Below are 274250 nucleotides of genomic sequence, written 5' to 3'. Positions count from 1 at the left end.
TGGTGGTATTTCATCTTTCTCCTGTAGATTTTCTCTGAGAGCAGTGTGTCCTCGACTGGCCTGATGCTAGGAGTCGCTTAGTGTTGGCCCCTTCGAACCAACCTCCATGCCTGTTTTGAGCGGTTCCCAAATCTGGGATGTTTTCCTGCAGTTTTAGAGACTGGGCAAAGGATTGGCTATCTCAGGCCTCTCGTGCACATTTTGCCTTATATATATCTATATTATTTCAATTCTTTTCAACCAGCATGTACTAGTTTTTACTATTTCTACTTTTTTTGTGTGATAAGATATAATAATATAAAATTTACTATCCTAGCTCTTTTTAAGGCTCCAGTTCAATGACATTAAGTACATTCACAGTGTTGTAAACCCACCACCACGCTTCTAAAAACTGCTTCATCACCCCAAACAGGAACCCTCTAACCGTGAAGCAGTAATTCCCCACTTTCTTTTCCCACAGGCCCTGGTAACCTCAAACCCACTTCCTACATTATGATTCTGACTGTCCTAGGAGCCTTCTGTAAGTGGACTCATACAGTATTTGTCTTTTTGTGAATGGCTGTAATGACTTTCACTTAGCTGAAAGTCTTCAAGATTCATCCATGTTTTAATACAGATCAGAATGTCGTTCTTTTTCATGGTTCAGTCGCTCAGTCGTGTCCGACTCTTTGCGACCCCATGAATCGCTAGCTCGTACTATATATTTTTATGGGGGCTTCCCCAATGGCTCAGCAGGTAACAAGTCTGCTTGCAATGCAGCAGATGCAGGTTTGATCCCTGGATCAGGAAGATCCTCTGGAGAAGGAAATGGTAATCCATGCCATCATCCTTGCCTGAAAAATCCCATGGACAGCGGAGCCTGGATGGCTACAGTCTATGGGGTCGCAAAGAGTCAGACACAACTGAGCACTCGGCACAGCACATGTATTTTTATACTTAAAAAATAGACACTAAATAAATGTTACATTTACAAGAAGACCATTACAATACAGTGCAATAAGTGCTATACTAGACAAGTATGCCTGGTCCCTTATTCCATCTGAGACAGGAAAGACCCCACAGAGGACATAGCTTCTACTGTCTCAACAAACTCAGTGTGACCTGGGACAGTGCAATTGAGGGAGCTTGCGCCAGAATCTAATCTATACACTCTCCCTTGAGAAACTCTTGCTGCAAAAAAAAAAAAAAAAGTCAGCTGACCTAGGCAGTGTGTTGTGTAGTGACATGGTTGCTTTGCCTGGATTTCCATTCTGCTGTGTGCTCATGCCTCACTTCATGACTGGTGATCAAGAGTGGATGGATTGGTCAGTCTGCAAACCGCACTGGGAACATCCTTACTTTAGAGAACATATTTTCCCAAGACACACATACGAGTCTTTACTTCCAGTGCTGGTGGTGAATCTAATTATCCCTGTCCTTGAATCCTTCTGCTTTAGTAACATTCTGCAAGTGTATTTGCAGGGTAAGTGAAATGAGGTGAAAGAGAACTTTCCAGGAAAGAGACTTCCCGGCATTGAGTGAGGCAACACCATTTCTAATGATTCACACAAACAACCTGTCATCAAGCATTTCTATTAAGTACTTATTTAACAAGTGTTATATCAAGTATTCACACTAAAGGCTTAAAATAGGACGTGCTTGGGACTTCCCTGGTGATACACTGGTTACAGCTCTGCACTTCCACTACCAGGGAAATGTTCAACCCCTGGTTGGGAAACTAAGATCCCACATGCCACGTGTTGTGGCCAAAACATAAACAGACTCACAGATTTAGAGAATGAACTTGTGGGTGCCAGGAGGAAGGATGGAGAGGAGTGGGGGAAGGGATAGTTAGAAAGTTTGGGATGGACATGTACGCACTGAGTCCCTTTGCTCCCCACCTGAAATTGTTATAACATTGTTAATCAGCTATACTCCAACACAAAATAAAAAGTTTTTTTTTTTTTTAAAGAAGAACCTTATGGCTAAAAAAACAAAAACAATAGGGTGTGCCTATGTCTGCACCAAAATCTTATCTCAGTTCAAGTGTGAAGTTAGAGGAAAAAATTCAGAATGCTTTTAAACCTAACTGACCTCACCTATACACAGTCCATACTCACAAATAACTTTAACACCATCAAAGGATATTTAGTTTATATAGATCTAATGACCAGAGGACTGTGTGATGCAGAAGTTTATATTTCTGTGTGTGATCACTATGTTGATTCTTTATCTAGATTATCCCATATAATCCACAGGATGAGTCACTTGATAAGAAACTCCATTGCTCTAGCCATTCCACTACATACAAGAATTGAAAGCAAGGTCTCAAAGAGATATTTGCACATTTATATTCACAGTACTATTTTTCACCATAGCCAAGAGATGGGAGCAACCCAAGTGTCCATGGACAGATGAATGGATAAACAATATAGTAGAGACACTACAATGTTATTCAACCCTAAAAAAGAGGGAAATTCTGACCCATGGTGCAGCATCAGTGAATTTTGAAGACATCTGCTAAGTGGAAAAACATCCAGTCACAAAAAGATAGACCTTGTATAAATCACATGTATGAGATCTAATGTAGCCAAATTCATAAAGATAGAAAATAAACTGATTGTTCACTGTGGCTGGGGGAGGGGAAAAGGAGAGTTATTATCTAATGTGTGCAGAGTTCCAGTTTTGCAAGACCAAAAGAGTTCTGGATTGTGGTAGATAGTGGTGATGGTTACACAACAGAGAGAATGGACTTATACTGTTGAACAGTACACTGAAAAAAAGCAAAGATGGTACATTTAATGTTGTGTGCTGTGCTGTGCTTAGTCACTCAGTCGTGTCTGACTCTGCATGACCCCATGGACTGTTGCCCACCAGGCTCCTCTTCCATGGGGATTCTCCAGGCAAGAAGACTGGAGTGGGTTGCCATGCCCTCTTCCAGGGGATCTTCCTGACCCCAGATGGAATCCAGGTTTCCCGCATTGCAGGCCGATTCTTTATCATCTGAGCCACCAGAAAAGCCCTGAATGTTGTATATATTGTACCAAAAATATTTTAATAAAAAAAAAAAAATCTCTGCCCTGAAGGAAAAATGAAGAGCTTGTACAACAGTGCCTAAAGCACCATGAATGAGTGGAAGCAAGGTCCTTAAAGTGTAGTCCTAGATCCCCATCATCCACATCCCCAGAAGATTTGTTAGAAATAAAAACTCTCGGGCCCTACTTCAGATGCACTGAATCAGAAACTCTGGAGGTGGGACCAGCACTCGCTTTCAAGAAGCACTCCAGGTGGTGGTGCCGACACTTGTTGAGGTCTGAGAACCACTGGACTCAAGAAAGGCTCTCTCCTCATATTCCCTTGTTGTTGTTGTTTAGTTGCTCAGTCATGTCTGGCTCTTTTGTGACCCCATGAACTGTAGCCCTTCAGGGTCCTGTGTCCATGGAATTCTCCAGGCAAGAATACTAGAGTGGGTTGCCATTTCCTTCTCCAGGGCATCTTCCAGATCCAGGGATCCAACCCACATCTCCTGTTTGGTCTGCTTGGCAGACCTATTCTTTACCACTGAGCCACCATCAGTTCAGTTCAATTCACTCACTCAGTCATGTTCAACTCTTTGTATCCCATGGACACAGGCACACCAGGCTTCCCTGTCTATCACCAACTCCTGGAGCTTACTCAAACTCGTGTTCATTGAGTCGGTGATACCATCCAGCCATCTCATCCTCTGTCATCCCCTTCTCCTCCTGCCTTCAATCTTTCACAGTACCAGGGTCTTTTCCAATGAGTCAGCTCTTCCCATCAGATGGCCAAAGTATTGGAGTTTCAGGTTCAGCATCAGTCCTTCCAATGAATATTCAGGACTGATTTTCTTTAGTATTGACTGGTTGGATCTCCTTGCAGTCCAAGGGACTCTCAAGAGTCTTCTCCAACACCACAGTTCAAAAGTATCAATTCTTTGGCACTCAGTTTCCTTTATAGTCCAACTCTCACATCCATACATGACTACTGGAAAAATACCTTTGGCTAGATGGACCTTTGTTGGCAAAGTAATGACTCTGCTATGGGAAGCCATAGCCCTGGGAACTATACTCAATATTCTGTAATATTATATATGGAATGAGAATCTTAAAAGGATATGTGTGTGTGTCACATACATGTATATGAATCACTTTGCTGTACACTTGAAAGTAACACAACATTGTAAATCAACTACAATCTAAAAAGAACCATTGCAGCCACCCAGAGGAGAGCTAACTGAAGACTCAACTCTTCGGGGAAGAAAACTGGGGGAGGAGGAGGAGGAAATGATGGCATAAAGTTTGGAGGTGGTAGAAGTGACCGGGTCCAGATGTGGGGATATTACAGAGCGGGAATCAGAAATGACATCCCTCCTTCTCCCAGCATATTCCAGTCTGTACTTTGTCTCATTCGTTTGGGAAAAGACTTTGGGATTTCATGGACTTCGTGTTATTTAACCCAATGAGCATGTAAGTGGAGAGACTTCTATAAAGAGCTCTCAGGGAAAAAGCTGAAACGACAACACACCGCTCACAAAGCTGGGGATTGTTCCGGAACGTGATTCATCAAGTGAGACTGGCTCTGCCTCTATCAAAACACGACTTCTGAGACTGGGCGATTTCCTCAGTGCTTCTTTTCTCACTCAAGCCAATAGCCAAACAGTACTTTCCTGGTTATGGGTTGGGGCCCGTTGATGACAAATGACAGCAATTCCTCAACCTCTGTATTATGTTATCTTTTGAAAACAATGCCTTTTTATGAAAGAGCTTAGCCACAAACGATATGGCATCCATTCTAGACAAGAAGACAAAAACCCTGTGGTGATATTAGTCAGAAACAGTTTTTAATAGAAAAAAGTTATGTTCCAGAGCAACATTCCTTAGCATTTAGTGATACTGTATTTGCTTCCAGTAGAGATTCATTATTGCTTTTCTACACAATAAAAAAATTATCATCTGATGATGGAATTATCATCGCCATCTTATTTCTCCTCTAAGAAGAAATTACGAGGCAGAATGTTAACAAAACAAGGTGACTTGTAGGAGATGCGCTGATTGCTTGGCATGTAAGAGAATGTCTGGTGTGTTCCTTTCCTAGTGTGTGTGTGTGTCACTCAGTCATATCCAACTCTTTGTAACTCCACTGACTGTAGCCCACCAGGCTCCTCTGTCCGTGGAATTCTCAAGGCAAGAAGGCTGGACTGGGTTGCCATTCCCTTCTCGAGGGGATCTTCCTGATCCAGGATCGAATCTGCGTCTGGACTGGGTTGCCATTCCCTTCTCGAGGGGATCTTCCTGATCCAGGATCGAATCTGGGTCTCCTGCACTGCAGGCAGATTTTTTACTGTCTGAGCCACCAGGGCAGCCCTAAGGCAGCTGTAACAAAGCCCTGCAAACTGGGTGACTTGAAAGAACAGAAATGTGTTGTCTCTCAGTTCTGGAGGTCAGAAGTCTGAAATCAAGGGGTCAGCAGGGTGGGGTTCCTATGGAAGGCTCCAGGGGAAAATCTGATCAGGGCTTTCTTTTTATTTCTGGTAGAGGCCAGCAAGCCTTGATGCTCCTCGGCTGGTAGAAACTTCACTCTAGTCCTGCCTGTGGAGTCGCATGGCGTTCTCCCAGTACATCTTCACTTCCCCTTCCCCTTGTAAATCTGTGTCTGTATGTTTCTCCTTTTCTTACCAGGATACCAGTCATTTTAGACTTTTCTTCCCAGATACCAGTCATTTTAGACCCTATGACCTCACCCTAACTTGACTACACCTGCAAAGACAGTATGTCCCAGTGGTCATTGGCATATCCCTTTGGGGCACCACTCAACCCATAACACCTGGTAAAATGGAAATGAAGATACTTCCTCCTCTTCTGGTGAGGGTAAGTTCATTGTGAAACATCAATTAAATCATGGTGAGTCTCCAAGTTTTTAGCCTATCTGATTGTAAAGTGGGCAGAGCTGGCAAAATTGTACTCATTTCTCTCTAAGGAAACCACCCTGTCCGTAATCAATGACTCATCTGCCCAGGTGGGAGGCTGAGATTGCTCAACACAAATGTTGGAAGATCAGAAACCTCTTTTTTTTCATATGTCTAGACTCTGGAAAGTCTAGAGGCCCAAAGGTTATATCTTTAATTTTCCTTATATTAAGTTTTTAATTAGATATTAATGTTGATTACTTTAACTAGCAACAGCGGTCAAGTTTTTCTCCCATTACGTCACTCTGACTTCCACTTTTACCCTTCTCTGTCCCCTGTGAGAACCAGGGGGAGAGAGGACAGGAGCTCTTCTTCTGATTCCATGGTCTCCATCCTATAATCCAGGATGATCTCCCTATTTTAATATTTCCTTGAAATATTAGCATAAAAGAATATTTCTGCAGACCAAGAAAGACATTCAGTGCTTTTCTGCAACATAATGACTTAAAATCTCTTTAATATTGCAGGCTAGGCATCACTGTTTCTCTATTCCTTAATAGATAAAGTGAGTTACTATACTCTTGTTTTATGAATGATTCATCTAAACTAAGCCTAAAGCTGATTGCATAATATTCTAATTGCAAAATATACTTTTTTTTTAATGGTGGTAAAATATGCAAAACATCAACTTTCCCAATTTAGCCATTTTTAAGTGAACAGTTCGAAGGTGTAAAGTTCATTCATGTTGTAGTGCAACCATTCCACCTGCCATCTGCAGAATGGTTTTTTATCATCCCAGTCAGGAAGTCTGTTAAACATTAAACATTAAAAATATCCATTAAACATTAACTCCCTCTTCCCTCCTGCCCTAGTCCCTGGCAACCAACATACTATTTTCTATCTCTACAGAGTTGACTACTCTGAGTACCTCGCATAACTGGAATTGTATTTGTCCTTTCATGTCTATGAAACTAAGCCATGCCCATGGGGCAACCCAAGATGGGCGGGTCATGATGGAGAGATCTGACAGAATGTGGTCCACTGGAGAAGGGAATGGCAAACCACTTCAGTATTCTTGCCTTAAGAACCCCACGAACAGTCTGAAAAGGCAAAATGATAGGATACTGAAGGAGGAAATCCCCAGGTCAGTAGGTGCCCAATATGCTACTGGAGATCAGTGGAGAAATAACTCCAGAAAGAAAGAAGGGATGGAGCCAAAGCAAAAACAATACCCAGCTGTGTATGTGACTGGTGATAGAAGCAAGGTCTGATGCTGTAAAGAGCAATATTGCATAGGAACCTGGAATGTCAGGTCCATGAATCAAGGCAAATTGGAAGTGGTCAAACAAGAGATGGCAAGAGAGAATGTAGACATTCTAGGAATCAGTGAACTAAAATGGACTAGAATGGGTGAATTTAACTCAGATGACCATTATATCTACTACTGTGGGCAGGAATCCCTCAGAAGAAATGGAGTAGCCATCATGGTCAACAAAAGAGTCCGAAATGCAGTACTTGGATGCAATCTCAAAAATGACAGAATGATCTCTGTTCATTTCCAAGGCAAACCATTCAATATCACAGTAATCCAAGTCTATGCCCCTACCAGTAACGCTGAAGAAGCTGAAGTTGAACGGTTCTATGAAGACTTACAAGACCTTTTAGAACTAACACCCAAAAAAGATGTCCTTTTCATTATAGGGGACTGAAATGCAAAAGTAGGAAGTCAAGAAACACCTGGAGTAACAGGCAAATTTGGCCTTGGAGTACGGAATGAAGCAGGGCAAAGGCTAATCGAGTTTTGCCAAGAGAACGCACTGGTCATAGCAAACACCTTCTTCCAACAACACAAGAGAAGACTCTGTACATGGACATCACAGATGGTCAACACTGAAATCAGATTGATTATATTCTTTGCAGCCAAAGATGGAGAAGCTCTATACAGTCAGCAAAAACAAGACCAGGAGCTGACTGTGGCTCAGATCATGAACTCCTTATTGCCAAATTTAGATGTAAATTGAAGAAAGTAGGGAAAACCACTAGACCATTCAGGTATGACCTAAATCAAATCCCTTATGATTATACAGTGGAATTGAGAAATAGATTTAAGGGACTAGATCTGATAGACAGAGTGCCTGATGAACTATGGATGGAGGTTCATGACATTGTACAGGAGACAGGGATCAAGACCATCCCCATGGAAAAGAAATTCAAAAAAGCAAAATGGCTGTCTGGGGAGGCCTTACAAATAGCTGTGAAAAGAAGAGAAGCGAAAAGCAAAGGAGAGAAGGAAAGATATAAGCATCTGAATGCAGAGTTCCAAAGAATAGCAAGGAGAGATAAGAAATCCTTCCTCGTCAATGAATGCAAAGAAATAGAGGAAAACAACAGAATGGGAAAGACTAGAGATCTCTTCAAGAAAATTAGAGATACCAAGGGAACATTTCATGCAAAGATGGGCTCGATAAAGGACACAAATGGTATGGACCTAACAGAAGCAGAAGATATTAAGAAGAGGTGGCAACAATACACAGAAGAACTGTACAAAAAAGATCTTCACGACCTAGATAATCACGATGGTGTAATCACTGACCTAGAGCCAGACATCCTGGAATGTGAAGTCAAGTGGGCCTTAGAAAGCATCACTACGAACAAAGCTAGTGGAGGTGATAGAATTCCAGTGGAGCTCTTTCAAATCCTGAAAGAGGATGCTGTGAAAGTGCTGCACTCAATATGCCAGCAAATTTGGAAAACTCAGCAGTGGCCACAGGACTGGAAAAGGTCAGTTTTCATTCCAATCCCAAAGAAAGGCAATGCCAAAGAATGCTCAAACTACCGCACAATTGCACTCATCTCACATGCTAGTAAAGTAATGCTCAAAATTCTCCAAGCCAGGCTTCAGCAATATGTGAACCATGAACTTCCTGATGTTCAAGCTGGTTTTAGAAAAGGCAGAGGAACCAGAGATCAAATAGCCAACATCCACTGGATCATGGAAAAAGCAAGAGAGTTCCAGAAAAAACATCTACTTCTGCTTTGTTGACTATGCCAAAGCCTTTGACTGTGTGGATCACAATAAACTGTGGAAAATTCTTCAAGAGATGGGAATACCAGACCACCTGATCTGCCTTTTGAGAAATCTATATGCAGGTAAGGAAGCAACAGTTAGAACTGGACATGGAACAACAGACTGGTTCCAAATAGGAAAAGGAGTATGTCAAGGCTGTATATTGTCATCCTGCTTATTTAACTTATATGCAGAGTACATCATGAGAAACGCTGGACTGGAAGAAACACAAGCTGGAATCAAGATTGCTGGGAGAAATATCAATAACCTCAGATATGCAGATGACACCACCCTTATGGCAGAAAGTGAAGAGGAACTGAAGAGCCTCTTGATGAAAGTGAAAGAGGAGAGTGAAAAAGTTGGCCTAAAGCTCAACATTCAGAAAATGAAGATCATGGCATCTGGTCCCATCACTTCATGGGAAATAGATGGGGAAACAGTGGAAACAGTGTCAGACTTTATTTTTGGGGGCTCCAAAATCACTGCAGATGGTGACTGCAGCCATGAAATTAAAAGACATTTACTCCTTGGAAGGAAAGTTATGACCGACCTAGATAGCATATTCAAAAGCAGAGACATTACTTTGCCAACAAAGGTTCGTCTAGTCAAGGCTATGGTTTTTCCTGTGGTCACGTATGGATGTGAGAGTTGGACTATGAAGAAGGCTGAACGCCGATGAATTGATGCTTTTGAGCTGTGGTGTTGGAGAAGACTCTTGAGAGTCCCTTGGACTGCAAGGAGATCCAACCATTCCATCCTAAAGGAGATCAGTCCTGGGTGTTCCTTGGAAGGACTGATGCTGAAGCTGAAACTCCAGTACTTTGGCCACCTGATGTGAAGAGTTGACTCATTGGAAAAGACTCTGATGCTGGGAGGGATTGGGTACAGGAGGAGAAGGGGACGACAGAGGATGAGATGGCTGGATGGCATCACTGACTCGATGGACGTGAGTCTGAGTGAAGTCCGGGAGTTGGTGATGGACAGGGAGGCCTGGCGTGCTGCGACTCATGGGGTCGCAAAGAGTCGGACATGAGTGAGCCACTGAACTGAACTGAACTTTCATGTCTGGCTTATTACACAGCTCAATATTGTGGCTAATGTCAGAATTCCTTTGCTTTTTAAAGCCAGATGATATTTCATGGAGTGTATACACTGCATTTATTCATTGACCTGTTGATGGATCTGTTGAGTTGCTTCTACCTTTTGGGTACTGTGAATAATGCAGCTATAAACATTGCTGTACTGTGCTATTCTTTTTAACCCTATTAATATATAGTTCAATTTGAGAAACTGACTGTAAAATTGGTTGCCCAGAACACATCGGACTGATTCTTAAGGAAACACTATATGATACAAATTTCTGAAATTTTCTTTTCCTCCTAGTTAGCAATGTGTGTGTGCTCAGTCCTGTCTAACTTTTTGCAGCCCCATGGACTGTACTCTGCCAGGCTCCTCTGCTCATGGAATTTTCCAGGCAAAAATACTGAAGTGGGGTGCCAGTTCCGATTCCAGGGGATCTTTTTGACCCAGGGATAGAATCCTCATCTCTTGTGTCTCCTGCATTGGCGGGCAGATTCTTTACCATTAGCACCACCATTACAGTTACCCTTAAATTCTTGTATTTCAATTTTTAAATGTTTCTCTAAAAAAATGTGTTTATTAAATAAATAGTGGCACAGATTCTTTAGAGAAAAAAGAACACAACAGACACTAGCAAATGTAAATAAGGAAAACGCCGTTTAACAAAATTAGAACTAAGGTTATATCTCAAATAATTACAAAGGGACATTTTAAATTACAATAAACTTCATACGATTCAGTATGGACACAATTTAAAGCTCAATAAAATCAGCAATTTCCAGGGGAAACACAAGCAAAATTCTCAAACTGACTAAAAAATATCAGTTACTATGATAAAAAATTGAAAACATTGTCAGAGAATGTTATGTTTAAAAAAAGATGTGTGCTACCTCAGATGGTGACCTTTTCAAATGCTCAAAGAACAATATTACCCAGGCTAAATAAAAAACCTCAGAGTATATTTAAGTCTTCCCAATTTATTGAGCAAAATAGGAATAATTCTACTAACAAAGCTCAACAAAGACAGCAGACCAAAAACAAAACAAAAACAATCACACTTATAAGTCCTACTTGTAAATTTTACAGAAAGAATTAGCAATTTAAATTAGTCAATATATTTTAAACATATCTTCACTAAATACATTCAAATAAGATTTATCCAAGCAGTACAGAATAATTAAATATGAGGAAATCTAAATATATCATATTACAAAAATTGGTTAAATTTTAAAATTATGCAATAATCTTCAAAAATTTCCAAAAGCTATCTGATATTCTTTAATAGCCAGTCTGACTTTTAGAAACTTCTTTAGAAGTCCTAAATTTTTTTTTAACATGATTTAAAAATTTTACCTTAAACTGAATCAACAATACTCTTAATGATAAACACTAGAGGCAATATCATTAAAATCAGAAATCAAAATTTAAAAAGGAAGGAAAGATGAAATGAGAGAGGGAAAGCTAGAAGAAAGAGAGCTTACTCTTGATCATTCTTATTCTGGAAACTCTGGTCAAGGTAGTAAGAAGGAAACTGTTAACAGACCTCTGGATCGTCACAACTTGGGTGCCACATTCTTCAGCTGCATTTTACCAATCATAAAACTGATATTTTTGTTCCCGTTTATCTATCTCCTGAGTCTATCTATCTCTGAACTCCAAGCAGCAGAGAGAGTGGTGATTAATTATTAATTCATTACACTCAAACCCCAACCATAGGCATTTTTTTCTTCCAGTTTTCAGTTCAGTTCAGTCACTCAGTCGTATCTGACTCTTTGCGACCCCGTGGACTGCAGCACACCAGGCTTCCCTGTCCACCACCAATTCCCGGAGCTTGCTCAAACTCATGTCCATCGAGTCAGTGATGCCATCGGACCATCTCTCCTCTGTCATCCCCTTCTCCTCCTGCCTTCACTCTTTCCCAACACCAGGGTCTTTTCAGTGAATCAGTTCTTCTCATCAGCTGGGCAAAGTATTAGAGCTTCAGCTTCAGCATCAGTCCTTCCAATGAATATTCAGGATTGTATCTTTTTTTTTAGATTCCACGTATAAGTGATATCATTTAATATCTGTGTAGAGACAGGGAACTCTACCCAATACTCTGTAATTACCTATATGGGAAAAAAAATCTGAAAAGAATGGATATATGTATATACATAACTGAATCATTTTGATGTGCATCTGAAACTAAAATAATATTATAAATCAACTATATTCCAAGATAAAATAAAAATTTAATTTAAGAAAGAGGAAAAAAAGCCTTCATGTGGTGGGGGGAAGCAAACCTGACCACAAGGTGGCAGGCGTGCGCTTAGAGAGAGTCTCGCTGTTAACTGAGACCAATGCCCGGATTTGGCAGGGCCAGGCCCCCACTGCGGACTTCGCAAAATGCAGGAGCACGTCCTCTCCTGGGCATGCCATGGTCTCTGGGAAATGGAGGAACAATGGTGTCAGAACCTGAAAGGCAAGAGAGAGGTGCTGGGGGTCATATTCAGGGTGAACTGGAGAACACGACTGAGCCTTCCACAGGGCTGAGGGCATCATTTCACAAGTCTGTTTCCCAGGGCACAAATTCCATAGTATCCTCTTCAGTCTAAACGTTTTCTGGACACTTAGCGGGGAAATTGTGGATTCCGTATCCTCTCTTCTTTTGACTTAAATTGTGTTCCCCCAAAAGGTATGCTTAGGTCCTAACCCCAGTGCCTCGGGATGGGACTTTATTTTGAAATAGAGTCACTGCAGATGTAATGAAGTAAAGTAAGATGAAGTCATACCGGAGGAGTGAAAAGTGAAAGTCGCTCAGTTGAGTCCGAATCTTTGCAACCCCACGGTCTATACAGTGTGTCTAAGGCCAGAATACTGGAAGTGGGTAGCCATTCCCTTCTCTGGGGGTTCTTCCCAATTCAGGGATCGAATCCAGGTCTCCTGCATTGTAGGCAGATTCTTTACAGTCTGAACCACCAGGGAAGGGTTGGCTCCAAATCCAACATGGCTGGTGTCCTTATTAAAGGAAGGGAGACATAGAAACAGATGCCCAGGGAGACAGCCATGCGATAATGGAGGCAGAGATTAGAGTGATGTGTCTGCAAGTTAAGGAACACCATAGGTTGTTGGCAACACCAGAAACCAGCCAAGATAGGAGGGAATTTCCCCTTCAGATTGCAGAGGAAGTATGACTCTGCCCACCCCTTGATCTCAGACTTCTTCCCTTCTCACTCCAGACTAGAAATCTGTTAAGCCACCCAATTTGTGGTACTTTGTTACAACAGCCCTAGGAAAGTAAGAAACTGGTCTTCCCAGGTGACTCAGTGGTAAAGAATCCACCTGCCAATCAGGAGATGCGGGTTTGATCCCTGGTGGGGAAGATCCCCTGGAGATGAGAATGGCAACCCACTCCATTATTCTTGCCTGGGAAATCCCATGGACAGTGGGGCCTGGAGAGCTACAGTCCATGGGGTCCCAGAGTCGAACACAACAACCACCACCTAGAAAACCACTTAAAAGACACTCTTCTAAGAAAAACATGTTCTAATCTTTATCTTCTTTATAGCCTGGATACTTTATTTGCTGTACCGTTTATGTCATTCTACACGCAAGAGTCTGACCAGGAAGGAAGAGGTTAAACGTTCAGATCAAATTTCAGAGAAAACTCGAGATGGCTCATGGGTTTGCATTCACAGCATCAGACCAAGCTTCCCCACCATTTCAAGGTTCACTTGGCAGTAATGATTTCTTCCCTCCTCCCTTGTTGCCTGCCAGGGAGGCTACCCACCCCCATCTGCCTGTTGGCAGAGAAGGCCCTCAGTGGATGCTATCTGTGTTTTCACCTCACACCCTCAGTCTGGGTGGGAAGAAGGGCAGGAGAGAGGGCTTGTCTCTTTTCTGGAGAGTGTGTCTGTGTGAATGACAACAGAATGAGAGCCAGAAACCATAACCCTCAATCCCAGTGGAATAAAATTAAATCAGAGGTTAAAGTGTTTCAACAAGAATGATAGAATTGAACTGTCTTTTAACTAAGATGCTTCCTGCTCATCCCGCCATCTGTTTAATAGATCATCAACATCAATTACCACTGCTCTGCAGTAAAACAAGGAATAACAGAGCGATGCTAAAAGCAGGATGGCCCCAGGAGAGGAGGCGAGCATTGCTGAGCAGAAGTGTGGTACCAGAGGCTCCCGGAGGGATGGTGGTGGCTGCCTTGCCCAAACAAATCCATTTCCTCTCGAGGACTTAAGGTGGAGCTTGTATGATGATAACTTACTTCTTTGTTGGTTTCTTCTTTGGGGTTGGGGGCAGTGTGTGTGGAGGTGTTACCATAGTTACCAAAGAAATCAAGATACTATTCAGAAAACTGAATCTCATTACTGACAGGGAAAAGGTGAGTTTTCGGGTCAAAAACACCAGCAGGAATGTTACTGAAGGAAATGTGGAGATGACTACAGGGAGAAATGCAAAATCCAAAGTAACCACAATACCCAGAATTCAGACTCTGTTATGCCCTCTTACTGCTCACACTCTAAAATGACAGTCTTCCTAAGACACAATTACAGGTTAAGTTAATAATCGTGGTTCTACAGGATATCACAGAATTTCCTACCTTACTGTAATTAGACAGGCAGCTTGCCAGCGGCTCATGGCAAAGCCAGAGCTTAATTTTGGATTTAGGCAGCACAAATTGCTTAAGGAGGTTTGGAGCTACTGAGGGATTTTGCTGATTCCCCAGTGATTTTTTCAGCCTCTCTGTACTTAGAGGAAAGAATTGAAGTCTCACTGGAAAGTATTATCCTGTGCCCCTCATTTCCACATCTGAGAACGACTTCATGGAGGTCAATGGGAGGGAAAATGTGGATGGCCCCACTTCCCGCCAGACAACATCAAAGAACCTGAGGGATCCCCCAGCTGACCCCAGCCTCTTGCTTTCCCATTGACAAGTGGCTCACAAGGGTTGCACAAACTAGATACCTGCAGATCTAAAACATTAATCAGATGTCTTGAATATTCTCCCCACCCAGCTTGGAGTTCTATTCCTGTTCAACCACTGACAGAGTGTTTGACCTTAGACAAGTCACTCAGTCTCTCCAATCCTCTTTATCTCATCTATAAAACGAGGACCGCAAATCCTTTTCTTTCTGCCTCACAGGTGGTTGTGAAACTCAAGTGAAATGTGTAAAGAAAGAGCTTGTAATTGGCAAACATATTTACAAAGGGAAGATATTATAGGACTTCCCCTCCATGGGTGGGACTTCCGTCTGCTGACATGAATGAATGACAAGAGGACAGGTCCCAAAGTCTGTGTCAGGAAGATGCCAACAAAAACACACCACACCCTTGGGACTTGACATTTTTTACCTAATGTGCAGATTTTGATATGGATTAGGAGTAAAAGGCTGCTGAGACAGCAGACACACCAGAATAAGTTCCAGCAGATTAAAAAGAAAAATGGCACCACTTCCTCTTTCCCACTTCCTTCAGGCTCTGAGGGCTCTTCCTGTCAGCCATGACCACTCACCAGCACCTACCAAAGAATAAAAGAGAAAGTGCCAGGAGCACATAGAGACATCTCCTGCATCATTGTTCCCGTTGCTTACCCTTTAGCCAGGCTTGCATCTTAATGTAAAATGGAATAGCAAGGATAGTTCTTGTAAGTTATTAACCACCTGCCTTCTAATAAGATCTTCCCTCATAGCTCAGTTGGTAAAAAATCCGCCTGCAATGCAGGAGACCCTGGTTTGATTCCTGGGTCGGGAAGATCTGCTGGAGAAGGGATAGGCTACCCACTCCAGTATTCTTGGGGCTTCCCTTGTGGCTCAGCTGGTAAAGAATCTATCTGCAATGTGAGAGACCTGGGTTGACCCCTGGGTTGGAAAGATCCCCTGGAGAAGGGAATGCCTACCCACTCCCATATTCTGGCCTGGAGAATTCCATGGACTGTATAGTCCATGTGGTCACAAAGAGTCGGACATGACTGAGTGACTTTCACTAAATAAATAAAAATAAGCCAAGAGGAGATACTCCACATTCAAAGTCAGGAGGGCAACCTCGTCCAAGGTAAGGAGCAGTGCCTGCACTTTGCTGGAGCAGCAGTGAAGAGATACCTTATGACCAAGGTAAGAGAAACCCAAGTAAGATGGTAGGTGTTGTGAGAGGGCATCAGAGGGCAGACACACTGAAACCATAATCACATAAAACTAGCCAATCTGATCACATGGACCACAGCCTTGTCTAACTCAATGAAACTAAGCCATGCCTGTGGGAACCACCCAAGACGGATGGGTCACGGTGGAGAGGTCTGACAGAATGTGGTCCACTGGAGAAGGAAATGGCAAACCACTTCAGTATTCTTGCCTTGAGAACCCCATGAACAGTAGGAAAAGGCAAAATGATAGGATACTGAAAGAGGAACTCCCCAGGTCGGTAAGTGCCTGGAGATCAGTGGAGAAATAACTCCAGAAAGAATGAAGGGATGGAGCCAAAGCAAAAAGAATACCCAGTTGTGGATGTGACTGGTGATAGAAGCAAGGTCCAATGTTGTAAAAAGCAATATTGCATAGGAACCTGGAATGTCAGGTCCATGAATCAAGGCAAATTGAAAGTGGTCAAACAGGAGATGGCAAGAGTAAACATCGACATTCTAGGAATCAGCAAACTAAAATGGACTGGAATGGGTGAATTTAACTCAGATGACCATTATATCTACTTCTGTGGGCAAGAATCCCTTAGAAGAAATGGAGTAGCCATCATGGTCAACAAAAGAGTCCGAAATGCAGTACTTGGATGTAATATCAAAAATGACAGAATGATCTCTGTTCGTTTCCAGGGCAAACCATTTAATATCACAGTAATCCAAGTCTATGCCCCAATCGGTAATGCTGAAGAAGCTGAAGTTGAATGGTTCTATGAAGACTTACAAGACCTTTTAGAACTAACACCCAAAAAAGATGTCCTTTTCATTATAGGGGACTGGAATGCAAAGTAGGAAGTCAAGAAACACCTGGAGTAACAGGCAAATTTGGCCTTGGAATACGGAATGAAGCAGGGCAAAGGCTAATAGAGTTTTGCCAAGAGAACGCACTGGTCATAGCAAACACCTTCTTCCAACCACACAAGAGAAGACTCTGTACATGGACATCATAGATGGTCAACACTGAAATCAGATTGATTATATTCTTTGCAGCCAAAGATGGAGAAGCTCTATACAGTCAGCAAAAACAAGACCAGGAGCTGACTGTGGCTCAGATCATGAACTCCTTATTGCCAAATTTAGATGTAAATTGAAGAAAGTAGGGAAAACCACTAGACCATTCAGGTATGACCTAAATCAAATCCCTTATGATTATACAGTGGAAGTGAGAAATAGATTTAAGGGACTAGATCTGACAGACAGAGTGCCTGATGAACTATGGACGGAGGTTCATGACATTGTACAGGAGACAGGGATCAAGACCATCCCCATGGAAAGGAAATGCAAAAAAGCAAAATGGCTGTCTGGGGAGGCCTTACAAATAGCTGTGAAAAGAAGAGAAGCAAAAAGCAAAGGAGAGAAGGAAAGATATAAGCATCTGAATGCAGAGTTCCAAAGAATAGCAAGGAGAGATAAGAAATCCTTCCTTGGCAATGAATGCAAAGAAATAGAGGAAAACAACAGAATGGGAAAGACTAGCGATCTCTTCAAGAAAATTAAAGATACCAAGGCAACATTTCATGCAAAGATGGGCTCGATAAAGGACAGAAATGGTATGGACCTAACAGAAGCAGAAGATATTAAGAAGAGATGGCAACAATACACAGAAGAACTGTACAAAAAAGAGCTTCACGACCCAGATAATCACAATGGTGTGATCACTGACCTAGAGCCAGACATCCTGGAATGTGAAGCCAAGTGGGCCTTAGAAAGCATCACTACGAACAAAGCTAGTGGAGGTGATGGAATTCCAGTTGAGCTCTTTCAAATCCTGAAAGAGGATGCTGTGAAAGTGCTGCACTCAATATGCCAGCAAATTTGGAAGACTCAGCAGTGGCCACAGGACTGGAAAAGGTCAGTTTTCATTCCAATCCCAAAGAAAGGCAATGCCAAAGAATGTTCAAACTACCGCACAATTCCACTCATCTCACATGCTAGTAGAGTAATGCTCAAAATTCTCCAAGCCAGGCTTCAGCAATACATGAACCGTGAACTTCCTGATGTTCAAGCTGGTTTTAGAAAAGGCAGAGGAACCAGAGATCAAATTGCCAATATCCGTTGGATCACTGAAAAAGAAGAGAGTTCCAGAAAAAACATCTATTTCTACTTTGTTGATGATGCCAAAGCCTTTGACTGTGTGGATCACAATCAACTGTGGAAAATTCTGAAAGAGATGGGAATATCAGACCACCTGACCTGTCTCTTGAGAAACTTATATGCAGGTTAGGAAGCAACAGTTAGAACTGGACATGGAACAACAGACTGGTTCCAAATAGGAAAAGGAGTATGTCAAGGCTGTATATAGTCACCCTGCTTATTTAACTTCTATGCAGAGTACATCATCAGAAATGCTAGGCTGGAAGAAGCACAAGCTGGAATCAAGATTGCCGGGAGAAATATCAACAACCTCAGATATGCAGATGACACCACCCTTATGGCAGAAAGTGAAGAGGAACTAAAGAGCCTCTTGATGAAAGTGAAAGAGGAGAGTGAAAAAGTTGGCCTAAAGCTCAGCATTCAGAAAATGAAGATTATGGCATCTGGTCCCATCACTTCATGGGAAATAGATGGGGAAACAGTGGAAACAGTGTCAGACTTTATTTTTGGGGGCTCCAAAATCACTGCAGATGGTGGTTACAGCCATGAAATTAAAAGATGCTTACTCCTTGGAAGGAAAGTTATGACCAACCTAGATAGCATATTGAAAAGCAGACATTATTTTGCCAACAAAGGTCCGTCTAGTCAAGGCTATGGTTTTTCCTGTGGTCATGTATGGATGTGAGAGTTGGACTGTGAAGAAAGCTGAGTGCCGAAGAATTGATGCTTTTGAACTGTGGTGTTGGAGAAGACTCTTGAGAGTCCCTTGGACTGCAAGGAGATCCAACCATTCCATTCTAAAGGAGATCAGTCCTGGGTGTTCATTGGAAGGACTGATGTTGAAGCTGAAACTCCAATACTTTGGCCACCTGATGTGAAGAGTTGACTCATTGGAAAAGACCCTGATGCTGGGAGGGATTGGAGTCAGGAGGAGAAGGGAATGACAGAGGATGAGATGGCTGGAAGGCATCGCTGACTCAATGGACATGAGTTTGAGTAAACTCCAGGAGTTGGTGATGGACAGGGAGGCCTGGTGTGCTGTAGTTCATGGGGTCACACAGAGTCAGACATGACTGAGCGACTGAACTGAACTGAAGCTAAATCAAAATAAAGTAAAAATTCCTTTAAAAATAAAAATTAAAGTAAAATAAGCTATAAGGATATACTGTACAACATAAAAATAATAACCAATATTTTATAATAACTATTAATGAAATAGATCCAATGGAACTATTAATGGAATATAACTTTTAAATATTATGAATGGTGCTCTTATACCCTGTATAATATTGCACACCTATTCTACTTCAATTTTAAAAAATTAATGAGAATCATTACCTGTGAGTCACCATCTTTGAGGAGATTTCACACACCAGACTCTGGGCTTAGTGATATAGAGGTGAGGTCAATAACCTGGTGAGGTGGGTGTTCTTATGTCACCCATTCCACAGATGAGGAAACTGAAGTTAGAGAAGTCAGGAAGCAGTGCCAGGCCCTGGGGCAGATTCCTGGGCTCACCTGAATCCCGGGGTTGGTCCCTTCCACGTTCTCACTTCTTCCTCAGCACCAGGCATCTTCTGGTCCTTCTGAAAGGCTTGAAGGAAAATAAACACATACCAGATCTGAGCAGCTGCTGGGAGATCCGCAGCGCTCAGTGACCTGTGATGGAGAAGAGGCAGCTCCCGACTCAGAGTGCATTAGTGACAAACGATGACATTTCCATCTTTAACAGAATCACTGACTGGGTGAGGACAGAGCAGGAAAATTGACAGGAAAGAACTTGTATTCTTTCACCAGAAGGAGGTGGTAAGGGAAGGGAGGCAGGAGGTGGGGGGAAGGGAAGGGAGGAATACAAATAGGTATTATTTAACTAATTCTTAAAATGCAATTAAGAAAACATTTTTAGGAAATTAATACAACATTATAAAGCAATTATATCCCAATTAAAAAAAATAGAGTACTGAAGAAAAATAAAAATCAGGCATGGGAAAAATAAAGAAAGAAAACATTGTTAGGGTTAGAGTCAAATCTTCAGTGCTAAATGCACCCTGATAAACCTGGGGGTGAACCAAACATTACAAAGAGAAGCCCCTTCATAGGGTAGAACTCAGTCACAGGGAGAGGGTGGTGAGCTCTGAGGCCTCTGCTTGGGGCCCCTGCCAGGCCTGCTCCTCTGACGCAGCTGGCAGTGCCAGGGCTGTGCTGGGCTTCCCGCCCTCACTGTCAGGTGACTGGGCTTTGCTCAAGAAGATGACAAATGTAATAAAAAACCTCAGGAGATAACGCTGTTGGTGGGAATGGTGCAGCCACTAAGAAGAACAGTATGGAGGTTCCTCAAAAAGATAAAAACGGAGCTACCATCAGTTCAGTTCAGTTGCTCAGTCGTGTCCGACTTTGCGACCCCGTGAACCTTAGCGTGCCAGGCTTCCTTGTCCATCACCAACTCCTGGAGTCTACCCAAACCCATGTCCATTGAGTCAGTGATGCCATCCAACCATCTCATCTGTCGTCCCCTTCTCCTCCTGCCCTCAATCTTTCACAGCATCAGGGTCTTTTCAAATGAGTCAGCTCTTCGCGTCAGGTGGCCAAAGTATTGGAGTTTCAGCTTCAACATCAGTCCTTCCAATGAACACCCAGGACTGATCTCCTTAAGGATGGACTGGTTGGATATCCTTGCAGTCCAAAGGACTCTCAAGAGTCTTCTCCAACACCACTGTTCAAAAGCATCAATTCTTCGGGGCTCAGCTTTCTTTATAGTCCAACTCTCACATCCATACATGACTACTGGAAAAACCATAGTCTTGATTAGATGGACCTTTGTTGACAAATAATGTCTCTGCTTTTTAATATGCTATCTAGGTTGGTCATAACTTTCCTTTCAAGGAGTAAGCGTCTTTTAATATCATGGCTGCAGGCACCATCTGCAGTGATTTTGGAGCCTAAAAAAATAAAATCTGACACTGTTGCCACTGTTTCCCCATCTATTTGCCATGAAGTGATGGGACCAGATGCCATGATCTTCGTTTTCTGAATGTTGAGCTTTAAGCCAACCCTTTCACTCTCCTCTTTCACTTTCATCAAGAGGCTCTTTAGTTCTTCTTCACTTTCGTGGTGTCATCTACATATCTGAGGTTGTTGATATTTCTCCAGCAATCTTGATTCCAGCTTGTGCTTCTTCCAGCCCAGTATTTCTCATGATGTACTCTGCACATGATCCAACAACCCCACTATTGGGTATATATCCAAACAAAAGTATAATTCAGAAAGATACACACACCCCAATGTTCATAGCAGCACTATTTACAATAGCCAAGCTATGGAAACCACATGGAGACAACCCAAATGTCCATCAACAGATGAATGGATAAAGAAGATGCAATACGTATATGCAATGAAACGTTACTCCACCATGTAAAAGAATGAAATCATGCCATTTACAGCACCATGGATGGCCCTAGAGATTATTATACTGAGTGAAACAAGAAATCTAAATATATGTGTAAAATCTAAAATACGACATAAGTGAACTTATCTATGAAATAGAAACTGATTCATAGACGTAGAAAATAAACTGGTGGTTGCCAACAAGGAGGGCAGGTGAGGGAGGGATGCGGTGGGAGCTTGGGATTAGCAGATGCAAACTATTATATAGAAAATGGATAGGCAACAAGATCCTACTGTATAGCACAGGGAACTATATTCAATATCTTGTGAAAAACCATAATTGAAAACATATGAAAGGAGTACATATATATTAATATATTTTTATATAAGTGAATCACATTTCTGTTCAGCAGAAACTAACACAACATTGTAAATCAACTATAACAATAACAAATATATATAAATAAAACAAAATCTTTATTGTAAACGGATATGCTACCTTTAGTAAATAAAAATGCAGAATGGAAACTAAGAAAACAAGAGAGAGGAAAGCCCAGGAGGTTTGGTAGAAGAATTGTCCATTTGGTCCATCTGGTCACTTCACTGCTGCAGGGTCAGGAAAGGGGGGACAAGTTAAGGAACTGCGACTTGTCCCAGAGCTCAATTGCCTCTGCTGTCCCAGCAGAAGGGCTCAGTTGCCAGCTTTGATTCTTGTGCAAAGGACAGCTTGGAGGAGGTGCTCCCTCAGAGCTCAGAGCTCATTCCCTTTTTCCTCCTCAGCTGGTTTGGCCAGGATCACACACATAACCAGCACCAGCCTTCATGTCTGACTGGTTAGACGGCCTGTCCACTTAACCCACGCTCACGGCAGGCCCTTCTAACTGGCCAGAAAGTGGATGTTTTTTATCTGTGTGTCTCTGCCTGACCCATGGTAGTGCCAATTGATGGGTATTTGATATAAGGGATTAGCACTGAAGTCTAGATTGCCTAAGGAGACGGGAGCAAGTCAACAGGTCCCTGCCTGTGGGCTTCTGATGGAGATGAGGCTGCAGGAAGCAGAGTGAAAATATCCTGAAGACACAGAAAATGGGAAACATATGGAGAAACGGAAGAGCAAATTCCTTCCACTTCTCAGTCCTGTCTAGAGCGGCTCCTACACAGGAGAGTGTCCCCATGAGAGACTTGACCAGTCAGTCTGGCAGAAGGGCCTGTGTGCTCAATGGCTTGTGTCACTTAGGATGACTCCCTCAGTTCAAAGTAAAAAAGGCCAACAAAGGTCCCATTGCCTTCTGTGGCATTTATATACATATTTTTAAATTTTTACCTCTATATTATATAACATGAATGCATCTGAAAGACTTGTATTGAAAAAGAAAGTTCTTATAAAGGACTTGGTGAGTAGGAAGTACTGAATGTCATGTTACTGGTGAGGTGACATGACATCTTCATTGAGTTTTGCTTAACCCGGGAGCCTCTGCAGTCATGGGTTCAGGACTGAACCTAACCATTGTCACCAATCACGAAGCCCCCTGTGTGGAAGTAGCTGCAAACTCCCAGGCACATGAGCACACACTTTGTATTCAATGCAACATTGTACTACTGGAATATTTACTCTCAGTATATCTAGAGATGGGTTTGATATTCTTCTTAAGGATACAAAATATTAATATAACATGTAAAAAGAAACAAACTGCCTTAAACAGTGACCCCAAAAAACCTATGTGATAAAGAACAGCAAGCACAACTTTCTTTTCCAGAGTTCAAAAAGGACTGGATACAGACTTTTAAAAAAATTACAAAGTTTCATACCTTTGCATTCTTAAAGTACTATTTGTTTTCAGTATAGGGCAATTACTCTATTTAAAATAGGAGATTTTCCTCTGTATAGATAATATGCTTTCTTTTCTCATTAATTAAATTTAGCCCCCGAGTTGCCCTCACTCATTCTGGGCATTAAGATGCAGATCTGCCCCTGACCTTCATCCTCAGCATGTCTACTGGTCACCAGGCTCGGTGTTCAGGTCTAAGGGGATAACTGTTGACAAGGTGTCTGCCTTCACGGCATTTATTTCCCTGAGGAACAAAGAAGCAAAGTGAGCCAGCATACGGATCAGTGCCAACTGTGACAAGTGCCGCAGGGCAACGACCAGGGTGCTGTGACATAGCCAACAGTCCCCGAGAGTGGCCTGCGGGCGAGACCTGAAGGAGGAGAATGGGCAGAGGAGAGAAGAGGCAAGAACAAGCAAACCAGATGCAAGCAGTGGCAGGTGTCAAAGCTCTGAGGGCCTGCGGGGCCCAACCAGGCAGCAGCGCTGGGGTCTGCAAGGAAGCTGAGAAGGTGCTTGGGCGGGAGCTTGAGTGTATTCTAGAAGGATGGGAAGCCGATGGGAGATTTCAGCAAGGAGGTAGCATGACTGATTGATAGTTTTTTGAAGATTATTCTTGATTGTGGTGGTGGTTGAATGAATACGCACACACAAATTCACACATACACACACACAGGAGTTCAGGTAAAACTGCTGAAATCAACTCTGTGGATTGCACCATTGTCGATTTCCTGGTTTGATACTATTTGATAGTTATGCAAGACGTTACCATTGGGGGAAACTGGGTGATAGGTATATGGGATCTCCTTCTACATTGTTCTTTGCAATTTCTTATGAATCTATAATTATTTCAGAATAAAAGTTTATATCATTTTGAGTCCAGTGTGGAGAATGAATGGGAGGCTTTGCAGGAGGTACAGAAAAAGACACTGGGGCTTCGAACAGAGATGGAGGTAGAAAGAAGTAGAAGGATTTGAAATGCATTTTAGAAGTAGAAAAAGCAGAAGCTCTCAGCAGATTAGATGTTGCCCAGGCCAGGAATGGGGAGAAGGGGTTGGATGAAGGATAACTCAGTTTTTGGTTTCAGTAGCTCAGTCGATGGTGGTGATGATATTCTATACATTTATTTTTGGAAAAAAAAAATTCCAGTAGCTATCAATTCAAAACAACATGCAAACAAGCATCTTGGGGAAAAAATGTATCTTTAGTAATGTTAGGGGACAAAACTTTTTAAAGGGAGTAGATTTCAGAGAGTCCAAGAGTTGAACTGAAGTTAGAAACTCTAAACTTTAATCAAGATTTTGCTATGAAATGTGTGACGCTGGACAAGTCACTTCATTCTCTCCAAGTCTCAGTTTTCTCACCTGTTTAAAAAAAAATGAGGAGGGACTAAACAGAAGCTCTCTGAATTTCTGGGTTTAAAATTCTGGAAAACCTGAGGTATTTACGTTGAAGCTGGGTGACTGTGTTTTTACTGACCTCAGGCATGATGAGTAAGACAGCAGTGTGAATTTTCTCTAGACACCATTTCTCATGACATCAGTTGCTTTTAATTCTGTACCTATGCCAACTTTGCATTGCAGGAAGAGCCCTCAAGGGGATCCTAGTCCTGGAAAATCAGCACCTTTGCAAGACACCACAACCAAGATATGGATTGTGACATGATACCCTGGATGCTGCTCTGTCACCCATAAACCACTCAAGCTCTATCTGGCCTACAGCAGGATTAGCTGAGAGACACAGAGAAGCCACTGCTGACCGGCTGAAACTGTATCTGGGCCTGATGGATGGCATCAGTGCACAGCCTGGCTCGTTGCCTGGACACTGCACTGCGTCGGGCCTCCTCAGCTGCCATGTTAGACCATGTGCTTCCTTGTCCTAGACTATCTGCAGGGTCATCTCCCTGAAGACTTGTTTTGAGTCTGATTTGACTGATGTACTGCACTTATCACACTGTAGGTGTTGCCTGGCCATGTAAATATCTCTTACTAAACAAAGGGAGGGTGATCTTTGAGACGATGTGGCCTCCAGAAGGACGCTAAGCCCTGTTGTTGTTCAATCTCTAAGCCATGTCGAACTCTTTGGAAGGCCATGGACTGCAGCATGCCAGGCTCCTCTATCTTCCACTGTTTCCCAGAGTTTGCTCAAGTTCATGTCCATTGAGTCGGTGATGCTCTATAACCATCTAATTCGCTCAGCCCCACCTCCTTACAAAAGCCTTAGAGAAATAAAAACTCTGCCCAAGTAGAAGGGTGTTCCATCTTTCCCTTCAGTGGACATTTACTGAGGGCCTGCTATATCACAGGTGCTGCCAGGGGGCTGGGGAGCAGCTGCAGACTTCAGGGGGTCTTGCTGAGGCCACATGTCCCAGACAGAGCAAGACACTCAAAATTTCAGGCCCAGGAACCCCTTCCCCAGTGAGCAAATCGTCTTTCAGATTACATGAAATTTTATTTTTTCAGATGGGAGTGTTCGAGTGATATTAACAGTCTAAACATAACCCTGGGTATCAGAGGTATCATGCTCATGTCTGAAAGTGAAAATGTTAGTCGCTCCGTCATGTCCGACTTCTGAGACCCCCACGGACTGTAGCCCACCAGTCATCCATGGGAATCATCCATGGGATTCTCCAGGCAAGAAGACTGGAGTAGATAGCCATTCCCTTCTCCAGGGGATGCTCCTGACCAGGGATTGAACTGGAGTCTCCAGCATTGCAGGAGGATTTCTTTACCATCTGAGACACCAGGGAAGCCACCCTCATGTCTAGTGGGCAGAAAATTAAAGTTTGAAAGAACTAAACCCGCATCATCACAATTCAAACAGCCAGTGTCTCGCCCTGGGTCTTGCCTGGCCTTTACTCCCTCTGCTCTCTCATCACTGCAGCTCACTCACAGCCCCGCCTGGTGTTTGTCTGCAAGTCTTTTCAGGCAAATCCCTCAAAAGCCTCCAATGACTACCTCTTCTCTACCAAATCGCACCTGAGTTCCTGAACACTTGGCTCCCGTGACCCTCTGGGATTCACCTCCCCTCCACTGGGCAAGCTTTACATCCCCTCTATCACACCCCTACCCCGGGTGGGTGGGACTCACTGCCCCGGGATCCCTTCGCTCACTGTCTTTCTGAGGTTATTTTTAATGTAGTAATCCAAATCATAGCCACATTTTAAGACCCAACATAATTGCCCCCTCCTCTCAGGAGAATTCCTTGATTGCTCTAGCATTTGTTACTTTCTCTCCCTTTTCATTTATGGCACGTTTTTATTTTCTCAGTACTTTTCCATCTTGCACTTCACTATGTGTTTTTCCCAGCTGCTTAATATGTCATAGTTGTCCCTCTAATGAAACAGAAAGTGTACTAGCGACAGGCATTCTGTCCCACTCCCTTCTGTGGTCCCCTCTGTAGCTCTGAGCTACAGGGTTGGACACCATATATTAACCAAAGGATTGAAGTAGATCCTCAGTAAATGTAGCACTATTGCTTGAGACTGGGGCTTCAGTGATCAGGGTCTAAATCTGTCTGGAGTCACCCTGAGTTTCTGGCACAGGTTCGGAAAGTTTCCAGGTTGGCAACACTGCAAAATCATCATTTTGAGCTCGGGTCTTCTCCATCAAGGAAACTGAGGAACTAGTCCTTCCCTCCTCCTGCCCTTCCTTCCATCCTCTGCTCTCACTCCCCACCCTTGTCTTCAGACTAAAACCGCTACCCACATCCAGCTGGCCTGGGACCAGCAGAATTAATTTAATGGAACGTGTATCACCAATTTGCCCAAAGAAGACCATTCTCCAGAATTCCTTTAAAATTAACCATGAACTAAGATTTCCAATCTCGTAAACTCTATTAACTATACTCCAAACACTCTTTCAAATATTTAAAAATGGATCCATGTATTATGGAGCTATCATTAGTGTGTTCATGCTATTTTGAGTTCTGGGTGGGTTTGTTTTTTTTTTAATTTGCATTATTTCAAATGCTGTATCCATATTAATCAACATTTTCACACAGCATCTTATTAGCTAGCTTGTATTCCATTATGTTCAAGCAGCATAGTTTGCTAAGTCCATAAAACAGCCTTTAATACGTATTTTCAGCACACTGCATGGTGGGGTGCCATCTGCACTGACCCACTGGGGCCCCGCCGGGGAGGAAACCCTGACGTTTCATTTCTCTTTCACAGTCACTGCCACAAATCTTTTTACAGTAGCTGCCTCCAGCTAAATGCCAGATTGCACCTCAAGAATGGGGGTGGGGCAGCTAATTTCTACTCGTCTTTCACCCGTCTCTTTCTATTAGAAGCTCAGTGCAGGCAGTTTTATCACTAGGAGAAGGAATTCAGGCTACTGGTTGGTATTTTATTTTTGCATCTATCTATGCCCTTTTGTGGTCAATGTCACATCTAAAGTCATACGTGGGGGTCGTTTGGTGCCCATGGTTCTGCACTAGCGTTCCTGTGTTGTAAATACAGTTCTGAAGCTCTCAGCATGGCCGGCAGGAAACACCTCAAAGACCCCAGAAGTTGCTGCTCTCATGCTTACTCCCTCTCATTGCCCCTGCCCTCCATCTATTCCATCCAGACATGGAATCCACTGTCTCCGGGAACAGCCAAGAGGCATCATCTGATAGCGAACACATCTGAAAGTCATGTGAAAGGCATCGCTTTCAGATGCAGAGGCATCTGAAAAAATGGACCATGAAACCCTCTACTGAACACACTGCACGTTGGGCCCAGGGAAGTCAGATGTAAATCACACAGAGTTGCCATGTTCACTTGCTAAGGTCTACTGCATATAAAGCAGGCAGTAGAGAATGTTGTTGCCAAGGTACCCACCAGGTATGAAGGGAACTGCAGTCTCTGGCCCCCCGCCCAGCTTCCACCACCCTGGTATCTGAAGATTCACTGCTCCCCTGTCCGCAGCCAGGCCTGTGGGTGGAGCTGACTCCGCCCCCAGCTCCCAGGAGGCAGGGGCACCTGATTGGTTTATGCTAATTACTCTATCTCTTCTTCCTGGCCTCAGTGACTGGTTCAGGGATAGATACTTGACCTGAATGGTCAATATGGCAGGAAGAGATTTGCAGGGGCTTCAGAGAAGGGGGAAAAAGTCTCTTCCATTGGAACCACAGGAGCAAAAGCTCTCTTTCCCTTTGAATGGGACAGAGGGTGGATATCACTGCAGGACCTGCTGGCAGCCCCTCCAGTCCACCTGAGACCTGGGAATGGGGCCAACATCACAGAAGCAGAGCCAAGGAGGGAAAGTGGGGCCCAGTCACACTACAGGGGACCTGAGTCCAACCAGACCTCAGGCCAGGCAGACAACTGGGCCTGTCAGTTACATAAGTGAATCAGCTTCACTACCTGAGCCTGCTTGATTTGTATTTTCTCTTTCTTGCAACACAGTAGTAGAACTTGAGCGTTGTTTGGCTGGGAAAACTGGCAAGACAACAGCTGGCTCTAATATGATGTGATAGGTGCCACTTCCACGGAGGCCAAAACCAAGCAGAAGAAATGATTTGCTCTGACTTAGAGGGAAGGGGTTCTCCTACTTCACAGGAGACCGAGGAGTGACCTGGTGCCCAATTCCCTCCTCAGCCACCTTCACGGGCAATTATAACACCGGCCCTTAGAGTGTTTTCACAGTCTAATGAAACTCCAAGTCAGACAGGAGCCCAGCGCCTGAGGTCTCAGAGCTACATGTCACTGTTGGAACCAGAATAGAGACCTATAGATTTTTCAGGATTTTTAAAAATTTTAATCCAGCAAGGTTTTAAAGATTTTTGTTTATAAATTCAAAACTGGTTTGTTATTTTTTAATTATTATGATCCTTTCATTTGGGATCTACCTGCAGTGCGGGAGACCTGGGTTTGATTTCTGGGTTAGGAAGATCCCCTGGAGAAGGGAATGGGCTACCCACTCCAGTATTCTTGCCTGGAGAATCCCATGAACAGAGGAGCCTGGCGGGCCTCAGTCCATGAGGTCACAACCAGTCAGACATGACTGAATGACCTTCACTTCACTTCCCTTGTTAAGCAGTAAATCCAGCTTTTCTCTATATTTGAACTCATCTTCTTTGTTAACTCACAGATAGAGGGGTTGGGGGCTGTAGACATTTTGCAGAGCGGAAAAGTGCTGACTTGGAGGCAATGTTCCAAGTGTCATAGGATCCTATCACGAGGCAGGTTGTGATGCTGTTAGACTTCTTCTGAGAAAGCCAGGGAGCAAGCCTTGGGGGGTTTCAAGGCTCTGTGTCCCAGATGTCTATGAGGATGGAGGTGATTCGGAGTCACAAGGCCATAAACAGAAAAATGGTCTCAGTCCTGGAATTCAGCATGAAAGAGGCAGCACATGTTAGAGTAGAAAGGATTGAACTGGAAGCAGTGAAACATTTGCCCATATTCTTGGAGGAGAGAGAGGCAGGCGCAGAGGAGAGAGGGGTTATCAGAAGAAATAGTCAGTACCATTCCTTATGTTCCCTTTGAATAAAATCTTACAAGGAGAAGGCTCAAGAGGAGGGGGAAGAAGAAGCGAATCCTAGGAACAGCATTTTCTACATCACAGGGATCAGGGTGAAGATGGTGAGGAAAAACAATGGAGGGACCCAAATTATTTTAAAAAAAGACTGAAAAAAAGAGGTCAAATTGGGATTAAGGAGAGTAAGTGCAGGGTAGTAGCATATGCCACCCCAAAATACGACTGCATGGATTCAGGACATGCCACCTCCAAATATGCGGCTTTGACGGATTATTTTGAGCTGTAGACACTTGAGAAACAGCAAATGCATAATGAGGCTTTCTCTGCCAGGTCCCCTTCTCCGTCTAGAGACTCTCAGCTGTCAACACCTCTCCTCTTAGGGAGTCTTATCAACCACAGAGGACTGAGTCATCACAGGAGAGGAGGCTAGGGGTCAACACAACACCTGCACTTCGTTCCAGACAACCACACCTCCCAGGGAGTCTTCTCATCTCTCCTAAAAATTACTCTTCCTTAAGAAACCTACACCCTCGCCCCTTTCCTTATTAAGATCATGCACATGTGTCCTAAGTCACCTCAGTCGTGTCCGACCCTGTGGACTGTAGTCCACGAGGCTCCTCTCATCCATGGGATGCTCCAGGCAAGAATACTGGAGTGGCTTGCCACGCCCTCCTCTAGGGGTTCTTCCTGACCCAGGGATTGAACCTGTGTCTCTTACCGATCTAAGTCTAAATTCTAAGCCACCTCGGGGAGTTACTCTCTGGGTACTTTCCACGTATAGGAGGCATCATGCCTTGTGCTCATGCTCAGTCGTGTCTGACTCTGCGACCTCATGAACTGTAGCCCGCCAGGCTCCTCAGACCGTGGGATTCTCCAGGCAAGAATACCGGACTGGGTTGCCATTTCCTTCTCCATCCTGTATGCATTAGTGATGGTCATAACAGACTGTGATTCACGGATCTGGTGTGGATGCAGGAGTGTGCATCTTCACAAGCATCCAGGTAACCCCGTGCAGGCACATGGAATCTGTATCTGGAGGGAGGTGTTGGGGGGAACTCATCCAGAGCAATCCCTGGGAGAAAATGTTAGCAACTCGGATGAATCACCTGGATGAGGACAAACCATCAGAAGCAACCTGACCTCCCGTCCTCTTGGAGTTGATGGTTTACTTGTTCAGTTCAGTTGCTCAGTTGTGTCCCACTCTTTTCAACCCCACGGACTGCAGTACACCAGGCCTCCTGTCCATCACCAACCCCCAGAGCCTGCTTAAGCTCATGTCCATTGAGCCGGTGATGCCATCCAACCATCTCATCCTCTCTCATCCCCTTTTCCTCCCGCCTTCAATCTTTCCCAGCATCAGGGTCTTTTCCAATGAGTCGGTTCTTTGCATCAGGTAGCCAAAATATTGGAGCTTCAGCTTCAGCATGTCCTTTCAATGAATATTAAGGACATTTCCTTTAGGATGGACTCATTTGATTTCCTGTAGTCCAAGGGACTCTCAAGAGCCTTCTTCACCACCACAATTCAAAAGTTATAGAATAAGTTATAGAAAATAAAATGCTATTAATAAAATCATAAAGAAAAGAAAATACAGTACTATTTTGTATTTATCCATACTGTAAATTTATGTCATCTGTTTGAGTCATCCATCTGTCAGTATATAATGACATCTATATTTTTTATGATAAAAAATGTGGCAGATGTTGTACATATTACTAATACTAGACATTTAAAGTGAAAAGATAGTGTGAAAAAGAAACTCAGATATTTATTTCTAGGAATAACGATTCATGCCCTGATTATGAAGAAGCAACAATATAACTGCCTTATTGTTGCCTGGTATAATCAATACAATTGCTTCATGGTAGACTAGTCTCTACAATAAGAAATGAATTGTCATAAATATACCATAGTATTAGAAACATTGTTACATTTTTTAAAAACATCACTTACCTGTGATGATAGAACAATTCACAATTTCTCCAATTATTAGAAACTGAGATAAACTGTATGGTAACATAATTCTTTGAAAGCAAACTGATAAAACAGGACAAAAACTAACATTTAAAAAATTTGTATTAAAGTATTAATTTTATATTAAATATCACCCACCTTATGCTGATGTAAGGATAGACTAGTATCTACATATATTTTATGCAATCATGACATACCTGATTTTTTCTTAATTTTTTTATATTTCTAGACTGTGTGATTTTTTTTCAAATTAAGGAAAATCTCAGAAAAAATTTCCAATATATTTGCTGAAAAAAATCCATGTATAAGTGAACCCATACAATTCAAATCCATGTTGTTCAAGGGTCAATGGTACTGAAAAGAACTGGTCCAGGGGCCGTTGCTCCAGATCACGGATTGGAAAACTCCCTTAAAGGGCCAGATAGCAAGTGCTTGAAATCTTGCACACCACTGGCTCTCTGGTTGCACTGCCCAGCTCTTCCGTGGTGACCTGAAAGCAGCCGTGGATCATTCATGAACTAGTGGGTGCTGCAGTATCTCAATAAAGCTTAATCTACAAAATCAAGCAGTTCTCCTGTGGACCAGTTTGCTGACCCTTTCTGTAGAGTGTCTTGTTCCGGAAACTTTTGACATTTATCTGATCAGTCTGGTTTGCCTAATTAAAAAAAAAAGAAAAAGAAGAAGCAGCTATTTTTAACTGTTTAAGTTGAAATTTATTGTGATAGGACTCTTCCAGAAATAGCCTGACTCCCCACGTGCCTTGTGGTAGGATACACCACACAAGTGCACAGGTGGTACGGAGTGCAGAGAAGGGGGAAATGGGCCCCTACAAGCTCCAGCTGCCCAACACTGCAGCCCCAGTTCAGAGAACTGCTTCTGATCAGCCCCCAGCTCTGCTTGTTTCCTGGGTCCACCGTGCTTCCCGGTTGGTGTTGTTTTTCCACCCTCGACACAAGGTCCTGCTGCTGGAAACTGCCTCACACCTTGCATCCTTGGGATGTTACCAGTCAACACCAATAAAGTCACATGCTAAATTTAGCACAGCCCTGCCTGTAAAACAGTCAGAACTGTCACCCTGTAATTGCAGTCGCAAACACTTCCTAACGGCTTGATTCCTGCTGATTTTCCCCGAAACTCAGCCTCTTGCTTGCAATAAACCTGTGTGGCTGGCTTTGATCTTTGTTGCTAAAGTTGCCGAAGCCACTGGTTTATGCCAGCCAATCCCCTTCCACCTAGGAGCAGACCCCAATGTTTTAACTGTCACAGCTTTACCAGGGGAGAGAATTGTTGGGCTGAAGGAGTGATAAGTGGTCACAGCCATCCTCCTATAGAGAGCTGGGTGGAAGACTAAATCGGGACCACACAAAGATTATCTCAATAAGCCTCTTTTTAGGGATGTCAACTTGAGGATGAGAAGTGAGTTGTAGTCAAAATCGAGGGACAAATGACAATATCTAAAACCATCACCATTGTAGGACTTACCTGACTATCCGGTAGTTAAGACTCCACGCCTCCACTGCCGTGGGCACGTGTTCAATCCCTGGTCAGGGAATGAAGATCCCATAGCAATGCAGCCAAAAGTTAAAAATAATAATAATAATAAAACAAAACCATCACCGCCTTAGGTACACAGGGGCCCACCAGCTAGAGCCTCATATACTGACTTCGTCCCCTCCTTGTCCAACTACCCACAGCCCTGAATTGTGAACAGAACAGAAAAGCAAGTGTTGCTTGTGAACGACCCATCGTTGTGCATCGTGAGCACTTGGTTCTGTACAGACTCTTTCTCCCAGCTCAGCCCTCAAAAACCAAGTCACTAATTCATATGAGTCACTGTCCAGACTGATTTGACATGAACAAATCTTAATGTGATTTTGAAAAGCTGACACTAATATGTTGGTGACGTCTATCAACTCAGCCTCAACAGAAAAGAGCCTGGAGCCTCTTTTTACCCATGGGAATCCTTCAAAGACCCAGGGAGTTAAAAATATGGATTATCTTAGCAGCCACAGAGTCCCCATCAGCCTGAGGTGTCCTGCAGGGAATGGGAGAATGTATGCGGGCTCTCTGACTCCCGAGGTCACAGAAAGGCTAGTTTCTGGGAGTCCAGGAGCTCTGAACACAGCTGTTAGGTGCCCTGAGCCAGAGGCTTTGTGCACAAATTATTTTCTCCCTCATAAGGGTGTGTCAGTGTTAGCAGGCTTCCACTGTGTCCCGTGGCACAGTGCAGGGTCAGGTTGGGGACATCACAGGGCACGTGGAGGGAAATCCATTAGCAGCCTAAACAACCCCTCACTGTCTCCTTGCCCTCGAGTGTGTTGATAAAAGGATGCTTCTAGCTGTGTAGTGGGTGAGCCCTGCACTTCCACTGGGTCTATGGGGATGAGGTAGCTCATTGTCTAGTAAAACATTGCCTGAATCTCTCCAGTAAAGTAACAGAGAGAGTGCTGGCCTGCAGGTCAGAAAATCAGTCCAGGAGCAGACTTTCCACTCATAACTCAGCAGCCTTGAGGATATAAGCTAACCTCTTAGAACTCTGGTTTCTAATCAGACAGCATTGTTGGAAGAGGGTCACCCTAAATTCCATACTAAGAACGAGTCTGCTTATGTTTTATGACACGTGTCTCTGTGGTACTGTTACACCAGAGCATGTGTGTCTGCTGCATAAAAGCCAGAATGTGCTGGAGTGTGTAGAAAAGAAAAAGGAGTTGTTGAATGCAGCTCTTTTCTCACGAGGGGCTTTCACTCAGCTCTCTTTCCGGCAGTGACTTAACACATGGTTCAGCCTCACCCGTCCAGTAATTACCTGGGAAGGGTAGAGAAGTAGGTCATCATCAAGCTCTGATCACTGCTGCTGAGGACCTTCCATCTTACTCGACATCCTTTCCTTCAGATTGCCAGGCCTCTTGCACAGGTGTGTGTGCACAGTCTTCTAAATGAGATCTCTTTGTTCCCCCAAAAGACAGAGATTCAGTAACCATGCTCTTCAGGATGGTTTAACCTAAATTCATTTCATCTTCCCTCTCACGGCTGCCTGCATTCCCCCTGCTCACCCCTTGACCGATTCACCCCCATGCTAACCCCATAATGGCCCTTGACAAGCTCTGCAGAGAGTCACGTTGGCTTGGAAGGCTTTCTCTCCATATCCAAGCCCCATTGCTGTCCCCTCTTGCCAACAGTCATCGCAGGGAGCCATCTCACAAATCCAATCCTCAGCCCCAGGAAAGCCCAGACCAACATCTGGACTGCAGCCTCCCAACAGACCCTGAGCCAGAACCAGAGTGAGACCACCTTTGGATTCCTGACCCACAGAGGCTGTGAGATAAGAAGCTTTTGTTGCTCTAAACCACTTGATTTTAGGATCATTTGTTATGCAGCCATAGATAACAGATACTCTAGTTAAACTTTTAAGACACATACAGTGCAAATCCTAGATCTTGGCTGCCTGTTGCCTAGGGATATTACTGAGGATACCCACCCCTGCAGCGGAGTATGAAATACTTGTGTTACAGAGAAGGTCAGATATGCAGAGTGACAGCCGTGAGTGAGATGAGGGTGGGGGCTGGCATAGCATAGCTGGTGCTCTCCACCAGTTTTTACTTTCTTTTCAGAAAGGCTAATTTCCATAGCAGTTGTCAAGAAACCTCATGGTGCTTCCTGGCAAATATATTCTTGTTCTTGTGGTGCTGGATCTCTAGTATGTATTTAAAATTTCTGGCATTTGCAGCTGACATGAAAACCTGGTCAGAGAAAGCAGTCCCAACTCCTCTCTGCCCCCGTAAGGATCACCATGATTCGTTCCCAGCCTCGCTATTGCCCAGTAAGCTGAGCAAAATGCAAGTTTAACTGAAGAAAAGCGCATCAAAACCAACTTTCTCCCAACGTATCAGGAGGGACACTTAGAAATGCCTCTCTTCAGAATCTCAAGAGAAAAAGAGAAGACTTTCTTTTTCTCTCACATAACAGTAAAGTGTGAATTGTGTTGAATTATGACAGAAGAGGTCGAGAAAGACAGCAAAAGCAACACTGAGCGTGAGGGAAGGTTCTTTCCTCTGCGTGGTGGGTGGTCTGCATGTGACAGCGGAAGGTCCTGTGCTACCACGACTACCCTGTCCCTGTTGTCCACAGCGCCTGGTGCTCTGTTCCAGGACGCATGGAGCCAGGGCATGCTGTGTGGCTTTTTTTGTTGTCATTGGCATCAAGAGGGGCCAGAAAGACATTCCCCTGCAAAAATGTTTCCCCATGCTTCCAAGGGACTGTGGTAACAAAAACTGAAAGAGAAAAAGAGGCGGGGGAGGGAGAGCAAGAAAAGAGCTTAATAACTGGCAAGGGGAAGTTGTTTAGCCTCATGTCAAATCCCTTTAGGTCTTCTGCAGGCCCGTGGAGGGTGGAGGGTGGAGGGCTGCCAGCACCAAGGACCTGACTGGGAGGTCAGGAGAGGGCCCCGGGTGGCCTATATCATTCACACATATCCTTGGCAAACCCCAAGAAATTTTTGCACAGAGCCTCAGACTTGTTCCCAAAGGTGACAGCTATGAACAGATGGGCCCTCACACCCAGGTATGGGCACAAGAAAAAGGTGAGAAACAGTGAAGTCATAAAAACCTGAAAAGTACAAGCAATCATTTCAGAAAGCAGCCACCTGGCGGATCTTCTCCTGGAATCTCCTGTGTACCAAGTGGACACCTGTGAAACACACACAGGTGAGGATGTGAAAAGTTGTCAGTGGTCCAGAAGTCCCTCCTGGGCCCCCATCTCCCAGGCATTACCCTGTTCCTCACTGCTCCTGGAGGCAACCACCATGTTGACTTCTAATACCAATGTTTAGTTTACCTGTCTTCAAACTGGATACAGTATATAATAATTTCACATATTTTCCTTGATTCTGGCTTATTTTTCATAATATTATGTTTCTAAGATTTATTTATCTTTTTTGGGTAAAGCATTAATTGTTTTGGGCTTCCCCGATGGCTCAACAAGTAAAGAATCTGTCTGCAATTCAGGAGACATAGGAAATGCCTGTTCGATCCCTGGGTCTAGAAGATCCCCTGAAGGAGAAAATGGCAACCCACTCAAGTAATCTTGCCTGAAAAATCCCATGGACAGAGGAGCCTGGTGGGCTACAATTCATGAGGTCACGTGAGTCAGACATGACTGAGTGACTAAGCGTGAGCACAATTAATTGTTTTATTTTAAAAGCTATTTAGGATTCCATTGTATGAATGTGTCATCATTTATTCATTCTACTGATGATGGTTGGTTATTTCTAGATAATGATACTATAATCACTCTTTGCATATCTCTTTGTGTTCATAGGCACCATTTCTGTAGGATGCCTAGGAGTGTGTATCTTCAAATTTAATAAATAAAACTCTCTTGTAATGATGAATATATAGTTAAATTCAGAATATTTTAATAATATAATGGGGGTGCATAAATCACATATAATCTAATACAAATATTAAAAGACAAAAGTGTTAAAAATAACTGTAATTACAATATTTTTAATAGGCATATAATAAAAAAGATGTACATTGTGACGCCAAATCATAAAATGTGGGAGGGGAGTGTAAAAATGTAGAACTTTTATATGTTTTTGAACATAACTGACTATTATAACCATAAGATGTTTTATGTAAACCTCATGGTAACCACAAAGCAACAACCTATAGTAGATATACAAAAGACACCTGCAAACAGAAAGGAATCAAGCATACCACTGCAGAATATCATCAAAGCACAAAGGAAGAGGGCAAGAGAGGAGGAGAGGAACTACAGAAGAGCCAGAAAGCAACTAACAAGATGCCAATAGTATTTCCACACCTATCAATAATTTGTTTAAATGTAAATGGTCTAAATTCAACAATTAAAAGACACAAAGTGGCTGAATGGATTTTAAAAAAAGATCCAACTGTATATTGCTTAAAAGAGACTCATTTTAGTTTTAAGGACACACATAGGCTCAAAGTGAAGGGATGGAAAATATATTCCATGCAAGTGGAAACAAAAAGAATGTAGCAGTAGCTATACATGCATTTTTAAAAATAGACTTTAAGACAAAAGCTGTAACCAGAAACAAAAAGGTCAACAAATAATGATAAAGGGATCAATTCCCCAAGAGGATGTCACCATTGTAAATATTTACGCACCAACATTGGAGCAAAACTGACAACCACCCCCACTACTACCACCTCCCCTAAAGAAACAACAAACCAATGAAATCCTCTGTTCTCTAAAGAATGAACAAAGGTTAGGCTTCGGCTCAGTTGCCTGAGCCTAACCTTTGACTCTGCCTGGGCGTCCCAGCACACATGTGTCTTGGGATGATGCTGGTCCACACCAGGGAGGAAGTGAATGTCACCTTTGTTTTTACTCTAGGGTGGCATCACTGACTCAATGGACTTGAGTTTGATCAAACTCTAGGAGATAGGGAAACCTGGTGTGCTGCAGTCCATGGAGTCCCAAAGAGTTGGATATGACTTAGCAACTGAACAACGAGGTTCATTTTAAAATATTCTTCACAAGACTCAGGAACCAAAGGTGCATGTAAAGAATAAATGCTCACTCTTTCTTTTTTTTTTTGCAATGGTTCAGATCTAGCAGGAAAATGAAATTATAATGTTAAACAAGAAAGAAAAGAGAGATTTTTAAAAGTTGGTAGGTCACACTATTCGAAATAAAATCTTGGTTTAATGCAAGAGTCCCTAGGTAGGGTCCCTCTTCCAATCCTGCAGACTCACTCATTCAGCTGCAAGTCCAATGCTTCCCACAGTGCCTCCTGCCCTTTATTTCTCCTTTCTTGTCAGGGAAGGCCCAACAATTAGTGGCATCCCTTCTCTCGCCTGCAAATACCTCCTCTTTTCCCCAATCCAACACTCAAAGCTTCAAAGAAATGAAGAATTTCTCTTCCTCACAAAACAATCCTGGGAAGAACTGACCTGACACACCAAAGTACAATAAACTCCCTTTTCCATAAAACTTGAAGCAACCAGTAGTATTGAATCCCATTCGACCCCTTCAGGATCCCACCTGCAGGAACACACTGGGTGAGGGCATACCTGAATTCCTCTGGTTACACAAGGGCGTGTGTGCTATGATCCAAACTCTCCCATTTCATAGCAAATATTTTATAATGTAACCCAAGTGTTTGCTATTGAGATACTGTATTTCAAACCTTGCTCCCAGGGCTCACCCTTGCCTTCAATATCCAAGCAAAATGGCATGATGTAATTGGAAAGGCCAAGATGCCATGGAGCCCCAACGAAATATAGGTGCTTCTGATTACTCAACAAAATGGATGTTTTTTGAGGACCTATTATGTTAAAAGTCTCAATGCTAGGTGCTTATAAAATACAGAGAGATCAAAAAAAAAAAAAGTGACAGCCCCATCCTCAAGAGCTTTTAAAGTCCAGTGAGTTTTCTGTGTCCTTCACACCAGATCTCGAAACAGCACCACTCCAGGGGCAGGTGGCTGTCCATTTCCTGTAAAGCCTGGAGAGGAAAAGTGACTGTGGACAGCCAGGCGTGAATCTTCAGCTAGAAGCTGGTACCTGTTTCTCAGGGTGGCCTACAGTATAAATAATCACACAACATAGCAGATCAATTATTTGCTGTTTCTGCAGGCATTTGGGACCATGTCACCTCTCTTCTCCTAGCTGTGAGCTTTTGTCATCACATTTTGCCCCAGTAAGTGTTGGCAAACCTATTCTGTGCAACCAAATGCTTCAGTGAAATGGGATTTAGCTCCTTAGGGCTCAGCTCCCCCATGAGAAATGATCCCCCCAGCATCCCTACTAGGTCTCTCCTGTTGCCAGGCAACTGCCCTAAAGCTCCCTGAGCTTTAGGTCAGGGCCCTGACTGTGGGAATGGCTTCCTTTGTCCTCATGTGTGCCTTCCTACTTTCTAAATGTCCTCTGGTGGCTGAGGTCACCCTGCATGTGAGAATCTATATCCTGATTTGTGTCTGTTTCTGAGCTTTTTCCCCCCAAGAATCCCAAATCTTCCTCTTTATGTCATGGATGTTATACAATCTATATGCACACAGCATATATGAACACATTATACATGCAAATGGAGCTAGTTCCTTGGAAATTCTCTGTTTCTTCCTTGCCAGCTGCCAGATTTGGCAGGCCAGCTGACACCCAGCCAGGCCATTTTATTCATCAAGGCACAAAACCGGGGTTTGGCCCCTCTCTTCCTCAGAATCACAGAATATAAAGGCTGGGAAGAGCAGGGGGTGTCCTCAATTCTCCTTTGACAACTCTGGCCCTTTCCTTGGAGCTAAATTAAACTGTTCTCCCCAGCTATTGTAAACCTGTCTTTCTTATGATGGAGTACTTGTGGCTTATTCCTTGGGGAGCACTAAAGACAGTGTCTAAAGAACAGCTGGATATATAAGAAAGAAGGCAGTCTCAGCCTCTGCAGAGAGTGTCCATCAGGACCTGAGGTTTCTTTGTGGCAGGAATGTGTGTGGCATGATAAAAACCCTTCCATTTCATAGAAAACTTGTGATGCAATCCAAGTGTCTGCTTGGGATGTCAGTTCCCAAGTCTTTCTCCTGGGAGGTCACTCTTTCCTTTAAAATCAAAAAGGAGAAAAAAAAAGGAAGCTTGAGTACACTGCACATTCTTTATGAAGCCTGAAGCCCACTGTCCCGTGTGTCCTGGGAATCTCAGAGGGATTGTATTCCTTGCAGTGTCCTCTCTTTCTCTCTCTCCCCACCCCCACTCTCCTCCCCATTCCCTGGATTTCTCTGCCTCTCCTCTTTCTCTTCCACAGAAGGTCTCTTTAATATATATGAACTGCTGCCTCCAGCTAAGCCATTATAGGATAATCAAGGACATCTTTGCAAGTTAAGTATTTCCTCTGGATTAAAAATAATCCAATCAATACTTCCCCATTCAAAAGAAAAAAATGGGGCAATACATATTTTATCCCTCCATAAGGTGTTTTTCTAGCTTTTGTATTAGTTGTTATTGCCCCATGTAAATTACATCAAAATTTGGTTACTTAAAATAACATACATTTATAATCTCACAGTTTCTGTGAATCACAAAACTGGAAGTAGCTTAACCGGGTGGTTCTTGCTTGGAGTCTCCTGTGAGGTCTGTCTAGTCCAGGACTGCAGTCATCTGAGGGCTCAACTAGGGCTGAAAGATCTTCTTTCTAGTTGGTTCACTCTCATGCCTGATGTGGAGTAGGACATGGCAACCCACTCCAGTATTCTTGCCTGGAGAATCCCATGGACAGAGGAGCCTGGCGGGCTACTGTCCATGGGGTCGCAAAGAGTTGGACGTGACCGAGCAACCGAGCATGGATGCCTGATGAGTTAGCCCCTGCTGTTGACAAGTGGTCTTCCCCTTGCACCGATTTCTCCTTGGAACTGCTTGAGTGTCCTTACAGCATGGAAGCTGGCTTCTTCTAAAATGAGTGATCCGAAAGAGAATAAGACAAAAGCAACAAGCTCTTTCATCGTAAGTCACACTCAGTCATGTCTGTAACATCCTGTTGGCTTGCGCAGGTCAGTCTTTTTCAACGTAAGAGGCGACACGCAAGGGCGTGGGCATCAGGAGCAAGAACCATGCTGGATAAGAAGGGCACCATGAAGACTGCCTGCTGCACTGCTTAAAATGAACATCAGACCTCAAAAAACACACATTTCACTGGATTGAAAATACCATTGACTGCAAGATACGTCTTTATTTTATGTAACAATAAGAAAGAAAAAATGGCCAATATTGGGAGACTCTCCAAATAAAGCTGACCCACCAAAGCTACACCTTCAGTTTTGGGGTAAATAATAATAAAGCCACCCCACGGAAAGAAACAGCAGGAAACTTGTAAGTCTCAGTTTGCATGGAGTGAAGGTAGAGAAAAAGTACTCCCTAGAGAATTTGAACTCACGTGGATAGGAGCCCCCAGACTGAAGACAGCTTTAAATAGAACCTAAAATCCCCTCTTAAGAAACTTGATCTCAATCTAGATGAACTAAATTGAAGAGACATTCGAATTTTAAACAAAGTTAAAATATGGGAAAATGTGTATCTTAAACTCAAGAAAACATAGTAAGTCACCTCAGCAAGAATTCAGGTAAAATGTACAGAAATGGTTGAGAGTCAGCATTCTTTAGGGCAGAATCACAAAAATGGAGTCTTATTTTTGACAAAAGAACAGAACTTTGGTTCATTTGCTGTGTTTTGTTGGCCAATGTTGTGTCCTTTCTCACGTCGGTTTCTTAGACTCAGCTAATTAATTACAGATGAAAACAAAGAGAAGCAGAAGGTTTATGAAGGGAATCAGCATAGAATCAGTGGAAATAAAATAAACTTTGAATTAGATCCAGGTCTAGCTGTGCAATTTTAAACAAGCTGCTTTCCCTCTCTGAGTTGTAAGAATTAAATAGCACCTATGAAACACCTAGCACAGTGCTTATCATATTTGTTCAAGAATGATAACTATTATTATAATTACTATATATTTATCAATTTCTAAAACTGCACTTCGTTTTTGAGATTTTTTTTAAACCTCAACAAAGAGAAAGCCTAATACCCAGGGAAGACTACCTTCCTTCCTGCTGCTCATTCAGTAATATCTGTCAGTAAGTCCTGGGCTTGAATGTTGGTCCAGCTGCAACAGCTAGACAAGGCACTTGTGTCTACATGATCTCCTTCCCAAGGAGCCTTAAAGGAAGAGCAGTATTTTGCCAGATTGATTGTATTGAGGTCTTGCATTCATGCTGAGTGCTCTGTCTCTTCAGTTGTGTCTAACTCTTCACGGCCTTATGGACTATAGACCATCAGGCCCCTCTGTCCGTGGGATTCTCCAGGCAGGACTACAGGAGTGGGTTCCATATGCTTCTCCAGGGGATCTTCCCAGCCCAGGGGTTGAACCTGAGTCTCTTATGTCTCCTGCATTGGCAGGTGAGCTCTTTACCACTAGAACCACCTGGGAAGCCCTAGTGAGGTCTTAGGGGTTTCACTGTATAATATCCATTTATTTTTTTTTCCCTTCTCCCTTCTTCAACTGAAGAACAAAATGCAAGAGGTAGACAAAGGAGGTCAAAATGTCAGCTATATTGCTGAGAAAGTCAATTAGAGAACATGGCGTTAGACCTGTGATCAAAAGAGCATGTCACAAGAAAGAGTAACTTGACAGTGAAGAAACCTGACAGATGCTGTCTCAGCCAGGTGATCAAGGTCAACATCGACCATTGTAAACCATGTAGATACAAGTACACTTGACATGTATGGTATGATGAGAATAACACTTTACCTCCAAGGTCTTCCTCCCCAAAACCTAACCATCAGAAGAACTTCAGACAAATTGCAAATGACGAATTTTCTACAAAATACCTGGTCAGTACACCATCAAGCTCCTCAAAAACAAGCAAAATCTGAAAAACTGACCTAAGCCAAAAGGAGCGTAAGCAGATATGACCAAAAATTGCAATGTGGTACCCTGGATGGGTTGCAAAAGAGTCAGATGTGACTAAGCGACTGAGCACGCATGAGCACGAAGTATTAAGAATGGTTTTAAATAAAGCCTTAATTCTATCAAGTCATCAACAAACTACAGACCTAAAGCCTCTTCTCTATATTTTCTGGGGCAAATGGTAACAACCTCTCTGCAGAGAGGGTTCTCCACATCAGAGAGGCAGTTCACCTTACTCTGTTCATCCATCTTCCTTGTTTGCAGCATCTCACCCCTCCTTTCCATAAGCAGTTGCTGTCTCAGATGGCAGGAGAAGGAAACTCAGAGAAACGCTTATCACTCTCAACTGGGTGATTCTGGGCTCCTGCCACCATTAGGAAGAAGCTTCTTTTAGCCTCATAACTTTTGCCAGAACTGAATGAGCTCAATTCAGTCGCTATAACTCACTTCTATGGCACCTCCCAGCAGGCAAGGTGTTACACTAGACGGAAGCTCTTAGCTCCCAGCTTCCCAGGAAGGGTAAGCTTAGGGTGTACTTGAGAAAATGACATGTAAACAACAAGGATATGGTTCAATATAGTTGTGATGCCTCCATAATTAAAATAGTCTTAGGTTTTGTAATCAAGTGGCCTGCATGCTGAAACAGGAAATTTGAAATAGTAACAATAACGGTAGGTGCTGACATTCACACCTTGATGCAGAGTGGTGAACAGATGCTAGATGAACAGGAGTAAACAAAGAAAAAGAGAAAGGAAACTGGAGCTCCTTAATCAGTCCTGAGATTGCACATCTGGACCGTTTTTCAGAGGAGACGAGGCCACAGAGGTCATGGTTCATCCAAGCTCACTGGCCATGTAGCAGGTACAGTGATGGCTGGGATGTACACGTCAGGCATAGACTTCAGCTAACAAACTGGCTGAAATCACAGGATTTATGTCTGTTTACACGGACAGTCTCATGTTCCTCGACTTAAGGAAGAGGGTATTAGGGTGGGTGTCCAGGACAGTCTTGTGTATATGTCCATCCTGTAAATAACAGTACTCTTTTCACTCTCAACAATGTCTGGCCGAACAATAAATGACATGATCACTCTAGTATTTGGCCAGATAGACGGCCAATGTCTGCCAGACTTCAGAGACTAATCAGAGGGGAAATATTCCCTGATTCAGCTTTAGGGTGGCAGGCTCCCTTGGGACGGCCAGAAGCCTGTGTTCAGAGTGCCCTGATTCTCCTCACCCAGTTCTTAGCCGACGCAACAAGTTCAAAAGAGTCTTTTGTCCTGCGCACTCTGCAGGCATCTTCTTCGTGCTCTGGAGCCTGATCCTTTCAGGAGCAGGAGCCACTCAGTGCAGACGCGGCCTTTCAATACATCTGCCCCCGGCCCCTCCCCTCTGAACAGCCCTGGCCTGCTGACCGTCGCTGGAGATCAGCCTCAGCAAACTCCAGAAAACCCTTTCACCTGGAAGGTATGGCTTCCAAGTTGGATGGCCTCTGGGAAACAGAAAGATTAGAAACGCTTCCTTGGAGTTGAAAAACAAGTACCTAACCATCTGGGAGGGCTGCCCACGGGGAGGTGCATGCAGTCACCAAGACGGACGTTACTGAGCGGCTGACCTGAACTGAGCTGAGGGCTTCCCAGGTGGCGCTAGTGGTAAAGAATCCACCTGCCAATGCAGAAGACCTGAGAGACTCAGGGTTTGATCACTGGGTTGGGAAGATCCCCTGGAGGAGGGCATGACAGCCCACTCCAGTGTTCTTGCCTGGAGAACCCTCATGGACAGAGGAGCCTGGCGGGCTACAGTCTATGGGGTTGCAAAGAGCCGGACACAACTGAAGTGACTTAGCACTCACACAACCTTCTGGACAAGAGAGAGTTAGAGGTAAACACCACATGGGCTGAAGAAACAGTGTGACCCCTAACCATCCTGACGTTCAGTTAACAAAGGAAGAAAGGAGGGGAGAGACACTGTTTTGAGCAGGTATCCCCCAAAGTGACCCGAGGACCTCTCTGAAGGGCGTGGTAGAAGGCGGGTTCCTGACCTCCCTCCCACAGAGAAGCTGAGGACAAGGTCGTGTGTGCTAAGTTGCTTCAGTGATGTCCAACTCTTTGCGACCCCACGTACTGTAACCCACCAGGCTCCCCTGTCCATGGGATTCTCCAGACAAGAATACTGGAGTGGGTTGCCATGCCCTCCTCCAGGGGATCTGCCTGAACCAGGGACAAACCAGTGTCTTTTACATCTCCTGCATTGGCAGGCAGGTTCTTTACCACACGCGCCACCTAGGAAGCCCGAGGATGAGGTCGGAGACTGCATCTACCAAGATTCCAGATGATTCTCATAGGCACCACATGCTGGGGAGAAACTGTGTTAGAAACCTGTTTCAATAAATACACTCTGACCAGTCTTCTCTCTCTGTACCTTTTATACTGTCTTGTGGTGGCTTAACGGGCCTTTTTCCTAGAACTGAAAGGGTGAGGTCCCCAAAAGACAGCTTCTGATGAGAAAGAGCCAGGCAATCAATCAAAGAGGGGCAAAGGGAGCAAGAGGAGAGGAACAACCATGTGAGCATGGGTCTCTGGAAGCTTTTCCAGCTGGTCTGTGCTGAACACCCCCTCCCCCCACCCACCCCCAGGTGATACAGTGTGACTGGGCTTATTGACTCAGAATGTCCCTCTAGTGCTGTGGGCTGGGTCACTGCTCTGATTCTTCAGAGGTCAATTTGTCCTTTTCCTCCGCTTTGCCGTTAAGTATGTCTCTATGCTTCTTGTGAGGTGAAAACAATTGGGAAGCACTATAATTGTTCCACCGCAAGCATATTTATTAGCCTCCTGATGATTGTGCACTCAAGTCTAAAGTGTGTGTAGGTGTGTATGTGGCATGGATTCCCCACCACCAACAGATTCTCCCACACCGGCGGGGTGTTACACAATTCTGACCCTACCTACCAGGAGATAGCATCAGATCTCACAGATTAAAGAGCTCAGTCCTGTAAGAAAGCCCCCAACCTACTTCAGATGCTAGTCACAAGCCTAGGTCATCACCTGTGCTTCTGACTGACCAGCTATAGACCAGAAGTTCCCATGACCCCTCTCCTCGGGTTTGATTCATTTGCTAAAGTGGCTCACCGAACTCAGAGAAGCATCTTACTTACTAGATCATGGGTTTATTACAAAAGGATATAGCTCAGGAACAACCAATGAAAGAGGTGCACAGGGCAAAACATGGGCAAGGGGCGCAGAGCTTCCATGCCTCTCCAGGTGCCCTCCCCTCCCCAAACCTCCCCACGTTTACCCACCCGGAAGCTCTCTGAACCCGTCCTTCTGCGTCTCTCTGGAGGCCTCATTATATAGGCATGATCAATTAAATCATCGGCTGCTGTTGATGGATTCAACCCCCAGCCTCCTCCTGTCCTCTCAAATTCAGGATTGGGACTACAAGTTCCAGCCATCTCTTCACCCACTTGGTTCCCCAGGCAACCAGCCCCATCCTTAGGTGACCCAGGGGCTTTCAAAAGTCACTTCGTTAACATAACAAAAGACACCTTTATCATTCTCATGTTTTTTTTTTAACTTTATACTTAATCATCACTTTTGAAAAATCCCAAGGGTTTTAGCAGCTCTGTGCCAGAAACTGGGATGCAGACCAAATACATATCTTATTTTAATTATAAACCGCATTATCACCCCATCTTTTCACAGGTTAACTTGGGAAAGGGGGGCGGGGATCAGTGATTTCAGCTTGCTTGCTGTTGAACGAACGGAATGAGAATGCAACGTTGTCATATCCACGTGTCTCTATCAAAGTCCCACAGTCAGTTCAGGGCTGGTTTATCCAGGAACAGCTGGAAGACTGTGCATTCCTTCAGAAAAGGCTGAAGCTCTCAGTGTTAATCTGATCCGAAAACCTCTCACCCAGGCCCTCTCCCTTCCCCTGGCTGGCTTTCTCTCTTTCCCGGTTTACTCCTCCTAGAGCTGGCCCTGTTTCTGGATGCTTCTGAAGCATCAGCAATAAAAAGGAAAAGCCAGGGGCGGAATACCAGTGGGGAGAAGGAAAGTGCTGAGGTGACTGCTGCCCCACAGCTGGGTCATTTTACATCAAGTCATTCTCGTTGAAAGATCGAGAAGGCCATTCACGTCCTTGCAACACGAATGGATGTACTTGGTCTTTCCCCTGAGAGAATCACATTAAGACTGATTTGCCCTTTTAAGCTCCCAAATGCAACTCTAGAAGGTGTGGTGAGGCTATATTTAACCTCAAACCCAAATTTGAACATCAGCCTCCAGTGAGGGTTCGTTGTTCCCTTAGAAACCGGCCAGACTTGACTTTGCTCTCACCCAGCCTTCACTCACGGGGCCAGGCCTGCCTAGGGGGGCCCTCTGGGGATCATGAACTGACAGCCACACCACAGACACTCCTTTCCCAGAGAAAAGGACCGTAGTGGGCTAGACAGACACACCCCAGCCTGTCCTGCTTCACAGCAGACAGGGAAGGAAAGCCATCTGCTAACTTCTCATGGGCTTAAGTAGCACAGCAGAGTCAGAACACACGTCTAGGGACTTGCGAAGATGCTGCCCATTTAGTGAGACTTTGGTCCACACACTTTCTAGAACAAAAGCCCTCGTTAGTTCATGCATCCCTCATATCTTCTTCCCACTCCCCGGACATCTGTCAGACTCCTGACGATTCTACCAAGCAGGTTTTCTGTCTTCCGAAGGAGTCGGTGGGCCTTTCTTCATATCTTCCAGAGAGTGGGGGCCAAATGTTAACCTATCACTGTGGACCTGAGAAAATGGGCTATAACCACACCAGTTTTTTAAATTAAATTAAAAAAAAAAAAGAATTTTGTACATACTGCTATATTTAAGATGGATAACCAACAAGGACCTACTGTATAGCACATGGAACTCTACTCACTGTTTTGTGGCAGCCTGGATGGGAGGGGAGTTTGAAGGAGAATGGATACATGTGTATGTATGGCTGAGTCCCTTTGCTATTCATCTGAAACCAACACAACATTGGTAATTGGCTATACCATAGTACAAAATAAATAAAAAGGTTTTTTTTAAGAGTTTTCTGAGAGACTGGTGAATATTGAAATGAAAAGTGGTGGTGTCTCCTTGATTATATGCCTTTAAGAGGAGAGAGCTCCAGCTATGTGATGAAGCCCTCACTCCACTATTTGCAGATATGCAGACTAACTTATTTTCTTGGATTCCTTTTAAAATCCTGTGACCTATGGAAAAAAAGAAAAAAGTAAAGTGCCAAAAATGTGTGGCAAACAGTGTGTGGTACAATTATAGATTCGTTTTCCCTTTCTTCTTATTGGATGTATTTTGCAATGTTCTAGAACAAGCGTATATATTACCTTTATCATCAGAAAGAAGGGGAGACACTGTCCTGGGGCTGGGACAGTCATAGGTCATACTGTGCAAATGAATTAACTTAGTGGCAGATGTTTCGTGAGGGATGGGGAAGGGCTAACACAGTGGCACCATTTCCATGAGTCATGCAGCTGGAATCCAGAGTCAAGTCTTCCACGTGGGCAGAGCTGTCCTCTCTCAGGAAGATGCCCAAATCCACCTGGGCCTGGGGTTAGATTTGGAAGCAGAGATGGTTGAGGTATTTCCCAGGCACCTTTATGCATACTTGTGTGCTAAGTCACTTCAGTCATGTCCAACTCTTTGCAACCCTATGGACTGCAGCCCGCCAGGCTCCTCTGTCCATGGAATTCTCCAAGAATACTGGAGTGGGTTCCATGCCCTCCTCCAGGGGATCTTCCCAACCCAGGGATCAAAGCCAAGGCTCTTATGTCTCCAACATTGGCAGGCGGGTTCTTCACCAATAACACCACCTAGGAAGCCCAGCAACATTTATAAAACCAGTTAACTGCAGGCTTCCAGAAACCTCCTTACAAATCTGAGAGCCACAACTATGAGAGCTGTCATCAGTCATCCAGGCTGGGCTGAGCGGTCCAGGAGCAGTGGGAAGAGAAAGAAACGAATGGGCTGCTTCCGATCCATCTGACTCTGTGTCTTTGGCCCATAAAAGTGACCATTGTCAGCAATTCTCTTGGAGCTTGCCCTGGCCTGGTTTAGCAAATCATGTCTCCAGACTTCGATTAGCTTGAACACAAACTGGGGGCAAGGAAGAGGGTAAGTGTTTGGACTTTTCTAGGTAAATATATTAAAAATAGGAAGCAAATGAGAATTTCTCCCCTCTTGCCAGCTCCAAGCATTGATCTTCTTTTTAATGGTATTTTTTTCTTTTTTGGAGTATAGTTGATTAACAATGTTGTGTTAGTTTTTGCCATACAGCAAACTGAATCAGTTATACATGGACATATATCCATTCTCTTTTAGATTCTATTCCCTTACTGGTCATTACTGAGTATTGAATAGAGTACCCTGTGCTATACAGTAGCTCCCAGCATTGCTCTTTAATAGCATGCGCTGGACAAAGGAATATTCAGATACTTTCTCAGTGAGGTGGAGATGGTAGCTTGGTAGCTCTTTATCTATTCCAACCCAAGGGCTATCAGATGTTGCAATCACTTTGAAAGCTTAAAAGTAGAATTTTCCAGACCTTTGATGGGTCAATCCTTTAATCATGTTCTCCTGAAAATCTTTTCTGGGGATCCAGCCTAAAATCCCACATCTTTAGACCTCTCAACAATTTTGTAAGCAGCTAATGCTCTGTGTTAAATCCCTTTGTACTTAAACTTTAATGAACATTGTTATCTGGAACTGAACCCTGACTTTCACCAAAGATGTGCTGACTGCCCCATAAGACAAACCCTGTGCTACTTGATGAACACATGGACAGTTCAGTTCAGTTCAGTCGCTCAGTCATGTCCAGCTCTTTGCAACCCCATGAATCGCAGCATGGATATTAATTCATCTGTACTGAGTATCTCTTATGTGCCACTGCTGCTGCTGCTGCTAAGTCGCTTCAGTCGTGTCTGACTCTGTGCAACCCCATAGACAGCAGCCCACCAGGCTCCCCCATCCCTAGGATTCTCCAGGCAAGAACACGGGAGTGGGTTGCCATTTCCTTCTCCAATGCATGAAAGTGAAAAGTGAAAGTGAAGTCACTCAGTCGTGTCCAACTCTTAGTGACCCCATGGACTGCTCCTAAAGCCCTCTTCCTTTTCTGGCTGGCTGTCTGCCTACAGAGGCTTAATACATTTCAGTCCTGTGAGGTTGGTCTTCTCATGATTTCTCACCTCACCACCTCTGTTTATTTTATCCTTCATACTTTGAGTGTTCCTCTTTGCCCACCAATCTGACTCCTTATTCACCTCTACTTTCTCTGAATTCCTACACCATTTATGGTTCCACACTCACCGTTTTGTGTTCCTTCCTGATGTGAGGTCTGTGTAGTTTGTCATTATCAGCCATCTGCTTATCCTGCTTCACCAGCCCTTGGAAACCAGGAACCTTACACTAAGCACATGGCAGTCGCTGGATAAGGCACTGGATACATTTGATTTTTTAACAATCTCTGCTGCCTGATTCACTTGTTTATCCACATAGCCCTCACCCTTGCTGTCCTAAATGAGGTCAACACAAATAGGAATTCAAGGGAGAGGAGGAAGAGGAGTACTCAGTTTAAGAATGAAAAGAGGACAAGAAAGGCAGAAAATGGGGAAGGTAATACACCAGAAATCAAATGAAAAAGGGAAGGGAAAAAATACTTTGTCCTAAGGCTAGACAACACATTTCTATCTTCTACCGGGTATCATCTCCATTCTTGATGACACTGTTTGACTTTCTAAGTGCCCGTTCAGATGATATGAACCATGTTCCAGTCTTCTGATGCTCACGCGAGTGTGACAACAGAGGTGAAGTTCCTGATCATGACCCCAGTCTGCCATTCACAATCCCCATCAGTTGCAATGGTGCAAACCAAGCATTTGCTTTATTTCCATCATCCAGGTACCAAACACAAAATCCTCTCCATTCTTTCCTGTCTACCATACTGCTGGGGAAACCAATCTGCCTCTCTTCTTCTAATGAACTAGAAAAAAAAGCAAAATGCTTCTCCTGAGAGTAAACTAGGATTTGGAAGTTTTCTCAGTGCTTGTTTCGACCTATTTATCTTCCACATGAGAGTAGACGCATTCATTCATCTGTATTGAGTACCTCCTATATGCCACAGATCTGACATCTGACATCAGACACAGATCGCACTCTGACAGCCTTTCCCTTCAAGACCTTATTGATAATTACATTTGAGTAAATAAGCAAACAAAAAATTACAACCAGCTAGTGCTATAGCAAGAATTTACCTGGGAGCAAACCAGGTTTGGAAGGCTTTACAGTGTTTATTTAATCTCTCCACCCTCCACATCTCCCCATATAGAGCAGTACATTTGACCAATGAAAAGGCTGGTCAGCAGCTGAGCTGAATATGCTATGAGCACAGATAAATACCAAACCAGCATGTGAAGATGCATGGCCCTTAAACGGATCCAAAGTTTTTTGTTTTTGTTTTTGTTTTTTTAAACTTAGAACTCAATGGCCTTTGCTATTAACACGGAGACTCTCACTCATGCTACTGAGGCTCTTCCTAAGGACTCTTTCTAGACACCATTTTTTCACCTAGATGCTCCCAAGACAGAAATTACTCCCTTCGTGTCAGGCCCTGAGGGCAGGCATGGTAGCTCTCTGCTGCCCCGGGAGACTCGTTCATCACAGGCTGCTGATCGTCCGCTTCCCAGAGCCGAGGGATGTCATGCAGGTGCATCCAGGCACCAAGGGTGAGATGGGAGCCATGTGCACAGGAGCGCTGGCCTGCCCCCTTCAGACCCCCAGCAGGCCTCCCCCCACCCAACACTGGTATTTCCCATAGCAGGCTCACAACCTCTCTAGGCAGTTTCCTTTTATCTGTCTAATCATGCAAAAGGAAAAGGAAAGTGAAGTCTCTCAGTCGTGTCTGATTCTTTGCGACCCCATGGACTGTGGCCTACCTGGCTCCTCCATCCATGGGACTTTCCAGGCAAGAGTGCTGGAGTGGGTTGCCATTTCCTTCTCTAGGGGATCTTCCCGATCCAGGGATCGAACCCAGGTCTCCCATATTGCAGGCTGACGCTTTACTGTCTGAGCCATCAGGAAAGCCCAATCATGCAAAGGAACAGACAAAACAAGTAACAACAAAACCCAGGCCCAGGTGGAGTTAATTCTTTAGCCAAGGTCACACTGCAAGATGGATTCTCAATCCTCAGGCGCTACAATGGATCCCTGTGTGGATAAAATACAAGCTGCTTAACACATGTGTGAAGCCCCTTTTGACCTGGCTATCAGCTCCACCCCTCCTGGTCTCAAGCTGCGGCCTCCAGCCCTGCTCAAATCATTCGTGTCCAGACACTTGAACCGTGCCATTACCGCTGCTAGAACTTCCTTCTCCAGCTGCCAACCCACCACCTCCGATGCCTCCTCCTACTCATCCTGACTCATCCTTAGGGTCCCAGAATCCAATTCACCCTCTCATTCAATCAATCCACAGGCATTCTGCTAGTCCTTTCCCTATGTGGTGTCATTGGACTCTGAGGATATGACAAGAAATAAGGGGAACTGGTCCCTGCCACCGAGTTCACAGCCCAATGAAGAGGCATAAGTAAACAGGCAGTGATAAGATGCTGGGGTAGGTGGTGTCAAAGAATAAGAACAGGGTGTGTATTCAGGGTTGTCCAGAGAAACAGAGCCAACAGACACTAGAAGGGATGTGTGTGTGTGCAGATCGAAATAAAGATAAAGAGATGTATTATAAACACTTGGCTCATGTGATCACAGAGGTAGGCAAGTCTCCAGTCCTGCAGGGCGGGAGTCATCAAACTGAGACCCATAAGAGCCCATTGGCTCTAGTTCTAGTCCATCTCTGAAAGCTTGAGAACCAGGACAGCCAGTGGTGGAGTTCCAGTCCAAAGGCCAGCTGGCTAAAGATCCGGGAAAAACCGATGTTTCAATTCTAGTCCCAAAGCAGAAAAAGATTCCATGTTCCAGCTCACAGGCAGGCAGGCAGGAGGAACCCTGTCTCACTCAGGGCAGGGTCAGCTCTTTGTTCTATCCCAGCCTTCATCTGATTGTGTGAGGTCCACCCACACTAGGCAGGGCAGGCAGCTTTATTTGGTCTACACATTTAAATGTTAATCTCATCCAAAACACCTTCAGAGAAACACCCAGGATGATGCCTGACCTAATTATCCTGTAACCCAGCCAACCTGACACACAGAAGTAACCAGCACAAGGTCCTGCGGGGACACGTAGCCAGGCCCTCGACTCTGGAAGTGCTTTCGTGACCACCGCCTAAGACCCTATCCAGGGTCCTTTCTCTCTGTTCCAACAGCCCTCACTACACTCCTTACCATAATTCTTGTGGGTTAGTATTTTCTCTCTCCTGACCGTAAAGTCCCTGACGTTGTTAAAATGCTACTGAGACCTTGCTCTGAAGTCAGACCTACTAGGCTAAAGTCCCAACTCTTCCACTTTTAGCTGTATAGCTGGGCAAGCTTTCTAACCACCTGGGCCTCAGTTTTCTTATCTGTAAAATGGGATAGCATTAGTGCCTACCAGCCTCTCAGGAATATTGAGAGAATTAAATGAAGCAATACACAGAATGTGCTGAGGGTCTGCTGGCACATGGTAGGTCTCCAGAAAACAGTAGCTCTAACAGTCATTCTCTGTGTTCCCCAGCACCCAGCAGGCTTCCGGCACATGACAGGTTCTTGTGGAGACTGGCACATTGCCACCTGACTCCCTCTCCTATCCTGCCAGCAGCTGCATCTGTGCCCACGAGCGTCTCAGGGCCTTGTTCTTGCAGAAGGCTGCTAGCATGCCCCCAGACAGCAGTGGTGGGAAGGGAAGTGTCTTGTCTTGCCGGAAAGAAGGTGATGACAGGATAGATGTCCGTGAAAGGCTGTAAGTGCCTGGAGCAGCTGCCCTGAGAACTATTCCCAACAGGTGACAAACGGCTGTCTTTAGTGACCGGCCTGACCTTCAGTTAATAGTAAGAATGACTTCAGTAGGGAAATTGATTTTTGGCCAATCACCTTCAAAAGATGGAGACCTCGGGACAACTCATTATCCAGTATTTGATTTCCACTTGGAGGAGAAACAGGACCCAGGGGAATGAATTGACATTGTGTAGTTTCATTTTTCCCACCATTAAGGCCTCTCCTGTCTTTCTGGAAGCTTTTAACAAGTCCTTAGTTAATTTTTTTTAATTGAAGTATAGTTGATTTACAATATTGTGTTAGTTTCTGCTGTACAGCAAAGTGATTCAGTTATACATACATATGCATTCTTTTTATACATTCTTTCCCTTTATAGTTTTCCATAGTATACACAATACTGTGCTACAGAGTAGGACCTTGTTGTTTATTCCATATATAATAGCTTACATCTGCTAACCTCCGTCACCCACTCCAACCCTCCTTCAACTCCCTTCCCCGTGGAAGCCATAAACCTGTTCTCCACGTCCCTGAGTCTATTTCTGTCTCGTAGATAGGTTCATTTGTGTCCTATTTTAGATTCCACAGATAAATGATATCATACGGTGCTTTCTCTTTCTGACTTACCTCACTTAGTACGGTAATGTCTAGTGGCATCCATGTGGCTGCAAATGGAATTATTTCATTCTTTTTTAATGGCTGAGTAATATTCCAAAGTATATATGTGTCATATCTTCTTTATCCGCTCCTCTGTTGATGAACATTTAGCTTGTTTCCATGTCTTGGCTATTGTGTATACTGCTGCTATGAACACAGGGTGCATGTCTCTTTTGGGATTAGAGTTTGGTCTGAACCAGTCCTTTGTGTAGTGTGAACTCAGTGGTATACAGACACGAAAGGATTTTTTTTAATTAATTTATTTTTAATTGAAAGATAATTGCTTTGCAGAATTTTGCTGTTTTCTGTCAAACCTCAACATAAATCAGCCATAGGTATACAAAAGAGGGGATATATCCCCTCCCTTTTGAACCTCCCTCTCATCTCCCTCCCCACCCCACCCCTCTAGGTAGATACAGAGCCCCTGTTTGAGTTTCCTGAGCCATACAGCAAACTCCCATTGGCTGTCTATTGACATGGAAGGATTTTGCTGTCCTTCTACCGAGGTCTTACATCTGCAGTCATGGAATCAGCCCTGCAATGGTACCTCTATCCTGGCCCTGCCTCTTACTCTCTGTGCATCTCATTGACCACACCTGTAAAGTAGGGAGCATCACCTTCCCCAAAGACCTCAGAGTGACATCTGAGATAGGACAGATAGAATATCTATATCAGCTGGGCAGTACTTGTGAAAAAGCGTGGGAGAGTTTGCAGTGTTATGCACATACAGGGCAGGAGCTTACATGGGAGGAACTCAGCCTGAAGGCCTTCCATAACCCAAACTAATTTTTCATTTTAGTTCAGTCGCTCGGTCAGGTCTGACTCTTTGTGACCCCATGGACTGCAGCATGCCAGGCCTCCTTATCTATCACCAACTCCTGGAGCTTGCTCAAACTCATGTCCATCAAGTTGGTGATGCCATCCAACCATTTCATCCTCTGTGGTCCTCTTTTCCTCCTACCTTCAATCCTTCCCAGCATCAGGGTCTTTTCCAATGAGTCAGTTCTTCGCATCAGGTGGCCAAAGCATTGGAGCTTCAGCTTCAGCATCAGTCCTTCCAATGAATATTCAGAACTGATTTCCTTTAGGATTGACTGGTTTGATTTCCTTGCAGTCCAAGGGACTCTCAACACTGGAATAAATGTAAAATGGGAGAAATATTTTCTCACAGCATGTAAGTCAAAAACCATGGAGTCATGCTTTTTAAAAATAATATAGCTTTTTCTCTAATATGTCAGTGAGCTCTCTGTCATTTGAATCAGGTAACACCGTGTGTCAAGGTGTTTGGACCTCGTCATAGCTTTTTATTTCTAAATCGTTCCAACCCGTCTTTCAGCATGAACACCACCAACTAACTGAGTGCTTATGAGATACAAAAAAGATGTTGAAATGACAGGGAGTGTTAAACAACAGCATGATGGCCCCCAACTTCATTCTGGCTGAGGTTCCTCAGCACATACCACTGTGTGGCTTGAAATTGGGTATTTACTCATCAGCTAGAGGGCACTGCCCAGACCAGAGCATAAGCTGATTATAATTCACTAGACCCAACATGAAAGCTGAGTGTCATGAGTTTGTGTCCCCCCAAAAGATATTAAAATCCTAACCCCAATACCTGTGAATATGGTCTTACAAAGTCTTCACAGATAACCAAGTTAAGATTAAGTCATTAACGCAGGCCCTAACCCTACATAGCTTGTGTCCTTACAAGAAGTAGAAATGGACACAGAGACAGACATGCATAGAAAGAAGACAATAGCCATGTAAAGACACAGGGAGAAGCCAGCCTTCTACAAGCCAAGGAAGAGTGGAGTCTAAGCTTCCGAAACTAGAAAAGAAGCATGGAACAGATTTTTTCCCCAGCCCTCATAAGAAACCGATCCTGCCAACACCTGAACTTAAACTTCTCATCTAATGAACAATGAAAATATGAATTTCTGTTTAAGCCACCAGGTTTGTGGCTCTTTGTCTTAGCAGGTATATTGCTAGTATATTAGCAAACTAATATACTAAGCTACCCTTGGTTTTTTTAATTTAGAGGGACTCTCTTCCATAAGGTAATATCTTCTCAGTTATTTAAATAGCACACAACTTCCAGTGTGCAGTTAGAAGTGGTAACCTAGGAAATGTTTGAGAAAGAAGAACTTGTAGAACTCTGACCTTCATATAAGAATGTGGAGCTCAAAGCAAAAGAGTCTTAGGAAGATGCACAAATAATAAAGGAAATTATAGCTAACATTTACTGGCTATTTCTACGTGCCAGGCACTGAATTCAGCCCTTCACATGCATTAACTCATTTAATTTGTGCATTAACTCATTTAATTTGCACAACAACCTTACGTAGTAGACACAGTCATCACCCCCATTTTTCAAATGAGGAAGTCAGTCAGAAAGGTTTAGTTATTTGCCTAAGGCTGCACAGCTAGTAGGTGGGAATTCTGTGAATTTCAATCCTTGACAGTCAGGCTCCAGAGCACACTCTAATGGCTAGAAAGACGTGGAAGCCACCAGTTTTATAAGATATGGTTAACCCAGGGCCCTCCTGGTGGTCACATGGTTAAGAATCTGTGCTTCCACTGCAGGGGGCATGGGTTTTATCCCTAGTCTGGGAAGTAAGATACCATACGCCCTGCAGTGCAGCCAAAAAAAAAAAAAAGATATGGTTAATTCCATCATCGGCATCTCTGAGATAATGAGGAAGTTTCACGTATATCCCTCGAGTCCATATTCACTGATGGCCTCTCATGGCTACCCGTCATTCCAGGCACTGGGAAAGCAAAGCTGAACTGATGCAGACCCTGCCTGCAGGGGGTGCAGGCCATAGAACACAGGTTAGGGCACATATCTTCAGTCTTATTTTCATTTCTCTGCTAACTCTTGGTTCTGCCCACCACAGAATTGAGACTTATCCTAGGAAAGATTTTTATCATAAAGCTGTGATGTTTAATTTTATGTTTCAGCTTGGCTGGACTATGGTGTGAAGTGAAGCGAAGTGAAACTCGCTCAGTCGTGTCTGACTCTTTGCGACTGTATAGTCCATGGAATTCTCCAGGCCAGAATATTGGAGTGGGTAGCCTTTCCCTTCTCCAGGGAATTTTCCCAACCCAGGGATCAAACCCAGGTCTCCCACATTGCAGGCAGATGCTTTACCAACTGAGCTATCAGGGAAGCCCCAGACTATGGTACTCAGTCATTTCATCAAACAGTAATCTAGATGCTGCTGAGAAGGTATTTTGTAGATGTGCATATTTTTTTCAAGCGGTTGATAGTAAAAAAGGAGATTAAGCTTGATAATGTAGGTGGGCCTCATTCACTCAGCTCAAGGCTTCAAGAACAAAAACTCAAGTTTCCCAGAGAAGAGAAATTCTGCCTCAAAACTGCACCATCAACTCTTATCTGAGTTCTGAACTTCCAGTCTGCTCAACAGATTTTTGAAGGTATCAGTTCCTGTAATCATATAAGACAATCCTTAAGATAATAAAATGATAATATTAATAAATAATAATATCATAATATATAATTCTGCAACCTAATATTTTTAAAATATACAATTATATTAAAATAGTGTACACACATAAATACACACATACGCATTTGTATGGGTATACGCAAATGTGTATATGTATGTGTGTATTCTATTGGTTCTGTTTCTCTGAAGAACCGTGAGGGAATAATAGTCTCATTAAAAATCACGAGATTAAAGGTTGAAGATTTGGGTCTGAGTCCCAGATCCATCACGTACCAGCTCTGGAAACTTCAGAAATTTCTGGAAGGGCTAAAAATTATCTTCAGAAATTCTCTTCAAGCTTTAAATTCCTTATTTATAAAATGAAAAAAATTTTTAATGTTTGAATAAACTTTGCTTCACCTGCTTCCTAGAGATGCGTCGAATGACACAGATTAAAAACTGTTTTGAAACAAAATGCCAAACCAGTGTCAGTTATTACATTCCAAGGGCATAATTCTTACATGTATAGGTGACTATTTCTTTTTCTTTCTGACTTTGCACAACTGGCCTCAAAGTGGGACAGTAAAAAGACATGCTGGGAATCAGAGGGAATGAATGGAGACAGAGCTGACTGGAGGTCACGGTGAGTCGGTGCCAGAAGGTGATCAATACACACCGTGGGGCATCCTTGCTGGGGGTGCAGGGAGGACAGAGGCAGGCAGGGCCTGCACGTACTGTTGGCATGGAGACAGAGGAAGGAGGTATTTTCCATCAGCCCTGCAATCTTCTTAGGAGACACATGACCAGGAAAATCAGCAGGCAGAGTGACTGCTCAGAGTTGTGCAGTGAAACTGCCCTCTGAAGCTTCAGCATCTGGGGTCCAGAGGTCCCTGAGTCCTAGCTGAGCAGGCCCCTGTGATATGAGAGGTGGAGAGGGAGCCCCCCTGACCCTATACAGGGTCTGGAATAAGCCTTCAGAAGCATTGAGCCTTTGGCTGGGTTAGGAGTGATATCCCTTGGAAGGGGAGCCTTCTGGTGGGTTAGACATGGGGAAAGGCATGAGAGATGGGGTGCAAGGTGCCAGGGAACCCAGCAAGGGTATCAAGAGAGGAGCACACTATTTGCTGTATTCAGAAAGGTGTAGACAAGCTAGCCACCCAAGAGCACCCTCCTCACGGTGTCCAGGACGCCCTGAAGTTACTTCTCTGTCTACACAACAAGGATGCCATGCTGCTGGTTTGGCTGAGTTTCCCTGGAAGCCCCCGGTGACTCCACCTGCTTCAGCCTCATATATTACAGAGTGCTCAGCAGTAACCCTCTCTGGTGTTTGGGGGGCAGTCTCCATCCACCACTTCTCTCTACACCTCTTTAAGCCAATGATCCCAAAAGCCAAATGACACCACACCTGTAGGGCCACAGGGCCACCATTTCCCTGGTCTTTGGGGTTTTATGCAGGCCAACAAATTATTTCTGAGAATGAAATGTTTTCATCTCAAATCCAACAGAACCAACCCATTCTGCTAATATTGTAGCTCTAACTTAAAATGGTGTCAAGTGTGACTGGTGTGAACTTGTTTGATGCCCTGCAGCCTGTGGTCTGGAATTTCTCCATTTTCTCAAAGCTCCTTACCATACACTTTTCATGACAAATATTGATTTTTGTATTCAGCCCTCAGGATGTGTCATATTTTTCTTTTGTATTGTCAAGACTGTTCTCTGTTAGTGTTTTCTTTGTCTTCCAGAACATTATCACCATTCCCCATATGTTTTCTCCCCTAGATAATCATAAAAATTAAAAGCCTTCATTAGCACGCACCATGACGATGCCAAGTTTTCTAAGCACGTTTATGGCTTTGCGTCCAATGAACACTGTTTTCTCCCCTTGTCCCCAAGCTGCACCTGTTCTGAGGCTGTAGTTCTAGAGGTGGAAAGCATTTCCACTGTTCCCACAGTTTACCACCTGCCCCAGCCACACACCGGTTTTCAGAAGTGGGATAAAGCTCAGTCTGTAAGAACTTTATAGAGGAAGAGCGACTCTGGCACTCTGCTCCTCCAAAGTAAACCTCTGAGTTCAAGCAAGAAGTTCCCATAGAAATGATAAATCATGCAACACATAACCATACTGGAGGGAAGGAAGGAGGAAGAAAGTCATAGACTATCAGAGAGACAGGGGAGGTGACAGATTTTATGACATTCCAAAGTCATCTCAGAGCATTTAACAGTATCTAATAGGTTTACGGTGGAGAAGGCAATGGCACCCCACTCCAGTACTCTTGCCTGGAAAATCCCATGGACGGAGGACCCTGGTAGGCTGCAGTTCATGGGGTTACTAAGAGTCGGACACGACTGAACAACTTCACTTTGACTTTTCACTTTCATGCATTGGAGGAAGAAATGGCAACCCACTCCAGTGTTCTTGCCTGGAGAATCCCATGGACAGAGGAGCCTGGTGGGCTGCCATCTATGGGGTCAAACAGAGTTGGACACAACTGAAGCGACTTAGCAGCAGCAGCAGCAGCAACAGGTTTACGGACATAGGTAGCCTCATCTCAGTGGTACTCAGAATAGGGTCAGGCACAGGATAGTGGACCAAATCTGCCAGCATACTGTAGACAGCCCTCAAATTAAGAATGGTTTTTATATTTTTTAGAGGATTGTGAAGACGGTGGGCTGGAGGGAATTGACAGCACCTGTCAAGAGCTTTGTCACCACAAAGCTGAAACTATTTATGATCTGGCCTTTTACAGGAAAAGTTTGCTCTGGAGTTTCCCAGACTTGCCTGATCACCTTGATTCACTTGTGAAGACTGTCACGCACACAGATCCCCTGGAATGATGAGTCCATCACAGCATTGTTCATAATTGCTGCAAGTCAGAGCCTAAACATCCACCCGGGAGAGAATGGGCACACCTCCTTTAGAGTAAATGAAGTGGCCAAATTATTAATATTTACACAGGAAATTCTCACACGTGAAAAACACGTTGAAGACAGATACATAGAATATGATGCTATTTACATGAAGTTTTTAATGTAGTATTATTTATGGATCCTTCATAAGTAGTGAATGTACGAAGACATACATGGCAAGGATACACGCCAAAGTCAGGTTCATAGTTACCACTGGAGAGAGAGGGATCAGCAGAGGGGCATAAGAGGGCTTCGATTTATCTATGTTTCACATCTTAAGCTTAATGGCTTGTAGATATCACAGGTGATAAATATATACAGATATTTACACAGACATAGATAAATACAAGTATAAAACATTTCAATATTCTTCCTTGGATTTTTTTGTACATTATAAATATTTTGTTATAATGATTTCTTTTTAAAATTACTGCTCAGTAATTTATAGCTCTTAATAGATATTCAATACAGTGCAGAAGAAGACTCTTGAGAGCCATTTGGACTGCAAAGAGATCCAACCTGTCAATCATAAAGGAAATCAACCCTGAATATTCATTGGAAGGATGAATGCTGAAACTGAAGCTCCAATCCATTGGCCACCTGATGCCAAGAGCCAGCTCATTGGAAAAGACCCTGATGCTGGGAAAGATTGAAGGCAAAAGAAGAGGGCGGCAGAGGATGAGAGGGTTAGATAGCATCACTGACTCAATGGACATGAACCTGAGCAAACTCCGGGAGACAGTGAGGGACAGGGAAGCCTGGCATGCTGCAGCCTGGCGTGCTGCGGGTCACAAAGAGTCAGTCAGACACGATTTAGTGACAGAACAACAGCAACAACAATAGATATTCCAGGAAGCTGAAGTATTTAAGGGTCAATATGTGGATCACATGAAAGAAAGTGCACATTTTCTGTTCCCTTTTCTTTTTAGATTAATTAATTGAATGATGATTTAAAATATCAACTGAGTTTTTCTAATCATTTTAGGGTGCAATGTCAGCTGGGTGGATGCTCGATTAAGAAGGCTCCTCCACTTTGGTTTTTCTGGCTGAAGGAGGGAGCACTGCTTCCATAAGTTTCTTTCTGAAAGTAACAAGGAATACTAGTCAATATCTTGATTAAATACATGGATAGGTGGAGGCTAATTCTGGGAAGAGCAGGGAATAAAAGTCAGTAGGATAGCAATAGGCAGGGGGTGGTGGTTTAAGAGACAAAGCTGGCTGTGGTCTTAGCTGGGCTCAGAACAAAGACACGCTGGGAGAGAAAAAGAATGCAGCCTGAGGCAGCCAGGGAAGAAATCCTACAGATGCTGCTTCCAGACACAATGAAACAGATTGGAGCTGTCAGAGCACCGTGAGACCTGCAAACAAAACCTGGAGGCTGGAAGGAAGAATTCTGCTAATTGGAGTGGATAATTTAAGAGGTGAACACAGCACAAAGCCCTAGAGGGACTGATGCAGGTTTAATTAAAGATGATTTTCCATAACCTTGTCCTTGATTTAAAAAACACTGGCCCCTAGAAACACTGGGGAAAAAAAAAGAAAATGTGTGCCTTGTTAGATGGATTTCACCTTCTTTGAGCCTTAGCTATGGAGGGCCATTTTCCCATACATAATTTTGCCCCACTGGGATGGCTGCTGGATATAGGGTACTGACCCAAAGGCTATCTCCACCCCCAGTCAGGTATGACCCCAAGAAGAAGTGATACAAACACATTTCAGTACTAATGAGGACAAAATGTAATACACAGACATCAAGGATCAACCCAAAGTTCTCTCAGTTCCTCCAAGCTTCTAACTATGGAATTGGAAAACCTGGGGAACCCTGGGGTTCGGATCCTTGTCCCCCACGGGTAGGTGCTCCAGCCTTGTCCCTGAAGACTCTTGATGGTGGCCTCACAGACTTAAGCTGTGCTGTCAACTCCACTGACTTCCCCCGGCTTCACCCTTGTTGTTGAACCTTGTGGTTGGTAACAGATGGAGAAGGAAGAGAGAGGAGGAAAAAGCAAGGGCCCTAAGGGTAGTGATCATCATTTTTGAAACTGAGAATGAGCAAGACAGATATTCTAAGTAATGACATGCATGTAATGGTAATAAGGTGCTGGGTGAGATTAAGATGTGAGAGTTGGACCATAAAAAAGGCTGTGCACTGAAGAATTGATGCTTCTAAGCTGTGGTCCTGGAGAAGACTCGTAAGGGTCCCCTGGACAGCAAGGAGATCAAACCAATCAAGCTTCCAGTAGACGTTAATGCTGTGGCCGACCTTTAACGTTTATTGCTCATTTCTACTCTGCAAGATAGATAGGGCAAATATTCTTAATTTTAAGAGGAAGAGATGGAAGCCCAGACAGAATCACTTGCCCAAAGACACCAGGCTGGGTTCTGACAGATCCAAGTGCTTTTTCACTCTACCAACCTCCTAAGGCCCACGTGGGGCCCTCGCTGGACTTTATCACAGTGAAGGCCATACCTGCCCCATCCACCCCTTTGCAAACTTATCCAAGGCCCCTCTGGTAATTTTCTGAGCTTTACCTTTCTCTGCAATATTTGCACCACATTAAACATTCTGTGGACAAAATATTCAGATCCACGTGCCAGAATCACAGACTGCTTCACCTAGTGCCAAGGCAGGGCCTGCCTCGATACATATTTAGTTTTGCTATTTTAGCATTTTTAATTACAAGAGATGCCCTTACTTTGGTGATGATTTAGTCACTCAGTGGTGTCCAACTCTTTGCAACCCATGGACTATAGCATGCCAGGCTCCTCTGTCCATGGGATTTCCCAGGCAAGAATATTGCAGTGGGTTGACATTTCCTCCTCCAAGGGATCTTCTCGACCCAGGGATTGAACCCAGGGCTTCTGCAATGCAGGCAGATTCTCTACTGATTGAGCCACCAGGGAAGTACTTTGTTTGAGGAGCCCTATATCACAGTAGGGGCCAAAAGACATGATGGTCCATACTTGACCAAAACAAAGATGATTAAAGCTTAAGATCCCAGGAGTATGTGCTGGTTAACTTGAAGGAGAATGAATGCCTGACTGTGGGGCCTCTGATAAATTGGTAGGGGGGTCGCTGTGTGGAGGAGGACAGGGGCCCAGGGGCCTCGCTATGGCTGCTGAAGCCTCTTCTAGAGGGTGTGTGCTAACGCCACCCCTGTTAGTAACCCAAGCTTGTTTCCTATAAGATTCTTATAAAATCAACAGCACAGCACTAAGGGAGCTATATTCAATATCTTGTGAATAACCATAATAGAAAAGAATTTTTAAAAGAATATATATATATGACTGAATCACTTTGCTGTATAGCAGAAATTAACTCAACATTGTAAATCAACTATGTGTGTGTGCTTGGTTGCTCAGTCATGCCCAACTCTTTGCAACCCCATAAACTATAACCCCCCCAGGCTCTTTTGTCCATGGAATTCTCCAGGCAAGAATAACTGAGTGGGTTGCCATTCCCTTCTCCAGGGAATCTTCCCCACTCAGGGATCAAACCCAGGTCTCCTGCACTGCAGGCAGATTCTTTATTATCTGAGCCACCAGGGAAGCCCCACATCAGCGGCACTATAGCTTGACTTCAGAACCACCATTTAAAGTGAAAGGGGAGACCAGAGGCCACAGCAGCATTATTGTAAAAACCTGAACCGTGGTGTGATGGGCAAGCTCCACCCAATTGCCTAAGGAGATGATCCCCTCTGACAGCTACAGGCAATTTAAAAGCTCTTGTGAAGCCTTGGGTGGAAAACCAACACAACTTCCAGACTCAGCCAATCCCATATAAGCATTTGAAGGGTCAGTCCTAAAGCATCCAAGGCAGACATTAACATTTTCCCAGTGACCCATAAATAGCCACCAAGGACTTTTCAAGAAAACCCTGACAACACAAATATAATGACTCTTTAGTAATGAGGTTAGTATCTGAGGGAGTTGACTGGATTGATGATTGGTTATAATCTTAAGAGCTCTTAGCTTCTGCTTGTTTTCCTCTGGGCGATCATTGCTGAATGGACGTTCTGTCTGATATTTGTTGTTGGCAATAAAATGGGAATTTCAATTCTTAAAGGGTTTCTGCCTTCAGGGTCTGGAGCGCATTAGAAATGTTGCTTTGTCTGGTTCATCCTGTACACGAATGAGTCATTCTTGATCTCAGGAGGTGGAAGGGTGAGCAACTACTTAAACAGGGGGCACGTTCTGTTCTGAAATGTGCATCCTGCTTGCAGAGTGGCTTTACGAAGCATCTTTCGTGTTTACTCCACAGAAAGATTGTAAATTAGGAAGCAACACTTTGGATTAAATGAGACTCATGATAAAACATGAGGAAGAACAATTAAGGGTTGACTTTCTCCTAGAAATTATAAAATATTTTATGGCATTTAAATTCCCAGGGCATGTACTGCTGAGGCAAGGGGCATTGGCTACTGAAGCAGACCTGTGAAGCTGAGCCTGTTGGAGGTGAATCTACGTCAAAAACGTGTGATCCTCAGAACCTATGGGTGGAATTCATCCCAAAAAAGCAGAAGAGGAAAGGGACATGGAGCTCACCTCCTGAATGAGTCAGTGTATGTGCGTGGCAGGGCGCAGGACCATCCCCAGCGGCTTCCCTGCTGGGCAGGTTGCTGTTTGCTCTGGGAGCAGCATCTCAGGGAGAAGCTAATATTCACAGAAGCAATTCAGCAAGCGGAACCTCTGAGGATGAGGTGGGAGAGACGGAAACCAGGGAATCAGGGAGGGCTGGGGCCCAGGAGGGGAGGCTGGGCTTGCCCAGCTCTTCTGGAACACCCAGCAACCCTGGCTTCCAAGGGGACTATGGCCTCCAGAGCCTGTTTCTTCACCTGTTCTAGGGATGGACACTGTGGGAACCTGAAGAGAGCCTAGACCCTCTCCTGCCCGAAATGTTCCCACCTCTCTGCTCTTCTCTCTCTGAAGCAATTTATGTCCCTCCTTTAGAGCACTCTCTCTCTGTTGCTCTGTGTGTGTCTCTATCTCTGTCTGATCTCTTGCTTTCTCTCTTACAAAGTTTCAGAGGTTTTGAAGACTCCCCTTAAGGCCACATGAGCTGTACCTTTAAGAACTCCTAGCTTAAAGATGCGACTTTCCTGGTGGCTCAAAGGTAAAGAACCTGCCTGCCAATGCAGGAGACATAAGACGCATGGGTTTGATCCCTGGGTCAGGAAGATCCCCTGGAGGAGGGCATGGCAACCCACTCCAGTATCCTTGCCTAAAGAACCCCATGGACAGAGGAGCCTGGCGGGCTACGGTGCATGGGGCCACAAAGAATCCCGACATGACTGAAGTGACTTAGCACAAGCACAAGCTTAAAGAGATAGGCAGGGTGCTCTCAGCTCTGAAAGGAGCATGTGGGACTTCCCTGGTGGTCTGGTGGTTAAGCCTCCACACTTCCAGTGCAGGGGCTGCTGATTTGGTCCCTGGTCAGGGAACTAAATTTCCACATGCCATGCGGCATAGCCAAAAAGTAAAAATTTTTTTAAATGAAAAAAGGAGCACATGTTTGAAACACAATAAAAGATTAAAAAACTATATATATATATATATATATATTTTTTTTTTTTTTTTTAAGCAATTTGGGAGGTTTTGTTCAACTCCTCACCTATCATTAATTTCAGAAAGACATGACTCTCTAAGCCTACACTATAGATTATGCATTTTGGTGCTCCATGTTGGGGTTACAGCCAAAAAGAGTGAGGTGCTAAATGCTATAAAAATATTTTTTTTAATTAAGATACTTTGCCTTATTTGTCTCCTAATCCATAGCTATCAGAAAGGGGGGTTGAGTCACTAACGGCCTCCTTTACAAATCTAATCCATACCAGGAGTAATTTCCTACTACTAATAGGATGAAAACCAACCTGCAAAATCACTTACCCTCAAGCAACTTGTGACCCCAAGGGGTATGATGTGTTAACGCTTTATATGGATCACTTTGCGATCTGGGAGCACCAGAAATTCATTCCATGAGCTTGCTTTCCTATTTTGTTGTTCAGGGACCACTGGATTGACTGTGATACTGCAAATAAAGTTTACAGTCACTAAACTGCTTTTGGAGTTTAATTTGAGGATGTCAAGGTAGCATGTGATAAACTACCACTCATATTATTTAAGTACCTATTTTAAAGAGAAAGATTCAAGACAAGTACTGCCATCTGCCTGTCTTCTCAGCTTCACTCTAGAGTGTCGTTTTTCCGTAAATTTGCTATGTCTCTCTTCCATCGGCCCATTTTCCCTTATCTCTACCACATCGCATCCTCCTTCTGTTGCTAACAAGGAGAGAGAGAGAAAAAAATAGCTTTTGTGAAAGTAAAAGTAAATTCTGCCAACAAAGAATCATTTCCAGACATGACATCTCTCTAAAGAAAATTTCTGACTCTCTATAATTGAAAACGATGGATCAAATTAGGGTCTAAACAAAAGAAAGTATCTACTAGTTACACAAATGATGCAAATCATACTCAACGAGACCAGGAAGACTGATCATTGCCAAGACTTGGGCGGGGTATGAGATTTGACCCTATTTCCAAGTTGAAAAGTTAGCCTGCCTGAGAGCCAGGAATACATCAAAGACCCAATACTCCCAGGTCAGAGAGAGAGGACAGCTTATTATTCACAAGAACAGTAGCTAGAGCAGCAGCATTTTGGAATGATGATTTTGAAAGTCCCAATTCACACAGGGGGTTGCAAAGAAGGCTGAGTGACAACTGCCTTGCAAAGGGTTGCACTACAGGAGAAAGAACTCTGAACTTAGGGAACCCATATCTTTTATAATAGGCAGTAAAGGAGATCCAACCAGTCCATTCTGAAGGAGATCAGCCCTGGGATTTCTTTGGAAGGAATGATGCTAAAGCTGAAACTCCAGTACTTTGGCCACCTCATGTGAAGACTTGACTCATTGGAAAAGATTCTGATGCTGGGAGGGATTGGGGGCAAGAGGAGAAGGGGACAACAGAGGATGAGATGGCTGGATGGCATCACTGACTCGATGGTCGTGAGTCTCAGTGAACTCCGGGAGTTGGTCATGGACAGGGAGGCCTGGTGTGCTGCGATTCATGGAGTCGCAAAGAGTCGGACACGACTGAGCGACTGATCTGATCTGATCTGATCTGAAGCTCACTTATTTTTTTGCTCCAGAGGAAGAAGCAATCTCTATCCTCCAACACAGTTTGCTGCACACACAATCATTCTTGAAAACACGTGTCCACCCCTAAGGCAATGTCTGGCCACAAACACGCAGAAACACTAGAGACCCATATATAATTGTCTCCCAACAAGGATAACACTAAATTTGTGTGCATGTGTGTGTCTGTAAAATGTGACCAAGTCAACATAGCACAAACACTTTTTTAAACCCCCATATACTTGATAGGACTTTCTACCTCTAGAATCCACCAGAACAAGGTGAACCCAAACCCAGCAAGGTCATTTAATACACCTTACTTTGAAGAGCCTGAGGCTGAAGGAAATATGTACCAGAGATAAAGCTGGTCTTATTTATCCAATGGACCCAACAAAGCATCAGAAGACCAGATCTCCAAGGCCTAGTTTGCAGTTGTTGTTGTAACAGTACTCCACTGAGATGCTCATCCAGTGTTCTGTGGTGGGAACACCCACACAGCCCAGAGGAGTAGAGAACAATTCAGTCTTATACAAGCCATTCATTCCCAGGTACACGATGCCATGGTGGCATCAGAACACCGAAGAAGTGAAGCATTTCCAGCCCTGGTGTCTGAGTCCGGGAGGAGGGGATCTCCAGGAAGTCTGGATCTTTCTTGCTCACAGAAGACTGGGAGAATCCACCTGATTTTCACAAGCAAATTACATACACCCGGCTGGTTACATCCCAAACTTCATAGAGAATGTCACCAGCTCTCAGTAATAACTCCAGGATCCTTTGGGTTGAAATAAATTCAAAGAAGAAGAAAACAGCAGTGGGGAGAATCACCAGAACACCTATCTCTGTTCAATCTGAAATCAGCTTTCCCAAAGTTCCAATACCAAATAAATACACTGAGTTCTTTGTGTGTTTTTAGACCAGAGACAAGGGGCCCGCCCACCCACAGTACTTCTCCCCACCCAAGACATCTTAGGCCATTTCTGCCATCAAAGTGTCCTCAGGTTAGTGCCCAAAGCAGGGGTGAAAGGATGTGGGTGAGGGGGTGGTAGGAAGCTCCCCAAAGTGTTGGCACTCAAGGAAGATCCCTGAGAAGCAGAGGGAATCCACAGAAGCTTTAACTCAGAAGCAAAAGCGTGATGCAAGTGCAGGAGTGTCACTCAGCAGTCACACGAAGGGCTGGCTCTGAGCCCGGGCATCTCGCTGAGCAACACTGGAGGGACAGGAATAAGAACAAGTCCCGTGCTTGCAGGCCGGGCATGGAGCAGCACCCAGAGCAATACTAGGCACCAAGGAAAACACATGGCTCCCACTCTGATCATGGAAAGGGATGAGATCACCTCCCAGACGCTGTCCCACCTGTGTCTCCAGGTGGGGGCCTGGTGCCTGCCTGGCAATCTCTTGGCGTTGACCCCTTCAGCCTGTACCCCTTGGTGTGGCTCGCACAGAGCTCATGTTCCCAGCCACTTCGTCTTCTTAGAAAGAACCAGAAATAACGACTTATTCATCTACTGTTGATCAACTGATTTCTGCACAGCACACAGCCTTTCATAGAGACTTTCATTTTGTAAATGAAAATCAAACATCTGTGTGTAACAAGAGCTGGAAACCACATCACCCTGGGCTGCTCTTTCTCCTAAATTTGCTTTCTCAGGAAACTGAAGAAAGGGTGCTCTGTACTTTGCTGCCAAGGCCAAACCCAGGAGCTTTTTGTTAGGGTAGAAAACAAGAAGAGCCCAGAATAGGCTGTGCCACAGCTCCAGAGCAGGCAGGGCCCCGGGTTCTCCAGTAGAAAATAAAATGCCACAGCTCCAGAGCAGGTTGGGCCCCAGGTTCTCCAGTAGAAAATAAAATGAGAAATAGTGTGCTCACATCATGGCTGCCACCTATCACAACAGCACAAGCTGATGACCTGCCGTCAGACGTGGGCATTGGGTTATATAAGAATGGCCAGTGGCCCAGGCACTCAATCTGGGGACCTTAAAAAATGCCTAAGCTCTGCTTCTACCTACAGATGGAGAGGACCATCAGGAGGCCAAGGACCCCTCCAACCACAGAGCCTCCCCACCCCACCCACCAGCTCAGGGGCCCAGCTCACTGTAGATGCAGTGAGATACTCTGATAGATGCAGATGCAGGGGCCCTACTCCTGTGTTTGGGACTGAATATCCCCCTGTAAGAGACAGGTAAGCCTAAAGGGCTTGAATCTCAGCTCTATAACTGTGTGATCTCGGGTAAGCTGCTTACCTTTTCTGAGTTGATTTTTTCTCACTTGTAAAATGAGAATAGCAATCCACCCCATTATATTAATGTCAGACAAAATGAGATAAGGCAGATAAACACTTAACACAGTGATCAAGAAGTGGGAGCCACTATTATGATTGCTGTAAATGGACACCACTCCATTTAAACGTGGATTTCCAGGTGTTCAAGCAATCACTGAGCCAGAAATTGGTTCCTTTGAAGTCATTCCCCAAGTGCTGACCCTTAATTGCTCTCCAGCAGAAAATAAAATGAGAAATAGTTAGCGTGCTCACATCATGGCTGCCACCTGTCATAACAGCACAAGCTGATACCCTACTGTCAAACGTGGGCATTGGGCTACACAAGAATGGCCAGTGGCCCGGGGTACTCAACTTGGGGACCTTAAAAATGCCTAACCTCTGCTCCTACCTACAGATTCCAATTAAGTTGGTCAGGACTAGGGTCTAGGCATCAGCTGCTTTAAAGCTTCGGGGGTGATTCAAACATACACTCGGGTCTAATATGCACTCTCCAAGGTGGGAAGGAGTCAGTTTTCCCAAAGAATCATTTATCATATTTATTCAATTGGCAAACACATATTGATCCCTCTGATTGGTCAAGCACAGAACCAGGGGCCTGATTTATAAGACCCAGTTCCAACCTCAAGAATCCTAGAGTCTAACAGATGAGACAACAGGTGAATAGTCAGTAGTAATAGTGGAAACATGTCACTAGGCTGTACACACCCTTAGGAAGGGTCCAACCCAGCTCTCCAGATACAGCCTGTTGGTGGAGAGGGTGTACCAGACCCAGGCAATAGTTTTTGCAAAACTTCTGAGGAAAAAAAATACAGAGAAAATTTCAGACACCCCAAGGAATTCAGTAGGACCAGACATCAGTCCGAAAGGCCAAAAGAGAAGGCCGGAGAGGTAGGGACCAATTCCTTGTAGAGAAGTCAGAGGGGTTTGGGTTTTAGGTAGGGGAGTGGAGTGATCAGAGCTGTTTTGGGGAAAGATTATTCTGATTACTGGGTAGAAAACAGATCAGAGGGACATTAAGACAGAACACAGAGAAGTCAATTCCAAGATAGTTGTAGCAATCACTGCAAGATTTCACTGGGACAGATTTAAGCAGTATTAGCAGAGGAAAAGCTTGGTGACTATGGATGCATTGGGACCCAGATGGGGAGGCAAGGAGGAGGTCCCAGCTTGTGGCTTGAGTGCTCCAGGGAGTCAGGTGATGCCAGGCCAAGAGCAAGGTGGCGGGGGGTGGGGAGGGGGCAGGAAGTATGTGATGTGACAGGCCTCAGAGGCCTTCAAAGGAAAAGTTCAAAGGAAAAGATTATAACCTGGGCTGGTCAAACCTGCCAGAATTCCTGCAAGTTCTGATTTTTGTGTACTCATAGAGTGTAAGGCATTCTAACAATAATTGGAATATCTGATTAATCTGAAATCTTGAGAATATACACCAGATGGGCAAAAGGGAGTTTGAATTAAATGAAAGACGCATGGCCTGGGGGAGTGCTGGAGTAGAAGGCAGGCAGGGCCAAGGGCACAGAGTTATTTTCTGTTTCCTGCTCAAGCGGGGAGTCTGTCCCAGCTCCCCTCCTTTCACCACCTGATCTGAAGATGCCTCAGGTGAGGTCCAGGATCAAATGAACAAAAGACCTGAAAATGAAAAGCTAGCTGGTGCTTGGTACCGTTGTCTGTGGCTTCTCAGGTGGCTCAGTTGTAAAGAACCCACCTGCCAATGCAGGAGGCGTGGGTAAGATCCCTGGGTCTGATCCCTGGGTCAGGAGGATCCCCTGGAGGAGGGCAAGGCAACCCACTCCAGTACTCTTGCCTGGAAAATCCCATGGACGGAGAAGCCTGGCGGGCTTCAGTCTATGGGGTCGCAGAGTCGGACACAACTGAGCATATGTGCACACACCCTTGTCTTCAGAGCATCTGACAAAGTAAAATCATCACACCCATGCTGTTTCGCAAGGCAAACGTGTAAGCAGAGTTGTAAGCAGCTTCGTTTATTCGAGTAAATAGCTTGTAAATAAATCATTGGTAAACATTACAAAATTAAATACATTTTCAAAAGCTTGCCAGTGTACATAAAATTCACAAACATAGTTCTTTTAAAAAATAAAATATGTTCAGAGCACCCTTGATATAAAATGCCTGACCCCTGTCCTCTGACAGGGCCACCTAGAGACACCTTACAGTAGGGAGGGGGGTTTCTATGGGAGGCAGTGGGGGCTTCCTGGAGGACACCAAGAGTTTCTACTCTGACCTTTGACCCCACCCACATCCAACTGCATTTTGATCCTTCTCCAAGGAGCCGGTATAGAACTGAGAGGGGCTCAGCAGGTGCCCCAGGCTCAGCTCCAAGCAAAGGGATCGGATCAGGGTGCACAATTAGGGCCAGAGTCCTCACCATAAGCCACTGAGAGAAGCCAGAAAGGAAATCTCTACCACACTTCCAAACCAGCCAATGCTCCTGCATCGACTTTCTCCAGAGGAGCTGAGGTTTTCTCAGTTGTACACCTGCTCATCGCTCAGCTCACCCAATCTGGTCTGATGCCCTCCAGGCACAGAAATGCCCCGATCTACTTCTAAGGAGGAAGATATAATCTGCTCACTTCCTTATGACCTGCTTTCATGGAGAGAGAATAATATATGGTATTTGGTAGGAAGCACAGAATGAATTGCTACACGGCGCTTTCTGGTTCCACGGCCAAACACCCCTCAGACAGTATGAACATTTCTAGAGAAATTTGAATAGTCATTCAAAGAAACGGTTCAGAAAACTTTAAAATACCACAAATGAGGCAATAAGTACATGACCTGGCAAAGCATCCCAATTAACAGAATAATACAAAGTCCATAAATTAAGCCCTTGACCAACTCCACATTGTCATAGTGTAGCTCATTAAAATAACGGATACGCTGAGTTCTTTTCACTTTGGTGTAGAAAGTGAACATTGGCGGTCTCCAGCACTCACATGAAGAAGACCTAGTGGCCTCTTGAAAACACACATGCCATGACCTCCAATTAAAGGATGACCACAAGTTTATTCCATCCGTGTGAAATAAAACTCACATCCACATTTTAACTTAGTTGCCTGTAGATATATACAAGTACAAGAAATTCGACCTTTGTGTCAAATGTACAACTCAAGAAAAAAGTATTACCAAACTAGCTGTAAGAAAACCATCATCCCTGTATCATTAGGTCCTTAACATCTGGTTTCTCCAAGAAGATGCTGCCTGGTCCAGCCCCTCCTTACGTGTCTGCCTGATTTGATGCTCTCTGGTTGGGCTGAAGCCAGAGTCTGTGATATCTTTGCTATTAAAATATTACACCAACCAAACCTTTAAAAACCAAAAAAGGAACACTCTTGAATAAATGTCTAATAGATACCACCCCTCCCCACCCCCAAAAAGTTGCTCATAAGGACAACAGTTCTTTATGAAAAGTCTTCGTGAAGTCCAAATTCCTTCCTGGGTCTCCAGCAGAGTTCCACCTGGGCTGGAATTATACAGCCTTCTTCTGTGGGGGGCTCAACTTCCGCATGCCTCTTATCCGAGAGAGCAGCTCCTTAATGAACTCCTAAAAGAGATCAGAAGAAGTTATTATGAGAGAGTCACACTATTCAAATAAGGGTTTAAAATCTGCTTGAAGTCACTGAGGTCAACTGCAGCTAACCTTAATTGATGAGCTTGGTTGGGTGTGTTAACCCAACTGGCACAGTATAGGACATTTTTAAACAAATGAAGATACTTAAGCTTCTCACCATCCTGCCTTCTCACTGCTGTACTCTCTTTAAAGAGAAAACCAAGCTGCCTTCACTCGTTGACATTATCTACTTGGCCCCTGAAGGCCTATGTGGTTTAGATCAATGCTTCGCAAACTTCACGAAATCTTTAACACTTGCTTAAACTCACCAGGGAAATGTGTGGATTCTGAAGGAATAAGTCTGGTTGGGGCTGAATATTTTGCATTTCCAACTGGCTACCAAATGATGCCAGCGTTAGTCTCTGAACCTTACTTGAAATAGCTAAACTAGACCCGTGGTTTTCAAACTTGAGTGCACATCAAATCACAGGTGGGAAGGAGGGCTTATTAAATACATTCCAGAGTGCTGGGCCCACTGCCCCAGAGTTTCTGATTCAGTAGATATAGGCTGTGGCCTGAGAACTTGCATTTCTGACAAGCTTCCAGGTGACACCTATGCTTCTGGTCTCAGGATCTTACTGAGAACCATGGGTCTAGATCGTAATAGAAGTCTCTTGACTTTTTTGGACTGCAAATCACAGTTTGAAAAGAAAAACAAGACACACTGATATTTACAATCCAGTACATACAAAAATTCAACATTCAGAAACCGAAGATCATGGCATCTGGTCCCATCACTTCATGGGAAATAGATGGGGAAACAGTGGAAACAGTGTCAGACTTAATTTTTTTGGGCTCCAAAATCACTGCAGATGGTGACTGCAGCCATGAAATTAAAAGACGCTTACTCCTTGGAAGGAAAGTTATGACCAACCTAGACAGCATATTCAAAAGCAGAGATATTACTTTGCCAACAAAGGTTCATCTAGTCAAGGCTATGGTTTTTCCTGTGGTCATGTATGGGTGTGAGAGTTGGACTGTGAAGAAGGCTGAGCGCCGAAGAATTGATGCTTTAGAACTGTGGTGTTGGAGAAGAGTCTTGAGAGTCCCTTGGACTGCAAGGAGATCCAACCAGTCCATTCTAAAGGAGATCAGCCCTGGGATTTCTTTGAAAGGAATGATGCTAAAGCTGAAACTCCAGTACTTTGGCCACCTGATGCGAAGAGTTGACTCATTGGAAAAGACTCTGATACTGGGAGGGATTGGGGGCAAGAGGAGAATGGGATGACAGAGGATGTGATGGCTGGATGTCATCACTGACTCGATGGACATGAGTCTGAGTGAACTCCAGGAGTTGGTGATGGACAGGGAGGCCTGGTGTGCTGTGATTCACGGGGTCGCAGAGTCAGACATGACTGAGTGACTGATCTGATCTGACATACAAAAATACATCTGAAATAAAAACTTAAAGAATGAACACTTACTGTATTCCACACGCTCTTTTTTATTTCACTCTAATTTCATTCAAAACATAATACTGGGGAAGACCCACTAAAATGATGTTGTGACTATTCATGGATCAGAACCAAATAGTTCTCACTTTAAGCCATTAGCAATCTTTTGTTGTTGCCTCATGTATTAAAGTTTCTGCCTACTAAATTGGAGAAGGCAATGGCAACCCACTCCAGTACTCTTGCCTGGAAAATCCCATGGATAGAGGGGCCTGGTAGGCTGCAGTCCATGGGGTTGCTAGGAGTTGGATACGACTGAGCGACTTCACTTTCACTTTTCACTTTCATGCATTAGAGAAGAAAATGGCAACCCACTCCAGTGTTCTTGCCTGGAGAATCCCAGGGATGGGGAGCCTGGTGGGCTGCCGTCTATGGTGTCGCACAGAGTCGGATACGACTGAAGCGACTTAGCAGCAGCAGCAGCAACCTACTAAATAAGTTGCATTTATTAGATAATAATTACTTTGTCTTCCTTTTTTAGATTTGTTGAAACAAAGCTGACAGCCAATCAGACTTTCTGATCAGCAAGGGACAGCCAGTGAGTGACAGAACTGTGCACAGTAGGGACATCCCGGAGCAAAAACGTGAAGGAGACTTCCTTTCCTTTAAGACCTCTGAAAAACAGCTCTCAGACAATCACGCATCAATTACAACCTCCAGCCATAGCTCCCAGACTAAATGGTCCCTGTGCTTCTATCCAGCTCTAAAACATAATATGCTTAAACACTCAATATATGATGAGCTGCCATGATTTCTTTTTTAATAATCTTTTTGCTAATATGAAAGTTACATATGCTTTTTCTAGAAAACTTAGAAAATATAAACCAACCACAATTACTCCTCAGAACGAACCACTATTAACATATTTTCTTCTATGGAAATTATTTTTACCCAATTAAGATTATACTATATAAATATATCCTGTATTTGCACTTAGCATTGTATGTGTGTGTTAGTCACTCAGTCATGTCAACTCTTTGTGACCCCACGGACTCTGACTCCAGCCCGCTCCTTTGTCCATGGAATTCTCCAGGTAAGAATACTGGAGTGGGTAGCCATTCCCTTCTCCAGGGGATCTTCCCAACCCAGGGATCGAACCCAGGTCTCCTGCATTGCAGGCAGATTCTTTATTATCTGAGCCACCAGGAAAGCCCACACTTAGCAGCATGTCAAGTCTTTCCCCCACAACATTAAATAGTCTTTTTAAAAATTTATCTTAATGGTTATACAGTCCTTTATTATATGGATGTTCTACAATCTGTTTCATTCCTCCATCACTGGATATTTGGTTGGTTTCTGGCTTTTCAAAAGTATAAACAATGCCACAATTAACATCTTTGTGTATAAATCTCTGTATACAATTTGGATTATTCCCTTTGGAGAGCTATTCTGTAGTAGGTCAAAGGACATAAACATTTTAATCACCACCATTTCTGAACTTGGACAGAAAACATAAATATGGGTATGACTAGCACTTATCTAAATGGCTTTCAACTAAAAACAAAAACAAACGAAAAACCCTAAAACTCTTGTGATCTACACATAGTTATAGCAACTTAGTACACAGAGATGCAAGACTGAAACAAAAGCTTCACGTAAAAATACAACTCTGACTATGCGTAAGATATTTTCTATTCTATTCTATTCGGAAAAAAATACAGATCAAGATCACTTAATGGTTACCACGCATAATCTGTAAACACAGGCAGCTAGACCAAGGTTATTCAATACATTAACCCCTAACCACATGTGGCTATTTCAATTTAAACTAATTAAAACAAAAATTAAAATTCACTTCCTTGGTCACACAAGCCACGTTTCAAATACTCAGTTGCCATATATAATATGTTAAACTAGCTAATGGTTTTCATATTGAACAGCAGGATTTTTCCATCATCTCAGAAAATTCTATTGAACTGCTCAAGATGACAATACTTGGAATCACAAAACTAGATGCAAAAACCTTGAAGAAAAGTGCAAATAGAGAGGAAAAAAAGGCCAAAGACCAAGGGCAGAGGCCCTCTAACAAGTGAGATCTGGCAAAGGCTTGGAGCCAGCAAAGGAGACTGAAAAAGAAGGACCAATGAAATTAGGGGAAACTCAAGAAAATGTTCTGTTTTTTTTTTTTAATTAAAAAAAATTTGAAGTTTAATTGATTTACAATATTGCAAAGAAAGTGCATGGTTAAGAAGCCAAAGGAAGGAATTACAGATAAGAGATTAAGTCAAAGACAAAGCTATTGAATTAGGCAAGAAAGGGGCCATTGTGTCCTGGAGGAGAGAAATTTTAATAGAATGGATGGGATGGAAGCTCTTAACACTGAAAGGACCCCAGGGCCTTTTTTTGTAAACAGCTTCACTAAAATATAATTGATATGCCACAAAATACACATAGTTGAAGTATACAACTACTATGAGCATACTATCCACACAATGAATATAATAGACATATCTAATACCTCCAGCTGATTTTTCATTTTCCTTGTAATCCTCCCTTCCTACCCCTATTCCTCCTGCCCCAGGGAAACACTGATCTGTTTTCTGTCATTCTAGATTCATTTGCATTTTCTAGAGTTTTCTATAAATACAATTATAACACTCTATACTTTTTAGTCTGGCTTCTGTAGCTCAGCAAAACTATTTTGAGGTTCAGTCATACTGCTGCATGTATTAATAGTTTATTCCTACTTTGTTGCCAATTGGCATATCACTTTAGAGAAGTATCACAGTTTGTTTACCTAGTCACCTGTTGACGGAAATTTGAGTTATTCCCACTTTGGGGCTATTACGGATAAAGTTGCTTAAAAACATAAATGTTAGAGAGAGTATGGAGAAAAAGGAATCCCCTTGTACTGTTGGTGGGAGTGTAAACTGATACAGCCAGTGTGGAGAACAGTATGGAGATTTCTTCAAAAACTAGGAGTAAAACCACCATGTTATCCAACAATACCACTACTAGGCATATACCCTGAGGAAGCCATAACTGAAAAACAGACACATGTACCCCCAGTGTTCGCTGCAGCACTCTTTACTATAGCTAGGCCATGGAGGCAACCTAGATGTTCATCAATAGATGAATGGATAAAGAAGTTTTGGTACATATATACAATGAAATATTACCCAGTCATAAAAAGGAACGCATTTGAGTCAGCTCTGATGGAGTGGATGAACCTAGAGCCTATTATATAGAGTGAAGTAAGTCAGAAAGAGAAAAACAAATACTGTACATTAACAAATACGTATGGACTCTGGAAAGATGGTACTGATGAATGTATTTGCAGAGCAGCAGTGGTGATGCAGACATAGAGATCAGACTTATGGACATGGTGGGGGAAGGAGAGGGAGGGATGAATTGAGAGAGTAACATTGAAACACTGCAGTCCCTTGAACGGCAAGGAGATTCAACCAGTCCATCTTAAAGGAGATCAGTCCTGAATATTCATTGGAAAGACTGATGCTGAAGCTGAAGCTCCAATACTTTGGCCATCTGATGCGAAGAACTGACTCATAGGAAAAGATCCTGATGCTGGGAAAGATTGAGGGCAGAAGGAGAAGGGGATGACAGAGGATGAGATGGTTGGATGGCATCACCGACTTGATGGACATGAGTTTGAGCAAGCTCCAGGAGTTGGTGATGGACAGGGAAGCCTGGAGTGCTGCAGTCCATGGGGTTGCAAAGAGCTGGACACGATTAAGCGACTGAACTGAACTGGACACTGAACGTATGCACCATCATATGTAAAATAGACAGCCGGTGAGGATTTGCTGTGTGATACTGGGAGTTCAAATCCATGCTCTGCAACAGCCTGGAGGGGTAGGAGGGGGTGGGAGGTGGAAGGGGAGCTTCAAGAGGGAGGGGACATACGTATACCTATGGCTGATTCATGTTGCTGTATGGCAGAAATTAACACAATATTGTAAAGCAATTAAAAAAATAGAAAACTACACAAATCATAAAAAAAAGTTGCTAAAAACATCATGTACAAGTCTTTGTATGAAATATGCTTCCTCTTATTTTGGGTTAATGCCTAGGAGTATAACAGCTGAGGCATCGATCTATTTATGTGTCTATCCTTACACCAATAAGGAAAGTGTAGATTTTTATAATAAGTCTGAAAATTAGGTAATGTTAATCAGCCACATTTATTAATCTTTTTCAAAACTATTCTAGGTCCTTTAAATTTCCTTAATAATTTTAGAATTGTTTTGCTTGTAAATGCCTATCAATGAAAACTGGCTGGGTTTTCATTGAGACTGCATTAAATCTATAGATCAATTTGGAGATAACTGACATCTTAACAATAATAAATCTTCTCACCCATGAAAATGGTATATCTCTGTACCCATTCAAGTCTTGTTTAAGCAACATTTTTGGTTTTCAGTGTACAAATATTACACATCTTCTGTCAGATTTATTTCTAAGTATTTAATATTGTTGATGTTATTGTGAGTGGTGTGGTTTATTTCAATTTTGATTGTTGCTAGTATATAGAAATACAATAGATTTTTATATATTTATCTTGTAACCTGCAAATTTGCTGAACTCATTATTTCTGGTAACTTTTGGGTACACTATTGGATTTTCTACATGGACAATCATGCTGTCTGTTAATAAAGACAGCCTAAGTGAATAGCAGAAGAGGGAATAAATATGTTACAGTATATTGTAATATAATAACGTTATTGTCTTCTTTGAGAAAGACCTATGTTTGCAGTGCTTACATTCACTTGAGACTCCAAATAACTTGATTTGGGGGAGAAGAGGAGCTTCACCTAATTTCTTTGCAGTTCAGTTCAGTTCAGCTCAGTCGCTCAGTCGCTCAGTCGTGTCCGACTCTTTGCAACCCCATGAATCACAGCATGCTAAGCCTCCCTGTCCATCACCAACTCCCGGACTTCACTCAGACTCACGTCCATTGAGTCAGTGATGACATCCAGCCATCACATCCTCTGTCATCCCATTCTCCTCTTGCCCCCAATCCCTCCCAGCATCAGAGTCTTTTCCAATGAGTCAACTCTTCACATCAGGTGGCCAAAGTACTGGAGTTTCAGCTTTAGCATCATTCCTTCCAAAGAAATCCCAGGGCTGATCTCCTTCAGAATGGTCTGGTTGGATCTCCTTGCAGTCCAAGGGACTCTCAAGAGTCTTCTCCAACACCACACTTCAAAAGCATCAATTCTTCGGCGCTCAGCCTTCTTCACAGTCCAACTCTCACATCCATACATGACCACAGGAAAAACCATAGCCTTGACTAGATGAACCTTTGTTGGCAAAGTAATGTCTCTGCTTTTGAATATGCTGTCTAGGTTGGTCATAACTTTCCTTTCAAGGAGTAAGCCTCTTTTAATTTCATGGCTGCAGTCACCATCTGCAGTGATTTTGGAGCCCCCAAAAATAAAGGCTGACACTGTTTCCCCATCTATTTCCCATGAAATGATGGGACCAGATGCCATGATCTTCATTTTCTGAATGTTGAGCTTTAAGCCAACTTTTTCACTCTCCACTTTCACTTTCATCAAGAGGTTTTTTAGTTCCTCTTCACTTTCTGCCATAAGGGTGCTGTCATCTGCATATCTGAGGTTATTGATATTTCTCCCAGCAATCTTGATTCCAGCTTGTGTTTCTTCCAGCCCAGCATTTCTCATGATGTACTCTGCATAGAAGTTAAATAAGTAGGGTGACAATATACAGCCTTGACGTACTCCTTTTCCTGTTTGGAACCAGTCTGTTGTTCCATGTCCAGTTCTAACTGTTGCTTCCTGACCGGCATACAAATTTCTCAAGAGGCAGATCAGGTGGTCTGGTATTCCCATCTCTTTCAGAATTTTCCACAGTTGATTGTGATCCACACAGTCAAAGGCTTTGGCATAGTCAATAAAGCAGAAATAGATGTTTTTCTGGAACTCTCTTGCTTTTTCCATGATCCAGTGGATGTTGGCAATTTGATCTCTGGTTCCTCTGCCTTTTCTAAAACCAGCTTGAACATCAGGAAGTTCACGGTTCACATATTGCTGAAGCCTGGCTTGGAGAATTTTGAGCATTACTTTACTAGTGTGTGACATGAATGCAATTGTGCGGTAGTTTGAGCATTCTTTGGCATTGCCTTTCTTTGGGATTGGAATGAAAACTGACCTTTTCCAGTCCTGTGGCCACTGCTGAGTTTTCCAAATTTGCTGGCATATTGAGTGCACCACTTTCACAGCATCATCTTGCAGTATTTGAAAGAGCTCCACTGGAATTCCATCACCTCCACTAGCTTTGTGGGTAGTGATGCTTTCTAAGGCACTTGACTTCACATTCCAGGATGTCTGGCTCTAGGTCAGTGATCACACCATCGTGATTATCTGGGTCGTGAAGATCCTTTTTGTACAGTTCTTCTATGTATTCTTGCCATCTCTTCTTAATATCTTCTGCTTCTGTTAGGTCCATACCATTTCTGTCCTTTATTGAGCCCATCTTTGCATGAAATGTTCCCTTGGTATCTCTGATTTTCTTGAAGAGATCCCTAGTCTTTCCCATTCTGTTGTTTTCCTCTATTTCTTTGCATTGATCGCTGAAGAAGGCTTTCTTATCTCTTCTTGTTATTCTTTGAAACTCTGCATTCAGATGCTTATATCTTTCCTTTGCTCCTTTGCTTTTCACTTCTCTTCTTTTCACAGCTATTTGTAAGGCCTCCCCAGACAGCCATTTTGCTTTTTTGAATTTCTTTTCCATGGGGATGGTCTTGATCCCTGTCTCCTGTACAATGTCACGAACCTCCGTCCATAGTTCATCAGGCACTCTATCTATCAGATCTAGGCCCTTAAATCTATTTCTCACTTCCACTGTATAATCATAAGGGATTTGATTTAGGTCATACCTGAATGGTCTAGTGGTTTTCCCCACTTTCTTCAATTTAAGTCTGAATTTGGCAATAAGGAGTTCATGATCTGAGCCACAGTCAGCTCCCGGTCTTGTTTTTGCTGACTGTATAGAGTTTCTCCATCTTTGGCTGCAAAGAATATAATCAATCTGATTTCGGTGTTGACCATCTGGTGATGTTAACACTTAGTATTTGAGGGGCCTTTATTTGGCAAGCAGAGTTGGTAAGTGAGTAACACACTATTTTAGGAAGATAAGCCCAGACAGTTCAAAAATGTTAAATTTTGGAATTATTTAACTCTTAAAAGTCAGCCCATTCTGAAGGAGATCAGCCCTGGGATTTCTTTGGAGGGAATGATGCTAAAGCTGAAACTCCAGTACTTTGGCCACCTCATGCGAAGAGCTGACTCATTGGAAAAGACTCTGATGCTGGGAGGGATTGGGGGCAGGAGGAGAAGGGGATGACTGAGGATGAGATGGCTGGATGGCATCACTGACTCGATGGACGTGAGTCTGAGTGAACTCCGGGAGTTGGTGATGGACAAGGAGGCCTGGCGTGCTGTGATTCATGGGGTCGCAAAGAGTTGGACACGACTGAGCGACGGAACTGAACTGAACTAAAAGTCAGCAGAGTCTGATAGAAAGTTCTGTTGCCAAGGTGCCCACTGAAATTCACAAGGAATTCCAGAAGACACTTGAGTGGGGGTAGAGAGACACACGAGACTATAAAGCAATATAGTCTCATGACCTGGGAGACCCAGAGACCTTTCTAGGTTTCCTATGAGGTGAAGACATAATAACTAAGATACTAGCCTTTTCTTTCTTTCTTTCTTTCTTTTTTTACCATTCTCAAACAAATAGTAGATTTTCTAACGAGTGGAAAGCAGATGCCCATAAGAATCTAGTGTCTTAACAAACAGATCCATGTCCGTTTCTAATGTAGTCATGAATTATAGTGAAGAGGATTATCTACATTTAAACAATGTTATTGCACAGGAATGCAATAAAAATGAATAAACTAGAGCCTTCTGTATGAGCATGGACAAATCTCAGAAGTCTCATGTTGGGCACAATAAGCAGGCTGAAGAAGAAAAATTACAAAGTATCATTTGTATAAAGGATTCAAGATAATCCCTGCACACACCTGTCATTCCTACTTGGCTGCAAGAATCCAACTCCTTCTTGTTTTCCTAGCATGGTGCATAATACAGGAGGTGCTCAGCAAAGGTTTGTAAAGCCAAGAAATATGTACATGAGGCAATTAATCCACATAGCGAGGCATTAAAGTGAAGCAGCAGGGAGAGAAAACATGAGAATCTTTGTATATCAGTGGAGGAGGCTGGAACGGTACAAAGTATCAATGGGCCCCAGCTACTCCTGAGGAAGGTTCCAGAGTTCTCCTTTCAGTACTGGAACACTAGGCCTCCTGGGAGAGTTAGGGAAGAGGAGGAACACTTGGGGGAGAGTGGAGCCTAGGATGCTGGAGGTGGGGAGGGCAGCGAATGGAGGAGAGGTATGCACAAGCACACACACAGAAGAGATCAAAGAACAAAAGAAAGAAAAGAAACATCTCCAGTGACCCTGGAAACCTGACTCAATGACAAGCGGCCACCGGATTTACGGAGAGACTCCTAGGAAAGAAAAGGCAAAGCAGGTTTCTGAGGGGACCTGGCAGCTTCATGAAAACAGAAGGTCCCTCCTCGCTCTGGAGTTCGGGCGGTGTGGGCTGGCATGGAGCATGGCCTCACAGTGGCCACACTCTGAGCTCTCGTTCCTAATCCCTCCTGGGCCCCGTGGCTTTCAGCTGCCACCCCCTCTTGCCTGCTGGGGTCTGTGCCAGAGGCGGCAGATGGATGTGCGTTTTGCAATTATCACCAGAGCCAGGCGTCTGCAGCCCTTCCCTAGTCGCTCAAAGTGATTCATCTGTTAGTGATGACACTGTGCTGCTCTGGGTGGGTCCATCGGAAAGCGGGAGAAAGAGAAATCTGGGTGTCACTACAGACTGCTACTGTGTGCATGACTAAGCTGCACTCACTCATGTCGCTCTTTCAAGCGTTTCAAGTCATTGGAAAAGATAAACAAGATAAATGGATATTATGACGCAGCCCCTTGATGAGAAATATTTCCCGACAAACAGATTTTTCCAAAGAAATGCTTAAAACTGCCGCTTGGTGAATGATGTCACCAATGAGAACGATTGTGTACAACACGCAAGTTCTGACAAAGGGCGCCCAGCAGAACTCTGGAGGCTTTACCTGCTTGTCCAAAAAATACCACCCACCCCTTAGGTGGCATGAAGAGAAACAGCAGGGGAGGATTCTGAAGGCTGGAACCCATAAGGATCAGCAACTTCCTGTGTGCCTCCTCTTTGTCACCCCAATCACTACACCAAGCATTTCCTAAAAAGGCACATTCAGGGACCATCTGTCCCTGAGCCTCGCTGCCAAATGACGGCAAATCAAGTCAACTTGCACCTGTATTATGTAGCTACCTGACACTTCTTCCAAAAAGCCTGGCATTCAACAGATGACATGGGAATCAGACAAGTTGTGATTGGTAGAGATGGAAGAATTTCATTTTTTTAATCGACATGTAATTGACATATAATATATTAGTTTCAGGTATACGACATAATGGGCTTCCCTCATAGCACAGTCGGTAAAGAATCTGCCTGCAATGCAGGAGACCTGGGTTTGATTCCTGGGTTGGGAAAATCCTCTGCAGAAGGAAATGGCAACCCACTCCAGTATTCTTGCCTAGAGAATCCCATGGACAGAGGAGCCTGGCAGGCTACAGTCCATGGGATTGCAAGAGTTGGACACGACTTAGCAACTAAACCACCATACGACATAATACATGAATATATTGCAAAATAATCATGACAGTAAGTCTAGTTAACATCCATCACCACAGTTACAATTTTTTCTCTTAGCAACTTTCAAATATACAAAACAGCACTGTGAACCATAGTTACCAGGCTGTATGAGAAGAATTTCAAGATCCAGCAAAGATTAGATATGTGAGAACAATGGAAGGGTAGGCAGTACATACCTCTTCTTAAACATGATGGTAACACCTGAAAACTATTCCAAATGGCAAAATGTCCCCCCTCAACAAAACAGCTAAGCATTTAAAAATCACACTGCAAACTTTCATTGGCTTGACTACCCGGGTCACACAGGATGCCAAAGGGGCAGGCAGTGAATCTGAGCCCATCCCTGTGTGACCCTGGGCTTTGCTCTCCTCAGTCACTGGCATTATTCAGCAGCACCAGTGCCTTCATCACTCATCACTGAAATACTTCATTCACTTCTCCGTCTTTTGGAGGGGAGGAGGAGGGGAGAGGGTTTATCTTCAGAGAAGTTCATTTGCAGACAGGGCCACACCAGAACTGATCCTATTTTTCATGATCTGAAGAGAGGCTTATGAATCTGTTTTGGGTGAGGGTTTGTGCCTGCTGTGCTTATAATGACTTCTGCCAATGTAAATTCCTGAAGGTCTTAACTGCATCCTGGTTCCCCCTCCTTTAACTTAAAAACCACTGACACTATTTTGTCCATTTATTTCCTTGACTATCCACCATTAAAGATTAATTTGCTCTGCTGATGAGAGCAGTCTCATGAATCTATTTTAGAGACACAGACCACTGCTCTTAGATTAATTTATTTTGTACCCAAATTCTAACCTTTTTGTATATGCAGCAGAACAGTTCATTTGCCCTCACCCGATCCAACCTAACTGGCATTTAATTCTTCCTTCACTTATTAATGGGTTTCTCACACACCGTACACCTGAAATTCATACCACATAAAGTCCACATAAGTAACCCAACTCCAATAAATAATCAGTGGACTAAACTCAGCAGAATTATAATTTCCCACTTCATAATCCCTAAGAAAACTAATTTCATCAAGGGTCCCATTATCAATGAAGGACAATATTATTTAGTACAAACACCTGAATCTTATCTAAAGGAAAGAAATCCATTTCTAAATTGTTTGAGACTTGTGTGATTGTGACTCCCTTTACTAAAGATATAGAAATCAAAAATCATGTGTCAAATTGCCTTTAACATAGTTTTTCTCCTGCCCAGATAAATCTAAAAACAAGAAGAGAACATAAAGCTGATTTTAATATAGGGCTGATCAGCTTTTAAAACATGATCATGGTGTCACATGATGATTCATTTTGAATTTAATAGAAAAAGAAAAGGCCATAAAAGCACAATCAATCCCTGGAAAATGCCAACTGTTTAAAGTCACTGCCCTTTAAAGCCTCTACCTCCTCCACTGAGTCTTTTATAAAATAATAATCATTAATGTCTTGGGGGAGGGGGACCATCCAATGGCAAGATGCATGTGGTTCTTCCAGCAAAGCCAAAAAATAAAATAAATAAATGAATCTTCTTTAAAAATGGGTCCAAAAGTCAGCTCCAACACATCCTGGCTCTTTCTCCCTGGGCAGAAGAGGCCTGGAGCCTAAAGAGCCCTAATGAAAGTGTGTGAACAACTGACATACTGGGACTAAAATCCTTTTGGCCACTAGATAAAGCTTCCCATGTTTCTGGCTAATAAATCTGAACTCTTTATGATCTACCTGCCTAATTACTCTAACACATAATTAGGCTCTCGTAGCCAATGGCTCCAACCGCTAGAATGTCGTTCCTATCTGACTCCGGTCTTGCTTTGTAATTTCCCAATTCTCACTTTTCAGTAACATCATTCTGAAGGTGACAGTTTTCGAAGGGTAGATTTCAACTTATTAATCTTACATTCAAGTTCTACTCCTCTTCCCAGTCCCAAACAGCAGTCTTTTTTGAGGAAATCCCATGAGAAGCCAGATGAAAAGTTTTCCCTGCATGCAGGCTCTCAGATCCATTAAACAAGCAAAATGGTGGCCTCCTCGGCTTTTTCCAGCAAAGTACAGATCCCCTAAAATCACTCTCCATTCAGCAATTTGATTTCTAACTTAGAGAACCATGGAATAAGCTGACACCCTGGCATTTCTGTCTTTTTATCCCTATTTTAAAAATTTTTGAGTATTGAAGTTATCACCATAGGTGGCTGTGGTCTTTTAAAAGATTGTTCTTATTTTTTTATTGATTTGATTTTTCTCCCTTTGTTTCTTGATGAGTCTGGCTAATGGTTTGTCAATTTTATTTATCCTTTCAAAGAACCAGCTTTTGGTTTTGTTGATTTTTGCTATGATCTCTTTTGTTTCTTTTGCATTTATTTCTGCTCTAATTTTTAAGATTTCTTTCCTTCTACTAACCCTGGGGTTCTTCATTTCTTCCTTTTCTAGTTGCTTTAGGTGTAGAGTTAGGTTATTTATTTGACTTTTTTCTTGTTTCTTGAGGTGTGCCTGTATTGCTATGAACTTTCCCCTTAGGACTGCTTTTACTGTGTCCCACAGGTTTTGGGTTGTTGTGTTTTCATTTTCATTTGTTTCTATGCAAATTTTTATTTCTTTTTTGATTTCTTCTGTGATTTGTTGGTTATTCAGCAGCGTGTTGTTCAGCCTCCATATGTTGGAATTTTTAATCATTTTTCTCCTGTAATTGAGATCTAATCTTACTGCATTGTGGTCAGAAAAGATGCTTGGAATGATTTCTATTTTTTTGAATTTACCAAGGCTAGCTTTATGGCCCAGGATGTGATCTATCCTGGAGAAGGTTCCATGTGCGCTTGAGAAAAAGGTGAAATTCATTGTTTTGGGATGAAATGTCCTATAGATATCAATTAGGTCTAACTGGTCTATTGTATCATTTAAAGTTTGTGTTTCCTTGTTAATTTTCTGTTTAGTTGATCTATCCATAGGTATGAGTGGGGTATTAAAGTCTCCCACTATTATTGTGTTATTGTTAATTTCTCCTTTCATACTTGTTAGCATTTGTCTTACATACTGCGGTGCTCCTGTGTTGGGTGCATATATATTTATAACTGTTATATCTTCTTCTTGGATTGATCCTTTGATCATTATGTAGTGACCTTCTTTGTCTCTCTTCACAGCCTTTGTTTTAAAGTCTATTTTATCGGATATGAGTATTGCTACTCCTGCTTTCTTTTGGTCCCTATTTGCATGGAAAATCTTTTTCCAGCCCTTCACTTTCAGTCTGTATGTGTCCCCTGTTTTGAGGTGGGTCTCCTGTAGACAACATATGTAGGGGTCTTGTTTTTGTATCCATTCAGCCAGTCTTTGTCTTTTGGTTGGGGCATTCAACCCATTTACGTTTAAGGTAATTACTGATAAGTATGAGAACTGAAAATGGAGAGATCACAACAGACAATACAGAAATACAAAGGATCATAAGAGACTACTATCAACAATTATATGCCAATAAAATGGACAACGTGGAAGAAATGGACAAATTCTTAGAAAAGTACAACTTTCCAAAACTCGACCAGGAAGAAATAGAAAATCTTAACAGACCCATCACAAGCACGGAAATTGAAACTGTAATCAAAAATCTTCCAGCAAACAAAAGCCCAGGTCTAGATGGCTTCACAGCTGAATTCTATCAAAAATTTAGAGAAGAGCTAACACCTATCCTGCTCAAACTCTTCCAGAAAATTGCAGAGGAAGGTAAACTTCCAAACTCATTCTATGAGGCCACCATCACCCTAATACCAAAACCTGACAAAGATCCCACAAAAAAAGAAAACTACAGGCCAATATCACTGATGAACATAGATGCAAAAATCCTTAACAAAATTCTAGCAACCAGAATCCAACAACACATTAAAAAGATCATACACCATGACCAAGTGGGCTTTATCCCAGGGATGCAAGGATTCTTCAATATCCGCAAATCAATCAATGTAATACACCACATTAACAAATTGAAAAATAAAAACCATATGATTATCTCAATAGATGCAGAGAAAGCCTTTGACAAAATTCAACACCCATTTATGATAAAAACTCTCCAGAAAGCAGGAATAGAAGGAACATACCTCAACATAATAAAAGCTATATATGACAAACCCACAGCAAACATTATCCTCAATGGTGAAAAATTGAAAGCATTTCCTCTAAAGTCAGGAACAAGACAAGGGTGCCCACTTTCACCATTACTATTCAACATAGTTTTGGAAGTTTTGGCCACAGCAATCAGAGCAGAAAAAGAAATAAAAGGAATCCAAATTGGAAAAGAAGAAGTAAAACTCTCACTATTTGCAGATGACATGATCATCTACATAGAAAACCCTAAAGACTCCACCAGAAAATTACTAGAACTAATCAATGACTATAGTAAAGTTGCAGGATATAAAATCAACACACAGAAATCCCTTGCATTCCTATACACTAATAATGAGAAAACAGAAAGAGAAATTAAGGAAACAATTCCATTCACCATTGCAACAGAAAGAATAAAATACTTAGGAATATATCTACCTAAAGAAACTAAAGACCTATATATAGAAAACTATAAAACATTGATGAAAGAAATCAAAGAGGACACTAATAGATGGAGAAATATACCATGTTCATGGATTGGAAGAATCAATACAGTGAAAATGAGTACACTACCCAAAGCAATCTATAGATTCAATGCAATCCCTATCAAGCTACCAACAGTATTCTTCACAGAGCTAGAACAAATAATTTCACAATTTGTATGGAAATACAAAAAACCTCGAATAGCCAAAGCGATCTTGAGAAAGAAGAATGGAACTGGAGGAATCAACCTACCTGACTTCAGGCTCTACTACAAAGCCACAGTTATCAAGACAGTATGGTACTGGCACAAAGACAGAAATATAGATCAATGGAACAAAATAGAAAGCCCAGAGATAAATCTACGCACATATGGACACCTTATCTTTGACAAAGGAGGCAAGAATATACAATGGATTAAAGACAATCTCTTTAACAAGTGGTGCTGGGAAAACTGGTCAACCACTTGTAAAAGAATGAAACTAGAACACTTTCTAACACCATACACAAAAATAAACTCAAAGTGGATTAAAGATCTAAACATAAGACCAGAAACTATAAAACTCCTAGAGGAGAACATAGGCAAAACACTCTCTGACATACATCACAGCAGGATCCTCTATGACCCACCTCCCAGAATTTCGGAAATAAAAGCAAAAATAAACAAATGGGACCTAATTAACCTTAAAAGCTTCTGCACATCAAAGGAAACTATCAGCAAGGTGAAAAGACAGCCTTCAGAATGGGAGAAAATAACAGCAAATGAAGCAACTGACAAACAACTAATCTCAAAAATATACAAGCAACTCCTCCAGCTCAATTCTAGAAAAATAAATGACCCAATCAAAAAATGGGCCAAAGAACTAAATAGACATTTCTCCAAAGAAGACATACAGATGGCTAACAAACACATGAAAAGATGCTCAACATCACTCATTATCAGAGAAATGCAAATCAAGACCACTATGAGGTACCATTTCACACCAGTCAGAATGGCTGTGATCCAAAAGTCTACAAATAATAAATGTTGGAGAGGGTGTGGAGGAAAGGGAACCCTCTTACACTGTTGGTGGGAATGCAAACTAGTACAGCCACTATGGAGAACAGTGTGGAGATTCCTTAAAAAACTGGAAATAGAACTGCCTTATGATCCAGCAATCCCACTGCTGGGCATACACACTGAGGAAAGCAGAAGGGAAAGAGACACGTGTACCCCAGTGTTCATCGCAGCACTGTTTATAATAGCCAGGACATGGAAGCAAGCTAGATGTCCATCAGCAGATGAATGGATAAGAAAGCTGTGGTACATATACACAATGGAGTATTACTCAGCCATTAAAAAGAATACATTTGAATCAGTTCTAATGAGGTGGATGAAACTGGAGCCTATTATACAGACTGAAGTAAGCCAGAAGGAAAAACACCAATACAGTATACTAATGCATATATATGGAATTTAGAAAGATGATAACAATAACCCTGTGTACGAGACAGCAAAAGTGACGCTGATGTATGGAACAGTCTTATGGAATCTGTGGGAGAGGGAGAGGGTGGGAAGATTTGGGAGAATGGCATTGAAACATGTAAAATATCATGTATGAAACGAGATGCCAGTCCAGGTTCAATGCACGATACTGGATGCTTGGGGCTAGTGCACTGGGACGACACAGAGGGATGGTATGGGGAGGGAGGAGGGAGGAGGGTTCAGGATGGGGAGCACATGTATACCTGTGATGGATTCATTTTGATATTTGGCAAAACTAATACAATTATGTAAAGTTTAAAAATAAAATTAAATTAAAAAAAAAAACCAAAAAAAAAATAAAAATAAAAGATTGTTCTTATTTTCTATTTATTATTTAATGTTTATTTATTTTGGCTGCACTGGGTCTTAGTTTTGGCATGTGGGATCTAGTTCCTTGACCAGGGATGGAACCCAGGTCCCCTGCATTGGGAGCGTGGAGTCTTAGCCACTGGACCACCAGGGAAGTCCCTAAGAGATTGTTTTTAAACTGGACGCACATGTTTGCCACCCCTCTCTAAGTCCCTAGATTATAGAAATCTTCTATAAATATTTGTTGAACGGATGAACAAAGAGAACATAGCGAAACACCAAGCCAAGCCTCCTCCAGTCACTCACACCGACTCTCCTAGTTTACACTTTCTTTCTGTTGCAGTCAGCTCAGTAATCAGGGCTGGGAGTACTTCCATGTACGCATAAACTGAACAATATTTAAATGACAGATTAAGATACTAAATGGTAGGTGTGAGTAGGAAGGTGACAATGGCCAGCACCAAAGCCTATCAGAAATGTAAGATGCAGTCACTGTGACATCAAAGCAAGGAAAGAGAATCTGCCTTGTTACCCACCAACACACGATGAACAACAGAGCAGGCCTGTCCTTCTGAAAACACTACTCAATTCCCATTTGCAAACAGTAATTAGACATCCTTCTTCTGTACCATAACATGCGGCATGACATTTCCATGACCCAGCCGACTACGGGGATCAAAGATGCCTCTCACCGCCTACTCACAGACTGAGTCATCCTGCATGAACCTCTCATGCATATCAATGGACAGACACTGATCGCTAAGAGTCGCTAAAGTCAGTGCTCCCCCCTAGCCTGGCTAGTTAGCCTTGACATCCCCATCCTTGATTTCTACAAAGCCCACTGTGTGCATGTTCAGTGGCTCAGTCATGTTCAATCAACTCTTTGCAACCCCATGGACTGTAGCCCACCAGGCTCCTCTGTCTATAGGATTTTTCAGGCAAGAATACTGGAGTAGATTGCTATTTCCTACTCCAGGGGATCTTCCTAATCCAGAGATTGAACATGTGTCTCCTGCATCTCCTGCGTTGGCATGTGGATTCTTTACCACTGAGCCACCTGGGAAGCCCTACAAAGTCCACTTGCATCCTTCAAATCCAAGTAATAACCAAAGCAAAATTACTTATTTTCTTCATGTTTCACATAGAAATATCCCTTTTCTACCTATTTTCTACCTATCAGCTCTATGTTAGTATCAACTACATCAGAAATGGCATCTTTTGAAGTGGAAAAAATGAAAGCACCATTCTGACTAGTCAACCACTAATCCATTACTGTGGAGACTTCAATTATACTGCTGTGTTTTCTAAAGGGCCCAAGTCAAGAAAGATTTAAATGTCAAGAGTCCACAGTTTGGCACATGAATCAAAATGGGGAAGTACAAGTCTCTTTCTTCCTAACCAGGGACCCACACAGAATGAAACCATGGACCCAAAGTCTGTGACAGAATAATATCACTTCTGTGAAATCAGCAGATTCTTTCAAACCTGCTCTTCAAGTTAAATAATGCAAGAATATCATTATCAGTGAATTTGGGCATTTTATGCGATTAATATGTAATGGAGAAGTACTGCCTTATATGGAGCCAGATTCAACCAGCATGTGGCAAGCTTCATGTTATGCTTTCCTAAGTACCCTGACTTCTCCACTGATTAACTGTGACACCTGAGGCAATCTTCACAGGCTGTTCTGGGTCTCAACTGATGATCATAGTGCCAACCTCATAACTCTGCTGTGAGGATGAAATGATTAATGCATGTATTAGATCAGTGCCTGGCATGTGCCTAGAGATGATTAAGCTGTTATTATTGTTGCTATCACTAATAATATTTTCATTGCAAATAGCCCTTACTAAAACCTAAGGAGGTGGTTATTAAGTACCTCCATTTTCATAAAGGAAGAAAAGGAGACTCAGAGAGGTTGAGAAAATTGCTATAAGTCACACAAATCTGGTGCTGGTATAAGACTCTAGATTCAAAGTCCAGCCTTCTTTCCACTCCCCGGTCCCCACCCCAACCGCCAACTCATCCTCTGCAATGAGACTATAAATAGATCTGTCTGATTCAGCAAAGACGGCTTCCTCACATTTCTAACTTCAAAGAGGCATAATAATTGTATGTAAAATTCTTTTGATCAAAAAATAGTACTTCCAGAGAAGGCGACTTGAAAAGGAATATCATTAATTGCAGGCATTTAGCTGAGATAAGTCAAAGTCCTTTAATGTCCTGCATGTCTTGCTGTGTCAAGCAGTTTAGGGGGACTGGCAGGATGGAAAGAAAGAGCAGAAGATCAGGTGTCGGAAACTCAAGGATAAGTCACAGTCTCTCTGCTCACTGCTGTGAGATCTTAGACAAGTCACCCAAATTCTCTGCTTCAAGTGACGGTTGTGAGGATTAAATAAGATAATACTTGTTCCCTCAGTGTGAACTCTGGAGCTCGGGGGAAACACAAGCTATTATTTTTATCATCACAATCCAGGTGCCAGTAAACACTGTTTCTTGTGCACATAAGCTTAAAGACAAAACTATCCAAACTTTTCTGAAATGATCCTTTAATACATCAATGACCTTGAGTGAAATCCCCCAGCATTTTACACCTTTTCCATTCCTAGGAACCATGAGCTAAAAAAGGGGGCAAGATAGGCTCCCTCATAAACTCCAGCACCTTTTCCTTCCTTCTTCCTTTGGGACTCCGAGGAACATTCAAATACCACATCCTCTCATCTCATAAGCCTCCTCAAAGAGACCAGCTCAGTTCAGCTGCTTAGTGTGTCTGACTCTTTGGTGACCCCATGGACTGCAGCACACCAGGCTTCCCTGTCCATCACCAACTCCCGGAGCTTACTCAAACTCATGTCCATTGCGAGCTGGTGATGCCATCCAACCATCTCATCCTTTGTCATTCTCTTCTCTTCTTGCCTATAACCTTTCCCAGCATCAGGGTCTTTTCCAATGAGTCAGTTCTTCACATCAGATCTCCAAAGTATTGGATTTTCAGCTTCAGCATCACTCCTTCCAGTGAATGTTCAGGACTTATTTCCTTTAGGATTGACCGGTTTGATCTCCTTGCAATCCAAGGGACTCTCAAGAGTCTTCTCCAACACCACAGTTCAAAAGCATCAATTCTTCAGCACTCAGCTATCTTTATGGTCCAATTCTCACATCCATACATGACTACCGGAAAACCCATAGCTTTGACTATATGGACCTCTGTCGGTAAAGTAATGTTTCTGCTTTAAGGAATACTATTATTGCAGGAAGAAAGACCCTCAATCTCATTTAATTATAAGGAGTGTAAACACTTTTCTCCCTGAACATTGCAAAACCTGGGGAAAAGAGGAGGAGGGCTCTCATGCATATCCAACCTTTCTCACCTAAACACCAAAAGATGCACTTCCCCACCCAGAAGAACTGAAGGAAAAAAGGGAATGATAAGTGAGTAAGGGGCATGTCTACACCCACCAGTCTGCGTCTACTCTCAGCAGCCACCCCCCACCCCCACATCACGTGTTAATTCATCGGCATAATTCATCACTTTTCCTGACTAAGATTCCACTAAGCTTGTCCAACCCTTCGCAACAATTTGATACTGCTCTCCAAATATCTAATTGTTTTAACTCTTAATTTCCCAACTATGTATAAATAAAGGAGTTCTAGTCCCCGAAGAGCTAAAGGGTGAGGCCACCTGCTGCCTTTCTGTCCTTACTTCGACAAAGCCTAAAGTCAGATTGTCAACCCTCAGACAGGAGTTTACCGGGTCAAATCTTAAAAAAAAAAAACAAAAAACAGACAAACAGAAAAACCTCTCCAGAAAAGAGATGTCCCAACAGCAACAGTTTGAGAAGCCCCCTGTTCCATATGGGTGTATGTGTGTGTATGTGCACTCAGTCGTGTCTGACTCTCTGCAACATTATGGACTGTAGTCAACCAGGCTCCTATGTCCATGGGATTCTCCAGGCAAGAATACTGGATTGGGTTGCCATTTCCTGCTCCAGGGGATCTTCCTGAGCCAGGGATAGAACCTGCATTTTCTGTATCTCTTGCATTGGCAGGCATATTCTCTACCACTGAACCACCTGGAATGCACCCCCTTCTCCATACCCACAAACAATGAAAAAAAAAAGAAAAAATCTGATTTTCAACCTGGTCACTCCATGGTGAGACCCACCAATGGACAGGTTTTGCTCATACACACAGATTCCAATCAGCTTACTGAGTCCTAACATTCAAACATGAATACACTGCCCAGAATTAGCAAGGATGGACAAAAACAGATAGAGAAAAAGGTGATTCAGAGAAAAAATAGAAAATGCAGAGAGCAGAATAATCTTCAAAAGGAAACAAAACATTGACTGATATCCTCAAAGAGAAAAAAGAAATCAATGCATCCATAATATGAGAAGAAATACTCAAACAAAACAGTGAACAGTGATCAAGAAACAGTTCTTGAATATTAAAAATAAGATAGCTGAAAATTTAAAATATCAAAAAAAGTGTAGAAGATAAAGTCAGGGAAATCTTTCAGAAAGTAGAACAAAAGATCAAAGAGATGAAAAACAAAAGGAAAAAGATAAAAAGTTAGAGGCTTCATCCAGAAGATGTAACATCTAAATAATAAGAGAACCAAAAATATAGAATATTGAGGGGAAATTTATAAAAATAATAAATAATAAAAAGTTAGTTTTGAGGAGCTGAAAGGCATAAATCTTCAGACTAAAAGAGTTTACAAATTACCCAGCATATGAACAGAAAAGAACCCACACTAGAGCGTATCATTGTAAAATTCCAAAATATGGAGATAATCCAAGGTAACTGAAGGGAAAAGAATAGGTCACCTAGATTCTGAGAATTGAAAAGGCTTCAGAATTCTTAATAACCGAAGTAATACAACAATAGAATAATGCCCTTAAAATTAAGTTTTAGAAATGAATTTTATCTAGAATTCTGTACCATCCAAACTATCAATCAAGATACACTTTCATAGAGGCAAGGATTCAAAAAATTTACCTTTTATACATCCTTTCCCAGAAAGCTATTGTAGGATGATGTACTCCAACTTAAATGAGGAAGACTGAGATTTAAGAAACGAAGCACCTGACATGGGACAGCAGTGAACAGAAGTCTCAACACAATAGCTACTCAGCAGACCCAGAGAATAACTTCTCCATATAGTTGCAAAGGGGCTCCAGGAGGAAAGCCTGGTGTGGAGTCAGTAATGATGCATTTGAGCATAACTACATAGACAAAGATTCTGGAGAGTTCAACAAAAAATACCAATAGGCACTAGACAAAAATAAATGACAAGGCACTTATCAGCGCCAGGAAAAACAAATGGCTGTGCAAGAAAGAAGCATTGGTAATATTTCACTATTTGACTTATCAGTGAAAAACATTTGTTTAAATCATATTATTAATCTTGACTACTCGTTTAAAACAATACTGTTATATAATTTTATTGAGGGGATGGAAGGAAATGTGTGGAGAGTAAGAGATCTATCACATTTCTCTTAAGTCAAGGAGTGAAAAAAAGTAGTAAATTCATACTTAGCAATATAAGAGTAAACAGCAGGGAAACAGCCAAAATTTTTGTTATATAAAGATACATAAATATAAAATATATACTCTAGGGAGGGGAACTAAGGAATGGGAAAGACATTGCTACTTTTTCATCATAAGCCTGTTTTTGGTTTTCAAAATTATGAATATATATATCACATTGATTAAAAAAATATATATGTTTTGATAACTAAAATTTTAAAATCTCTATGAATACAGTATGTAATCAATAGAAAAGAAAACTGGAGATTGTAAGAATAAAGCTCAAATAAGTAACTGACCTAAAGGCAAATGACCCTAAAACCTCCCATTCATTAAAATTTTACACACTTAGAAGCATGCTTTCTTCCCACTTTGTAGTTATACCACTTCAAAATAGAAGTCCTCTCATTATTGCTTTGATATTGTAAATTAACTTCAAAATATCTGATAGATCTTCTAATTTCTCTTACTTATCATAGGAGCAAAGTGAAAATACCTCTTTTGCATATATTTTCACAAATGATGAAATCCTTAATTTGTACACTGGTCATTAGAGTATTCATGAAATTCACTAAATTAGTTTGATATCCTTGTGTTTTACACTAATACTTATGCTTTTGACAAATATCTATACAAAGCATAAAATGTATCCTTCCAATAAAGGCCCAACCATTCAATTATGAATAACAGAATCAGCGTTAAACTTTTTAAAAATACATACCTCTACACTAATAGAATGTATTCTCCAGTCATAAATCTAAAATTTTTACTAAAATGATTCCAAACCTTATTATAATTTCCTTTGAAGTTTGGCTTTTATATGATATAAAAGCATGCAACACACCCAATTCTATTAGCTTTAAGTCTTCCAGAATCAGACACGTTTAGGCTTACAAATAAGGAAGTCAATGTTATTCAAACAAATGCACTTCACTTATGGATATAATGGCTACTTAGCGTATACATAATCAAAACCACTTATTGTGGTTCTGCTTTTAAAATAGAGAAATTGATTTAATTAAAAAAAAAAAACAGCTCAAATTGACATTTAGGGAAAGTGATTTGCTTACCTCTGTTGGTTTGTAGCAGTCTACAAGAGCTTCCTAGAAGAAAATACGCAGAAGTTTTATTTTAAAATTCAACATCATTTAAGTGAAATCATTTCATTTTTATAACATTATTCTTAACAGGGGAAATCAATATTTCATACTGACTACCAAGAATCACACTGTCTTTCAGTATCTGTTAGCCCTCTGAAGACACAAAGTTGTACCTTTCATTTGCACTCTTCAGAACACACACATACACATCTGTCCTCTGGGCTGCCTATGTGGTTCATAATAAGCTGGATACACTTAAGTTGAGACAGCCTGTGAGAGATGGTGACAATCACACTGGATGTGGAGAATGAGAGTCTGGCTGTGATTCAACCACAAAGTAGCTTGTCTCACCTCTGCAGGCTTTGGTTATCCTTCCCTGGGAACCAGACAGGGTGACCTGATGGCAGTTAAAGCTTCTTTCAAGTAATTACATTTTTGATAAAAAAATTTTATGTCATTACATTTTCTATAGAACTGCTGCCTGGGGTTTTTTGTTTGCTTTTGTTTTGCTTTTTGTAACTTTCATAACCGGGATGCTATCATCTCCCAACTAATTTACCAACAAGAAATGAGAGCCTGGCTCTACCACATTAAACTGAGACTGTTCACCACTCAAGGGACACCAGTAATTATTAACACACTAAACACATTAACATTCAAATGTGTCCTTTACTTGCCCCTAGTGATCATTTGTCTTCTGTGATAACTAACAGCCATCAACAGTAATTATCAATGAACAGTGAGAACCATGGCAGGTCAAAGGTTAATTGGTTTTAGAAACTCCCAAATGCAGATTTTAAAATGATAGATTTGACTTCCCATGGAAAGGGAAATGAGTAATTTTTTGCTCTGGACAAAGGAAATGAGGGAATCTCAATATCCATTGTATTAGGTGAGCATGAACCGATAAAAGATATTTTATTAGAATTATGTTGTAAACAATCTTATTTAGAAATGAATTTCATGAATGGTATAATCCACAACTGCAAGACCAGAATTCTGGGCTTAGGTATTCCAGTTCTAGCTCAGCTCCTCTCCTTCTCATACAATTGTGGGACATGCCTTCCTTCTCTGGCAAATGGATTTCTGGAGGCAGAACCATCCTTCTCCCAAGAAGTTGGAGCTGAAGAAACTCATATCCCTAAGGTGTTGTAAAATCTGACTATAGTCAGGTCCTTTGGGCTGTTTTATCTCCAGATATGCAGTTTGAGGTGAAGTAAAGTCGCTCAGTCGTGTCCATCTCTTTGTGACCCTGTGGACTGTAGCCTGCCAGGCTCCTCTGTCCATGGGATTCTCCAGGCAAGAATACTAGAGTGGGTTTCCATTTCCTTCTCCAGGGGATCTTCCCGACCCAGGGATTGAACCCGGGTCTCCCATATTGGAGGCAGATGCTTTAACCTCTGAGCCACCAGGGAAGCCCTATGCAGTTTATGTGGGTGAATACTCAGCATCTTATCAATTCCCTCTGCAAACTGCCATTCCCCAAGTGCTGGTACCAATACCACCTCAGGGCAGGATCAGTGAGAGCCATGCTCTGGAGACCCAAGTGGATTCAAGCATTCATCAAAGGATCTAGATTTTGAATACTACTTACTCGTAATTTTAAAGCCCTCTCTTCTTCACTGTCTGCATCAAGAAGATCATCAATGTCAATTTCCACATCTGGCATTTCTTCTTCCTGGGGGACAAATATGGAAACATTCTATTTAGTAAGATACTGCAGTGTATCAAACCAATGTTGTTGAGTCATATAGATGTGCTGACAATTAACGGGGGTGGGGGCACAGGGAAGAGACTAAGAGGAAGAGGAGGGAAAGAAGAAGGGGAAGTAGGGGACAGAAAGGAGGAAAGAGAAGAAAAAGAAGAGGTGGGAAGGGGAAGGAGGGAAAAGGAACAGAGGGAAGAGTGGGAGCAAAGGAGACATTAGTGTCACAAAGCATAGATACTAATGCTACCTCAACAGTGATTTTCCACTTTCTGAGAGGAAATTGCCTTTCTGAGTTTTTAATGGGGGGGTTGATCAATTATAGGAAGAGTAGTGTGACTTGCAGTTTCCCACCCAACATCTATACTTCCCTTGGTGACTACTTCATCTGTTTTCAGAGGGTGGGGGGTACTGGGGGGACATGGATCTGCATCTCCCTTCCTAGCTCTGGGTCTGGAAAAACCTGAGTCCACCAGGGGTTTCTGAGCCAGGGCTCTTGGGTCAGTGTCACCCCAGCCCCAGTTACAGACTCAACTCAGACTAGTAGGGGCTCTGGGAAAAGATGGTCTTTCAACAGCAGCATCCTGGCTGGAGAGTGGGCTGAGGCAGCCCGTTACCTAGAAACTGCTGCAACCATTGTGCAACCGTGAAGGGAGAGTCTGACTCATGGTGGGCAGACTGGGGAGAAGTAAGAAAAGAGGGTTCTAGAAAATGTCGCCTCTGAAGCCCACCGACATTCCAGTAGAGCCCTATTATTGTGAATCAAGTTTAATATTCCTACAGCCAAAGACATCCCGTCCATAACAGAGGGCGAGGAAGTCCAGCGGCAGTGCAGTGATAGACCGCCTGATCTGGAATCTGACCTCCAGCGCCCGGTCGATCCCGGCTACTCTCCTCTCTGTTACCTGATATTCCCCACGTCTCGGTCTGAGACAGCGGAGAGAAAGAGCGCATTTAGAAGAGTGCTTTAATTTTGCACTTCCCCTTCCCATGAGGAGTCACCTGCATGCCAACTCGTCCCAGCCTCAGGGATGGCGAGGAGTATTTACAGAAGTCAGAGAGAAACCTGTGCATGGACACCTGTGTGTCCACCTGGGCTTCGCTGCTCTGTGCCAGCTGCATTGTCTGGTCCTCAGAGGCAAGGCTGACTTTCTGAGAATTTCCTTTCTAGCAAAGCGTGTTTACTAGGTAATGGTCCTCAACCATTCTTTTTCCTGCTCCTACACAAAAGTGAGGACCCAAGTGTTTTGAGGAAACTGAGGCAGATGATATACCACTGTGAAATAATAAGAAAATGTTTATTGCTGCCTGTATCCCAGTTCCTGAGACAGAACTCTTCAAACCCTTGTAAATAGTGAAAGTGAAAGTGAAGTCGCTCAGTCGTCTCCGACTCTTTGCAACCCCATGGACTGTAGCCCACCAGGCTCCTCCATCCATGGGATTCTCCAGGCAAGAGTACTGGAGTGGGGTGACATTGACTTCTCCAGGGGATCTTCCCAACTCAGGGATTGAACCCAGGACTCCCACACTGTAGGCAGATGCTTTACCGTCTGAACCACCAGGGAAATCCTTGTAATTCCTTGTAAATAGGGGTGCTGACTATTGTGTTTTTTTTACTATAAGATATGAAGTCGATATTGAAAAGTTCAGATAAAGCAGAAGGAAAACTGAACCCAATATAGAGGGGCAAGTCTAAGATGTTAGTCTTATTAAAGTTAAAATCTCTTTTATATTTTTTAATAATACTAAACAAAAATGGGAAGGAAAAAGCAAGTCTCCTTAGAGAAGTCAAATGACCTCAGAACTGGAGAAGAATGATTCTTGCTGGAGAGTAGGGATAGGAATAAAATTAAAACATAATCACCTGGCCTTCCAGGACATCAGAAAAGCAGTACAGGGTTGGAGGTGTGTATCTGCCTATAGGAATATTTGACAGTACCTTACAGGCCCTAAGACTCAGTCTACATGAGGCAGTGAACACAGCAGCACTGTGCTCCACTTAGAGCTGGCTGGGCTGCTGTGCCTTTTCCCTCCTGGAAGCCATCCAGCCCACACTTTTATCCAGCCAGTCTGTCTCTCAGACTGGTACAGAGCCACTCTTTCAAATGAGATACCATTTTTAAGCCCTCCCCAGGGCTTTAGAACTGTGGTGCTGGAGAAGACTCTTGAGAGTCCCTTGGATTGCACAGAGATCAAACCAGTCCATCCTAAAGGAAATCAGTCCTAAATATTCATCGGAAGGACTGATGCTGAAGCTGAAAGACCACTACTTTGGCTACCTGATGTGAAGAGAACAGACTGCTTGGAAAAGACCCTGATGCTGGGAAAGATGGAAGGCAAGAAGAGAAGGGGGCAACAGAGGATGAGATGGTTGGATGGCATCACTGACTCAATGGACATGAGTTTGAGTAAACTCTAGAAGATGGTGAAGGACAGGGAAGCCCGGCGTGCTGCAGTTCATGGGGTCGCAAAGATTCGGACATGACTGAGCAACTGAACAAAGGGCAGAGCAGAGATGGGGACAGATGTGGCCTCCACCGGGGGATGATGCCGGAGGACCCCAAGGCTGCACTCCACTCAGTCAGGATGCTGGGGAAGACCACATTGACGCTTCCCTGTGGGGGTGCCAGTCTCCCTGCTCATCATCTACCTTTCACACTGGTATTTTCTTGGTCCAGTGCTGCCTGTGGTGACTTCTTATATTGTGTATATTTGAAATTGGGGTTGAAAGGAAGACTGTGGGTGGATAGGGGAGCCATTTGGGGAGCCACAAAGAGCAGTGTGGCTCTCAAAGGGCTGCTAGACTTTCCACAGTGAAAGGACTGGTGGGAACTGACACACCAACAAAGAAACTCACTAGATGACGGAACAACTGGCAGCCCATGAACACAGATTGCAGCTGGGAAGCCGCAGTGTGGAATAAATGACGCCTGAACACACGGACCCTCCCTGGGGCCAATGAATACTGAAGCCATGGCACACACAGTGCAGATATTCTAGCAAATGTGGCGCAAGATTAATTCACCTATGCCTGCAGCTCAGCACGGCTTTAATAACCACCATGTAAGGGCAAAACACCCAGAGCCCATGTCAGCTGATGCTATTCAAGAAAAACCAAGAAAAAGCGATAACCTCACAAGTTTCGATCTGTGTAACAGTCTATACAGCCTCGCCCGAAGTTCCCTGACTCCTCTCTCAAAGCAGTCATTTGGGTTCAGTGATTAGACACGCTTTGGGTGCAAAGTATGCATTTATGTCACGGTTTAATGAAATCAAGTAGAGGAAACAGGATATAGAAACTCGTTCAAGTAATTACAGCTGAGGGGAGCTTTGTGTCTGCTCTTCTGAAAGGAAATAAAATAATAAATGAACAATGCCCTTGTCAGCACAGCACAGCGTAGCACAGGTTTCCCCGCAAACATCGTTCAGCTTTGAGGCCAAATTTGGTCAAACAAGCTTTTACTTGCACAGCAGCAGAGTCTCGCCTACACGGCAGCGTCTGCAATTAGGTGTCCTCTCACCACGACTGTACTGGGCTCCCCAAAGGTTTTGACCTCGTATGACCCATTTCCCCCACCCTTGAGGTCTGGGCCATCCAACATGGCCACCACATGTGGTATTTATGTTTAAACTCACTAAGATGAAATAGAATTCAAAATCTGGCTCCCCGGTCACCTTAGCCACATTTCAGGGCTCAGCTACCACACATGGCAAGTGACATGGGGTCTTTCGTTTCACTGGACACCACAGCCCTAGGGTCCACTCACCCTCTGGCCCAGACAAAGCAAAGCCCCTTCCCCTCTTAAAGGAGCTTGACAGCAATAAAGAAAACAGCCAGCATCCTGAGGTCACCGCCATGCCCCAAGGGCATACAGCTGAGAAGTCCTGGGTCTGGCTTTCTAAGTGGGAAGGTTTATGCAAACCAAGTATTTACTCGTTGAGTAATTATACTGAATCACTAGGTATCAGCATTTTGTACCAACTGATGAGCTTCTCAGGACCTCCACCCACTTCTCTCAGAAGCCAGGAGGAGGTCAGGCTGAATGTGTGGACCAGCGCAGAGTGTGGAGCACAGAGCAGGGTGGATTCTGAAGGCTGGTGATACTAAAACCAAAGCCCCGGGGAGGACAGAGAGATGGGGCCATGGAGGTGCACGTGGGAAGGAAAAACAGATCTAGCATCAAGCGTAGAATCCTGCGTATATTTGGTGTTTAATCATTTTAATGAGGAGTGTGGTCATAGAGCTCTCAATGGATGTTCTCTTGAGCTCTATCTTCTGTATAAAGCAGTATCAGTGAATAACCTTGGGGACAGATCAAGTCACCTACAAGGAAGAAACTCCACCCATGACATACTCTGGTTTGCCAGAATTTAGTTGCATTCAGGGATTTCCCTACACTAAAAATAGATCTGCCAGCAGGGGCTCAGGTGACAAGATATGAAACAACCTCTTCAGAGTGGCTGGGTAAATCACCAGCTAACATCATCCCCCACTGAGTCAGAGATCTTTCTGTTGGTACCCACAGAATGAGGCCCTTGATCACGTGTGTTCATCCTTCTGGTTAAGAAAGTATCCACTGAGCGTTCACCATGCGTGAGGCTCTGTGTGTCAACTCTGTGAGGCCCTGCCCTGGAGAGGCAGCCGACGCACAAAAACAAAATGATATCCAGAGGCACTAAAGGACAGACAAACCAAAATGCTTTATGATGAAGGAATGGGAACATTTCCACCTAGGGCAGGGAGGGAGGGTTTCACAGAGGAGAAGCTGGCCTTGTAGAATGGCAGGATTTAGCCAGGCTTAGAGAGTGAAAAAGTTGGCTTAAAGCTCAACATTCAGAAAACTAACATCATGGCATCCGGCCCCATATCTTCATGGCAAATAGATGGGGAAACAGTGAAAACAGTGTCAGACTTTATTTTTAGGGGCTCCAAAATCACTGCAGATGGTGATTGCAGCCATGAAATTAAAAGACGCTTACTCCTTGGAACAAAGTTATGACCAACCTAGATAGCATATTAAAAAGCAGAGACGTTACTTTGCCAACAAGTTCCGTCTAGTCAAGGCTATGGTTTTTCCAGTGGTCATGTATGGATGTGACAGTTGGACTGTGAAGGAACCTTAGCGCAGAAGAATTGATGCTTTTGAAGTGTGGTGTTGGAGAAGACTCTTGAGAGTCCCTTGGACTGCAAGGAGATCCAACCAGTCTATCCTAAAGGAGATCAGTTCTGGGTGTTCACTGGAAGGACTGATGCTGAAGCTGAAACTCCAGTACTTTGGCCACCTCATGTGAAGAGTTGACTCATTGGAAAAGATCCTGATGCTGGGAGGGATTGGGGGCAGGAGGAGAAGGGAACGACAGAGGGTGAGATGGCTGGATGGCATCACCAACTCGATGGACATGAGCTTGGGTAAACTCCGGGAGTTGGTGATGGACAGGGAGGCCTGGCGTGCTGTGATTCATGGGGTTGCAAAGAGTCGGACGTGACTGAGTGACTGAACTGAACCGAACTGAGAAGGGGACAGAGAGCACCCAAAAGAGACAGGATAGTACACAGGAGGCAAAACACAAGAATTGTTCTAAATACAGGGTACAGAAAGCTCTTGGCCTGGGAGTCAGACTGCCCTGGGCTGCAAATATTAATACTAATGCCTGTGGAAGCCAGAAATGAGTGCTGAGGCAGGTGGGAGTACAGAGTATGAGTGCAACAAACAAGAGAAAACATGCCCCATGGAAAAGCAGTGAAAAAAAAAAAAAAAACAAATCCTCCATTTCCGACTACTGTAACCTTTTAGGCACAAATGCTCAGTGCTGCCAGATTTCCCAAGTTTTCAGAAAAGTTGAAAAGATGGATTTTTTAATGTTAAAATATCCCGATTTTTTTTTTCCAGTTGGCTTACAAGTCCTCAAAATATTGTGAAAGACAAACAAAATCCATCCCCTTCATGTTGCCAGCCTTTCCCTGCAGACTGTAGCAACAGAGGGCTCCAGAGCAAGGGTGGGGAATAATGCTGGGAGAACTGGCCCAGCTGCACAGTTCTGGCCCGGGGGCCCAGGGTAGGGGGTGGGGGTGCTGCTGAGAGGCTGCTGCACTCACCCGTGGGAGGTAACAGGGCCTGGGTGCCAGTTGAGGCAAGAACGGAAAGATTTCAACAGTGATAAATAGGAAGGGAAAAGAGATGGAATTTGGAGATGGACTGGAAGTTGGAAGAGGGAAAGAGAAGATGCAGGTTTCCTGCCTGAGAAGGTTTTTGTTTTGTTTTGCTTACAATTTCTTTTTTTTTTTTTAATTTATTTTATTATTTGGTGCTGGGCCAGGTCTTTGTTGTAGCATGCAGGATCTTTAGTTGCAGCGTGTGGGATCTAGTTCCCTAATCAGGGATCTAACCTGAGGTCCCTGGATTGGTAGCTCAGGATCTCAGCCACTGGACCACCAGGGAAGTCCCAAGCCTGTGCGGTTTTGAAGAAACACGCAAAGAGAGCACGCCTCGGACCCTGAAGACACCTCACAAACCAAAAGGCAGTTCAGAGGGCAGCTATCTCCAGCAGCCCCATCCCTAAGCAAAAGGGGGACCCCCACGCTGCCACTTCCCCATGCAGGCAGGACTCCGTGGAGCCTGTGACCACCCCTGGCTCATGCACCAGGACACAGTGATGCAACCTCGTATTGTGTTCCTGAAACGCAGACAGCCTGTGGGGAAAACACACACACTCATACACTGCTAACCAGAAATTTTACACCATGAACCCCAACAAGTGTGGTGTCAGCCGTTAAAAAGTACAAATGCTCGCCTCCCTCCACAACAGGGAAGGCTGCAGGAACGAAGATGCTAAAGCAGCTTGAAAACCCTTAAGCAGTTTGAAAACGGAGGATGGTTTTTAAGCTCCACCACACAGCTGAAGGGCTTCCCGAAAGTGACAGCGGCTCATTGTTCTCCGCAACCATCCCAAAATAAGGACCATGAGAGTAGAGTGTTGTGAGTACGGTGCCAGCGAAGGAGAAACATGGGCAGGGGGGCCGGGTGGGCACTCGCCTATTCTGATACCCACACTCCCCAGAGCTCCCCTCCGCAGGCTTACAGGGAAACTGGAGGAGGAAAAACCAAAGAAGATCCCCACTCCTGGGGACTATGTGAGTGTTATTATTTTCTCTGAAAATATTTACATTTCATGTTTTCATTAATGAGAACCCAAAACCATTTCTGTAAGCAAGCACATTTATTCTAAGAATTGTCTGGATGACCATCCCATAACTAGATCCGGCTCTGTGTTTATCATCAAGTAGAATTATGTTAATGGCCTAATGAGAAAAAAGCCAACAGGTAGATTTAATACTGACTCATTCACACCAAGTGAAGCCCCAAGCCACGGCTCAAAAGACTGCTGCCCACACTGTGCCTTGCTGTTGTGTTAGTGGCTCAGCTGTGTCAGACTCTTTGTGACCCAGTGGACTGTAGCCCACCAGGCTCCTCTGTCCATGGAATTCTCCAGGCAAGAATACTGGAGTGGGTAGCCATTCCCTTCTCCAGGGAATCTTCCTGACCCAGGTATCAAACCCATGTCTCCTGCATTGCAGGCAGGTTCTTTACCAGGGAAGCCAACTGTGCCTAATTCCTCTTACAGAAAGAATGACATCAGCCATCTCAGTCAATTCACATTGTACATTTGAGTTGGTTGGGTACTTTATGTTTAATTTGCAATTTTGATTTTGTAGTCAGAGGAAACCATAAGCATAAAAAGTTTATGCTTGGTTTTAAGCAGCTTATATCTAAATATTATCATATTAAACCTTTAAATCACATCATAGTAAACCTTTAAAGCCCTGGAATTTGTAAGAAATTTTTCTACTTAAAAAGGAGCCCAGCATACCCTAAGGCACATCACTGTGAAATATCAGAAGACTGGAGATGAAGCAGAGATCTGGGAAGCTTTCAGGAGGAAAACAGGTCACACACACAAGGACAGAAAATCAATGTCATCAGGCTTCCCAGCAACAGCACTGTGAGCCGGAAGCCAAGAGAACAAACATGCCAAGATCCTAAGGGGAAACGACTTCTAACCTGGACGCCTACATCCCCCTGGACTGTCAACTGAGAGATAGGGAAAAATCACAGACATTTTACGACACATCAGGTTTTACATCTTAATATGTTTACCTCCCATTCCAGGAAGAAGTGCTCCAGTGAAACAAATGGACTAAGAGGGTCATCTGTCGCTGTGAACCATGGAGGCCAGAGGGTCGCTGTGAACCATGGAGGCCAGAGGGCGTACAAGGGTCAGGACTGAGGAGGCGGTGTGAAGAGCTGGGAAGGAATCAATGTCGCTGTGAACCATGGAGGCCAGAGGGCGTACAAGGGTCAGGACTGAGGAGGGGGCGTGAAGAGCTGGGAAGGAATCAAGACTGAGTGGGGAGGCGTAAAGAGCTGGAAAGCTGAGTGAAAGGAGAGATGAGCCTCTTTTTAGTATGGACACCAGATCCAGTCCCTGATGGGCCCACATCCGCCAGGCACTTTAGCGGAGCTGGGGTAGGCGAGTCCTGTAATAGAACTCAAAGGGTTAAATGAGCATACACCATTCCAGATTCAATACCAACAAATGGTACGATCCCATGTCACTAGCACGTATCTAATACATGCTTGGTTTTTGCTTTTTTGAGTTTCTTTGTTTACATCCCCTCCTTTTCTTGGATTGCCTTCCCATTAGGTCACCACTGAGCACTGAATCCAGTTCCCTGTTCTATACAGTAGATTCTCATTAGTCATCTATTTTATACATAGTATCGAGAGTGTACATATGTCAGTCCCAATCTCCCAATTCTTGTTTTGAAAGTTAAATAACCTTCAAAGGTTGAAGCTTGCTCCAAGCCAAACAGCAAAATCCGTCAAACTCCTCCTTTAAAAAGATTAGAACAGCCGGACTGGGCTTCACCCTGTGATAAAGCGAAGGGATGATTTAAATAATAAGCAGAGAGGCTGCCCTCCTTGCCTCCCAGGTCAGACGTCCCTCTATCCCGCACTCCCCACAGCTAAGGTTCATTTCTGGGGTGTCAGCGCATACACACAGCGGTTGCAGGAGAGAGCAGGAAAGCCACAGGGCATACCCCATCCCCAGTGCCATACGCAGCGTGTCTCCCTCTCGTCCTGCTCAAGGAAACACTGTGATACCAGTGAGCAAGACTGACATTACTTCACAACACCTAGAATATATTTTAACTTTCTTATAGTTCACCAACTTTATTTGGTACTTTCACTATTATCATTGAATAAATTATTTGAGATACATCTTTATGTCCCAGCAACCCAGTTGAGAATTGTCACCCTGTTCTGTTCATAGTCACTCAGTCATGTCTGACTCTTTGTGACCCTGTGGACTGTAGCCCACCAGGTTCCTCTGTCCATGGGGATTCTCCAGGCAAGAATACTGGCATGGGTTGCCATGCCCTCCTCCAGGGGATTTTCCCCATCTAGGGATCGAACCTAGGTCTCCTGCATTGCAGGCGGATCCTTTACCATCTGAGCCACCAGGGAAGCCCAATCAACAATACAAAACAGGGGCTTCCCTGGTGGTCCAGTGGTTAAGTCTCTGCACTTCCGGTCTTTCCAGTAGTCATGTATGAATGTGACAGCTGGACCATAAAAAAGGCTGAGCACTGAAGAAATGATACTTTCAAATTGTGGTGCTGGAGAAGACTTTTGAGAGTCCCCTGGAAAGCAAGGAGATAAAACCAGTCAATCCTAAAGGAAATCAACCCTGAATACTCTTTGGAAGGACTGATGCTAAAGCTGAAGTTCCAATATTTTAGCCACCTGACAGCTGACTCCTTGGAAAAGACCCTGATGCTGGAAAGATTGAAGGCAGAAGGAGAAGAGGGCAGAGACAGTTGGATGGCATCCCCAATTCAATGGACATGAACTTGGGCCAACTCCAGGGATAGGGACAGTGAGGGATAGGGAAGCCTAGTGTGCTGCAGTCCAGGGGGTTGGGAAAAGTCGGATATGACTGAGCGACTGAACAACAACAACAAGTTCCACCGAGAGGGGCACAGGTTCCATTCTTGATCAGGGAACTAAGATCCCACATGCTGCACAAGGTGGCCAAAAAATAATAGTAATAATTAAAAACTAATACAAAACAAATGCCAGCCCAGAGATATAAAGATTCACACTACTGGTCACATGAGGATACTCCAGATCTGGGCACATTTACACTGGGATCTAAACACCCCAGGCAAATCCATGTGACAGCCATAGTATTTACTGAGGACCTGCTATTTGCCAAAACTTTCTAGATGCCGGGGTTAGAGAATGAATTATGGACAGAAATACTTGCTCTCAAGGAGACTGAACCCTGATGGGGAAGACAGACAATAAACACCTAAGTACAATATATGCAAATGGCGATAAAGGGGTTTCCCTGGTGGCTCAGACAGCAAAGAATATGCCTGCAATGCAGGAGACCTGGGTTCGTTCCCTGGATAGGGAAGATCCCCTGGAGCAGAAAATGGCAACCCACTCCAGTATTCTTGCCTGGAGAAACCCAAGGACAGAGGAGCCTGGCGGGCTAGAGTCCATGGGGTCGCAAAGCGTCGGATATGACTGAGTGACTTAACACTTTCACTTTTAATCCAAATCTCAAGGGGCGAACTTCTTTACGAGCAGCTGCATGGGTTAACAAGGTGGGCTGAGCTGAGTGCTTTTCTAGGTGCATGCATAAAGGCACCCTCCTGAGCTTGGGTGGGTGTGATGGTGGGTGTGAGCCACTGGCAATGCAGGACGCCTGGTGCCCAGGCCAGAGGCGACCTAGATACCAGGAGCTGCCCGGGAAAGTAGCAAGTCAGTGTGGAGTCAGCCGAGGGCTTGCACCCCAGTTCCCTTCCCTCCCCTCTTAGGAGCTGGTCTTCCCCACCCCCAAATCTCTGCCCTCCCTAAAACATTTAGCAATTCGTTTTAACAGAAGATTGTCCTTGGAGAGATAATGCAGCTCTCCAAACACGGTTTTAAAAAAGGGCTCAGAGTCAGGGCAGAAATGACACTATGTGTCCCATCCTCGGTCTCAGTGGGGATGAAAGGACACCAGGGGGATCTGGGTGACCAGGGCTCAAAAGCTGCCTCTTTCCACACAGGCCCAGCTGGCCCTGCTTCTCAGCACAGATGAGACCCCTCCAGCAGGCGGCAGGAAGTGGCACAGGGCACTGAGTTTGGAGAGAGACAGGCCTAGGTTTAAATTCTGTCCCTGTCCTTGCAGACTGTAAGGACAATCTGCAAATCAGGCAAGATAATTCATCTCCCGACCCAGGTCCCCCACATCCATAATCCTCAGGGTTGAATAAGACGCTGGCCTGAAGGTGCCTGGCTGGGTAGCACAAACTAACAGATGATAACATGACCTCAGAAAATGCTCAGTTGACCTGGTGCTTCTGATAGCTGGATTTCTCTTTAAAAAATAAAGTTCAATGTAAAAGTGTCTTCCAAGGAATCCTTCATTCCTGATGCCTGGAAAGGGCAAGTGAAGACCTAACACATTACCAACTTGTTCAAAAGCACAAGGACTCAAAGGAAGAAAAAAGAAAGGAAATATAAGCAAAAATCTCCAGATGCAAAGCTTTCTCAAAACAATAACACTTGGATCCGCATTTCTGCATGTGAACATTAAAGATGCATGGCTGGCTGCTAACAGTATCAAAGTGACAAGAAGAGGGAGGGGGAGGTGGCTCCTAATAAGGGATTTGAAACCAGCGATGGCTGAGGCAGATGGCAGAGATGGCAGGGACAACCTTCTCAGCTGTGCCACACCTGAGGATGGTGAGGACAGGACGTCCTAAAGGCTCCAGATACAGCAGGTGGACGGCCACCATCCTCATGCCCCTGTGCTGATCGACAGCAATGCCTCACCTCTGACCTCACTCTCCACGGCAGCACCTACATCACGAGGAAGACGTAAGCGGGTCCCGAGGGAGGTGGAAGACCCAGACATTAGGACACCATAAAAAGACACGAGGGACCGGGCAGCTGCAAACTGCGAACAAGGCCACTCATCAATGACCTCAAATTGGTCCTGGACTGCAGGCAATGACTGAGGACGCTGGGAAGAATCAAGGAGTGTTCTAGAACAGAGCTGCTGCTGCTGCTACTGCTAAGTCGCTTCAGTCATGTCCGACTCTGTGCAACCCCATAGACTGCAGCCCGCCAGGCTTCCCCATCCCCGGGATTCTTCAGGCAAGAACACTGGAGTGGGTTGCCATTTCCTTCTCCAACGCATGAAAGTGAAAAGTGAAAGTGAAGTCGCTCAGTCGTGTCCGACTCTAGTAATCCCATGGACTGCAGCCTACCAGACTCCGCCATCCATGGGATTTTCTAAGCAAAAGTACTTGAGTGGGGTGCCATTGCCTTCTCTGAGAACAGAGGTGGTGGTGTCCAAAGAGAGCAAGAGGCCACAGCCGCACAGCCTGTCTCTAGGAAGTCATACTTCTCTGTGTCCCATTTCTCATTTTCAGTGATTTGGCCAGAGCTGTCTTCTGATGCAAGATGGCATACACTCCCCCTTGCAACAAAACTACTTAGGTGCCAAGCTGAACTATTTTGGCTAGAAATGCTCAATTTACCCCCAGGGTGTTACAAAGGCATTAATAACTCTAAGTCTGGTACAACCCCATTCTTAGAGAAAAGGCAGTTCTCCTATGCTACCAAAACTTTCACTGAATATGGAGTCACTGTGGTGTCTTATTTCCTGAACACAAACACTGAATCCAATCATTTTCCAGTTCCTATCTTGGGAAGGTTCCTAAATCAGCTATGGCCAAATGTCTCCAGGACTGAAGGTGCACAAAAGAGCAAGATGGAGAAGAAAACGATGTGGAAATGCCACTTGGAAGAGAGGCCAGGCACCGAAAAGAAACTGTGATTCCCATATGGACACCTCCAGGTGCAGATGGGTAGGCACGGTGCAGATGGAATTTGAAAGACTTGGTGAAATGAGCTACCAAGTCATGAGAAGACATGGAGGAACCTTCATGCTAAGTGAAAGAAGCCCATCTGAAAAGACTCCAACTATAGGACATGCTGGAAAAGCCAAAACTATGGAGACAGTAAAAAGACCAGTGGGTATCAAAGGCTCACAGGAAAGGAGGATGAGTGTCTGAGCACAGGCATTTTGGGAGCAGAGAAATCATTCTGAAACTGTCATGGTGGATCCATACCATTACTGTCAAATCCCATAGAATGTACACACATTGAACCCTAATGGAAACCATGGACTTCAGTTAATAATAACGTGTCAATAGTGACTCATCAACTGCAATAAGCACAACTGCATTAATAATAAGGAAAACCGGGTGGGGTGGAATTGGTGGGGGGGTGTAGGGGACCTCTGTAATTTCTGGTCAGTTTTTCAACTAATATAAAGCTGTTCTAAAAGTAAAGCCTACTGATTTTTTAAAAAATGACTATCAGATACAGAGAATAGATGGGTGATTGGCTGGGGTGGGGTGAGGGGGATAAAATGGGGGGAGGGGGTCAAAACTTGGAAACTTCCAATAATGGAATAAATAAGTCATGGGGATTTAATGTCACAGCATAGCAACTGCAGTTAGCAAACTGTATTGCATATTTGAAAGCTGCTAAGTTTAGAAATTCTCATCACAAGAAGAAAATTCTGTTAACTATATTTGGTGATGGATGTTAGGCTTATTTTGGTGATCATTTTTCAGTATATATATCAAATCATTATGTTGTACACCTGAAATGTAAGGGATGTCAACTAAACTTCAATTTTAAAATGTGCTTATAATTTTAAAAGATGACTACTGTTGCTGCTGTGACAACACATAGCAATGTGACAGGCTGACCCTCTCGCTAACAGCCTTGAGCCTCCTTATTATAACCTATGGAAGTGTAAAACATCCTGATGCAGGGAAAGATTGAAGGCAGGAGGAAAAGGGGGCAACAGAAGATGAGATGGTTAGATGGCATCACCGACTCAATGGACCTGAGTTTGAGCAAGCTCCAGGAGACAGTGAAGGACAGGGAAGCCTGGCGTGCTGCAGTCCACGGGGTCGCAAAGAGTCGGACACGACTGAGCGAGTGAACAACAACAAAAGGTCCCCACTGCCATGGGTCAGCTGCCAGGCTGAAGGAAGAGGCCAGCCTCCGCTTCACCCCTCAAGTCATTTAACCAGAGCTTCTATGAGGACTGAGCAGACCAAAGGGAGAGAGAGCTGCATTGTAAACAATTACCGTAATAATTTGCATTTAATGAGGGCTTGCTCTGTGCAGGCAATGTGACTGCCTTGCCCCTGAAGGAGGCTTCAGAAAGGCCTTGCCCCTGAAGCCTCCTCCCGCTCTGTCCCCACCATCAAATCATCACCAAGTCTATCAATTCTAGGGCTTAAATGTCTCCTGAAGCTGCACTTTAACCACTTTCCAAGTCTAAGCTAATCATCTCCCCCAGGCTGGAAGCTGGTACAGGATGGATTTCCTTACAGTGCAAAAGATAAGCTTAAGTCTGGAGACTTGGGTAGAGAAGGGTTCAAGGTTACAGAGAAAAAAAAAAAAGCATCTGTTTCATAGAAACAAGTAATTACAACCTTGATGCCATAAGGGGTGGCTGTCAGGTATTGCCTAGTCTCCCAGGGCTAATATCGAGTTTCTTTAAGATCTGATGTTTGGACACTTAACTGTTTTTTTTTTTTTTTTTAAATCTATGTCCAGTAATTTTTTACTATTGTTCTCCTATAAAAGCACTCAATTTTTAAAATGTCAACTGCTTTCAACATTGTCATTGAAAATTTCAAGTGCACTTGGAGAGAATTTTAAAGTATGCCTCAGGGGCTCAATGCAGGGCAGCACAAGATAACAAAGTTTGGGAAACCGCAGGCGCAAGATGAAAGCAGGCCAAGGCCAGAACTCCCTTCTCCAACTCTTGATTCCCCACTTGGAGAGGTTTTTCACTTTTTAAAAAATTTAATACTTTTTTGGCTACACCGCACAGCATATGGAATCTTAGTTCTCCCACCAGGGATCGAACTCATGCCCCCTACAGTGGAAGTTCAGAGTCCAGTCCACCACTGGACTGCCAGGGAAGTCCCGAGAGATTTTTCCAGGGCACTTCCCAGCTAGAAGCTTGAAGGGCTCTTTCTCAAGTGAGGAGTCATTGAATACCTGCCTGAGAAACCCCTTGTGAAGATGCAGATTCCTGGGCAACCCCCTCAGGGTCACTGGACCCTGACACATAGGGAGGAACTCAGGACCCCCACAGGGAACCGGAGCCCAGGGGATTTAAAGTCAGTTAAAGCTTGCAGCAATGCCAAAGAATGCTCAAACTACCACACAATTGCATTCATCTCACATGCTAGTAAAGTAATGCTCAAAATTCTACAAGCCAGGCTTCAGCAATATGTGAATCGTGAACTTCCAGATGTTCAAGCTGGTTTTAGAAAAGGCAGAGGAACCAGAGATCCAATTGCCAACATCCGCTGGATCATGGAAAAAGCAAGAGAGTTCCAGAAAAACATCTATTTCTGTTTTATTGACTATGCCAAAGCCTTTGACTGTGTGGATCACAATCAACTGTGGAAAATTCTAAAAGAGATGGGAATACCAGACCACCTGACCTGCCTCTTGAGAAACCTATAGGCAGGTCAGGAAGCAACAGTTAGAACTGGACATGGAACAACAGACTGGTTTCAAATAGGAAAAGGAGTCCATCAAGGCTGTATATTGTCACCCTGCTTATTTAACTTATATGCAGAATACATCATGAGAAAAGCTGGGCTGGAAGAAGCACAAGCTGGAATCAAGATTGCTGGGAGAAACATCAATAACCTCAGATATGCAGATGATACCACCCTTATGGCAGAAAGTGAAGAGGAACTCAAAAGCCTCTTGATGAAAGTGAAAGTGGAGAGTGAAAAAGTTGGCTTAAAGCTCAACATTCAGAAAACAAAGATCATGCCATCTGGTCCCATCACTTCATGGGAAATAGATGGGGAAACAGTGGAAACAGTGCCAGACTTTATTTTTTGGGCTCCAAAATCACTGCAGATGGTGATTGCAGCCATGAAATTAAAAGACACTTACTCCTTGGAAGAAAAGTTATGACCAACCTATATAGCATATTGAAAAGCAGAGACATTACTTTGCCAAAAAAAGATCCATCTAGTCAAGGCTATGGTTTTTCCTATGGTCATGTATGGATGTGAGAGTTGGACTGTGAAGAAAGCTGAGCGCCGAAGAATTGATGCTTTTGAACTGTGGTGTTGGAGAAGATTCTTGAGAGTCCCTTGGACTGCAAGGAGATCCAACCAGTCCATTCTGAAGGAGATCAGCCCTGGGATTTCTTTGGAAGGAATGATGCTAAAGCTGAAACTCCAGTACTTTGGCCACCTCATGCGAAGAGTTGACTCATTGGAAAAGACTCTGATGCTGGGAGGGATTGGGGACAGGAGGAGAAGTGGACAATAGAGGATGAGATGGCTGGATGGCATCATTGACTTGATGGAGGTGAGTCTGAGTGAACTCCGGGAGTTGGTGATGGACAGGGAGGCCTGGTGTGCTGTGATTCATGGGGTCGCAAAGAGTCAGACACGGCTGAGCGACTGAACTGAACTGAAAGCTTACAGGGCTTCCCTTCCCCAGGGGCTCAATGGTAAAGATCTGCCTGAAGTGTAGAAGACTTGGGTTCAATTCCTGGGTCAGGAAGATCACCTGGAGAAGGAAATGGCACCCACTCCAGTCAGTATTCTTGCCTGGAGAATCCCATGGACAGAGGAGTCTGGCAGGTTACAGTCTATGGGGTGGTAAAGAGGCGGACACGACGGAGCAACTAACGACAACAACAACAAAAGCTTGCAAACCCTGCCTCAGGAGGTTCTGAGTGTCTCCTAAGACAGTGACAACAAAAAAGGGAAAAGCCATTCCTTGTGCATGATCACTGATTTCCACAGCCCTCATAGAAACTTCACTCTACACTGGCTGCCTACCAGGGGCTGACCAGGGGCTGGGTACTGAAAACAACCATCAATAAGACAGGAGACCCACACCCATGCAGAGATGATGCTGATGGAGGCTGATGGTCATGACCCAAGGCATACTGCTGCTTGGCCAGGGCATTGAGGTTCAGCTGAGTGAGTGCAGCCACACTGTCCCCACCAAATCTGGCCCAGGAGGTTGTCTCCAGGTCCAAGGCCACCATCCCTCTGCTGTTGCTCAACTTTGCTTCCCGCGGGACCCTCGGTGAAGACATCATCTGAGTGTTCCTCACCTCCCGCTGGTAACCCTATATTGAAAATGAATCTCCCCTCCCATAAAAAACAAAATCTTCCTTAGCTTTTGTAATTGTGCAGGTCTTGCACACACACTGATGCACGCTCAGTCAAATGCCCAGGATGAAGAAAGCTGTGGCAGGGGACCTGAGCCATCACACAGCCCGTACCTGAGGAGCAGCCTCCTCCCCAGGGGTCAGAGGTCATCTGGCAACAGTGCAGCCAGAGCAGGATCCAACCCACATCCTCTTCTTCACTGACCACAGCAATCCGTCAGGGGACAGATGTCACAGGCAGGTTGCCACCACATTGGAGAGTCATCTCATAACAGCCTGGAATTCAGCAATTGCCAACCTACAAAGCAGCCCTTAAACTTTGGGGCCCCCTTCTCCCTAATTTCACAGATTCTGGGGACACGGTAAACATCAAATGCAACTCAAACACTTGGTGCCTTTTACTTGCAAGCCAAGTGCCCTCCTGAGCCACTGCTGGAACAGCCTCTAGAAGCGAGTGCTGGTGAGAAGAGGTCCAGAGTGGAACTTCCTAGACAAACAACAGGAAGCAGAAAGCGGTCTTCACCTGAGTTGAACCCGCAGCAGGTCCAGATTAAATTCTCAGGTGGGGCTGAGGTCTCAGCCTGGGCTGCACTCCTGACTTTCTCCCACAAAGATACCTCCCCACCCTCCACTTGTGCATGGCCGGAGGAAGGCAAGTCCAGCTGATGATCCCTGTAACCCTCTGCAGCTGAGCAATTCCCCCAGGTTACCTGTCGGGGAACTAAAGGGGTGAAGCAAGCAGAGAAGTTCAAGGCTTAGTGGGTGGCGAGTGGAGGGTTACTGGGCTTACGTGGTGCCGTTGGGAGGGGAGGGGAGGGCACCCAGGCCTTCCTGAAACCTGGGAATTCTCATCTGTCTTCCATAAATGCTGCCAGCCCTGATTATGTAGAGTTTCCCCTTTATAGTAACAGCTCTGGGACTTAGACCCTAGGTGAGTCACACACAATTCCAGTAATTCTCAAAATTCTGATTCTGTTATTCTGATTCAGCCACAAAGCAAACGTCCGCTATTGAGGCAGTAGGTTGCTGCCTCACGTCCATCTGTGACTTCTGCTCCTAGGACAGACACTCACTGGAGATCACAAATAGTGGCAGATGGAAAAGGAGTAGGGGCTCCATACTTTAATTTTAACAAAAGAATTGACTGAACGACAGATTTATTTTTTGAAGGAGAAAAAATGGTGATAAATAACAAGGGGGACAAATTTCTCACACTTACTCTGATTTTATTCCCAGAAAGCTACTGAATGCTCAAATCTTTCCCCAGAGCTTTATTTATTTTGTCGTGAGCAGGGAACAATTTTGACTGAGGATGATATATTCAAAGCTACCTGGTGTGCTCAGTCACTCAGTCATGTTCAACTCTTTGTGACCCCAAGGACTGTAGCCTGCTGGGCTCCTCTGTCCATGCGATTTTCCAGGTAAGGATACTGGAGTGGGTTGCCATTTCCTCCTCCAGGGGTTCTCTTCCCAACCCAGGGGTGGAACCCACATCTCCTGCAGTGGCAGGTGGATTCTTTACCACTGCACCACCAAGGAAGCCCCCTCTTTTCTGCATAAAACTAACAAATGCCATACATCATTAAGCCTGACCCATGCTGTGTATCTCAGCACCCACGCCCTGGCATTTGCCCTGGCCATGGAAGACACCTGCATGTGCAGAGACCAATTCTGGAAGCCTCTCCCCTCAGTGCACCTTATCAATTTTTTTTTAAGTCCTTAGAACAGAAATGAGATTCAAGAATCCAATGCCTTGCTCCTACTCTGCTAAATATTGACATAAATGAAAAAGGGACCAGAAGGCCTCACACCTAGTGGCCACTCCATAATTATCTGTTGAGTGACTGCCTGAATGATTTATTCTGAGTCCCAGTTGGTCTTTGCTCTAGCAAGCTAACTCCAGTGTTATAAAGGCAAGCAGGGATGAAGATTTATGACGGCCCAGTTGCCCCCAGGACCGTAAGTCTTTGCCAGCCTCTAGGCTGCTTGAAGCAATCCAGCTAGTATTCAGCAGGCATAACAACAGTATACTGTGATGATTCCCTTCTGAAGGTCCCGTTGTTACTCCTACTTAGAAAGGGAGGGTCTACGAGGATGACAGTTCTCAGGGCCTATGACACAGGACGGGAGAATCCCGTTTCTCCACTCCCTGAGACAGGTTCTTCTGCCCAGACCGTGACCAGGCCAGAGTCTTCCCCCCTTGGTACCCAGTGCACATGAGGAGATGGGTGCAACTCATTCAGGCCAATCACTGCCCGTGACCGGACACTGTGTTAGCATTCGGAGTCTCCCATTCTCTGGTTGCCCACGCTCTGTGGTCCTTGGCAGATTCCATCTCCCCATAGTCACTAGCATGTTAAAACCCACCAAGATGTATACCTGCTGTTTCCACCAGCAGACTCAGAGCTCCAGGAAGGCGGGACAGTGCTTCCCTTATTCTTGTAACTTCCTCCCCTGCCCATACAGAGCATGGTATCCAACTCACATACACACACAGTGACCTTTTTATTGCCAGTGAATAAATTGAAGCCCTCTCCCAAATAAAACGCTCAGGCCTAAAACTTTACCATTAAACACATTTTCTAAATGATTCAAGTTAACGAAGAACCCATATAATTGCATGGGTACTTAATTTCCTCTTGAAATTGACCCAGAATTGGAGATAAGATAATCAGGCAGGTTATATAAGAGAGGCTATAAATAGTAACTGCTCTAGGTATGTAAGTAAAGCTAGTCCAAAGGGAAAGTGGGCATATATTCTTTTTATAACTCTTGCCTTTGTTGAATGATTCAACCCAGACAGAGAACCTCTTGGATCAATTGTTATATTTATGAACTGGCTCTATTTCACCTTTAAATTCCATGTCAATAATTAAATTCAACGAGCATCAGAGCTTAAACAAGAGGACTTTCCCTTGACTCACTGAGATGTTAAAGAACAGAAAATATTTACTGCCAAGGAGCTTAATTAAATGAAACAGGGTTTTCAATTATGGAACAAATTATATAAGAGCATCTTTTACATCTTGCAATTCGCCAAGGCAGATATTTTATCAGGTTAACAAATGCCAGAACTGTCTGAAATGTCTGGCAACTCTTGCTATCTGAAATAAAGCAAGAGTAGCCAGCCTCCTGCTAAGTAAAGGGGTTAGTCATTTCAGAGTGAGGAGAGGCTAATGCAACTTAATCAAATGTAAAATATTTATTTTTTGCTGTGCTGGGTCTTCACTGCTGCCGGGGCTTTTCTCTAGTCGTGTCGAGCAGGGCCTCCTCTCTAGTTGCGGTCCACGGTCTTCTCACTGTGGCGGTTTCTGTTGCAGAGCATGGGCTCCAGGGCAGGTGGGCTGCAGAAGCTGCGGTGCACAGGCTTAGTTGCTCTGCAGCATGCGGGATCTTCTCGGACCAGGGATCAAACCCACGTCCCCTGTACTGCAAGGTGGATTCTTAACCACTGGACCATCATGGAAGCCCCAAAATACTTTAAATGAAAAGTTTTTTTTTTTTTCATCACTTCAAAGTAACACTCAAAAAACCACTCTAGGATAATAAAGTATTACTTGGTAGACAGTTGGAGGGTTCTGCCTTTAATTAATGGAAAAGGAATGATATGTAATTGACATACAAATTGTAGTGGGACATTATGTGGTTCTCGTCACTAAGTTAAAGATCCAGTCGATCGTATTCTTTTGTACACATTCTTTAAAGGGAAAACAGAGGTGTGCAATACAAAGGCAAATCTTGGCTCAGGCTGTGTCAAAATCCTCAGTAGGCCTATGGATCAGTTGAATAACTGTTTCATGGGATAAGAGAAGGGCAATCAAAATGGAAGAGGGATTTTGAGGGAAAAGAGATAAGGGAACCATGCCCACATCAGGCATTCAGTAAACGTCTGCCAGGGTGAGAGGCAGGGTAAGGAGGCTTAGGACAGTGGGTTTAGGGGCTTCATCACTGGAACAACAGTTCAAGGAAAAGAGGAATGAGTTATTATCAAGAAGAACTGTTCAAAACCAGAATGAGATGTGTTGGAAGATATTCCAGATCTGAATCAGCAGAGGCTGAAGGAGGGTGCCATTCCTCCTCCAGATTATAGTCTCCTTGTGTTTATTAATGTTGATTCTTGCACCCTTTCTCTGGCAATGTGACTGAAGCGGCTTTAGAAAGCTCCCCTGGGATGGGTGGGATGGATCGGGAGATTACTATGTACAAAATAGACAGTGAACTCTACTCAGTGCTCTGTGGTGACCTAAATGTGAAGGAAATCCAAAAGAAGAGGGGATATATGTATATGCATAGTTCGTTCACTTTGCTGTACAGCAGAGACTAACATAGAAAGCAAATATTCCAATAAAAAAATAAGTAAAGTATTTTGAAAAGAAAGCTCCCCTGATGACTCTGATAAGCATCAAGCTTGGGAAACACAGGACTCGGTAACCTCTAAGCTCTTCTCTCCGTGAACCAAAGCCTGGCCCTTACCTGTGGTCCAGTGGCAGCCTACACAAATGATTTTTACTTTGCAGTAAAATAGGGGATTAAGAAAGGAGACATGCAGAAAACAGCAGTGAGCACTCAGAATATTTCAGAATCTCTTTCCTTCCCACTAAAAGGCTGACTAGGTTTATAACTGTGCCCATGGCATCCTGTGGGACACTCAAGTAACACTCAAGTACAACACGAACAATTCAGGCCAGGACTTAAGAGACATGTAAATTACTACACAGAGAGGCTGGCATCCAGGTCAAGTCCACAGAATGGATGGGCAGAGTCAAAATGGACAAGTGCAAACAGTCAATCAGATCTCAAGCACTGAGTTTCTATGCTTTGGGTGGACCTGAGGCAAAGTATTCAGGACCTCTCCAAGGAGACACAGCACCTCACAAACAGGAAGCTTAGAAACAGACAAAGTGATACCGCAAACCAAGTGACTCATTCTGTACACCGAGTCTGAAAGCTCCCACCTCTGTGCATGTGGGTGTCCACACCTAGAATGCTCCTCTGTCCCCATCTAAACCCCACTCCCAGCTTAAGATCACTGTAGTGCCTGAAACCACTTCCTTCTAGAACAGCTGGCAGGGTAAGGTCTCTTTTAAAGTCTCAAATCAGGATGGCTAGAAGTGAAGAGGAACTAAAGAGCCTCTTAATGAGGGTGAAGGAAGAGAGTGAAAAAGCTGGCTTAAAACTCAGCATTCAAAAAGCAAAGATCATGGCATCCAGCCCCATCACTTCATAAATAGAAGAAGGAAAAGTGGAAACAGTGACAATTCTTGGGCTCTAAAATCACTTTGGAAGGTGACTGCAGCCATGAAATTTTAAAAGATGTTCACTCCTCAGAAAGAAAGCTGTGACAAATCTAGACAGTGTATTAAAAAGCAGAGACACCACCTTGCTGACAAAGGTCCGTCTAGTCAAGGCTATGGTTTTTCCAGTAATCGTGTATGGATGTGAGAGTTGGACCATAAAGAACACTGAGTGTTGAAGAACTGATGCTTTCGAATTATGGTGCTGGAGAAGACTCTTGAGAGTCCTTTGATCTGCAAAGAGATCAAACCAATCCTAAAGGAAATCAACCCTGAATATTCTTTGTAAGGACTGGTGCTGAATCTGAAGCCCCAATACTTAGGCCACCTCATGCGAAGAGCCAAGTCATTGAAAAAGACCCTGATGGTGGGAAAGGCTGAAGGGAAAAAGAGAAGGGGACAATGGAGGATAAGGCAGTAAGACAGTTAGACAGCATCACCAACTCAATGGACATGAACTTGAGCAAACTCTGGGAGCTAGTAGAGGACAGAGGAGCCTGGCATGCTACAGGCCATGGGGTTGCAAAGACTTGGACATGACTTAGCAACTGAACAACAACAATCAGAATGGCACTTAAATAATGATTATAAAGTAGATGGGAGGCACATGTCTTTTCTGTCATGCTATTGGGAACACTCTGAGAGTATTATACACACATAATTTATTTTCGTGTCCCTCCCAATTCTAAGCACTGCTCTTTGCACATTGTGATAATAACCAAACATTTGGCAGATAAATTCATTCCACAGATATTTATTGAGCGCCTACTATAGGCAAGGCCTTGTTCTAGGTGCTGGGAAGAGAGCAGGAAACAAAATATACAAAATCCTACCCTCCTGGGACATAAGTATGCAAAATAATGTTGAATGGAAGCAAGTGCCATAAGGAAAATTAGAGCAGGCAAGAGAGGCAGGAAGGATTGAGGTATTGCAATTCCCCAAATGTTGAGGGTTCATTGTGAATAAAGCTCTGAAGGCAGTGAGGGATTGAACCGTGAAGATGTCCAGGGGAAGAATGTTTCAGGCAGAGGAAGAGCAAGTTGCAAAACCCTAAAGAGGAAACACAAATGGCTTTGAAATGAGGACATCAGTGTGGGAGAGCAGAGTCAGTTCAGGGAAAAGAAGGGGAAGATCAGAGAGGTAAGGCCACAGATCTCATAGATCAGTATAAGGACATACACATAATCTGAATTACGGTAATGAGATCGCTCTAGCCCCTATGTTGAGGATGAAGGGGGAGGAGGCAAAGGAGGAAGAAAGGAGAGCACTAGAGCTAAAGTAATCCAGGCAAGTGAAGTGGGTGACACAGATCACAGAGGAGGAGGTCAGCTCTGGGATACTTGGAAGGCAGAGCCAATGGGGTCTGTTGACCGACGGAATACAGGATGCAAAGAGAGAATGGCTCCAAGGTTTCTGACTTGAGGAACCATTTGGATGGGCTGCCATGTCTTAGCTGAGCAAGATGGGCTGGAAGGGCAGGTGGGGGTGGGGGCGATGGAGCTGCAGATGGAGCTTGGTTTTGGATATACTGAGGCTGAGCCACCTTCTAGGCATCTAAGTGTTGATGTAGAGGATGCTGTTGGATATGGAAGGATAAACTCTGATGGAGAGGTCCAGGCTAGAGACATAAATTTGGGATTCACAAGTATATAGATGGTATTTTAAGCCATGAGACCAAATAAGAACCCCAAGAGATGGGATGTAGAAAGAGAAGAGGTCTGAGGGCTAATCCCCGAGGCCTTGAATATGTAGAAATTAGAAAGATGTCAGAGGACCAGCAAAGGGAGTGGGAAGAGTACAGTGTCTGGAAAACCAGCGGAGGGGAACAAGTTTTAAGGAGAAGGGCTGATCAGCTGCATCAGACCCTGCAAGTGAGACTGGGCCACTGCACTGAGCGCCATGGATGTGACAGCTTCCTGACAAGAATGGCCTTGGTGCAGTGCTGGAGGCAGAAGCCCCAGCTGAACACAAGTAGAGCAGGCTCCTTTTCAGTGGACCTCACACATCACTTGGCGTACTGTTGACACTCCATTCAATATTTGCGCCCTCTCAAAGAGAATACTCTCAAACTCAACATCACCTGCACCTTCAAGCCATAACGGCATTTCAGAACAGACAGTAGAGCCAAGCAGACCAGGGTCTGGGTCCTGGCACTGCCAGTTACAGGCTGTGCAACTTAACCTCTCTGCTCCTTAGTCTCCTCATCCGTAAAATGGGAATAAGGACGAGAGAGTCTACCTCACTGGGCCGTTTCAAGGATTCAATGGCATGTCCTTTGCTTAACACAGTGCCTGCTATATAGCCGGCACTTGTCCAATAAGAGCTTCTGTGAGTCTGAGGAAGTCAACTGTGGACCCAGGCCAGAGAAAAGATTAGTCTCAATTCAAATTATTTATCATATCTGAGTGATGCCTTTGTTTACAGAGTTCAGAACATTTTATTATGCAGCTTTACAGGGCGACTGGCCTCTGTCCAGAAGACTGCTTAGCAAACACTGCATCTATAGCCCCTGAGAATCCCAGACTGTTATATCTACTGATTAATAATAAAAAGGCAAAGTCCTGAACCACAGATCAGCTATGAATCAGTGACTTAGAGCCTATGTGTTTATTTTCTTCAAGAAATTTGGGTAAAGCACAAACCATCACAAAGCATAGTCCTAGTTCTGGTGGAATACTGCAAAACTAAATAAGGTAGTCCTCTTTTTTTTTTTTTTCTTTTCTTCGAAAGAATAATAGCTGATATTTACCAACACCTTTGTGCCAGGCACTGTGCCTATAACTTTTACAATCCAGAGTTTAAATACTTCTCATCTCAACCTAATTGTAGGTACTCATATGACAAGTGAGGAAATGAAGACTACCAGGGGTTACATGATTTGTCCTGGGTCAGGCAGCTTGACCCAAAGGTGATTGGACCAAAAATATCTTTTACCCCTCGTAATCTGCAAGTGGGATGGGGACTCAGAGCCAGAGGTGAGAAGGCCTGCTGGGCGGTCACCCACTTGGCCTTCACCTTCCTGGAGATGGTCGGTTTGGGGGCAGTGGGAGGTTACAATCCAGAACAGATCTGTGTGACTCCACAGATTCCAAAGATGAACAGGAAGGGGGTTAAATTCAGTACAGAATCAGCCAGGATTAAGATTCCAAACCATGGTTGTTGGTGTGAAGATGTCTACAACTTTTAAACTCTACCCAGAGGTAGAGGTATGCTTGATGACAAAGCATTCCTTATGTAAACATCTTGAGAGTCCCTTAGACTGCGAGGAGATCAAACCAGTCAATCCTCAAGGAAATCAATCCTGGATATTCATTGGAAGGACTGATGCTGAAGCTGAAACTCCAATATGTTGGCCACCTGATGCAAAGAACTGCCTCATTGGAAAAGACTCTGAGGCTGGGGAAGATTGAAAGCAGGAGGAGAAGGGGATGACTGAGGATGAGATGGTTGGATGGCATCACTGACTCGATGGACATGAGTTTGAGCAAGCTCCAGGAGATGGTGAAAACAGGGAAGCCTGGCGTGCTGCAGTCCGTGGGGTCACAACGAGTTGGACACAACTGAGTGACTGAACAACAACAAATATGCAAACATCAGTTTTAAAGCTTCCAATGGGAGCAGCCCTAGAAAGTAAGGTGAGAAAACGTTCCCTCTGAAAAAAGAAAAAAAAAGCTACAACAAATCAACATCCACGTGATGAGCTCGGCCATCCCCAGAAATCCCTCCCAGGTAAAAGACAGCTTGATGATGTAGGGTAAGGAGTTAGAGAAGGCGAGGCTCAGGAAAAAAAAAAAAATGAGACCAGCACTTTACAGGAACAGATCACCTTTAATGAGGTGAGAAGGGGCAGCAGTCAGATCAGTGGGCTGCTGTGCTAAGTCAAGAAGAGAGTAGGTATATATAGAAAACATATATATGTGGAGATACATCATTTTGAGGGGGTCTGTTTTTCCTCATGATTATTTTTGAGTAGTTAGCTTTCAACAACTGGGGTAAGGAATTCCTGAGACCAGCTGGAGACTGGGATCCGCTGGGAGCTGAACGTAATCAATCTTAATGTCCATTTCTTTCTTCGGGGGGAAAGTTCTTTATTCTGTATAGAGTGGTGAGGAGGACCTGGAGGGGAGTTTTAACTCCAGGCTATTTCGAGCTGTGTAGCTCTCCTTCAGATGATACATTGCAGATGAGACTCAGGTATTTCCTCAGTCCTCCACAAGGCTCCCGGAACTGCCAAATTCGATCAGGGACATGCAGGTATCTTCCTTATCCAATCAAGAGACCAGAGTCTCCCTCAAATCCAATAATAGTGACCATGAAAAATGGGACAAGGATGTCAATTAAGTCATCAAAGAACACTGTGTTCTGCGCTATTGCATTCTGACCTCCATCTGAGCTGGCACTGTGTCAACAGAAGGAAGTACATTAAGAAGCACAGGGGTGGTGAATGGGGACACAAACACGCTAACTGTATCATTCTTCATCTTGCATTCTGGAGGGAGAGGGACGGCACTGACTCTCAAGGACTGACTTCAGTTACATCCACAAAAACTAACTCAGAGGAGGGAGAACTTAGAGAATGAACAGGGGTAAATAAAACACTTGCTGTGAAGATAGTTCTTTGCTCCGGTCAACACCAATCTCCTGACGTCCCTCCTCAGTTCCCAAGTGCCCCTGCCCTCCCGGAGAGCTGCCCTGAGCAAATGACCACTGTCACCCTCCTGCTACACACCAGCCATCCACGGGCGAGTCCTGTCAATCTCAGCTCCGGGGAGCATCTGTACCCACCCCATTCTCCGCTACCCCACCTCCATCCCCTTGGTCCAGGCCACACATCCCCTCCAGCCTCCTAACTCTCTCCGGCCTTCAGCCCTGTGTACTTGGCCTGTTCTACCCACAGCAACCACACCAGTTTTCTCCAAATTCCAATCTACCTTCAAACATTTAGAAACAGAACTTACCATTTAAGAGTGCATTGGATATTTGGGAGAACGGCATTGAAACATGTAAAATATCATGTATGAAATGAGATGCCAGTCCAGGTTCAATGCACGATACTGGATGCTTGGGGCTAGTGCACTGGGACAACCCAGAGGGATGGTATGGGGAGGGAGGAGGGAGGAGGGTTCAGGATGGGGAGCACATGTATACCTGTGATGGATTCATTTTGATATTTGGCAAAACTAATACAATTATGTAAAGTTTAAAAATAAAAAAAAAATTTAAAAAACAAAACAAACAAACAAAAAAGAGTGCATTGGATAAATATTTGTCTGACGATCTAATTAAACCCTTAACCAAAAGAAGACAGATTCAAGTAGATTATCCCACCATAAAAGCAGTAGATTAATCTGTTCTAAATTAGAAACACTTAATGCTTTAAGAACAAAGTTAAATTTTCACAAGACAACAAATGGTAGCCATCACCTAATAAGATAAATAAATCTTGATAATAAACAGATCTCTCTCCACTGTAATTGAATCTGAGAATATAATATTCTCCCTCAGTCTTTTAACATAGTTGAATTTTCTGTGTGAGTGAAAAATACTGGAAAAGATGAGATTTAAATGTGGTTATTTGGCGTAAAGGGCTTCCCAGGTGGCTCTAGTGGTAAAGAACGCACTGGCCAATGCAGGAGACACAAGAGACACGGGTTCGATCCCTGGGTCAGGAAGATCCCCTGAAGAAGAGAATGGCAACCTATTCCAGTATACTTGCTTGGGAAGTCCCATGGACAGAGAAGCCTGGCACGCTACAGTCCATAGGGCCTCAAAGCATCAGACACTACTGAAGCGACTTCACACACACACACACACACACACACACTCGGTGTAAAATAAAACTTTAGGTTTAAGACAGCAATACTGTGCAGAGTCATTAGTTGTGGAAATATAAATCATACCAAGAAGGAAAGCATGTGAAACAAAAAATCATGAATAAATCCAGAACAACTTTTAAAAGTATCCAACCTGACCATTTCACTCCCTTGCTTCAATATCTGACTAAACTCAAAATTCTGACTCCTTGACTTGCCTACAATGCTCTCCTGGTCTGACTCCACCAGCTTCATTTTATGCCTGAAGCGGCCGTGCAGGCCTGTGAGCACTTTCTGAAGTGCCAGTCCCCCTTTCACAGCGGGCCAGCTGGCTTCACAGCCTCCCAATCAGCGCCTGGGAGAGGCCTGATCTGCCCACTGCCTCTGGGGCCCAACTCCACCTTTATTCATCAGCCCAGGGCTTCCCTCTGCTGCTTCTCTCAACCATGAATCACATAACCATAGAATACTATGAGATTATTAATGCAGGCTTACCTGATGTGGCGTTTATCCATACAATGACAAGCCCACCTAGTTGTCATGATGAAAGGCCATATAAACAATCCCTGGCAAAAGCCTGATGAAATATCTGAATTAATTCAGTTCGTCACTCAGTCACATGGACTCTTTTGTGACCCCATAAGGGGCTTTTGCTGTAAAACACTCCCCTTGAAGCTTGGTTCTAGATTACACAGGACACACGCTCTTCACACTGCAGAGTGATTTCCTTCAACAAGGATGGGAAGGCTGTCCCGAGAGCCCTGGAAGACCCTCACAAAGGAAAACCCCATGTGTGAAGCTTCCTGGGATTAATTTTTCTCCTTGACTACATTAAATAATGATTTAATATGAGGGTAAAGATGTAGCAGGAGCAATCCCTTTGAGGAGTGACAGTAACACTCCATGTATTAGCAAAATCTCTCTGCAAATATTCTGGTAGCTCCTTCCTGGTATAGGGCGGGTCTGCACTTTGCTGCTCCCTCTGAAGTTAGGGCCGATAAACTGGGTGGGGAAGTGCTGTGCACCCTGTCTGCTAGAAGCTCTAAGAGCCATGGATGACTCACATGCCACTGGATCTGCTTTGTTAATTGTGTCCAAGGGGGAGCCCCATCGGCCTGGGCCCGCGTGACAAGGAGGAGCAGAACCCCCACATCAGCCAAACTGGATACACCGCACAAGTGAGAGCTATGATTTGTTGTTTCAGACCACTGAAATTTGGGGTCACATCTGATTGCTTCTTGGGTGGCACTCATGATAAAAAGTCCAGCCTGCCAACACAGGAGACATAAGAAACATGGGTTCCATCCCTGAGCCAGGTAGATTTCCCTGGAGGAGGGCATGGCAAACCACTCCAGTATTCTTGCCTGGAGAACCTCATGGACAGAGGAGCCGGGCGGGCTACAGTCCATGGGTTCTCAAAGAGTCAGACATGACTGAGCACAGCAGCACAAGCAAGCTGATTGCAACATAACCTAACCTATCATGACGGATAATGCTGATTTGTCACTGATTGTTGGAATTTAAAATCGTCATCAGTTTCCTATTACAGACTAGGAGTCTGCAGAACTGTTATGCAGTAGCAGCCTTCAGACTGGGAAGCCCTGAGTCCCACACCCAGCAGGGGACTAGGCAGGGAACCTCAGCTTCCTTCAATCAACAATTACTTGCTGATACACATTGTCAGACCCTGGGCTAAATGCGAGGGGTACCGTTGACTATTGCTGGAAAACTGTTCTGGTGGCTGTGAGGAGGGTCCCTGTGGCAAGTTGGACAAAGTTGGGAAAACAGCGAGGTAGTTGGCAGGGCCAAGAGCAAAGGACAAGAAGCCTGGGGCCTCAGTCAGAGCAGCTCAGCATGTGTCCATGACGATGAGAGTAACTGGGTGATCAGAGCTGACTATGGCCAGGTACTTTCCAAGTACTTCACACCATTAACTCCTCTCAGCCTCACAGCCAGCCTATCAGATAGGCAGAAACCACAGCTGTCATTTCATGGATAAGAAAAGTGATAAGGAAAGAAGTTCAACAACTCACCCGAGGCAATCCAGTGAGGCTGAGAGGTAGGGATGTGGGAATGCAGACATGAGAAATTAGCTATCTTAATAATAATCTGAAATTAAAAGGGGAAGAGATCTGTAACAGAATGTGACAGCTAAGATCCAACCACAGACGGTATAGTTAGCCAAGAGAAGGCCCTGGCTGCTCACCCAGGAATCAAAGGAAAGAAGGGAGAATTAGTCATCCTCTCCCCCAAAGGATGAGTCACGACCAAAGCCTCTCTTGATTGTATCTCAGCCAGGCCATGTGGGCCAGCTGCGGTCTGCTCAAAGACATAGTTCATTCATTCACTGACTCATTCACAAATCTTTTGGGGTGCCTGCCACGTGCAAGGAACTGTTGGACATTCAAATGCACAATCATGAGTGACCCGTGTAGTGGCTGCACTCCAAGAGCCTTTCCTCCAATGAAGAAGACAAACTGGGAGTGAGGACTCCCCTGGGTAAAACAGAGGTCACTTATCCAGATCTTTGGCAAAGAGAAGCTCTAAACGTGCCAAAAAGTAACATCCCCCAAATTGCAAGCGATGGCAGATCACACACATGGCCGTAAAGGGAATGCAGTGGGGATGGAGACAGAGTCGGGCATCCACGTTTCCCTGGAGGAGGTTGGATCTGCCCAGCCAGGAGAAGGCAGCTTGCCCTCTAACAGGAGGAGGTGTCAGTGAGTGCTAGAGTCCCTCTGTGCTCCACACGAGAGTCACCGCAGCTCAAAGACGTGACGGGCCGAGTGCAAAGCCCCTCCTGCAAGAAAGAACATCACATTCTACCTGGGAAAGATGTCCACCAGGGGCATTTACTGTACTCAGACACAAGACGACACCTGCAGATTAGCTCATGGAGAGCCCAGACACTAACTGCTGATCCGTCTATGACAAAGAAGACAATGATCTTCAATCTGCCCGATTTAGTGGTGCATCAAGTTTTGACAACCAATCCTTCTTCAAAAGCTGGATGAATCACTGACCTGACACTCAAAGGGACTACTCAGAACTTGAGAAACCTGTGAACGGTCAAAAGGAGAGCCTCACACCAGAGCACGTCTCTTCTGCTTTTCTCAGATGTTCTAAGTAAACACTTAGTAATGTCTGCAATCAGTGTGAGAGTTTATATAAATCACTGAAACTTGTCTACCTTTTACTCACTCATCTCAAGAAATTTCCCAGTTTAGTGACACAGGTAGAAACCAACACTCAGATGCTCATCATAGGTTTGTAAGAACTCTCCATGTCCTATGACATTTGGAAGGAAACCACAGCTGTCATTTCATGGATAAGAAAGGATAAGAAAAAATCCATAAGGAAGGATTTTTCTGAACACTGAACTTCCCTGAAGTCCTAAGACAAAATATATTTTATTTTTCATTCCATTTCCATTCTGTGGAGAAAGACAGAATTTATAAACCCATTTTCACCAACTTGTTTTCCTTTTTCTAATTCTAGAGCTAGGTGTACTATAGAAAATTCAAGTGAAATTTATGACTAACATTAGCTAGACTTGCTTGCTAATAATCCAAGATAACTCATTTAAAAAAAAAATCACTCCCACTGAAATGTGAAAAGTCTCAACTATACAGCAGTTATGAAAAGGATAATCCATAGACCAGCAGAATATTTGCACCTTAAATGGTCATTTATGAGTTTCTACAGTGATAGCATGCTTCCTTGGTGACAGGTACTGTACAGTGTACCTTACATATATGTATCATCTCATTTAATCCTCACACTGATCCTATAAAGTAGGTATACACCTTTATTATCCTCACTTTATAGTTAAGCAAACAAAGAGGCTGAGTAACTGGCCCCAAGGCACACAGCTTGAAAATGACAGAGCCAGATTCAAACCCAGGAGGTCTGAATGTTGAGTATGCGCCGTTGGCCATACCAAACTAAAAGTGCTCTGTTACTGATCCTAACCAATTTGATAAAAATGGCTCAGTTTAGTCAAATGACAAGACTAAGTTTTATTTTTCTTTAATAACGTTTATACCCAAGCTAGTTAGCTGCATGGTCCATGTCAAGCCGAGCATTTCTAAAAAATGGATGCTTATTCTACCTCTTGCATCCAACTTCCCACTGCTTCTAGCAGCTGCTACAGAAGAAAAAGAAGAAAGGGGTAAACATACTGCAAACGATTTACTGCACAAGGTAATTTTATTTCGCGGCTCAAATTAGAGGAGCAATGAAAAAGAAAACCTGTCAGAGCCCCAACTCAAAAATAAATCATCACATTAAAGAAAGATCTTAACAAAGATACTCACAAAGTGTGCGTGTTTGTTAGGTAGATGGCTCACACAGACTCAGAGCAACCTCTCTCTCCAGAGAGCTCCAGTTAAGGCGAAGGACAAAGCATCTTATTATGTTTAGAAAGAAGAGGGCTAGGCTCCTATGTGACATTTTTTCCTAATTAAGGCATAACCCAGGAAACCATTATGTGCAAGAAACCTTTTTTTTTTTTAATTTTAGAAGTGCCACATCTGGGGAAACAGGAAACCGCGAAAGTGACGAGCCAGGGTAACAGAGAAGAACATGAATAACTAACAGTTACACATTCAAGTCAAGATTGTTTAAAGGTTCAACCATACTATTAATATTTCTCCTCTAAGGACAGTCTACATCCTACAGCAGAAAGGAAGGGAAAATGCCCACCAGTGCCTCCCCTCACTGAAAAGTACCCTCGAATGTTCGGGAGAGGAGCCGATTGCCCATCAGGCTGAGCGATCCTTATCAAAACAATCTCAACGGCCAGCCTCACCGGACTCAGTGATAAACAGAGGAAAGCAGAGAGAAGAAAAACTGCGCTTCTGAGGACAGGCCTCATCGATTTAACTTTTAAAAAGATACATTATCACTTACTACTAAATTTAAATCTGACCATGAGTTCCTAAGGGAGAAGATATAGTTGGTCGACCTTCCTCTCCCCCAAATAAACCTAAACTTTGACAGTCCGTCCTTACTTTGGAGGCACTGTGATAAGAATGTGGACATTAATTTTTCTAGTGATGATGCAGATTGGCAGAGTCATTTGTTATTTCAAGCAGAGCCCCTCTGAGACCGGATGATACAGTTCAGTATCAGCACTCAGCCCTTCAAACCGCACACAGGCTTCCTTCAAGTTAAGCCTGTGGTTTTTATACTCATCCACCCCTCCCGCCAGTCACACTGTTCAGGGATAGTCCCAAATCTCTGCAAAATTACCCAATGGCACTCTGATCGCCATGTCACACGTGCTTTAGGAGCTCATACTGACGCTTCCTCCTGCATCTCCCACTGAAGTGACTCCAGGGAAGTCCTCCAAACACGCACTCAAAGCATCACTTCCGAGAAGGGTTTGTATGGCTGCGGCAAGGTTTACATCAGAGAAAACCAAAGGTGAAATGAGGAGCTCTTGAGATTTTCCTGAATGTGCGGATTCCTTTCTGCAATTCTGGATGAAATATTAAACTACCACGCCTGACAGTCCCAAGTACTTACATGTCGTTAAAGCACTTTCCCCAGATGCTATTACGCATTGCTCTAGTGACAGCTCTTTCATATAAGTGGGAACTAATTTCACCATTTCATGATGAAGAAACTGAGGCTCAGAGAAAGAGGTTATTTGCTCACAGTCACACAACCAGAACCTTGTATTAGTTTTATGCTGCTGCTGCTGCTAAGTCACTTCAGTTGTGTCCGACTCTGTGCGACCCCATAGACAGCAGCCCATGAGGCTCCCCCGTCCATGGACTGCAGCCTACCAAGCTCCTCTGTCCACGGGATTTTCCAGGCAAGAGTACTGGAGTGGGGTGCCATTGCCTCCTCCAAGCCTTCTCCGAAGTTTATGCTATTCAACCTCAAATATAATAATAGTTGCCATTTCCTGAGAGCTTAGCATCTACTAGACACCATGAGTGCTCAGAGTCAGATCTGACTCTGTGCAACCCTATGGACTGTAGCCTGCCAAGCTCCTCTGTCCATGGCGTTTTCCAGGCTAGAATATTGGAGTGGGTTGCCATTTTCTCCTCCAGGGAATCTTCCCGACCCAGGGGTTGAACCTGTGTCTCTTGCATCTCCTGCATTGGCAGGTAGATTTCTTTACCACTGAGCCACCTGGGCGCTTTATTGCCTAAATCATCTTAATTCATTCTCACAACATCCTTTTCATGACTCCCAATTTTACAGATGAGGAAACCAAGGAGCAGGGAGGCTAATTTCCCCAAGACTGTACAGTCACTATGTGGCCCAGTTGGGACTCAAACTTTCCTCTTCCTCACTCACTATGCATGATTTTACCCTTCAGTTTCACCACAAACACACTAAAAATAATCAGATGATGTTTCTTCACCCAAATATAAAATCATCACCATGAATAATGGCAATTATTTTAATAGCTCATGAACCAACAACTGAGTTTTAACACGAGATGCATATTTGAGTATTAAGACTCTAATTAAGGGCAAATCTGCTGGGTTAGTTTCCATTTAAGAAGACAGGCCAGTGCTTAGGCCTCTTTACTGGGCTCTTCAGCCCCCTGGGGGCCATTTCCCTCACTGAGGATGAAGGTCCCAAGGCTGGAAGTCTCTTCCCTCCCTGGGCCCCTCCCCAGGCCTCCCCACTCTGAAGACAGCAAACACCACAGGCCTCGCTTCCTCCTCAGAGGAAGTGGGCTGGGAGAGGAACTGGGGAAGCAGAACAGGGTTTTGAAGGGGACTTCTCCACTCAGTGATGGAGACAGTCTCGGAAGTCAATAAGCAGAGTTGGCGGGCTTTCCCTGGAGAACGTGCTGTGCCTGCAGCACCCAACGGGTACACAGATCTGCTCTTCAATCCTTCTCTGTGGATGGAGAGACAAGTCAGCTGTGAGAGCTGAAAACTTGCATATCAGGGATCCCAGAAACCTCCGGATCTCCTCAGGCTGGGTCAGAGTTAATGGGCGCTTCATCTCAGATTATCGCTTCCACGCATAGTAACACAACAACCAAAAGCATAAAGATCCTCTTCAGTGTTCCTGACCCAGGATTTTGTAGCGTCGTGACTGTTCCGACAGCCAGGTGTAACTTCAATTCCAAAAAATGAAAGCAGAAACCAAGCCACCATGGTAACGAGTCTATGACTAGGCTTTCCTTAGACACGCAGTCATCTCTTGGGCACTCTTCCACCAGGTCTATCCATCTGTCATGCTGAACGTGCTAACACTGAAGAACTGAACTTCAAGGGATGGTCGGGCATAAAAGGAGAACGACAAATCTCCAGCTGCTGCACCCGCTTCCCCCTCCAATCAGAGCCTGAGTCTCCTGAGATTTCTCCAGCCGGCCTTGCCTCTCTCTGTCAGCCCCCTTAAGGGCTTCACTGTCCTCATGGCCCCCAACACACTCCTCTGCCCACACTTGGGTTTTCCTCCAGTCTTCCACATGGGCCACATTATCAGACAGACCAGACCCTTCATCCCGACCTCCCATCGCTGTTCCTAGGTGTGCCCAAGACAGGTCCCCACGAGCCTTCCCAGGGGGATGCAAGAGCCTCCTCAGGGTACCTGTGTTCAAAGGGCACTAGAGGGCCCAAAACATCTACAACAAACCCAGCAAGTCATCTGTCAGGAACGAGGGTGAAGTTTACAGGCTGGGAACACAGATACCAGAATTTCTGGTGACAGGAAGGCAGCAAACAGGACGTGGAGTCAGGAACTTGGGAAACCAGAAGGTAGAGGGACAGGGCAAATGACATGCAGGGTGTGGCCCGATCACTGGCCTGGGGTGGCACCTACCTTAAACAATTCCCGTAGTGGGTGGCGGCGTGGAGCCCCAAGGACCAGGGCACACACAGGAACCCTGCTGGGAGATGGTGTCACAACCCACAGCCTTGTGGGGAAAGTGTGTTATGACCGAGATAAAACCTTAAACCAATGAGCAACTGAACAAAGTTCATCCCACAGCCGAGGCCAGGAGCAAAGAGGAAGGACACAGACAGCCAAGAGAAGCCCACCTTCCTCATCCAAGACAGGGCCTTGACGATGAGGTCTGTCCCATCTACCTGCTGGGAGGGTCACTGGGCCACCCTGGCTGCTGGTGTTTGGATGTAGGTCCAATTGGTCCAATTACAGTAACTGCCTCACCCAGCCTCTGCCTTCATCTATAGAAGAAGATACGCAGCAGGATGGAAAGAAGAAGGCATCACGGGGGCTACCCCATCCCTACAGTGGAATCACTGCATCTCCTGATAGCCCCTCGGACACACCTCACATGACCCGGTTTCCCTTCTTTGCTGTCAGCAGACAGGGTCCAGGCCTCGGTCACACGGCAAGGATTTTTACCTCTTATCTACCAAGATAGTTCCCTTCCCAATATAGACTTGACCTTAAAGTGCCACTAAGACCCACATGTGGACCCAAACTACCACTTTGGTTTCCTTCTCTTCTCCCCAGATCCCTTTGCAGAAACAACGGGTACACAGCGGTGCATCTTAGTCTCTCTAGACTGTCCAGATGCTTCTCCTGAAAGCACTTCCCCCTCGGCCAGTCCACAGTGCAAGGACACGGCCTGAGTTCTCTCTGCTGACCAGCAAGACGGTGCTTAACTGTGTTCAGAGGGCACCAGAGGGCCCAAAACATCTGCAAGAAAACCCAGCAAGTCATCTGTCAGGAACTAGGGTCACGTTTGCAGGCTGGGAACACGGATATTAGAATTCCTGGTAAAAAGGAAGGCAGCAAACAGGACGTGGAGTCAGGAACTTGGGAAGCCAGACAGTAGAGAGACGGGGCAGCTGACACATGGTGCGGCTGGGTCACTTGCCTGGGGTGGCACTCACCTTAAAAAATTCCTGCAGCTCTTTCATCTCACTTCTTTGAGGGGCCTCATTAGTCAGTGTAAAACCCACTGCCTCACCCCCAGGGTCCCCCACACAGCGAACACGATTCTCACGATTCAGACTCCCCTCCAAGTCCTCTGCTGAACCCAGACACCTGCACAGTGGCAGGGACCTGCCTGACATGCGCCTCACCACCAAGAATGGCTTGAAAGAAAAATCTCACTTCCCTGACCCAAAAAACTTTTGTTTAAATGTGGACTAGCTGAAGATGATCATAAGAGCTCTACTGGCTCCCACGGCACCAACCCACTAATCCTCTGAAATAGCCATAGAAAGCAGAGCACAAATTAGACAAGGAACAACTCCTTCACAAGAGCTAAGGAAGTTCTTGCATTTATGCAGCCTGAACTTGGTACTTTAAGTGTCTGCACCGACGGAAACAGGATGCTACTTTTCTGTCATCCCTTTGGCACTAAGACTGATAATCAAGGGGAAAGTTCAGTTTAAACCAAAGATACTGTCTCGAAACAGGAAACAAGACAAGAGGTTCCTTTTCCAAGGGAGTCAGATACAAACTGTACCATAATTATCCTTCTTTATCCTTGATTTTTTTTGGGGGGAGGGGGGAGCCACCCCAAGTGGCACATGAGATCTTAGTTCTTTGACCAGGGATCAAACCTGGGGCCCCTGCAATAGAGGAAGCACAGAGTCCTAACTACAAGGCTTCCAGGGAATTTCCCAAGCTTGATTTTTAGGAACCATTCCTGGTTTTGTAACTCAAGGAGGCCATGGGTGCCCCTTGGGACTTCCCAAGGTGGCTCAGATGGTAAAGAATCTGCCTGCAATGCAGGAGACCCCAGTTTGATCCCTGGGTCAGGAAGATACCCTAGAGAAGGAAATGGCAACCTACTCCTATATTCTTACCTGGAGAATTCCAGGGACAGAGGAGCCTAGCAGGTTACAGACCTTGGGGTCACAAAGAGTCAGACACAACTGAAGCGCCTTAGCATGGGTGCCCCTTAGAGATGAAGACAGCCTCCAGGGTGGCTTATCCAGACCAGTCAGCAAGTGACTGTCAGCGTCATACCCCAGCCCCACATTCCACCACCTAGCGGTGTCCAGCAAGGTTTCATCCCAGTCACGAGAACTCTTCTCCCCGCCACCCTCAAACCAGGTAACCCAATCAAAGGATAAACCCACAAGAAAGGGCGGGACCCCCACAGGCTGTGACAGGCTAGAGCTCCACACATTTCCAGAGGGGTTTTAAATTCTTTCTTAGAGTAACTAGTGACTTACATGTGGATGGTTTAGAAATCCTGTTATCAAAGGGAGAACTTCAGAAAGCTCAGGACCCACTGGAGTAAACCAAATGGTGATTAAAATACCACAAGTATTTTTCTTTTTTTGAACCTGTGGTACAAACGGCTCTTCCCAAACACACCAGTGGTAAGACCTCTGAGTTTTACTTTAACCGTTTCTGCTGAAATAAACAATCAGCCTGCAACCTCGTAGAGTCAAAAGCTGTGTGTTATGGTTACCCAGTAACGCAGGGTTTGGATGCTGTAAAATGATTAAGCGTTAGAACAAACAAACTGCACGAAGTGAGAGCTCTGGTAACTGCCTGCATTCCTGTCGGGGGACCAAACCGCCACCCAGAAATGTCAGTGACTTCCTTGCAGTGAGAAATGCCCACAAATGCCAAGCTAGGGAGCTCACCTTTATTTGTGCTTTTTATGGTTGAAGTAATGTTTTACACGGAAATTACTGTGCAGTCATGAAGAGAGAGGAGTTAAATGTTTATAAAGACCCACAATATAAACAAACTCACTTTCTCCAAAATATGCTCAACATATCAAGTTCTGTATCCTTAGTACAAGATCACTCTGATCTCACGAAAAGAGGAGGTGGGTTCTGTGACGCCTGCTGGCAAGGACCCCAGTGAATCAGATCCAAGAAATCCACAGGGGACAATCCTTCCCACCCCACCAGCTGTTCTGCAGCCCTAGGTAAGTTACGGAGTCTCTCTGTGCCTGGTTTCCACCTCTTTAAAAATGGGACCAGTGACAGTATCCAGGGGCTTCCCAAGTGGTACTAGTGGTAAAAACCTGCCTGCCGATGCAGGAGGCATAAGAGACACAAGTGCCATCCTTGGGCTGGGAAGGTCCCATGTAGGAGGGCATGGCAACCCACTCCAGTATTCTCGTTTGGAGAATCCCTAGGACAAAGGAGCCTGGTGGGCTACAATCCATGGGGTCGCAGAGTCGGACACGACTGAAGTGACTTAGCATGCTCTCACACCTCATAGGTTTGTTAAGAGGATAAAGAGTTAATATGAAGAAGGCTCAATGTTGTTTGGGTTTTATTATTTGCTCAATAGGGATTAAATGCCATAGTAGCACCATTAGCAACATTCAAACCATTCATGGTATGTTTCAAGTAGCATGAGACCAAAAAGACAAATCCTTCATTATTTATCATCACGTGACATTCCAGGAAATCACACTTACTTATTAAAACACATCTATTCCACAGAGAACATTTGCTGGATGTTTTGGAGGACACAGTATCTTATGAACCAAAGTTCCTACCCTCTAGGAGCTTAGAGACAAATTAGGAAGATAAGATACATATACATAAGAAACCACACCACAGGCAGCAGATGGGAAGTGCCAGCTGAGCAATGCTATCACATTTATTTTTGACTGGCTTATAAATACTAAGATGAGTTGGGTAGAGTGTGTGTGTGTGTGTTACTCGCTCAGTTGTGTCCGACTCTTTGCGACCCCATGAACTGAAGCACACCAGGTTCCCCTGTCCTTTACTATCTCCCAGAGTTTGCTCAAACTCATGTCCATTGAGTTGGTGATGCCATCCAACCACCTCATCCTCTATGGGCTTCCCTGGTGGCTCCTCCTGGTGGAAGAGAAGTCAAAAACAAATTCCACTAAATACAGTGAAATAGTCTAGATTAGGTCTTGGAAGAGAAAAAGAACCTAATCTAGGGGGAAAACAACAAGAAGAACAAGGAAATCTGAATAAAGACTGTAGTTTAGCTAACAGTATTAATATTACACTGAGGTTGATTTCTTAGTTTGGCTATATGTACTAGATTACAAGATGTTAGCATCAGAGGAAGCTGAGCGAATGTGGATATGAGAAAAATTAATGCTATCTTTGCAGTTCTGTCCATCCAAACTGTGTTGGGGGGTAGGGTAAGGTGATGGGGAGAGAGAGTGTGGAAGGGAAGAGGAAGCAGAAAGAGGAGACGGGAGGAGGAAGACAAGGGGAGAGGAAGGGGGCAGAGAAAGGGCGGGAAGAAGGCAAGAAGGGGGCTAAGGAAGAGGGGAGGATGGAGGGGGAGAGACCCGAAGACAGAGAGAGAAAGAGGAGTATTTTATCTGTTTACTGTCCTGAGGAAAACAGTGGCTCTACATGTGTAAGCAAATTATTTCAGATAACCAATACTGACACTCTTTCTAAAATTCGCTCTAAATGCACCTGCCTTCTGAGGCAGAGGCTACGGATGGCATTGAACACTTTCTTGATAACTCAGGTCAGACGTCCTATGCGTTGCGTGGCCACCCTCCAGGCCACCGACACGCACACAGTCCTTTGTCTTCTGGGAAGATGGCAACAATCTCCTGAGCTTTTTATAGCTTCCCTCTCAACCCCCTACTGTCAGGCTGTCAGCTGTCACTTCGAGATGATCTCCCAGTACTTACATCTAGCAGCCTACTTTGTGGCTTCTAAATCAGAATGAACTAAGAAATCAAGCTTGTTAGAACCGTGGCTAAAGGAAGAGGAAACAAGCTCCTCCAAAGAAGAAAGAACAGACTCTCCAGGGCAGCTCCTTTGCTTCCCAAATCTACTCTGCTTTCTTCTGGTCCATCTCTGTATTCCAAATGAGTGACCTCCAGAGAGGTAAGGTTTCACTCAGTAGGTAAAAACATTCAATGGAGACAAACCAAAAAAAGAAAATAAAAAGCCAGCGGTCACTACATAACAGAGGGAATCAAAGCCCTGTATGTAAGTGATAGTCGAGAGCATGGACACCCAGTTCTCTGGCCAGTTTCTGTCTCTTTCCTGAAGCAGAGGATAGAGCCAGCCCTGGCCCAGCCCCAGGGCTGCCTGTCCCAGTGTCCACAAAGGGCTCTGAGCAGCTGGAACTGGAAACCACCAGAAACAGGAGCAGTGGCCAAGAAAACACTGGCAGAGGCGGCCCCACCTTCCAGCAGCTACTGCGGGGCGGGGCGGGGTGGAGGGAGTGAACTGGCTCTAGCTTCCAGCATCTGTTGAACACACCCCACCTCATTCACATCCCTGGAGGAGGGAGGCAAGGGGCAGAGAGGCCCTGGGACATGAACCGCGGCCCCAGCATAATGGAGCAAGATGGTGGCCACAGAGAAGCCATCAGCTGACAGATCGCCAGCGGACAGGGAGGGGCACTAGCATGAGACCCACCTGCTGTGCAACACCAACTCCCCCTCCTAGGCACACTGCCAACCTCCTGAAAAGGCACGTCTCTACTCCTCTGAATGTGGTCTTTGCACTGGCACTGAATTCTGAAAATAAGAAATATATTTCACTGCTCACTAAATTGACTGGATGAAATAATGGGCTCTAAAACATTTTTGTTTACTCTCTTTTCTTCTGTAGGGTTTTGTTTTAAAATATTCTGATAGCAACATAAAAGCTCTAATTCATAGGCTTGTGGCCTGTTTACCCAAACTGTCACACACACAAAAAAATTTTAAATAACTATAATAGAACAACAAAGCTACCCCAGAAATAGAAAATTCCAAAAATTACCCTCCTCACACTGGAACGTTTAACTTATAAAGAAAGAAACAACAAATGCTCTAAAATAAAAAACAGAAACTCTGGAAAGAATCCCATAATTTCATAGTTCTACTTCAGGCCTGACACACAGTAGGCTCATAACAAATATTAATTGGGTGGATGACTGGATGGTTGAATAGACAAAGTCCTATTGACTGCTGCTGCTGCTGCTGCTAAGTCACTTCAGTCATGTCCGACTCTGTGTGACCCCATAGACGGCAGCCCACCAGGCTCCCCCGTCCCTGGGATTCTCCAGGCAAGAACACTGGAGTGGGTTTCCATTTCCTTCTCCAACGCATAAAAGTGAAAAGTGAAAGTGAAGTCGCTCAGTTGTGTCCGACTCTTCGTGACCCCATGGACCGACCACAGCCTACCAGGGTCCTCTGTCCATGGGATTTGCCAGGCAAGAGTACTGGAGTGGGGTGCCATAGCCTTCTCCAAGTCCTATTGACTAGTCTGAAGCTCACTGGCCTTTCTTAGGACTGTGGCCAATAGGACTTGTCTAAAACCATATTTGGACCTGTTGAAGAAATACAATCAAGTTGTCAAGGCAAGTCTTCTCTAAAATCAAATCTGGGAACCTTCTCTTTGAGTCTGAACCTAGGGATTTCACATACTCTTGCTGAAAAGGCAAGTTCAGACCTGACCATCAACCAGCTGATACCTACTGATCATTTCTGGTGTGTAGGCCATTGTGCCAGGAATGGAAGACAGAGTATAGTAAGCACAATGGGAAGATCCCACCCAGGAAGAAAACACACTATCAGAATCTAAAATAGCACCCCCCACACACAAGGTCCTTGTTTCTCGACTATAGCATGGTAGAGAAGAGGATGAGCTTTTCAATGAATGGTGCTGGGTCAACTGGATGTCCCCAAGGGAAAAAAAATGAATCTTGAGGTCTATAGTATACCATCAATTTCAGGTAGATTATAGATCTAATTCTAAAAACTAAAACAATGAAGGATCCAAAAGATAACATTGGAGAACATCTTCATGACTTTGGAGCAGACAAAGATTTCTTAAACAGGATGCAAAATACACTAAGTATAAATGAAAAAACTGGTAAACGGGACAATATCAACATTAAGAACTTCTGTTCATCAAAAAACACTTAGACATTACAAGAGTGGAAAAGGCAACTTACAAAGGGGAGAAAATACATACACTACATATTTCTGACAAATGAGTGACATCTAGGATGCATAAAAGATTAGTATCCAGGATGTATAAAAATCAGTAAGACAACTCAATCAAAAGTTTATTTTTTAACAGGCAAAAGAGTTGAACAGGTACTTCACAAAGAGAATACCCTGAGGGTCAATAAACATAAAAAAGGACTGAACTTCATGATAAATGCAGATAAAACCACAATGTGAAAACACTGTATACCTAACAGATAGTTAAAATGAAAGAGAAGAAATACCAAGTGATGGCAAGGATGTGAAACAACTGGAACTCTCAGATACTCTAGTGGGAATGTAAGTCACTGTCATTACTTTGGAAAATTGTCTGAGAATATCTAGCAAAGCTGAGCATAGGTATGCCCTGTAAGCCAGCAATTTCACTGCCGTGTATACCACCCAACAAAAATGCAGACATATGTTCACCAAAAGACACATGCAATAATGTTCACAGCAGTTCACTTCAGAATAGTTCCAAACTGGAAACCTCCCCAATGCCCATCAAAAGCAGAACACATTAAAAAACAACTGTGATGTATTCATAGACTGAACACTGTACAGCAATTCAAATGGATAAACCTCAATGGTGTGCAATGACTTGGATGTGTTTAACACAATGCTGAACAAAAGACAAAAAAGTTATTTAAAAAGGCAATCAGTTATTTAATAAGGCAATCACCCTTGCAGGAGAGGGTGTGGAGTATACTAACAATGGAAAGAGGGTACAACAGGGACTCGTGTGGTACTATCAATGTTTCGTTTCTTGATCTGGATGAATCGTGGTAGACTCAATTTGAGACAATTCATCAACCCATACACTTAGGATTTGTGTGCCCTCTCTGTTATACTACAAGAGAAAGTTTTTTTTTTTTTTAATGCTCTCACTCATGATCTCATCTCACAGTTTTTTCTGTCTCTAGTCCCTTGATTATGTCAAGGTCCATCCTGCCTCGGGGTCTCAGCATTAACTGAATCCTACTGCAGAAAAACTCATCCTCTCTTGTCTTTGCGCAGCTGATGTCAACTGTCATTGCGTAGGTCCTGGTTCAAATGCAATCAACTTCGTCAGAGAGGCCGCCCCTGGTACCAGCAAACTAGGCACACTCATTCATTCTTTATTCCATTAGTCTGTTTTATTTCTTCCACAGCACTTCTCACGAGCTGAAACCATTTTGTTTTACTCTCGGGTATTTGGTTCCAGAGCACAAGGACTTCGTCTTTCTGGTTCATTGCTGTGTCCCTACTATCCTTATCTCTAGCATTCAAAACTACATCTGGCTTATTTATCCAAATTTAAGTTTATATCCACTCAAGAGCCTGTGAGCAAATGTCTATGCCAGATTTATTTATAACTTGAAGCAACCAAGATACCCTTCAATAGTTGAATGGACAAATTGTGGTACCCAAGGAATATTATTTAGCTATAAAAAGAAATGAGCTATCAAGTCATGAAAAGATGTAAATGAATCTTAAATACATGTTGCTAACCATAAAGAGGGCTTCCCTGGTGGCTCAGAGGTTAAAGTGTCTGCCTGCAATGCGGGAGACCTGGGTTCGATCCCTGGGTCAGGAAGATCCCCTGGAGAAGGAAATGGCAACCCACTCCAGTATTCTTGCCTGGAGAATCCCATGAACGGAGGAGCCTGGTGGGCTACAGTCCATGGGGTCACAAAGAGTCGGACACTGAGTGCCGAAGAGTTGATGCTTTTGAACTGTGGCATTAGAGAAGACTCTTGAGAGTCCCTTGGACAGCAAGAAGATCAAATCAGTCAATCCTAAAGGAAATCAATCCTAAATATTCATTGGAAGGACTGAAGCTGAAGCTTCAATCTGTTGGCCATTGGGAAAGATTGAAGGTAGGAGGAGGGGACGACAGAAGATGAGATAATTGGATGGCATCACCAACTTGATGGACATGAGTTTGGGTAAGCTCCAGGAGTTGGTGAAGGACAGGGAAGCCTGTTGTGCTGCAGTCCATGGGGTCTCAAAGAGTCAGACACAACTGAGCGACTGAACTGAAGTGAAACAAGCCAGATTGAAAGGGCTACATACTACATGGTTCCAATTATGTGATATCTAGTAAAGACAAAACTGTGGCAATGGTGAAAACATCAGTGGTTGTCAGGAGCTCCGGGGGAAGTAGGAAAGGTTGAATGACTAAATTACAGGAGATTTTTCAGCACTATGAAGCCATTCTATAGGATACTGTAAGGGTGAATACATGACATCATGTATTTGTCAAAACACAAAGTACTTTACAGCACAAAGGACAATTTAGTATGTGCAGGTTTCAAGAAAAATTTTTAAGGGAATTCTTTGATTGTCCAGTGGTTAGAACTCCATGCTTCCACTGCAGGAAGCACAAGTTCAATCCCTGGTCAGGGAACTAAGATCCCGCAAGTTGCATGCTGTGGCCAAAATAATAATAATAAAATATATAATCACTTAAGAGTTAGGGCAATCCCAAAATGGAATGCAGAATATGGCAAAATCAATCTAACTATATTGCGAATGTATGAAACAACCTCACTGAAAGAGGTATGGGGAGGAGGTGCTGACCTAAGTACCTGGAAACGAGTAGAGTCTATAACACTAAATGCAAAGTGAACTGTGCACAAACACTGCACTCCAGTTGATAAAGCTATTTCCCACAGGGGTATGGGTTACAATTCTGATAACTGCTGTATATGTACCCCACAACGGCACAATTAAGTGAATGGATGGCAAGTTGTGGGAACCTCAAGTTTCTCATCGATGGAATAAAAATTTACAGATGAGCAAGAGAAAGAGGCTAGAATAAGGCACATGGTAATGGATTAGAGTGGGAGACATCACCTTGAACTCATGTTTGGCTTAATATAGAGAGTGATGGTTGGTTACCTGTAGAAATATTTACAGATATATGTATATACCATAGTTAGGCACACATCCCTTTCTTCACTCTGACAGCTGACAGACCCTAGAAACAATGACCCCAGTAGCCACACCTAACATCCATGTCTTGGTTTCTAATAACATTCTTCTACAAAAAGAACTAAATCTCCTTGTAGAAATGGCTGATTCTATGTCTAGGGCAAAAAATACGCAAGATGAACTTGGAATATCTTGTAGAACCAGAGAGTAAAGAAGTATTAAACACACACAAACACACGTGCACACATACAATTATGGGAGTATGTCAAACATACAAACAAAGGAGCCAATTGAAACAGCTTCCAAAGTTGGAACAATTCAGGCAATAAAATAAATACAGAAGAAATGAATTTTAACCCAAAGTACATAATAAATACCCACAGCCCACATCAGATCAGATCAGATCAGTCGCTTAGTCATGTCCGACTCTTTGCGACCCCATGAATCGCAGCACGCCAGGCCTCCCTGTCCATCACCAACTCCCAGAGTTCACTCAGACTCACGTCCATCGAGTCGGTGATGCCATCCAGCCATCTCATCCTCTGTCGTACCCTTCTCCTCCTGCCCCCAATCCCTCCCAGCATCAGAGTCTTTTCCAATGAGTCAACTCTTCGCATGACGTGGCCAAAGTACTGGCCACATATATTTAAATAAATTATTGGCTAAATAAACAAGTGGGAGAAAGGAGATGAATGTCCCACACAGAAGAATTCCATTTAACTTATGTAGAAATACAAGGAGTTGGAGCACAAGTCCCCCCTCCTTAGGTGTGACAGAACCTGGCAGACACTATGCCAGCCAGGTGATCAAGATCAACATCAACAGTGATAAGTCCCGTTGATAAGAAGTCCCTTGACAGGATGTGATGAGAACTACCCTTCACCTCTGCGATTTTCCTCCCCCAAACTCACAATCCCAGTCTAATTATAAGAAAAACATCACACAAGTCCCATTTGAGGGGCGTTCTACAAAATACCTAACAGAACCTCACACAACTGTCAAAGTTATGAAAAACGAGAAGCACCTGAGAAACTACCATAGCCAAGAGGAATCTAAGGAGACATGACAACTAGATGTCACGTGGTATCTTGGGTGAATTCTGGAACAGAAAAGAAGGCTCTGTATAAAGACTAAGGAAACTGAATAAAGTATGAATTCTAGTTAAAATAATGTATTGATATTGGTTCATTAATTGTAACAAATGTACCATACTAATTTACGATGTTGCTAATAGGTAAAACTGGTTGCAGAGTATATGGAGTTCAGCCCAGTTCAGTCATTGTCATATCTGACTCTTTGCGACCCCATGGACTGCAGCACGCCAGGCTTCCCTGTCCTTCACCATCTCCCAGAGTATGCTCAGACTCATGTCCATCGAGTCAGTGATGCCATTCAACCATCTCATCCTCTGTCATCCCCTTCTCCTCCTGCCTTCAAGCTTTCCCAGCATCAGGGTCTTTTCCAAAGACTTGACTCTTCACATCAGGTGGCTGACGTATTGGAGCTTTAGCATCAGTCCTTCCAGTGAATATTCAGGGTTGATTTCCTTTAGGATTGAGTTTAGGTTTAATCTCCTTGCAGTCCAAGGGACTCTCAAGAGTCTTCTCCAACACCACAGTTCAAAGGCATCAATTCTTTGGCGCTCAGCCTTCTTCACAGTCCAGGGGACCTTAGATCTGGGCAAAGAGAGGAAGCAACAGGGAGAGTCTTCTGTGTATGCGTGTCTGGCACTTAACTGAGGCTTCATTTCCATACCATGAAATGCGCAGATTTTCAGTGTCCAGCTCTGTCACTTTTGAAGGAAAGGCTGAAAATGAAGAAGTAAGTCCCTCCTTGAGCAGCAGGATGGAGGCTCCTGAAAGGAGGTAAGAGTATTGCTTACTCACACTCACGCCCACCAGGGCTGCTCAGAACTCAAGCTGGTACCGTAGAGGCAGCTGAGTACGATAGAGTCTTACTCATAACGGTTGGCTTGAGAATTTGTATTGCACTTTGCATGCTTTGTATGTTCTCCGTATCTCATTCTTTGCCCTCCTTGACTGCTCTAAATTGCTTTAAGCAAGGCAATTTATAGTACAGTGTCAAGGATAAATAAACTAGTTCCTCTTTAGAATAATGAGTAAACTCAACTGACAGCTCTTCCACGTATTAAAGGCATCCTACTATCCCTCTCTGAAGTTTAACGTGAGAATAGTCTAGAAGTTTGAGACGTGACTGTCAACTAAATGCTTTTAAAGTCTCAGGCTAGTTTGGGTGATGGTCTGTTTACCTAGATACACACACACACACACCTGCACACACACACACACACACTTTCATTATCTAAACATCCATCCATATAAAAACTGCTTCTGGCATAAGATTACTAAATATGGAACCATCTGGGTTTGATGAAGAAATGGAATATTTTAGCTTAACAAAAGACACTTGTCTACCAGAGATAGTACATGTTATTTTTTTTAGTTGTAATATTTATAGTGTTATCATTATAGCAAGCATAATCATGTTTTAACACCCAATCAATGACTCATTTTCTTTTGACTTGGTAAAGAGCTGCCACACCCCATCACAAACAGGAGAAAAACCAGTTGACTAATTAGAACTGTTATGTGCAATATTAGCTCATGAGAACAGGAAAGTCATCTTTACCAGTCTGAAAATGCAACACCTTACCTGCTTGCCTTGAAACAGACTCGATTCAATTAATATTTGCAGAAATGAATAAAGCAGCTCTGTAAGTAATACTACTGACAAAGAAAACATAAAAGATATTAACAGATGGTTGACCACAGCAGCTCAGGACAAAAATATTCCTTAGCAGAAGCAAAAGATATTATTTAGGATTTTTTCACATTTTGTTTGGAAGAAGCATTATTTCTTTACTTCACATCAAAGATAATATTTGGAATTTTCAAATATGAAGGGTAAAATACCTACTCTGTATCCTATGGTTTATTTAAAGTGAGTTTCCAACTTTTTACTTCAAAACTCCATTTGAGTGGATAAATGGAGAACATAAGAACCCCAATACTAACTACTCGTGCAAACCTGGCAAAACGAAAGAAGTAATACACTTAACTGTGATATATACTTGAAAACTAATGGATTTGAATTTTTCAAAAGAAACAGCTGAATCTGGTAAATGATTCATCTGAAAAATAACAGAATGCTATAAATTGTTCAGCTAAGATGCAGAATATTTGAAAATATATAAAATAAATTAGGCAGAAAAGTTTTGCCTGATGTATTGGTCAAAAATGCTAGAGTACATGGAAATGACCACGGGGTGAAGGTGAAAGTAATGTTCACGGTTTCCAAGAACTGCTTCTGAGTCTTGTTCTTCTTACTGGCAATTTAAACTTGGGCATGTTACTAAGCCCCTCTGAGACTCAATTTTCACATTTAGAAATAAGATGACTACTTACATCACAGAGCTTTTGCATGGATTGAATGGGATTATCTGATGGGGCTTTATGGATTCTATCATAAAACAAAATAAACCAATATTATAAGGAGCAATCAGTTCTGCTCTCCACTTTCTACCAGAACTGTCTATGAAAAACCTTAATTTCATTTTTCTATCCTGTCATGTTAGTTCTAAATCTAACTATAAAGTGACATTCCAGGAATAAATTCCCCAGTGAAAATTAATTTGTTGAGTATAGATTTCTTCAGCCTCTTATTTAGGCTAATTTATGCTCCTCGCCTTTTTAAAAATTTATTTCCTAAATCTGCCACACTTTCCTCTCTCGAATGCTCATTTTATATCTCAACACAAATCCTCAAGTTAAAATAAATACCACCATTAGTTAATTATGAGCTGCCAAGATAAAGGACAAATAATTAGAACCTAACAGCCAATATTAAAAAGTATATGCCTAAAAGCCTTAAGTCAGATATGCCAGCTCTTCTTAAAGGTTAGCCCAATTAAATGAAAAAAAAAAAATAGGCAGATAAGAGTAGCTCTGAGTATCTGCACCATTAGATTTCAAATTCAACGTGGAAGTCAATAGTAGGGGGAAAGTACTGGACGGGGAAAGAGGGTTTTTCTTTTTTTTAAAGCCTTCTCAATTTGATCTTTCCATCCAAGTGACATCACACAAGAGATTATGCAAGGGAAGGGTGGAGACACTCACTTTAGCTACTGAAATGACTATGGAAATCAGATGATCTTTGGGTGAACTAGTCTGTCTCAGGTTTGCCTTGAAAGGAAAGCCCCTCTATTACTGCTTCCAGCATCACCCTCCCTTTAATAAATCTCCTTTTCTCCAGTGCACATCCGGATTTATTATAGAACCTCTAAAGATTATGACCAACCTAGATAGCATATTCAAAAGCAGAGACATTACTTTGCCAACAAAGGTTCATCTAGTCAAGGCTATGGTTTTTCCGGTGGTCATGTATGGATGTGAGAGTTGGACTGTGAAGAAAGCTGAGCACCGAAGAATTGATGCTTTTGAACTGTGGTGTTGGAGAAGAGTCTTGAGAGTCCCTTGGACTGCAAGGAGATCCAACCAGTCCATTCTAAAGGAGATCAGTCTTGGGTGTTCTTTGGAAGGAATGATGCTAAAGCTGAAACTCCAGTACTTTAGCCACCTCATGCAAAGAGTTGACTCACTGGAAAATACTCTGATGCCGGGAGGGATTGGGGGCAGGAGAAGGGGACAACAGAGGATGAGATGGCTGGATGGCATCACCGACCCGATGGGCCTGAGTCTGAGTGAAATCCGGGAGTTTGTGATGGACAGGGAGGCCTGGTGTGCTGCAATTCATGGGGTCGCAAAGAGTCGGACATGACTGAGCAACTGAACTGAACTGAACTGAACTGAAAGATCAGTCAAGGAAACCCTAGGCTTCCTCCCCCTTTTTTTAAGATGAGGAAAGAAAACCTGAAAACAAAAGCCTATCATGAATATGATAGGTTGCCAAGGTCATCTGGCTGGTAAGCGGGCCACCCACTAGAACAGAGGCCAGGTCATTCCCGCAACATCATATTAGAAACATATTTTGAGTCATAGATTTCATAGACTGCAACAAGGTCCCACAGTCCATAAATGATAGAGCCTGCCCTGTTTATTCATTCCTGAAGTTCAGTTATTAAATGATGACTTTCTCTTACTTACGACTTTACTTCCTATTAAAATGAAAGATAACATGTTTTTAATCATTTACATTGTAATGTCAATGAATTTAAGATAATCTTCCTGACAACAGGCTTACAGTAAAGGAAGAAGGACACAACCACTAGGCAGTAAATTTGTTGCTGTTGTTCAGTTGTTAAGTCGTGTCTGACTCTGTGATCCCATGAACTGCATCACGTCAGGCTTCCCTGTCTTTCACTGTCTCCCAGAGTTTGCTCTCATGTCCATTAAGGCAGTGATGCCATCCAACCATCTCATCCTCTGTTGTCCCCTTCTCCTCCTGCCCTCAATCTTTCCCATCATCAGGGTCTTTTCCAATGAGTCGGCTCTTTGTATCAGGTGGTCAAAGTATTGGAGCTTTAGCTTCAGCATCAGTCCTTCCAATGAGTATTCAGGATTGACTGGTTGGATCTTCTTTCAGTCCAAGGGACTCTCGAGAGTCTTCTCCAACCCCTCAGTTCAAAAGCATCAATTCTTCAGGCCTCAGCCTTCTTTATGGTCCAGCTCTAACATCTATACATGATTACTGGAAAAACCATAGCTTTGACTAGACAGACCTTTGTCAGCAAAGTAGTGTCTCTGCTTTTTAATATGCTGTCTAGGTTTGTCATAGCTTTCCTTCCAAAGGGCAAGTGGCTTTTAATTTCATGGCTGCAGTCACCATGTGCAGTGATTTTGGAGCCCAAGAAAATAGTCTGCCACTGTTTACATTGTTTCCCCATCTATTTGCCATGAAGTGATGGGACCTGGTGCCATGATCTTGGCTTTTTAAATGTTGTGTTTTAAGCCAGCTTTTTCACTCTCCTCTTTTACCTTCATCAAGAAGCTCTTTAGTTTCTCTTCACTTTCTGCCATAAGGGTGGCAGAAAACTGGTTCAAAATTGGGAAAGGAGTATGTCAAGGCTGTATATTGTCACCCTGCTTATTTAACTTATATGCAGAGTACATCATGGGAAATGCCAGGCTGGATGAAGCACAAGCTGGAATCAAGACTGCCAGGAGAAATATCAATAATCTCAGATATGCAGATGACACCACCCTTATGACAGACAGAAGAAGCAAGAACTATAATTCTACAGCCTCCAGAATGAAAACCACAATCACAGAAACTAATCAAAATTATCACATGGATCACAGCCTTGTGTAACAAGGAAGCTATGAGCCATGCTGTGCAGGGCCACCCAAGATGGATGGGTGGAGACTTCTGACAAAATGTGGTCCCCTGGAAAAGGGAATGGGAACCATTTCAGTGTTCTTGCCTCAAGAACCCCATAAGCAGTATGAAAAGACAGTAAAGAAATGTATTGAAAACACGTATTCAACTGCAAACAGGAGACAGTTGTTGCCATCAAAGGACTTCCAATTATGTGGATGCCTCCATTCTCCTCCTATAATGCATAGGGTTCCTTTACCTTCTCTTTCTCTCTTACCTAATTTAAATGGATGATGGCGTCCTATTCCTCTTTCCCCATCTATGCAAATATCTGTTGGAATGAATGAATAAATGAATATTCTTGCCCTCCACAAGTCTTTCCACAGTTTGCCCCAAGGATTCTTTCAAAAAGGAAAAATCCTTCTGTGATCATTTTATCCTCAACCATAAAGTGATGCTTTAGAGACCAAATCACACTCTGCTCTCCTTTTTTCTCAGCTTTTACGCAGTGGAACAGATTTCCAAAATGCCAGTGCTGACTAAGAAAAACCTGGTGAAAATTTATTGGCCTGAACTTTTAAGCAGAGGCAGGAATCCTGGCTTTCATTCCTTGTTCCATCAAGACATGTGTGAGCCTGTCGCTCTGAATGTTATCTGCCGCTGGAAAAGCCCTCACTTCTTCCCAGTACAGCAAGCATCTCCACTCCCAAAGAAGTGAACAATTACTGTGCAAACAAAGTAATATTATTGTACATAATAAAAAATTAAAATTACAGAGAAGAATGGCAGTAATGTGTGATTACTCCCTTTGAAGACTTTTATGACCCGGGCATTAATGCCTTTTTCCATCATGATACTCTTTTAATTCACAGTTTCAAAAAACTGTGTGCTGGGTTGCTCAGTCATGTCCAACTCTTTGTGGCCCCATGGACTGTAGCCTGCCAGGCTCCTCTGCCCAGGGAATTTTCCAGGAAAAAAAAAACAAAAACCTACATGAATATAATTCATAACCATGAAAAAGAATCAAAATTTCATCAATGATAGAAGAGAAGTTGTTTTTTTTTTTTTTTTTTTTCTTTTTTTGGCCATGCTGCATGCTGTATGTGGGATCTGAGTTCTCTGACCAGGGATTGAACCCGAGCCCCCTGCAGTGGAAGCGAGGAGTCTTAATAACTGGACCACCAGGGAAGTCCCAAGAAGAGCAGGTTTTTAATACAGGCAGAGTCATACTACATTAATGCACTTAATTTGGGCTATGTACTTTTGAAATGCACGGCACCAGAAGATGCTGCCAACTGGTCTACAGGGCCAGTTTGTGCATCACTCTCCTGACAGCCAGGTCCTGGACCCCTGAGTGCAGACAGGATGAAGAGGCCACCCAGGCTGCAGGGACCACAAGAGTCCACCCTTACGAAGCTGGCAGCAAGGCCAAGGGACAGGATTACAGAAAGGTGCTGAGACACGGGTAGGCACAAGCCAGCAAAGGCCTGTTGGCCAGCTTGCCAGGGACAGCACCTGTCACAGAGGCTTCCTGGAAGAGAACAGGTAAGAGGTAGACAGGTGAGGAAGAGGAGGAAGAGACAGGTGACCCTGGCAGAGGGAGAAAGCAAGCGGGATGGGGTTCCCACCTCACCTGCACTGGGATCTTGGTTGAAGAAGCAGGGGTGGGGTGGGGACAAGAGATGGGACCAGAGAGGGGACCCCTGAGCTTTATCTTAAGCTGTACCCCAAAGGCTGTGGGGGTGACTAGATCAGGTTGGGATTTTGGAAACACTCTAGCCACATGGATGGGGCTCTGAAACTCCCGTGGGTAGGGAGAGCTGGAGGTGAGGGATCAGAGGAGAAGACCCCATCCCAGGAACTGGAGACAGGGCTTTGCTCCAGCCTCCCTACCTGAGACGATATTGCCTCTGACTGAGACCTGTGGCTCAAGATCTCTGTACTGCAGTCTCTCGACTTCCCTTCCCGAGTTACTGCAAGGACTGAACTCCAGCTCAGCAAGGATCCGGTGTGCAGTAAGAACTTGAGACAAGCAGCTGATGGGAGCAACGGCAGCATGGAGGCCATATGACTTTGGGAGTCACCGTGACCTTGGACTGGGACAAGGAGCAACTTCTCTGACCTCAGTTTCTTCCTCTATAATGCGAAGCAATGAAGATAATACATCCCACCCCATAAAGTTACTGCCAGGATCAGCTGTTGGAGATAAAATGCATACGTCACCTGGCCCTTGACTGAGAGCTATTTGAGTAGCAGAAGTAGTAATACCAGCAGCACTAGTAGAGGGATCATAGTAGTACTAATACTCGTAGTAGCAGGAATTTGAGTGACAAGAGACCAAAGTGTCTCGTGCTATAATACAGGTGAGACATTGTAAGGTGCTGGACTAAAGTGGTGGCAGTGAGAAGCCACGCAGTCAGACTCCAGGGCTCGAAGGAGCAGGCATCAACAAGGTCTCCTGACTGCTGGGTGTGACCCACAGGAAGAGGTCAGAGAAGGGAGCCAGTATGATTTTGGCTGGGACACCTGCCGACAGTGTGCCCACCATCCAGAGGCAACTGAGGAAGAGGGCGGGTTTGCAGAGGATGACAACAAACTCAGCTTCAGAGCAGCTGAAGGTGAGGCTCCCACCAGGCATCTGAATATGTCTGGTACTCCGAAAACAGATCAGGGCTAACAATGGAGATTGAAGAGTTGTCAGTATGTGAACAGTGACTGAAACCACAGGAATATTCATATCACCCAGAAAGAGGATGTAGCAGTGGGAAGAAAAATAGAGAGAATAGAGTAGGGACCCAAAGACAGACCTGGTGTGACATCACTGAAGAGGAAGGCAGAGGAAGAAAATGCAGAGAGGAGGCTGGAAGCGTCACTAGTGATTAGGATGAAACGCAGGAGAGATCTGCTTAGAGCAAAGGGGTTCCCAAGGAAATGCAGAAGGGCACCGAAGGCCTCAGAAGGTCAAGGAAATAGAGACCCAAACAAACCCACTGGATTGAGAAGCAAAGAGATCCTCAGGGAAACTGTGGCAGAAGCTGACATCAGATGGTGATGGATAAACAGTGGTGTCATGGAGGAGAAAGATCTGGAAAAACAGTAAGGGAAGGAGAAGATAGGGCCACCATCAAAGGAAGTACAGGATTGAAAAAGGAAAGCATTTTTGTGGTAGGGGTTGTTGGTAACAAAAGAAACACTGCAACTTGTGTGTGTGCTGGAGTGAAAAGGGGAGGCTGAAAAAGCAGCCCAGAGAGGAGAGTAGTTAAGAGCCTGCTTGGGAGGGCAGTTGGCCTGGCTTGAACACGGGAGGCTGCGAGGGGCAGTTCAGGTAACAAGAAATGTACCTTGCAAAGCCAGGTGAATGTGTGAAATAGCCAAGTGCAGGAGACAAGAGACAGGAGAGTGGACTACAAAACGCAATCATGCACATGGTGTGCAGACCACATGGAAAATGAAACAGACTCCACTGTGCTCTCCATCTAGAAAGAGGACGGCTGTGAGGTGAGCAAGGGTACCCTAGGAAGCCAGCTTGTTTCAATGGTGGGAGAAAAACAGAAGATACTGGAAGCAAACAGTTGCCAGAGATGAGAAGAGCAGGTAGGTTAGTGTGGTGAGGGACACAGTAGAAGCAAAGGAAAAGAGTGAACAGGACCCTGGAGGAAGAAGTTCAATTTTCAAAAGAATTCTCTCAATCTAAGCTTAAAAATCAATTAGCTGCAGCTATTTGCAGTCTTTAAGTTCCTATTTCAAGCAAATAAGTCAATGAAGGTAGGTGTATATCCAAAAATGTTGAAATCAAACAGTAAAGATGCAAGAGTTTGATATGGATGACTGTTTAACAAAACCCTAGATTAGTATTTTTCCATAGCCAGAAGTATGATAAAGGAGCATCGCTAAATAATCCAGGACTAAAACAACAATGACTTTTCAAAAGTTTTCTGAAGGTCGATTCTTTTTCATTCATTCACATTAGTGCTTCATGTTTGAGCCCTACTAGGGACACAGACGAAGAAAATTAAAATCAACCATGCCTTCAAACTGTTGATGCCAAAGACCCTGAAGATGGGAAAGACTGAAGACAAAGGGAGACAGGGGCAGCAGAGGATGAGGTGGCTAGGTAGCATCACCGACTTAATGGACATGAATTTAGCAAACTCAGAGAGACAGTGGAGGACAGAGGATCCTGGCATGCTGCAGTCCATAGGGTCGCAAAGAGTCGAACACAACTGAGTGACTGAACAACAGCAACTTCTCTCCCCATAAATGAAAATTCACAAGGACTTCCAGAATAAGGAAGGTGCTAGAAAAAACAGGGAAGGGGATGATATTTGCTCATGTTCAAGTTCAAAGACACACCAACACCTCTGACCCCATATCCATCTCCAAACTCTACCACCAACTAGATGTGAAGACTTCATTTTCTTCCTCACTTCTGCCCTCCTGTATCATAGAGAATGACCAACAGTTAATGGCTAGTTATGGTTCCAACTGGGGCTTCCCAGGAGGCTCAGTAGTAAAGAGTCCATCTTCCAATGGAGGAGACGCAGCAGGAAGATCCCCTGGAAGAGGAAATGGCAACTCACCCCAGTATTCTTGCCTGGAAAATCCCATGGACAGAGGAGCCTGGTGAGCTACAGTCCATGGGGTCACAGAGAGTCAGACACAACTGACTGACCGAGCACGCATGCATGCGTGGTTCAAACTACACCAACTAAGTTCCAGCTCCATGGTCTGACCCATTCAGATCTCAAAACGACCCCGCCAAGTGGCCAGGATGATTCCCTTAAACACAGGGGAAAGTGGGGCTCAGAAATTAATAAGGAAGTTGCCCCATCTCAGCACTATTCAGTGCAGGGACCAATGTAGCTTTCAGGCTCACCTCACTTCAAAGCATTTATTCTTTTACCCACTGCCTCCACGTCAGATTTCCCTAACCATTATTCCAAAGGGAACTTGTTAAGCACAGTTTTCTTTTCAGCCTTTGGCAATTTCGAATTCTTTTATTCATAGAATTTTAAACGTGTTTAATTTATTCCATAATATTTTACAGATTGAGTTTATGGTGTTTTCTTTAAGCAGCTCTTTTTTTTTTTTAGTTGGAGTATAGTTGTGTTATAGTGCTGTGTTAGTTTCTGCTACACAGCAAAGTGAAACCAGTTACATGGATACATATATCCCCTGTCCTTGGATTTCCTTCCCATTTAGGTGATCACAGAGCACTGAGTAGAGTTCCCCGTGCTATACAGTAGGTTCTCATTAGTTGTCTATTTTATACGTTAGGGGCTCCCCTGGTGGCTCAGACAGTAAAGAATCTGCCTGCAACACGGGAGACCCGGGTTTGACCCCTGGGTCAGGAAGATCCCCTGGAGAAGGGAATGGCAACCCACTTCATAGTAGGGTATATTTGTCAATCCCAATCTCCCAATTCATCCCATCCCCTCTTCCTCCTTGGTATCCGTTTTAAGCAGTTTTGTTGAAAATCCAATTCATTCTCAAATAGCTACATAAATAGGGATTCACCACATTATCTGCCTGGCGTGCTGCGATTCATGGGGTCACAAAGAGTCGGACACGACTGAGAACTGAACTGAACTGAACATTATCCGCAAACCATCTTCTAGACAGCAGTTTCTACCTTCCAGCAAAGCAGGCTAATTTGATGTTGTAGAGTGGGAGTTGAGAACAAAGTAAGGACCTGAACTGAAAAGAAGAGGCCTGATCCAGGAACAAACCCACCGACACCTGTGTCCCTCTACATGCAACATCAGTCAACCCAAAAATTACCACAGCTGCATCCGAGAGCAGGCAACCTACAGGGGTTCACAGAGAGTGTCAGGTACTGTCCCATCTCAGGAAGCAGTGGTTAGGGTACGTCTGGCTTTCTGGACACAGCCGTGCTCTGCTGTGTCCCAGCTGAGGGGCCTCAGGCATCTTCTAGACTTCTCTGAGCCTCAGTTTCCACATCCATTAAATGGGAATATCAGAGGTTGTTACTAGGATTACGAAATGGGACTATCAGAGGTTGTTACTAGGATTACATGAACCATACCTGTTACAGAAAGTACTTAATAAATTTTAGCTTTGTCTGTTAAATATGTTTAAATGTTTCCCTTTCTGGAGTAGTACATTTTTAATGGCAGGTCACAACCCCCAAATGTGTGATGAAATTAATTTAGAGAGTCACAGCCAGAAATTCTGGTAAATTAAATAGAATATTGTATTTAAATATTAATAAAGTCATATTTTGTATTAGGGGCTTCCCAGATGGTGCTAGTGGTAAAGAACCTACCTGCCAATGCAGGAGACTTAAGAGATGTGGGTTCGATTCCTAGGTCAGGTAGATCCCCTGGAAGAGGGCATGGCAACCCAGTCTAGTACTCTTGCTTGGAGAGTCCCATGGACAGAGGAGCCTGGCAGGCTATAGTCCATGGGGCCGCAAAGAGTCAGACACGACTGAAGCAACTTGGCACGCATGCATGCATTTTATATTGACTTGGTAATTTTTCTTTTGCGTACATGGTAACATTAACTGGTCTTTGTGAATCTCTGCATCCATCCATGTGTCAGTGTAGGTATCAGGAAGCAAGGGAATTTCTTTCTAGGGCCACAATCAAAATATTTTTGAGAACCACTGATTTACAGAATGAAGATGGTAGGGAATAAGGGAAGATGAAAAAGTGTAATGTGCCAGAAACCACTTTTTAAAACACAGACATGTTGAGGTTTGACAGAAAACAACAAAATTCTGTAAAGCCTTTATCCTTCAATTAAAAAAAAAATAAATAAGTTTTTAAAAAATGCAGACTGATGCTGGAAAAGAAAAGTCCTTCTGAATGGACAGTCAGGATCACCAGGGGATGCCCCCCGTGTACAAGTCTGTTTATGCCTAGGCTGCTGTGGGGGTTTCAGTAATCCGAGATTAACGACGGGCTTTTATTTCCAAAGTAAATCAAATTGTACTAGAAGTACTGATGTTATCTTGATGCTGGGCAAGATGAGAAAAATTGACATGACTTACCAAGTAAGTCCTCTTGCAATACTTATCAAAGTAGACATTATGCCAGATATCAAATGCTCTTTAAAACCATCAGGGTTTGGGAGAGATATGAAAATGTCTTAAAACAGAAATCCTTACATGTTGATGCAGAGTTAACCTTGCAGTTCCAGGATAATCAAATTCCTAGGTGAAAATGTAACTACCTGTACAAGTAGATGAAATGGAAAACAACTATAAACATAATCATTTTAGAATCTATAAAGACATTTATGTTTATATCCAAAAGGCTGTGCTGTTCAATGATACTATGCTTAGACTGTGTAAGAGGGGTCACAGCCCTGGGCTACTCCTGCCACAGGCATTTTCCTGCAGAGTACCAGGTGGACTTACCCATCCAGGACCGGTAAGTCTCCATCTGGTTTTAGGCTACACTTCAAGTCCCCAGCATCCCCTGATCAAATACGCAGACACTTCCAAGGCATGAACCAGCTCTTTCCAGGTCTGGCTTCCTTGGTTGGAGCCAGAGGCACGGTTAGGGGGTGGCGGAGGGTGTGGACAGACTGGACGTGCAAGTGGACACAATGCCCTTCACCAGGTAGGATGGTATCACAGGTAAACAGCCAAAGGAAGCAGGCCCTGGGCCAGGGAAAGGTTCTTTTGATCAGTTCTGAGCTCTGGGAGATCTGGGAATTCACGGTTCAAACCTCCCTTTCTGGGTCATTATGAAGATAACAGTTGTCAAGGTAAGAGGGTAGAACACATTTTAAAGAGACACTCAATAGCTTGATTCATGACTTTTAAATATTCAGACACATGCTGTGAGGCCTCTGTCTGTTTTCTTACACAGGACACTGCAGAGTTAGAAGCAGGTTTGGTGGTTAGAACACGGACTCAGAGTCCATGCCATCCACCCAGTGCCATCCACCAGCTACGGAGCTTGGGAAAGCCTTTTAATTTTGCTGTGTCTCCCAGTTTCCTCATCTATAAGACGAGAGGATAACAGCACCCTGTTCATATGTGTTGTTGTAAAGACTAATGAATCAGTGCACACAGAGGGCCTAGAAAAACACCTGGGACCTAATACAAGTCCTCCATAAATTCTCTTTGTGTTATTCTCTATACAAAACTGAGTGGCCACTGCAAACTTCTAGATAAAACCATAGCCGGGAAGTTATTCTGTGTATTTCTTTATCCTCACTCCTTTCTAATTTAAAATATCACACTTTATGGCACTCTAAAAGACCACTATTTCCTATTCTGAAAAGGACAGATCATCTAACTGCTGACCTGACTGATACAAGTTTTTCTGAAATTACTTATGTGTTCATCTAGAAGGCACCCAACCTGGCAGACAGCTCAAGCCTCTGGCCGAGCTGAAGTCTGGCAAGTTGGCTTTCCATGTCAATTTCACACACACACCATTTGAACATTTACTAACCTTCATATTCAGGAGATTCAGAGCTACAAACCAGCTAGGTCCTTCTCAATTTACACACCAGAGGCTGAAATACTTGAAACTATCAGTGAGGAGAGGCTATCAGACCAGAGAGCTGAAGCTAAAAATAGAGCCCTACTAGTGGAGAAAGAGATGGAAGAAGACAGTCCTTTATATGGCTACTTATTAGTCCACAGGCTTTTTATTATTCAGTGAAGGTGTAGCATCAGCATAGTATTTATAAATTGCCAACATGACTTATAGCTCTTCAACCTAACAAGACAGAACAAGCAAATGAATAGAAATGCCTGCCACACTTTAATAACAAGCCGGCAGCATGGAGCACCTTGTGTCATTTTACCACAAAACCTCTCAGATCTTTAGCTGTTCGCTATATGTGGAGGTCTGAAATGTGAGAAGCACAAGGGAAAGATTCAAGGTCATATTTACCCTTTAAAACAGGTACCTAATCTACATGTTTAATACAATGAGCATTCAATCTTCCATTTTTTTTTTACCAGTTACTCAGAAGAATTTTGAAAATACATGATTTACCAACCTTGCTAAGAGGCTGGAACTCTTACCCAAGCTATATGTAATTGGTCTGCCATAAAAGGAGCATTACTAAAGCATGGTTAATTTCAACAGTAGTTTCTCTATTAACCCAAATCTTCTCTAAACCCAAAAGGGAGCATAAAGACTACTATGAAATAAATGAAAACTAATTGGATTCTACAGAGGCAAGACTGAGTCTTCCATCCACCCCCACAGTAATCCTGTCGAAATAAAATATATTGTTTCTTTAAAGAGTTTTGCCAACTTTCTATTTAAAAAACACCATAAACACTTTGGATTTGGGCCAGTTTTTATTTATGCAATTAAAATGCTTTTATAAGAGCTGGGCTGGAGGAACAATATATTTTTACAAGCCCATTAGTCATATAGTCAAGCCTCATTATATCATAATCATTCATCAGGAGTTCGTAATGAGAACGCTGTTTCCTCGCTCGATGAGAATATTAAGGAAAATAGGTATTCACAATAGGCCATAAAATGTGTGAAATCCAAACCAGAGGAAAAGCCAGTGGGTTCATCTGGCTTTCATTTTTGTTGAAGAGGGTAACAGCCGGATGAACGCAAACCCAGCTTTAACTCAGAAGCCATATCCTTAATTATTAACCCTCTTCATCCTTCCACCCTTTCCAAACTCCACTCCCTTAAGAGAAGTAGAATACTTCATTTATAATTACTGCCATTAAGAAGACTCCTGGGGGAGCATTTTAGCTTAGGTCATTTTTCGGTAAGCACAGTTTTGTTACAGTTTGTTCTTAATATTTCTCCAAAAATACATCAACCATTTCTCCTTACGCGGCAGGCTTGCGTACAGGCTTTGCCCCTGAACTGTGGGAAGTAAATGTAGCGGCGGAGGGGGAGCTGGGGAATTCCCAGCACACCCGCAGGCTCCCTTCCTCCACCCCGCACCCTTCCAGGTTGCCCAAGGCTCTCATTCTGCGCCCATCAACGGGAGTAACTGAAACTGGGTAGGAAGAAAGAAACCTGCTTCAACAAAGCTCAACGCGTGCAGCTTTGGTAAGGTAAGGACAAATCGTGGGGACACGCGTCGGGGCTGGCTGGAACAGGGAAAGCATTCAGCTTATGGTTTTGTGATATTATTTCAAGAACGCAGGGGGCCTCTGGGATCCCCAGAACCTCTCCTCTCGGTGAAGCGGCTTTCAGTCTCTTCCCTGCTCCCTTTCCACAAAACTCGGTGTTGCCAGGATCCTAGCAAGGAGTCCTGTTCTTGGGCGCAGCTGGGTGAGCCCCTCCGAGCCCCACTTTGGGAAGCTGCCCCTGAAGCCGAGGAGAGCCCGGGGTTGGGAGAAAGGCAGTGCGCTGAGCAAGACCCGACCTACCCACAATCATCACGGGGCCCCCAGCTCTCTGGGCACCAGGCAGCTGAATCTAAGCAGGGTAAGCCCTGGCACCTGAGGGCACCCTGGGGAGAGAACGCGCCGCGTCTCGCTCCCAGCCCTCGGTCCCCAGGAACCAGGGCGGCGCGCAGCTGGGAGCCGGAGCCCTGGAGAATTCCTGTGTTAGCACAACCAGGTGCGCGAGCCTGCCCCCCGCCCCGCGACCCTCCCGACCCCGCGCCCAGGTACCTCGCAGCCATACAGCTGTCCCAGCTGCTCCACGATCCACTCCTCCAGCACGAGCCGTTTCCGAAGCTCCTTGCGATCGTATTTTACCGTCACTTTTCCCTGCTGGTGGCGCCGCTGTTGCTGCTGCTGCTGCTGCTGAACGTGCCCGGCGGGAGCCGCGGTGGCCACGGGCGCCGAGTCCTCCCGGGAGGAGCCCGAGCCGCTGCTCGAGCCCGGGCTGCCGCTGGCACCGCCCCGGGGACTCTGGAAGAAAACACGCGCACCGCTGCCCGCGGCCCCGCCGGCCGCCTCGCTGCTGCCCGTCGCCACCGACATGTCCCCGCGCGCGTAGGAGCCGAAGTGCGGCCCGGAGGAGGGCAGGCGGAGCGCCGGGCGCCGCTACCACCTCGGGCCGGGCAGCGGCATGCGAGGGCTTCGCCGGCACCTGCTCCTCGCAGCCGCCAGCTCCGGGGAGGTCTGGAGGAGCGCGGGCGGGGGAGGGTGGGGAGGAGGCAGGGGCGGGGACGCAGCCTTAAAGACGCCGCCGAGGACCCTCTCGGTCCAACCGGGGAGGCGGATCCCTCGCCTGGTAGGCAGCAGCCAGGGGCGTGGGAGCTGCGCGCGGCGGAGCGAATGTGGGCGCGCAGACGACGCGGGCGCCGGGGTGTGGACACCGGGAGGACTGGCGAGGGTCTGCTGCCAGGGATGGTCCTCTGCGCGGATGACCGTGCTCTGTCTTCCGGGACACAAGGATTGCTCTTCTCCCGCCGTCCCGAAGCGCAGGAAACCCACCGTCGCCCCCGGCCTTGGCCAGCGCTACCGGGGGACTGGCGACCGCCGGGGGGGCAGGCGACGCGGGAAGGGACGGAGCCGCAGGTCCCTGGCAAAGGTTTTTCCTCTCCCTCCCGCCTCCTGGGAGAGCGGGGACATGTCTCCTCCCTTCCTGGCCCCACCCCACCGCTCCAAACACCCATCCCTATTCATGCAGCTTTCTCCCTCGGTTTGTGAGAAAATTGACTAGGCGATGTTTGTGCCATGAGGCAATCCCGCGCTTGAAAAATACTCTCCAGACCAGTTTTTCTCCTCTTACACCGTGTCTTGTTTCTTCATAGGCAGAGCATGAAGGTATCTTTATATCTAAAGGTCGGAAGACTCGCTGTCTCTTGGGCAAGAGACTGGGAACGCAAATCTTTCTCTGTGAGTTCCTGCTGGTTCCCGGTCTTCCATTTCTGGTATTGTAGTATTCCCTGCATGGCCCGCCTTTCCTCTCTCAATACCATTGCCAGACAACCTCCTTTTAGCTAGGAAAATAACGGCAGAGACTACTTTTAAAACTTTACACAGCCAGTTCAGTTCAGTCGCTCAGTCATGTCCGACTCTTTGCGACCCCATGAACCGCAACACACCAGGCCTCCCTGTCCATCACCAGCTCCTGGAGTCCACCCAAACCCATGTCCATTGAGCCGGTGATACCATCCAACCATCTCATCCTCTGTCATCCCCTTCTCCTCCTGCCCTCAATCTTTCCCAGCATCAGTGTCTTTTCAAAAGAGTCAGATCTTCACATCAGGTGGCCAAAGTACTGGAGTTTCAGCTTCAACATCAGTCCTTCCAATGAACACCCAGGACTGATCTCCTTTAGGATGGACTGGTTGGATCTCCTTGCAGTCCAAGGGACTCTCAAGAGTCTTCTCCAACACCACAGTTCAAAAGCATCAATTCTTCTGCGCTCAGCATTCTTTAAGTCCAACTCTCACATCCATGCATGACCACAGGAAAAAACCATAGCCTTGACTAGACGGACCTTTGTTAACAAAGTAATGTCTCTGCTTTTTAATATGCTGTCTAGGTTGGTCAGGAAGGAAACTTATGACCAACCTATACATCCAGGAAAAGTTATAAATGAATGAGTTTCTTATAAGGTTTAGGGCAAGGAGATGGAGCAGAAGTTATAAGCAGAAAACTGCGTGTGTATGTGTATAAAATTATTGGGAGACGTATATTTATGTGGTATTGGTACATAACAATACATTTCTGTTCAGACCATTGAAAAAAATCATAAAGATACTCAAACACAAGTAAGTTGCTTGTACAAAATTCTTTTAAATGCTACTGGGCACTTCTCAAGGTGGCTCAGTGGTAAAGAATCTGGCTGCCAATGCAGGAGACAAAGGAAACTTGGGTTCAATCCCTGGGCTGGGGAGATCCCCTGGAGAAGGAAATGGCAACCCACTCAAGTATTCTTGCCTGAAAAATCTCATGGATAGAGGAGCCTGGTGGACAGTCCATTGGGCCACAAAGAGTTGGACAGCACAGCAGCAAAGGTTACTAGCAACTACCCGAGTTTCTCAGAGATAAAGAATCAAGTCAATTTCCTCTGAACCCTTTCTTCAATGGAGAGGATTCTAGCTAGGCCCTTAGACTCACAGCTATAAAGACTTAAAGACACTGGAAATAAAAGTGGCCAGAGCTTTGTACTGACTCTTCTGGCTTTGCCTCTGGTTCCCTGGTTTCCTCTACCCATGTTTGTGTCTGCTTTATTCTTTCGTTTGGGGTTTTCCAGCCGGAACATGACTGTGAAGGGATTTTCCTAAAGCATTCCATGCCTGATGTTCAACACTGGGACATGTCTGGCCTTGCAGAATGAAAAGAAAGATCTAGTGGGGATTGTGTGGGAAAAAAAGGTGACTGGTATAGGTCTTGATGCATGCATGCTCAGTCGCTTCAGTTCTGTCCAACTCTGTGACCCCATGGACTAGTCTGCCAGGCTCCTCTGTCCATGGGATTATCTGGTCAAGAATATTAGAGTAGGTTGCTATTTCCCCTTCCAGGGGATCTTTCCAACCCAAGGATTGAAACTACATCTCCTGCTTCTCCTGCATTGGCAGGGGGATTCTTTACCACTGTGCCACCTGGAAAGTCCCTAGGTCTTGGACCCTTCTCATAATTAGAAGGGGTTGAGGCTAAAATCCCTGCCCCCTGGAAGAGGCCAACTGTCCTTAAGGTGGTAGGTTTCCTACCCAGCTACTCATGGAGAAGGGAGACAAAGCTACCCTGACTTGCTCCTAGAGACTGTTGAGAATTCTCCCCATGACCTCCACCCCCACCTGCCTTAGGGGGTAGATCATTTTAAACCCTGTGCTCATAACCAAGAGGGCAAGCACATCAACAAAAAGGAGCTTTGTCAGCCAGGCTGAGGAGGCAGAGGAGGGTAGGCAGTGATCAACAAGACTCTCCCCCCAACCCAGAGAGAGACTAAGCTTGTCTCCCGCTAGACATCTGGCACTTATTCAAGTTAGCGAGCACCAGCTTTAACCAACTGGACTAACCAAGAGAATTTCGTTCAAAACAAAAACAGCTAAAATTGTACTTCATGACGGAGAAACTATATAAAACCTCAGCCTCATTCTGGCACTGGGGCCTGGCTATTCCCATTTATTTTGAAAACTATGCCTGGGATCAGGAGTGTGGCAAAGAGTGGGAAATTCCAACTCCTTATTTTGAGTCTTTGGACAATGAATTCAGTCATTCGAGAATAACTTCAAAGGATTTATAAAAATTCGCTAAGTTCTTTCTGAGAATTTCTTGTGCCAGTTTTTTCTCACTGTATAAGATGCTTTTTCCTTTATGCTTAAAATTCAGCTTTCACTTTCATGACTTCAAAAGTGACAAGTACTAAGAGACATTTAAGAAGAAATTTAGAGTTTTCTCATCCTAACTTGTAGAAAAATAGCCAGGGAGGAGTCAGCCTCCTTCCAGAGGTACACTGACCTTCAGATGCCCAAATGAGTCACCTTGACTTGGAATTATAAGTTGAACTAAACAATAGTCTCCTCTTTCTATAAATCCTATAGCTCTACCCAGAACATAATTTACCTTTTTTTTTTTTAACTTAAGAATATACCATGGACATCTTTTTGTCGTTGTTTTTCCACACTGTGGGCCATGCGGGATCTTAATTCCCTGCCTAGGGATCGAATCTGTATCCCCTGCATTGAGAGCTGGGAGTCTTAACCATTGGACTTCCAGAGAAGTCCCCAGGATATAATTTACATTCAAGGTGAACTGCACAGCCCCATTCCCACCACAAATACACACACACACACACAACTCTCCATGTTTGAATAATCAAAACTCAATGTTCAAATCTTGATGGATCATAGAATTACTATTTTTTGCAGATTTCAAATACTGAAGACAAAGTATTTGGGAGCAAGGGAATCATTTCCAGGCCAGAAACCATTTACACAGATGAATATTTAAATTCATTATCTACAAGACTTATGCATAAATTTGTTCAGGGCAAACCCTTTCTTTTCTAATGTAAATAATTTTTTAATGGCGGTTAATCAAAAACAATTAATCAGTTCAGTTCAGTCTCTCAGTCGTGTCCGACTCTTTGTGACCCCAAGGACCACAGCGCGTCAGGCCTCCTTGTTCATCACCAACTCCCTGGGAGCTTACTCAAACTCATGTGCATCAAGTCAGTGAGGCCATCCAACCATCTCATCCTCTGCTGTCCCCTTCTCCTCCTGCCCTCAATCTTTCCCAGCATCAGGGTCTTTTCAAATGAGTCAGTTCTTTGCATCAGGTAGCCAAAGTATTGGAGCTTCAGCTTCAGCATCAGTCCTTCCAATGAACATTCAGGACTGATTTCCTTTAGGAGTGACTGGTTGGGTCTCCTCTCAGCCCAAGGGACTCTCAAGAGTCTTCTCCAAACCACAGTTCAAAAGCACCAACTCTTTGGCGCTCAGCTTTCTTTATAATCCAAATCTCACATCCATACATGACTACTGGAAAAATCCTAGCTAAAGATTGTTAGAAAAGGGTGAAAATCAAGGGTCCCAGGGCTTTCTTCATTCTTGGAGGAAAGAAGGACTGAAATACAAATGTTCATACTTAAACCCAATTTCCTTATTTTTTAAAGGCTAATTGTCGCAATAATTATGCAATACTTGGGAATCGACCTTGAGACTGTGATAATTACAGCCCCTAAAACTACAGACCTCAACAGAGAATCTTATCTTGACTCATACAGGTCTGTGATATGATGCCTGCCCCTGATTTCTCTCAAAGATGCGATAAAGCAAAAAGACAAACAAAAAGTAACTTAATAAGTCTGTTTTTCATTATAAAAGTAGAGAAAATATCATCTGTTCCTTGGGATTCTATCAACTGTTCACAGTATTTTTAGTTTTCAGAATATAATCCATTATTTCATTATTCTTTATGGAGTAAGGGAAGTGATATTGTTAACCTATATAAGTGTAGTTTCCTTTTGGCTACTACTTCATCTCCCCTTCCCCTACTGACTTTTTTTTTCCTTTCCTAATTCTGGGCATTTGATTGTACTACAATTTGAAATCATAATTCCTAAATGAACTTAGCCACTATTTGCATAAATAACCAGAATCAACAACAGTCACTGTCACAGTTCTTTGTCTTAGCAATTAACAGAAATTCTTATGTGACAGTTCAGAGTTGATGAAAACCAGGGGGAGAAACCCATAGCTTCATTGCATCCCTTCTAACAAAGATCAAGTATCCCTGTGGCTTCCTGTAAGCCTCACTTATCAAATATTTTGTCTTTTTCTGTGAGACTAAACTCTTGAGAGAAGCCGATTCTCCCCTCTCCAGCCAATGGCCTCCTGCCCTCCCTCTTTACCTGTCCAGTGTTCTGGAAGAGTTGTCCATTTCCCAGCATCACTGTCTTCGCTCACACTCAGCCCTCTGCAGTGTGACTGCCACCGTTGCCAAGCAAGGTCTCCATGTCGCTCAATTCAGTCTGTGCTTTTTCAGTTCTTCTCTACTTTGAGCTCCTGCCACACTTGACAATCTTGAATCTCTCCTGGCCAACATCCTCCTGCTTTTGCTCCCACCTCTGTCTATTCCATCACCGTGCATCCGTGCATGCTAAGTTGCTTCAGTCATGTCCAACTCTTTGTGACCAGGTTCCTCTGTTCCTGGGACTCTCCTGACAAGAATACTGGAGTGGGTTGCCATGCCCTCCTCCAGGGGATCTTCCAGACCCAGGAATCAAACCCGTGTCTCTTTGTCTCTTATATCACAGGCAGGTTCTTGACCACGGGGCTTCCCTGGTGGCTCAGCTGGTAAAAAGTCCACCTGCCATTCGGGAGACCTGGGTTCAATCCCTGGGTTGCGAAGATCGCCTGGAGAAGGGAAAGGCTACCCACTCCAGTATTCTGGCCTGGAGAACTCCATGGACTGTATAGTCCTTGGGGTCTCAAAGAGTCAGACACGACTGAGCGACTTTCACTTTCACTTTCTTTACCACTCGTGCCCCCGGGGAAGCCCATCACAGTGATTCTGGTGAACTCCTCTTCCTACACCTCCACCTTCAAGGTAAGCGGTTCTCCAGGGTTCTTCCCTCTGCTTCTTTATTCATTCATACGCTCACTCAAGGTGACTTTGTCCCCTAATGAATCTTCTACTTTGACAACCTACCATCCACCTGTCACAGCCTCTCCAGATGAACAATCTCCAGCAGAATCCTGGTCCAAGCTTTAGATCTGCAGGTACATCAGCTTTAGTGCCCATGCACTATGCGAGTATGTGTACTGTTAAAGTACACAGATACAGGGGGCTTCCCTGGTGGTTCGGTGGTAAAGAACCTGGGAAATCCCATGGACAGAGGACCCCAGTGGGCTGCAATCGATGGGGTCACAAACAGTCGGACTTGAGTTAGCAACTAAGTAACAACAACACAAATATATATTGATCGCAATTCATTTGAGAGCAAAACAGTACAGTGAATGTTGTTTTGGTCATGGATGGTTAGCACAGTAAAGGCTACTCTAGCCCAGTTCATTCAAACATTTTTTTACCACAAACCACAATAAGAAATACATTTCTGGCATGACCTAAATATACGTCTACACACATAACTTACCCATATTACATGTAATACACTCTGACACATCCTATTCTATTCTGTTCTATTATTTTTAAAGACTGCTGCTCACAATCTCCTAAACAGATTTCCCAACCTACTAAAGGGTTGCAACCCAGAATTAGAAAAGAGCTGCTGTCAGCCAGAACCATACCTACGAGCATCAATCCTGGCACACTCCAGCATGGTTTATTTCTCCAGTGCTCTCTTTCTGTCACTATTAAATGAAGTGTTCTGGTCAACAATTTTGACCCCAAATGACTGACACAGAACTTGAGTGTGATCCTCCTGGAAGTGCTGCAAAAGAACTAAAAAGGAATGTTCTGAACAAGAGCATGGGCCTTTGCTGAACCTCCACACTCCCTCAGGAAATGGGGGAGTCCCTGGAGGGTAAAGACAGAAGGCCATCAGGGATTGGTAGAGTCTCCAGCCTCAGGGCAACAATAGGGTGCTGGGAAAGATTGAAGGCAAAGGATGAGATGGTTAAAGAGCATCATCCACTCAGTGGACACAAATTTGAGCAAACTCAGGGCGATAGTGAACTGGAGGATAGAACTGGGTGGTGGAGCCTGGTGTGCTTCAGTCCACGTGGGGGACACGACTTAGTGACTGAACAACAACAGCAACAACAACAAACCCAGCACAAAGCCCGTATCCCAAGTGCCTGGATTGAATCTGACCTCTGCCGCTTGTGGAGAAGGCAATGGCAACCCACTCCAGAACTCTTGCCTGGAAAATCCCATGGACAGAGAAGCCTGGCAGGCTACAGTCTATGGGGTCACAAAGAGTCTGAAATGACTGAGCGACTCCACCTCACTTCTGCCGCTTAGGCACTGTGTGACCTTGGCAAGTTACTCAACCTCGCTGTGCCTCCATTTGTCCATCCATAAAAGGATCAGCAGCTCTTGTTTCCCAGGTTGTTCTGAGGGAGAATGGGCACCTGGAGAAAAAGCACCTAGAACAGTGCCTGCTGTTAGGTGTGAAGGGATCCTGAACACCGCAGAGAGAACTCACCATAGTGCCAATAATGTCGCAGAGAAATTACGGCCATAGGCATGTCCTGACTCCAGGGATGTGGACAGAACGGTGGGAAACATCTCCACAGGGAACCTGCTCCAGTCATGACACAGCAGACTCAGCATTCCCATCAAGAAGTTCCAATAAATGGAGGCAAACACACATATCCACTGCTTACTCAGTTGGCGCCTTCACCTACATGCCTTGAAGTCACCTCAAATTAACAAATTCTAAATGACATCACCGACTTCCTAGGACCTACTTCCTTTTCCTAGTTTCCTTCTGCCAGGACTATTTAGCACCACTCACTTCTTTGTTTAATCTAGAAACTTGAGAACCATCTCCCTCATTCTCTTGTCCACCTTGTCCAATCAATAAGCACATCGTTATGGTCCCGTGTTTGTCTGGATCTAAGATCTGCCTCCTCCTCTGGTCTTCACACTCTCCCCTGGATGTTTCCTGTGTTCTACTTTGTCTTCATGACCTGCCTTCCATCTGTTCTCTATACTGCTCCCACAGATTTATGAAAGCAAATGTGATCAAGATCCTATGCTTAAAAAATCCCTCCATATCCCCCATTTCTTTCAGGCTAAAGTATGAACAACCTCACATTGCACACAGGCTTTTCTTGCTCTGGCCCTTGCTTTTTGCTCCAGCATCTGTTCAAACATGCCACATCCCAACACATACACATACATACCTCACTCTGCCCAACATCTCACTGAACGTGGATTCCCAAATACAGAACACTCACCAGCAACTTTTACCTGTGCCTATACACCCCTACTGAGCTCCCCGTGGTGCCAGGCTGACCCCTCACCCCCTCCAGGATCATCTCAGGTCTCACTTCCTGGACTAAGCTCTTCAAGATGTCCTTGGTCTCCGCTCGGTGTTGCTCTCATGTCTGCTCATTGGCCACCATCTGTCACATCACCCATCAAGCCTTTTTGTGATCATGTCTCTGCTCCAAGGTCACCTCCTCAACAGGCCTCCTCTTTGCATCCTCTCACTCCTTGATCACTTTCTTTTCTCCTTCTTATTCGTATGACTTCTTGAAAAGTGCATCTGTACTTGTTAACTGACTCACACTCCCACCGGAAATGTAAATTTCATGAGGGCAGGGACTCACTTTTTCCACTTCCTAAAACAGTAGTTGGGGAAGGAAATGGCAACCCACTCCAGCATTCTTGCCTGGAGAATCCCATGGATGGAGGAGCCTGGCAGGCTACAGTCCATGGAGTCACAAAGAGTCGGATATGACTGAGCGACTTCACTTTCATTTTTCAAAACAGTAGTAGCACTAGGCTTCTCATTGTCAGCAGAAGGTGTCTGTTAAGTCATCTGTCCCTCCCACTAGATTGTAAACTCTGAAAGAGGAGGAGGTGGCTAATTGGAGTTTATATTCTCAGCACCAAGAACAGTGTGCTTACCACATGTTAGGTGCCCCAAAATAGGGAATGAGTGAAACTAATCTCCACTTCTGGCTATATGCTATTTTCCCCCTCCTTGGCTCTCCAATACAAATATACAGAAATACAGGTCTCTCCCATCCCTCCTCAGTATAGGCTCAATCTGGTGGTGGTTGTTCTTTTAAAATCACAGGAAATCACACTTCTCCCCTCTACAGAGATGCTCCAGGGTTTTTACTATGTTTCCATAGTAAACAAAAGAAATAACTGTCTCTCTGTTCTCCCCAGGGCCCACACACCAGCTGGAGCTCTAACCCCCTTTCAGTATTTAGTTTCAGCTTTTCAACACCTTGTTGGTTTGAGGCTGTTATGAGACAGTGGCTGAGGAATCAGGTGTGAAGTCCGATGATGACTCCAGTTCTCCTCTCACCTGACTTTGCCGTGGGCTGAGCAGTTGTTTTTCCATCTGCAAAATGAGAAATGATTCCAAAGGCTACCACCTCAGGCCATCTGTGTGTGGTAAAGGACCAGGTCATCATGGACCAAGGCATGGTTCCACAGTTCAGTTCAGTCGCTCAGTCGTGTCCGACTCTTTGCGACCCCATGAATCGCAGCACGCCAGGCCTCCCTGTCCATCACAAACTCCCGGAGTTCACTCAGACTCACGTCCATTGAGTCAGTGATGTCATCCAGCCATCTCATCCTCTGTCGTCCCCTTCTCCTCCTGCCCCCAATCCCTCCCAGCATCAGAGTCCTTTCCAATGAGTCAACTCTTCGCATGAGGTGGCCAAAGTACTGGAGTTTCAGCTTCAGCATCATTCCTTCCAAAGAACACCCAGGGCTGATCTCCTTCAGAATGGACTGGTTGGATCTCCTTGCAGTCCAAGGGACTCTCAAGAGTCTTCTCCAACACCACACTTCAAAAGCATCAATTCTTTGGCACTCAGCCTTCTTCACAGTCCAACTCTCACATCCATACACGATCACTGGAAAAACCATAGCCTTGACTAGACTGACCTTTGTTGGCAAAGTAATGTCTCTGCTTTTGAATATGCTATCTAGGTTGGGCATAACTTTCCTTCCAAGGAGTAAGCGTCTTTTAATTTCATGGCTGCAGTCACCATCTGCCGTGATTTTGGAGCCCAGAAAAATAAAGTCTGACACTGTTTCCACTGTTTCCCCATCTATTTCCCATGAAGTGATGGGACCGGATGCCATGATCTTCGTTTTCTGAGTGTTGAGCTTTAAGCCAACTTTTTCACTTTCCTCTTTCACCTTCATCAAGAGGCTTTTGAGCTCCTCTTCACTTTCTGCCATAAGGGTGGTGTCATCTGCATATCTGAGTTTATTGACATTTCTTCTGGCAATCTTGATTCCAGCTTGTGCTTCTTCCAGCCCAGCATTTCTCATGATGTACTCTGCATAGAAGTTAAATAAGCAGGGTGACAATATACACGTGCACAGCTAATCTGCAGCCAGTGTCATCTTCGACTCACCAAGCAAGTGTCACAGCGCTCAGACTGCTCCAAACCCTGCTGTCTGACCCCTGTCTGTACCACTGGTCCCCTGGCAACATCGGTTGTCTCTAAAATTTTTCAAACGTCTACTCTCACGTTCTGTGCTTATCTTGCCATGACCCAGAAACAGACCAGACCAACCACTGGCACCAGCTCAGGAACAACCCTCTGAAAATCCCTGTGCCACAGGTCCCATGTTGTCATGATGAGTGACTTACCAACTCTAATAGCTGTAATAATATCAATAGCAATAATAATGGGGCATTGCCCTCCAGCTTGGGAGAATGAGGTTCTGGTCTTCACTTCCTCCTCTGGAAATCTCTGTTAGAACAGGGCTGATTCTAGTGACCCAGAAGCTTCACCTTCTGAGAAGCTTGTGTAGCCTCTGCACTCTGCCCACCATGTGCTATGGAGGATGGCACAAGACTCCTTCCTTTAGAAATCCACATCCCAGGCTTCCCTGCTGGCTCAGTGGTAAAGGATCTGCCTGCTAATCCAGGAGACGTGGGTTCCATCCTTGATCCAGGAAGATCCCACATGCCTCTGGGCAACCAAGCCCGTGTGCCACAGCTACTGAGCCTGTGTTCTAGAGCCCAGGACCCACAACTTCCAAAGCCTTTGTGCCTTAAAGCCTGTGCTCTGCAACAAGAGAAACCACCACAATGAAAGCCCACACACCCCGAAGAAGAGTTGTCCCCACTCACTGCAACTAGAGAAAGCCTGAGCCACAACGAAGGCCCAGCACGGTCAAAAACAAATAAATAAATGTATTCATAAAATTATGTTTTGAAAATAACAAAAGAAAAAAGAAAAAAATCCGCCTCTTATTCCTGTATGTCTCTGAGGACTGTTGGCTTCACTGCGTTGTGTCGTGTTGTACTGTGTGTTGCGTTGCATTACAGTGGGCTCCAGCACAAGGCAAAGGGGCTGGGTATATCTATGCCAAAGCCTTTGACTATGTGCATCACAATCAACTGTGGAAAATTCTGAACGAGATGGGAATACCAGACCACCTGACCTGCCTCTTGAGAAACCTGTATGCAGGTCAGGAAGCAACAGTTAGAACTGGACATGGAAAAACAGACTGGTTCCAAATAGGAAAAGAGTCCATCAAGGCTGTATATTGTCACCCTGCTTATTTAACTTCTATGCAGAGTACATTATGAGAAACCCTGGGCTGGAAGAAGCACAGGCTGGAATCAAGATTGCTGGGAGAAATATCAATAACCTCAGATATGCAGATGACACCACCCTTATGGCAGAAAGTGAAGAAGAACTAAAGGGCCTCTTGATGAAAATGAAAGAGGAGAGTAAAAAAGTTGCCTTAAAGCTCAGCATTCAGAAAACTAAGATCATGGCATCTGGCTCCATCACTTTATGGCAAATAGATGGGGAAACAGTGGAAACAGTGGCTGATTTTATTTTTCTGGGCTCCAAAATCACTGCAGATGGTGATTGCAGCCATGAAATTAAAAGATGCTTACTCCTTGGGAGGAAAATTATGACCAAACTAGATAGCATATTAAAAAGCAGAGACATCACTTTGTCAACAAAGGTCCATCTAGTCAAGGCTATGGTGTTTCAAGTAGTCATGTATGGATGTGAGAGTTGGACCATAAATAAAGCTGAGCACCGAAGACTTGATGCTTTTGAACTGTGGTGTTGGAGAACACTCTTGAGAGTCCTTTGGACCACAAGGAGATCAAACTAGTCCATCCTAAAAGAAATCAGCCCTGAATATTCATTGGAAGGACTGATGCTGAAGATGAAACTCCAATCCTTTGGCCACCTGATGCAAAGAACTGACTTATTGGGAAAGACCCTGATGCTGGGAAAGATTGAAGGCAGGAGGAGAAGGGGACAACAGAAGGTGAGATTGCTGCATGGCATCATTGAGTCGATGGACTTGAGTTTGAGCAAGGCCCAGGAATTGGTGATGGACAGGGAAGCCTGGCCTGCTATAGTCCATGGGGTCACAAAGAGTTGGACATGACTAAGTGACTAAGCTGAACTGAACTGAACTGAAGAGGGAAGTGAACCCACAACCAGGTTAGCAGGTCCCAAGCTAGTCTTATCTGAAGCAGGTGTCACAGGTTTATAATAGTTTGAATCTTATAATCCCCAAAGCTCCTCATCACTGATACCCAATGATGTGTCAGATGCTATATTATAAATGCTATCTCATTAAGTACCTGCCCCCAACCCTGCAGATAACCTACCTTCAAGATTGACAGTTCCACTCATTTGAAAGAGAAAGAAACCAAGCTGCTAGAGACCCTGCCTTCCACCCTGAGGCTTTTGATAGAGTCATTTCCTAGGCAGGTTGATAGGGAGTCTAGGGGTCCCCAAAGAGAGAGGGGTCTGGAATTCTCAAGGAGGAAGAAAGGACAAACTTTTTTTCTTTCTCCACATTCCTTAGGATTATATAACAGTAATGTATCTTGCCTGAGGACAGACTCTGGATTAAGGACAGTCTTTGGATTAAACCTTCTGGCTAATTCTGTTATCTTAAAATGTAAATTATGGGAGTAGGTCTGATGAGGTCTTTACAACCTCCAGACATTCTTTGGATTCACTGGAGAGTATATAACTTCATTGTTAACACTAGCAAGCGGGTACTCTTTCTGCCCCCTTCTGATGCCTATGTCAGAAGCTTTCTCTATCTCCTTTATACTTTAATAAAACTTTATTACACAAAAGCTCTGAGCGATCAAGCCTCGTCTCTGGCCCCGGATTGAATTCTTCTCCTCCGGGGGCCAAGAATCCCGGTGTATTCGTGTGATTCAACAACAACCTTTCACTTTTTGGGTAGTGGAACTGTGATCTTATCTTTTACCTTCCAGTCTGGTCATTAGTAAGACCTTACCCAGAAGTCCCAGCCTCCTCAGTTCTGCACAGGCCCTTGAGGGCCAGGCTGTGAGCCTAGGACTGAGCCAGGGAGTTATAGACATGGAGCATCCCCTTTCCTTCCTTTGGAGCTTGGCTTGGTGGAGCCAGGGTCATTGTGAGAGAGCCTTGGAGCACAAGCAGAGTTCAAGGGACCATAAACCCACTCCTCACAGAGATCTCTAGTCTGGTTCCAGATTTGGAGTAGTCAAGTTTTATTTTTAAGTGAGGAAGGAAGTTTTTCCTTTCCCCTTCTCTACTTCGAGAACTGAGATGCTCTGAAATCAATTGGCAATTATATATGGCATCCACCAGGTGTGCAGTTTCCGGTTCCCTGACACGTGGGATGAAAATCTGATGCTGGTCCACCTCATATCAATGAAGTCAATGTCTCTGGGGGTCAGGCCTGGGCATCAGTGCTGAAAGTTCCCAGGTGAGTCCACTGTGCAGCAAGGGTGGGGGGCCACGGCCCAGGACCACTTGGGGACAAGCTTCATGACTCCCCAGACTCTGCCCTCTGTTCTCAGCCTTATTCTGTTCTTTCTCACTCTTGTTTACTCTCTCTGGCTTTGCTCCACAAAGACCTCAGGAGCAGCAGCCTCAATCCTCCATAAGTGCTTAATCAAATACGTTGATTTCTATAGAAATGACTATTCAGTCACAGTATGAGTTTCACGGTACAGTTTGAAACTGGTGGTGTGACTTGGCAATTGTTTCGAAATATAAAAAGAATGGATCTTTATGGACAGACAAAAACATCTCAGTTGTGGAATAATAAAAGGATCAGACATAATTGTAAAGTTACATAAATATGTAAATTGATCATGTCACCAAGAAATCTAATTACCTAACTGGAAAAAATTTTTTATTTTAACAAGAAGAGAATGGTCTGTCAGAACCTTGTGCAGAGAATTATGATGATCCTAGGAAACATAATATGTTGAAAAAAGCAGAGAATGGTATTTCTTTCCAGCTTTTATGTTTAAGATAACAGAAAAATCTATGTTACTATGTTGCATGCGTTATGTTTGAAAAACAAGCAAAATTATAACATGGTGCCACAACAATGCTACTGCCCAGAAAATGAGGCAAGAAGTGAGTGTGCATAATGTCCTTAGTTTAGACTGCAAGGCAATAAGCTGTAGAATAAGTAATAAGTGGCATTAACCTTCTCTGCCCCAACTGCTCAACCCACGGAGAGAGAGAATTATTAAAAATTCCACAGATGCCCTTTGGCTGTCTGAACCCTTAGAAAGAGGTTCTGTACAGAGAAGCCCAGAAATGCTGCAGAGCGTAATGAGTGAAGATAAGCCTCCAGGTACGACTATATCTGTCACCATAGATATTGCAGGACTGTGACTGTGAGTGTGGCTGACATTTTAGAAAATAAAACTTCTAGTAAATTCGAGATTCTGGTGAACCAAGAAATGTGGAGACTTTTCAGGAAACAGGGTCAGAATCTAACTTACCAACTGTGCTGTATGCCCCATTTTTTTTTTGGCCCCACAGTAGGCAGGACCTTAGTTCCCCGACTAGGAATCAAACCTGTGCAGTGGAAGGGCAGAGTGTCAACCACTGGACTGCCAGGGAAGTCCCTATCCCCTAGTTGGTCCTGTACAATCAGTCGGGCTGGGAGAGGAACAAGCTAGACCCCACACAGGGGATGCGGGGTGGGGAGGGGGGCAGTGGAGGAGGGATGGTAAGCAGGGCAGTCGGCAGTTGTGGGTTGATCCAGCTGTGAACCAAGCTGCGAGTAGGTGAAATGCGTCCTTCTTCCTAGTGTGCAGGCCCCACCTCTCCCAGGTGCATACTCCAAGCATCTCATCCACCATCACTACCCTTTGCCGCAGACAGAGCCTCTCATGGCCTTTGCCCGTCACTTGTGCCCCCTCTCTCCCATGCCAGCGCTCTTTGTTACCCTCCAAGACCAAGCCAGCAACTACCGCTGGGGAAAAGCCAGCTGTGTGATGAAGACAGAAGACAAAGAGCCCGTACCAGATTGAATAGTGCTCCTGCCCACTAAATTCAAGTCCTTCTTAGAACCACGAGCCTATTGCCTCACCTGACAATCTTGCCACAGAGCCCACAGGCACCCACAATGTCCTGGGTGCTAAACCCACACCTCCCCACACTCTGGAACCAGCAGCTCCACAAATGTGGCTGAATTTGCAAATATGATCACTGTAGATGTAATGGGTGAGGTCATACTGAAGTAGGTGGGCGCCTAATCTGATTGCTGTCCTTCCAAGAGGAAAAGAGACACGGCCACACAGACATACAGACACACCGTGTCTGGAGGAAGACAGAGTGCAGACGCCCAGAGAACGCCACGTGAGGTGACAATCACAGGGTTGCCCCTACAAGCCAAGGATTGCCAGGACCATCAGAAGCTAGAAGAAGCAAGGAAGTATCCTCGCCCAGAGCCTTTGGAGAGCGCACAGCCTTGCCTCATCTCCAGTGTTGGACTTGGAGCCTCCAGAACTGGGAGACAATGTGTTTCTATTGTTTAAGCCACCCAGATTGTAATACTGAGTTACCCCAGCACTAGGTACTGATACGGAGCCTTTAAAGGTAAGCATGTACCTGACTGCTAACCACAGTCTCCTGCAGACTTGGGGTGAAAACAAGTCTCACCTCAAATGAAGACTCCTTGTGTCCTGGGGGAGTTACTTAGTGCTCTGCTTGGAGCTGGGCTGTGAGGTGGCATGCAGACTCTACAAAGAAGAATGCCATTAGGTACATGGCATTCATGAACCCAGAAGAGGGAGTGACAGCTTGTGTCAGCTACTGCCAGCCCTGCTGGAGGCACCTCCCAGGGGTCACAGCCTCGGCACCCTCAATCACCCACTCTCCTGCTATGTTGAGACACCTTCTGTTTTTCACTCTATGGGGGAAAAATAAACAAGTCAAAATAATGCACTTAGAACTTTTTTCAAATGTCTGTTTCAAATAAATCTAATCTATTTAAAAAAATGAAATTATTCTTATACAAATACACTGAACGTCAGTTGATTTCTTCTTTAATGGAAGCTTTGTTAGTAAGCCAAAGAAGGCTGCAAAAGGGTCCTGTGAGGACTAGTTTATGAAAGTGTAAATATTTAAGATACAAAGTCAAAGTGGTTTCAGAAAATTTGTGAGACTGGACAAAAAAAGAAATGTTTTTTAACCAATAGGATTTAGATGATAAAAACTTAGAAGAAAAACAAAGAATGACTTCGTTTACCATTCAGTTTCCCTGGAATGGCTACCCACTCCAGTATTCATGCCTGGAGAAGCCCATGGATGGAGGAGCCTGGCGGGCTACAGTCCATGGGGTCACAAAGAGTCAGATACAACTGAGTGACTAACACATTAACTTTCAGTATCTGCTTGGTTTCTTTAGTACCTAGCATGGAATTTGGCAAGCAGTAAATTTAATGAATAAGTACTCGACTGCATATGTTAATTTAAAAAAACTTCAAGATATTTAAATATCAAATGCTATTTGGACATGAAAATATCATCTCGATAAGCTATAACTCTTCTATACTCTTCTAATGAGCTTATGAAATATGGAGAACCACTTCGACATTCTGAAAGTCAGCATTCAAGGAGGATATTAATACTTCTACTGTAATAACAGCAACCCTTATATAACACTGCTAAATGCCAATTACTATCATAATTGTTTCTTTTACATCTCAAGAAAACAAAAGTGAAAATGTTAGTCTCGCAGTCGTGTCCAGCTTTTTGCAACTCCATGGACTGCAGTCCACCAGGCTCCTACACCCATGGAATTTTCCAGGCAATAACACTGGAGTGGGTAGCCATTCACTTATCCACGGGATAGATCCTACCCAGGGATTTGAACTCAGGTATCCTGCATCGCACGTAGATTTTCTATCAGCTGAACCACTGTTTAATCCTCACAACAACTCATCATTTTGCAGATGAGGCAATGGAAACACAGAGAGGCTAAGTAACTTGTCAAAACCACACAGGAAATAAGGGGCAGAGCTAGCCAGTGTAGCCCCATCTACACAATGCAGCCTCTCACTAGGAGTTCCTCCTCCAGTAAATGTTTACGAAGGAGCCACTGAATGTGAGTACTGTGTCTGGGCATCATTTTGAGATGAAGAAGCACCGCTGAGTCACTGCCGGGAAAGCTCTTCCGGGTCATAGCTCACTCATGTTCCTCCAAACCTGAGACTCCAGCACTGCACATCCTCCTCCATGAAACTGCTATTCAGACCCAAAGAGCTCTCACTACTCAACTCTCTCCCCAGAGTCAGGCAGGCATAGACAATCCTTTCAGATATTAACATCCTATGGCCAAGGTGTCGATCATAGTGTATTCATTGGGAGACACCTACAGTGCTGGTTTGCCTTCCTAAGAGGGAAAGTTAGTGATTGCACATACATTCCTATGGCCTATTTTAAAAGCTGAACTCTTTGTTTCCTTAAATAGCTATCTTTCCAGATGCCACATTTCCCCTGGCTATGGTTTGAATGACCATAAATGAGATTAAATTTTAAGCAAACAAGCAAGACGACAGCAGCAATGGTTTTGTTTGCAGGGTCAAGACTCGTAACTTCCTTTGGCCAAACCTCCTGGAGGTTTTAGTAAATTTTCTGAGTGCACGTGAGAAATTAGAACGGGAATGAGGGAGTTTTGCTAGTGTGGCTCATTCACGCTAAGATTATACATGGATCATGTTTGTTTACAGACTATTTACAGACTCATTAGATCACCCCCAGGACATGTCCCAGGATGTAGCTAGTTAGCAGACCTTTTATTGGCATTAAATGATGTCTTAAAGCTATTCAGGAAAACTTTAGTCGATGCATCACTTTTCTGGGAAACAAATATCATGCATGGATTTTATGCGTCACTTATTTCCATCTGGCCCATGAGCCGCACACTTCGCTTATGCACCTGCTTCTGGATGAGTAGCACAGCATGTGTTCATTAGAACAGCTAAGTGTTATTGCAAACGCTCCAAAAGCATACTGGCTCCATCACTCCAGAAGTTCACCCTGTGCTCACGTATTAATCCTGGATGGATGAACAGGAAAGAAGTTTTAGAGAAGGTTCAAGATTTAATACCATACCAACCCAAGCATATTAATTTTTAGGTTGGCCCTGAAAGTGACCAGAAGAAAACTGCAAATAACCAGAAAATCTTCTAGTTCTTTCAGCCTGAACAAGGATAGGACTAAGCCTCGAGAGAAACTTAAGGACCACGAGAGACAAAAGTGCCCCTGCTCGTGATCACATGCGAGGACTCCTGCATAGTCACTAGAATAGTCACACCTCATTCATGAAAGCTACTCTTGCTAATGTAATACTCATAGACTATGATCACCTCTTGTTAATAGTATTGTAGTACTAAGCACTACAGTTCAGTTCAGTTCAGTTCAGTCGCTCAGTCGTGTCCGACTCTTTGCGACCCCATGAATCACAGCACGCCAGGCCTCCCTGTCCATCACCAACTACTGGAGTTCACTTAAACTCACGTCCATTGAGTTGGTGATGCCATCCAGCCATCTCATCCTCTGTTGTCCCCTTCTCCTCCTGCCCCCAATCCCTCCCAGCATCAGAGTCTTTTCCAATGAGTCAACTCTTCACATGAGGTGGCCAAAGTACTGGAGTTTCAGCTTTAGCATCATTCCTTCCAAAGAACACTCAGGGCTGATCTCATTTAGAATGGACTGGTTGGATCTCCTTGCACTCCAAGGGACTCTCAAGAGTCTTCTCCAACACCACAGTTCAAAAGCATCAAGTCTTCGGCACTCAGCCTTCTTCACAGTCCAACTCTCATCCATACATGACTACTGGAAAAACCATAGCCTTGACTAGACGGACCTTTGTTGACAAAGTAATGTCTCTGCTTTTGAATATGCTATCTAGGTTGGGCATAACTTTCCTTTCACAGAGTAAGCGTCTTTTAATTTCATGGCTGCAGTCATCATCTGCAGTGATTTTGGAGCCCCCCAAAATAAAGTCTGACACTGTTTCCACTGTTTCCCCATCTATTTCCCATGAAGTGATGGGACCGGATGCCATGATCTTCATTTTCTGAATGTTGAGCTTTAAGCCAACTTTTTCACTCTCCTCTTTCACTTTCATCAAGAGGCTTTTTAGTTCTTCTTCACTTTCTGCCCTAAGAGTGGTGTCATCTGCATATGTGAGGTTATTGATATTTCTCCCAGCAATCTTGATTCTAGCTTGTGCTTCTTCCAGCCCAGTGTTTCTCATGATGTACTCTGCATAGAAGTTAAATAAGCAGGGTGACAGTATACAGCTTTGACGTACTCCTTTTCATATTTGGAAACAGTCTGTTGTTCCATGTCCAGTTCTAACTGTTGCTTCCTGACCTGCATACAGGTTTCTCAAGAGGCAGGTCAGGTGGTCTGGTATTCCCACCTCTTGAAGAATTTTCCACAGTTTATTGTGATCCACACAGTCAAAGGCTTTGGCATAGTCAATAAAGCAGAAATAGATGTTTTTCTGGAACTCTCTTGCTTTTTCCATGATCCAGCGGATGTTGGCAATTGGATCTCTGGTTCCTCTGCCTTTTCTAAAACCAGCTTGAACATCAGGAAGTTCATGGTTCACATATTGCTGAAGCCTGGCTTGGAGAATTTTGAGCATTACTTTACTAGCGTGTGAGATGAGTGCAATTGTGCGGTAGTTTGAGCATTCTTTGGCATTGCCTTTCTTTGGGATTGGAATGAAAACTGACCTTTTCCAGTCCTGTGGCCACTGCTGAGTTTTCCAAATTTGCTGGCATATTGAGTGCAACAGTTTCACAGCATCATCTTTCAGGATTTGAAAGAGCTCAACTGGAATTCTATCACCTCCACTAGCTTTGTTCGTAGCGATGCTTTCTAAGGCCCACTTGACTTCACATTCCAGGATGTCTGGCTCTAGGTGAGTGATCACACCATCATGATTATCTTAGTCATGAAGATCTTCTTTGTACCGTTCTTCTGCGTATTCTTGCCACTTCTTAATATCTTCTGCTTCTGTTAGGTCCATACCATTTCTGTCCTTTATCGAATCCATTTTTGCATGAAATGTTCCCTTGGTATCTCTCATTTTCTTGAAGAGATCTCTAGTCTTTCCCATTCTGTTGTTTTCCTCTATTTCTTTACATTGATCGCTGAAGAAGCCTTTCTTATCTCTTCTTGCTATTCTTTGGAACTCTGCATTCAGATGCTTATATCTTTCCTTTTCTCCTTTGCTTTTCACTTCTCTTCTTTTCACAGCTATTTGTAAGGCCTCCCCAGACAGCCATTTTGCTTTTTTGCATTTCTTTTCCATGGGGATGGTCTTGATCCCTGTCTCCTGTACAATGTCACAAACCTCAGTCCATAGTTCATCAGGCACTCTGTCTATCAGATCTAGTCCCTTAAATCTATTTCTCACTTCCACTGTATAATCATAAGGGATTTTATTTAGATCACTAAGCACTACTGCGCACATTAAAAATACTGAACTGTACTAATGAGGCCAACATTTGGGGAGCTTTAAGTGTGATCTAGATATAAAAAAATATGGAGTGCCTTTTTCTTTTAAATCGTAAATCTAGAGATCTACAAAGAATTGGATTTACCCAAAAAGAAAAAAGATATATTTGAGGAAGACCTATATATTTCAGGTTAGTTTCCTAGGGCTGCTGGCTGGCTACCACAACCTGGGTGGCTTGAAACAACAGAAGTGTGTTCTCTCACACTTTCAGGGGTGAAGTCCAAAATCAAGGGCCCTCAACGAGCTGGAAAGAAGAAGCCTTCAGAGCCCCATGCCCTACTGCGGTGGCCGCCAAACCTTGACACTCACCATCCAGCAGCTGTAGTGTTTCACCTCAGCCTCGATCATCGAGATGTGGCTGCCTCACCTGGGTGTCTATGCGTCCTTCCCTCTTCTTACAAGGACACTGGTCATATTAGATTAAGCTTCCACCAAGTCCAGTGTGATCTCATCTTAACTAATTACATCAACATTGACCCTATTTCTAAACAGTGTCACATTCTGAGGTACTGGGGCTTAGGACTTCAATATTTGCTTTGCAGAGGACACAATTCAACCCATAACAGTATACCAATTCCCTTTTTTTTTTTTTTTTGCTGAACCATGCAGCTTGCAGGATCTCAGTTCCCCAAATAGGGATCAAGCCTAAGTTCCCTGCAGTGGAAGCACAGAGTCCCAATCATTGGACTACCAAAGAATTTCCTCATTTCATCTTTCAATTACTATAAGGTCCACATATGAGCTTCCCAGATAGCACAGTGGTAAAGAATCCGCCTGCCAGTGCAGGAAACTCAAGATGTATGGGTTCAATCTCTGGGTCGGGAAGATTCTCTGGAGGAGGAAATGGCAATCCACTCCAGTATTCTTGCCTGGAATATTCCACAGACAGAGAAGCCTGGAGGGCTACAGTCCACAGGGTCACAAAGAGTCAGACCCAACTAACTGACTGAGCACAGCACCATGTATGAGCTAGGATTTTAGCAAAAGACTCTAATACACTTGCTGAAATACTCCATTGCGGGGGTTTAAATCCTGAAAGCATTTGTCTAAGTTAATGTTGTGGCAGCCAGGTATTTATGTGCACTCCTTTGGAAGGAAAGTAGCAACCCTGAGCAGATTACTCTCCAGAGGTTTCCAAAACATTTACATTTACTTGAAGGCTGTGAGCATTGCAGTTTCACAACACCGCAACTCCACATGTAGCCCAGCTGACTCAGGTCCACCCATCCAACGATCTGCAAAATTTCTTAAAGCAGAAAAGATGTTACCTTCGACCCCTGAGACAGCAGCAGCCTTCTGGTCACTTAACAGTGTGTTAAGTTGTTCCTGCACTCTCTTGGAAGCGCCATCGTCTATTGACTGGATTCTCTAATTTCACTGATGGCATAGTTCACATATGAAATCACTCTCTGCTCAGAGCACCAGAGCCCCAGGGGCATCCATCAACACTTCAAGTCTCTTTACAGCTTCTTATCTGGGGAACTCCCTGGTGGTCCAATGGTTAAGACTCTGAGTTCCACTGCAGGAAGCATGGGTTCGATCCCTGATTGGGGAACAAAAATCCTGCATACCAGAGCAGGGTGGTCAAAGAATAATAAAAATTTTTAAAAAGCATCTCATGTGAAAAATATCTCTTTGGTGAGACAGGTGGTCCTGGGTTGGTTAAGCTCTGCTAGGACTGGCTACATAACTGGGGGAAATTGCTTGATAGTGAAAGTGTCAGTCGCTCAGTCATATCTGACTCTTTGCAATCCCACGGACTATAGCCCACCAGGTTCCTCCATCCATTGAATTCTCCAGGCAAGAATACTGGCATGGGTTATCATTCCCTTCTCCATGGGATCTTCCTGATCCAGGGACTAAACGGGTCTCCTGTACTGCTGGCAGATTCTTAGTGCAAATGAAACTATGGGACCCTTGTTCAAAACATCATTAATTTAAGATAATATCAGCAGAGCATTAAACCAAGCACAGACCCTATGTGACTACAGGTCACTTGTCCCTGAAGCCAGCAACCTCCACCCTTCCTCTCCCCAGGGCCTCCCCAAAACTGATTTTCCTTGACCTCTGAGGAACTTCCTGAGTGACACAGCCTCTGAGTTGGTTAGAAGTGTTGACATCAGCGTCATTGAGAAACCATGTTTATTCAGGTGCAAGTTTGTCACTTACCCGCTTTTGATTCCAGACGTGCAGGTACTGAGCACAGAATCCTGACTCCGAATTCCTCCAAATCCCCGCCTGGCACTGGTTACCCAGGGGGCTGGTGGCCCCTCGCCCTTCCCCTGGGGAACTAAGACCTTCCCCAGCCTGAAGCCATCAGGGCCCCAGGAAAGGAGTACAGCAGCCCCAGTGGCATGTTAAATTCAGGCACAGGAATTTCCCTGGCAGTCCAGTGGCTAAGACTCCAAGTTCCCAATGCATGGGGCTTGGGTTTGATTCAGGGTCAGGGAACTAGATCCCACAGGCCACAACTGAGAGTTCACAGGTGGCAACTGAAGATCTTGCATGAGATCAAAATCCCATGTGTGACCACTAAGACCTGGCACAGCCAAATAAATAAATTCTGGTACAGTCTTTAGTTCCCCTAAATCTACATGGGTGGCCATGTAGATCCCACATGGCTACATCTTCAAGTTTTCAAAAGACTCCAGAAATACAGTTTTTCATGTGAATTCTCCTAATTGTACAATGTTGATAACTAAATGGGCTTCCCAGGTGCCATTAGTGGCAAAGAACCCAGCTGCCAATGCAGGAGACTTAAGAAACACTGGTTTCATCCCTGGGTCAGGAAGATCCCCCTGGAGGAAGGCATGGCAATCCACTCCAGTATTCTTGCCTGGAGAATCCCACGGACAGAGGAGCCTGGCAGGCTCTAGTCCATAGCATCACAAAGAGTTGGACATGACTGAAGTAACTCAGCATGCATGACAACTAAATAAGAATTTCAGAAAATTGCATAAGCAAAACAAAAGCTGTCTGTGAGCCCTGTTTAGCTGCGGGCTGAAGTATACTAGCTTCGTCTCATTGGAGGGTTACCATCCGGCCCCTAGAGATGGTCCCCACATCCTCCCCATGACCATGTTCCCTCCTTAAGGTTGCACTTTCTCCCCAGACAGTCACCTCTGGGTACTGAAGGCTTGTGTGTTATATTCATGCGCACAGAGCATTGTAGGATGTGTGTGTGCTCCCTCAAGAGCAGAGAAGGCTCTGGAAGGTGCTGAGGTCTCTAACTGGGGCATCAGCAGGGAAGACTCTATCAAGGTACCAGCCTGGAGAAAGTGAAGAGGTGAAGCTTGGGGTCTTAACAGGCTAGGGGAGATTGGCCTTGGATGAAGCCCGCTGGCCTGGGTAGTGGGGGGCTGGTGGTAAGAAGGGTGTGGTCGTAGGAACAGGGCTGGTGAGAGGACAGAATGAGGAAACTGGAGAGGATGTGGCAGAGGAGAGAGGACCACAGAAGGGAGACCATGTGACAAGCCCACTGCTGCAGAGCTGCCCAGCCTGGCCACTGATGGACCAACAGTCCTCCTGGAGAACAGTGCTCTTCTCCAGACTTTGCACACGTGACTCATGACTGTGATTTAGGGGCAGCTGGCTGGGCGGCCCCCAGAGTCTCCCAGAGACAGGAAGCACAAAGTGCTTTTTTGCCCTGACTGCCCCCAGGGGAGCAAACACTTGTAGAATTTGTTCATACTTCTCACTGTGAGTTTCTGTTTGATGAATTACACGTTCCCAGGAAGCTTCGGTAACACGATAGCTCTTGTTGGGTTTGGGCGGGGTGGGGGTGGGGAAGGGACTGTGTGGAGCACCTGGTTGACACTGTGAATAGGAAAAGGCAGACACCATTCTGTCCCAGAATGTGCTGGGTCACCTGGAGCTGGTCTGAACTGACCAGCCCTGGGCAAGCAGGAAAGAGAAGTCAGGAGCTTGAGGGGCAGACGGCTGACCCTGCCCCTATAGACAGGCTTGGAGTTGACCATGATCTTCAGAAAAGGCCTGGACGTCTAAGGAGGCTGAAAAGGACCAGAATCACCTGTCCTCCCTTAGGCTGGGGGCTCAGCTAAATTATCAGGAGTGTGTTGGACCACCAAGGTCACTGTCGTGGGCACTTAGCCACATCTGACCTGTTCGTAGTGTGAGCAAAACCCTAAGTGATCTGAGGTGGGCAGTGGCAGGTGTTGTGTGTGCCCCTAAAGGAGGAATTATTGAGAATATCTTTCAAAAACTCTATCCATGAGACAGGAAGCCAACTGAAAATTTGGCAGCTACAGGGTCTTGCAGATGTAATCAAAGTAGATGAAGTATATTTTCATGCCTAAATGACTCGGTATGGTTTTGAACACTGAATACATTAACCATGGAGCTTTTAACTTGCATTTCTCTCTAAATTATATGGATCCACCACAGATATTTAAGTTGGAGATGACTTGTGTTCTTAAACATTTTACAGGAAAGCATGTACACACTTAATATATATATTTGCTTCGGTTATGATCTTTGTTAAGTAACAAGATGCATTCCTACAGAATTTTATACGACGTTTTCCATACTCGTGGCCTGTAAAGCACTGCAGAATTGCATTAGATAATAAAGCGCCCTAAACACACTACCTGGAATGGAAAAGGTGGACTTTATAAGTGTGCTGGGGTGGAGGAGGGCAGAGAAGGGGGAGGGCAGAGAGAGGACGGTGGGGAGGAGGAGAGAAGTGCTCCGTGTTTCAGGCTGGTGGTACAGACAGCCCCCGATGGCCAGAGGCCCCTTCTGAAACAGGAGCAGGCAAGTCCATCTTTTTCAAGACTAGAGCACATCAGTCCATGACTGGACTCCTGCTGCAGCTGTCTCCAGGTCCCCTTGACAAAGAGATAACTGTCATATGGGAAGATGAGATCCCATTTTGTGCAAGTTACTGTTGGTGATTTTACCTGCTCATTCAGGTAAAGGGGTCCGTCTGGCTCTGGGACTGGTTCATTCTGTCGAAGTCATGAATGACTCATGTTCTCCTGCCCAGTGAAAGGCAGACTTCACTGCCTTCGGCTCTTTCTTCCAGTCACCAAAAGAAGACCTGGCCTCTGTTGGTTTTGCACTTGCATCTGTGTCTCAGCAGGCTGTCTCCTCTTCTGGGGTCGATGAAGAAAACATTTCACGAAGTTCAAAGTCACAGCATCCTCATCAGAGCAGTTGGGATGCTGGCAGATGGAAGGCACGTGGACGTCCAGGTTGCCCGCGGGGTTGGTGGGTGCCTCTGTGTCCTCATGGCAGTGATAGTGCACCGTGGGGGTGGGGGGGCCAAGAGCAGGGAGCAGAGGAGCTTGGGGAGGGACAGGTAAGCGGAGCTTGTCTTGGGACCGTTCCAAGGGTCCAGGCACAACTGAAGGAGGGAACTGAGGTGATCTCGTTATGCTGAGCATTTGACCAAACCATGATGATCTTTCCATTTTCCTTTCTACACTGACTTTTAATTTCAATCACAGAACCAGACTCTCTGTAGTGCCAAAAATATTATTAGAACTGAAAAGGCAATAGACTCTCAAAGAGCCTAGAAAATGCAACTTCGTGTACCATGTATATTGCTTGTGGCTGCACAAGCAGTTAGCGCCAGACTTGGCAGCTTAACACAAACATAAACGTTTATCATCTCACATGGATTCTGCAGGTCAGAATCTGGGGAGCTGCTTGGCTGGGCAGACCCAGCTCCAGTCTCTCATGAGCTGAAGTTGGGGCTATAGTCGTCCAAAGGCTTGGCTGGGGCGGGAGCATCTGTTCCAAGATGGTTCACTCACATCTCCTGCCAGTGCTGGCGCCTGGCAAGAGTGTGGTAGAAGCCACACTGTTATGATTTAGCTTCTAATCACACCCACCCCTTCTGCAATAGCCCATTATTTGCAGAACTGCTCCCCTAGTTCGTTTGGGAGGAAACAAGACAAAAGCGTGACTCCAGAAGGTGAGGATTGCTGGAGGCCATGTTGGAAAATCACCGCCATGTCTGGGAAAATGCATGTATTTGTAAGAAGACGACAAACACAAATACATTCTTGGCTGAAATCCTCAGAAAATCCAATTGTGTTCAACTTTCAAATCTGTCCCGCATTTGACCCAGAAATACTTGTGGCAGAAGTGACTGAACTCCACTTTCCTTTCAACTTGCTGCCCGCCCCCGAGAGAAGAGGACCGCCAGCTTCACAAAACGCTGAAAGGTGGAGACCTGCAGGGAGGGAGAGCAGCAGGAATGCTATTCTTCTCTTGCCTTGCAACTCCCTGCAACATATATTACCACATGCTTGAAAAGTGCCACCAGGATGAAAGGCTGCTCCTAATCAACAAATCAAAGCTAAGAAATAATTGAAACCCAGGGAAAATCGGTTCTAATATAAAGACCAAAGGGACAATTTGCTAACATGACACAGATGAGAAGTGGTAGCATCCATCTCAGAGAAATGAATGCGGATAGAGGATGAAGGAAAGTGTTTTGATGTTAACAAAGTCACTCCCACACAGGAACTGGGAATCCTAAACTGTGGTGGCCTAAGTGAGGAGGGGTAACACTGTTATCTCTTGTTAAGTGCAAGGCATTCAAGGAAACTTTCCTTTCTCTTAATTGCAATCAAGAAGTGTAACCCAAAGATTGTGTGTGTGTGTATACTGTGCCCACTGCTTGCAGAGGAGATCTACAGACTATCTATATCTATATCTATATCTATATCTATATGGTCTCAGCACTCAGGGAACTTATCCTTTAGAGAGAGAAATAGACATAAATAAGTGAACCATGAGTGTCTGTGGGCAAGGGATTATGGGAGTGCTGAATGAAGATAACTGAAGGAAGGCTTCCCAGAAGAGGTGGCAAAGGAATGGGCTCTGTACAATAAACTGTGGAAAATTCTGAAAGAGATGGGAATATCAGACCACCTGATCTGCCTCTTGAGAAACTTGTATGCAGGTCAGGAAGCAACAGTTAGAACTGGACATGGAACAACAGACTGGTTCCAAATAGGAAAAGGAGTACGTCAAGGCTGTATATTGTCACCCTGCTTATTTAACTTCTATGCAGAGTACATCATGAGAAACGCTGGACTGGAAGAAACACAAGCTGGAATCAAGATTGCCGGGAGAAATATCAATAACCTCAGATATGCAGATGACACCACCCTTAGGGCAGAAAGTGAAGAGAAACTAAAAAGCCTCTTGATAAAAGTGAAAGTGGAAAGTGAAAAAGTTGGCTTAAAGCTCAACATTCAGAAAATGAAGATCATGGCAACTGGTCCCATCACTTCATGAGAAGTAGATGGGGAAACAGTAGAAACAGTGTCAGACTTTATTTTGGGGGGCTCCAAAATCACTGCAGATGGTGACTGCAGCCATGAAATTAAAAGACGCTTACTCCTTGGAAGGAAAGTTATGACCAACCTAGACAGCATATTCAAAAGCAGAGACATTACTTTGGCAACAAAGGTTCATCTAGTCAAGGCTATGGTTTTTCCAGTGGTCATGTATGGACGTGAGAGTTGGACTGTGAAGAAGGCTAAGCGCTGAAGAATTGATGCTTTTGAAGTGTGGTATTGGAGAAGACTCTTGAGAGTCCCTTGGACTGCAAGGAGATCCAACCAGTCTATTCTGAAGGAGATCAGCCCTGGGATTTCCTTGGAAGGAATGATGCTCAAGCTGAAACTCCAGTACTTTGGCCACCTCATGCGAAGAGTTGACTCCTTGGAAAAGCCTCTGATGCTGGGAGGGATTGGGGGCAGGAGGAGAAGGGGACGACAGAGGGTGAGATGGCTGGATGGCATCACTGACTCAATGGACGTGAGTTTGAGTGAACTCCAGGAGTTGGTGATGGACAGGGAGGCCTTGCTTGCTGCGATTCATGGGGTCACAAAGAGTTGGACATGACTGAGCAACTGAACTGAACTGAACTGAACTGAGCACTCACTCATGGAGAAGGCAATGGCACCCCACTCCAATACTCTTGCCTGGAAAATCCCTTGGATGGAGGAGCCTGGTAGGCTGCAGTCCTTGGGGTCGCTAAGAGTCAGACACGACTGAGCGACTGAACTGAATTGGGATGCCCACTCCAGTACTCTTGCCTGGAAAATCCCATGGACGGAGGAGCCTGGTAGGCTGTAGTCCTTGGGGTTGCTAAGAGTCGGACACGACTGAGCAACTTCCTTTTCACTTTTCACTTTCATGCATTGGAGAAGGAAATTGCAACCCACTCCAGTGTTCTTGCCTGGAGAATCCCAGGGACAGGGGAGCCTGGTGGGCTGCCGTCTATGGGGTCACACAGAGTCAGACATGACTGAAGTGACTTAGCAGCAGCAGCAGGATCCACAAGATGCTGACAGGCAGGGCCAAGGGAGAAAGAGAATGGGCAACAGAGCAATTCAGAGAGCAATGAAACCAAAAGTGATGAATGCAGGATTTGTTTAGAGGACAGAAACAATGTAGACTGTAACTGGAATGAAGGGTTGGAAGCGGTCAGAAGTAGAGGGTGGTCCTTGATGGGAAAAGTGATAGGATACACTGGGAACAGAACTGGAAAGGCTGTTAACTCAGAGTTTATAAGAAAGCAACGGAAACCATATTACCAAGTTCAAATCTTGGCTGTACCAATTACCAGCTGTGTGAACTTGAACACATCAAACTCTGCACCTCAATTTCTTTGTTGGAAAGAATAATATGATAATATTGCCTTAATTCATAGGTTATGAGGATAAAGGACTTGATGTACAGAAAGCACTAGGTCAGTGCCTGGACCAGTGCTCCTCCATCATTATCATCATCATGTCATCGATTGTTTAGAGAGATAACTGTAGCACCTCTGTGAAAGGAAAGGAGGGGCAGGCCTGTGGGAAGCTGCAAAAGTAGAACGAAAGACTAATAATCAGTCAGATGTGAAATTGTGAGTCCAAATATGTGGCTAAATTTACACTTTCAGATGACCTAGGAGGCTGAAGACTTTACTGCTCATGATAAACAAAGTTACCAGAAGAAATGAACGAAACCTTCCAAATCCCAGGCTTAATACAGTAACGAACTGTGTCTCACCTGGGAGACATACTCTACGTTGGTTGTGGGGAGGCTTTGCTCTACTCACTCTCCCAGGGACCATATGGAAACCCCACCATCTTGGAGCTCCCCCTCCAGGACTGTCACCTCCTTGGTCACTGGGTCAGGGGATAAGATTGTGGGTGCCCATAGACCAGCTAGTGCATAACCCCACCTGGCTGTGGGTGGGCAGGTTTTTCAGGGGAATTACATGGATGTTCAGTGAGTAGTAAATTCCTGTGCTTTGAACAGGTAAGTAATAAATTTGGGTTTGGGTGTTGTATTAGTTTGCTAGAGCTACCATAGGAAAGTATCAAAGATTGGGTAGCTTAAATAATTGAACATTATTGTCTCATAGCTACTGAGGCTAGAAGTCCAAGATCAAGAGGTCAACATTTTGGTTTTTCCTAAGGCCTTTCTCCTTGGCTTACAGATGGCTATCTCCTCACTTGTTCTCACATGGAGGACCTCTCTGCCCACCCCGGGTGTCTCTTTGTGTATCCAAATTTCCTCTTCCTACAGGGACACCAGTCAGGTTGGATAAAAGCTAAACCTAATGGCCTCATTTTCACTTAATCACCTCTTGAGCATCTCTCTCAAAGATTGTCTTATTTTGAGGTAGTGAGGATTAGGGCTTCAACATATGAATTTTAAAGGCCACAATTCAACCCATACCAGACGTGATGAGTTTCACCCAACTGAAGGAATCATCTAAGGTATGTCTTGAGAATAAATTCCTTCTATTAGATGTTGGAAAGTTTTACCCTAAGCCAAGGAGTCCATGCAGCCTAAGAAGCAGTGATCGTAACTGTTATTTCTGTTCAGTTTTTGACAGAGCCAACAAGGTAAATATCCTAAACATGAAACAACAGGAAAAATCCCACTTCCATGAAGAAAGAAAAAAACCTGACCTCTGTAATATGCAAATATTAACAAAGGTTGGAACCCATTCACATCTGGGAAGTAAATCATGGATGGATTTAACCTAGCATTCATCAAATAAATAGAGGCCACAGTGATGATCCTAATTAAAAGAAAATTAATCTCCATGTCATACAGTAAACACTGACAGAAGGTAACACATCCATGGTTATTTCCTTAAGATTACATTAACCATGGTTAGAATCTCTTATCGTTTCCCATGTCTCAGTCTACATGCTGCCAGCATTTAAAAGAACAGTTTAAAATTCAGTCCTGCAAAGTAAGCAAAAAGCAGACAGATGACTGAATTTTTCTATCTTCATACCTATGTTTCATCATCCAGAAAAATAACCAGTAACTAGAACTACAAGAAAAGGTGCCTTATGAACTTTCAGTGAAAGCCCAATCAAGTCAAATATGTTTTCACCATAATATTCTGTGAAAACCAAACACACTGGATAAGTTGTGAGCTACAGTTCCAAAATACAAGATAAGGCCCCCAAGTGGTTCCTTCATAGACTTTTTCCCCATTGTTGGCTCTTCAGGATGTTGTAAAATCTTCTCCAACAGCTTCCATCTCTGCCCATACAATTCCACACCTGATGCTCTGACCTTGTACTAATGGTCCATGTGTATAAGTTGCCTCCTGCATTTTGAGAAGCCTGTACCTTACATGTTTTAAGTCTTTCATAATGCTTCTCATGAGACTAAACACAGCTGGCCCATGAGAAATCTTTATTACTACAGCATTAGGGGATAGTTTATATGTTCTAAAGTGAAGTCGATCAGTCATGTCCGACTCTTTGTGACCCAAGGTCCGTAGCCCACCAAGCTCCTCCGTCCATGGGATTCTCCAGGCAAGAATACTGGAGTGGGTTGCCATTTCCTTCTCCAGTGTATGTTCTAAAGTAAAGGCTATTCTAGGTCAGTAGTTTTCAAGCTTTCAAACAATGCTTTCTAACTGTTGTTCAATTAAATTCTCTAGTTTGACAAAAATCATTTTTCCCCCCCTAACCAAATGGCAACCCACTCCAGTATTCTTGCCTAGAGAATCCCATGGACAGAGGAGTCTAGCAGGCTACAGTCCATGGGGTCACAAGAGTTGGACATGACTTGGCAGTGAAACGACCACCACCAACAACCAGTAAGTCAGACAGGAAACCAAGGCTGGGTTATGAGTCAGGGAGGCCCTGCTGGCCAGTGACTCTCTTCTTGGCGGCACTTCCTGTGGTATTTGTGGAGAAACTTCTGTCTCGTGGATCCCACATCACAAATACATAAATGCAGACCTCCAACCACCAAATACATAGAGGGAAGGGTGAGAGATGACTCCTGCCCAGTTTTCTGACACTGTGGGTTCCACATGTAAGACTGAGAAGGCAAGAGGTGAATGTTTTGGTGCTGATTTTTGTCTTAGATAGTTAGAGGAGGGCTTTGTATTCATGCTGGGCCAGATCATCACCTCTAATCCACACAGTACTACTTTCAGCAATCTACTGACAAGCCCAGGGTTGCCAATGACTCCCGGAGACCATAAAGAATTCAGGAAGCTCCACATCTTGGTTCTGAGCTTCCTCCCAGCACAGTTTTCTCCCAGTCCATGCCAGGCCTCCTTCAGGCTTTCTCCTCATATTGAGCCCTGCACCGCTCATTCTGTGCCCTAGTCCTTGCTATTCTCGCCCCACCTGCAACCAGGGCCAACAAGACCAAAGCCCACCCATCATTCCTCAAGTCCTAGTGCTCAGGCTTCCTTGTCCCCAAGCCTTTCCTGTACTGCCCCAGCTGAGCTAGCTCTCACCTTCTCTGAGCCCCATGGCACTGGCTCTGGATTTCCATCTTTCACTTATTATTATGTAATTCAGCTTCTCTAACAGACCTGGGTCCTCCAAGTTTACTTGGTGTATGCTTCATCCAGAGCAAAGGATGCAGTTCCTCATGATGGTATTTAACAATACTCATTGAATAAATGGGAGGCTATGTAGTCACTGCATGTGATAAGACACGTGATATTGGAATATGGTATCTGTGTTTTCTTTTACTACTTATTTTTCCTTCTTTATTAGTTCATTTTGCTTATTTGTTTATTGTTGACTGTCATCTAAATTGAAAGCCTCTATCCCCTAAACTCCACCTTTAAAGCCTACTTGTTCCAAGAAATCTGTTTCTTCTTCTTCTTCTTCCAGTTTTTCCCTCTCCATATAAAATAACTATCTTTGACTAGAACAGATAAAAATATGAGGAATGAAAAAGCCACCACTCAGGATGAAGTGTGATTTCAGCAGGACAATGTCAGGATGCCATGAACTCTAATGAGTTTATGAACAGTTTAAAGACCTGATAAGGCTTATATCAACTCTAATGGGGTCTTTCTCCTACTCAAGATCAGGATCCTTTCTGAGACCTCAAATTGCTCCCCATGCTTTAATCTCTTTGTCAGTTGAGGTGGCCAAGATTCAAGCTACTTCATCCCCAACAGAGCAACCCCCTCCCACCCTGCTGCAGACTATTCTCCCCCAGTTTCCTAAGTCAGTTCAACTATCCCCCTGCTACCTCCCTCCTCCTCTTTTTGCTGCCCAGAAATCAAGTACGTAGACTAGCCTTTTTTTCTTATGTGTTCTCACGATGAGAAAACAGGCCCTAGCTAAACAACCAGGGCACATTTATAGAGATTCCGGAAGTTCTACAATCATGATGTAGATTGGATGTAAGCTCCACTTCTGGGCTTGAGCATAAAGCTTATTTTTCCCTTCACCCTTCCACGAAAGCCAGTGAGTCCTTTTCTCCACTGCAGCCCCTGTTCCTAAGACAATAAAGCAGCACACGTATGACCCGCCTCTACCATGTAGGCAAGCCTTTGTCCATTTCTATAGGAGGAAACATAATTAGAAGTGAATTCCAAATTGCCAGGTAGAGAAAGTCAATTCACTATTAGAAATAATTACCCAACTGTTACACATGAGTTACAGAGAAGAGTGGAATCTCCTTCTCTAGGAAGCTTTTTGTTTCTGCTTTTTACTTTTTTTTTTAATTGGGGTATAGTTGCCTTACAATGCTGTTCTAGTTTCTGCCATTCAATGAAGCAAACCAGCCGTATGTATATATATCCCCTCCCTCCCCCACAACACCCCACCCTTCAAGGTCACCTTGGGGTTCCCAGGTGGCACAGATGGTAAAGAATCCACCTGCCAAGGCAGGAGACACAAGAGACATGGTTTCAGTCCCTGGATTGGGAAGATCCCCTGGACTAGGAAATGGCAACCCATTCCAGTATTCTTGCCTGGAAAGTTCCATGGACAGAGGAGCATGGTGAGCTTCAGTCCATAGAGTTGTGAAGAGTTGGACACGACTAAGAAGGAATAAAGAGTAGGTCACCTACTCAGAGCACCAAACTGAGTTTCCTGTTCTATATAGCAGGTTCCCACTAATTACCGATTTTCCACACGATAGTGTATATATATCAACCCCAATCTCCCAATTCATCCTACCTCCTCTCCCCCACAACCTCCTGCCATGTCCATACATCTGTTCTCTACATCTGCATTTCTATTTTTGTTCTGCAAAGAGGTTCATCTGTACCATAGACTCCACATATATGCGTTAATATATTTGTTTCACTCCTTCTGACTTCACTCTGTATGACAGACTCCATCCATCCACATCTCTACAAATGACCCAACAAGACCCAAATAGACATTTCTCCAAAGAAGACATACAGCTGGCTAACAGGCACATGAAAAGATGCTCAAGATCACTAATAATTAGACAAATGCAGATCAAAACTACAATGAGTATCACCTCACACCAGTAAGAATGGCAATCATCAAAAAATCTAGGGATATTTTAAACTGGTAGACTCCATCTGTCAGAAATGATTAGCTGTATCTTTCCAAAGCTGGGGAACTAAAGGAACCAGTTGCTCAACGTTCTCCCACTCTACAGCAGCCACTGTCTATGTTGACAGTTTTCTCTTATTTGTTTGAATATTCATTCCTTCTAGCCCAAGGAAGTGTTCTCCTTAACCACTAATTTGTCAGAACGTGTGTCAAAGCGGTTTGGACTATCCCAAAAGAAACACCTTTAAGAAACCACAAAGCAATCAAGTCACTCTGGCAGTGACTTGTGACAGAGTCACAAAGCAATCAAGTCACTCTGGCAGAAGGGCCAGTGGGTGGGCTGTCAGTTACTGGGGAAACTGTTTTTCACTTGGAAGACTTCCCAGGGAAACCAGGAAACCAGGCAGAACAGCACGAAAGAGGGGCAGCCTCCACCCCTGAGAATGGGAGGCTCTGCCTCAGCACTGAAACAGGGATTAAAGGCTACACTCCTACCAGGTCGAAAGGAGAGAGGGGTTCCGTATGGTGAGAGTCGATCTTCTCCCCTGTGAGCAAATATTTGGATGTTGCTTTAGAAAAATTAGTTGTAGGAACAATGTATTTTAAAAGGAGAGAGTGATTCTATAGTGTCATACCTAAGAACAAGCAGGCTTTGGGCTCCAATAGACTTGGCTTGAGTTCTGGCTCCAGCTCTCCTGCACACCTTACTCCATTGATTTAACCTTGGTAAGTTTCATTAGCCAAGAATAAAACAGTTCCTAGCTCACAGCATTGTTATGGGCCTCAATGAGAGGGATCCATGTAAAGTGCTTACCCCAGCTGCCTACACAGAGTCAAGGATAAATGCTGCTGCTGAATGGCTTCAGTCGTGTTCAACTCTTCATGACGCTATGGACTGTAGCCTGTCAGGCTTGTCTGTCCGTGGGATTCTCCAGAAAAGAATACTGTCTGAGTGGGTTGCCATTTCCTCCTCTAGGGGATCTTCCTGACCCAGGGATTGAACCCATATCTCTTTTTGTCTCCTACATTGGCAGGCAGGCCAATGCCTGCCACTAGCACCACCTAGGAAGTCAAGGGGAAATAAATGTTAGCTATTAGTATTATTACTGCAATTGTATGATTATGATTTTGTCATGTGTATGATGCTAAAGTAAATGTGGACTACTGTTATTGGTCTGATTGTTACAATTATTACTGTGTCATATATATGATACTCAGAAAGGCAATGGCAACCCACTCCAGTACTCTTGCCTGGAAAATCCCATGGATGGAGGAGCCTGGTAGGCTGCAGTCCATGGGGTCACTAAGAGTCGGGCACAACTGAGCGACTTCACTTTCACTTTTCACTTTCCTGCATTGGAGAAGGAAATGGCAACCCACTCCAGTGTTCTTGCCTGGAGGATCCCAGGGATGGGGGAGCCTGGTTGGCTGCCGTCTATGGGGTTGCAGAGTCGGACACGGATGAAGCGACTTAGCAGCAGCAGCAGCACCATATATGATACTTCCAGGAAGTTCTGCCCTGTGGAGAGTAAGAAAAGGAAGATTTGTTCCTGGACTAAACTGGGGAGTGGTAGTGAACTAAGGAAAATCCAAGTGGCCACATGTGCTCAGATACAGGTCACCAGTGTCTTGGTCCATATATTCCACAGCCTTCTCAGGATTCATGGCATTACCATGCCTGGTTGCTGCTGCTGCTAAGTCACTTCAGTCGTGTCTGACTCTGTGTGACCTCATAGACGGCAGCCCACCAAGCTCCCCCGTCCCTGGGATCTCCAGGCAAGAACACTAGAGTGGGTTGCCATTTCCTTCTCCAATGCATGAAAGTAAAAAGTGAAAGTGAAGTCGCTCAGTCGTGTCCGACCCTCATCTACAGCCTTCCAGGCTCCTCCGTCCATGGGATTTTCCAGGCAGGAGTACTGGGGTGGGATGATAGCCAAACCACACAAGGGCTTTCTAAGCCCTTTCCTCTCAAGGCACTAATTCTGGAGTTTTACCCAGTCCTAATTGAGCACAGCATTGAAAGATTTTATTAAACTGGACTTCATAGTCTGAATAAATAACCTAGCTTTGTCCTACCCCCTTGTCTTCATCCCCACTCCCACTGCACTGTCCTGCTGCCCACACCAGCCTCTTCTGCCCAACAACAGAGTGGTTCCCAACCCTACAGGGAAGTGTGGGGGCCCAAGACAAAGACAGAACATCATCTTGGTAAAGATGGGTTTCAGTGGACAGGGGCTTGGTGAAACCCGTGGCTCACCTCTCCCAAGTCCTGACCAGAACAAACCTGCCTAGGAGCCAGAGGCCGGCTGGCTTCTCACCTGCTGTGGTCCCTGATTTCTTCATAATATTCATGACGATGAAGCAATTAGAACTAACTGGGTGATGATCAATAGGATAATGCAAGAGACCAATCGGATGGATGCAGACTGGCTGATATCTGGGGCCATTATTAGCGGTTCTAAAACGAAAAAGCAAAAGCCTTGTTCAAATCTTAGAATACACCTTCCTCAGTACCTGCTGTCCTTAGCACATGTTCCCCATATAGTTACTGACTCATGTGAAGCCACTCTTCAGGTCCGGGTATGGAAAGATTAATGGGCTTGTGCTCTGTCTTTGTGGAGCTAATATTTCTCCTGAGTTGTGTTAGTCGCTCAGTCATGTCCGACTCTTTTTGTGAGCTCATGGACTATAGCCAACCAGGCTCCTCTGTCCCTGGGATTCTCCAGGCAAGAATACTGGAGTGGGTTGCCATTTCCTACTCCAGGGGATCTTCCCAATCCAGGGATTGAACCCAGGTCTCCTGCCTTGCAGGCAGATTCTTTACCGTCTGAGTCACTGAGACAGCAAATGTCCATCTGATTATCTTTCAGTGGACATGTTTACTATGAGGAGTCCTTTTTGAGGAGGACACAATTGGGGGCACTTAATTCTGTCTGGGAAGGGATAAGGGCTTCATTAAGTGACATTTGAGTTGGTTAAAGGATCAGTACGACAAGAGGGAGAGAAGGCCTGGAAACATAATGCGTATATAGATTTGGGGACCATCGAGCAGTGCCTGGGGTCTTGGTTAATGAGGAAGGGGGCTCCTGTGCTGAGGGAGGTGGGCTGGGAAAGGAGGATGCTGGCCAGTTCTGTGCTATGCCCATCACTGACATCTCCAGACAGGAAGCCCACACGAGAGATGAGTCCACTCCATCCATCAATCACATCTTCAATTACACTAAAATACGTGCTCATATCCACACATGAAGGCACTAGACCTTTGAAGAGAGCGGCCACCTCCCCCACACCCCACTCAGTTACCTGTGGGCTCTGGGACCAGCATCTTCTCCCCGTGTTTCAGGAATTCCCTAAGCCAATAACTGCAGTCTCTTGTTGATATGTTCCTGAAATACTCTGCCAGTTTCTGGTTGTGCTCCCACTTCTCCTTGAAGCCTGTAGCTCCAGGATCGATGACTGTCCAGGTTATGCTCATGGTGTCAAGGAGAAGGGCTGTCCGTCCATTGAGGCTGAAGTTCAAGGATGCACCAGAGCATTGCTCAGCTTCACATTGACAACACAGCTTTACCTGCAGGGTGGGAGGACCTTGTGCCCCCCACACACAATGAATCATCCTGACTCTCCACAGTTCCATCCTCCCCAGTCACTCAGTGTGTTTGCACATCTAGGGGCTCGTGATCTTCTGACCATGACCTGCCCCATTTTACCCATCAGGTCCACCAGGTTTCTAAGGCTGGATCCTGTTCAGTCCTTTCACAGGAATGCCCTCCCTGCATGCACTTTTTCTCTTGCTGTCTCCAGCTCCCACCCCCTTCCCATACTTACCCCTCGTCTCATTTTTGTCCAGTTTGATGACAGGCAGGACCATCCTGAGCTGTTTTCCTGCTTCTACCAGCGTTTGGCTTATTTCAGTCCACGCTTTCATGTCGTTTACCTCCTTTCCCAGGAAACCCAAAGGTTTGACCTTGTTGCTGGCACTATCATACTGGAGGAAAGGCTTTGTGTCCACGGAGCCCTGGACTTGACACCAGGGCTGGTGACGTCTGGACTGAAATTTGACAGTGAGGTCAAGGCACAGAGAGTGGGCATCTGTGAGAGAAAACCACAGGTATGGCTGGGAGTTCCTCCTCCAGGGCCTGGTTGCAGAGGGAGGGGTCTCTATCCCAGACCCCCTCCTCTGCTTCATCTTCAGTCCTGCCTCACCTTTAACTGTCTGAGCTTTAGTTAAACACTTTGATGCCACCGTGGATCTTTTCCGTCCATATGCTATTAGCAGGAAGATTTATCTAATGTATGGTGGCTCAGGCAGTAAAGAATCTCCCTGCAATGCAGGAGACCCAGGTTGGATCCCTGGAGAAGGAAATGGCAATCCACTCCAGTGTTCTTGCCTGGAGAATGGACAGAGGAGCCTATAGAGTCCGTAGCGTGGCAAAGAGTTGGACACACCTAAGTGACTAAGTATGCACATGCCAGCTTGTGAGGCAGCAAAAACAGAAGACAGTGTCTGGTTTCTAGAGACTTAAAATCTATCTGAACAGACAAGACTTTCAATAGAATGGGGAGAAGGATGCCATAGGACACATGCCACATTCATGATGGGGTCCCTAGTCATCAGGAAAGTTTTACTGGAGTAGGAGGTAGGACTTGCCAGGAGGGGGAAAGCTTGCTATAGGAGCACAGGCCCAGGCACCATGCCTTGGGTGGGGTCCTGGAAGGCAGGTGTCACCTCCTGGGGCAGCCAGTCCAGCTAAACCACACCTCACCATCCTAAGAGCAGGTGGGACCGGGCGCCACCTGGGTGGAGCCCCTTCCCTCCCCATTTTCTTATGTTCCCCCCTCCCCCACCAGAGTCCCAGATCCAGGACACTCACTGCCCAGAGTCTTCCCGGTTTCTATCAGCAGCAGTATCAGCAAAAGATGGCCTGCGGTGTGAGCCAGTGACATTCCTCCCTGCAGTTTTAGGAGAGTGACCGGCAAAAGGTAGCCTGGGGTGTGTCTATACCTCTGTCTCCTGGCACCGCCCCAAAGTCTTCAGTCCTAGACTGAGGAAGCCCTGTTGAAAACAAGAAAATAACACTTATACCCAGGAAGTATTTCTTAAGTTTCAAATGTAATTACTCATTAAAAAAAAATACTCATGACATTACAAAGCCAAATCCACTTTGAATAACTATCCTCTCTCCAAAACAGCCCTCTTCTGGTGTGAACAAGAAAAGCCCACGTTTTGTTGGCTCTTCCGCTCATTCCTTGAACCACTTCCTGCTCTAATCTTTCTTTCAATTCACTTCCTCCCTCACCCCCACCCCACCGCCGCTGCCATCTCCTGCTCAGTTATCCCTTCTTTTCTTCTACATCCACTTTCCATCCTAACCTCTCAAACCTTCTCTGTAATGATAACGATTCACTACATGTTAGTCACTCAGTCGTGTCCGACTCTTTGCGACCCCATGGACTGTAGCCCGCCAGCCTACTCTGTGCATGAGATTCTCCAGCCAAGAATACTGGAGTGGGTTGTCATTTCCTTCTGTTAACCAAACTAGCAGCGGCCGACCCCACCAGGTCTGTCATATCGGAGGAGGGTGTACAACAGAGTCCAATAGTCCTGTTGGAGCCGAGCTCCAGAACAGCCGATAATTTATTATCCTTTGCTCACCCGCAAGTGGCAAAGTCCTCCTAGGGCCCCGGAGGAGCAAGCTCACCGCAAAACTGACGAATTTTCCCGAGTCAAGCAGCAGCGGCCTCCTCCCGCCTTTCCCAGCCCCCTCCCCTGCGCTACCCGTCTCCAGCACGACGTCAGCCGCGCAGGTGGCTCAACTCCGCGGTCTCCGGGCTGGTGGCTTCGGGGTGGCGAGAGAAGACAGAACATTTGCGGGGGCCCGTCCTGGGATCGCACTCACCGCCCACTCCTTCTTCGCACCCGGCTCCTGCGATCTGCGGGGCGCGTTCGTCGCGCCCGGTCCGGCAAAGATCACTTTCCGGCAGGTTGAAACCCCGAGAGAACAACCACAAGAGAAATTCTGAAACTCACCTCGGGGTTTTGAGTTTGAATCGCTCTTTCGAATCTCTGCCAGACGCCTCGTGGCCCCGGCTCTGGGGAAGCTCGGCCGGCGGCGTTCGGAGAGGCGTCGCTGGAGCGGGGATCCCGGGCGGGTGCGGAAGACGGGCTCCGGGCTGAGGTGCTGCGCTCGGGAAACGGCGCCCCTGGAGGCCCGCCCGGTCGGTGAGTGAGTCTTTGTTAGGAAGTGCCCAGGGTTGCGGGGTGATGACCGGGCTCTTTCTGGTTGTCAGTCTGGGCGCCGCCGCGGTGCCTTCGGGGACCCAGGAGCCGGGAAGAGGCCTGGCGGGCGATTTCTCCGTCCTTCCCCCAGGCGAGTTTCCGGGCACTTAGGCTCCGCCCCTCTCTTCTCTACCATCCCATCTTGTGTTTCCTAAAGCGATTTTCCCCTGGCCACCTGTCCAGCTGCCCCAAGTCAGTCCTTCATGGATGGCATTCTTTACAAGGGCAGCTCAGTTAGAACTGGACATGGAACAACAGACGGGTTCCAAATACGAGAAGGAGTACATCAAGGCTGTATGTATATTGTCACCCTGCTTATTTAACTTATATGCAGAGTACATCATGAGAAACGCTAGGCTGGAAGGAAGCACAAGCTGGAATCAGGATTGCCGGGAGAAGTATCAATAATCTCAGATATGCAGATGACACCACCCTTATGGCAGAAAGTGAAGAAGAACTAAAGAGCCTCTTGATGAAAGTGAAAGAGGAGAGTGAAAAAGTTGGCTTAAAGCTCAACATTCAGAAAACGAAGATCATGGCATCTGGTCCCATCACTTCATGGCAACTAGATGAGGAAACAGTGGAAACAGTGACTGACTTTATTTTTCTGGGCTCCAAAATCACTGCAGATGGTGATTGCAGATGTGAAATTCAAAGACGCTTACTCCTTGGAAGGAAAGTTATGACCAACCTAGACAGCATATTAAAAAGCAGAGACATTACTTTGTCAACAGAGGTCAGTCTAGTCAAGGGTATGGTTTTGCCAGTGGTCATGTATGGATGTGACAGTTGGACTATTAAGAAAGCTGAGTGCTGAAGAATTGATGCTTTTGAACTGTGATGTTGGAGAAGAGTCTTGAGAGTCCCTTGGACTGCAAGGAGATCCAACCAGTCCATCCGAAAGGAGTTCAGTCCTGGGTGTTCATTGGTAGCACTAATGTTGAAGCTGAAACTCCAATCCTTTGGCCACCTGATGTGAAGAGCTGACTCATTTGAAAAGACCCTGATGCTGGGAAAGATTGAGGGCGGGAGGAGAAGGGGACGACAGAAGATGAGATGGTTGGATGGCATCACCAACTCAATGGACATGGTTTGGGTGGACTCCGGGAATTGGTGATGGACAGGGAGGCCTGGCATGCTGCGGTTCATGGGGTCGCAAAGAGTCGGACACGACTGAGTGACTGAACTGAACTGAAATAAATAGATGAGCTAAATAAAATACATGGCAGCAGGCTGTTTATTCTTCCGACTGTTCCGTTACTCCCACCGCCCTTCTAGGCGATCTGTGATCAAGTCTGGGACAAGATAGAGGGCGCAGGGCACCACCCCACCTCTAGGAACAGTCCCTCTCTGCTCCTCCCCCACAGTGGTTCCACGTTCACCTTGAACCTCCAGGGTCTGAGGGACACGGTCTTCCCCAGCACCCCTCACTTCACACTGCCTCCCACACGGAATGTCTGTTGTGTATTGGTTTGATCTGATTTCAAATCCACTTGCTTTTGACTTAAATGAGGTTGTACTACTTGTTTATGACTTAAGTCAAATGTTCTAGTCCACTTGTTTATAACAAAAACAAAAAAGTTAGTTTTTCATGGTAAAGTTATTTTGAGACTAGAATGATGTAAGATGTGACTGAGTGTCATTTCATCCGTTGTGGTTCATAAGCACTTTTTAGATCATCTGCCATGGGTCCTCCCTGGGAGCTTGTCCAGAGAACACACCCATTATGAAGTGTGAGTTCTTTATCTATTCTAGATGTCAGTCACTTACCAGATATATGTGTGCTCATTCTTGTGTTCAGTCGCTCGGTTGTGTTTGACTCTTTGCGACCCTATGGACTGTAGACCGTCAGGCTCCCCTGTCCATGGGGTTTGCCAGGCAAGAAGACTGGAGTGAGTTGCTGTGTCCTCCTCCAGGGAATCTTCCTGATCCGGGATTGAACTTGTGTCTCCTGTGCTGGCAGGCGGATTCTTTACCAATGAGCCACCTGGAAGCCCTACCAGACAGATGACTTGCAAATATCTTCTCTCATTTTTTCACTTTCTTCATGGTATCTTTTAAAAGCATTTTAAAAAAAATTTTGAAAAAGTCTTTTTTTTTTCTGTTGTCATTTGTGGCTAGTGTTGTATTTAAGAAGAGTTTTGTCAAATGCAAAGGCAAAGATTCACTCATCTTTTCTTCTAAGACTTTGATAGTTTTAGCTCTTCAATGTATGTCTATGATCCAATCTGAGTTAATTTTGTATATGGTGTAAGGGGGTGGGTCCACCTCATTCTTTTGCATGTGACTCTCCAGTTGCCCCAGCACCTTTTGCTGAAAACACTCTTCTTTGCCCTTGACTTGAAAATCAATTGACCATTGTCGACTTAAAAAATAGTCACAACCTAAAAGTTGAGAGCTGTGTTTTATTTGGTGGAAATTTTTAAGACATGAATCCCGGAGGTAGCATCTCAAGTAGCCTTGATAGAAGTCTTCCAAGAAGGCAGGGGGAGGACTCAGGTGATGCAGGACTCAGGAGGGCAGGTAGTCTGCACATCAAAAGTATTTTTGTGAATTAAAGAAAACCAGATATCTCAAGTTAGGGAATTTAGTGCTTTCCTATATATGGGAAGATGGAAGAGTTTGGGCTCACTGAATTCATTCCTTTCATATGCATCTCAGCTCTCTGAGGCCAATGTCTGTGTTTTCACCTTCCGAGTTCCTCAGGGCTCCCAGTAGCAAGTGGCTGCAGCCTGATTCCTGCCATATCGCACAGGTGTTCTTTTCCCTCCTGAGTTCTCTGGAGGGCTGGAATCACTGATGACTGTGACATCCTTGTTTACTGACATAACAGGAAATATTCCATTTTCCAGTCCTTTCCCTTGGTCAGAAATTCGACCGATATTTGGGAGACATTTCATGACCAATTTTGGTCCCACGGTGCTGGGAGGCTCATCCCAGGTCAGGTGAAGGTTTTCGTTGATATATCGCTCTAGGTGTTAGTTTCTGGATTAGACCCAATGATAGACAATGAAAGATTTTCTGGGTCCGCTGTCTTTTAACCTATTGTGATCCAGGAGATAGTTCCCTTCTTTTCTTTTCCCATACCTAGAGTCACACTATTATAATTATTGATCACACACAGAACTAAATATTTGATTAATTGTTTTAAGTCACAGTTACGTTTGTTGGAAGCCTGGTTATACACTCTGAGACAACAATCTTATAAAATAGAATGTAAGTAATGTAGCTATTAATAGAAACATTGACAGAGTCATAGTGTAGTAGAGACACAGGCATAAACAATTTGGAAATGAAAAATAAATTAAAGATTAGTATCACTAGTTGTAATAAACCATCAAATCCATAGGAGAACCAGCTGGAGAATCCAAATTTTGCCAGTATCAGGTAGAGAGAAAAAGTTAAATGTTTCATCTTTGTTTACAAAGGCTTGATATATCAACTTGTGACAGTATCAGAGAAAAACGTTTACTGGAAGACAGATTCAAGTTAGTATGTTTTCTAAAATCAAAGTTATAAATTATATTTATTTAGTCTCATGTACTTAATTCCTATTGATCTGCAGGAATTAGTCAGGTTTTCTATTAGAATGTGTCATTTATTATCCAATTTAGTGGCATTACCTAAAGGCTATCAGAAACTTACATTTGTTTAAATGGGTTCTTTTTATGAGTCTTTTTGAAAATCTTTATTTTATACAAGCAATATAAAATTATAATACTCTATGAAGGGCAAATTTAAAATAGTATAGTTAAAACTTTGAATACAATGTAATTAGCAGGAAACTTGGATATTTCTGTAACGTATAACCTTTTAGGATAATAACTAGAATTATGACTGATAACATTATATCAGGACATATCAGATGTTAGGGATAAATTTTGGAATATCTATATTAATGACATGTATCTATACATTACAACCTAAAGTTTACCTTCAATAACTTGACAATGTTTTTGAATGTTTTAATTTTGAATTAAAAATAAACTTAATTTAGTATTTCTCTCTGACATGTCTCAGAGATGTTTTTTTGAAGCATCCCTGAGTCAGCTGGAGGCTAAAGGAGCTTTAGTTAGATTTTACTATTTGGGAAGTTTGTTAGAAATATTTTAAAAAAAGTTTTAAAACACAACAGGATCATAGATCACTGAAACAGTACTTATTCACTTCACCAAAATCACAAAAACAGTTAAAATAAATATGGCTCACCTAAGGACACAGAAACTCATGCAATTTTTTTTTCAAAGAGGAGCACTTTTAACAGAAAGAGAAATCAAATTTCAGTCTTGCATTAGCTTACTTAACAAAATCCATTTAGTTAGCTTCAAGGCTCAGACGGTAAGGCATCTGCCTACAGTGCGGGAGACCTGGGTTCAATCCCTGGGTTGGGAAGATCTCCTGGAGAAGGAAATGGCAACCCACTCCAATATTCTTGCCTGGAAAATCCCATAGACGGAAAAGCCTGGTAGGCTACAGTCCATGGGGTCGCAAAGAGCAGGACACGACTGAGCGACTTCACTTAGCACTTAAGCATTGTTCATCCTAATTATGTATAAAAATTTTTTCTTCCTCAGGCTTCCTTTGCATAATCTCTCATCACTTTCTATATTCATCCTGTCTCTCATTTTTCCATCTAAATATGATCAACCAGCTAATTTTTTTCCTCCATAAAATGTAATCTCATTTCTCATACATTTTTTAACTGAAAACATTTATTTTACTTCCTACTATATTACTGAAATGTTACTGTATTATTCCTTATAGCTTTACTGACATGTTTAAATTAGAATCCTCAACACTTAAAACCTTAGTTTTTAGTAAAAGCTAAGAATTAAGCAATGAACTGTCTTTTACACTAGCATTTTATAGACTGGTTATCATAAACACCAGTGATAAGATTTTAAAACTTTTGTTCTCTTATAGAGAAGATCTCAATGTGATGACAACATTTTTTGATATTTCTAAATACCTTTAGTTTTAGTTTTTTTATTTAGTAATTGATGTTTCAGTATATTTTATTTAATAAACTTTTATCACTTAAATTAACAGTTCTAGAACTTTCAGTCAGTCAGTCATTTCAGTTGCTCAGTCATGTCCGACTCTTTGCGACCCCCTGGACTGCAGCATGCCAGGCTTTCCTGTCCATCACCAACTCCTGGAGCTTGCTCAAACTCAGTTATCAAATATCTAGAAAGATTATTTTAGGTAGACATTTCTAAAATATAATTATTTTAAAGAGTTTATCCCAATGTTTTTATCTCATTTACATTTACTTTCAGATTTCATAATATCAAGTTATTTTTCTTATAACAGATCTAGTAAGGTCTTATGTATTAAATCTAGGTACAATAAGGAGTTATATAATTTTGATGACTCTTGACATATCTATATCATTTAGACAAACAAACAAACATTAATATCAGATATCAACTTAATATTGAATATTTGCCAGTTCACATGAACCTGAAAGTTACTTTAGCCACTGTCTTTAAATGAAAGTGCTTTTTATTAAAATTAAATAGTTATTTATAAATTTAATGTTGATAAAACTTTTTAGAAGTAGAGATGTCTCATGTATAATGTGTACAGAGAAATATACAGGCAAAACCATAGATCTCATAGCTTCACTTAAAAGATTAACCATGAATTGGGTATTAAAATATAAAGTTATTAGTCTACAAAGAACAGCTGAAATACATTAACATTGTTTGCTCAGATGACTAAGGCTTTGCTATCTGTAAGGTTTGGTTAACAGAACATTCCCAGCGCTTTTAATTTTAAAGCTGCCACTTTTTCCCCTTGGTTTCAGGTCTTGTCTGATGGAGCTGATTAGGCTCAGTCTCAGTCCTTGTGGCTTGTATTTACATTTTGGTTTGTAAGAGATTTCTAAGAGAAAGCCAGTTGCTTTTATAGTTTTCTAAAGAACAGTTCTGTCACCTAAAGATATTAAAATCAGTGATACGATCTTTATTTTTTTATTTTTTTTTTAAACTTTACAATATTGTATTGGTTTTGCCATACATCAACATGAATCCGCCATGGGTGTACACATGTTCCCAATCCTGAACCCCACTTCCACCTCCCTCCCCATACCATCCCTCTGGGTCATCCCAGTGTACCAGCCCCAAGCTTCCTGTATCCTGCATTGAACCTGGACTGGCGATTCATTTCTTATATGATATTATACATGTTTCAATGCCATTCTCCCAAATCATACAGGGTTACCATCTTTCTAAATTCCATATATATATGTGTTAGTATACTGTATTGGTGTTTTTCTTTCTGGCTTACTTCACTCTGTATAATCAGCTCCAGTTTCATCCACCTCATTAGAACTGATTCAAATGTATTCTTTTTAATGGCTGAGTAATACTCCATTGTGTGTATGTACCACAGCTTTCTTATCCATTCATCTGCTGATGCTCAACATCACTCATTATCAGAGAAATGCAAATCAAAACCACAATGAGGTACCATTTCATGCCAGTGAGATTAGATCTTTAACAAAACTGAAATTTCTTTTACTAATTGTCTGTTTTAGAACTTTAGAGTTTAATTTACCATGCCTTCAAAGGTTTATATATAAAGTATTTAGCAGAGATACTTTGGAGTTTACAAATTAAACCCAAAGCAAAATCACTATTTTTATTAGTCCTTGTATTTTAGTTCCCAGTTTTTTTTTTTTTCTTTTTTCTTACTTGTATGGCTCAGGTAACATTATTGGTTAGTATGTTTAGTTATTATCTCCTGGGTGGCAATCTATATCTCTTATAATACCACGCAGTAGAACTATTCTCCAGTGAAACATGTCTATCCCATTGTATAATTAAACAAGAGATTTAAACATTTTCTATAAATCCATTTAAATATACCAATTTTATATACTTTTATCTAAATTCCATTAACTTATATACCTTTTAACTTCAGTTTCTCTCGTCATTGTTGTTGTTCAGTAGCTCAGTTGCATCCGACTTTTTGTGACTCCATGGACTGTAGCCCACCAGGCTCCTCTGTTCATGGATTTCCCAGGCAAGAATACTGGGGTGGGTTGCCATTTCCTTCTCCAGAGGATCATCCTGACCCAGCGTTCAAACCTTGTCACCTGCATTACGGGCGGATTCTTTACCACTGAGCCACAGGGGAAGCACATTGGAAGTTTTTTTTTTTTTTCCTTTCGTTCCCTGTCCATTTTATCTAGTTCTATATAAAAAGTTCTGGGATCCCCAGAGTGGGGTTGAGCCAAGATGGTCAGGCCCCTTGGCCTAACTCTTGCCCCAAATAACTGTTGGTCAGATATCGCAATGTGAATTTCTCTAGCCCTTTAAATAATGGCTGCAGCCTGATGGCCGCGAGATCATAGGTGTTCTCCTTCCTGAGTGCCCTTAGGGCTCACCAGCTCTCGTAGGAAGGCTGCAATCACTGGTGACTATAGCATCCTCGTTTGCTGATATGGCAGAAGCTATTCCATTTCTCACTTTCTTAAACATCTTTTATTTCTTCTAAGCCTACATCCCTTTCCTCTCTCATTTCCTTATTAATGTGATATTTTGTGTGTGTATATAAACTGCTTTTTATCATTTATTAAAATTTTTTGTATTGTATTGAGATATCTATTATATAAGTTTCAGGTATACAGCACAGTGATTCACAATGTTAAAATGTTATTCTCTGCTTATAGTTATAAAATATTGACTGTATTCCTGTGCTGTACAATTAAAGGTAGTATTTAAGTCTGAATTCTAAGGAGATACTCATTTTTCCCTGGGTATCTCCCATATATACATGAGGTATACATGTTAATAAACTTAGCCACCTGATGCAAAGAACTGACTCATTGGAAAAGACCCTGATGCTGGGAAAGATTGAAGGCAGGAGAAGGGGACAACAGAGGATGAGGTAGTTGGGTGGCATCGCTGACTCGATGGACATGAGTTTGAATAAACTCTGGGAGTTGGTGATAGACAGGGAAGCCTGGTGTGCTGCAGTCCATGGGGTTGCAAAGAGTCAGACACAAGCCACTGAACTGAACTGAAACTTGTTTCTTTTTCTCGTGTTAATCTGTCTTTTATTAGAGCCTAGAACTCAGAGGGGTAGAGGGGAAATTATTTTTCCTCCCCTACAATACGAATATTTTAGAAAATAATTTTATGTATCTATCTATTTAGTTGTGGCTGTGCTGGGTCTTCGTTGCCGTGAAGGCTTTTCTCTAGTTACGGAGAGCTTTCCTCTAGTCATGGAGAGCCGGGGCTCTTCTCCAGTTGTGGTGCGCAGACTTCTCCTTGCAGTGGCTTCTCTTGCTGTGGCGCACCGCTCTAGGGTGCGAGGGCGTCAGTAGCTGAACCACATGGTCTCAGGAGTTGTGGTTCCCGGGCTCTAGAGCAATAGTCATGGCACAAAGGCTTAGTTGCTCTGCAGCATTGGAACCTTCCTGGATCAGGCAACGAACCCCAGTCTGCTGCATTGACAGGCAGATTTTTTACCACTGAGCCAGCAGGGAAACACCCCTGTATTTACAAAAAACTCATTCTTTCTCAAGCTGAGTGCTTTGTCTGGCTTTTGCTTGTTGGGCTTCAGAAGGGGTACCTTAGGTCTTGAACTACAGTGTGCTTCCTTGACTGCAAGCCCCAAGCTGAGCTCTGAAGTCCATCACTGTGTTTGTGTCAAGGTCATTCTCCCCATGTCTGCTCCCAGCCAAGAAGTAAGCCTGATAGTCTTGGGGGCTGAGGCAGACCCCTTCCTGGGGGACATGGATTCCTTGAGAGCCTTATGGAACTTTCCCCAGCTGACACGGCAGTGTGGGATGCCACCACCCTGCCTCCCGCCCCTCTCTCCTTCACTTTGGGTCAGAACTGCGTCCATCTGAATGGTTCTCCAGCCTCCTCAGACTTCCTCCTTCTCTCTCACAGGGGTTTTCTTCAATGAAATCCCTGTAGGTTAACCCCATCTTGAAATCTTCTTCTCAAACCTGGACTACCGTCTGGATTTATGAACTGAATGCATCTTATTTATTGAATATCAGGAGAAAAGTAAGAGAAGGGGGAACACGTAAGTTAAGCAGGGCTGTCCAGGTTTGGAACGAGTACAGAGAGTGAAAAGGTAGTCCAGAGAGTGAGCAGCTGAGAGAGGAACACTCAGGTGAGCGCTGGGTGGGGACAAAAGGATGCTTTATGTCCCCAGTGACCCTGGGACCACAAGGAAACCTCTGAAGGGCTGGGCCACCAGTGGGAGGGGCCTCCATTCTGGGTCCCAGCGGTCTCAGCCCCCAAATCCTCAGCCCTAACTCCTCTGACTCTCTGAGGTTCAGAAAAATTGGCAAATTCTGCACATCACTGAGAGCATGTTCTCTGTTGCCAGGTGCATTCCCATGGTCAGACGTTGGGGGAGCAGCTACTATACGCAGAGCGTGAGGCAGGGTATGGGACAAATTATGACAGTACAAGACAGAGTCTGTCCTCCACCAGGGCTTCCCAGGTGGCTCAGCAATAAGGAATCTGCCTGCAATGTAGGAGGCACGAGTTGGATCCCTGTGTTGGGAAGATCCCCTGGAGAAGGAAATGGCAACCCATGCCAGTATTCTTACCTGGAAAATCCCTGGTGGGCTACAGTCAGTGGGGTTGCAAAGAATCAGACATGCCTGAGCTACTAACACACGTATCCTCCAAAGGCTCACAGTCTGTCTGGACACACAGGACGTTCAGTGGATAGTGAAGAGGCGGAACATCCTGGAAAACATGGTAAGTGAACACAGGGCACAGGGTGGCCAGAGGCCTCCTGGGGAAGAAGGTAGGACACAGCAAGAGGCAGAGTGAAGAGGAAGACTAGAGGGAGGAGTTATAAACCAAGGGTCTGCTTTCCAGAAGATCCAGAGAGAGGCGCAGTGCGAGGAGGGATCTACCTTGGGGTCTAAGAGGCAAGATTCCAGAGTAGTGATGAAAGAGATTTTCACATATTGGGATATAGGGAAGCCATTCTGGCTTATACATGAGTTCACTTGAATTTTATGTTAGTTAAGATAGCCTGGTTGTGGCCTATCAAACAAACTTTGTACGTCTGCTTTAATTACTAGGGAAAAGGACACCCTGACCAGAAGTAAAGAATGTCCATGCTAAAAATGAAGAATTAAATGCCCTTCCTCCTGGGATTCCAATGCTGGTCCTTCTCTGATGGTAAGACGCCCTTCCCAGGGGCCAAGGCTGTACTGACTGGATGTGTACATGCTGGTCTGTTCTTTTTTGAATCATTGGAGAAATATAAGCCTCACTTCTTCAATGTTCTTTGTTCTGACAAGATATAAGACTGTGCAAAAAACCCTACTTCTCTAGAGCACGTTCTCAGAGTAATCTGAAAGCTGGCTACTGGGCTAGCTGTTTGTTTGGCTCCAATAGAACTCTTTTCTATTCTTATTATAAATTGTTTTTTGGTTATTTCTGTTGACAGAGCGCCAGGCTCTCTCTCAAACACTGGGAGGGGACAACTTCCCTGGTACCTCCTGGCTAATCTACAGGCCCCTCTAAACACACCTGGAAATTAGACAGACAGACACACACACATCTGAAGAAAGAAACAGGCAAAGCCCCAAGCACCTGGCTCAGAAGATTGAGGGAAGGATGAGAAAGACTCATCTTCTTCCTCCACCAAGGCAGAGTTCCCTCCTCCTTGGCTGAGGGGACCCAGCTCTGCAGAACGATGACCAATTCCAGGAGAGAGAAAAGGCATCGTGCAGCCGTGCTCCAAAGACAAGGCAGTGGCAGGAGCCTCAGCTTCACCTAAGGCCACAGGGATGGGAGGCCAGGCCTGAAGCTGCAGCCCCTCCTGCCTTTCCAGGTCCTGTGCTTCTGTTAGGGGTGTGTCCCCAGAAGTGGTACCGACCCGGGTTCTGGTGAGGTAGGCAACAGTGGGCCTCTGGGCTGGACACCTGGTATTTGTCAGGTGGAATAAAATTCAAGCTTTGTTCTCACTCCAAGGACAAAGTTAATGGCAAAAGTTGAGCTCTGCTGAAGCAGAGATAAGGTGCCCACTCCTGAGGTTAAGGAAGACTTCCCTGTGTGCACATGTTCAGGAAGGCTTCTTGGAGGTCAAAAAGGGAGGCCCCCCCCATAATAAGCGTGAACATGTATGTATAGGCCTCTGCGATGGGATCCAACTTAGAAGAACATTGCACATGCTACAGTTCGCAAGGGGCTCATAGCATATTGTTAAAGTATGGCCCATTATGGTGCCCTGACAAACAAGGGATGAAGTCACAGTGGCCACATTGCCCTGGGGGCAGACTGTACCTTCCTTAAGGCGATATCCTGTTTTCCCTGCTGGTGCCAGTTTCTCAAGACTACATGACCACCCGACTGTGAGACCCCTTCAACTAAGTGACCATAAGACCCCAGCTGCAGGCTAAAGATAAACTGAGGCCCCCTTCCTCCAGGGCACAATTTCCCATCGACAGGGTAGAAGAAGGGTTGGCTGTAAAAAGAGAGCACTGGTTTCTCTCTATAGCCAGTCACTTTCTTTCTTTCTTCCTATAATAAATCTTTCTCTGCTTGAATGCCTGGCTCACTCTCTTTTTCATCGCGCTTGCCTTACGTTTCTGGTACTGACACATGGGAGGGAAGACCCACTGCGGCCAGGTGGGCTCCTCTCCTGAGCCCACCTCTGGTAGTTCCCTCCCTTGGACCTTGCTAAGAAACCGAAGGGAGTCCCCAGGATGGGACTCTCCACTTGCCTTCCTGGATTGACATCCACACGCAGGCTCTAATTTCATCAGCTGCAGGGGTGAGTGAATTCCTGCTCTCTGGGATCCTCTTTCTCTGGTCTGGTTTTTGAAGCCCTAGAGCTAGGCAAAGGATCCCCTCAGCCCTTGGGCTCTGGTCTCACTTTGAAATAGGGGATGCCCACTTCAAAAAAATAAAATAGCTGAGCACCGAAGAATTGGTGCTTTTGAACCGTCGTGTGGTGGTGGAGAAGACTCTTGAGAGTCCCTTGGACAGCAAGGAGATCTAACTGGTCCATCCTAAAGGAAATCAATCCTGAATATTCATTGGAAGAACTGATGCTGAAGCTGAAACTCCAATCATTTGGCCATCTGATGTGAAGAACTGACTTATTTGAAAATACCCTGATGCTGGGAAAGATTAAAGGCAGGAGGAGAAGGGGATGACAGAGGAGGAGGTGGTTGGATGGCATCACGGATTCGATGGACATGAGTTTGAATAAACTCTGGGAGTTGGTGATGGACAGGGAAGCCTGGCGTGCTGCAGTCCATGGGGTCACAAAGAGTCGGATACGACTAAGTGACTGAACTGAACTGATTTCAAGGTAGATCCTGCTGCTGTCAGGCTGTCTGAGAAGCCCATGAGAGTGGGTATGCCTTTTCTCTGAGACCTTTCTCCTCGTTTTTCTCTCGCCCTAGTTTGCCCTCCCTCCGTATTCGTCTATAATGGGAAATTCTCAGTCCCAACCTACAAAATCTACCCCTTTAGGCTGCCTTCTCCAAAACCTAAAAATCTTGGGTTTTCCAGGAGAGATAAGGCCAACACGGCTCCCTTATCACTCTAACGCTGTCTGGCCACAGTCTCAACTGGATATTAGGTTCCAATGGCCAGAAAACAGAACTCTCCATTCCAGTTCTTTACGGGACCTCTGTAACTTTGGCTGCCGCAATGGCAAGTAGTCAGAGATCCCTTATGTTCAGGCTTTCTTTGCTTTCCACCCAGGCCCTCTCCTGTTCTACTTCTCAAATACTTTTAGCCTATCCTGGGCCACTTCCCCCCAATACTACATCTCCTGATCCCTTTTTGGATTTTTCCTCCTCTTCTTTTGACCCTTCTGACCACAGTGCACCTCCAATCGCCTCTAATCCCACCGTAGCAGACCCGGTTCCCCAACCTCCACCTTAGGTTCCCCCTCTCCTCTTGCTCTCAGGTGCAGGCTGCCACCACTTCTCACCCTCCCTCCAGGCCTGTTTGGAAGGGGCTCTGGGGCTTTGATCCATCCCTGCTACCAGAGTCTCAAGTCCCATCCTGACCTCCCTAAATCCCCTCCTCACACCTGGCTGCAAAGGGCCTTAAAGAAACAGGACCCTGAATCCCTCCTGCTCCCCTCCTTCCCTTAGTAGAGGTGGCTGGTACAGAAGGCATTGTTCGGGTACACATCTCATTCTCCCTCTCCGATTTATCTCAAATCAAGAAACGTCTTGGCTCTTTTTCCTCTGACCCTGACACTTGTTTCAGTTCAGTTTAGTCGCTCAGTCATATCTGACTCTTTGAGTCCCCATGGACTGTAGCATGCGGGGCTTCCCTGTCCATCACCAACTCTCGGAGCTTATTCAGATGCATGTCCATTGAGTCGGTGATGCTATCCAACCATCTCATCCTCTGGCATCCCCTTCTCCTCCTGCCTTCAATCTTTCCCAGCATCAGGGTCTTTTCCAATGAGTTAGTTCTTCTCTTCAGGTGGCCAAAGTATTGGAGTTTCAGCTTCAGCGTCAGTCCTTCCAATGAATGTTCAGGATTGATTTCCTTTAGGATGGACCGGTTAGATCTCCTTGCTGTCCAAGGGACTCTCAAGGGACACTTTTATTTAAAATAATTTAAATACTTCACCCAGTCTTATGACTTGACCTGGCATGATATTTACACTAGACTGTCTTCTACCCTCCTCCTAGAAGAGGAAGAACAAGTCTGTCAAGCTTCTCAGGCTCATGCCCATGAAATACATCAAACTGATGGTACTAAACCTGTAGACCTAGCTGCCATTCCCAGGGACAACCCTGACTGGGCCTACCAGGCAGGGCATCTGGGGTAAACAGCCCATAATCACACGGTGACTTGCCTTACTACAGCCCTCCAAAAAGCAGGACATAAGGCTGTTAACTTTGATACACTCAGAGAAATAACTCAAAGACCAGATGAAAATGCAGCACAAATTCTAGCTAGGTTAACAGAAGGCATTGTTCTGTTAACCTAGCTAGAATTCTGTCCCCACAAAAATATACAAAATTAGATCCAACTTCAAAAGAAGGTACTATTGTCCTGAATACCCATTTGATTCCCAATCGTCCCCAGACATTCAAAAAAAGCTAAAAAAAGGCAGAGAGGAAGGCCCGCAAACCTCTCAACGAGATCTTTTAAATTTGGCTTTAAAATTTTTCAATAAATGGGAAGAACAGGCAAAACTAGTAAACGCTCAAAGAGATTAGGCTAAATATCATCTCTGAACCTCTGCTCTACACAGCTCCAAACCTTAATCCTCTGACAGAGAAAAGAAATCATCTAGGCCCTGTTACAAGTGCAGTAAAGAAGGGCACTGGGCCCGCTCATGCCCAAAGCCCAGGTCCCCTCCGGGTCCATGTTCTAATTGTGGCATAAAGGGACATTGGAAGGTGGACTGCCCTAATCCTCTCTAGGGATCCGGACATCTCCTCCCAGTCCCGAGCAGGAGTCCTCAGACCCAGCTCTGCCCAGGCTCCTTGGACCGGCTGATGAAGACTGAAGGTGCCCAGAGCCCCAGGCCCCAACTCTCATCACCTTTACGGAGTCCAGGGTATCTCACAGTGGCAGGGAAGCCCATCTCTTTTCTTATCAACACAGGGGCCACCTGTTCTGCCACGCCTGCTTATTCCAGAAAAACTAGTCTTTCAGATCTCTGTCGTGGGGTTGACGGTTTAGTGCCTACACCACAGATTACCAAGCCTCTGCCTTGCACACTTCAAAATACCCCTTTCTCTCATTCTTTCCTCATACTCCCAAAATGCCCCACTCCAATCCTGGGAAGGGATCTACTCTTCAAATTCTAGGCTTTCCTCACTGTTCCAAATCTTTCTCCTGACCTGGCCTGGCTACTCCTTCTCGAACCTACTATTTCTTCACCTCCCCCATTACCCTCCTCGTCTGTAAACCCTATAGTCTGGGATACTCCCACCACACTCCCATTTATATTTGTCTAAAAGATCCAACAAAGTTTCCAATCAACCTCAATATCCTATTTCCCAAATACATCAACAGGGATTAAAACCCAACATCTCTAAGCTGCTGCGTCAGGGTCTCTTGTGCCCTACTCACTCTCCTTATAAAACGCCTATCCTACTTGTTAAAAAGCCAAATGGCTCCTACTGTCAGGGTCAGGACCTGACCCAGGGATTAAACCCAGGTCTCCTGCATTGCAGGCAGGTTCAGAGCTACCATATGATACAGCAATCCCACTCCTGGGCATATATCCAGAGGTGATAGGTGATGGAGAGAGAGAAACTGGGAGTTTAGGATTGACATATGCACACTACCATACTTAAAATAGATCACCAACAAGTACTTACTGTGTGGCATAGGGAACTCTGCTCAATATTCTATAATAACATAAATGGGAAGAGAATTTGTAAAAAAATAGATACATGTATATGTTTAATTGAATCACTTTGCTATACACCTGAAACTAACACACATTTTTAATCAACTATATACTCCAATCAATATAAAATAAAAATTTAATTAATTAATTAAAAATAATAAATATTGATATTGAGCATCTTTTCACATGCCTATTGGCCATGTGTATGCCTTCTTTGGAGAAATGTCTATTTAGATCTTCTGTCCATTCTTTAATTGGGTTCCCCGTTTTTATTACTGAGTTGTAACAGTTTTTCGTATATTTTGGAAATTAAGCCCTTGTCAGCTGCATCATTTGCAAGTCTTTTCTCCCAGTCTGTAGTTAGCCTTTTTTGTTTTATGGTTTCCTTTGCTGTGCAAAAGTATGTAAGTTTGACGAGGACCCATTTCTTTGTTGCTTTTCCTCATCTTTTTGTTTTCTGTTTCTACCAGAGTAGAAGCCATCTTGAACGGGCCTTCTGTCAGGAACTTTAATTCCCCTTAGATGGTTGCTGGGAGAAAGAGAAAGTTAGTTTTTTTTTTTTTGAATGACAAATAATACTGGATCATTATAACTTATGTAATTTCCAAAGTTGTACAATTATACAAAAAAAAAAAAGGAGGGCACACAACCTGTAGAATTACACAGAATCCTCTTCAAAATGCATTGGCATTGAAATTTTGAAGGAAAAAATAAACAAATGGGACAGAAGCAAACTTGCAGAGTGATGAACTGGCCTAATTTCAATACTGTTGTGTCTATGGGACTCAGGAAGCTGGAGGAGAGGGAGAGGGTGAGAGAAGGGCAGGTCAGTGGAACGGTCAGGACACAGACGACGTTTATCAATTAAGTTTGCCACCTGAACTGGCACCGGAAACAATAACTGAGTTGGCTGAAAAGTTTCTTCAAGTTTTCATAAGATGGTATGGAAAACCCTAAGGAAACTCAATACAGTGAAGAGGTCAGTGATCATCCAAGGCAAGCTCAAGATAGGGAAGCAGGAAGCCCTGAGCTCGCCCCTCCATGACCTTCTTGCCAGAAATTCTTCCCTGACGACCTCTGATCAATTTCTATTAATTAGGAAGACCAAAATGACAAAATGATCTAACTAGGAATGTTCTGGCTATCAGACCACGAAACGCTAAAATAAGTGGTTAGAGGAGGAAGAGGCAACATCCTGGTCGCGAGCTAGCAGTCTGGGGAAACCGCAGGTTAATGACTTCACCGGCCTGGCCCTGGGGCGGGGCGCCCGGGCTGAGGAACGCCCGCAGCGCCCCAGAAAGGATCCGCTCCTCTGACCTGCCATCCTCCACTCCTGCAAAATCGAGATCCAGATGGCAAAGGGAGAGAGAGGTGGCCCTGAGACCCGTCTTGGCTTCCTGGACTTGCTTCTCATTGTCTGGTTCAGCGGGACGCCCGGCGGTGAGTTCCGGGATGAACCTGCGCGGGGCGGGGGCGCGGCGCGGGGAAGTTGGGTGCGCGCGGGTTCGCGAAACTTCTTGAGGGGTGGTGCCGCCGCCCTCTCCTCTTTTCCCTCCCCTGGGTCCTTTACACCTCGGTGGCTCCCCCGGGCTACTTGCGGGCTCTCCGGGCGAGAACAGGGGTGCCTTGGTGAAGCAGTAATGCGGGGACTTTGGGAGAAAACGGGGCCAGAACGTACAGGAAATGCTGTTGAGGCCCGCCAGGGCTCAGCCCGGCCCTGGGAAGTGGGAGTCCTGGAGCCCGGGGAAGGGACCCAGAGCCGCCCTGAAAACCACAAGCCCATGATCTGCCCTTCTGCGCCGTCGCAGCCGCCGCGCAGCCGCCGCTGTCCTGCGCCAGGCTCCAGCAATACTGAACCTTGAATTTCCACATGTTCAAGCTGGTTTTAGAAAAGGCAGAGGAACCAGAGATCAAATTGCCAACATCCGCTGCATCATCCTAAAAGCAAGAGAGTTTCAGAAAAACATCTATTTCTGTTTTATTGACTATGCCAAAGCCTTTGACTGTGTGGATCACAATCAACTGTGGAAAATTCTGAAAGAGATGGGAATACCAGACCACTTGACCTGCCTCTTGAGAAACCTGTATGCAGGTCAGGAAGCAACAGTTAGAACTGGACATGGAACAACAGACTGGTTCCAAATAGGAAAAGGAGTCTGTCAAGGCTATAAATTGTCACCCTGCTTATTTAACTTATATGCAGGGTATGTATGTATGTATATACATGTGCATGTATATATATCATATAATGTATATCCATGGGATTTTCCAGGCAAGAGTACTGGAGTGGGGTGCCATTGCCTTCTCTGACCTCAAAGGCAACTATGTGTAAAAAATTTACATAAACATTTTCAGTTCAAGCTAATAAAACTGCTATTGAGAAAGTATTCCACATCATTAAATCTGTCTTCGAAAGTTCAGATGCTAAAGCATTCCTAAGGCACGTGTTCTGGAAGACAAACGTGCTTCTGTGATGCTGGGTGATGCATGTGACTACCTGGCTCCAAGTGGGCCTCGACAGGCACCTTCCTCCTGATGCTGGGGGACTGTGAGAGGAGAGTCAGACACAGGCCCCCAGGGCTGCATGCAGCTCTGTTAGACACTGGGCCAGCTGCTGGAACTCCACCTCTCCTCTGGATCGAAGGCCCAGCACAAGCCAATACAGCAAATAGTTCATCAGGACAGTTGATAATCTGGGCTATTTGGTAACCCTCTTTCAGGTACTGGGCCACATCAAATGGGTATCCACTTAGGGCGTTTGGCCAGAGTCATAAACACATGGGCTCTTTTAGTAGCAGCATGCTGACTTCTTAGTTGTGGCATGGAGGATCCAGTTCCCCGACCAGGGATCAAACCCACGCCCCTGCATTGGGAGTGTGGAGTCTTAGCCACTGGATCACCAGGGAAGGATGGAGAACTCATTTTTAACCAGACTTTCAAAGGCCATCCATCGATCCAGTGTTTTTGTTGTTCCCCAGACAGTGAGAGTCCATGAGGAACAAGACTTGGAGAGGGATTGGCTTTGCTCTTAACTTGAAGTTGTCATCAATGACAGTGATCCTAGCTGCCAGGTCTTTGTGGAAGACTTCTCTTCTGACCAGGTAGCTCATTCCACAGGCAATCTGGGCAGCCATGTGAACTAGGTTTTGTTGAGAAGTTGCCTGCAGACTATTGGTCTCTACATATTTGCACTGTCGTAAAAACAATTTAAGATACCCCCAGTTAATGTAAGGCAGTCCACCATGGGCTTTTCCGCTTCTTCTGTTCACACGTGGCTAATAGGAAGATTTCTGTGATGAAGATCTCATAGCTCTCAGCTTTCAGGGAGCATCGCTATCAGCTGAATTTCACAAGCTCGAACTCTAACTGTTTTTACAAATGCTTGTTGCTCTTTATCTGGATCTTTTTCATCTACATAAACCCCATGGATACTACACCAAAAGGTACCTTCTGTGTATATCTTTTGAGTTCCTCTCCCTGGATAGATATTTTGATATCATTCACCTAAGCTCTGGCCTCCAAAAGAGCGACACTTCTCAAGTCGTACTCCTCTAGCCACAAGGTCAGATAACTGGAGATGGGAGCTGTATTGTTGGATGTGTTGCCTCTCACATACCGAGACATCTGGGAACGACTGGGACTGAGACAGCCCTTGGGAACTACTGCTGGTGCTGATGCTATCTCCCAGTTCAATCCTTTTCACACTATGAAGATGCAAAACAGCTAATACTAGTACTACAAGAAATATACCTGGACAGCAAAACCCTAGGCTGATATAAAACACACGTGTAGACATGGCTGGAGCTGCATGTACAGGATCATAAATGGGTTCCTCCGCTGGTTGTTTTGTCCAAGGCTGAAGTTTTCCTTCCTTGATTTCTGGATGGCAACTTTTCCTTTGTTTCAACTCTAAGATGTGAAGCTTTTTGAAGTTACTGTCAAGTTGAGGTGCATTTAGTGTCGTAACTTCAGAATCTACTTTGCCAGGACAGGACAGCTCAAGCCCAAACACTGATACAGTGGGTGGGAGTTCTGGGGCCAAGGGGCGCTGGGGCGGCAGGCAGCCTAGCGGACCCAAGCGGTACTGGCGGCAGCCTGCCGGATCCCCATCCCAGGGAGACCACCCTGCACATCCATCCTGCTGTGAGTGCCTGCCTCTACCACCCAGGAGAAGCCAGGCCACCTGATGCTGCCCACCTGGCCTGAGCCCTTGAAAGGTGAATAGCTCCTACCCCGGCCACCCTGCTGGTGTTAACTGATCCATGATAAAGAGCACTGGTCCTTCAAGGGCCTAGAGCAGTAGAGAAGGGACCTATTCCTTCAGCAGTAGTAAGAAGGGATCAGAGAGCAGTAGGGAAGGGACCTACTTCCCTTTAGCAGTAGTAAGAATGTTCCAGAGAGCAGTAGGGAAGGGACCTACTTCCCTTCAGCAGTAGTAAGAATGTTCCAGAGAGCTGTAGGGAAGGGACCTACTTCCCTAAGTAGTAAGACAGGACCAGAGGGCAGTGGGAAGGGACCTGCTGGTCTTTCAAGGGCCGAGAGGAGTATGGAAGAGGCCTACTTCCCTTTTGAAGTAGTAAAAAGGGACCAGAGAGCAATAGGGAAGGGACCTGCTGGTCCTTCAAGGGCCGAGAGCAGCAGGAAAGGGGCCTACTTCCCTCAGCAGTAGTAAGAAGGAACCAGAGAGCAATAGGGAAGGGAACCTGCTGGTACTTCAAGGGCCGAGAGGTGTAGGGAAGGGGCCTACTTCCCTTCAGCAGTAGTAAGAAAGGACCAGAGAACAGTAGGGAAATTACCTACTTCCCTTTAGCCCCAGTAAGAAGGGACCAAAGAGTCATAAGGGAGGACCTGCCACTCCTTCTTTTGCCAAGAACAGTATGTAAGGGGGCTACTCCCCTCAGCAGTAGTAAGGAGGGACCAGAGAGCAGTTCAGAAGGGACCTGCTGATCCTTCATGGCTGAGAACAGTAGAGAAGTGGCCTACTTCCCTCAGCAGTAGTAAGAAGGGACCAGAGAGCAATAGGGAAGGGAACCTGCTGGTCCTTCAAGGGCTGAGTGAAGTAGGGAAGGGGCCTACTTCCCTCAGCAGTAGTAAGAAGGAACCAGAGAGCAATAGGGAAGGGACCTGCTGGTCCTTCAAGGGCTGAGTGCAGGAGGGAAGGGGCCTACTTCCCTTCAGCAGTAGTAAGAAGGGACCAGAGAGTCTCAGGGAAGGGACCTACTTCCCTCAGCAGGAGTAAGGAGGGACCAGAGAGCAGTGGGAAGGGACCTGCTGGTCCTTCAAGGGCCAAGAGCAGCAGGGAAGGGGCCTTCTTCCCTTCAGCAGTAGTAAGAAAGGACCAGAGAACAGTAGGGAAATTACCTACTTCCCTTTAGCCCCAGTAAGAAGGGACCAAAGAGTCATAAGGAAGGACCTGCCACTCCTTCTTTTGCCAAGAACAGTATGTAAGGGGGCTACTCCCCTCAGCAGTAGTAAGGAGGGACCAGAGAGCAGTTCAGAAGGGACCTGCTGATCCTTCATGGCTGAGAATAGTAGAGAAGTGGCCTACTTCCCTCAGCAGTAGTAAGAAGGGACCAGAGAGCAATAGGGAAGGGAACCTGCTGGTCCTTCAAGGGCTCAGTGAAGTAGGGAAGTGGCCTACTTCCCTCAGCAGTAGTAAGAAGGAACCAGAGAGCAATAGGGAAGGGAACCTGCTGGTCCTTCAAGGGCTGAGAGCAGCAGGGAAGGGGCCTACTTCCTTCAGCAGTAGTAAGAAGGGACCAGAGAGTCTCAGGGAAGGGATCTCCTTCCCTTCAGCAGGAGTAAACAGGGACCAGAGAGCAGCAGGGAAGGGGCCTTCTTCCCTTCAGCAGTAGTAAGAAGGGACCAGAGAACAGTAGGGAAATTACCTACTTCCCTTTAGCCCCAGTAAGAAGAGACCAGAGAGTCATAAGGAAGGACCTGCCACTCCTTCTTTTGCCAAGAACAGTATGTAAGGGGGCTACTCCCCGCAGCAGTAGTAAGGAGGGACCAGAGAGCAGCAGAGAAGGGACCTGCTGGTCTTCAAGGGCCGAGTGCAGCAAGGAAGGGGCCTACTTCCCTTCAGCAGGAGTAAGAAGGGACTAGAGAGCAATTCAGAAGGGGTCTGCTGATCCTTCATGGCTGAGAACAGTAGAGAAGTGGCCTACTTCCCTTCAGCAGTAGTAAGAAAGGACCAGAGAACAGTAGGGAAATTACCTACTTCCCTTCAGCACCCTGGAAAATCCCATGGATGGAGGAGCCTGGTAGGCTGCAGTCCATGGGGTCACTAAGAGTCGGACACGACTGAGCGAGTTCACTTTCACTTTTCACGTTCATGCATTGAAGAAGGAAATGGCAATCCACTCCAGTGTTCTTACCTGGAGAATCCCAGGGATGGTGGAGCCTGATGGGCTGCCGTCTATGGGGTCGCACAGAGTCGGACACGACTGAAGCAACTTAGCAGCAGCTTTTGAGGTATAGGTATATTTTTACAAAATAGTTTTAAAAATTGTTTAAACACACATATTTGAACTAACAATCTTACTACCAACTGCTTTTTATTTTCTTAACTTCTTCAAGGTAATGTAGTTGATTCACCTTTAAAGTTTTGCTTTCTTTCACTAGTGTTGAGAATGATTTGTCTTCAACATGCAGTACTTTTTATTAGGTAAATAAAAACCATCCAGCAGTTATGGGCTAATGCTCCCCGCTTCTTTATTACAGAGTAGCTACCTTGGTCCAAAGTGCCATACAGGAATCCACAGGTGTGAGCAGAGGATAGTGGCCATATAACAACTCTGGGCTCACATCTAGGCCAGAGATGTGGGTCTTGTTTGTTCCTTGTGGCCCTGCTTATGCCAAAACACATAACCACTTCTGTCCTATGACGGCTGGCCTAGCTGAACTAATGACTAGGGGTTGATGAGCACACATCACGATGGGCAACCCCAGTCCCTGACCAGAGGCCTCATCTCTGCCAGGCCCCAGGACCACACCAGGAGCCACGTTTAAATGGTGTGACTTTCCCCTCTGCAAGTGGCATGGCCTAGCTTCAGAACACTTGGGGTCTGTGTTGTGAGCCTTCACATGGAAAATGGCACGTAGCACCTTTCTGGCCACAGATACCTCTGATGTCACCGGTTCTGCTGGGTCATCTGCCCAAGAAGCAGCTCCAGCCATGCCCATCATTCACCTATTGTGACTGCTTTTGTGCTGGGACAGCAGGTTGCAGCAGAGACCTAGGGTCCGCAAAGCCTCAAGTATTTCTTCTGTACCATTACAGGAAACCTAAGGCCACAGTGGTATTAAATGGAGATAGGATAGGGACCACACCCCTGCAGCCCTCGAGAGGTTGTAGATTGGTACCTGTCTCTGTATTTCCTCCAGGATGTTGTACACACATACTATTGGGGATGGGGAGGTAGGGTCTGAAGTTTGAATCTGGAATTGACTACTACAGTAGTCATCACCCCATGATAATCTACTAGCTACTCAGGTCTCCATGCCTATCACAAGGCCAGGGCATGTGAAATGACCGCTGTGTGGTCTGTGGACCCAGTGATAACCACTGTAAGCAGAACCTGGGACTGCTGTCCACTGATGGCCTGGTACTCCAAGCATGGCTTCAACAATTAGGGGACCATGATGATGCTACGATTCCTGTGCCTGATATTAGAAACACACTAGGTGCAATGTGAATGTGAGAGTAGTTTCTGCTTCTGCAGGTTCACTTACCCCAGTAAATAACCATGTGGCTCTTTGGGAAAGAATGGAAGGACTTTTGCACTAGATGTGGTGATGAAAGGGCCCTCCTCTTTAGAACATGGCTTCTTTCTCTGGTGACACCTTCTGAGAAGTGGCTCAGATCCGGAAAATGGGCCTGGATCAGGTGTTTGGTAGGAATGGCTGCCTTTGGCTTCCTGATCGTCCAGCTTTGTGTTCTGTCTTTCTTTAATTCTTTCTATGGTACAGTTTGTATCTAGGTTCCTGCCCATCTGTTTGCCTTTAGGATCGCCCTGTTCTATGAGCCAGCATCATATTCTCTGCAGTCAGGCCCTGGCTGGCATTGAGACTCCCTAATCACTTTGACCACTGCACCTACTTTTCTGCGGCCCTAGAGCACCCCTACTTGGAATCTGATTTTTCTACAACTTCCATCCCTGTTCCTGGTAGAAGCCCACAGGAGCACGGTCTCCTACCACCATCCCTGACCTTCTGCAAAAGTCAACCTTGAGCTGTTGGAGATGCTTCTCATCTGCGCTTTCCTCTCAGGCTCCATAGAGTCCATCAGGCTTTCCCATGGAGCGGGTGGATTGCACACTCTCCTGCCCTTTCACACCGAGTCCACCCTGGCAGATTCACTTCTCTGAGCCTTGGATCGCCTCCTCTACCACCTGCCCCGGAAGTTCTGGATTTTCTCTTTCATGCCCGATGGGCCAGGCCTTTCTCCAGGATTCCAAGACCTGTCCTAGTGGGAGATTACCATGTCTCCCCAGCCTTGCTAAGCCCAGTGACCCGTGATTATAAACTCTCCCTTCCCCAGCTCTGGGTTCTGAGCTCATCCTTCCCAACCCCAGCCTCACTGACTGTGATCCGCTTCCTCAGGAACAGCCCCCTCACCCTCTGCATCTCTCACAGGACACTCAGAGAGAAGCTGACAGTCCTCTGGGTTTAGGCCTTTCCTTCTGAACCAGCCTGGCCCATCCCTGGGAAAAGCATGTGTCGGTTAGTGCCACGTGCGGAGCTTGTGAGCAGAGTGGAAATGGGGCATATCCAGGGTTGTGGTGTTTCTTGCCTGACTGAGGCTTTTCGTCTTCCTCAGTCGTACCGGATGAGGGGCTGGGGAGGGCAGGCCGGGCCATCCTGCTCTGTCAGCCTAGACCTGCAGTCCTACTGTGCTCTCACAGAACTGGGGTGGAGGGCTATGGGTCTTCTTCCAACCTCACCCTCACTGCGGTTTGCTTTCACAGACGCTCACTCTCTTTCCTTTGACTTCACCGTTGATCCTCAGCCCAGACCTGGACATCCGTGGTGTGAGATTCAAAGCCAGGTGGACGGAAAGGTTTTTCTCTCCTATGACTGTGGTCATGCAAAGATCATAATCCCAAGTGTATTGGGAGAAGAAGTGAAAACCATAAAGGCCTGGGAAACACAGATCGAAACACTGAGAGACATCAGGGACTGGATCAAGGACCACATGCATGACTTTACACTGGAGAAACACATGCCCAGAGGTGAGTTAGAAAGTCCAAGTACAGGAGGGCCAGATTAGGGGCTTAGCTACATTCACTGTTTATAAGTAAAAAATATAATTGAATACTGGTTCTTCCCTAGTAGTCCAGTGGAAGGAGTGGCCTCTGGGGAGAGCACAGGGCCACATTAGCTGGGCCAAGGGAGGTGGACCCAGGTGGGGCAAAGAATCTATCAAGCCCAGAGGCTGAGCTCTTTCTTTCCCATGGTGGGGGCAGACCCTCGCACCCTGCAGGCCAGGATGACATGTCACTGTGAGGATGACAGACACGTCAGTGGATCTTGGCAGTTTGGCTTGAATGGACAAATGAGCCTCCACTTTGATTTGGAGAATGGACACTGGAGAGTGGGTCAACCTGGAGGCAGATGGATGAAAGAGAAGTGGGAGAATGACAGAGCTGTGATGGAGTTCTTGAAGAAGGTCTCCATGGGAGACTGTCGGGGTTGGCTTCAGGATTTCATGGTGCGATGGAAGGAAATATTGAAGACCACGGGTAAGTGAGAAGAGGAAGAGAAAGTGATACTCCTCTCATGGTGACATGGACCCACCCCTCTGTGTGTGTGTGTGTGTGTGTGTGTGTGTGTGTGTGTGTGTGTGTGTGTTTGAAGAACTGATCCGTCAGAGGTGAGTTGTTCCTGGGAGAGCAATGATCCGGGATGCTCTGTCATCCTCCTTCTTCTTCTACCTCCTGACAGCTCTCCTCACAGCACAGGCCTTTGGACAACTGAACATGGATTTTTGCTGATCCCAAACCTGTAGACATCTTTTTGATTTCTGGGATTTATTTTTCACTGTACCCTCTTTCCAGAATTTTCTTTCAAATGTCACCAATCCTTCTTCTGGAAATCTGTCAATACCACCTCTGCTGTCAGCTCCTGAGGATTCCATCCTCAGGTCACCATCTCTGATGTCACAGCAGGACTGAGTGGCTGTGTTGGAAACCTTGCTCCCCCATTAGCTGTCAGAGCCCCATGAGGAGTGGACTCCTCTCTTCCCTCCGTCTCGCCTGGGGATCTATCTCAAGGGCCTCCATGTGATGGGTGTAAACTTCTGCATAATAGGAGTACCTGAGTCAGGGGAGCGAGGAGGCATTTGCCAAGTTTGGGGTCTGGACAAGGGCTTCACTCTTACTCTCCTTGCAGCATCACCGACCACAGTCCCACCTACAGTGCAGCCCACGGCTCCACCCATCAGTCACGTCACCTGGATCGCCCCTGGGGTTCTCGTCAGTTTTGTCATAAAGGGCATCGTAGCCTGGATCCTTTACAAGAAGAGGTACTGAGGGCAGAATTCAGAGGGAAGGCAGGGGCACAGGGCCTAGTGTGAGGACAGGGAAGGGAATCCCACAGGCTGAGTCACAACTGTTGCTGCTCCAGGAGTACAGGCCTGGCCTATCCCCTTCCCACAGTCTCTACTGTGGGGCTCCTGCTTGCCTGCTTGACCCACTTCTAATATGCCACTGCATATTAGAAGAAGCCTTTGGAGTAGGGTCTGCAAACGCCTTCCCACCCTTTCCTCCTGGATTTGGGAATCCCATGCAACCCCTGCCCTTCACTGCACCTCCTCATCCTGGAAATGAGCCAGGTGAGTGAGACCTCATATAACCTGACAGCAAGAACTCAGACAAGCTCAGGCCTCAGTTCTGATAGTTCCTCACTGTCAGATGACAATGGGAAGTGAGGGGTGGCTGGGGCACAGGAAGGCTGAGGGCCTATTGATGCTTAAAAGGTTTAGCCAAGTCCCCTGACTGAGCACAGACTGCTGGCTGGCAGGGCCCCGGTAGGTGGTGTGAGAACAGCAGGCACTCAGGGCGAGGGCAGGACTCACGGGGGCTGAGAGCAGCATGGGGGCTCCACATGATGTGTCAGCGGGGAGGGGACCCACCCAGGGGCCAAGATGAGAGGGGCCGGGCCCTCATCCCACAAGGAAGGGGTGGGAAGGCCTTTGCAGACCCAACTCCAAAGGCCCGTTCTCACAGGAAGTGGCTTGGGTCAAGCAGGCAAGGCAGGAGCCCCACAGCAGAGACTGTGAAAAGAGGTAAGGCCAGGGCTGTGCTCCTAGAGCAGCAGCAGGTGTGACTCAGCCTGTGGTTTGCACATCACCAGCCTCCTGGGTACCCAGAGCCTCCATCACTGAGAGGCCCTGCCTTGAGCAGAGGTGCCTGGGGATGGTGGGCTTGAGCTGGGGTGGAGGCGCCCAGCTGGGGGGACCAGGAAGAGATAGGGGGTAGGGACCCTGGTCCTGAGAGCTGTGTGTGCTGCTGGCTCAGAGGCTGGAGGGGAGCGAAGGAAGGAGGTTTGCCTGCAGCCCCCCAAGGCTGTCAGGAAGCAACACCCCTCCTCCGAGGACATGCTCCCTAGTCCTTTAGGCCCACCTCGGGGAGGATCCGGATCTGAGTAAAGGGAACAGGTTGATTCCTCACTGGCTCCAGTCCTGAGCCTAAGCAGGGGGTGTCAGGGCCTGTGGTGACTCTGTGATGCAGGAAGGAAGGAGGAGGTGTCTAGAAGCTGCTGGGCCTGGGGTGGGGGTGGGGGTGGAGGACATAGGAACCCCTCAGTGAGGGAGGGGCTGGAGGGGAGGTTGAGGAGGGACAGCTCCAGGAAAGTGACAGGAGTTCCTCAGCTTCCTGGACCAAGGCCTCTTTCTTTTCTGCAGGAGACTGTGTTCCCAGGAAGCCCCTGACAGGTGCTCTGTTGGCCTCAGGACTCAATGTTTGCTTGGCTGCTTTTGTTCTCCTGCGTTCACTTTAGAGCCAAGAGATCAGACCTTAGGAGTCTCAAGTCTGTCTACCAGTTATGATGACACAGTGGCTGCACCATCTCGAGTCTCTTGTCAAATCTGATGAGCATCCTCCTCAACATCTTTATTTTTTTCAAACCTAATTTCTCTTGGTGCTGAGTGACGGAATCCCTGAACTGAAACTTTCAACTATTTGAACAAGAGATCTCCACAAACAGAACTCTTTCAGTCTTCTTCTAATTTTTGGAAAATTAGACTTTTCCCTGCATTGTGACCTTATTGTTACAAATGATGATATTGCTGGAAAAATACATCTGTTACTACAGGACTCAGGGATTTTTTTCTATGTCCAGAGAAACAACTTCAGTGTATTTTCAATGGAACAAAATTTTACGTTGACTGATTCCCTTCATAATTTATTACTCTATTGGCACTGAGTCATGTTTGATTCTTTGTGACCCCATGGACTGTAGCCCACCAGGCTCCTCTGTCCATCAGATTTCACAGCAAGAATACTGGAGTGGGTCCTTATTTCCATCTCTAGGGGATCTTCCTGACCCAGGGATCGAATCCTTGTCTCCTGTGTTTCATGCGTTGGCAGGCCAATTCTTTACCACTAGCGCCACCTGGGAACCCTTTTTGCTGCTGCTGCTGTTGCTTCTAAGTCGCCTCAGTCGTGTCTGACTCTCTGCGACCCCATAGACAGCAGCCCACCAGGCTCCCCTGTCCCTGGGATTCTCCAGGCAAGAACACTGGAGTGGGTTGCCCTTCCTTCTCCAATGCATGAAAGTGAAAAGTGAAAGTGAAGTCACGCAGTTGTGTCCGACTCCTAGCGACCCCATGGACTGCAGCCTACCAGGTCCTCCCTTTATACTGATCCTTAAATTAATATTGCAAAAGAGTTAAGTACTTCGTGCCTGTTTTCTAATCCAGGAGAAAAGTCATGGTATTTCACCATTCCACCACATTATGAGACTAAATAAAACCAATGATAACGCTTTATTTCTTGTGGAAACAGAGAATTTAAAGATCACTCCTAAACAAACATGCAGTCCAGTTGTGGAGTGATCTTTAAATTCTCTGGATTTTTAAATGTATATTTCACCATATCCCAACACTAGGTCATATGTTCACCCTACTATGCAGCCATCCCAGTGTTAGTTCTAGGCTGGAAAACGTGGACTAAAAGCCATGTAAATACAGGCAGACCTCAGAGACATTGCAGGCTGGGTTCCAGACCAGGGCGATAAAGTGAATTTCACAATAAAGGGAATCACACAAACTTTTTCATTTCCACTGCAATATAGTGTTATGTTGACATGGAATTCTGTTAAGGGTGCAATAGCTTTATGTGCAAATAAATAATGTACAGACCTTAATACACAACACTTTGTTTCTAAATTAAAATATGTTGAGCATCATCTGAGCCTCCAGGGAGTCATCATCTTTTTGCTGGTGAAGGGTCTTGTCTCAAGGTCTGTGGCTGCTGACTGATTAGGGTGGTGGTTGCTGAGGGTTGCGGTGGGTAGCCCAATTTCTGAAAATAAGACAATGAAGTTTGCCACATTGTTTGACTCTTCCTTTCACAGAAGATTTCTCTTCGCATGAATGCTCTTTGACGGCGTTTTACCCACAGTAGAACTTTCAAAATTGGAGTTAATCCTCTCAAACCCTCCTGCTGCCTTTGCAACTAAATTTATTCTAAACTTAATATTCTAAGTCCTTTGTTCTCATTTCAACAGTCTTCACAGAATCGTCACCAGGAGTAGACTGTATATCAAGAAACCACTTTTTTTCTCATCCATTAGAGTCAACTCTCATTTATTCCAGTTTTATCATTCAGTTCAGTTCAGTCACTCAGTCGTGTCTGACTCTTTGTGACCCCATGAATCGCAGCACACCAGGCCTCCCTGTCCATCACCAACTTCCAGAGTTCACCCAAACTCATGTCCATCAAGTCGGTGATGCCATCCAGCCATCTCATCCTCTGTCATCCCCTTCTCCTCCTGCCCCCAATCCCTCCCAGCATCAGAGTCTTTTCCAATGAGTCAACTCTTCACAAAAGTACTGGAGTTTCAGCTTTAGCATCAGTCCTTCCAAAGAACACCCAGGGCTGATGTCCTTCAGAATGGACTGGTTGGATCTCCTTGCAGTCCAAGGGACTCTCAAGAGTCTTCTCCATTAGAGTGCAACAATCAGTCCCATGTTCACATTAGGCTCCACTTCTAATTCTAGCTCTCTTGCTATTTCCACCACATTGTAGCTACTTCTTCCAGTGAAATCTTGAACCCCTCAAAGTCATCTAAGAAGGTTAAAATCAACGTTTAAATTCCTATTAATGTTGTTATTTCAACCTCTTCTCATGAATCACAAATGTTTCATGAATTTGCTCTAGAAAGTTTTCAGTTGACTTTGCCCAGATCCATCAGAGGAATCACCATTTGTGGCAGCTATAGCCTTACTGAAACTGTTTCCTAAATATGTGACTTGAACATCATGACTACTCCTTGATCCATGGGCTACAGAATGGATGCTGTGTTTGCAGGTGTGAAAACAACATGAATCTCATTACTTGTCCGTCAGGGCCCTTGGGTGCTTTCTCAATGAGCAGTGATATTTTGAAAGGAATCCTTTTTTGGGAGCAGTAGTTCTCAACAGTGGATTTAATATTTTTGGTAATCAGTGTTGTAAGCAGATATGCTGTCATCTCGACTTTGTTGTTCCATTTGCAGAGCACAGGCAGAGCAGATTTAGCATAATTCTGAAAGTCACTAGGATTTTCAGAAGGTAAATGAGGCTTAGCTTCAGCTTCAAGTCACCAGCTGCATTAGCCCCTAACAAGAGAGTCAGCCTATCCTTTGAGTCTTTGAAGCCAGGAACTGACTTCTTGCTAGCTATGCAAGTCCTCGGGGCATCTTCTTCCAATAGAACACTCTTTTCTCTACACTGGAAAGCTCTAATTTAGGATAGCTATCAACATAGATTATTTTATTAGATCTTCTGGATAAATTACTGCAGCTTCTGCATCAACCCTCGCTCTTCCACTCTGCACTCTATGTTAGGAAGATGGCTTCTTTCCTTAAACCTCATGAACCACCTCTGCTGCTACTGCTGCTGCTGCTAAGTCGCTTCAGTCGTGTCCAACTTTGTGCGACCCCAGGGACCGCAGCCCACCAGGCTCCTCCGTGCATGGGATTTTCCAGGCAAGAGTACTGGAGTGGGTGCCATTGCCTTCTCCGAACCACCTCTACCAGCTTTCAACTTTTTTCTGCAGCTTCCTCACCTCTTTCAGCCTTCATAGAATTGAAGCCTAGGGCCTTGCTCTGGATTAGGCTTTGGCCTAAGGCAGTGTTGTGGCTCTTGTGGTCTCTCACCCAGACCACTGAAACATTCTCCATATCAGCAGTAAGGTTGTTTTGCTTTCTTCTCATTCGTGAGTTCACTGGAGGAGCACTTTTGATTTCCTTTGCTTTGCGTTCACAACTTGACTAACTATTTGGGGCAAGAGGCCTAGTTACTGGCCCATCGTGGCTTTGACGTGCCTTCTTGAAAAGCTTAACCATTTCTATCTTTGGATTTAAAGTGAGAGATGTGTGATTCTTCCTGTCAATGGCATAATTTTGATATTGCTGTGTCTCAGGGACTCAGGAGTCTCAGGAGAGAGATGGACGGGTCAACAGAGCAGTCAGGACACACACACATATCGGATGGCAATGTGCCCATGGTTCTTGGCACCCCAAAACAATTACAATACTAACATGAGAGATCATTGATCACACAAAGGCAAAATCAAGATGGCCAAGTAGGACGCCCTGAGCTCCACTCTCCCATGAACACACCAAAACTACAACCACATACAAAACAGCTCTCTTTCCGAGAAAATGACCTGAAACCAGCAGAACATCCCCTCTACAACCAGCATAGAGAAAGAACCACGGTGAGAAGGGCAGGAACAGAAAAGAAGGGATCTAGTTGGGACCCTTTGGCCAGGTACTCTGAAATGGAAGGGTCATCAAAAACTGGAGCATTCTGCCTAAGAAGCAGGAGGTTTTGGCCCTACATAAGGCACCCCAGCCCTGGTGCATTGCTGGGAGAAGCAGCCTCACACCCCCACTCCTGTTTTAGAAACCAAGAGGGTTTATGATCTGGAGCACTGGAGGACTGTGGGAAATGGAGACACCACTCCTAGAGACCATGGGCACAGAATTGCTTGCTCCCTGTCCCAGCACAGAGTCAGCAGATTGCAAAGTGTCTGGTGTGCTGGCCAACATTTGGAGACCATGCCTAGCATTGGTTGGGGCTGACAACCAACAGAGCTCCAGACGGGAGACTCCCTGCAATCCATCCCCCCAACACACACACACACACACACACACACATACACACACAGGCACACAGGGAGAAGCCAATCTCTCAGCTCTGCCCCATCTCCATGTGACACCAGCCCAGGCTAAGACAATCACTGCAGGTCCCTGGGATCTTGATGAGTTGTGTGACCGCAATGCCACAGGCAGGCTTATCTGGTAGAAGCCCTGACTCACACGCAGTCTGGCGCCATGCTCTAGCTTGGGGTGACACAAGCTGCCACTCAAGGAGAGCAGCAAACTCTGTGAATCAACAGGTGCAAAAGAGATAAGAAGGTTCTCAACAGACTCACTAGAGTCTCTTTGTGGGACAGACCTGTGCTGGGAGGCTGGTTGGAGGACAAGAGACCCACAAGGGTGGGCAGGACTCAGGGTTGGGTGGGGCAAGAGCTTGGTGGGGCTAGGTGAGCTGAGTAGGGAGACTCTCCCTTCATAAAAGGGCCGGGGGCGGGAGCCTGGGTTGAATCCCCCAGAGGAGGCAACCCGGAAGCCCCTGGTAGACTCAGACCACAGGGAGGAAGGACTGGGAGAACAGGAGGAAGTCAGAGGCTGCCGTGAGAGATGGGCCGGGTCAGCCCCGTGTGAGGAGTGTAGGCCCCAGGGACCTGGGCACCCAGACTCACCCCAGGCATGTCCCTGACGCCCGGCCTCACCCCAGATCCCCAGGCGTGAGGTCAGAGGTGGAGGGCTACAGAGACTGGAATTAGTACCTGAAGCAGTTTCACAGATGTGGACTATAGATACCTCCAGAAACAGGAATCTAGACAAAATTCTGACTCTGCTAGTTTCTTCATCTTGCCATGCCTCAATTTACACATTTGTAAATGGGAAACGCTACCTACGGGAATGAAGAGAGGCTAAACATTCATTTAGGACCTGAGGAGATCATGCAGGTAACCCTGAATTTGTACATGCTGAGGACTCGCCAACCCCCGTCTCAGGAGTTGTTGTTTAGTCACTAAGTCGTATCTCTGTGATCCTGTGGACTGTAGCCCGCCAGCCTCCTCTGTCCATGGGATTTCCTCAGGCAAGAATATTGGAGTGTGTTGCCATTTCCTCCTGCATGGGATCTTCCGCATCCAGGGATGGAACAGACATCTCCCACATTGACAGGCGGATTCTTTACCGCTGAGCCACCTGGGAAGCCCCTTATCAGGTGTTAGTGCCGCTAAAAAAACACAAGGACCACGGGGATCCAGAGAAGGGGATGGATAGAAGAAAGGTGAGGGACAGATCACTGAAATTTTGAGGAACATCAGTCCCACAGAGGGTGTGGGGAGCCTGGGGGAGCCCCCAGAGGAGACTCCTGTGGGAGGACTCTGGGGACTCATTCTCTTCTCAACTGGCCAACCAGGCTCCTCCCCAAGAGTGGGTCACCCTGGGGCTTCAGGTGGCATGGGCTGCTGGCATCAACTTCAGTCTTGCCATCCTGGTCCTGCTTCTGCTGCCCAACTGTGTCCACGAAGCACAGCGTGGTGAGTTCCCAGTGAACCTGCTGGGAGGGGGTGGGGTTGATGCATTATAAGCAGAGAGCGGGACCCGAGCTGGCCTTGGTTAGAAAGTCCACGGGCGTGGTGTTGCCTCCGCCTCCTCCTCCTCAATCCTTAGGTGAGCTCCTTTCCTTGTTGGCACCTGCTGGGCTGGTTGGCCACTTTCAGGCCAGCAAAAGGGCAAACTGGTTGAAATTGCAATGCTCACACAATGGGAGGTGGGGAGGCAAGAGGACAAGGAGAGCATGGCAGGAAACACTGCCATCCCTAAGCTCCCAGCCCCTCAGCCATGCCTCCAGGAGTGGGAGCCCCCGTGGCAGGCCTGGGACAGGCGACCTTCCTGTGGGGAGGAACCTAGACACCCCCTGAAAAGCACACACCACTGATCTCATCTGTTCACACAAACCCTTTTCCTCGACATGACTCCCTGCCCTTGACTCCCAGGCCACTTTACCAGCTATAAACCACCCGTGCCACCTGGAAAGGCTCTCCCTTCCCCAGACACATCCCCTTAGTGGCCACACTCCTGCCCCACAGCTCACTAAGTTCATTCCACATCTTTGCATCCCGAGAAGCCCAGGGCGTCCAATACCTTCCCACCTGTGAAGGGACCTGAATCACACTCTCCACCACTGGCATCTTATCCCCTTGCCTGAGGGCTTACCCCAGCAAAAGCTTCCCAGCCTGGTCCCCAGGAGGGATGAGAGCCCAGTCGCCCAAAGTGTGACATGGGGCCTGAGGGTGAGGAGGGGGAACCCCCACTTCTACCCTTTGGTCCCACATTCATATCGTCCACAAATCATGGAGATGGCAGCCTATAATGGTTATTGATTAAGACAGGAGTTGGGGAAATCTACAGAAGACAAATCTGTTCATCTCTTCAGGCCTTTTGGCGTCTGTCTCTGTGCACCTCCAGGTTTGTGGTGCGACAACAGGCAAAGACAATGTGAAAAACCAAAGGAATCCCTCTGACCACTGCCCTGGTTTGCAAACCCCAGCACTGGGTGACTCATCGCCTGGGGAATTATCCAGGGGCTCCCTCAGCTGCCTGTTTATGAATCCCAACCCTGCCCGGTCCTGCCTTGTAGCCTCTGGTGGTGGGAATGTGATAGGAGGGTGGGTCCTGCAGTTACAGGCTAAGGCCCCCCTCCTCTGCTGTAGAGTGGCTTCCTCGGTCCAAGGGGCCACGGGGACCCTGTGTAACCACAGAGGTGAGCAGAGGACAGGGAGGTACCACAGTTCTGGTGTCAGGTCTTGGTCCCCTGCTGGTCATCTTATCTGTTCCCTGTGGCCCTGCTTATGCCAAGCCACACGATCACTTCTATCCTATGACAGCTGACCTCTCAGCTGAGCCCAGTTCATCAAGACCGGAGGTCCCTTCTCTACCAGACTCAGGACCATATCAGTAGCCATGTTTAAATGATAGGGTTTCCTCACTCAAGTAGTGTGGTCGTGCCTATGACCCTGTGGGGCTGGGTTGTGATGCTCTGATTAGGATGTCACAAGCTGTCCCTGGGGGAGGGTATGGCAACCCACACTGGTATTCTTGCCCGGAAAATCCCATGGACAGAGGGACCTGGTGGGCTACAGTCCATAGGGTCGCAAAGAGTCAAACATGACTGAAGTGACTTAGCAGGCAGGCAGGTTACCCCTGGCACGATTTCCCCCACTGGTGGACTTCTGTGTCATGGGTGCTACAGGGTCCTAGGGTCCCAGTGGCAGTTCCCGCCACACTCATTCCTTCATATCCTTCCCATGAACACCTTCCACAGCTGAGTTGAGCAGTTGCAGAGGCCTCTGGTCTGCAAATCCTGAAATATTTAGTGTCCGGCCATTGATAGAAATGCTTTACACCAGGCAGATATAAAAAGCAGATGTGAAGGGATCACAGCCCTGCATGCTTTCAGGCCATGATTGTCACTAATCTGTCATTTTACCCAGAAAAGGGTGGTCTTGCACATTCTGTTTGTAGCAAAGGAAAGGCAATATGAGAATGTACTCATACTTCTCAACTATGGCAGCCTTCACCCCATTCCTAACTACGGAGACTTTTCCATCACTGGTTCGAATCTGGAGAATGTGAAATAACCACTGTGTGGGTCTTCACACACCGTGATACCCCTATAAGCAGGATGCAGGATGGTCATGTATTCAATACCCTGCATCTCATGCATCACATTGATAACAGCGGGTCGCGATGATGGTTCAGATCCCTGGACATGATGTGAGTCACACACTGGGTCCATAGGAATGTGGGGTGGCTTCTGCTTCCCAGTGTGCACTTACCTGAGTCAATGGCCGTGTGGCCTCCAAGGATGGGGAAGGCCAGAGGACTGCTGCACTGCGCTTGCCATGGTGATAAGAGGGCCCTCCTGCTGGAAACTGGCCTTTCTCTGTAGTAATGGATTCTCAGTTCTGATAACTGTCTCAGTTCTACAAACTGGGCAAAGTATCCAGACAAGCTGTTGGGATGGCTGTTTTCAGCGTCCTGATCATCCAGCTTGTGTTCTACTTTCTTTTCGTTTCTTGGGTTTTTTGTTTTTTGGTCGGCTGCCTGGCATTGGGGATCTTAGTTCCCTGACCAGTGATCAACCCGGGCACCTGGCAGCGAAAGCCCAGAGTCCTAACCAGTGGAGCCCCAGGGCCTTCCTTGGTCTCATTCCTTTCAGTCGTGCAGTTTGTATCTAGGTTGGCCGCCCATCCAGGGTGTTTGCCTCTAGGATCGCCCTGTGCTGGGAACCAGCATCATACTCTGCAGTCAGGACCTGGCAGCCATCCCGTCTCTCTACTCATATCAACCATTGCGCCTGCTTTGTTCCTGACACGGTGCATCCCCACCTGGGATCTGCATATGTTCAATCCCTGTTTCTGCTGGAAGCCCACTGGAGACACCATCTCCGAGCAGCATCCTGACCTTCAGCAAAAGCCCTCCTGTGTTACCGACCAGTGCTCTTGGACTCGATCAATAGAAGTTGGTAAAAGGCCAGACACAAATTCAGGGGGAAAGAAGCTTTATTGGGACTCATGAGGGAGCAAAAACAAGTAACATGTTCCCTTGCTGACTCCAGAGGGTGGGGGAGCCGGTCCCGCATATGAGTTGAGGGTGGGGGCGGGTCCTGGGTTCAGGCCAGAGGGGTGACCTGGGTGGTTTGTTCCCCCTTGGTGGTGCTGTGTGCAGGGATCATGACCAGTACCCTGCTTTTGCTCCCGGCTGCTCTGAAATCCCCTTGGGTTTTTGGTCTTTTTGTATCTTGTTTTGATTATTTGCCCCAACTGCACATGCATGCAATTATTTTCAGCCCTTTATAATTTCTTCATATTTTGATGCTTGATGTGACTTTTGTCCAGGTACATTCACTGCAGCAAACTGTCCCAGCCTGTCTCATTCCCCACTGAGGGGTTCTACACACTTATTCTTAAGGGTTAAGGGGCTGAAGCTTTCTTCTATCAAAACTTCTCCCTGCTGGACAGGGACCACTGAACTGAGCCTCCCCTCAAGGTATAGAAGTTTTTCACAAAGACCTACTGCTGCTGCTCCAGGAGCACAGGCCTGACCTCAGCCCTTCCCACAGTCTCTGCTGTGGGGCTCCTGCCTTGCCTGCTTGACCCAAGCTACTTCCTATGAGAACAGGCCTTTGGAGTTGGGTCTGCAAAGGCCTTCCTGCCCCTTCCTCCTGGGATGAGAGCCCGGCCCCTCTCATCTTGGCCCCTGGGTGGGTCCCCTCCCCGCTGACACATCATGTGGAGCCCCCCAGCTGCTCTCAGCCCCCGTGAGTCCTGCCCTCGCCCTGAGTGCCTGCTGTTCTCACACCACCTACCGGGGCCCTGCCAGCCAGCAGTCTGTGCTCAGTCAGGGGACTTGGCTAAACCCTTTAAGCATCAATAGGCCCTCAGCCTAGTGAGGGCCCCTCCCTTTTCACAATGTCACCTGACAGCGGGGACCTCTCAGAACTCAGGGCTGAGCTTGTCGAGTTCTGCTCTCAGGTGATATGGGGTCTTATCCCCCTGCTCATTTCCAGGATGAGGAGGTTCAGTGAGGGGCAGGGGTTGGCTGGGATTCACCTTCCTCGTCCTCATGCCAGGCCCTGTGCCCCTGCCTTCCCTCTGAATTCTGCCCTCAGTACCTGTTTCTGGAACTCAGCCCAGAATCCGGGCTGATGAAACCAGTTGTGATGAAATGCATGAGGACCACAGAGAGGATCAAGGTGATGGACTTGATGGCTATGGTTGTCGACTGGACTGTGAGGGGAGCTTCAGTTAGTGATACTGCAAGGAAAATAAGAGTGAAGCCCTTCTACATACCCTAAACTGAGCAGATGCCTCCTCAACCCCCCTTACTCAGGTAGCCTACTATAGAGTCTGGGTTTTTTTTTTTAATTGGAGGATAATTTCTTTACAATGCTATGTTGGTTTCTGTTATAGGACAAAGCAAATGAGCCATAATTATATATATACCCACTCCATCCTGAGCCTCCTTCCCTGCCCCCATCCCAACCCTCTAGGCCATCACATAGTGCCAGGCTGGGCTCCTTGCGTTATATAGCAGCTTCCCACCGGTTAGCTATTTTCCACATGATAGTGCGTATATAGGGGCTTCCCTGATAGCTCAGTTGGTAAAGAGTCTGCTTGCAATGCAGAACCCTGGTTCAATTCCTGGGTCAGGAAGATCCGCTGGAGAAGGGATAAGCTACCCACTCCAGTATTCTTGGGTTTCCCTGGTGGTTCAGCTGGTAAAGAATCCGTCTGCAATGTGGCAGACCTGGGTTTGATCCCTGGGTTGCAAAGATACCCTGGAGAAGGAAAAGGCTTCCCACTCCAGTATTCTGCCCTGGAGAATCCCATACAGTCCATGAGGTTGCAAAGAGTCAGACATGACTGAGCAACTTTCACTTCCAGTGTGCATATACGTCACTGCTACCGTCTCAGTTCCTCCACCCTGCCCTTCCCCTGCTCTGTTCACAAGTCTGTCTCTGTGTCACGCAGTCATTTCAACCAACCATATGGCAGCCCCTGTGACAGGTCCTGAGGTGAGATGGAGGAAAGGAGGCGCCCCATCTCCACAGAGCTCAGACAGTGGATGGGCGAGCAAGGGTCCCCAGGCAGCCCCTCAGTCCTGCGTGACATCAGATGAGGCGACATGAGGATGGGAACAGATTAAGTCCTCTCAGGAGCTGATGTTTGAGGTGGTATTGACTGATTTCCAGAACTAGAATAGCCGATATTTTTAAAGAGTTTGTAGAGAGAGGGTCAGTAAAAAGGAAATCTCTAGAATCGGAGTGGTGCCCTCATGTTAGGGGTGAGCAAGAATCCATGTACAATGGTTCAAAGGCCGGTGCTGTGAGGGAGATGTCAGGAGGCAGAAGAGGAAAGAGGATCACAGAGCATCCCCAGGGCCATTGTTCTCCCAGGAACTACTCAGCTTGAATAGATCACTTTCACACACACACACACACACACACACACACACACACACACAGAGGGGTGGGTCCATGTCCCTTTGAGTGGACTACCACTTCTCCTCATCTCACTTACCCGTGGTCTTCAACATTTCCTCCCAGCGCACCAAGAAATTCTGAAGCCAGACCCGACAGTCTCCCATGGAGACCTTCTTGAAGAAGTTGGTCACAGCTCTGTCCTTCTCCCACTTCTCTCTCATCTGTTTCCCTCCAGAATGAACGACTATCCAGTGTCCATTCTCTGAATCAAAGAGGACATTTGTCCATTGAAAGCAAACTGCCAGTATCCACTGGTGTGTCCATCCTCTTCACACCAACACGTTATCTTGCCCTGTAGGGTGAGAGGGGCTGCCTCCACTGTGGGAAAGAAATAGCTCAGCTTCTGGGCTTGACAGAGTCTTTGCCCCGCTTGGGTCCACTTCCCCTGGGCCCACCTAATCTGGCTCTGGTCTCTCCTCCAAGTCCTGGTCCTTCCACTGGACTACTAAGGAAGGACAATATTCTTTATTTTTTACCTGAAAACAATGAATGTAGCTAAGCCCTCAATCTGGCCCTCCTGCCCTTGGACTTTCTTTTTCCATTTATTTTTTACTTGAAGGATAATTGCTTTAGAATATTGTGTGGTTTCTGCCATGCATCAGCATGAATCAGCCATAGGTGTACATATGTCTCCTCCCTCTTGAACCTCCCTCCCACTTCCCTCTCATCCTACCCCTCTAGGTTGTTATAGAGCCTTGGTTTGAGTTCCCTGAGTCATACAGCAAATTCCCATTGGTCATATATTTTACACATGGTAGTGTTTCCGTGTTACTCTCTCCATTTGTCCCGCTCTTCTCCTTCCTTCTCCCACCCCACCATGTCCATAAGTCTGTTCTCTATGTCAAAGTCTCCATGCTGTCCTGCAAATAGAGTCATAATAATTTCTGTATATATGGGTTAATATATGGTATTTGTTTTTCTCTTTCTGACTTACTTCACTCTGTATAATAGGCTCCAGGTTCATCCACCTCATTAGAACTGACTGAAATACATTCCTTTTTACGGCTGAGTAATATTCCACTGGATAGATGTACCAAAGCTTCTTTATCCATTCATCTGTTGATGGATATCTAGGTTGTTTCCATGTCTTAGCTATTGTAAATAGTGCTACAATGAATATTGGGATACATGTGTCTTTTTCTCTTTTGGTTTCCTGAGGGTATATGCCTAGTAGTGGCATTGCTGGATCATATGGTAGTTTTGTTTCTAGATTTTAAAGGAATCTCCATACTGTCTTCCATAGTGGTTGTATCAATTTACATTCCCACCGACCTAACTCACCCAGGACCCTGTGTTTCTCCATGTAATGTCAGGCAGTTGCTCCTTGAGCAACTCCCTGATGCCCAATGTCTCTGCTTGTGTTTTCCAGACCTCTGTAGTTTTCACTTCCTCTCCCAATGGGCTGATGTACTCGATCTTAGACCCACCACAATCATAGGAGAGAAAAGCCTTTCCATCCACCTGGCCTTGAACCACACACCATGGTTGCCTAGGTCTGGTCTGAGGATCAATGGTGAAATGATACGAAAGAGAGTGAGCATCTATGAAGGCAAAACACAGCAAGGGTGGGGTCGGGAAAAAGAGATCCATAGCCCTCCCAGCACCCCTCCACCCCTAGTTATGTGAGAGCAGAATAAAGCTGCAGGTCTGGGCTCTCTAAGCAAGGACCTCTCTGCCTGGCACCACCCTCAGCAGTTACAGGCTGAGGAAGAGGACGAAGCCTCTGTCAGGCAAGAAGCCATGCAACATTATGTCCACTCTGTTCACAAGGCCAACACCTAGCATTAGCCAACATATTTTTCTCCAGAGCTGTGCCAGGCCAGTTCAGAAGGAAAGCCCTAAACCTAGAGGACTGGCAGAATCTAGCCCAGTGTCCTGAGGGGAAATGGGGAGCATGGGAAGGCCGCTTCTGAGGAAGAGGGGTCAGGTGTGTGGTCACTATTGCACTCATCTCACACGCTAGCAAAGTAATGCTCAAAATTCTCCAAGCCAGGCTTCAACAGTATGTGAACTGTGAACTTCCAGATGTTCAAGCTGGGTTTAGAAAAGCCAGAGGAACCAGAGATCAAATTGCCAACATCTGTTGGATCATCAAAAAAGCAACAGAGTTCCAGAAAAACATCTATTTCTGCTTTATTAACTTCTGCTTATTAACTTAGGCTTTATTATTTACTTCTGCTTATTTATTTTTATGCCAAAGCCTTTGACTGTGTGGATCACAACAAACTGTGGAAAATTCTTCAAGAGATGGGAATATCAGACCATCTGACCTGCCTCCTGAGAAATCTATATGCAAGTCAAGAAGCAACAGTTAGAACTGGACATGGAACAACAGACTGTTTCCAATAGGAAAAGGAGTATGTCAACGCTGTATATTGTCACCCTGCTTATTTAACTTATATGCAGAGTACATCATGGAAATGCCAGGCTGGATGAAGCACAAACTGGAATCAAGATTGCCGGGAGAAATATCAATAACCTCAGATATGCAGATGACACCACCCTTATGGCAGAAAGTGAAAAACTAAAGAGCCTCTTGATGAAAGTGAAAGAGGAGAGTGAAAAAGTTGGCTTAAGATTCAACATTCAGAAAACTAAGATCATGGCATCTGGTCTTATCACTTCATGGCAAATAGATGGGGAAACAATGGAAACAGGGACAGACTTTATTTTTGGGGGCTCCAAAATCACTGTGGATGGTGACCGCAGCTATGAAATTAAAACACACTTGCTCCTTGGAAGAAAAGCTATGACCAATCCAGACACCATATTAAAAAGCAGAGACATTACTTTGCCAACAAAGGTCCGTCTAGTCAAAGCTGTGGTTTTTCCAGTAGTCATGTATGGATGTGAGAGTTGGACTATAAAGAAAGCTGAGTGCCAAAGAATTGATGCTTTTGAACTGAGATGTTGGAGATGACTCTTGAGAGTCCCTTGGACTGCAAGGAGATCCAGCTAGTCCATCCTAAAGGAAATCAATCCTAAATATTCATTGCAAGAACTGATGCTGAAACTGAAACTCCAATCCTTTGGCCACCTGATGCGAAGAGCTGATTCATTGGAAAAGACCCTGATGCTGGGAAAGATTGAAGGCGGGAGGAGAAGGGGACAACAGAGTATGATATGGTTGTATGGCATCATCGACTCGATGGACATGAGTTTGAGTAAGCTCCGAGAGTTGATGATGGACAGGAAGGCCTTGTGTGCTGCAGTCCATGGGGCCACATAGAGTCAGGAACGACTGAAAGACTGAACTGAACTGATACTTGGCTATACCTTATGAAAGTTCTTGGCTTAAATTCTTACTTGTGACTTTACTAATACGGTTGCATGAAGGGGAACCCCTTCCAGGGCCCAAGAGTGGGCTCCTGTGTAACACTTAGAAATGATTTGTCCGAGGAGACATATGTGCTGGCAAAGAAAGATACTGTATTGAGAAGGGGCACCCAGGCAGAGATCAGTAGGGTAAGGGAACTTAGGAGAACAGCTCTGTGATGTGGCTTACAGTCCTGCATTTTATGAAGTGGGATTAGTTTCCAGCTTTTCTTTGGCCAATCATTCTGAATTAGGGGCGCAGGCATTGCTCAGCCAAGATGGATGCCAGCAAGCAGGATTCTGGGAAGTGGTAGGACACATGGTGTCTCTTTTTGACTTTTCCCAAATGCTTCCAGTTGGTGGCTGCTTATTAGTTTCTTCTTCCTTATTAAGACTTCCTGTTGTAAAATAACTCATGCAAATAGTTACTATGGTGCCTGGCCAGGGTGGGCGGTTTCAGTCACTATGCTTTCCCTAACAAAAGGGCAGAAAAGTTTCCAGTCCGCCATGCTCCGTGGGAAAGACTAAGTGGAAAGGATGGATGAGAAGCATCTCCAACAGTTCAAGGATGACTTTTGCTGAAGGTCAGGAAAGGCGGTAATAGATGGTGTGCCCAGTGGGTTTCCAGCAGGAACAGGGAGGGAGAAGGTGGAAAGCGCAGATGCCAGGTGGGGTTCCTGTATGTCAGGAGCAAAGTTGGTGCAATAGTCAATCAGACTAGAGAGTCCCAGTGCACCCAGGGCCTGACTGCAGAGAGTACAATGCTGGTCAGTAGCAGAGGTCGATCCTAGAGGCAAATAGATAGGCAGCCAACTGGGATACAAACTGCATGACTGAAAGAAACAAAACAAAGGGAGACAAAACACAAGGCGGAATGATCATGAGGCTGAAAGCAGCCATCCCCAGAAGAAGTCTAGATCCTCTGCCAAGTTTCCAGAACTGAGTCGGGTCTGATACTCAGAATCCATTACTGCAGAGACTGAGAGAGATGCCAGGTCCCAGCAAGGAGGGCCCTTTCATCACCATGGCAAGTGCAAAAGTCCTGCTGGCCTTCCCCATCCTTGAAAGCCACCTGGTCATTGACCTGGGTAAGTGTACACCGGGAAGCAAGATACCCCCACATTCATATGGACCTACTGTGGGACTCACATCATGTCCGTGGATCTGAAGCTTCAGGACCCCCTGTCATTGAAGCGATACATAAGGTACTGGGTAGTGAATAGACATCTGTCCCAGGTCCTGCTCACAGAAGTGTCACTCGTCCACAGACCCACACAGTGCTCATTTCACACGCATTGTATTTGTAACATGAGTGCACAATCTTTGCAGTTAGTAAGTGATCACGGAGTGAGGTCTACCATAGTAGTGATTTCCACTTTCACACTTCTAACCTGACTCCTCACCCCCCAGTTGTATCTATAAACAATATCATATCCTGGAGGAAATGACAGAGATGAGTACCAACCTACAACCTCTCTACAGCTGCAGAGGTGTCATCCCTATGCTGTCTCCATTTAATTACCAGTGTGGCCATAGATTTTCTGTAATGGCACATCTGAAATATTTCAGGCTTTGGAGATCATAGGCCTCTGCTGCAACTGTTCTCCTTGCACAAAAGCAGTTACAGATGATTGGTGAATAATGAGCATGGCAGACCTGCTTCTTGGGCAGATGACCCAGCAGAAACTGTGACATTAGAGGTGTCTGTGGTCTGAAAGGTGCTATGTGCAGTATATGGCATTACTACTTGGCTGCTCACAACACAGACTCCTTGTGTCTTGAAGCAAGGCCATCCAACGTGCAGTGGGAAAGCCATACCATTTAAAAGTGGCTCCTGGTATGGTCCTGTGGTCTGACAGAGATGAAGCCTCTGGCCACGGAATGTCAGAGCTGCGCATCATGACCTGAGTTCACCAACCCCTAATCATTAGTTCAGATAGGCCAGCTCTCATAGCATAGAAGTGATTATCTGGTTTGGCATAACCAGGGCCACAGGGAAAATAAGACGTGCTAGCAAGTGGCCTAGATGTGATACCAGAATTGTGGCATGGCCACTACCCTCTACTTACACCTGTGGCTTCATGCAGTATCCCCTGTGACTCCTTGGACCAAGGAAGTCAGTCTACAGAGAAGGAGGGGGAACATTAGCCTTTAACTACCAGATCCACACTCCTATCACATTCACAACACCTAGAAGGTACAGGGCAAGTTTCTGGTTCATAAACACACAACTGAGGAACCCCTTGTTTAATTCCCTTTATTGCTGTTCAGTCACTCAGTCATGTCTGACTCTTTCCAACCTCATGGACTACAGCACGCCAGGCATCCCTGTCCTTCACCAACCCCCAGAGTTTGCTCAAACTCATGTCCATTGAGTCGGTGATGCCATCCAACTATCTCATCCTCTGTTGTCCTCTTCTCTTCCTGCCTTCAATCTTTCCCAGCATCAGGGTCTTTTCCAGTGTGTCAGCTCTTCGCCCTTCCATGGGATTCTCCAAGCAAGATACTGGAGTGTGTTGCCTTTTTCTTCTCCAGGGGACATATTCTGCATATAAGTTAAATAATCGGGGTGACAATATACAGCGCTGGCGTACCCCTTTCCCAATTTGGAGCCAGTCTGTTGTTCCATGTCCAGTTCTAACTGTTGCTTCCTGACCTGCATATAGGTTTCTCAAGAGGCAGGTCAGGTGGCCTGGTATTCCCATCTCTTTCAGAATTTTCCACAGTTCATTGTGATCCACACAGTCAAAGGCTTTAGAATAGTCAATGAAGCAGAAGTAGATATTTTTCTGGAATTCTCTTGCTTTTTCTATGATCCCGTGGATGTTGGCAATTTGATTTCTTGTTCCTCTGCATTTTCAAAATCCAGCTTGAACATCTTGGTTCAAGTACTGCTGAAGCCTGTGGAGACAGCAGCCTGTAATATTAATATTCATTAATTAAGACAAGAGTTGGAGAACTTTTTCTAAAGAAGACAGTAAATCTGTTTGTCTCTTCAGACAAACCAGATAGATTTTGTATCTGCATTTGTGTCCACTTAGAGACCTCCACATTTGTGAGACAACAGCAGCCAGAGAGAACATGAAAACCAACTGGGTTTCCCAGTGCAGGAGACACAGGAGATGTGGGTTCAGTCCATGGGTTCCCTGGAGGAGGAAATGGCAACTGTAGGGTAAGGGAGTTAGAGAAGGCAAGGTTCAGAAAAAGAATGAGACTGGCACTTTACAGGAACAGATCACCTTTAAAGAGGCGAGAAGGGGCAGCAGTCAGATTAGTGAGCTGCTGCACTAACCCAAGAAAAGAGTAAGTTTATATAGACATATAGGTGGAAGTCTACTGTCTTAAGGGGGCCTATTCTTCTTCAAGGTTGTTTGGAGTAGTTCTTGGGAGTAATCAACCTTAATGTTCATTTTTTTTCTTCAGGTGAAAGAGTTCTTTGTTTTGCATAGAATAGTGGGGAGGACCCGGAGGGGAATTTTAACTCCTGGTTATTTTGAGCCAAGAAACTTTCCTTCAGCAGCCCACTCCACAATTCTTGCTGGGATACTCCCATGGGCAGAGAAGCCTGGCAGAGGAGCCTGGTAGAGTACAGTCCTTGGGGTCAAAATGAATCAGACACATCAAACAACTAAGCATGACTAGGATTTAACCCCAGGACTGGTTGATCCATCCCCTAGGGAATTATCTACTGAATAACCATAAGGGGTTTGACTTAGGTCACACCTGAATGACCTATTGTGTGGATAACAACAAACTGTGGAAAATTCTTAAAGAAATGGGAATATCAGACCACCTTACCTGTCTCCTGAGAAACCTGTAGGCAGGTCAAGAAGCAACAGTTAGAACCGTACATGGAACAATGGACTGGTTCCAAATTGGGAAAGGAGTAATGTATATTGTCTGCATATTGTCACCCTGCTTATTTAACTTATACGCAGAGTACATCATGCGAAATGCTGGGCGGGATGAAGCACAAGCTGGAATCAAGATTGCTGGGAGAAATATCAATAACCTTAGATATGCAGGTGACACCACCCTTATAGCAGAAAGCAAAGAGGAGCTAAAGAGCTTCTTGATGAAAGTGAAAGAGAAGCATGAAAAAGCTGGCTTAAAACTCAACATTCAAAAAATGAAGATCATGGCATCCAGTCCCATCACTTCATGGCAAAGAGATGGGGAAGCAATGGAAACAGTGACAGACTTCATTTTCTTGGGCTCCAAAATCACTACAGATGGTGACTGCAGCCATGAAACTAAAATACGCCTGGTTCTTGGAAGAAGAGCTATGACCAACCCAGACACCATATTAAAAAGCAGAGATATTACTTTGCCAACAAAAGTCCATCTGGTCAAAGCTATGGTTTTTCCAATAGTCATGTATGGATGTGACAGTTGGACCATAAGGAAAGCTGAATGCCAAAGAATTGATGCTTTTGAACTGTGGTGTTGGAGAAGACTCTGTAGAATCCCTTGGATAGCAAGGAGATCAAACCAGTCCATCCTAAAGGAAATCAACCCTGAATATGTATTGGAAGGGCTGATGCTGAAGCTCCAGTAATCTGAGCACCTGATGTGAAGAACAGGACTGAGCGAGTGAACTGAACTGTTTCCACAGTCTGTAGACATGAATGTGAGACCAGAGGGCAGAAGTGGGTGTGCCCATCCTCACCCTCATGCCCCGAGTCATGCTTTGGGAGACTGGGCTCCTGTCTTTCCTAGAGGCCAGGTTGGGAGGCTTTTGCTGGGGCGAGTCCTCAAGCAAGATGATAAGATGTCAGGTGATAGAGGGCATGTTTAGGATCTGTACATAGATGAGAAAGTTGGAGGCCCTGGGCTTCTTGGGATGCACAGAGATGAGTAATAAATGGTGCTGTAACCAAGCAGGACCCTGAGGAAGGAGCCTTCTAGGAACAGATTCCACCCATTCCCTGGACTCCTTCCCCCTGCACCTCCTCCCCAATCATCACAACATGACCGAGTCCCCCCAGCCCTCCCCTCCACCCCAGTGGGTTTGGTCCTTCAGGACGGCCACCTGTTGCCCCCCCCCCCCAACCCCTGCTCCAGTGGCTACAAATTCTGGATGGGTGGGCTGGGGGAGGGGGGCTGCAGGAGCATTTTCTGCCACTGCCCTGGCTCCCACATCTCTCTGCCTCACCTCCCTTCCAGCTGGGATTACTTTTTCACCCAAATCATCTCTTTTCCTGCCAGGAGGAAAGGAGCCTGCAGAGGTTTAAGAGGAGGGAGGGTGGCACCCCACTGGGAAAGTTTCCAGGATGCCCAGGACACCCCCACTGCTCTCCTGGGTTCACCCCGAACTCACAGCCTCGGGGGGCCATGCAGAACCAGAGAGGAGCAGCACCAGGAAACCAAGACCAACCTTGGAACAGTGGTCCAAGACATACCACCTGGAGCCTGGAGACGACCCAACTCAGCGGACTGAGACCCTGCTTGGATGAGAAGGAATGAGAGGAAAAGAGATTTTCCAGTTCCTGCAGCAAAATGGGGAAGTGGGCATGGGGCCTCCTTCTCTGGTCATACCACTCCTCACATCATCCATGCCCCAACAGCTGCCCATTCCTGCAGTTTCCAATCATTCCAAACCTGTCTCCTGCCCCTCTTCCTTTTTTTCACCACATGGTTCTTCTGATACCTCAGCTTTCCTCCTCTCCATTCTCAGTTTTAGTCATTCCGAAACTGAGTCATTTTCAGCTCCAAAATCCCTGTGGATAGTGAGTGCATCCATGAAATTAAAAGACACTTGCTCCTGGGAAGGAAAGTGAAGAGAAACCTAGACAGCGTATGAAATGCAGAGACATCACTTTGCCAACAAATGTCTGTCTAGTCAAAGCAATGATTTTTCCAGTAGTCATGTATGGATGTGAAAGTTGGACCATAAAGGAGGCTGAGGGCCGAAGAATTGATGGTTTTGAACTTCAGTGCTGAAAAGACTCCTGAGAGTCCCTTGGACTGCAAGGAGATCAAACCATTCAGTTCTAAAAGAAATCCGTCCTGAAGAGTCATTGGAAGGACTGATGCTGAAGCTGAAACTCCAATACTTTGGCCACCTGATGCGAATAGCTGACTCATTGAAAAGACCCTGATGTTGGGAAAGATTGAAGGCAAAAGAAGAGAGCAGCACAGGGTGTGATGGTTAGATAGCTTCACCACCTCAGTGAACAGAGTTTGACCAAACTCTGGGAGATAGTGAAATACAGAGGAGCCTAGTATCCTGCATTCTGTGGGGTCGCAGGAGTCAGACGTGACTGAACAACAACGTGAAAGGGATAGAAGACAGCCACTACCTGCAGTGCCATCAACAGTACGTTCTCTAGTTGTTTCTGTTCCAGGGGAGCCCAGGACATTTTGTGGACCAATGTAATTGCTCTTTAGAAAAAGTTTGAGGACTCAGCTTGGAGTGTCTCTTTCCAAGTTTGGCAGGGAGACTGGGATCCAGAGCCGCCACTGTCGGCCACCTGGAGACGTCTTAAGGTTTTTTGTTCTCCAAATGACACTCGTAACCACTATGAAAGACTTTTTTTCCCCTTGGTGTTTGTCTCATTCGTTTTCTTTTGCACAACCTCCAACCAGTGTTTTAATATCTCAGAATTCTCATCTCAGGGCTCTCTGGTGATGAAGAGTGAAGCCAGAGACTGACAAGGCCTCCTAATTCTTGGTAAATAGGTAAATAGGTCCTTGTCTTTGGTCATTATTTCCATCCAAAGAGATTGTTAATGACCTAGAGAGGTCAAAGCCTGTGACAGAGGGCTCCATCTCTTTGTTATCATGGGGCTGCTGGCCTTTGCTGACTTCAGGAGTAACTGAGCCCTGAAGTAGGAGTGTGCTGAAACCTTAGCACAGGCAGTGCCCCATTTCATGTCTTCTCATTCAGTGAGGCTGGGATTCCTATTGACATATGTGGAAACTACACGTGCAGAAGTTTAAGAAAGAAACACAAAGCGATCAGATAATTTCACCATGACCACTGTTTTGGAAGTATGTTCTGTTGCTGACACCCATTAAAATCACCTGCTGGTTGATTCCACTCCCATCTGGGGTCTGCACTGTGTCCAGGTGCCAGGAGCATGCACGGGTGGGGGTGGCCAAGCCTGTCCAGAGAGCCCCGTCTCCCCCCACCTGGCTGTCCTGACCAGGACTCTAATGCTGTCCTTCTGCCTTTCTCCTGCTCTCCTAGTCATTTGCCTCTTCACCAGCCTCCTCCACTGAGGTTACCAGGTCCCCCGTGTTGCCTCTTCCCAGGAATTAAACCCAGGCCCCTGTCCTCCAGGCCTGTGCATGAGAACCTTTCCCTGACACACAGATCACCTGCTTAGGCTCAGGACTGAAGCGAGTAAAGAATCAATCTGCTCCCTTTACTCCTGTCCTGATCCTCCCTCATGGGGCAGGTCCAGGGAGGAGGGGCCTTGCTTCCTGACAGCCTTGAGGGGTTTCAGGGAAACCTCTTTCCTTCACTCCCCTCAGCCTCAGAGCCAGCAGCACACACAGCTCTAAGGACCAGGGTCCCTGCCCCCCATCTCTTCCTGGTCCCCCCAGTAGGGCACCTCCACCCCAGCTCAGGCCCACTCATCCTGTCACCTCTGTTCAAGGCAAGGCCTCTCAGTGATGGAGGCTCTGGGTCCCCAGGAGGCTGGTGGCGTGCAGGCCACAGGCTGAGTCACAACTGCTGCTGCTCCTGGAGCACAGGCCTGGCCTCTGCCCTTCCCACAGTCTCTGCTGTGGGGCTCCTGCCTTGCCTGCTTGACCCAGGCCACTTCCTGTGAGAACGGGCCTTTGGAGTTGGGTCTGCAGTTCTTGCTCTCAGGTGATATGGAGTCTTATTCACCTGCTCATTTCCAGGATGAGGAGGTTCAGTGAGGGGCAGGGGTTGGGTGGGATTCACCTTCCCCGGCCTCACACCAGGCCCTGTGCCCCTGCCTTCCCTCTGAATTCTGCCCTCAGTACCTGTTCCTGGAAAGGACTCAGCCCAGGAAGACAGTTATGATGAAACCGGTGAGGAGCACGGGGAGGATCCAGGTGATGTGCCTGATGGCTGGGGCCGAGGAGTTGACTCTGAGGGGAGCTTCAGCTGGTGATGCTGTAAGGAAAGTGAGAGTGAAGCCCTTGTCCCGACCTCTAAACTAAGCAGATGCCTTCTCAGCCCCCCGGACCCGGGTACCCTACTATGGAGTCATTAGTGCATAATTTCTTTACAATGCTGTGTTGGTTTCTGTTGTAGGACCATGCAAATCAGCCATAATTAGATACATATATCCCCTCCATCCTGAACCTTCTTTCCCGCTCCCATCCCACCCCTCTAGGTCATCACATAGCGCCAGCCTGGGCTCCCTGTGTTATATAGCATTTTCCCACTGGTTAGCTATTTTCCACATCATAGTACGTATATACGTCACTGCTACCGTCTCAGTTTGTCCCACCCTGCCCTTCCCCTGCTCTGTTCACAAGTCTGTCTCTGTGTCATGCAGTCATTTGAATCAACCATATGGCAGCCCCTGTGACAGGTCCTGAGGTGAGATGGAGGAAGGGAGGCGCCCCATCTCCACAGAGCTCAGACAGTGAATGGGCGAGCAAGGGTCCCCACGCAGCCCCTCAGTCCTGCATGACGTCAGATGAGGCGACACGAGGATGGGAACAGATTAAGTCCTCTCAGGAGCTGATGTTTGAGGCGGTATTGACAGATTTCCAGAACTAGAATAGTCAATATTTTTAAAGAGTTTGTAGAGAGAGGGTCAGTAAGAAGGAAATCTCTAGAATCAGAGTGGTGCCCTCATGTTAGGGGTCAGCAAGAATCCATGTACAATGGTTCAAAGGCCTGTGATGTGAGGGACAGATGTCAGGAGGCGGAAGAGGAAAGAGGATCACAGAGCATCCCCAGGGCCATTGTTGTCCCAGGAACTGTTCAGCTTGAATAGATCACTTTCACACACACACACACACACACACAGAGGGGTGGGTCCATGCCCCTTTGAGTGGACTACCACTGCTTTCTTCTAGTCTCACTTACCCGTGGTCTTCAACATTTCCTCCCAATGCACCAAGAAATCCTGAAGCCAGACCCGACAGTCTCCCATGGAGACCTTCTTGAAGAAGTTGGTCACAGCTCTGTCCTTCTCCCACTTCTCTCTCATCCGCCTCCCTCCAGAATGAACCTCTGTCCAGTGTCCATTCTCCGAATCAAAGAGGAGGCACATTTGTCCACTGAAGCCGAACTGCCAGGATCCACTGATGTGTCCATCATCTTCACACCGACATGTCATCCTGCCCTGCAGGGTGAGAGGGTCTGCCCCCGCCGTGGCAAAGAGCTCAGCCTCTGGGCTTGACAGATTCTTTGCCCCACCTGGGTCCACCTCCCCTGAGCCCAGCTAATCTGGCCCTGTTCCCTCCTCCAAGGCCTGCTCCTTCCACTGGACTACTAGGGAAGGAACAATATCCTCCATTTTATTCTTTACCCAAAAACAATGAAAGAGTTTAAGCCCCCAGTCTGCTCCTTCTGCACTTGGACTTTCTAACTCACCTGTGACCGTGCGTTTCTCTGACGTAACATCAGGCAGTTGTTCCCTGAGCAAGTCCCCGATGTCTCTGAGTGTTTCAGTCTGTGTTTCCCAGGCCTTTGTCGTTTTCACCTCCTCCCCCAATGGGCTTGTGAATTGGATCTTAGCACGACCACAGTCATAGGAGAGAAAAACCTTTCCGTCCACCTGGCCTTGAACCACACACCATGGTTGTCCAGGTCTGGGCTGAGAATCGACGGTAAAGTTATAGCAAAGAGAGTGAGCATCTGTGAAGGCAAAAGGCAGGTGAGGGCAGGGTTGGCAGAAAAAGGCCCATAGGCCTCCTCCCCTCAGTTACGTGAGAGCAGAGTAAAGGAGCAGGGCTGGCCTGGCAAAGCAAGCATGGTCCCTCCTGCTCCATCCCTGACACTCCATAGAGCCAGTGCCCCTCCCTTCCTTGTGGAGAAGGAAAGGTCCCCTGCTGGGCAGAAACTGCACATCCTGGATATAGCCCCTTGCCCACCAGTCAGTACCCAGGGTTGACCAACACACAGCCTTGCTGGATTACATGCCAGACAGTCTGCAGGAAAAGCCTAGGTGGAAGAGGACTTTCAGAATCGAACCCAGTGTCCTGCCAGAGATGGAGAGCATGTGGGGGCTGCTTCTGAGGAGCATTTCATTTTTAGAACAGAGCCTCTTTTCAGAACGCATCCCTGGAGAAGGAAGCCACGTTCCAGTGAGGAGTGCCCTTTCATCGCCACAGTAAGCCCGAAAGTCCTTTCCTTCTTTTCCAATGAGCCACATGACCATGGACTCAGGTAAGTGAACCTGAAGAAGCAGAAACTACTCCCACATTCATGTTGGACCTGGCATGTTACTAGCATTATGCACAGGGACTGAAGTATCATCATGGCCTCCCTGTTTCTGAAGTGAGGCTCGGGGCTCCAGGCAGTCAGTGGATAGCTGTGCCTGGTAACAGTGGATAGCTGTCCCTGCTAAGAGTGCTTGTCCCTGGGTCCACAGATCCACACCACCCTCATTTCACATCGCCTGGATTTCTGACATGAATGGACAATCTTTGTAGTTAGTAAAGTAAAGTAATGCTCAAAATTCTCCAAGCCAGGCTTCAGCAATACGTGAACCGTGAACTTCCAGATGTTCAAGCTGGTTTTAGAAAAGGCAGAGGAACCAGAGATCAAATTGCCAACATCCGCTGCATCATCCTAAAAGCACGAGAGTTTCAGAAAAACATCTATTTCTGCTTTATTGACTATGCCAAAGCCTTTGACTGTGTGGATCACAATCAACTGTGGAAAATTCTGAAAGAGATGGAAATACCGGACCACCTGACCTGCCTCTTGAGAAACCTGTATGCAGGTCAGGAAGCAACAGTTAGAACTGGACTTGGAACAACAGACTGGTTCCAAATAGGAAAAGGAGTCTGTCAAGGCTGTATATTGTCACCCCGATTATTTAACTTATCTGCAGAGTACATCATCAGAAACACTGAGCTGTTGGAAGCACAAGCTGGAATCAAGATTGCTGGAAGAAATATCAATAACCTCAGATATGCAGATGACACCACCCTTATGGCAGACAGTGAAGAGGAACTAAAAAGCCTCTTGATGAAAGTGAAAATGGAGAGTGAAAAAGTTGGCTTAAAGCTCAACATTCAGAAAACGAAGATCATGGCATCTGCTCCCATCACTTCATGGCAAATAGATGGAGAAACAGTGGAAACAGTGTCAGACTTTTTATTTTTGGGGGCTCCAAAATCACTGCAGATGGTGATTGCAGCTATGTAATTAAAAGAGGCTTACTCCTTGGAAGGAAAGTTATGGCCAGCCTAGACAGCATATTAAAGAGCAAAGACATTACTTTGTCAACAAAGGTCCATCTAGTCATTGCTATGATTTTTCCAGTGGTCATGTATGGATCTGAGAGCTGGACTACAAAGAAAGCTGAGCGCAGAAGTATTGATGCTTTTGAACTGTCATGTTCGAGAAGACTGTTGAGAGTCCCTTGGACTGCAAGGAGATCCAACCAGTCCATCCTAAAGGAGATCAGTCCTGGGTGTTCATTGGAAGGACTGATGTTGAAGCTGAAACTCTAATCCTTTGGCCACCTGACTCGAAGAGCTGACTCATTTGAAAAGACCCTGATGCTGGGAAAGCTTGAAGGCAGGAGGAGAAGGGGACGACAGAGGATGAGATGGTTGGATGGCATCACTGACTCAATGGATATGGGTTTGTGTGGACTCTGGGAGTTGGTGATGGACAGGGAGGCTTGGCGTGCTGCAGTTCATGGGGTCGCAAAGAGTCAGACACGACTGAGCGACTAAACTGATAAAAACTGATCTCCCTGGATATCTCAATATCCTTCACCTTAGCTTTTGTCTCCAAAAAGTGACACTTTTCAACTCCCACTCCTCTCTCCCAAGGGTACAATAACTGGAGATGGGAGCTGCACTGCTGGGTGTGTCGCCTCTCAGATGCTGAGTCATCTGCAACATGGCTTGGGACGTGTTGGGAACTACTGGGACAGGATCATAAATAGTTCTGCTAGTGATTCTGTACAAACTGAAGTTTTTACTTCAAATTTTTTGTGGCACATTTTTCATCGTTTCAACGTTAAGACTGTAAAGCTTTTTGAAGACTACTGTCAAGTGGAGCTGCACTGGAAGATTAAAAGATTCTTATAACCTCAGAATCTACTTTGCCAGAACAAAAACTCAGTCCGAAACACAGACACAATGCGTGGCCACTGCCCCCGAGTAGAAACGATGAAGAGGGAATTCCCACGAAATTGTTTACTTGGAAACCTGCTTTATGTTCAAACTGACTCTGTAAGCCAAGTGAAGGGCAGGGAATTTGTCTCGCTGGGTATTAACAGGTTAAAGGATTAGTGTTAATCGCTCAGTCCTGTCTGACTCTGCGACCCCATGGACTGACTGTAGCCCTCCAGGCTCCTCTGTCTATGGGATTCTCCAGGCAAGAAGACTGGAGTAGGTTGCCATTCCCTTCTCCAGGGGATCCTCCCAACTCAGGAATCAAACCAGGCAGATTCTTTACCCAAATAAGATCATTTCTCACACAATGAAGTTATGCATCAAGACCGAAGAGCCAACACACCCGGTTCTCGCTAAGGTAGAGGGTCGCGCTGACCTCCCTCCCCCAGCCCCTTCCCCCCACCATCTCCCCGGACCCCGGCAGCTGGTGGCAGGGCGCTGGGAGCTGGAGGGGCGGGGCCTCGCGTGGCTGGCGCGAGCGCAGCAGAGCCAGCAGGAGCAGCACCGGCGGCAGCGGCAGCCCGCAGGATGCGCGGCCCCGGGTAAGGCCGAGCAGATCCGTCCCGCTTGGGACCGCGCCTCCGCCGCCCAGGAGAAGCTGGGCCGCCGCGGGCCGTCGCCACCGCCGCCCGCGAGCCCTTCACAGACCCGAGCTTCGGCCGCCGCGCAGCTCATCTCGTCCTAGCACGTGGCAGCCAGCCGCGGCCGCCACTTCCGCGCTCTCAATCTCGGCCCTGCCTTCTCTGCAGCCCCGTCCGTTCTGCAGGTGAAATGTATTACCTGTAAAGAGCTCTGGTCTTACAAGGACAGAGAGCGGTACCGATCTGAAGGGTTTGTGTGAGCAGATGGGGTCGGGGGAGGGCGTGCTCTTTGAGGAGTTACCTGGGTCTCTTCTCCCGGGGACGGCCACCTGTCCCAAACCCCCTGGCTCCAGGGCTCCCACTTCGCAAGGGCAGGCCGGGGTCTTGAGGGCAGCATTTCCTGCTGCTTTCTCGCCACCTTTTCTACCAACTTCACCTCCGAAACTCCCGGCACCAACCACTGTTTCACCAAAGTCACCTCTTTTTTGGCCCAGAGGGTGGGTAACCAGCCCGGGAAAGCCCCCCACCCCAGGAGCAAAGGGGCCAGGGGAAGGGACAGAGGAGGGCGGGGGTCACACAGCACAAAGTTTCCCTAACCCCCTCGTATACCCCCATCCCCTTCCCGGGTTAAGTCATTCCCTCCACCCCTCCACCCACAACCGAGGAGTTCATCCCTGAACTCACCGCCTGGCGTCGCGCTGAACGGGTAAAACAGAAGTAGAAGCAGAAAGCAAAGACCGGGCTTGAAACCCCGGATCCAGGCCATTGTCACCTCATCCCAATTTCGCAGGAATGCTAGGTTGCCGGTTGGAAGTGGGGATTATCTGAGACCTAGCTGGCTCTGGCTGGTTTCTTTGTGCCTGCTCCTTTCCAGCGGCACGCCTCTGGGTCCCGCCCGCTGGGCTGGGCTGAACCAACTTGGCCAGGCTTGTCCTGAAAGACCGGCTGGTTCCTGATTGCCAGTTGCTGTGTCCCATCCCTTCCCTCTAGAATCATGGGCTCATAGCTAGAATCTTTGCAGTCAGATGGCATGGGGAAGCCTTACAAATAGCTGTGAAAAGAAGAGAAGCGAAAAGCAAAGGAGAAAAGGAAAGATATAAACATGTGAATGCAGAGTTCCAAAGAATAGCAAGGAGAGATAAGAAATCCTTCCTCGTCAATGAATGCAAAGAAATAGAGGAAAACAACAGAATGGGAAAGACTAGAGATCTCTTGAAGAAAATGAGAGATACCAAGGGAACATTTCATGCAAAGATGGGCTCGATAAAGGACAGAAACGGTATGGACCTAACAGAAGCAGAAGATATTAAAAAGAGGTGGCAAGAATACACAGAAGAACTGTACAAAAAAGATCTTCATGACCAAGATAATCACGATGGTGTAATCACTCACCTAAAGCCAGACATCCTGGAATGTGAAGTCAAGTGGGCTTTAGAAGGCATCACTACGAACAAAGCTAGTGGAGGTGATGGAATTCCAGTGGAGCTATTTCAAACCCTGAAAGATGATGCTGTGAAAGTGCTACACTCACTATGCCAGCAAATTTGGAAAACTCAGCAGTGGCCACAGGACTGGAAAAGGTCAGTTTTCATTCCAATCCCAAAGAAAGGCAATGCCAAAGAATGCTCAAACTACCGCACAATTGCACTCATCTCACACGCTAGTAAAGTAATACTCAAAATTCTCCAAGCTAGGCTTCAGCAAGACATGAACTGTGAACTTCCAGATGTTCAAGCTGGTTTTAGAAAAGGCAGAGGAACCAGAGATCAAATTGCCAACATCCGCTGCATCATCTAAAAAGCAAGAGAGTTCCAGAAAAACATCTATTTCTGCTTTATTGACTATGCCAAAGCCTTTGACTGTGTGGATCACAATCATCTGTGGAAAATTCTTCAAGAGATGGGAATACCAGATCACCTGACCTGCCTCTTGAGAAACCTGTATGCAGGTCAGGAAGCAACAGTTAGAACTGGACATGGAACAACAGATTGGTTCCAAATAGGAAAAGGAGTCCGTTAAGGCTGTATATTGTCACCCTGCTTATTTAACTTATCTGCAGAGTACATCATCAGCAACCCTGGGCTGGAAGAAGCACAAGCTGGAATCAAGATTGCTGGAAGAAATATCAATAACCTCAAATATGCAGATGACACCACCCTTATGGCATAAAGTGAAGAGGAACTAAAGAGCCTCTTGATGAAAGTGAAAGAGGAGAGTGAAAAAGTTGGCTTAAAGCTCAACATTCAGAAAACAAAGATCATGGCATCTGGTCCCATCACTTCATGGGAAATAGATGGGGAAACAGTGGAAACAGTGTCAGACTTTTTATTTTTGGGGCTCCAAAATCACTGCAGATGGTGATTGCAGCCATGAAATTAAAAGATGCTTACTCCTTGGAAGAAAAGTTATGACCAACCTAGATAACATATTGAAAAGCAGAGACATTACTTTGCCAACAAAGGTCTGTCTACTCAAGGCTATGGTTTTTCCAGTAGTCATGTATGGATGTGAGAGTTGGACTGTGAAGAAAGCTGAGCACCGAAGAATTGATGCTTTTGAACTGTGGTGTTGGAGAAGACTCTTGAGAGTCCCTTGGACTGCAAGGAGATCCAACCAGTCCATTCTAAAGGAGATCAGCCCTGGGTGTTCTTTGGAAGGAATGATACTAAAGCTGAAACTCCAGTACTTTGGCCACCTCATGAGAAGAGTTGACTCATTGGAAAAGACTCTGATGCTGGGAGGGATTGGGGGCAGGAGGAGAAGTGGACGACAGAGGATGAGATGGCTGGATGGCATCACCGACTCGATGGACGTGAGTCTGAGTGAACTCCGGGAGTTGGTGATGGACAGGGAGGCCTGGTGTGCTGCAATTCATGGGGTCGCAAAGAGTTGGACACGACTGAGCAACTGAACTGAATTGAACTGAACTGAGCATTCACTCATGGAGAAGGCAATGGCACCCCACTCCAGTACACTTGCCTGGAAAATCCCTTGGATGGAGGAGCCTGGTCGGCTGCAGTCCATGGGGTTGCGAAGAGTCGGACACGACTGAGCAACTTCACTTTCACTTTTCACTTTCATGCATTGGAGAAGGAAATGGCAACCCACTCCAGTGTTCTTGCCTGGAGAATCCCAGGGATGGTGGCTGCTGTCTATGCGGTCGCACAGAGTTGGACACGACTGAAGTGACTTAGCTTAGCAGCATTCACTCAAGATACCTCCACAGTGCAACAGAACCAGAATTTCTGATTTCAGAAGGCAGAATGGCCATCACATATCATAACACAGAACACAAACTATACACTTAGGCCCAGCCGCCCTAATTGGTTGCCCCTGTAAATGAAAGGCTGCAGTCTCTCAGAAAACCTCCTACAGAGACCCAGAACTCAGCTCCAAGTACTAACAGAGTAAACTGAAATAGCTCGGGTCTTGAAATGTTGCAAAGGGAGGAAAGGAGGCCAGGTTGAAAGAAGAGGGGAGGAGGGGGGACTAAAGGGGGCCTTGTGGACATTACCTGCCACCAGGCCTTGCAGGACTTTCCCCTGGACTTCCAGGCAGGGAGGACTGGAGCTCAGCCCTCCAGAAACCAGACAGCAGGCCAGAATTCGAGTTCTCTGCTCACTGGAGGTCATCAGGCTCCGACCCTCAGTTCAGGCTGAGGCCCTTCAACTAGACTCCTGCATTCGGGACCAGGATAGAAGAAAAAAGTACAAAAGGAGGGACTGAAAAGAAGAAAGGGGAAAAGGTCAATAAAGTCTCTTGTTTCTTACCCAGTTGGGGCAATAGCCAGTTGTCTGCATTAGGAGGAGAACAGGGACAAAAAGTCCCTGTTTCTACCACTGGGTCTGGTTGGTCAGCAGACGAGCTGGTCCCTGAGTACCTGAGTGGTCAATTGTATTGAAGAAATCCCACCAGAGTTGCCCTTTGTTGCAGGAAGGGGGAGCCCTTCCCAGGAACAAGAGTGGGCTCTTGTCTAACATTCGGAAGTGAATTGTCCGAGGAGACCCAGGCACTGACAACGCAACAGACTTCATTGGGAAGGGTTGCCCAGGTGGAGAGAAACAGCGTAAGGGAACCCAGGAGAACTGCTCTGCCACGTGGCTCATGGTCTCGGATTTTATGGTGATGGGGTTAATTTCCAGGCCTCTGGAAATTGTCTCTGGCTGGTCACCTTGCTTGATCCATATTTGGTCTTAGGATTCTTTCTGGAGGTGCAGGCATCTCTCAACCAAGAGATGGATTCCAGGGAGGATTCCGGCAAGCTGGTAGGACATATGGACTGTCGTATCCTCTCCCCTTTGGACCTTCCCCCGGTTCTTCTGGTTGATGGTATCTTGTAAGTTCTGCATTCCTCACCAGGACTTCCGGTTGTAAGACAATTCATGCAAGTGGTCAGTATCAGGCCTGGCCAGGGCCCGTGGTTTTGGTCAGCGGTTCCCGTAACAGAACCTTTGTGGAGGATTTTCCCCCCTCACATTTGTCTCATTCATTCAGTCTTTTGTGCTGCTTCCAACCAAGATTTCAACATCTCTGAATTCACGTCTTGGGGCTATCTATCTGGTGATGAAGAGTGAGCTCATCTCCTGTTGGGACTGAAAAGCCCTCTTAATCCTTAGAAAGTGGGTTCTTGTCTTTGGACATTATTTTTCACTCCAGGAGACTGCCAGTGACATTAATATCTGTGACAGAGGGCTCCATCTCTGTTATCATGGGGGTCCTGGCCTTTGCTGGCTTCAGGGGTGACTGAGCCCTGAACTAGGAGGGGCATGCGGAGTCCTCAGCATGGGCAGTGCCCCATTTCATGTCTTGTCACTGAGTGAGGCTGGGTTTCCTATTTAAAGATGCAAGCAGAATTTTAAGGAAGTAGCAAGAACAATGTGGTTCTTGGAAGTATGCTCTGTTGCAGACACCCATTAAAATCACCTCCCAGTTGATTTCACTCCCATCTGGGGTCTGCAATGTGCCCGGGTGCAGGAGCATGCACGGGGTAGGGTTGGCCAGGGCTGTCCAGGTGTCAGGAGAGGTCCGTCTTCCCCCACCTGGCTGTCCTGACCAGGACTTTAATGCTGTCCTTCTGTCTTTCTCGTGCTCTCCCAGTCACTTGCCTCTTCACCAGCCTGCTCCACTGAGGCTACCAGGCCCCCCATGTTGCCTCTTTCCAGGGATTAAACCCAGGCCCTTGTCCCCCAGGCCTATGCATGAGTCTTCCCCTGACACATTGATCACCTGAACCCACCAAGCTGGTGCCTCACCCAAGCCTGCGTCCTGTCCTTCTCCCAGGGCCCCCTGTGTCTCTTGTCCCCAAACCATCCAGGCCCCCTCCTGAATAGAGACTTGAGTGAATAAGTGATGTGAAAGTAAAAGTCGCTCAGTCGTGTCCGACTCTTTGCGACCCCATGGATTATACAGTCCATGGAATTCTCCAGGCCAGAATACTGGAGGGGTAGCCTTTCCCTTCTCCAGGTGATGTTCCCAATCCAGGGATCGAACCCAGGTCTCCTACATTGCAGGCGGATTCTTTACTAGCTGAGCCACAGGGGAAGCCCAAGAATACTGGAAGAGTAATGCCTTTTCTTTATAATTGGTAATTTACAAACCTGCCGTCCCATGGCCCTGCCCCAGGGCAGAGACAGATCCTGTGTCCTGGTACAGGTTCTTCTGCCTCCCCACAGCTGCAGCACAGTAGAATTTATTGTCAATAGATGCCTTGCCATCAGTTGATGAATGTGTAGTGTAGGAGGGCTGTGACTCCTATTGTTTGGTGAGGAAAGGGCTCAGGTCTTAGGATTGGGCCCACGCAGCTCAAACACCTAATATGGGAAGCATAGGTTGTATATGCAGTCACTCCTGCTGTGACGGAAAATGAGGTGACTCATGAGGAAGGTAGTAGAGAGTGTTTCCAGAAGCTGGCATGTCAGGTGGTATGAAGGTATTCCAGAAATAGAACAAGTGAGACGAAAAAGAAGATTCTGGAAAGAGGTGATAAGAAGTAAATCTCTGCAATCAAAATGATTCCATAGTTGAATCTTTTCAATTAGTGAATAGTCCAAAGGCCTGTGATGTGAGGAAGAGATGTCAGGAGGTGGGAAGAGAAAGGGAGGATGACAGAGCATCCCCAGGGCAATTGTCCTCCCTGGACCAAGTCATGGCACATGGACCGTTTTCCCGAACACACACACACACACACACACACACACACAGAGTGGGATAGGTCTATCTCATTTCGAGAGAACTACCACTCCATCCTGAGCATCTCAATTACCTATTGTCTTTGGCAATTTATCCCAGTGCACGAAAGCTTGCTCAAGCCAGCCCTTACAGTCTCCATTTGGGATTTTCATGAGGAACTCAGTCACAGCTCTCTGATTGTCCAATGTCTGCCTCCAAGATGAACCACTGTTCAGTTTCTGTTCTCTGAGTCAAAAAGTATTCTTTCTGTCCTTGAAAGCCAAACTGCCAGAATCTGCTGGAGCATCCATTGCTTTGCCCTGACACATCACCCTCCCTGCAGGGTGGGAAGTCCTACCCCCAGCAGAGGAGGTCTGTGTCTGGTCTAGACAACCTGTCTCAATGCCCCATCACTCCTCTGCTTTTCTTCCAGTCTCCTGGTCCTGCTCTATCCTCTCTGTCCCTGCCCTGGCTGCTGGGCCTCTTAGGTGGGACCAACTTCCAGTCTGTATGCAAACACATAGTTCTGTAACCCTACAGTGATTCTTCTGCCTCTGCCCTGGGCCTTCCTACTTCCCATTGGTTGTGACAGTTTCCAGCTTCATGTCAAGCTGGCTTTGTTTTTAGTTCTTCCCCAGGTTTTTTGGAGTCTCTGTCTGTCTTCCCTGGCCTTCACCTTCATGTCCCAGAGGACCAAAGAATTTAACCTTCTCACTAAACAAGGATAGTAAATGAAAGTCTCACTGACCTGGCCTAGACCACACCCTGTGGTTATCCTAGTCTGGGCTCAAGATTGGTGGTGAAGTCATCGCAAAGAGAGTGAGAGTCTGTGACAGAGAAATGCAGGTGATGGTTGGGGTTGGGAGGAAAGGACCCACAGGCATCCCTTCCTGATCCCTGTGACAGCAAGTGTGTCCCTCTGTAGGGCTGCGCTTGGCAGAGCAAGGACTGTCCCTGCCCAGCCCTCCCCATCACCAGTCAAAAGGGTGCCCTTTGCTGGCTTGAGGCAGAAGAGGAAGTTGCAGGGAGATGGAAAACATGTGGAGGCCGCTCTTGAGGAAGCGGGAACACAGAGGGGGCGAGGAGCACAGAATCTAAAGCTGGATACCATAGGATATCAAGGGACCTGGCAACCCAGGAGTGCCCGTCGTGATCTGCACTCCTCAACTCAGTACTCATTAAGTCAGGTGGGCTCAGTGGTCATCAGATACACCCTCTCCTCACACCTTCAGCTTCACAAATCATCTCTCGTGGCCCCTTAGACCAGGAAGGCACTCCATAGCACACCCACACTCCTAGCACATCCACTGTCCCAAAACCACAGCCAGGGCTCTTCAAAGACAGGCTGAGGAGCCCCTCAGCAGGTTCACTAGGGGTGAGGCTCCCATTTCTGGGACCCCATGTACCCTAAATCTGAGGATGGTAAGCTGGGACAGTGGCACTCCTGTCCCCCTCATTGATTTGCCTGTTGTCTTCAGCTGCTTTTGCTCTACAAAGGTGGGGGTGGGTCCCTGAGACAGAGACTGATTCCAAACGGCCTGCAGGGAAAAGTTTGCAGAGTCCCGCCTCAGTCAAGTACCACTGTGACGTTTGTGTCCCCAGCAGGTGACTATACGGATCTGGGACCAGAGGGTAGAAGTGGGGTGCCCATCCTCACCTTCACGGCCCAAGCCCCACTTTGGGAAACTGTACTTCCATTCCTCCTACTTCAGGAACTGAGGGCTTCACTGGGGTTTGTCTCAGGCAAAAGGGTAACATGCCAGTGTTTGGGGGAAGTGGGCGCTAACTCACTTTGATTAGTGGTTTTCCTCTGGCAAGTTCAAGAGTAAAAGCAGAGGTGTCATGAATTTATCAGCTGAGGGGGAGGGGTGTGTTTGTATGTGTGTCTGTGCGCGTGCGTGCATTCACTTGCTCACTTGCTTTTTAAAGCATTTCAGGTCTTCTCAGGGTTCTCCAGGGAACCACAGGGAGGAACTGCCTTATCCTGCCCTGCCCAACTCAGGGGCTCCTGCTTTCTGAGGGGGAGGGGCGGCCTGTGGGCAGCAGCATTTCCTGCCACGCCCTCTTCTCTGTGTGCTACCTCTCCTCCATACTGTACATTTTTTTTTTTTTTTGCCAGTTTTTAAATTTTATCTGGCCTTGCCTTGACCGGGGGATGTCAACCAGCCCCAGGAGAATTTACAAGGAGGAAGAGCCTGCAGGGAGAAATAAGTCAGGGGTAAGGAACCACCAGCAAGAAACTTCTGGGGCACCCCCTCCTAGTCCTGGGTCTTAATGGCTTCCCAGTCCAGAAACTCTAAGGAAATGGCTTCTGTTAGTGATCTAGTGAGGTGGGGAGGAGGGGTGCGAAGCTGATTCCTCTCAGGGCCCCAGGCCAGGGGCCCAGCTGGTCCACACTTTGATTTCAGGCTGGGGAGGACCAGAGCAGCGAAACTCAGGGAGTCACCTCGGACTTCTGTCCTGCAGGCAAGAAGTGTGTGAAAATAGTGGGTTTGATTTGAGCAGCTGAGTCTGTCGTGTGTTATGGCAGAAATAGAAAACTAATACACACACCCATCCCATTTAAATGAAACTGTCTGGATATAAAACTGTAGGCCCCAAACTCTTTTCCTGTAAGACTTTGGCGACAGAGCTCCTAGGGGCTTCCCAGGTGGCTCAGTGGTAAAAACAATCTGCCTGCCAATGCAGGAGACCTGGTTCCATTCCTGGCTTGGGAAGATCCTCTGGAGAAGGAAACAGCAGCCCACTCCAGTATTCTTGCCTTGAGAATTCCATGGACAGAGGAACCTGGCGGGCTGCGGTCTGTGGGGTCGCAAAGAGTCAGACACAACTGAAGCAACTTCACATGCGTGCACACACGGGCAGTCATTTAGTCCTAGTGGAGGGGGGGAAGGTTTAAAAACCGTTTCCAAACAACAGATCAATAGATGTGCTCATAGGTGGGACAAGTTCACTGTTTTTCTTTTGTCCCACTATTATTAGTCTTCTCTCTTTCCGTCTTTAATGTACATCAGTTACTGAGACATAATTTACAGACAGTTATAATTGAGATATAATTTATAGAAAGTTATTGAGTTATAGTTTATAGAGTGCCTTCCTTTTGAGTAAAGCAGCTTAAAGTCCTTTATCTTTGGGAGTATATTAGAAACATGTAGGCATTTGGCAAAATTATAAGACACGTTCCCAGGCTATGGAAGTAAGAGCAGATGAATGATATTACTTCAGCCATGAATCATCATACCAACCTGTAAATTCTGTGGAGAATCATATTTCCAAGCAGTACTATTTTCAAGTTTGCAGAACTGAAAAAACTAATGATTTTTCTCAGTGAAGCCCTTGATCTTTTAGACCAAGTGAATGCCAGAACTAGAAGTCACTTCCACTTACTATGATGTTTATAGTTTATGAGCTTCATAAAATTAGTCCATATAATACTATACTTATTACAAGTATGATAGGTATTTTAACGAACTGCCCACTCACTTTTAGTCACTGGAAACACTTATGTTGATTATAGACTTTAAAAGATATGGACTTCCTTGGTGGTCCGGGGTTAAGACCCTGTGCTTCCACTGCAGGGGCATGGGTTCAGGCCCTGGAAAGGGAAGTCCTACCTGCTGCATGGTGTGGGCCCCCACCCCCTAAAAAGGAGCCACAGCGATTGGTGACAACGTGGGTGGCCCTAGAAAGTGAAAGTGAAAGTCGCTCAGTCGTGTCTGACTCTTTGCGACCCCATGAACCATACAGTCCATGGAATTCTCCAGGCCAGAATACTGGAGTGTGTAGCCTTTCCCTTCTCCGGGGGATCTTCCCAACCCAGGGATTGAACTCAGGTCTCCCGCATTGCAGGTGGATTCTTTACGAGCTCAGCCATCAGGGTAGTCCAAGAATACTGGAGTGAGTAGCCTATCCCTTCTTCAGTGAATCTTCCCGACCCAGAACTCGAACCGGGGTCTCCTGCATTGCACGTGGATTCTTTACCAAGTGAGCTATCAGGGAAGCTAAGTGGAATAAGTCAGACAGAGAAAGACAAATATTGTATGCCTTTGCATGTGGAATCTAAAAAACAAAACAAATGAACAGAGTCATAGATACAAAGAACAAACAAGTGGTTGTCAGAGTGGGTGGAGGGTGAAAGAAGTTGGGGGTGGAGATTAAGAGGAGCAGACCCACAGTTACAAAATAAATGAGTCAGGGGCATGAAAAGTACAATGTGGGGAACATAGTAGAGTTTAACATCTTTGCATGGTGGCAGAAGGTAGCTCGACTTACTGACTTACGGTGATCATTTTGAAATATATAGAAATATTTAAGTCTGAATTTGGCAATAAGGAGTTCATGATCTGAGCCATAGTCAGCTCCTGGTCTTGTTTTTGTTGACTGTATAGAGCTTCTCCATCTTTGGCTGCAAAGCATATAATCAGTCTGATTTCAGTGTTGACCATCTGGTGATGTCCATGTGTAGAGTCTTCTCTTGTGTTGTTGGAAGAGGGTGTGTGCTATGACCAGTGCATTTTCTTGGCAAAACTCTATTAGTCTTTGCCCTGCTTCATTCCGTATTCCAAGGCCAAATTTGCCTGTTACTCCAGGTGTTTCTTTACTTCCTACTTTTGCATAATATATATATATATATATATATAAATCATAAAGGCACATCAGATCAGATCAGTCACTCAGTCGTGTCCGACTCTTTGCAACCCCATGAATCGCAGCACGCCAGGCCTCCCTGTCCATCAACAACTCCCCGAGTTCACTGAGACTCACGTCCATCGAGTCAGTGATGCCATCCAGCCATCTCATCCTCTGTCTTCCCCTTCTCCTCCTGCGCCAATCCCTCCCAGCATCAGAGTCTTTTCCAGTGAGTCAACCCTTTGCATGAGGTGGCCAAAGTACTGGAGTTTCAGCTTTAGTATCATTCCTTCCAAAGAAATCCCAGGGCTGATCTCCTTCAGAATGGACTGGTTGGATCTCCTTGCAGTCCAAGGGACTCTCAAGAGTCTTCTCCAACACCACAGTTCAAAAGGAAAGAACAAAAATAATTGCAAATAATGAGACATTGTCAAAATAGACTTCTAGCAGTGAAAATGTTTGCTGAATTTAAAACTCACTGCATTGGTGAACCAGCATTTTAGACAAAGCAGCATAGAGAATCTGTGAACTAGATGACTGATCTGAAGAAATTAATCCAAATTCAGCAGAGAGTTTCATTCTGAAACTGAGAGAGAGGTATAAGAGAAAGCTAAACAATAAGAGGGCCCAAACTACATCTAACAGGACTTTCAAGAGGAGAAAGGAAAAAAATGAGAGAGAGGAAATTTTCAAAGAGCTAGGAATTTCCCAGATTTTTATGAAAAACATTAATTCTCAATTTCTGGAAACAGCAAATCCCAAGAAAGATACACAAAAATAAATTAATTACTAGATGTATTGTAGTGAAATTGCAAAATATCTTCAAGATCTTAAGAGAAAAAGGAGAAAAAATTAAAAGTGACTATTGATAAAATACAGGCTATCTGTAATGGAAAAACAATCAAATTGACACCAGACTTCTAATTAGTTTTAAACAATTCTGAGCCATCATCTCTTCAGACATCTCTTCTGACATGTTTTCTTTTACCTCTTCCTTTGGGATTCCAGGGAAATGTGGGGTAAACTTCATTGTGTCTGCCATGTCTCTTACTCTTTCTTCTGTATTTTTTCACGCTTTGGACTTTTTGTACCTCATTCCAGATAATTTCTTTTTATTTACCTTCCAGTTTACTAATTCTCTCTTCAGCCATGTATAACCTGCTATTAGACACATGTATTGAATTCTTAATTTTAGTTACTCAGTTTTACAGTCATAGGTTATTCCATATATCAAGTATATATAATTTATAGTCCTACATTGAATTTCCATCTTTTTTAGCTCCTTAAACATGCTAAGTATAGCTATTTTTAATTCCTGCCTGATATTTCTAAAATCTAAAACAATAAGATCTAAAATGGTAGTTACTAGCTACATTTGGCTCCTGAGCACTTGAAATACAGCAAGCCTGATTTGGGATAGTGTAACTGTAAAGTGCATGTCAGATTTTGAAGACTTGGTACAAAAAATTGTCCAGTATCCCATTATGACTTTTATATTGATTTTATATTTATGTTGATTACATGCTGAAATAGTTTGAAATAGCAATTTGGGTTAAATAAAAACTTGAGTCAAAATATACTGAGTTAAAATTAAAAAAATACTTTCAATTGTTTCATTTTGCTTTTTAATGTGGTTACTAGAAAATTTGACATTACGTGCATGATTCACATTTGTGGTTTGATTCTAGTTCTATCAGAGCACTGATCTAGACCTTCTGCATGTTTTCTGCTTCTGTTGTCTTATCTACAAAGCATGAGGCGCTTGGTTGCTGTAAATCAAGGAGTTAGATATTTTTGGCCATGCAGAACCTTTGAAGCTGGATTGCAGTCTGTTTGAGGACTGGTTTGCCTGCAGTTGACCTTTACTCCTAGGGTGCAATCCTTCAGCATCTCTACCCAAAGAGCAGGAAGCTTACCAGGGTCCCTACCCTGGACTTCAATACGTGTTTGCTCTATTGTCCAAAGCCTGCATAAGCCACCAAGACAGAAATGTTGCTTCTAGGCTTAAAAAACTGTGATGCCATTATTATATCAATACTGTTGCAATTTGAAAGCCGCCAAGATTAGGACTGTAAAACTACTCAGGAAGTCACCACAATCAGAAACCACAACTGATTTTGTGAACTCCAGAACCACAATGTGCAGGCACGCAGGTGATGGTTGGCATGAATGTATGCCATGTGCCACAAGCCCTGCTCTCAACACTGCAAGGCCAGTAACCAGAGCCCAGCAGCTCTATTACTACTCCGCAGAAGCACCAAATGTCTTCGCAACTGGGCTTGCCAGCAGGAGCAGCAGAAACTTGACTTTTGTGCTCCGATTAGGTCAGGTTGGAATGAAAGTGAAAGTGATAGTGGGTTGCCATTCCCTTCTCCAGAGGATCTTTCCAACCCAGGAATCAAGCCCAGGTCTCCTGCACTTTACCATCTGAGCCACCAGGGAAGCCCCCATCTATGTAGACAATTTCTATAAAGGCAGAAAGATCAGTTGTGACTTCAAGCTTGGTTTCTGGAATCACGCTGCCTGGTTTAAAACCTGTATTTTTGTGACCTGGAGTATTTCCCCATTCTCTCTCAAACTTCTAGTTCTCTGTCTGTAAAATAGGTATACTGATAGTACCTACTTTTTTTTTTACTTTAAAACAATGTTGTGGAGGGACTTCTCTGGCGGTCCAGAGGTTGAGACTTTACCTTCCAATGCAGGGGGTGCAAGTTCAGTCCCTGGTTGGAAAGCTAAGATCCCATGTGCCTTGTGGCCAAAAATTCAAAATATAAAACAGAAACAATATTGTAACAAATTCAATAAGGACTTTAAAAATGGTCTGCATGAAAATAGAGCTTAAAAAATTTGCTGTGGGGCTCAAATAAAATAAGGCCTTTAATAGACCTCACAATAAGTACTTAGAAAATTTTAACTGTTCATCATAGGGATGACAAAAGATCTAGTTGCTAACCCTCATTATATTGCCTTGGCAAGTCTCTTAAATTCTGAGTCCTGATTTCTTTGTTTTTCAGATGAGGGCCTTGTCTTACATGCTCTGTAAGGTGAGTTTCTGAGCTACAAATCTCTAGATTTCATGACTGGAGAAAGCGAAGCACTGAAAAAAGCTATTAGCCTACTAAGGAATTAGGTTGGAGAGTCTGGCATCTAGACGTTCTAATTTTTAATTTCTTTTTTTCCACACAAAGTCTTATAATTTTAGCGCTAGATGCTAATTAAGAGAAATATGGTGATGAAACTAATAGCGGGAAGCATCTTTAAACAGGATTCCATGACTTCAATTGCTAAAATAAAGAAAAACACCAGAGGGCACTTGAGTTAAAGAGTGAGGTGAAACAATTCAGTTCAGTCGCTCAGTCGTGTCCGACTCTATGTGACCCATGGAATGCAGTACGCCAGGCTTCCCTGTCCATCACCAACTCCCGGAGTTTACTCAGACTCATGTCCATTGAGTCGGTGATGCCATCCAACCATCTCATCCTCTGTTGTCCCCTTCTCCTCCTGCCTTCAATCTTTCCCAGCATCAGGGTCTTTTCAAATGAGTCAGCTCTTCGCATCAGGTGGCCAAAGGATTGGAGTTTCAGCTTTAGCATCAGTCCTTCCAGTGAATATTCAGGACTGATTTCCTTCAGGATAGACTGGTTGGATCTCCTTGCTGTCCAAGGGACTCTCAAAAGTCTTCTCCAACACCACAGTTCAAAAGCATCAGTTCTTCTGTGCTCAGCTTTCTTTATAGTCCAACTGTCACATCCGTACATGACTACTGGAAAAACCATAGCCTTGACTAGACAGACCTTTGTTGGCAAAGTAATGTCTCTGCTTTTTAATATGCTGTCTAGGTTGTTCATAACTTTTCTTCCAAGGAGCAAGCGTTTTTTTAAATTTCATGG

At 45.1% G+C, this 274250-nt stretch overlaps 4 protein-coding genes, 1 long non-coding RNA gene and 1 pseudogene across 6 annotated transcripts; 2 read left to right on the top strand and 4 right to left on the bottom strand.

The window, feature by feature from the left end:
- Positions 1-72738: 72738 nt before the first annotated feature.
- PPP1R14C (protein phosphatase 1 regulatory inhibitor subunit 14C) lies at positions 72739-163805 on the bottom strand. Its single transcript, NM_001078068.2, has 4 exons — positions 163399-163805; positions 100213-100296; positions 98589-98621; positions 72739-74334 (listed from the first exon to the last, which is right to left on the bottom strand). Exons 1-4 carry the CDS (start codon positions 163711-163713, stop codon positions 74260-74262), a joined length of 507 nt encoding a protein of 168 aa, NP_001071536.1. The 5' UTR covers positions 163714-163805; the 3' UTR covers positions 72739-74259.
- On the top strand, positions 162554-180042 carry LOC107132787 (uncharacterized). Its single transcript, XR_003036445.2, has 3 exons — positions 162554-162834; positions 164490-164574; positions 177432-180042. It is a non-coding gene; the product is annotated as an uncharacterized lncRNA (long non-coding RNA).
- Positions 180043-200651: 20609 nt separating this feature from the next.
- On the bottom strand, positions 200652-204793 carry LOC132342095 (retinoic acid early transcript 1E-like). Its single transcript, XM_059889931.1, has 5 exons — positions 204451-204793; positions 203294-203475; positions 202248-202511; positions 201726-202007; positions 200652-200880 (listed from the first exon to the last, which is right to left on the bottom strand). Exons 2-5 carry the CDS (start codon positions 203364-203366, stop codon positions 200771-200773), a joined length of 729 nt encoding a protein of 242 aa, XP_059745914.1. The 5' UTR covers positions 203367-203475; positions 204451-204793; the 3' UTR covers positions 200652-200770.
- Positions 204794-221341: 16548 nt separating this feature from the next.
- RAET1G (retinoic acid early transcript 1G) lies at positions 221342-232427 on the top strand. The gene is given in 5 exon segments (NM_205785.1): positions 221342-221475; positions 229005-229268; positions 229503-229778; positions 230428-230560; positions 231941-232427. Coding segments are annotated over 5 exon segments (948 nt in total). The 5' UTR covers positions 221342-221387; the 3' UTR covers positions 232128-232427.
- Positions 222596-228896, bottom strand: LOC100297889 (tyrosine-protein kinase RYK-like; annotated as a pseudogene).
- Positions 232428-245260: 12833 nt separating the features above from the next.
- On the bottom strand, positions 245261-260632 carry LOC100336795 (UL16-binding protein 3). Of its 2 annotated transcripts, none has more exons than XM_024997061.2 (5): positions 260248-260632; positions 256218-256481; positions 255708-255983; positions 254648-254780; positions 245261-249605 (listed from the first exon to the last, which is right to left on the bottom strand). In XM_024997061.2, the coding sequence occupies exons 1-4, from the start codon at positions 260327-260329 to the stop codon at positions 254665-254667; spliced, it is 738 nt and encodes a 245-aa protein (XP_024852829.1). In that variant the 5' UTR covers positions 260330-260632; the 3' UTR covers positions 245261-249605; positions 254648-254664. The 2 variants fall into 2 exon arrangements, with proteins under 2 accessions (XP_024852829.1, XP_059745912.1); XM_059889929.1 differs by having other exon boundaries at positions 245261-249589; positions 260248-260631.
- Positions 260633-274250: the final 13618 nt, after the last annotated feature.

The sequence above is a fragment of the Bos taurus genome, chromosome 9, assembly GCF_002263795.3.
Source record: "Bos taurus isolate L1 Dominette 01449 registration number 42190680 breed Hereford chromosome 9, ARS-UCD2.0, whole genome shotgun sequence".
NCBI classification, from domain to species: Eukaryota; Metazoa; Chordata; class Mammalia; order Artiodactyla; family Bovidae; genus Bos; species Bos taurus.
Note: the sequence above shows the minus strand (reverse complement) of the source record. Positions and strands in the feature narration are given on the sequence as shown.

Bases quoted from the DNA above. Each gene is read 5' to 3' on its own strand.
- PPP1R14C (NM_001078068.2), bottom strand. From the start codon at position 163,713: ATGTCGGTGGCGACGGGCAGCAGCGAGGCGGCCGGCGGGGCCGCGGGC. The intron at 100,297-163,398 runs GTACCTGGGCGC...TTTGTCCCCCAG, and splicing joins GACAGCTGTATGGCTGCGAG to GAAGAAGAAATGCCAGATGT. The intron at 74,335-98,588 runs GTAAGCAAATCA...GATCTCTTTTAG, and splicing joins ACTGCTACAAACCAACAGAG to GAGTTCATTAAGGAGCTGCT.
- LOC132342095 (XM_059889931.1), bottom strand. From the start codon at position 203,366: ATGTCACTGGCTCACACCGCAGGCCATCTTTTGCTGATACTGCTGCTG. The intron at 202,512-203,293 runs GTGAGTGTCCTG...TTTCTCTCACAG, and splicing joins AACCGGGAAGACTCTGGGCA to ATGCCCACTCTCTGTGCCTT. The intron at 202,008-202,247 runs GTAAGTATGGGA...GGGGGGCACAAG, and splicing joins GGACAAAAATGAGACGAGGG to GTCCTCCCACCCTGCAGGTA.
- LOC100336795 (XM_024997061.2), bottom strand. From the start codon at position 260,329: ATGGCCTGGATCCGGGGTTTCAAGCCCGGTCTTTGCTTTCTGCTTCTA. The intron at 256,482-260,247 runs GTGAGTTCAGGG...TTGCCTTCACAG, and splicing joins GTTCAGCGCGACGCCAGGCG to ATGCTCACTCTCTTTGCTAT. The intron at 254,781-255,707 runs GTAAGTGAGACT...CTTTCCTTACAG, and splicing joins GGAAATGTTGAAGACCACGG to CATCACCAGCTGAAGCTCCC.